This window comes from Hemicordylus capensis, chromosome 2 (genome assembly GCF_027244095.1).
Source record: "Hemicordylus capensis ecotype Gifberg chromosome 2, rHemCap1.1.pri, whole genome shotgun sequence".
Lineage (NCBI taxonomy): Eukaryota > Metazoa > Chordata > Lepidosauria > Squamata > Cordylidae > Hemicordylus > Hemicordylus capensis.
In genome coordinates, this window is record NC_069658.1 from 392,057,806 (window position 1) to 392,321,208 (window position 263,403).

At 44.5% G+C, this 263,403-nt stretch overlaps 3 protein-coding genes and 1 long non-coding RNA gene across 11 annotated transcripts; 2 read left to right on the forward strand and 2 right to left on the reverse strand.

Annotated features, from left to right (window-relative positions):
* Nucleotides 1–998: 998 nt before the first annotated feature.
* UBALD2 (UBA like domain containing 2) lies at nucleotides 999–41,811 on the reverse strand. 2 transcript variants are annotated; one of them, XM_053289422.1, is made up of 3 exons: nucleotides 41,217–41,808; nucleotides 39,563–39,625; nucleotides 999–1,346 (listed from the first exon to the last, which is right to left on the reverse strand). In XM_053289422.1, the coding sequence occupies exons 1-3, from the start codon at nucleotides 41,334–41,336 to the stop codon at nucleotides 1,026–1,028; spliced, it is 504 nt and encodes a 167-aa protein (XP_053145397.1). In that variant the 5' UTR covers nucleotides 41,337–41,808; the 3' UTR covers nucleotides 999–1,025. The 2 variants fall into 2 exon arrangements, with proteins under 2 accessions (XP_053145397.1, XP_053145398.1); XM_053289423.1 differs by lacking the exon at nucleotides 39,563–39,625 and having other exon boundaries at nucleotides 41,217–41,811.
* A 28,766-nt stretch (nucleotides 41,812–70,577) lies between these two features.
* On the forward strand, nucleotides 70,578–181,368 carry RNF157 (ring finger protein 157). 6 transcript variants are annotated; one of them, XM_053295368.1, is made up of 20 exons: nucleotides 70,578–70,643; nucleotides 71,282–71,466; nucleotides 110,946–111,064; nucleotides 134,406–134,494; nucleotides 142,806–142,952; nucleotides 148,161–148,278; nucleotides 149,582–149,648; nucleotides 149,904–149,947; nucleotides 150,643–150,690; nucleotides 151,585–151,656; nucleotides 153,711–153,870; nucleotides 154,238–154,350; nucleotides 156,048–156,286; nucleotides 156,534–156,642; nucleotides 156,881–156,992; nucleotides 160,554–160,738; nucleotides 161,240–161,305; nucleotides 162,339–162,387; nucleotides 167,001–167,111; nucleotides 178,119–181,368. In XM_053295368.1, the coding sequence occupies exons 2-20, from the start codon at nucleotides 71,379–71,381 to the stop codon at nucleotides 178,175–178,177; spliced, it is 1,995 nt and encodes a 664-aa protein (XP_053151343.1). In that variant the 5' UTR covers nucleotides 70,578–70,643; nucleotides 71,282–71,378; the 3' UTR covers nucleotides 178,178–181,368. The 6 variants fall into 6 exon arrangements, with proteins under 6 accessions (XP_053151343.1, XP_053151347.1, XP_053151348.1 ...); XM_053295369.1 differs by lacking the exon at nucleotides 70,578–70,643 and adding an exon at nucleotides 174,391–174,431 and having other exon boundaries at nucleotides 70,817–71,466; XM_053295373.1 differs by lacking the exons at nucleotides 70,578–70,643; nucleotides 167,001–167,111 and adding an exon at nucleotides 174,391–174,431 and having other exon boundaries at nucleotides 70,816–71,466.
* Nucleotides 181,369–182,674: 1,306 nt separating this feature from the next.
* Nucleotides 182,675–229,699, reverse strand: LOC128344684 (uncharacterized). Its single transcript, XR_008315987.1, has 3 exons — nucleotides 229,600–229,699; nucleotides 184,151–184,219; nucleotides 182,675–182,918 (listed from the first exon to the last, which is right to left on the reverse strand). It is a non-coding gene; the product is annotated as an uncharacterized LOC128344684 (long non-coding RNA).
* On the forward strand, nucleotides 192,590–208,144 carry FOXJ1 (forkhead box J1). Of its 2 annotated transcripts, none has more exons than XM_053295374.1 (3): nucleotides 192,590–192,767; nucleotides 194,244–194,823; nucleotides 205,841–208,144. In XM_053295374.1, exons 2-3 carry the CDS (start codon nucleotides 194,302–194,304, stop codon nucleotides 206,648–206,650), a joined length of 1,332 nt encoding a protein of 443 aa, XP_053151349.1. In that variant the 5' UTR covers nucleotides 192,590–192,767; nucleotides 194,244–194,301; the 3' UTR covers nucleotides 206,651–208,144. The 2 variants fall into 2 exon arrangements, with proteins under 2 accessions (XP_053151349.1, XP_053151350.1); XM_053295375.1 differs by having other exon boundaries at nucleotides 194,296–194,823.
* Nucleotides 229,700–263,403: the final 33,704 nt, after the last annotated feature.

Below are 263,403 nucleotides of genomic sequence, written 5' to 3' on the forward strand. Positions count from 1 at the left end.
TCACTGTGCATGCCCATAATTGATCAGCCCACATGTAGGCAGGAAGAACTGGCTATCAAAATGGTTTACTTTGCCAGAATGTGTACATACACCTAGACCGACCCCTCTCCAAGATGACAAGGCAACACACACACTAATTTGAGTGTACAAAATCATGGCCAGAACTCAATGTGCTGCTTGAAGAGAAGATCCCCCAACAACATGCCCAGTAGAAGAGGAATTTCTCACGATTCCATTATTTCTTCACAAGTTCCTTCTGTAGTCTACAAGAAAACTGTGGAACACTCTCTCCCTGTCATAGGAAAGAACTATCTACCCCAGTCACAACGCAGAGGAGGGAGTGCAGGATCCTTGGATTCCTTCCACAGGCTATGCCCCTCCCTAGGCGGTTCTCTGAAGTGCCTCTATTTCATCAGGCACTTCTCCCCATATCGTACAAAGGCAGCTGTAACTGGAGATCTGTGGTTTCCTTCAGCAAGAAGTCTCCAAAGGCCCCTCAACGATCTCAGCTGCTACAGGCATCCCCCCACAACTGGGAGCCAAAGGAAAAACCAAAGAAGGGCAATGAAGACAAGGGGGGGAGCAGCTTCCAACACTCCCCCCCCACACAGCGTTGAAGGGAGACCTCTCCACCCCAAATCCAATACAGCCACCCCTCTTTCCAAACAGAGTTCTCAGAATCCAACTTGGATCTTTGCAATTCTGTTGCTTTCATTCGTGATGTATATACATTAGATATATTTATATATTTATATATTATAGTTATATATTTTTTTTCTTTTAAAAAAGAGAAAAGATCAGTTATTAACTCTCCTGAAGAGTAGGTTGTGGGGAGGGGTGAAAAGAACCATGGAGATGGCTGACGGTATCTCATCAGTTTTAAAAAAACCAAAACTATAAAATATTCCAGTGCGATCTTCAGGGGAAAAATGCCCCCCACCCCATTCCCTGTGCCCCCCTGGATTTGCCAAACCCTCTCCCCCTCCCCCCCCCCAATTTCTCCCCCATTGCAAAAATGTTAAGTCTTATCTCTGGCCATCCATTGCTGCCATGGCTTTCTGCTGAGGGGCCCCTTGCTGAGACACAGGAGGCCACATGGGTTGCTGATGGTGGAGGTGGTGGTGAAGATTGTGACTGGTAGGTGATGAAGGAGGGATCCAGGCAGGTTGGTGGTTGGGAGGCGAAGAAGCCCAGAAGGGGCTGAAGCTACCAGGAGGAGAACAGGCCATGGATGTGATGGGACTGTTGCTGCTCTGGAGATTCTCTGAAGTCCGCAGCTTGGAAAACATAGCAAGAGCATCTGGGAAGTTGGGAGGTGTGGCTGGGGTATTGCTAGGTGTGCACATCTGGAAGAAAGAAAGAGTAAGGTTATAATTCAAACCACTATTTGGCCAATGTAATATTAGAAGAATGGTTCTTGGCACTTGAAAAAACCTTCAGCCATCAGGTGCAGATGGTATCTGTTCTAACACCACCTCCCCATGTGTACTCAGTAGCATGCCCTTATCCAACACAAAGCATCCTTCCTTCCCCTCCAACCAAGTAGTATACTGAAGAGCCTGGGAAAGACACAAAAGGTTATTTCCAATGCACAAGACAACACCCTTTTACCACACATTAAACTATTACTGATTAATCACCACCCTTCAGTTATATATTATTTACATTCACCCACACTTTTATCACCCTTTGTGCCACCCCAATTGTAAGAACCCAGGGATCTGTCTCAGAAAACATTCCACACAGTAGCATTGCTGATGTGAGTGGGTGTGGATCTGATGTGTGCTTGGATGGAAGACCACCAGGTGTCTCTGCTAAGCAGAGGGACCTCTGCTCTGCTAGAATTAACAACAGAGCTAATAGAATGGCCTTGAGTATCTATCTATGCCCTTCAGTGTTGCATACCCACCCCTACCGAGTTGCCAAGGAGAAAAGTTGCTGGATCAGAAGTAATGACCCGATGTGAACACAGTGTTTATGGCACCAATGACAGAAGAGTGGGCAGTGTTTGTTTACAAAGCATTTCATAAAGGAGGGGAAATAGTTTGGCCAACCATCTTCTGCTGTCTTCTTGATAAACCTAGTTGCTGATCAAAGTATTAGAGCTTCCCAACTCAAGAATAGTAGGAAACTGAGCAGCTTCCCTTTCCACAGACCTGCAGGAAGCAAGTTGCAGACAGGCATCAACCTATGGACCAGTAGCTGAACACAGACATAACCCCTATTGGGGGGACAGCATAAAAGGTGGGATCAGCCTGTTCTCATCAACAGGAAACTCCATGGACAGAAATCATTTGGCTATAAAAACCAAGGAAGAAGCTGGCTTCCCCCCAGCTCTGGTTTATTTTGCAGACAAACTTGTGGAAAAAGCTCAAATCTGAGCTAGCATGGCTCAAACTCTATGGCAACACCAGCAGTATGTCTTCCCATCAGGGACAGCATGGGTTCTTCCTGACACAGACGCAGTTGGCTGCAAAGCCAATTATGGCTAATACTAGAGTTTTGGGAGGATATGGAACTCAACAGCCATATTGTTTAGAAGTTTGCTGCCCACAGCTATGCCACCCAGGCCACGCATTAACCTCAATGTCTGTCTCCCTCTGAAAGAAGGTAACTCAGACACGGGATCCTGCAAGAAGAGCTGACAAGAGTAGCTTGTTCTGCAGCCAAAGAGAACGGATGCAAGTTCTAAGGTCTGCAAAGCACTGAACACCACAGAAAGGCAGAACAGATAACTCGCACCACAATAAGTGTAACCATCTAAGTTCCATTAGCCTGAAACAGTTGGATTGCATAATTCCAAAGTGTGCAAAAAAACCAGTCAACCCTCCTACATTATGCAATGAAAATGAAGCATGCAAATACACAGAAACATAGGTGTTGCATCATTTCCAGCAAACTGCAGAACTGGGGATTTCTTCTTCTTCTTCTGTTAATGAGAGGCCCCTCTTCAATGAATAATATCTCCCTGTCAGACAATTATGTTTTCCACCAGGGAGGACTGCCTCTTCTACAAAACCTAATAAGACAAGTGTGATGTTGGACTTGCATCATTAATCAAGCGCCAGGCTCAATTTCCCGGGGAACTCCTAGACTTGCCCTGCCAGGGTCCGCTTATCTTAGTGGTATCACTACCACCCCCGCACATCTAGCACACTCTCTTATTAAATTTGCTCCTTCACCCAGATCTGAAAAGGAAACCACGTCTTGAGGGTGGAGAACCAACTGCCACAGCAGTTAAGAAGGGAGACAGTTCTTCACACCCACACCTTACAGGCCAATTGCAGGACACAGAACTTAAAATACACTTATGAGGAAACCATATCTAGTAACTGCCTCAACCTCTTCCACCTGTCTACCATAAAACCCTGTTGCCTGGCTCCACCATCCATTTGCTCCCAGATGCTGTCTCTCAAGCACTTGCTTCACTTCCAAACTGGTCTCTTAATACAGCAAATACAGCTAGGCACATACGTTCTGGATATGCATAACGGAAGCATCACTGGTTCTGGATAACTAACTAAAGGACTGGTATTGCCTGCACATCTCAGAATCACCAACTCCCTAAGGATGCTCCAGACAGGCAAATGCTTGACATTCCAATGGGAGCAGGAGGTTATGGGAAGACAACCCTCAGGGACACGGACACACAAGCGCGCGCGCACACATACACACACCACTCTACAAACAAGTTACACTTTAAAAGTCCATTCACTGAAGCACTTTGGGGACAACATGCAGACTTTTGTCCTTCCCAGAGTGTTCTATATGATGGTGGTTATGGCAGCTCTGATTCCCATTGGTGCCTGGCCATTTTGGGTTAATTACCCTCAGATAAATATAAAGTGGACATAAAAATATGCTCCTATCAAAATCCAGTGGAAGCACAAAGCTGGGTGTGTGTGCGTGTGTGTGTCAGGATTTAACACCAAAGTGTTTACAGATGTATGACTACAGCATGTTAAAGGTCAAGATTCCTAAATTATAAAATTGTGATTCTCACCTGTGTTAACTACTGGGAGAACTAGAGAGTGGTATCTTTTTCTGGTTCAATTCATTCAGAATAAGGGCATGTTATGCTTACACCTCAGCCCCCTTGCATCAGAGAGCGCACATGTGCATGCAAGAGATCCACCCAGAACAACTTTTTTTGTTTGTTTAAAAAGGGTGCCTGACCCAGGCCACCTTAGCGGAGGTCTTGTTTGCAGGCAATCCTAATTGGGTAATTGCAAATTGTTCTGTGAACGCTTTGCTCTTCCCAGTGCAGCCTAGGCTCTCTCTGCTCCCAGAGGCGTTCTTAAAACCTTCGTTATGCTTTCACTATTGGTCTTCAAAACTATGCAGTCCTCTCAGAGAGGCGCAGTCTCTTCAAGCATCAAACAAAAGGCCTCCCATCCTACATCGGCCAATGATGTAAAGCCCAGGGAGCATTCCATATGCTCCCATACAGCTTTCCTTTCTGGGTAAAATTCAGACACGCAATCCCTGCACATGCTAAGCTTAGCAGTGTGTTTGTGTGGACAATAGAGCCCTGTTATTATGTACACCAACTCACCTGTATTCATTTCCCTAGTTCTGATGCTTCGCAGCATCTATTTCTCATAAGGTACATGCTTTCAAACTTTTCAAGATGAGGAAGTAACTAACCAGGTTTTCTAGGTAAAACAGGGTTTTAAATAGTATAGGTGTCATGTTGAGGAAACTAAAGTTTCATTTTGCGTAGTCAAATCATGTGAGGGTAGGTCTGCGGGGGTGGGGGAGGGATGAACCACAAATTTATCGAAAATGCTGTCATGGGGCCCTGCTGTACCTTTAACACACATTTAAGACAAAACAGGCTGGTTTAGAAACTCACAGATCTGGAAATTCTATGCTGCTAGTGTGGCAGAAGGTGCAAGTGCACTCCCTCTGCCCGCTCCAAACACTATGCACAATTTAAGTGTGTGTCACACACAAGGCATACACCCAATCCCCACAATCCTCCCTTTCCTCGAAGGAAAGCTTTGGGGGGCAGGGGGCGGTTATGCATATTGGGCATTTACTTCAAGTTGTATTTTAGGGATGTCTGCAAAATGAAGTGTGTACACACTTCACACCAAGCACATCTGATTTCCACCCCGAGTGTATGTAAACCAGTCCCAGCACCTTGATACTAAACACGGAACTATTTAAAACAATGGGATTTACTTCCAAACAGTGTGTTTTAACTTTCAATAGTGCATTTCTACAGAATCGCTTCCGTGAGGTGGGGACTCCATATCATCGCATGTGACACTTATGCACGCCCATTTTGCTTTATGTCCATGTGCCAGAAAGTCTTCCTAGGAGCAAAGATAGGAAGGAACTGGGGAGCTGACTCCTGGGATGGACTTCCTGTTACCCAAGAATTTCCTGTCTACTGGAAGTAAGGAGTGGAAGTTAACCCTTTGTGGACAATGTCCTCCTACTCTGAGGAAGGAAGTCTTTCCAACTGATGATGATGATTATGATGATGATGATAATAATAATAATAATCCAAAAATGGCTCAGGGCAGTTTACACAGAGAAATAAACAAATAAGATGGCTCCCTGTCCCCAAAGGGCTCACATTCTAAAAAGAAACATAAGACACACACCAGCAACAGTCACTGGAAGTACTGTGCTGGGGGTGGATAGGGCCAGTTATGGAAATGAGAAATCATCAGTTACATTTCTAACCTATCCTTCCAAGCTGCTCAGGGTGATTTACAAGCCTTGCCTCCTCAGGCATTTTATCCTCACAACAACCCTGCGATGTAGAGATGAGGCTGACTGATTGGCCTAAGGTCAGCTAGTGAGCTTCACAGCTTAGTGCAATTTGAACCTGGTTCTCCCTGCTCCTAGCATGACATTAACCACTACATTGCACAGGTTCTCTATAATACACAAGAGCATCCCATTTTACTGCATGGAAACTGCTATCAGTGTAGAGAAGTAATGTGAAGCAACTTTTTCAAAACAAAGCAAAGATTGCCCATGCCCAAACTTCACAACATTACTTATCAATGTCTTACTTAAACAGAACAGTAAAACTAATGGCAGCACTGGATAATATCTGGATCTTTTGAGGAAAGTGGCATGGGGGGGCACCTCTTGCATCTGGGCTATATTTCAAGATATATTTAAATGCTTTGATCTCCTTATACCCAACAATATTCTACAGCCTTTTATTTTTTTCTGCTCTGCAATGAATCAATACTGCTTTCTTCAAAGCTGCTCCAGTATGATAAATCAGATAGGATCAAACTTTCTGGCTCCACTGTATACTTCAAACCAAGCAACAGATGAACTGCAAGTCATGGGAGAGAAATAAGGAAATGTCACCACATTTCAGTATGGAAGCACTTTAAAACCGACACCTTGATCTCTCCCATGGGAGGCCCAATAGATAGCGCTTCTAGAAATCCACAAGTCTGCAAAATTTCCTGCCTCTATCCCCGCCCCATGCTACATCTTGCCCATCACCACTTCAATATTTTGCAAAATATGCTGGAAAAAATAAACCCAAATTGTACTAATGACGCCATGTCAAAGCTAAACCCAAGAAAGAGTTCTGTGCAACTCAAAGGCTAGCACAAAGCCCTTAAAACACAACCTATACCCTAATCAGGTACTTCTTATTCTGTAAAGTCATATGCAAAATAATTCTTAGTAAAGCCAGGGCATCTTTGGCAGGAAGCACTGCTTTTGTTACATAGCTCTGGTTCTTCAACTCTAGGGGAAATGATGCTATTTCTATCCAGTGTGTCACTGTGAAAGACAGACTACCACAGGATGCTTTAAAGGATGTGTGCTTAGGGTTATGTTTACTACAGGGCAAATTCCTGTGTCAATCATGTCAGGTTGGAACAGTTCTATTCCAAAGCTCTTCTGGCATAAACATACCTGCCAACACTTATCCTGGATGGTAAATGAACATTTTCCTTGTAGAATCATGTGGCAGACAAAACATCCTAGAATAGTCTGAGGGGTGTGTGTGTGCGCATGTGTGTGAGTGAGAGAGAGAGAAAGAGGACCATCATCATTTTGGTCTGCTTACAACACGACTGCCCATTTTGGTCTGCTTACAACACGACTGCCTTCTCCAGAAAGCAGGGGCCCCATGTTACCAGCATCTCAGTGACCCAGCAGCGTTACTACAACAAATAGAAACGGTACAAAATGAGCAAGCAGCGGCATCTGGCCATCTCACCGAGAACTCTGCTCCGATTGGATTACAACTTATCTCTGCTCACCCCCAAACAGGAACATTTGTCTGTCTCTTTCAGCCCCTAAGAGAGTCGCATAACACAGCCTGGTGAAATCAGACACCCAGCTACTAAAAGAGGAATTTTTCAAGAAAAATTAATAGAAGGTGTAAACATGGTGGGGGTTTTTAAAAACACGCACTCTCTCACACATAAACAGACAGACATCTATAATACATCTATAAACCACACACAAGAACAAAACTAGGCATAAAAGGGCACGATGCTCTGGAGCACTAAAATACATAGCAAGATACAACCACATGTGTTTAAAGTGGTCTAATTTGTAACTTGATGACAAAAATAAATTTTAAGGGTATCATAGAAGGCAACATTCAGTGTTCATTTGCTATGGGCAGGGGGAACATTATGCCATTCACACCGCCTATGCTTTTTTCACAGTTTCTGGCCCCCAGCAGAACCAACCCATATATTTCAAAAAGGTGAGCATATTCACCCAAACTACAGAAAAGGGCAGGCTTCTTATAAAGGGTGAGCACTACCGGATGCAGAGTCTACACAAGACAACAATCCACAAAATTCAGTTCTCTAAACAAAACCCTGGAGAAAGAAAAGGTCAGAGCTCACACTTCGCAGCAATATGCAACAGCAACATTATCTATCTTTTGTTTGTCTGGAACCATTTAGGCTCCACAGGTTATGTAAAACATGAATAGGCCCACACATGAAGGGCTTTCACATCTAAAATCTGACTTCTGCTCAGTCAACATTACGACATGTCCATGGCAAGCAATGTTCAGGAAGGTGATATGGGTGGAGTAGGGTTGTGCAGAATGTTCCAAGCTCGGAACGTTCCAACTTGAAATGGGCCATTTCAAGTGTTTCAAGCATGCAACAGAACGCCCTTCAAATGAAGGGCCTGTTTCGAGGTCAGAATGGAACAACCCTGTTCCAAGTCAGAACGTTTCAAGTGTTCAGAGTGGTTACTGCTCACACCTGCCAGCCTCTTCTAGCAGCAGTTTCCCATGCAGTATTTTGCGCCAGGGCTGCTCCATCTACAGCACTCTTCTGGCCTCTGTGCATCCGCAGCAGCCATTTGTGCATATGCAAGTGACTGCTGCGCATGCACAGAGGCCAGAAGAGCGCCACAGAGCAACCTTAGTGCAAGATGGCAGGCGGGGCGCAGCTGCTTGTGGAGGCTTGCTGGTGCAAGCGGTACGGAGATAATGTTTTTTTAAAAAGGTATCTCCCACTGCCTCCCTTGCTCAGAACACTAGAAATCCGAGCTTGTTTCATTGGAACAACTGGCTCAACTGGTTCCGACAGAACATTCCAGGGATTCGCATTTAATTCTGAGCTTGGAATGGAATGCAAGCCCCGTTCCCTGAACATCTGAGGCAGAACATCTGGGGCCTTCATTACAGTAATCTGTTGTTAAAGGGTGGATTTTGCAACCAGGGCAATAAAAAGTAGAAACAGCTCCTGCTTTGCAATACAGAGCACCAGGCTGCTTGCTTTCCCATCTACAAACTAATTTAGCCAGCAGCTTACAACATCATGAAACTACTGGAGAAGCCAAAACAAAAAGGTCACAGTCCTAATGGTGCAGCGGGAAACGACTTGACTAGCAAGCCAGAGGTTGCCGGTTCAAATCCCTGCTGGTATGTTTCCCAGAGACTATGGGAAACACCTATATCGGGCAGCAGCGATATAGGAAAATGCTGCAAGGCATCACCTCATACTGCATAGGAGGTGGCAATGGTAAAAACCCTCCTATATTCTACCAAGGACAACCACAGAGTTCAGTGATCGCCAGGAGTCGACACCGACTCAACGACACCGACTCAACTTAGCTTTACAACAGAAGAGCCTCTCTCTCATCAGCTTCCCATCACTTCCTGGCCAGCTGTGACGATTCTGTATAGTCATTCTAATTTGAGCATTTCTTGCTCACTCACTCACCGTCCTGCCACAGCACCCTGAAGCATATCTTGTGCCAGGACCTAACTTTTTTCATACTTTATGCCACTTTGCAGCTGTGGGTGGGAAAGACTTGAATGCTGAGGCTAGCCCAGAAGAGATGATGATAATGATGACGATGAAGAAGAAGAAGAATTCGACCAGACAGCAGAAAAGAAGAGGAGAATATGACTAACAGAAAAATGGGCATGTATTATAAAATGGCAGCTGCCGGGATGCAAGTGTGGGGGGAGAGAGAGAGAGAGAGATCGCGCGTGTCTCCAATGAGGAAAACATAAAGGCTAGGAAAAAAATGAGTCAGAAACTATTATTTTATACATTTTCAGCTTTAAGTAATAAACTCTTTAAAGCATGTGGTATAAGAGATCTGCTAGATTTTATCATCTTTCATAAGTGAAGTACCTTATGCAAGAGTAATGCCCACACATCCTGTCCAGAGTATTAAAATGTTTCAGGCAGTGAAGAATTCGTTGTTGGTATCAGCAGAGGTACAAGTGATCAGCACTTCCATCCCGGGTGGCCTAGTCCCTTCCTCTCATCTAGTGTCTCAGCATGGAAGGTACAGGCCCAGAATAAGCAACAGCAGAGCCTACAACAAACATGATTCAAGCAAAGAGGAAGCCACTGCATAATGGCTTGACTAAACTTTCCTGCCTGTCCCATTCAAAACAAACAAAAAACATCCAAAACAGAAATTTGCAGAACAATTAAGGGCTTGGCAAGCAGAAGCAGAGAAGATGGCTATGTCAGTGAGGCTGAGTTGAAGTGCCCACATGGGGCAAGGACTCTGTTGCAACTCCAAGCAATTCAGCTTAAGCCTCACTACAGGCCAACCAGAAAGGAGCACTGGACTTACCGTGAAGAGTTCTTTTCCCCTGTGATTGGAGCTCATTAGAATGGGTTGTGGACTGAGCATGCTCAAGACAGGGCTGGATCATGTGATATCTCTCTCTCTCTCTCTCTGCCACACTCTATGCTACAGCCCCAGTTCCAGGACTATAGCATAGAGTGTGGCAGAGAGAGAGACAGACTAAGAAGGTGACAACAAGTTAACAACCAGAACAATACCAACAAGAGAACATAGAGGTACTATGTTACTTACATACTAACACTGTAGTACCTTGAGACCTGTTTCCACCCCAAAACTGGTAGACTTCCCAAACCAGAAATACCGTATATACATCCACGGGTGGGCCTGATGAGCTCCAGTCACAGGGAAAAAGAACCCTTCATGCTAAGTCCAGCGTTCCTTTTTCTTGTGCTGGAACTCATCAAAATGAGACATGCCCAAGTGGTCTGAGAAAGGGGGTGGGAAGCATGTATACTCTGGATGACCTGTTGTAAGTCCTGACAGCCAAAGGCCACCTGGAGTGAGAGGAGGCTATTTTGTAATGCCAAATGAAGGGAGTAACAGGAGAGCACGTAGCTGCTTCACAGATATCTATCAGAGGGGCGCGTACCGAAAAGGCAGCTGAACGCTGCACTGGGAGTGGAATGTGCTGTAATTCCAGTAGAGACTGGTAAATTAAGGGTTTCATAAGTCAGGAGGATGCAAGGCCTGATCCATCTACAGTACCCTTGGAGCCTAGTGAAGAGGATTGGAATGAAATGAAGAGAGAGTCAAGTTTGTGGAATTCTCTGGTGTGAAAGATATAGATGCGCAGAGCCCTGCAGATGTCAAGGATGTGCCACACCATTTCCCTAGAATGGGATGGTGACAGACAGAAGGAGGGTAGTACTACGTCCTGAGAGCAGTGAAAGGAAGAGTTAAGCTTAGGAATGATGGTGGGGTCAAGCTTCAGGACTTCAGAGTCTGGTTGGAAGATGCACAACTCTTTCCTAACCGAGAGGGCACCCCAGTTTGGATTCTCTATGAACCAACGTGACGGCTACCAGGAACAGGACCTTGTAGGATAGGTCCTTGAGGGAGGCAGAGGACAAGAGTTCAAAGGACAGTTGGGTGAGTGCATTCAGGACCTTGTTCAGGCTCCACGATAGGAACCTGTGAACAGGAGTGGGGGACAGATTGGATGTCCCCTTAAGCAATTGTGTAATTTATGGGTGAAGTGTGGACCACCCAGGAGAGAACTGGTCCAGAACTGATGTCAGAGTGGAGGTCTGGCATTTCAGGGTGCCAGGGCAGAGCTGCAACTCAAGCCCAAACTGGAAGAAAGCTAAGACCTCGAGAACTCCCGCCAAGATAGGGTCAGTGTGTTTTCTATGTGGCCATCGGGAGACAGCTGTCCATGTGGCCTGGTAAATGCAATTGGTGGTCAGGCACCTTGGAGGCTAGAATAGTATCTTGGATGGGCGGGGGGGGGCATAGCCCTGAGCATTTAGCTTTGTGCATTCAACCTCTAGGCAGAGAGTTGGAGACTCTGGGGCCGGGTGAAGGAAAAGACCTTGTGAGCGGAGGTCCCTTTGGAGGGGGAGTTGCAGGGCTGGTGGACTGAGAGAGACAACCAGGGTCTCCGGGGCTAGTGAGGAGCTAAGAGGATCAGCTCTGCTTGTTCTATTATGAGCTTTCTGAGAACTCTTGGGAGGATGGCTCTCAGAGGAAAGTCATAGTGTAGGGCCTGTGGCTAGGGAGCCATGAGGAGAGGAGAGCTGGTCTTGTGGTAGCAAGCATGACTTGTCCCCATAGCTAAGCAGGGTCTGTCCTGGTTGCATATGAATGGGAGACTTGATGTGTGAGCCCTGTAAGATATTCCCCTCAGGGGATGAAGCCGCTCTGGGAAGAGCAGAAGGTTTCAAGTTCCCTCCCTGGCTTCTCCAAGATAGAGCTGAGAGAGATTCCTGCCTGCAACCTTGGAGAAGCCGCTGCCAGTCTGTGAAGATAATACTAAGCTAGATAGACCAATGGTCTGACTCAGTATATGGCAGTTTCCTATGTTCCTATGAGGGCATCGGTCGCTTCTGCCAGGGGAGACTTAAACCTGAAGCAGCAGCACAGGAGAATATGGTTTGTTGGGGACGTGAAGAGGTCCACCTCTGGCCGGCCCAGGCATGACATCAGCTGGCAGAAGACGTCCAGGTGGAGGCTCCACTCTGCTGGGTCCACCATGCGCTGGCTGAGCCAGTCTGCTTGAAGGTTGTTGGCCCCGCTGAGGTTTTCTGCTGTGACTGATGCTAGGTGGTTTTCTGCCCAATGGAAGAAGAGATTGGATTCCACCATCAAGAACCGAGATCTGGTGCCTCCCTGACGACTGACATGGAACTTGGTAGTGATGTTGTCCATGTTGATTAAGACATGGCGTTACTGCAGAAGATAGTGAAACTGTAGGAAGATGGGTCTGGCAGTCCCGAGCTCTAGCCAGTTGATGTTTCGGCGTGACTCCTTGGGGACCAGCATTCCTGGGCATATTGGTTCAAGCAGTGGGCGGTCCAACTGGTGAGGCTGGCATCTGTGGTCACTACAATTCTCTGAGGGTCCATCAGAGGAAGGCTTTTGTGGATTGCTGGAGAGATCCAACTGGCACACCCCAAGTGGAATGTTTACCTGTTTGTGTACGCCTGCCATGATCAATTCCTGATAGGGAAGGATCAGTCTGGAGGGGTCATGAGTGCCACCTGGACCATGGAGGGCACTCCATGCAGGCCACCATGGATTCCAGTACAGTGGCCAAGGGCATCAGGTCTGTCTTCTTTTGGTGTAGGAAGGTGTGATGAGAGTTGATATCTTGTCTTTCCATTCCTGGGGAAGGGAGACCGATGCTTAGACAGTGTTGAATAATGCTTCCAGGTGCTGAAGGGACTGTGTCAGATGGAGTGGTTCTTTTCCCATTGACTATGAACCCATGGTCGTCTAGACACTGGAAAGTCTTGTATACGTCTCTCTGGGCCTGATGAAAGGAGGCTGAACTGATCAAAAGATCATGGGTGTATGCAAGTACCCTAGAAGCAGAGGTGTGCAATTAATGTCACCATGACCTTTGTAAAGACCCGAGGGGCCGATGACAGGCCAAACAGGAGTGCTCAGTATTGGTAGTGTTTCTGGTCATATGAGAATCTGAGAAACCTCCAGTGGGCCAGGAGAATGGGGATATGGAAGTAGGGATCCGTTGATGCCGTTGCCTCCTTGATGGTGTGAAGAGACTCCATCTTGAACTTCCTCATATGAGAGAGCGAGAGAGAATCAATTCAGAATCTGACCTTGGCAAGACTGGATTTCCAGATGGATATGGTAGAATTGGCCATGGTGGAGGCAATGCAGGTACAGGCGGGGGCAAGACCCGGGGTATCGCAGGAGGAATAGGAACCGTTGGTTGCATATGTAGGCACTTAGGTGGAGGCAAATGGACCTCAGAGGAGGATGCATGGCACACCCTCCTTTTGCGTCTAGTGTTCCTTCTGCTGAAAAAGGCCCTGTTCTGAAAGTGGAATGGCCTCCCTCCTGGAGCTGGAGTCAAGAGAAAAGGAAGACATTCGCTCAGCAGTACCTCTGGATTTGCTAGAAGACCCTGTGGGGAGAGCAGAGCCCCAGGTACCGGAGGAGCAGGGAGGGAGGGAGGGAGGGGTTGCATAACACCTTGCATTCCCTCACAATGAAATCCCTGAACCAGTCAGCAATGTCTGGGGGAAGGAAATCATTGGTCCCCAAGGACGGACACTGGTACTTACATAAGCAGCCGTTGTGGAGGCAGATCTCGGGGCACTGGAAGGGCACCCTCTGGTTTCTCCACCATTAACTTACGAGATGGGCCCTGCCAGCAGAATCCATGGGAAGTGTTACGCAAGTTGTCCCAGTTGGGATAGCAGGCCATTGGCATGGGGGGGAATGCGTGAGCCAGCTGGTTCCCCCTCCACCATAATCATCACTGGGCTAGCCATTGGCACGGGGGGGGAGGGAATGCACGGGCCAGCTGGTTCCCCCTCCACCACAATAATCACAGTGCTAGCCGGGTCTGAGCCTCTAGACGCACCCAATGGGTGGTGGTTGGGATCCTGCATTTTTTTTGTGCCTGGCCAACCAACTACCTGAATCAAAATGCGCTCGCTGAGCCCAACGGTTGAGGCTGGCTTCTTGCACTTTCCCCCCTTTTTGGAAGCTTTGTCTGGCTCAGAACAATGTTTTGTTTTCTTCTTCATCTTTGGGGGGGGGGGCAAGGTGGAGGTTTCTGCTGCTGTGGAAGGGGTCACGGCGGGGGGGGGGGGGAACCAACCTTGCTAGCCTGAGATTGCTTCGTGTGGAGCAAAGTGGAACAAATCAAAAGTGAAACTAAACGTTCATTTGTCGAATTAGAAATAAAAAAGGTTATTTGGGAATGCAAGAGATAACTGATAACTGTAAGTTCCCTTCCCACCCTTTCAAAATTGTAGGGGTGCGGGGAGAAGATAGAAGGAAAATGTCAAGTCAAGAAATAGAAACTAGCCTGCAAAAATCTCAAACGCTGAAGAGCTCTTTCCAAGACCTGTGAACTCGAGCAAGACAGGACTGGAACTGGGGCTATAGCACCTCCTGGCAACAGGAAACTAGTATCACGTGATCCGGCCCTGTCTCAGGCATGCTTAGTCCACAACCCATTCTGATGAGCTCCAGCATGGGGGGCAGGGGGAGGGGAGGGGAACAAATTTCTGGGTGTTTATATTTTTTAATTTAACATATTTTTATACTGTTCCATACGCAAGTGCCTGGGAGGTAAACGATCTAAGAACACAACCATTAAAACAGTTTAAAATACAGATAAAAACTCTAAGACTATAAACTAAAAGCCCGACTAAACAAGTATGTTTTCAGGTCCTCGTTTGCGTGTGCATACGTACACACAGACTTCTTATCTGACCTTACTTCCAGATTTGCAATGAAAATTGGACAACTTCATATAAACAGGGTAAACATTTTTTTAATCTGTGAAGGTGTGAAGAAGAAAAAATAGGTGAAGAAAAATCTGCCTTGTAGGGGCATTTTTCAATCCCATGCACAAAACTGTGCTATCAGTCATGTGAGAAAGGTTTTACCATTTGTGTCTGCAGTCAACCTTTTCAGAATGAGGTGGGTTTTTTAAAAAAAAAATTAAAAATTCAGCCTTCACAGGTTGAACAAGACAAGGTCAATAAACCTATGCTAACTGGTCCTAAGCCCTTAAGATCTTCTTCAGAGGCCCTTCTACGGGTGCCCCTGCCAAACGAGGCGAGGCAGGTAGCTACTAGGGAGAGGGCCTTTTCGGTGGTTGCACCCCATTTATGGAATAGCCTGCCCAGTGAGGTTCACCTAGCTCCATCACTTTTTTTTTAGACACCAGGTAAAGACCCTTTTGTTCACTCAAGCTGTTTAAATTTTAAATTTAATTTTAAAAACATCGATCAGATTGTAACTGATTTTTTAAAAAATGTTTTTTTTAAAAAAAATGGTTTTGTATTGTATTTTGTATCCCCTCCTTTTTTTTAGTCTGTTATGATTTAATGTGTGTTTTTATCTCACATTTTAATGCTCTGTTGTAAGCTGCCCAGAGAACAATTTGTTATGGGGCAGCTAACAAATAGAGATGATGAGGGTGTTGGTGATGGTGATGATGATGATTGTCAGCCCTGAACAAATTTTATTTGGAACTATGAGTCAGCCCCAAAATTTAGGAGCCAGACAACGGACGCTTGACAAAATTACTGAATTTAGTGGTATACACTGGGGAGGGTAAACAGGCTCCATCTCTTTTACACATAACATACTTAGAACAGAAACAGAGCTGCCTGGGATTTAAAAAAACGGTCTTATTAAATAACTCTACTGCTGAAAATCCTAGTCTCTGGTACTGGGGATTTGTCAAGCCCTGTCTTAAGTGACATAACTGAACACATCCACTAGCACAGCTGCCTGGATACCAAGCTATGCAGTCTGGGTCATGATCTATTTCAGATGATGGCCTTGAAGTTGAACAGGATGCCCACCCCGCCCCACAAGGAAAGCCAAAACTTTGATCATCCTATGTGACAGACTCATCCCTAGATTAGCCACATTGGAAAACAGAAAGCACACTCCCCAAATAGACACAGCTACTAGAAGATACCTCTTTCATGAACAGTGTGGACTGAATAATATTTTAGGCAGCTTCCGAGTTTGCCACTTATCTCCATTCCTCTCTGTAAACACCTGTAATGTTTACAGAACGAGGTCTTCAAACATGTGGTGGGCAGGCACCAGGGAACCACAGCCACATCACACTCTTGGCGCGTCCACCAGGTGCCTTTCAAGCCACACCTTTTCTCTTGAACATTGGGGCATTTACTGACACCAATAGAAAACTGCCTTATAATGAATCAGACCACTAGTCCACCACAGTCAGTATGGTCTACACTGGCTGGCAGCAACTCTCCAGGATTTCAGATGCGGGTCGTTCCCAGCCCTGCCTTTGATGCTGCCAGGCACTGAACCTGAAAGCAAGGGCTCCTCCATGGAGCTACATTTCTTTATATCAACACTCTGCGTACAAGCAGCAAGCTTATCTACTGTGCACAGAAGGAACCTGCCCTTTGCATGCCAAATTCACACAGAGGTACATTGTCAGGCTACAATTCAAGACTACGGCTGCACGCCCATTTGACGTGCAAGACACAAATACAAATGGTATTTATATACCGCTTTTCAACCAAAAAAAAAAAATTCTCTTTGAGAATCCTGCCAATTTCCCAAAGCAGCAAAGCTGTCACTGCTACACTCAAAGAGAAAAGTTGCATCACGCAGCTGAGGGAATAGACTCAATTGTGCCTTTTAGCATGGAATATTCCACTCCAGGCTGGCCTTTATGCTACTGCTGCACAAGCTTTCCCCCTTCTTTATACCCATCATTCCCAGACATACCAACACCATCTAGCTTTGGAATAACTCTATACAAATCAGCCAGTTTCAAATTAGTTTGGGGGTTGGGGTTGGACACTTTAAATTGCTTTTGATAGCCATGGGGAAAGACATAAGAGCCAGCACAGTGTAGTGGTTAGAAAGCTGGACTAGGGCCGGGGAGACCTGAGTTCAAATCCCTATTCAGCCATGAAACTAGCTGGGTGACTCTGGGCCAGTCACTTCTCTCTCAGCCTAATCTACTTCACAGGGTGGTTGTGAGGAGAAACTTGACTACGCAGTACACCGCTCTGGACTCCTTGGAGGAAGAGAGGGATATATACAACAACAACCACAGCCCTGCTGGATCAGGCCCAAAGCCGATCTAGTCCAGCATACTGTTTCCCACAGTGGCCCACCAGATGCCTCTGCGAAGCCCAAGGTGAAGGCATGCCTTCTCTCTCCCCTGCAACTGGTACTCAAAAGGCATCGTACCTTGAGCCTGTAGATAGCCTATAGTCAAGACTAGCAGCCATTAACAGACCTGTCTTTCATGAATTTGTCTAAGCCCCTTTTAGTTGGTGGCCATCACCACAGACTGTGGCAGAAAATTTGCTATGCAGAATACCAATGGCCTGCCTCTGGCCATTCCAAAAGTTACTGAACTCTCTTCCAGTTTCCAAGATTTCACTAGACATTGATATTGCACTCTTAAGCCTATTGGCAACCGTAAGGACTAAAAACAGGCTTCCCTCATCAATGAAAGCAGAGATCCACAGGAGACTAAATTCTGCACCCAGCACCAGATTTTTCCTGCATGGAATCCCAGAATACACAGAGCTGTGCAGAAGATGGTCTTCCAATGGAAAAAAGTTCAAGTTGAAAACAATATTGACACTATTCCTACATATAAATTTAAGTATTCATTGCAGCCTATACCACTTCCTATTTATCAATCTAATAGCCACAATCCATGAACCTCTTAAGCTAGTTCAGCACCAAAGACAGGTGGCCCTAATTATTCGCGGGGATTCAGTTCCTGCCAATTTCCACAGATAAGGGTCTATGGGGATGGTGTGTGGTGGGGGGGGGTTGCTCCGGTTCCTTGAGCTTAAAAAAAAAAAAGACAACTTAAAAAGCTGAGAGGGGGCAGAAATAAAGATAAAAAAGCATAGTACCATGTTCTCCAGGAATGCACCCCCAAATCCTCTTATTTTTCATGAAAAAAATTTTTTTTAACAAAAAGAGAGCCCTAAAATGGCTCCATGCCTCAAAATGGCCGGAAATGACATTGCAAGTCATTTCTGGTGACTCGAACTGTGGCTAGGCAAAAATTGCCTATATTTAATGCCATGGATAAGGAAACTGGATCGCTATGACCCATCCGTGGATACATGAAACAGAGATCTGCAAAACCACAGATAACTAGGATCTCCTGCAGTGTTCCCTCTAATTTTTATCATCAGTGAGCGGAAACAGTTTTGTTCTGGGCAGCAGTTTCAAGGCAGTGTGTTCACATAACACACTCTCTCTCTCACTCACACACACACAGAGCAATAAAGCAAATTTCTTTCTTTATGTAAAAAATTTTATCTCCCCCCGCCCCCAGCTCTCTTCTTCTGCAGCTTATTAATCAATACTGATTATTAACCATTTATTTATTTATCTATCTGCTCTTCTTCGAGTAAAGGCTTTAAAGGTTGAAGATATTTTGAATTGTGTTTGGGATTGGGAATGGACTGGGGGGATTTGCACTTTATCTTCCAACTCCAAGGTGTTCTGTGCTTCAGTGCTTGTTTCCAGACTTGGTATTTCTTCCGGAGGCGCTGCTCAGGCTCAACTTGTCCGAAAACAAGGGGAGATGATTCCCTCCTTCAGAAGAGCCTGTGGCAGGCTGGGAGAGGCTGAGGGGGTGAGGCGGTGATGGGGAAAGGTGGGAGGGGAGGGGGAAGAGCCACGGCCTAAGTGAGTGGAAGTTTGGGGAAGTTGTGCAGAGGACTTGGAAGGTGTGCGCGTGTACACAGCCATGCGCCTTAGAGGGAAAAGTAGTCTCCTATACTCCCCTCCCCGCCAAATGGTTTTGCAGCACATCACTAAGTGTAGCTGTGCTGCACTGCGACAATCAAACCCCATTATATTTTTGCAATAGAAACATGGAATTAAGGATTCCTCTCCCAAAACATACACACTAGCTGTCTTATTTGCCAAAAATGCTGAAACCTACTTTCCTTCCTTCTGTTTGCCCATTACCCAACCTAGAACTTTGGGCAACCTTGATAAACATTTTTAATAACCTTGGCCCCTCAAATCCTGATCTAAACTTTGCAAGCAAGAAGCAGTCCCACCTACGGTACACCACATGTAGCACATCATAGAAGGAAGCCTCAAGCTCACCAATGCATAGTAGGGGTGTGCAAACCAGCTCAACATTCGAAAGGTCCGGGGTCGTACCGAACCACCCCTTGTTTGGTCCGACCCCGGACCAAACACCCCCCGACTGTTCGGGGGTTCACGAGTATTTTTTAATGGGTTTTTTTTTTATGAAGTGACTTACCCCCTTTGGGAGAGTTCCTTGAGGTGGAGGGGGTCCGCAGACATTCCCCCTCCCCCCCGCCAGCCTCCATTATCACCACCTCCGGCCCGTTATTCGGCCCATTCGAACCTCGGAATGGCAGTCATTTTGGATGCCGCCATGCCGAGGTTCAAAGGCCCGAACGGGCCGAAGGCGGTGATAACTGAACCTCCGCGGAACCACCACCCCCGCCACCTCAAGGAACTCCCCCAAAGGGGTTAAGAATTTTTTAAAACAACGCAAACCCCCCTGGACCGAACCAAACCAAGGGGGTTCAAGGGGGTGCCGGGCTGAACTGGACCCGTCAGGTTCGAGTCTGGTCTTGAACCAAACCCGACCAGCTGGTTCCGTGCATATCCCTAATGCATAGAACTGTTTGTATGAACCAAGTCTTTACAGAAACATTTAGATACGAGTCTATACTGTGAGTAAAGTAAACTGTGCCTTTGAGTCGGTGTCGACTCCCGGCGACCACAGAGCCCCTGGTTATCTCCGGTAGAATACAAGAGGGGTTTACCATTGCCTTCTCCACTGTTCCCTCTAAGGTGTGTGCATGTGCACGCGCCCACAAGTTTTCTGATGTCCGCTCACTTAATTTTAGATCCTGCTCAGGTTGAATTGGGAAGACCCCACTCTGAATGCATGTGTGCACAGAGTGCCTTGATACTGCTGCCCAGAACAAAACTCACTCCGCACAGAGATGAAAAAAATTAGAGGGACCACTGGCCTTCTCCCGAGCAGTATGAGATTATGCCTTTCAGCATCTTCCTAAATCACTGCTGCCCGATATAGGTGTTTCAGCGGCGATTCGAACCAGTAACCTCTGGCTTGCTAGTCAAGTCATTTTCCTGCTGCGCCATTATGTGGCTTATACTGTGAGTATCCACTGCATTAAAAAAAAAAAAAGAGGGGGGATGTGTATGGATGTATTTGGTGGCTGGGAAATACTCTAAGAGTAAGGCCATGCAAGAAGTTATATGCACAGCACAGAGCTTGAGACACTATGCCTGCATCATGCATTTATTTACTGGGGCCAAATATGATCTCAATACATTCCATATCTTCTCTTTTCTCAGAATCAAATTGCATCTGCCCAGTGTTTTCATTTTTAAAAAACAAGAACTTAGAAGCAACACCCTCCAAACTAAATCAAGGCTGTGGTATTGGGTGTGTGTGTGCTTACCCTACTCTCAATTGTTCCCCACCCAAAACTGCTATTATGATTTTTCCTTTATTTTATTACACTTCTCCATCACTTAATCCAATGGCCCTAGGTGGCTCAACACCCCCACAGCAGAAAACAACAGGTAGCTTTACCTTTAATTTTTCCGCTGTGTAGGAAACAGTAGCTTTAAGGAAGCAGCACAGGAGGAGGAGGATTTAAAAAAAACCTCCCCCTGCACATCTGTTCCAACCCAATTTATCAAACTCCCACAGCTGTTTTACAATTAAAATGCTGGGAAATTCCATCACAGCACTCAGAAGGTAAGGGAATTTGCTCCTGTCTCTTCCTTCCACACACCTTCTCCCATCCAGATGCTCTAGCATGATAGCGCTACACTGAATAGTCAGGTTCTGCTGTCACATCATCCAGTATCTCCTGGTCTGTCCCACCACCACCCCCAACCCCCCTAATCAAAGCAGCACAGGAGGGCTTTCCCTCTTGGTCTCACATCACATATGGCTTTTGTCAGCCTATCCTCGCTGTTGCCAAATATGAACTAATCAAGATCCCTGTGTGTGTCAGTAATGCTGCGGAAGAGCTAGCGTGGTGTAGTGGTTAGAGTGCTGGACTAGGACGGGGGAGACCCGAGTTCAAATCCCCATTCAGCCATGAGACTTGCTGGGTGACTCTGGGCCAGTCACTTCTCTCTCAGCCTAACCTACTTCACAGAGTTGTTGTGAGGAGAAACTCAAGTATGTAGTACACCGCTCTGGGCTCCTTGGAGGAAGAGCGGGATATAAATGTATTATTAATAATAATAATAATATTTTTTTTCAAGTGTCTGCTTTGCTTACATTCTTTGGTTCAAAACCCAAAGTCAGGCAACAGTTCTGTCAGGACCAACTCAAACAACACTGTGTCATGAGCAAGCTTTCAAGTTATCCAGAGCCCTTCCTTCAGACTTGATATTAGGCAAAATATCTTTTTAAATGGGGTGGAGGAAGGCACCAATTTGGCATGACGATGCCCAGATGTGCACTTTGTAGTCTTCTTAAGACAGAGTGCAGGAGGTGTTGTGTCAATTTGATTTGCCTCTGCTAAATAGGAGGTAGAGAGCCATCAGTGCAGACTGGGGGTTAGGGGAAAATGGCTGCCTCATTTAGCATGGGAGATGGTTCCAAGAAACGGCCAGATTTTATATTTAAATGCAAAAATGGGCCAATATCCATTTTTGTTTCTCTGTCCCAGCAGCCTGTGTCTCACACCAAACAGAGGCAAATCAAGTTCAGTCCACACAACACCTCCTGCACTCCATCTTTAGACTGCAGCCCTCAGGGATATTTTCCATCATGCCCAAACAAGTCTCTTCCCCACCCCCCACCCTTGTGTGTTTTGCTTAACATCAAGCCTGAAGAAGAGTTCTGGAGAACTCAAAAGCTTCCTCACTGCTTGGTGATCTTCCAGAGAACTCTCACAAAGCTGTCCTTCTTTGGCTTTTGGACATGGTTACCTACCATTTTTGAACTTCTTCTTCTTCTACTACTTCGTTAGAATCATTTAAAACAAAAAACCAAAAACCACAGTCACGGGATTTGTGAACTAAAGCACAACAATATCCTGCCCCAATTCTCAAATGATGGTTTTCTCTTTGCCTGGGTACACACATACAGCCTCCAACCACAAAAATATATGATGCAGTATAGATCTTTACTGCTGCTGGTGGTTTTAGCATAATGATGATGATTGGAGAGAGAAGGGGTTGCAGGATATGAGATGGGACCTTAATTATTGTTGGCAGTTGCCAGGGCTACTAGCAGTACTAGAAAGCACGTCCTGATACATTGCCACAAACAAATTCTTCAGCTTGTTATTTATGTAGCATCCTCAATGTACATGGAGTATTACAGAGTCATCTAAACAAAAATGAAGAACCAGGTTCCCGCTCCAAAGAGATTACAATCTACCTTTCAATACTGGGAAACAAAGGGAGGAGTAGGAAAAAAAGGGGTGAGGCAAGAACAAGAAAATGCAGCCAGACATACTCGGGTACATATTCTAATACTCCAACAATCACAAAAATCTGAAATGCCCAGCATAAGAGCCCAGAGAAAGCACACATGGACTGCGTGTTCGACAACCATAGCACCTTCAGGATACACACAGCGTCTAGAGACATGCTAAATCCCAGACAAATGTCTTATAGCCATCTTCTGTTTGTACCCAGCGCACTACTAACCTTTTATATTTAACAGTAGTCAAAGGAGAATGCGATTCAACAGTCATTCCTATCTCCAGAAGCATACTTGCACACGCATGCGTGTGCACGCTCCATTACTTTTGCCCACATGCAATTAATGCAGCTGGCCTTGACATATATTCAAAAGGAGTGCTGCTGAGTAGTACACAACTCAATACACTAAGTAAACAAACAATAAGCTAATCACCCTGCAAACTGCAACACTAGAGAAAGCAGCTGAGCTCCTGATTGTCATCCTGCCATTCCTGTGAGCACTAGAGTTTCATTTTCAACTGCACAATAGTACACAAATACTTCGCAATAGGCAGCAACTTGTAAATGCCTGTATGTACTTAATTGCTCTTCAATCATTCAGATGTATAGTCCAACCCATTTCCAAGCATCACGGCCAGGGGTGACCAACCTGAGGCTCTCCAGCTGTTGTTGGACTACCACTCCCATCACCCCCAGCCAGAATTCATGGCAGCTGGGGATTACAGGCATTGTAGTCCAACATCAACCACCCCTGAACCAGGACAGTTAATATTCCCTTATCTCAACTATCTTCTTCCAATGAGACAGTAATTTATGTAATACCAGCCCCACCTATCAGCCTCAAGGGACAAAATTATTTCTAAAGCAGTTTACAAGTGTATAATAAAACAATTTGATATAGTAAGAACTAATCAGCCTACTTTCCTTTCACCGTCTCTACAACTGGACTAAATGTGGTTCAAATCAAGGTCCACAAGTTAGATCTTTTGTACCTCAAATGTTCATGCATCTTCCATCTTGGATCAGGGTGGACACCATTGAGGTGTCCCTGTGTGTCACTCACTACAACTGTACCAAATTTGGTTCAAATCAGTTAGACCAGAGTTTCTCAACGTGTGGGTCCCCAGATGTAATTGGACTTCAGCTCCCATAATTCCAAACCAAAGGCCACTGGGGCTGGGGATTATGAGAGTTGAAGTCCAATAACATCTGGGGACCCACACGTTGAGAAACCCTGAGTTAGACAGTCCTTAAGCTAGTGCTCTTGCGCCTCAAAAGTTTATGTGTCCGCCATCTTTGGTTGAGGTGGATGACATTATCATAAACTACACTGTTGAGCTGTCCCTGTGTGTCACTCACTGCAACTGTACCTAATTTGGTTTAAATCGATTAGACAGTGCACAAATTAGCCCGCTTGTGCCTCAGATGTTCATGTAGCTGGTATATTGAATTGGAGTGGATGACATCACACACCATGCCATTTGGGCATTTCCTGTGTCCCTACAGCTGTACCCAATTTGGTTCAAATCAGTTAGGCGGTTCAGAAGTTAGCCCACTTGCACCTCAAGTCTACGTGTCTGCCATCTTGGATCGGAGTGGATGACATCACAAACTACGCCACTGAGGTGTCCCTATATGTCCCTAAAACTGTACCTGATTTGGTTGGTATTGGTCCAGGCATTGCAAAGTTGATGTGGGGGGCGCACACGGACACACACACACACAGAATGCCAGGTGATCTCATAAGCCTACTGGAAAGTAGGCTAAGAAACATACAATAGTAGTAGATGACCTATGGCTAAATCAGGATCTGAGTCCACCCCTCTTCAATCTAAGAACTGGACAATTACAAAATGAATCTACAAACAAGGTGCCAGAACTTTCCCCACAAAGGGCCTTACTATTACCTTCTCTTCAGCAAGTGTATTTCCATATCATTTATACCCTTAACTAAGGGATTTTTGCTTGAGGAAACAGGATGTTGATTTTTTTGTTTGGTGGGTGGTGGCACTGTTGATAAGTACATTTGACTCACATATTCTAAACTAGTACTGAATATATCCTTTGGCAGCAAGGGCCACACCACTGCACACTAGAATAACATGCTCAATTTGCATGCTCAATTACATGGAATTACTCTATCTGCATGTCATTTTTGTAATTGCGGCAGACACCAAGTTACAGGTAGCGGACACATATGCTTAGCCAGAACAAAATTCAGTATTCGGTGCAGAATTCAGCATCCTCAGAAACTCAGCTTTCATTTTTCTCAAAAGCAAGTTTCTAATCATGATGGCTAGAAAAACAAACATACAATGCTTGGTAGCATTTGGAAATAAATTGCTGAGCCGGATTTCCAGAGGCAAGGAAGAACTCACTGACCCTCTCCATGATTAGCGGAAATAGAACTATGCAAAATAAAGTAAATATATACAAACTAGCTGGCCTGGGCGCAAAGCATCTGAGCCTCTAGTTCTCCCCCTTCCTTCCCAGCTCTCCCTCCGTTTTCTCCCCCCCACCGCCCGAACACCTGTCTGTCACCGCTTTCCTCTTCCCCTCCCGGCAGATTGCTCACAAAGTCTCGCGAGAGTTGCCACACATGGGATTAGCAAAGAGTATGTCTTAGAGATTTATATAGATAGAAGATAGATACGCTTGACACAAGTTACGGAAGATCACAAAACTCACCTTTACTTGACTTGTACAGGATTTAGAGGGTCACACAACTTGCTTCAGGAACACACTTTGCCAGAGTAAAGTACTTTTTGCAGCCAGTGAGATAGTTACTGATTATTGTGACCTGCTAGAGATCGGCCCTCACTTGTACAAAGGCCTTCTGAAGCCTTTCAGTTCCCACCCACTGACACCACTGTGCTTCCTGCAACAATGGGAAAAACCAGTAGTGATTTCTGATAGAAGGTGTCAGCCCAGTGCAGGGAAACCAGCAACAGGATCTGGTACCCACTTTCAGCCTACACTGGACCCATGTCCTCCGGGACAGAAATTATTTTATTTATTTACTTTTAGAGAGGGGCAAGAGTTCCTGGGATTTTAACAAAACACCCACAGGCCGCACGAGTGTGTCTCAGGTTGCCCACAAGCATTGTCGACTTCCATTTCATAAGGCTGCTGAAGCCCAAAAGAGATACAAATACATGGGAAATTTGAGAGAGAAGGCAGCTCAAGAGCAAAGTGAAGGAAATATGGAGGCTCTCTGGCAACAGAACCTCAGTATGTTTGTGTGCTTGATTTAGGCCATCATTATTTGGACTTTGACAACCTAAGGGGAGCAGAACCAATTTTACGAGCATGACAGCTAAATGTCTTGTCAAACCATTGTAGGAAAGAACGGTAGACACAAAGCAGGTATTTTTTGCGTATATGAGGCTCAATACATAGGTTGATGTGCTGGATGGGGCAGGAAGGACAGGCAAGTGTGCAAAACCAGCCCCTCCCTCCAAGATGGTGCAAGTTAACTGATTGTGGCTAGGCTGTGATGTATAGAGTGGACAGCCCCAGCAGATGCTGGCAACAAAATGCAAAGCAAGGACTTAAAAGAAGAGTTTGCTCTGAGGTAAAAGAAGAGTTTGCTCACATTTTTACTCAGTTTATATTTCTAAGGCCCCACCCTGTTATCTATCCATTCATTCAATCCAATCCACAACCTGCCCTTCAGTGTAAAAATATTGTCAGGACAGCCTACAGGATAAAAATCAGACTGTTTTCTGCTATCCTTTATTTTCAGGCAGCACAAAAGAAGGTTGAGTGAAAAGAGCAGAGAAGAGGAAGTGAGGAGAAATCACCAAAGGTCCAAAGGTTATGGCCATGGCTACCTGAAAGCTAAGGACGGAGATTGTATTGTGCCTGTTACAGCTGGCTGCTACTTTAGGTCTTGCTTAAGTGCTTCCCTTGGTTAAGTTAGACGCAACATCTGCCTAAAGTCACTATAGGCACCATCCAAATTGTCACCTAACTGCAGTTCCAGATTCCTGTCCATCCATACACTTAGCCACTTGGACTCAATCTTTTACATCAGGATACCAAGATCACAAGGCACTGAAGTCAGGGCCACACTCTTATTTCAACCCATGCCATGAAGAAACAGAAGAACAGGAGGAATAGCCTAAAGATACAATTCCTGTTTAATGATAGTTTTTCCAACACTTATTCTGGAGTAGTTCATTATTCTATGGATGAATGTGTCAGAGAAATAGGAGGCACTGGATTAACACACAGTGGTTGCCCTGAGGCAGGCTGGATAAAAGTTGGGTTTTTCTAAAATTATAGTAGATCTTTATATATATATATAATGCCAAGTACTGTAGGATTTAAAAAACAGAACATACCAACTTAACATTCAGTCTCAACTTACATCTCTCAACATTGATTCCATTATCCAGAATCAAAACAGATTGCACTAAGAAAGGTTTTCTCGTATTAAAGCATGAACTTTAAACAATGGCCTTTTAAAGCTAAGAATGAGAAGTATGGCAAAATATTCATGTTTTATGTTTTTAAGGACTTGATAACGTGGGTGTGATAACAGCAAATCAAAGGCACCAGAATCCAATCACTGCAAAAAGGAGATTCCCTCCCGAATTTCACCCAAATCACCCACTGAGACTACCTGAATGATCCTGAACTTCCATTTTATGTCCGCTAACGATCCGATCTCTGCAATTCACTTTCAAATTATGAATACTGATGACTATCAACTGAATTTAAATCCCATATCCCATGCCCTAGAAAAAAGCACTTGCCTCCGCAGCAACCATCAGCTCTTAAAGGTAAAAGGTAAAGTTGTGCCGTCAAGCTGGTGTCAAATCCTGAAGACCTCAGAGCCCTGTGACTGTCTTTAGTAGAATACAGGAGGGGTTTACCATTGCCATCTCCCGTGCAGTATGAGATGATGCCTTCCAGCATCTTCCTATATTGTTGCTGCTGATATATATTTTTCTCCTAGTCTGGGAAACACATTGGCGGGGATTCAAACCAGCAACCTCTTACTCCCTAGGCAAGCTACATCCATGCTGCGCCATTAGGTGGCTCACAACCATCAGCTCTTACCCTTCTAGAAAATTCTGGGCCCTTGGCCTACCAGTAATTGTCTTTGTTCACTGTTCTTACATAGAGATACAAACAGACATCTCTATTTTGAAAAAGCACACAGTTTGCATACAGTGTGTAAACTTCTAGTCACTATCCTAATGCAGGTTGACTCAAGACATGAACAAAAAGTAAATCTATTAAATAAGCAAGGCATTGTGTAAACAGAATGTGACATTTGTAGAAAGTGTCACATATTGTATATAATATATAATTAAAGTATACCTTCTTAGGTGGTATAAGAACTCTATTAAGCTGTAAATCATTTTGAAGTCCAAATGGAAAACCTGATTTAATTCAATTATTTAAACTGGTGACTTCTTGGAGGTTTATTCAAGGTATCATTACGCCACCTTTTGACTGAAGCAGTTCTCAAGGCAACTTACAACAAAAATTCCCTCAAATTAAAATCAATTCACCTTGCTCTGAGTAAAGTCATCTGTAGCTATTTGCACCAATGAACGTACATGTATTATTTTGCCTCCATCTATATATTGAATTCTCTTGGGACATGCGTGCCCAGGATTTGGTGGCGGAACTTTCGAAACACGCTGCGAGAGTTCTGAAGTGAGGACTGAGGAGGAGAGGGGGAAGAAAGTGCTGGCGGGCGGAGGAGTGGGGAAAGAAAAGTGATGGCGGGCAGTGGGGGCAAGAAAAGCCACGGCGGCAGGCGGACGGGAGGGAGAAAAAACAGCAGTGGCGGGCCCTTCTTGGCCGGCCGCCGCAGCTCTGTGTGTGGGGAGGAACGGGAGGGGAGGAGGGCTAGAGAGCGCGGGGCCGGAGGGAAGGGGAAGAGAGGAGAGACCAGGGCAGGAGGAAGAGGGAGGGGGAAACAGCCGGCCCCAAAGCGCCACACAGATGCTCTGTGCGGTGTCAGCTAGTAACTCCATAATACACAACCAAGCACACTGGGAAAAGTCAAGAGGAAAACCACATCTATAGCATTCTTTCTTCATTGGTTATGTATGCAATTCCACATGAAGATAGGTCTGGAGAGAATAGTTTGAAAGCAGGATGAAATTCTATTGCTGAAGCTAAGCACAGCGGGCCCTAGAGAAGCTGGCTGGAATAATATGTAAGCCAATCTGAGCTCCATGAATATAAGTCAGGCCTGCTCAATTTAGCCACACACACCCCAGCTGTTTTTGGACTACAACCATAATCCCCCAGCCACAGTGGCCAATAGCCAGGGATTGTGGGAGTTGTAGGCCTACATCTGCAGGAGGACCAAAGCTGGGCAGCCCTGGTGTAAGTGTAATAAGTAACAGCCGGTATCCAGACGAAGTTGCTTATAAGTAGTTTCATTATTAATGGGACACGTTAGTCATGACTAACAGGTTACATTAATCTCAACTGAAATATTCATTAGTAATTTAGTCTGGAATTCAAACAACTTCTTTATGAACCTGTTGCAAACTATTAAGATCTCCAACACTGGTGTACAGTTGATACCATAATTAGACACTTTCTTGCTTATAGAAGCTAATAAGAGAGAGAGGCTGAAATCAGTAGTACTGAGTCACTTATTTTATTTTCATATATTCCTTGAAGTGTTGTAATGAAACTTTTTTCCAATCACACATGTACACAATTCTTCATTCAAAAAGCAGCATATTAAAATATTTATATCCCACCCCTCCAATACACTACTGCTTGGGGCGGCTCACAACATCAACAAAACAAATACAATGTAAAGTAAAATATTAACTAAACCAGTTAAGAGACCAGACAAAAACCACATTTAAAATTACAATTTTTTTAAAAAAAATTCAAATTAAAAGTTAATAGGAAGCAAAAAACTGAGAATTATAAAAACCTACCAGATATAAACAGTAGATAAAACATTAAAAGGCCTCTTTAAAATGACGTGCTTTTAATTGTTTTTTAAAAACACTGAGGGAAGGAGCATGGCTAAGATCTTCGGGGAGGGTGTTCCAAAGCCGAGGAACCACAACCAAAAAGGCCCTGTCTCCAGTCCCCGCCAGCCAGATCTCTGTTAGTTGCGGAGCCATGAGCAGGACCTGAGATGGCGGGTCGAGGGCCCTGGCAGGTTCATATGGGCAATGTGGTCCAACAGGTACCCCAGCCTCAAACCATGTAGAGCTTTAAAGGTCGATACCAGCACCTTGAATCCAGCCTGGAAGTGAACTGATAACCAATGAAGCTGCCTCAGGATGAGTGTGACACTCATCCTGAGGCAGCTTCATTGATTATCAGTCCACTTCCAGGCTGCAAGTGGACTGACTTGCGCCCACAAGCATCCTTGCTTGCACCCAACTTGCACCCACAAGTGACTTGTGCCCACAAGCATCCTTGCAGCAGCATTCTGGACCAGCGGAAGGAGCCAAACAGTCTTCAAAGGCAGCCCCACGCAGAGCACACTGCGTCCAATCTGGACATTACTAAAGCATGAGTGACTGAGGTCAGGTCCGACTTCTCCAAGTAGGGTCACAGCTGTTGTACCAGCTGTAGCTGGTAAAAAGCACCTCTGCACACCACCACCTGTGCTTGCAAAGTCAGTGTAGGGTTCAGAAAAAACCCCAAGCTGTGGACTGTCTTTCAGGGGGAGTGTGACCTCATCCAAGACCAGATTTACCTCATGACTCAATCAGTTTTACCAACCCTGAGCACTTCCGTCTTATCTGAATTAAGTTTCAGCTTGTTTGCCCCCATCCAGTCCAGAATAGCCTCCAAACCCCGGTTCAGAGCATCCACTCCTCCCTGGTGTCTGCTGACTTAAAAGATAGGTAGAGCTGGGTGTCGTCAGCATATTGATGGCACCACAGCCCACACCCATGGATGACCTCTCCCAGAGGTTTCAAGTAGATGTTGAACTTCTTGAGGACATAATAGATCCCTGTGGCACCCCACAGGCCAAATGGTGGAGCAGGCGTCACCCAGCACCACCTTCTGAATACAACCCTCCAGGTAGGAATGGAGCCACCATATAACTGTATCCCCAAGTCCCAACCCGGAGAGACGACTCAGAAGGATACCATGGTCAATGGTATCAAAAGCCACTGAAAGGTTGAACAGAATCAACAGAACCACACTCCCAATCTGTCTTTGGGCAACCAAGGCAGTTTCCATCCCACATCCAGATCAGAAACCAGACTGGAAAAGATCTAAGTAATCAGATTCATCCAGGACTGCCTTCAGCCACTTACAGAGGGTTTCCACAGAGGCAGCACTCAGGACCAGACCCAAACTTGAGGTGAAGTCAGATTGTTGCCAGAATCTAAGGGGTACTCGTGGGTCAAATGGGCCGTAACCCAGAATTTAACCCAGAATTTGGCTTAAAATAAGCCAAATTGGCAACAAAGCAGTACTTTCACTGTATTTGGAAGCATTTGTTCAGGGCAACAAATTCAGGTTCACACTACTCCCGACTGCTAACTTCAACCTTAGTTTCAGCAGCGGAACTATAAAATCTGCCTTCATACAATCCTCACCATGTCTGAACATGTTAATGCTCCTTACTACTCTCATCCCAGCCAGCAGCCTCCAACTGACAACTATGGAGGAATCAGGCAGTTAAATCGGTTAAATCGGGCTTACAGCTGGACATTCACCAGGAGCACAATAAGCACACTATGCTGCACTCTAGAATCAGGCCCCACTGCTGAGCACATGCATGGATCAACAGAGACAAAGCGCTAAAACCAAGCACTACCTTAGTCCTGTTCATACATTATGCTGAACACTCGTACAATAAGGGAATTTGAGGGACTATACCAGGTTCATTTTTAAAATGAATGCAAGTAGAGTCATTCACACTTGACTAGCAAGCCAGAGGTTGCTGGTTCAAATCCCCACTGGTATGTTTCCCTGACTATGGGAAACACCTATATCGGGCAGCAGTGATATAGGAAGATGTCGAAAGGCATCATCTCATACTGTGCGGGATGAGGCAATGGTAAACCTGCATTCTATCCAAAGTCAACCACAGTGCTCTGTGGTCGCCAGGAGTCGACACCGACTCAACGGCACAATTTACCTTTACAGTCATTGACATAAAAGCATGTATGAATTCACAGACTCTTGCAACACAAGCCCTGTCCCTGTATTCACATTGTATTGTATGTATATACAGGAGTCTGTACACATGTACCTTTTTTTCGGTGAATGACTGCATTTGCATTTATTTTCAAAGTGAACTTGGGTGCAGGCCCCCTCAATTGCAAAATACAGAAAGGAAGTATACTCTATATGTGCTGAACATGACATAGAATGTGTGTGTACAGATCTGTATCGTGCATAAACTGTACACAAATTGCACCTGTGTTCAACATAATGTGTGAACAGGGCTATTGTGTTGCACCAGTTTGTATATTCGTACATGTTTGCATGAATGACTATAGCCTCATTCAGACATTATAAAACCACCTACTATCGCGAATCATGTGATGGCAGGTGCATCCGTGATTGCAAAACTGGATCGATCCAGTTTTGCAATCACAAGAGCACCTGCCATCACGCTTATGACTCATCTCTCTTCAGACAATCCCCACTGTAAGCACGTGCAGTGAAATGCGCCACTGATTTGATGGGGCAGGGTGGGGCCTCCTCCCCCTTCATCCTGCTGTACACAGCTACAGTGGGGTGATTTTATAATGTCTAAATTAGGCTACTACCTGCATTCATTTTAAGAGTGAACCTGGGTACAGTCCCCTCAAATGTATGGTACAGATAGGAAATGTACCACTGTGCTTGGGTTCGCCATGTGTGAAAAACTGTACCTGTGTACAGGTTTCTACCTGTGCCGTGTACACTCATACGAATGTTGAACAGAACATGTGAATAGAGCGATAATGTCTGAATAGGGCTGTCAGGAATTCCTTGTGCTTTATTGGAGGGAGGGGAGAGAGGGAGGTAACACCAACACCACTCAGAACTAGACGTTTGTTAGCCAAACTGTCACATAAACTGTACAAGTTTCTGTTAAATCCCCTCTTAATTTCTGTTCTCTCTGTAAGCCAGAAACTTTCCACTGGGGTTAAGCTGAAACCTTGAAATACTGGGGAGTGGGGTATAAGCAAATGACAGAAATGGGAAAGTTTGTGAGAGGGGGAAAACTCACACACCCCTCCCCCTCAAAAATGCAACACAAGAGTCTGAAAAGTATCTGGGAAATGTAGATGAATAATGGTTGGCAAAGGAGAACAGTCACACAGCAAATCATGACTTGAACACCAGTTTCCTGATTAATGTGTAACTGGTTATAAAAAGATAGGGGGAGGGGGGGAATTGAAGATAGCCTTCCAAGGGAGACAGGATATTCTTTGTTTGCAATCTCTATTAAACTGCCCCTAGCAAATGCAGGAACTGTAAACTCCTTAATGCTTGGCAGTTGGGAGAAACATTCCAGAGCACGTAAGAATGGGGCTTGCTGTCTCCTTACAGTTATGATGCCGTTACGTTTGGCTTAAATCTCCATGTCAGTTTTATGAATAAATGGAGAGCCCCATCAAACTGCAGTCTGCATGCTAATGAGGGGAAACCAGGAATGTTAAAATGCTAGACAGGAGAATAGGTTCCCTCAGAGTGCTGGATTTGTTTACTTTTGTGGCTTTGTTTTTTTTTAAGTGGTGTATAACTATCAGCTAGCACTGGTGAATTCCTCACACAAAAAATACATGCATAAGGATCAAAGAAAAGAGGCCAGAAGTGGATTTGCTGGCAATATGTGCAGAAGGGCACACAGCACCAAGGACTGGATATAAAACAGATTAAACAGGCTAAGCTCCCCGTAGCAATCAGGCACTGAACTAGACTCCCCTGCTGTGTGCTAAGCATTTCAAACACCTTGAATCAAGCCTGAAATCCTGCCTGCTTCTTTTTGACTCCTATTTGACCTGGTGAAGGGACTGCACAAGATGAAAGGGGTTGTGAATATTCTAGGTTGGCTCTGGGTTTGGCTCTTATTCACCAAGGCTTCCTTTCAGCACTCACAGAAACATTCTCTCACATCACACTGCAAAAAAGGCCATCTTCACTTCTCCTTTCCCCTGCAAACGTCACCTCCACAACACAAACCCTCTTCCCCCACAGTGGAGCTCGGGCAACAGATTAGGCTGTTTGATTGGATGAAGCGTTCTGGAACCTCCCATTATTGGGCCACGTGGTTCCTTTATGCCCCTCCCTGCAAAAATCAAAATTCTGCAATCTGTTTACTTTATGCAAGTTAAGGAATTAGAATACAGAATTTTGGTAGCAGAAGTCACAATACCTTGTTGTAGGGCTGGGTTTTATTTTATTTTATTTTTTAAGGCACAGGCTGGCAGATGCTTGAGGGGACCGATGACTGTGCTGGGTCTTTGAAGACACACACTGGGGATGAGAGGCAATTTAACAAGGGAACTGCTATCGCTGCTCTGAACAGTGGAAAATTGGTTGGAGCCCTTGGTGATTAATGCAAAGTATCAAGAAGCAGACAATTCTCCCTTACTGATGACAGGTCCTGGGTCCTAGCAGATAGCCTGTAGATAATTTAATGCTACAACCCCAAGTACAGAATCCAGGGTCATCTGCCAAGGACCCTGAAACCTTAAAGTGATTAGAAGATATGAACATTAACATGGTCTTCATAAGGCTGGTGGATCTCACACTTACAATTGGCTAAAATACCTTGCAAGTCACATGTAAAGCTACTCAAGGACACTGCATACAAGTTTTCAAGTAAACTCTAAACACAGGAGATCTACTTTCACACTCGGCTTCAAAAGAACATGCTTAAATTAGCTCACTGCCACAGGGAACGCGGTAGTGGAATATGAATTCCAGCTCTGCGATCTCATACAAGTCATTGCTCTGTTATCCCTTATCTTGAATTTCCTTGTCTATATCAAGCAGCAAACCCTTCCAAAGAAGAGACTCTACTGTAAGCGTAGAAAGCACTTAACACATTAACTTCCGATTTCATAAGCTACTAGTACAATGCTAACTGCAAGCACAAAAACGAGTAAGTTTTGTAATCAAAAGTGGGTGGGGAAAGAGGCCCTATAAACAGTAGCTTTCTACTCAGTAGCAGAGAGCTCGTAAGTTCTAGTTCAAAAGTAAGAATACTGATGAAAGTTTTCAGATAACATAATATAGGCTGCTTTACAAGAACCAAAACAAACAAACTCTTTAACCCAAAGTCACAACCTTGGCCATAACAAATGGAAAACAATCTTCTAAAACACAGCAATTCATCTTCCTTTAGCAAAGAAAGAAAAGAAGCTGACCTCTCAAATACAAAAAAAGTTTCTTTTTTTTTACAGTTGAACAATACAAAAGTACACCTCTGGCTGCATTCACTCCTACAACTTGTAAAGTACACAATGCCCACTCTACAGAGAAAATGGAAACAGACAGTGATTTTCCAAGGACATTCAATAAGCTTATGAAGAGTCATTTGAAGCCTATCTAAAGGTCACCTTTACATGTGATTTTTTTTCTACATAAATATACGGCGCAAACACGCACACTTGTATGAAAAAGACACACATTTTGCCACAGATGCTTATGAGTTTCAAAAGTGACCATGTATAGATTTTCCCCTCCACACCTGTCTAGGGAAGATGCCATTTACTTCATTACTTTCATATTTATTCATTCATTCATTCATTCATTCATTCATTCATATACCACCCAAAACTTGCATCTCTTGGCAGTTTACAATACAAGTTAAAACAACATTAAAAATGAAACACTAAGGAAATTTAACACAATGTCAAACCATTAAAAACTGTAAATCTAATTAAAAGCCTGGGTGAACAAATGTGTCTTTTTTAAAGTTGTCAGAGATGGGGAGGCTCTTATTTCAGCAGGGATCGTATTCCAAAGCCTCTAGGCAGCAACGGAGAAGCCCCATCCCAGACAAGCTGGTGGCAACTGCAGACAAACCTCTCCTGGTTATCTCAATGGGCAGTGGGAATCATGGTGAAGAAGACATTCTCTTCAACACCCAGGGTCTAAGCTGTTTAGGGCTTTATAGGTTATAACCAGCACCTTGTATTTGCCCAGAAACTTATCAACAACCAGTGTTGCTTTCAAAACAGAAGTAATATCGTCTCTCCGAGATGACCCAGAGACCAACCTGGTTGCCACATTCTTTACCAAATGCAGTTTCCAAACTAAGTATAAAGGCAGCCCTACATAAAGGGGATTGCAGTAATCAAGTCTGGAGATTACCAGCATATGTACCACTGTTCTGAGGTCATTTAGCTCAAGAAACAGATGCATCTGGCTTATCAGTCGAAGCTGATAGAAAGCACTTCTGGCCACCGCCTCAACCTGGGACACCAGGGAGAGGTTAGGATCTAGAAGCACCTCCAGAATGCATACCTGTTCCTTCTGAGGAACTGTGACCTCATCCAGAACCAGCAGGTCGAAATCATCCCGAGTTCCAATCCCACACAATAAGTTCCTCCATCTTATCTGGATTCAGTCTTAGTTTGTTATACCTTATCCAGCCCATCACTGCCTCCAGGTAAGCATTTAGGGAGGCTATGCCTTCTCCCAATGATGTTGACATGGAGAAATAGATTTGGGTGTCAGCAGCATATTGATAACACCTTGCACCAGATTTCCTGATGATCCCTCCCAGTGGTTTCATGCAGATGTTAAACAACATTGGAGACAATATGGAGCCCTGAGGGACACCATACAAAAGTTCAGATTTTGAAGAGCACCAGTCTCCAAGGGACACCATCTGGAATCTGCCCAAAAGATAGGAGCAGAACCACTGCATAGCAGTGTCTCCCAACCCCCTCAGACGCTCCAGAAGGATACTATGGTCAATAGTACAGAAAGCCGCTGAGAGATCCAGAAGGAACGACAAAAGTGTTGTAAGGTGCCCAGAGAACTATCTGTTATGGGGCGGCTAACAAGTTGGTTTTTTTAAAATAATAATAATAATAATTATTATTATTATTATTATTAACAGAGTCGCACTCCCACTATCAATTCTCAATTGGAGTTCATTCATCAATAGTCTGACCGAAAGCCAGTCTGAAATGGGTCTAGATAATCTGTTTCATCCAAGACCGCCTGGAATTGGGAGGCCACCACCCACTCAATTACCTTGCCCAACCATGGAAGGTTGGAGACAGGCCTATAGTAGTTTAATGCTTAAGGATCTAGTGCAGGCTTCTTCAGAAGAGGTCTAATAATTGCCTCTTTAAGGCAAGGAAGCGTCCTGACCTCCCTCGGAGAAGCACTTCCAGTATCTACCAGGTCCTCTACAACAACCCCACTGCCTGACAGTATAATCCATGTCGGGCAAGGATCAAGAGAACAGGGGTAGGCCACACCGCTCCAAGCTGCTTGTCCACATTCTCAGGAGTCACAAACTGAAACTGATCCAGCCTATCCTCTTAAGAAGAGTTGCTGGACACCTCTGCCTCAGACACTGCAGTAACTGTGGAATCTAAATCTAAGTTGGTCTGAATACGAAATATTTTCTCCACAAAAAACTCATTTAAAACATAATCGCGGGTAACTGATGGTTCCAAATTCTGATTCAAGGGAGGAGGTGTATATACTAGCCCTCTCACAACCCGAAACAACTCCGCTGCTTGTGAGCTTGCGGATACAATATGGCCAGAAAAGAATCGCTTCTTTGCCACATGTATTGCCCGAGTATAGGTCTTCAAATGCACTCAATTTGAATACAAATACAAAGTTGTAATCTGTTGGATGCAAGTCAAGTATTTCTCAACTTGCGCTCCAGTTGTCTACCCTGCCGCTTCAGCTCCCGTAGTTCTTCCGTATACTTAAGGGCCAATTTTGAAGCAGGTTGGAGAGGACTCTTAGGAGCGATCATGTCTATTGCCCTGGCGAGTTTGCTGTTCCTATTCTCCACCAGCGCATCAACAGAACCACCAGCAGAGCCAACACTTCCAAGCCTTCTTGGAATCTTATTGGATCCAATAACCTTCTCGGGCAGACCATCCTAATAGGCCCCTCAACCCTGCGGAGATGGCACATGATTGTGAGTACAACCTTAACCAGATGGTGGTCCATGCATGACAATGGGGAAATCACAGGAGTCCCCACCCACGGAACACCAGCCTGATCAGAGTAGAAAACCAGATCAAGCATGTGATCAGTTTGATCCATGATGCAACTCAAGGCAGTGAATGTGGGATTCCCAGACCACCACCCAACCAGGCATTGACCAGAACTAGACCTGCTTATTTTCAGCAAGGTGGCTGCATCGTGTGCCCCCAGGTTATACCCTGGGTGATGCATGAAGCAGCCCTAACTCTATGCTAAAAATAATTCTCTGTAACTGTGTCCCTCAATGCCTACCACTCCGTTCTCCCACTAAACTTAGCCAAGAATACCGTATTCAGAACCCACTGTGTTTGGGGACAGTGAAAGATTCTCTTTGCAAAAACCCTGGAACAGAAGAATATGCTTTCCAGTGATGCTAACTATCATCCCTATGACTTCATAAACCATATAAAACATGGGTATATAAACAGTTTTAAACAAGGTTTGCTAATGATGCTACTAGATTGTTTTTAATGCATTCAGCTGTGGAGGTTTTATTTTCATACTTTTATAAAATTTATCATATTCATTTTAACATACTGTGTAGGCCACTTTGACGACCACAAATAATATATTACTTTAAAACAAATGTGTGTAAAGATTGAAAGCCACAGCAAGTCAATTTGTGGCTGTAAATTTACAGTTATGTTGTTACATAGCCATAACATGAACAGCTACAATTTAAGCTGATGTGGGCATTCGTGTTACAATTACTATTTTTTATCCCAATTTTTACAAAATTACCACTAGCACAACAGCTTTGGAAATATCAGCTAAATTAAAGCAGAGAACAGTTTTTCTCTTCAGGGTAGCAAAACCTACACTGACAGAATAGTAGGCAAACAGTATTAAAATTCCACAAGATATTCCTTCCCCAACCCCTTTTCCTCACTTCCAAGACTAGACATAGACTTCAACAACAGCCAAGTACAGGAAAAGAAAAGCTGCAGCTTAGCCTCTATCTGCTATTATCCTAGCACACAGCACTGGTTTAGTTTCCTAAAAGAACTTCCTTTGCTTGCCAAAGAAACTTGCCCTCAGCCAAGGTCATGTAAAGTTTTGCTCAAGTTTAGATGAAACATGCCAAGGGAAGAAAAAGCCCAATACTTGTCTGAATGTGTTCCTCACCAAAATCCTGCTAGTTTTCAAGTTATTAAAAAGCATAGAAATAGCTAGATGGATCCATGTGAGCGAGGGCGGGGGGGGGGAGAACCAGAAGTCCCGGTTTCCTGGCAGACATTTTGGTTCTTGTTTACATTTGCAGTCTGTGTGTTTCTCTTGTTGCAGAGCAATATGGCTGTCTGAAGAGCTGACAGCTTTGAATGCACAACCACTTCTGGCTGCAGCCTCATGTTTCCCTCCCAGTATCAAAGGTTGTGGAAAATTATGCAGACACTGCACATCCAAGACAAGAAGTTCCTCCTCCTTATATTTACATAGTTTTAAGGAGAAACAACCTTTGACAACTCAAGTGCTGTTAAGAGTGGCCTTTGATTTTTGTGTCCTTTGGAAGTGCTTGTGGAGGGGCTTTCCAAGCTTATGGAAAAAGACTAGGGCAGTTTTGATTTGTTCATGGAAGTAAGGTGTTAGAAGAAACAAAAAGAAAAGGAACAAAGAAGCACTCCAATGCACATTTCATTTCAGCCTATAGGAAACAACAACATGAACCTGAGAAGCTTGGGCTACTTACCATTTGATGATGGTGGTGGGTGTTTGGAATGTTGGTTTCTTGAAAAAAAGCACTCAAAGCAGTCTATGTTTAAAAAACAAAACATAAGACTACAATTAGAAAAGTGGGGTACAGCCCAACAGGAAAAGTCAAGTTGGAGGACAGGGTTTAGCAGATTTTATAACACAATTTTTAAAAATTCATGTAAGCACATGTGTACAGAGACACCAAACCAATACTTAACTGTAAACAAATAATCTAAGTCGACAGATTGAGCCTACTACTTGCATTTTTCAGCACTGGCCTGGGATATATTTGAAATGCTAATAGTCTTTCCTCTCCCTCGTGGGGAAAAAGAGAACCAGGAACAAAAATTGAAGCTAAAGAGGACAATCCAAAACAAACATTGTCCAGACACTATCCTCAACTTCAACTGGACAGAAGGCTCTCACATACCCCAAAACTCAAATACTCTGGAGTCAGATTTAGAAATGCAAGAGGAACTCCCCACAACTGTAACTGGGGATAGCTTGCTTAAGAATCAAGTCAGGAATGCAAGTATTCATCTAGTTAATAAAACAAAGATGGGAGGAAAGATGCATCAGACTGTTAAGGGGCGGGGGTGTAAAGAAAATCCAATAACTTTCACGAGTATAACACTATACCCAGCAGTAGTGGACAAAGACACTTATCTTGTCTAATATCAAGGAGTTCGATAAAAGCACCAGTCTTTTCCTGCTCCAGCCTTATTCAACAAAACAAAGAACACACATTTAAAATGGTGTGGTTGAAAATGGGGAGGATTCGAGCATGTGAACGAAACACACTCTTTAAACAACGAGCACATTTCATTACACATTTCACTACTCAAGCCATTTTTTTTTGTCTGTCTCTCTCACTAACACACACACACGGAGAAAGATACTAGCAGGCCCAGTTTCCAAATAGATCCCCCCATCCCCCGTGTCACGCAGTGGAGAAAAAGAGACAATCTCCTTGACACATCTTTTCCAGCAGATCTGGTGCCCCACTCAAGAAATAAATGTGGGTGGGGGGGGAGATAATCAGAGATAAACTGATCGTATCTCTCTCTTAACCACCGCATGGCCTAGTGGAGATTTCGATTATTAGAGTGGTTTTGAGTTTCCATACAACTCGAGGTTTGTGTGTGTTTTCAATTGTTATCCGAAGTGATTATCCGCAACTGCATTCTCAAGAGTATAGCGTGGCCGTGCACCCGATTTTCTCTCGGCTTGGTAGTTTCAGGAATATAGGTGTCCTTTCCTTCTCCTCGCCACCCCATCCCCCTTTTCCCACGACCAGCAGCAACAAGAGATTAGTCAACACGCAAAGGCCCAGCACATTCCCGGCCCCGGAAGGCACTTACTGTAGGAGGAGGCAGCAGTTATTAAAATTTCTTTGATGGATTGTTTATACGTCTAGTGCCAGCAAATATGCAGAAGTGCTTCTCCCCTTCCCCATGTTACACAGCAGTGCCATGTGAGGGAGATGGGAAGGGAATATTTAAAGCAATCAACAAGACGAAACAGATTACCCAGTTTCCACCCCCATAAGTACTTCCAAGACCAGATGAGAAAGGGGGTGGGGGACAGTGATGCCCCCTACCCCCTCTTCTCCTTCTTGGAGGAAGGGGTGTTAGAGGGTCGCAACGCACCTCAAACTGCCAGTGTGCCGCCTGCAGCAGCTGCTTCGCTTGATCCGCCGCACAGCCCGCAGCCAGCACGAACTGGTTGATCATGACCTGATGCCGGAGCTCCTCCATATTCACCGACATGGCGAGCGAAACGAAACCACAACAAGGAAGGGAGGAGGAGAGCCAGACACACTCACTGTGGCGGCGGCGGCGACGATATGTGTTTGTGTTTGGGGGAGGGAAAAATCCACAAAGGAACCTTCTCCTTCTCCTCTTCCACCCCCAAACACTGAGAGGTTTCTCTGTCGCCGACGCTTTCAGCTAACCACTACGTGGTTCAAGCCAAGTCGCCCCTTGGCCTCCCCTCCTGCTTCAATCAGCACGAACAAGAGTATGTTGATATTCCCCCCCACCCCTCTCGTAGCTCCTTGGCAGCTAAAACACCACAAACAACAGCATCCAGGGGAGGAGCATGTGGAAAGGATCTGGGTGATGGGGGCGGGGGGGAGCCGGAGATGTCTCAACGTTCAATTCCACGCTTTCCGAAGCCGCTGATTGGCCCGCTGCAGTGTTCTCTGCGTGTATGAACGTTCGGTTCGAATCTTCCAGGCGGTGGATGTTTCTTTTTCTTCTTCCCACCCACTTCAGCCCAGTAGCTTATACTTCATTGGGAGAAATAAGCCATCGGGCTCCTTCCCTATTGGTTAGCTGTTATGTTTTGGCTGAGAAAGAGGCTCACGATTGGTCTAGTTTTTCTCTCCTAAGGGAGGGATAAAACTATGCTCTTGTTTGAACTGAACTGGAAATTCTACTCCCTTTGTTGATTGGCTGTTTTCCCACCCTCCCATTCCGTTGTAAAAAAAAAGAAAAGCGTAGTTTGTAAAAGCCAAGTTCATTGATGAGCTTTACTGTAGCCAACATGCTCAGCTGGAAAAACAAGAAAGAACAGCTGTGATTCATTTCCTTTGAAAAGGCTGGTCATCTTGAAAACTAAAGTTATCACACAACAGAAAAAGATATAGACAACGGGTGGGCTTTATCGGAAACACTGCCTATAACTTCCGGATCCTTATTGCTCTTGGGGAGCAGAGACTGTTACTGGAAAAGTAATTCCTTGACATTTTATTTTATCTCTGTTTTTACTGATTTCATAGCAGAGCAAACTGCTGTTGACAACCTCCCGTTGACAAAAAGGACAACCTTGTAAAGAAATCCTCAATTCGGAGTGGTGGTTGTGTGATAACTTTGGGTAATCTTTTTTATTTTATTTTTTTATGAATGAACTCTTCTAGGGGCATGAATGAAAATATATCACGACCCTTAGCTTGAGGAATCCACTGCTTTCAGTCAATCCCAGATTAACTTCAAGCTCTGCTGTTGTTATGTCCTTGCTAACTTGGCAAAGAAACACCTTTTAAAGCAGTTCTATTTTGCAGGAGGAGAGTAATCCTCCCTATCCAGTCTCAGCACATCATTTTTCTAGTTTGTTTGTTTTAGATTGTGAATCTTTTTGAGACAGAGAATAATTTCTTTTTCTATGTAAACTGCTTTGAGAACTTTTTTGTTGTTGAAAAGCAACATGTATAAATATCTAGTAGTAGTAATGTGCTGAACAGAAGTAACCCCTATAAGTATGCAGTGTGAGATGACAGATACTGGAGTCTCCAGTATCGGAGTGCAAAGGGGTATCAAATAGTCAGTTTTGTAGTTCATTATATTTTTTTCCATGGAGCAGGAGGTGTTGGTGGTGGAGGAGGAGGAGAAGAAGAAGAAGAAGAAGATCCTTTAGATTTTCTGCCTCAGACCCCAGTGGCATGGGCCATCTCTCTGGTACTAAGGATATTGTTTACATGCTAATGTAATATGCAAAGTTGTCTCCCCCCAACCCCTTCATAAGCCCTTAAAAAGCTATTCTCACACCAGTGTTCCAAAAGCTCATCCTCCATCTGTATCTTGTGTGTTATTATGCACTCCGTCTGATGCAGACAACCACCTCAGTACATGGCAGCTGTGTAGCTGGTAGTCAGCACAGATTGAGAAAACTACACATAGTGAGAGCTTCTTGAGATTGGATCCTCTTTTCTGACTATGACTTCAGTTCCGAAACCCTTTGGTAGTTTTGTAATAATCAGGCCAAATTAGAATAATGGTGTGCGGGCATTCCATAACTGAAATGCCCAATATCTTTTTCAGAAATCAGCCATTTCGCCCTACAGTGTGGGAGGAGGGGAACCTTTCCCCTGGGTCAGTTCCTGAAGTCACTATGAGCTGCTGATACACAACTTTGGGATGCATTTGTAAGTGAGGCCAAAATACATTTTTGAGATTTTGGGAGGCCATGTACAAATATTGTTCATGCAGGGTAAGAAGACAGGAATTGCCTTGCTAGATCAGATGAAGGCCCAGCTAGGTCAGCCTTTTGCATCCAGTAGCAGCCAGCGAGATGATACTGTGTTTGCCCTTTTCACTTCTGAAACAGACTGAATTTATGTTTACAGTGAGCTTGCCACTACAATTTCAAGGTCTTTTTCAGGGTAGTCACAGCTGTATCAGACTTGACGCAGGTATATGTGAAGTTAAGATTTTCTGTCTAGATGATCATAACTTCCCAGTTCAGTCTGATCCTTATGCTTACACGGGATCTCATTTGCCATTTTGTTGCCCATTTGTGCAGTTTGGTGAAAGCCTTTTGAAGCTCTTCACAGTGTGTAATTTTGGGGCCTGGACTGAAAGGCCTTTGGAGGCCCCCCTTGCAGCCCCCCCACTGCAAGTTAAGCATCATCCCCCTACACACGCACACACTGTGGCACATGCAGTATTTTTAACACATGGGTTCTTGAGGGCACAACCAGCAACTGGACTCACAAGAATGTAAGAATATAAAATAGGTTTATTTATGCAAATATGCATTAGCAGAAACATTTCTCAACATGCGACTTAACATATTCCCATTCCACATATTTATTTCCCCACTCTGTCTCTAAAGCACCTGGCACAGGTCATAAGCACACTCAACTGTCCAGCACAGTGCAGGCCTGTGGCAACCACACCAACTGGGACAGATTTGGGGGCCCTCGTGTTGTGGAGGCCATGGACATCGGCCCCAAAGTCCAGGGCTAAGAGCGCCACTGATCACTCACCAACACCACTCCCACATCACCTATACATGTAAGGCACCAATCAACATGCTGTAACAGCAGGGACACCACAGATCTGTCATTCTACCCAATATCACACAGCCCTCCCAAGAGACCATGCTCCCAGCAGCCCCTTGCTCCTCAAGGGTCTTTCATGACTTACCCACTCACCTGGGTGGGTAATGCATACATGTAGAACCCAGAAGTTTCCCAGAAAAGGTTTGAGTCCCACCAGGCTAACAGTGATTTGATTTCACATAGACCATGCTAATCACCATGTAACTGAGGTGGTTGCGAGTGATGCAGTTGGAGGGAATGGGAGCAGCATTTAGCAAGAGTGAGTGAGGGAGCCACTTGGACAAAGAAACAAGGGTGGAGCTATAATTGAACAAGGGAGGACAAATGCCCCAGGTCCCTGAGGGAGACGGGGCCCACCAGCTGAGCAACAGCTTGCTCTTTATTCTTCCCCTCCTCAAGGAACTTTGGTGAGGAACTCATTCCTCATCAAAGGCTCTTGAGTAAACTTAGCAGTCATGGGATAAGGAGACAGGAGACAGAGAGTAGGAATAAATGGGCAGTTCTCTAAATGGAGGGAAGTAAGAAGTGGGGTCCCCCAGGGATCTGTACTGGGACCAGGGCTTTTACATTTATTCATAAATGATCTAGAAGTTGGGATAACCAGCAAAGTGGCCAAATTTGCAAACAATTGCACTAAACAATTTAAGGTAGTGAAATCGAAAACAGATTGTGAGGAGCTCCAAAAGGATCTCTCCAAACTGAGTGAGTAGGCGATAAAATGATAAATGCAGGTCAATATAAGCAAGTGTAAAGTGATGCATATTGGGGCAAAAAACTCAACTTCACATATATGTTGATGGGGTCTGAGCTATCAGTGACTGCTTGGGAGAGAGATCTTGGTGTCCTGGTGGAAAGTGTCGACTCAGAAAAAGCTTGTTGGAAAGCTTGTTGAAAGTGTTGACTCAGTGCACGGCAGCTGTGAAAAAGGCAAATTCCATGCTAGAGATCATTAGGAAGGGGGTTGAAAATAAAAATGCTAATATTATAATGGCATTATACAAATCTGTGGTGTGGTCAGATCTGGAGAAATGTGTTCAGTTCTGGTCACCATATCTTACGGACATTGTAGAACTGGAAAAGATGCAGAAGAGAGCAACCAAGATGATTAGAGGCCTGGAGCACCTTCCGTATGAGGCAAAGCTACAGCATCTGGGCTTTTTAGTTTGGAAAAGAGCCGACTAAGGAGAAATGATTGCGGAGTATCAAATTATGCATGGAGTAGATAAAGTGTACAGAGAGAAAGATTTATCCCTTTCTCACAACACTAGAACCAGGGGTCATCCCATGAAACAGAAGGCCGAGAAATTCAGGGCCAACAAAAAGAAATACTTTTTCACATGGCACATAATTAATCTGTGGAATTCTGTGCCATGGGATGTGGTGATGGCCACTAGCTTGAATGGCTTTAAAGGGAGGGTTAGACAAATTCATGGAGGAAAGGCCTATCAATGGCTGCTTGTCTGGTGGCTATAGGCCACCTCCAGCCTCAGAGGCACAAAGCCTTTAAATACTAGTTGAAGGGGAACAACAGCAGGAGAGAGGGCATGCCCTCACCTCTTGCCTGTGGGCTTCTCAGCAGCATCTGATAAGGCCACTGTGTGTAACTGGATGTTGGACTAGATTGGCCTCGGGCCTGATCCAGCAGGCCTGTTCTTATGTTCTTATTATATACTAGCTGAACCTGCACAGAGCATCGCCCGTTCTTCCCTTTCCCCACTCGATCGCCCGTTCCTCCCCTCCTGTTCACCAGATGCCCATTCTTCCCTCCCGCCGTTTGCCCATTCCTCCCTTGCACCCACTCGCCAGTTGCCCATTTCTCTCTCCCTCTGCCCGCCCCAGAGAAGGAGGCAGTGCCATCTCCTCACCTCTCTGTACAGGTGCAGAGAGGCCTAATTTGGCCCCAGTGTGGCCCGACATGTCATTTGGCTGGCAGGTGGCCCAGAGAGGGAGGTTGTGCTGCCCTCTCTGCTGCCTGCTCAGCCGGTCTCGTAGGAATGGCAGCTGGGCTATCTAGGCACTTGGCACCCTTCCCCCCCCCCGCTCCTTGCCCACTGCTTACTCTCCTCCCTGCCTGCCCGCCATTTTCTTTCTCTGGCCAGCCACTGCCTGCCGCTTCCTCTCTCCCCACCGCCCACCCGTTCACCTTTTTTTGCAGCAGCCCGTCGCTTTCTCCCCACCCCCCCAGTCACCATGTTCTCTCTGCCCTGGCTGCTTTCTCTCCCCACCCATTTGCCCATTGGCCTTATCTTCACCATTGCCACTGTTGCTTTCCTCTCCCCATCCCAGCAGCTTGCTTGTGAACTCTCGCGAGAGCAGCCACACATGGGATTAGCCACACATACCTCTTAGCAAATTATATAGAGAGATATGGCAGCCACAAGGCAAAACGCATCTTTTGAGGATGCTAACTGATGACAGTGATTCTAGAAAGGGCAAGGCAACAGGACTTTAACTGCACCTTAATCACACAGACAGGAGCACACAGATGAAAGACTCATGATGGCACCCTCTAGCCCAGGGATTCTCAACGTTGGGTCCCCAGATGTTATTGGACTTCAACTCCCATAATCCCCAGCCAAAGGCCACTGGGCCTGGAGATTATGGGAGTTGAAATCCAATAACATCTGGGGACCCAACGTTGAGAATCCCTGCTCTAGCCCATGCATGATACAGTATGTACCCTTCTCTTCCCTCCCCTCTCCTCTTGTCCTGCATCACACCCAGCAACCTCATCCAAATGGGCCAGTACTGAAGTGGATGTACATGGTGCTATATAGTACAGTGCAGTGTTCTTCATTGTAAAGCCCAGAGGCGGGCTGGTGGTGACCCCCATCAACCCAAAGTGTGACTCCCTGACTAACTGTTTATTGGGCCTGTGTGAAGCTTCAGCCAAAGCTGAATACTCTGTACAATTCCCCTGGCACCATGTGGAGGCCACTGTTCCCATAGGTGCTTTGCCTAGCATTGGTAGGACTCCTTTAAGGGAAACTGAGTCACTGCACCATCTTGGAAGGCTGCACAGAGTGTTGGGAAAAGTAACCCTTCCCTGCACTTTCTCCGTAGAGCTCTTCAGAGAGGGCTCTGTCTGTCTCTCTCCTAAAGGGCCCTCCCAGCACTGTTGAAAGTAGAGTACTGCTCAGAGGTCAGTACAGTGGGAAATGGCTCTCACACTGAAGCTTTCTTACCAAAGTGGCCCCCACTTGAAAAACAGTGAAGATCACTGGTATAGTGGGAAAGCACAGGCTCACTATGCATTGATTCCTGGGTTTGATTGGTCGTTCTCGTCACCTCAAGGGAAAGGCTGAGAAGAGTCACACACAGGTGCACCTCAGTGTCTAGTGAGACAATTAATCTGATTGACTGGCACATGAAACAATAGTTGCATTTAGGTAACTACTCAGGATGCTTCATATTTTGCACACAGCAACCTTAATTCCATTTCATGACATGCACACACACACACTAATGATCCTAATGCCATTAGGATTGTTATCAAGTCGAAGTTACTGGTGGATGTTCATGGTTGGAATCCTGAAGCTGGGTATGGTACCCTGCTTAAAATAAATGTTCTCCATCTGCCCTTCATATCATAAGAGATTTATAGAGTCCATAGTGGATTGCCATATACAGCTAGAATGTTGCATTTAGCGGGTTACTTCCAAGTTATGCAGGCCTACACTACAAAATGCCAGACGGTTGCAGTTCTCTCAACCCTTCCCGCACCCTGTTTAGTGGTCCAGAATCCCACTTCAAGAAGCCTTGACCTACAACAAAGTTGAATAGATACTTTGCTGTTGTTTTTTAAATTTAGTGTGAACAGTTATCAGAAGTGGCTTAATTGTTCTACTGTTCATAGACCTACTTATACGTCGGACAAATCCCACTGACATGTTAATAACCTGTTGAAGATAACTTTTTTTCATAGTGCAATAAACAAAGTTAATATGTAAGTTTAATTGTTTTGTTATTATAAAATAGTTAAGGGAGATGATGTAGTGAGAGAGAGAGAGTGTGTGTGTATGTGTGTATATATATATATGTGTGTGTGTGTAATATGAGATATATATAAATATAAATTGTGTCTGTATATGTGTGTATACACACACACGCACATTTATAGATATATAGATACACATACACACACCACACCACACACGGCACTAGTTAACAATATGTAATTTATGCCCTAAGATCACATGGGGCTGTTAGAGCAGAATAAGCCTTTAAGTTACTGTATTAATTCTGGAGATTCACTTTGAATTAAAGCTGTATTTTTCCTCATTCTTGTTGCCTATATTGATAGATCCAGAAACATTGAAGCCTTGGAATGATAAAGCAGCCACATACATTTTGAAAAACAAACAAACGCACAATTCACAGATTTCTTACTACTTCTGCCCCCAAATGTAATGTGATGAGGGCCTTACAACAACTTTCAACCCCCCTTAAAGTGTTAAAAATAAATTGTTCTTTTGATCCACAGTTCCTTGTCCTGAATTGTCCCTGTGCCTTGTGGGGAAAGTGCCACGTACCTGTCTGGTGTCATTAATATACACCTAATCTGTCTGCTTTCATCCTTGATTCTCTAAGAGACATCACAATCCAATTTGTGACTCTGCACGTCCCAACCATGGAAGCAGGTTGGCATGAAGCAAAAGAGGCAAATGTTCTATATTACAATTTCAACAACAACAACAAACTAACTTCTGAAGGATATTGTCCATATTAATTTGACTAGAAGTTGTTTTGTTTTAAAAAAAGGTTTAAAATACAAATTGATTTTCTGATCTTACTATGATCAGCTAGAAAGTGGAAACAGAAGTGACCCAGTTTCCTTCGCCTAGTTCTCTCCTCTCCTGGTTGTAGGCTGTCTTGGTTGCTGCTGCCTTTTAAAACCACATGAAAAGAAAAACCAGTCCTATATTAAGAAATACATCGCATTTGCAAACAGAGTAAAGATAATTGATTTAGAGAAACCCTCAAATATTAGGAAGATGAAAGCTATACAAGTTTCTAGACAGATACAGGTTTTGCTATTATATGGTCCGAGCTACATATCAGAATTGAATTAATGTGGTGAATCTAACAACAAATGTGGCATAGAATATAAATTCAAACTTGTGCCTAAAATCTGTATATGAAATTTAATCTGCCACTGCATACCTTTATAATTAATTTATTTTAAACATGTATAACATGGCTTTCAATAAAAGATGATTAACAACAAAAATGAAAATAAGATCTATACCGTATATATAATTTCCAAGTGTATATTCGTAGCGTGGTCACTCATGCTGTACTACTTCCTCTCACCTACTGGGGCACGGAAAGCTTTAGACATTTGGAACTGGCAGGTCCTCCATTCCTGTACACAAGAAGAGCACCTCCGATGTTTAATTTGTTTTCATTAACTGAAATTAAATGCCATTGTTTGCAATGGAGAAATGGCTCCTCTAGGCTTTGCCCTGTCTCTATCCCCTTCTCTGAATGTTCCAATGCCAGCGTAGTGTAGTGGTTAGAGTGCTGGACTAGGACCGGAGAGACCCGAGTTCAAATCCCCATTCAGCCATGAAACTAGCTGGGTGACTCTGGGCCAGTCACGTCTCTCTCAGCCTAACCTACTTCACAGGGTTGTTGTGAGGAGAAACTCAAGTATGTAGTACACTGCTCTGGGCTCCTTGGAGAAAGAGCGGGATATAAATGTAATAATCATAATAATAATTCTCTTGTGTCTCACATTGCCACCTGCTTCCCTTTTTGCAGCTCACTTTGGGACGCTGTATACCAGCCCCTCTCCTTTTGTGTTTTTTGAGGCAAGACTAGATTCAAGCAGCGGGAGGCTGGCTGTGGCTGCAACATCCCACTGGCCAGTGGCTACTGGTCAAGGGTGGTGCACTGTGACCATCCAGGCAGGGCCCCTGAAGCAAAGGCCTTTGTCTAGGAGCCAGGCTTGCCTTTCCGTGCCTCCTTGTCTGAAGAGGTCTGGTTTTGAGGGGGAAGGAATTGGAAGACATGGAGAAGTGGCACCAAGTGAAGTGCTGTGGGCATGCCATGAGGGAATAGCAGGGCAGAGTCAGGGCCCCCACTTTCCCTCGAGGCCCTTTACTCCAGAGTAGTTCCATAGAGAAGTCTCAGATTGTCTGAAAAGTCATTCCTGTCCATCTTTTACATAAGAACAGCCCTGCTGGATCAGGCCCAAGGCCCATCTAGTCCAGCATCCTGTTTCGCACAGTGGCTCACCAGATGCTGCTGGAAGCCACAGACAGGAGTTGAGGGCGTGCCCTCTCTCCTGCTGTTACTCCCCTGCAACTGGTACTCAGAGGCATCCTGCCTTTGAGGCTGGAGGTGGCCCACAGCCCTCCGACTAGTAGCCGTTGATAGACCTCTCCTCCATGAAGTTATCCAAACCCTTCTTAAAGTAAAGTTTTCTGATGGGCACAACAGCTAGTAAAGTAATTTTTAAAAACCATAACACAACTAAAACCAACTGAAGCAGCAATCAGAGGAGGCCAACAATAAAAGCATCAGCAAACAGCAATGAGTTAGCAATGAAACAGCAACACACTTTTATTGCTATTATCTTTATGCATAATCCTAGAAATAATAAAGATATTATCCAATAAAAGACAGGGAGCAGGATCCAGACTACGTTAGTCATGACTAAGCACCATTGCAATAAATGAGACAAGTTAGTAATGTTCATGACAGGTAAATTTCAATGAGACTTAGACAAAATCAGTCTGGATCATCCCCAACAAGAAGAAAGCAAATCAAGTAATCACCAGATGAGTAAGTGTCCCTGGGGAGATTGTTTGAAAAATGTATATCCCACCCCAGTACAATACTGCTTGGTATAGATTACAAGAATAAAACAATAAGACAACATAACAAATAAAATCCTACAGTTTGCTACTCTTTTCTGGCAGAGTGGCAAACTGGTGCCTTTAGCAACTGAATGAGTTCCTGCTGCTGAGGCTGACCAGACAAGAATTCTGTTTTTGCTTCCTGCTGGCTTTTAAATCCCCCACCAGCTTGCTCCCCCTACTGACAACAAGTTTAAATGCAAGGGATGGATCTTTTCTGTGCTTTGTTCTAAAGTGGCAACAGCAGGCCTTGGAATCCAAGGGAAGGGGCTCTAGGAAATTACTTACTTGCCTGTCTGCTGATACTGATAGTACATGCTTGTATTATCTGTTATTTATTATCTGCTCAAGTCTCAGAATACAAAGTCACACACTGTGAAATCATGACTTAACAAATAGTGAACTGAAAAACCAATTAGTTTATTGCATAGTGCAGAAAACCTAATAATTGAAATGTAATTTCAACAAAATACTCTAGTTACAAAACCAGTGATAATTAAAGCTTAGTCCCCATGCTAAACAGGAGTTCGATGACAAAATATATACATCGGAAGTTTTTTCTCCCCACACATTGCTTTAAGCCCTTTAGCTCACCTCTCCTCCGGAACTGAGGGTGTGCGTTCACATATTGGGCAGATTTACCCCAAAGTCCCTGCGAGCTATGAAGGGAGCACTTCACACAAAATCTGGGTTTTTCGCTGTGCATTAGAGTGCAGCCTGATCTATAACCAGGGTAAAAATATCCACTTTTTGTGTCGGGTTTGGGGGATAACTTCGAGCTCATGAGAAAGCCTCCCAGAAAACTCCCGGTAAAGCCTGCTGTGTGGAGAACTCCCAGGAAATATTGTCATCAAGAGAATTGGATTGAAACAATTTAGCCCAAGTTATTCAGAATTATTTGTTATGTTTCTGCCCTACACTTTTTTCAAGAAGCCTAGTATGGCATACAATGTTCTCCCTCCAGTTTTCATCCTCACACCAGTCCTGTGAGGAGAGTTAAGCTGAGAGATGGCAAGTGGCCCAGGGCCATTCAATAAACTTCATGGCTGAGTGGGGATTTGAACCCAGTTTCTATTCAGACATGCTAACCACTGAGGCAGTTCCCACGATCAGTGGGAACCGCCAGGTGGGGTTAGGTGGGGAGAGCAAGTTTAGCTCGCTCTCCCCATAGATGAGCACACGCAGAACCCTGGGTGGCCGGATCAGCCGCCCACACAACTGCAGGCTCCATCATGGAGCCGGCGAGGGCTGTGGGGATCAGGAGCCATGTGGCCCCTGGAAGTTCCAGCATGCCGTGCGCAAGAGACCCCTGAGCTGGGAGGCTGCTTTTTAGCCTACTGGTCAGGAGTCTACTCAGGAGTTGCTGAGGTGCGTAGCCACGCTGTGGCAACACACAATCCAGAAACCCAGGTTAGCAGAGCGCTCACTCCACTAACCTGGGCTTAGGAGAGCGTAACCTTTGGTGAGCTTTGGTGAGACCAGGCTCGGCTGCCAGCCCGGTGGTTCTCACGCGTGAGCGAAATCAGGCTAGGCTCCCTTAGCCCGATTTCTCCCAATCATGAGAATCACCTCATTGTCTCTCTGATTGCACAATGATGTGTTTTTAGAAATACTAAACTTGATCTTTAAAAAAAATTGTGTCACAATAGAGAGGACAGTATATTTTTATCTAAAATCTAAAATACTAAGAATTTGCTGTGGCATTCATACCTTCATTTTAAAGATGACCTCAGCTCCATGCTATGAGGATGTCATGTTCAGGCAATAATCAGTTGCTGATATGTTTGATTCCTTCATTGTTTAAAAAACACAGCTGTGGGGGGGAAATTACAGAGAGGCCCACACTATTTAGTATACATTCTCCAATCCAGAACTTGAGAATACATCTGCAAGTTGTATAACTCATGCCTTAACCACAGAAACCAACTGGAGGGGGGAGAAACATGTCTCCTTCTTAAACTCATTTGGACTAGGAATTAAAATTCCTCCGCATTCAGCATTCAGTTATACACATGCTCACGTGTACACACACAGACACATCCAAGCTCAGGGCTGCCCTTAGGATTGGACGAGATAGGGAGTCAATCATGGCACCTATGCGTAACTGAAAGCAGTGCTGAGCTGAGCTTGGTGGCTCACCGTTGGGTGTACTATCTGCAGCTGAGGTGTATCTAGGAAAAATAGCGCCTAGGGCAAGCACTGAAATTGCACCCCTGTCCAAACATCTGACACCCATCTTTCAGATAACTTTACCAGAATATCAGCTCACAAATACAAGTCAAGCTCATTAATCTTTTAATCTTTCAAAAATTATTTAGCAGTGGACGTAGCCAGACCCAAAAATGCTGGAAAACTACAAATTTCAGGATGCTGGGACTCATGAAATACCCCAATACTATGTGGAGGTATACGTGGAAAACTAAACAGAACTGCCTGTCTAATTCTCTACTATGCTTTGTAGCATCACTATTACATATGTTTTAAAAAGTAACTGGAGAATTTGACTTTTCCCAGATACTCTGAAAATAATTAAAGGATATTCAGAGTAAACTGTGTCACTGCTTGGAATATAGTCTAGTATTTCAGAAAGACAGTTAAAATAAGAGAAAGAGAGCAAGAAACTCCCAGTGGGCCTTAATACAAAGGATTTCACACTGATTCAAAGACAAACTCACCATTAATAGTCATATTATTAAGACATCACATTTAACTCACTTATCACAAGAAGCAAAGTAAGAGCAAATGAATATAATCCTAGCTCATAAGCTTCGGCTCAGTATTCACAAGCCCTGATTCTCTGTGCATAGTGCCAATCTGAATATGTGTACAGTGACTTATATTACATTTAATTTTTTTTAACCTGTAGCCCCTTTGGGGAGGGGGGGTTCCTAAAGGCTGTGGGGGGGGGGTCTGCAAAGGTTCCCCCTCCCCCTGCTGGCCTCTAGGGCCTCACAGGGACCATTTAAGCATGTGCAATGGCCATTTTTAAAAATACATTTTTTTAAAAAGGCAGCTGAAAACAAAGTGGCAACCGCACATGCTCAAATGGCCTCTGTGAGGCCTGGCATGGCCTAGCGCCTCACAGAGGCCATTTGAGCACGCACAGTGGCCATTTTGTTTTCGGCAGCTTAAAAAGAATTTTTTTTAATGGCGCCCCCTTTCAAGTGGCGCCCGGGGCATGTGCCCTGCCAGCCCTACCCTAGGTATGCCCCTGATCTGCAGTGAGAGGAAGGAGAGAGCAAAGCAGTTTCTTTAACCCCTTATGAAAAGTTTAGTACTTAGGTATTAATCACAAAAACAATCCTCAGATGCCTTTTAAAACATCAGTGTTACATTGGCTACTTTCCAGTCCTCTGGCACAGAGGCCAATTTTAGGGACAAGTCACATATTTTTGCTAGAAGACCAGCAATTTCACTTTTGAATTCTTAAGGAACCTGTGAGTTGTTGTTCGCAGGTGGTTGCTATTTCAACTCAGTGATTTGTTAATGTTTAATTTGCTGGTAAGCCGTAGAACATCACCTCTTTTACTCAGTTCTCATTCATTCAACTTCTCTGCCATCACCATATTCTCCTCAAACATCCTTCTTGCTCCTTTGTCATCTAAAAGTTCAACTGCTCCTGGCAGGTTTCCTGCTTTTGATGTATTTCAGTAAGTTTTTACTGTTTATCTTGATGATTTTAATCATATTCTATGTGAGGACCTGGTCGCTTTCCTACTTTGTGATTTACATTCTAGCCGAGCTTCTATTATTGTGATTTTAAATAACCTCTATACATTTGGGAGATAATTGACTTTTTTGACTTTCTCTTTCAGCTTCTCTTTTAATCAGTCCTTCATATTTTTTTTAGAAGTTTCCTCTTTTAAAGTCCAGTGTGTCTGTACTTATTTGTTCAGCAATTTCCCAAGATTAATATATGTTGAATTTGATAGTGCTATAGTCACTGTTCCCTGTTAACTCCATCCGGGTCCTATGTACCTAATATTGATAAAATTGCCCACTACAAGTTGCTCCTCAGATCTGGTGGGTATCATTGGCACAAAAGGATATGAATTCATTATCCAAAGAACAGGTCCTTTTTATAGGATCATTTCCCACTTCCTCAGAATGACTATGTTTGCAGTCATTTCAATACGACCTCATTCTCCGTAACAGCATAAGAGCTGTCAGCTTGCGAGTGAGATATCTCTGAGGAATTCTTCCATGTACCTCTCTGACTCTCTCAGCTTCTCCAGGTCAGCTGCCTCTGTTTCAAGAGATCAAACTTGTTCCATGAAAGCCAGGAGCTCATTGCACTGAGCATATACCCATGACTTCTGCCCAAATGGCAGATGTATTCCATGTAACATTCTATGTAATACACTCAATAGCATCTCCTCTTTTGTTGGCTTTTTTGCCATCATACGTCATCATATTGATTGCTGTTGGCTCCTTTTCCCCCCTTTTAATATTTTTTTTAAAGTTCTTTAGGGCTTTACTTGGAAAATAAATACTTGGATACTTGGAAAGCAATTAAGATGTAAGGGTGCTGAGTTTTTTAAATGGAGAAGGAGTTAGTTTCCTCATCCTTTTAGTAAACTTGCACCAGTGTGCAATTCACCTAGCTGCTTCCTGTTATCCATGACATCTCATCATGCTCCCTCGGAAACTAGCCCTAAGTTATACATCTGGCTAGTTCTTCCCAAATTTCTCTTGTGGTCAACTAGAATAGGAAGGCTTTGTTTAAAGGAAGGAAAAGGGACCTATTCCTCGGATGTGACTTGGCTACTGATATGCACCAGACTACAAGGAGTAAATAAAGATTAGGGTCCCCTGAAATTGTGAGGGTTTTTTGGTGGGGTGGACGTGAAGGAGAGGACACCAAGTGCTGACTAATGGATGGGTAGGGCACTGTCAGCTCCCAGGGAATGCAAAGGTCTGCCTTGATTTTAGCCTACCTGAAATTATCACTTTCCTAAACCTGTGCTCCAGTCTTTAAGCTGGCCTGAAATCTAAACCTACAACTTCAAGTAACTGTACTTGAAATCTAAACTGAGTTTGAACTGGAGACTAAGCCTATATGTGTTCCTTAAGCTGCTTTTCCCTCATGACAAGCCAGCAATGTGGTCTTTCTCAGTTTGTCTCATATGCAAGTTTTGTTCTTCTTCAAAACTGGGTTTAGTCTGAGGTCCCATTCGGACATAACGTGAAACCAGAGGTAAACGTGCCAGAGGTTTGAATTTGTGATTGTCCGAAAGCATGAAGTTACCCTGAATTTTAACCCTCGGTTTGTAGTGAGTTTCGCTGCTGAAACCTAAGATTAGAAGGCAGTATTGTGTTGTCTGAATTCTGCCACCACTGAAGCTGGGGTTTCGCATGCAGTCTCCTCCCGCTCCCATCACCATAGAGAGGCTGGCTCAGAGCAGCCCATAAATGCATCAGTTCTAGGGTGGCTGAGTTTCTCACTAGCTGCCTCTTGGAGCTGATGCCCTGCCCTCTGCCATCCCCTTGCTCCTCCTGCCACTGCTTGGCAACAGGGATGTGGTGTCCCTGCAGTTCTTACATTTATAAGGACAGAACATTGGGGAAAGCATGCTTTACATAAAATAAGGAGAATAGACACATGTGCAAGGATCCTGTTCACTGACCTAACACCCTATCTAGCCCCATTCCTGGGGCTCACAGATCTTATCAATGGAGTATGGTTTCTTTGGCATTAATTTACACAAAGGTGCAGGAGGTGGGGGGACCAAACCAAGGGACATGCCTGAGAATCCTGGGGGAAGACACCGGTTGCCGAACCACAGAAGGGCCAGGCCTGCTCATCTGGTACTCCAGGAACAGATTCTATTGACTTCCTATGAGGGGATATGTATATTAAGGTGGGCATAGAATCCTGGGGATAGGTTGACTGTAACCAAGCATTCCACTAGGCTTGCAGACCTGGGCAAAGCAGTGAGAAAGACTCAACACACTCTCATCCTCATGCTGGCTTGCCGGCTGGGGAGTTAGCCTTCTCATGAGAGGGATAGTCCACCGGAGAAAACAGAAATACTAATGTGTTTTAGCTCTCCATTTGACTGCACTCTCATGAGGTAAACCTTCCAACCATAGGGACTCCCACTGTTGTGGGTCTCCCAGCAGCACTGATTAACAATAGAACTCATACCCCACACCTTCCACCTTGCACCCAACCCATCCAGACTTCAAAGTAATCCAGACCGCTTAGGGTGTTTGAGTGGGTGGGCAAACAAGGAGAGAGCGGGGAGGAATCCTATGTCCCAGGCTAATTAGTTCCATCTGGGCCTGACACTTTGGTGAATGCAAACCTGCCACCATGGGGCATTCCGGGACAGGACACCCATGGATATGAATGGTTCCTGGCCAGCCAGGTGACTGAGAGCAGCAAAAATGAGCATGGAGATGTGTTGCAGGGAGGCCAGACTCTTTTAAGGGGTGCTTATATTCTCGGTTCCTGGCAGCCACCAGGACTGGGAGGGATGTTGCTGAGGGACCCATCCCAGGGCTTTGGTGGCACTGTCAGCTGAGCCAGGCAGTAAAAGCCCTCCAGCCTGCATGCGTGTCTCTATGGCCAGGCATAGAGGTCCACTCTGGAGCAGGATCCATGATCTTTGTCACACAAGAATAATCTCTTGTGTGGTTTAATCCTGCTCCAGATGGGGTCTAGAGCCTTCTCATGAGGTTTGGCCGAGACCAAGCATGCTTGCACTGGAGGGAAGGGGCTGGGCCCCCCTTCCCTTACCAACCTGTACAACAAATAAAGCAATACTACCAAAAAATCAAAGTGGCAAATGCTAAATAATCTCGCCCTCTTCCTAGCAGTCTCACTCTATCCATCCATCCATAAACACTCATATACGGGACAGGGATGGCAGTCTGGGGGGAGGAAAAAAATAGAAGTTCCTGGAGAAATGGAGGGGGGGTTATGCATCTCAGAGCATAGGTGCTGGAAAATGGGCTGATGTGGGTGTGTCACAAATGGCCATTGCTGGCTTGAAACTCATTCTGTGAACATATGAGGAAAAGTAGAGGGATCGCTTGTGCAGTCTATCTTTCCTCAGTACAAGTGGGAAGAGAGGGGCCCAATCCCCTCTTCCCAGGGGAGGGAAGAGGGGGGCCACAACACAAGACCCTTGCTCCCCAGTTGCAGAAGACAGTGGATGAAAGGGTTACGATGTCTCTGCCCCGCCAAGGGCTAGCAAACACTGCCAAAAAGCAACATGATCGCAATCATGCTGAACACGCCTCCTCTAACATTGTGGCCAATGGCTGCAGCTTCACTAGCACACTGATGCTTTGCCAGTAGTCTGGCGATGCCATGGAATGGAGTTTGCTGAGGGGCAGCCTGGACAGACTAGGAAGAGGGAGGGGTTCCTTCTGCCCAGAAGCCAGAGGTTGCCAAACTGCAGTTAGTCAATCATCGGCAGCATAATTCTCGGCTTCACAGATTAACCACAGCATTGTCCACCCAAGGTCTGATGCTATGTCCGAACAGGGCTTGAGAGTTTCTGGTTGGAGTTTACTGCAGCCAGTCAAGTCTTGACTGCTAACAGCAGAGTTGAAAAGCTGTCCATTTCTACAGAATCATCTCCCTAGGATTCAGCTCCTGACACGCAAGGCCCTTTCTTGCTATGTATGCCCTTGTTTCAGCTTCAGTTAATTAAATCAATAGTAGGACTTATCTTCTTGCCCTGGTGCTCAACTTGCCTGACTGACTCCAGTTGTGTGCACAGAAATGCAGTCTCACAGTTGAATTTGATGAGGTTGTTCACACAGCCGAGTGGGAGGGGTGGTGGGCAGGCTGGGGGAAGGCTGGTTTAACTCACCTCCACCACCAACCCCAGACAACTGCTGCCTGTTTTGGGGAGGGCAGATCGCACTCCCAGATGATCCATGCTGCATGCCTGCAGTGTGGGCTCCAGAGGCTGGGGTAATGTGTCCGGCCTCTTGAGATCCCACAATGAATTACGTGATACGTGCGATGCATTGAGGGATTCCCCCAGGAGACGGTGCTCTAGGCGCCCATCTCTGTGTTTGCTGGGGCTAAATATAGCCCCGGAGAACATATGGTCCTGTAGCCCAGGTCAAGGGCTTACTCGAGCCCTTAACCCTGGCTAAGAGCCAGATTTCAAAGTGGAGCTAGGCGGTACTGCCCCTCTGGGTTCAGGCCCGATCCCTGTGGTTCTCACACACAGCCTAACCCAGGTTGTGCTTCTCCAGCCTCTATAAGTTTTTACTCAGAAGTAAGTTTCTCTGTGTTCACTTACTTGGGAAGGATGTGTGGGACTCCAAAATTATACATGGTGTGCATAGGATTGCAGCCTTGAAGCCTAATGCTATCTACGTTTATTCAACAGGGAAGTCCTCCTGATTTCAGTGACACTTATTGCCCAAGTAATTATGCCCTGGCTTGCAGCCGTAGGCTTCCATCCATTATGTTGCCCGACACTGCTACATAGATCGCATGAAATATTAACAGCCACCAACTCCCTTCATGGCCGCAAGATATTTTTTTTATTGTGTCCTGATCTTGTAGAACTCTCTTGTCACATCACAGAGGAAAAGGATTGGGTTCTGAACACGAAGGGCCCAAGTTCCAGTAAGTGTCAATGAACAGGCCAGATTCAATACTGTTCAGCGACTTCCCCTTATGTCCTCCTCTCTGGCAGACATTTTATCTTTATTAAGCTGCGGATGATGTCAGCAGCCCCTTACACATACTGGCCCCGTTCCCTGTACTGAATGAGTCAGATGAGCTATGTAACAGAAGAAAGACACTGATTAAGGGGGGTGGGGATACAGTGGAGAGAGAATGTGTATGCTAGCAGGATTACAGTTCTTCACAGTTTATAGGATTCCCCTCTACCTAATTTAACGGCTTGCAAAGCAAATGGATGAATAAGCATCGGGCAGCCGCAGCAGCAGCCTCTGTGTGATCTCTCACACACAACAGATTCAGGCTAAGAACTGCCTCTGCCTTCTCCGTGTTGTTCCCAAGATGCAGGGCCTATGACTGGTGGTTCAGTCTGCTCAATTACAACACAGTTCTTGATTCTGGGGTCGCCTTTGCATGCCACAGCAACAGGCTGCATGTTGTAGGAAATGTTAAATCCACACATTCCCAGCTCAGAATGGCTTATGATTTGTTAAATGGCAGTAGCAGCTGTGGAAACAGTATTGAGTGGGGGGAAAGAAGGGGCAAAGTTAATTGGGGGGGGGCAGAGTTTGATGCTTTTTATATATTTTGATTGATGAGAATAAAGAAAATCACTTTGAAAGAATGGTACTTTTTACATTGTCAGTAAACTACAGGGGTCCAGCTATGGGTATGCAGGGAACTTGTCTGGGTGGGGTGTGCATCCCCCAGTGCTATCTAGGTTAGATGGCCAAGACAGGTATGGGGGCCGAAGGGAAGAGGTTGACACAATGTAGAAGACATAGTGATTCAGATGTTAAAGGGTTATGGGTAATTTAAGCCAAGAGAAAGAGAAAGTCAGAAAAACTTGGAAATCCTGAAGGTAAATTTCTAAGAGGCTGTCTTAAGGGCAACTCCCTGCCCCCAATTCAGCCAATGGACATCCCAAAGGCAAAAATGATAAAACAAATAATTAAACATTCAATGTGTATGGGTGCGAAACAAATCTGGATGTTTGAGACTGTATGTGACTGACAATGCCAGCACACCCATGTGCAAAACGGGTTCCCTCCCTCTTTGTCCCTACTAGTATTAGTTGATTACTGCATGGGTGGCTCAAGTGGATTGGTTCCTGTAAAATGAATGTTACAAATTTTGGGATCAAAGGACTGGTCTGTTGGACCTCAGATGAGCAAGTCACTTGTCTCTATCCAGTTCACTACTCTGCTAATCCAGCAGTGACCAGAAAAAGGTCTTTTAGGAAGCAGGACATGATAACAGTCTTTCTCTTCTTATCTCCAGCATTTGATATTCAGATAAATCATGGCTGATAGCCAAGGCTTTCAAGGGAATTGCTGTTGTGAAATAGGGAGGAAGAGCTTTCAGTAAATAGAGGGAAGGGATTTGGGGAGTGGCTTGGTATACTGGGTATGATTTGCAGCTTCCCTCCTGTTTGGAAGCACCACCTGCCTCCATCAGATTTAATGATTGTGCTGCCTATTCTTTTAATTATTAAATAATCTGGCCCAGAAAGTCCCAGCCCTCAACTAATACCTAGTAGAATCTGTGACCTGTTACAATGACACTTATTATGGCTCTGTTTGACCCAAGAGGATGAAAAGATCAAGGGCTTTCATCTTGCATGACTACCTTTACAGGTAAGAATTCCCTTCTTTTGCAGCATTTTTGTTGTGTGCTGCACCACTTCACTGCGGTACTGCAACATAAAATACCCTGCTGCTGCTGCAACAGCAGCAAGTGCACCATAAAACACTAGCGTTGCGCATAATGGCCTGCGCTTTATGGGTATTTGCAGGTATAACATTGAATTATTGCCTGCTCCAGAATTCTGCAGCCAGTTTCATGATGTTATAATGGACTCTAACCAAACAGGCTGACTTTATTTCTTACTTGACTCCCTGTTTGTATGTAACTGGGGATTCTATCAATTAGTCATGTCACCAGATGATACAGTGAGGTGTATTCTGCCCACCTCTCAATATTCCAGAATAAGTTATGCAAAAGAGCCATTCAATTTGCACAACATATTCCAAAATTCCATACATGTATGTATTCCAAAAACACGAGTATTTCTTCTGTGCTGCTAATGAGCATATTGCTGAGCCTGGGTGGTTGCAACAAGCTTCCTTGTTTTGTTTATTTGTTTATTGTTTTATTTGTTAATTAAAACTTTTGTACCCCACCTTTCTAGCAAGCTGTTCATGGCGGCTTACAACACCAAAATTGTACAAATCTGGAGTAACCAAAAATACTCATGGAAAATAAGAGATGCATGCTAAGGGCAAAAAGCAATGGTTTATTTTGGGGTAACATTTAGACAAAGTTACTCATGAGAAGCACCACTGAAATCACTGAGAGTTATCTTTACTACCTTGAGGCCCATGCATTTCAATGGAACTTAGTTATGGCTAACTTAGTCTGAATGCTACCCATGAATTCTAGAACAGCTTGCTTAGGAAAAGAGTATATAAATATATTAGATAAATTTAATACATCACACTACTAATACATTATGATGTTTATATTCTGACAGACACACATAATTAGGTCTTATAGTGAGACTGTGCTCAGGCGCAGCCTAATCCAGACTAGGGGGGATGCCCAGCTTGGGTTCGGCTGCACATGAGAACCACCAGGATCGGGCCCGATCCTGGCAGGACAGCACTGCCTAGCCTGGCTTTTAAGCTCGGCTGAGTTTAAAGCCAAGGTTCAGGGCTAAGGGAATGAGTGCTCCTTTAATCCTGGCTCCCTGCTGCGTGGATACCTAATCCCAGTTTCCAGCTCCTTCTAGGAGTAGCAAAGATACAGAACATCTCCCAACTTGTTATGAATAACAAACTGGCAAGGAGGAATTAGTGGGGAAGTGGCCCATAGGAACTAGCAACTTGTAATCTTTTACAAGTGAAGACAACCCAATCTTGAGATATGCAATTGAGCTCAGCTCCATTCACTAAATGCAGCATATCTTCATGGCTTTACCTTTGCATTTTGTCGGGCAAAATCCACTCAAAGTGACTTAGTCCAGCTATCAATGGACATCTTTGTTTTGCACAGACATCCTTGCCCTACAGGGAAGGAGAAGCCCCCTTGATTGATTCAATTCAAGCCTCAGGGTATGATTTTCAGTACATCTGCCCTGGCCCCACCACATGTGTTCAGAGTCATTACAGCACAGAGAGAGTCTTTACATCATGTAGAGAAGTATCCTTGGTTTACCATATCCGGCAGTCTCTCAGGCATGCGAGTTGCAGTCCTTTGTTGCTTGTTTCTTTCTCGCTTTTCTCCACCTGTCTACTGGTGAAGAGGTCAACCAATGTGCACTGAATGCACCAGCAACCCAGGGAAGGAAAAGGTATAACCAACATCTACGTCTCTTCAACCGCTTTTCTTTCTTTGCCTCTCTCTCTGCTTCACTGGCACTCTTTAATACAAGCCGTCAGCCAGGGTCTGGTTTAGAACCTTAGCCAAACCGATTGATGATCCATTAGGACTTCAGCTAAATTGTTTCCAGCAAGACTCTCAGTTAGAATATTAGCCAAGATTTATTGTCTTTGCTTAACCAAACTCTTTTTACCTTTTGTACTCCATTTTATCCTTAATAAAGCTTTAAACTGTTTTCCTGCCTGTGCTGCCTCATCTTTTCCAATACACCAAGACTTGCTTAAATTAATACTGGAACCAAACTGCTCCCCAAACCAAGCTAATTTCCCCATTTTAAGCCAAAAGCATAGTTGAATTTTCTAGCCAGCACGCTGGGGCAGTTCTGGTAACACATTTTGCTGAAGAAACGAGCTTCAAAATGGCACTTTTTTTTCTAGGGAGAGCTAGTCTACCAACTGGAATCAGCAGGTCGACCAGTACTATAAAGCAGGCTGACATGCGAAGTCCGGAGTGGAGGGCTCAATCCCAATCCCAATCAGGAGACCAGCCCTCTGTTCTGGATTTAGCGTGTCAGACCACCTTGGAGGACTGGTCTATCTGGGTAGACCAGTCCTCTGAGGCAGGCAGATGAGCTAAGACCGGAGCAGAGGGCTGGTTAACCTGCCAATCCCAATTGGTAGACTAGCTCTCCCTGAAAAAAACGACCATTTTGAGGCCTGTTTCTCCCCGAAAACCGGGCCTCAAAATGGCGGTCGAATCACTTGAATCAATTCAAGATTGATTTGTCGTGGCAGCTGGCCAAGCCAGCTGTTTTTAAAAAAACAATTTGAGTTTTTGTGATTCAATTCAAACTCAAATCAAACCACAAAAACTGATTCATGCACACCCCTATTAAAAAGTCTCTCTAAAAAGATACGTTTCCAGCTGTTGTCTTTGTATAAGAAAAGGAGCTTATACATACAATATTGTGGTGGCCACAAGGCTGTCTGATTTGAGAACTGTATTTTGCAACCATGCTAACTTGGCAAAGAGTCACCTTTTTAACATGGTGATTCTCTTTATTTAGCAGGAGGAGAGTAACTGGCCTATTCATCCCCAGCACAGTACCTCCAGTGACTGTTGCTGGTGTCTATCTTATGTTTCTTTTTAGATTGTGAGCCTTTGGGGGCCAGGGATCCATCTTATTTATTATTTCTCTGTGTAAACCACTTTGGAAATTTTTGTTGAAAAGCAGTATATAAATATTTGTTGTTGTTGTTGCTAAGATCTACTGAATTTTGTTTACTCAGAAATATCTCCGTAGTTAATGGGACTTTCTTCTAAGTAAGTGTGCACAGTTTTGCAGCCATGCATCCCAATCCTTTGCATGTTGACTTGGATGGAAGTCCCAGTGAGACTTTTCAAGCAGGTGAGTGTTTATTGCAGTTTTTGTCTTTCATCCTATGCACACTTACTAGGGAATAAGTCTCACTTTATACAGTGGTATTGACTTCCATATTAACATGCACAGGATGAGAGTGATCGTGTTTGTGAAGCAAGACTACTATACTTACCTGACAGGGGAGATACTTTGATATTTATTTATTTATTTATTTATTTAGCACATTTTTATACCGCCCCAACCCAAGGTCTCGGGGCGGTATGAAGTTTTCCCCAGCGGGAGGCTCATCCAAATTTGTTATGGGGAAGGAGAGCTAGTCTTGTGGTTGCAAGCATGAATTGTTCCCTTTGCTAAGCAGGGTCCGCCCTTGTTGCATTTGAATAGGAGACTACATATGAGCGCTGCAAGATATTCCCCTCAGAGGATGGAGCCACTCTGGGAAGAGCACCTGCAAGCTTGCATGCAGAAGGTTCCAAGTTCCCTCCTTGGCATCTTCAAGATAGGGCTGAGAGAGATTCCTGCCTGCAGCCTCGGAGAAGCCACTCTGTGTAAATCCTGAGCTAGATGGACCAATGGTCTGACTTGATATAAGAATATTATGAATATTTATATACTGCTTTTCAACAAAAGTTCCCGGAGTGGTTTACATAGATATAAATATCCTTAAGGCAGCTTCCTATGTTCCTAAGAAGAATTATACTTGTGATGACAAGTATAGAAGGAATCTTGCTCCTAGAAGGAATCTTGCTCACTTCATAGTGTGAACTAGCTATTCCTGGTGATAATAGAGAACAAAACAAAACATTTGTGGTAAGGTGTAATAGGAATAAGGGTTGGGGCAAGCTTCATCCTCCTTCAGAAGGAACAGTCAGACAGACTTCTAGTTCTACCAGTCAGTATAGGACACATCTGTCCTCTCCCCTTCTGGTGCTATTAACTTGTCATCATTTTCTATAGAGTGGTGATGAAATCTGATTCCCAGTGTGGGCAAAAAAGGGTCCAAGACTTCAGTTGCTGCTAATGGGCATTCTCATTAGCACTAGAGTGCAAAGTTGGGAAGGTAGGTTTTTCGTTGTTGGCAACTGTTGTTGCACTGACTATACTTCGGTTAGCAGGCAGAATTTTGATCCAAGGCTCAGCCTTGAACCCTGATTTTAATAGCAGATCTGCCATGGAGTACATTAAGGATGACAACCACCACTACCTCACCAAGCATGTACAAAATGATTCATAAGAGCCACCCTGCTGGATCAGGCCTGAGACCCGGCCAATCTAGTATCCTGTTTCAAACAGTGACCCACCAAATGCCTCTGGGAAGCCCATAGGCAAGAGCTCATGCTGCATGCAGCATGCTTCTCATGCTGTTACTTCCTTGCAACTGGTATTTAAAAGCATCTTGTCTTTTGGGCTGAAAAGGGCTATAGCTCTCAGACTAGTATCCATTCATAGACTTGTACTCCATGAATTTATCTAAGCCGTTCTTAATGCCACCCAGGCTGGTGGCTGGCACCACATCTTGTGGCAGAGAATTCTATAGGTTAATTATGCATTGTGTGAACAAATACTTCCTTTTGTTGGTCCTAAATTTCTTGGCAATCAGTTTCATTGGATGGCCCCTGTTTCTAGTGTTATGTGATTTGTATAAGAGCATTATGATATTAGCATTTTTATTTTCAACCCACTTCCTAATGATTCCATTTCCAAGCATGGAATTGGCCTTTTTCACAGCTGCCACACATTGAGTTTCAACACTTTCAACAAGCTATCCACCACAACCCTGAGATCTCTCTCCTGGTCAGTCTCCGACAGCTTAGAACCCACCAGTGTAAATGCCCCCCCACAACTTTATATTTGCTAACATTGAACTGCATCTGCCATTTTGTTGCACACTCCCTCAGTTTGGAGAGATCCTCTTGGAGCTCCTCGCAATCTGTTTTGGATTTCACTACCCTAAATAGTTTGGTGTCATCTGCAAACTCCAACTTATAGATCATTTATGAATAAATGTAAAAGCACTGGTCCCCGTATAGATCCCTGGGGGACCCCACTTCTTACTTCCCTCCATTTAGAGAACTGTCCATTTATTCCTACCCTCTGTTTCCTGTCCCCTTATCTATTTAAAGAACTGTCCCTCTGTTTGCTGTCCTTCAACCAGTTACCAGTCAACACATGAACCTGTCCCTTTACCCCATGACTGCTAAGTTTTCTCAAGAGTCTTTGATGAGGAACTTTATCGAAAGTGTTTTGAAAGTTCAAGTATCAACTGCAAGTCCAAGTATGTCAACTGGATCACCTTTATCCACACATCTGCTGACACTCTCAAAGAACACCAAAGGTTTGGAGAGGTAAGATTTACCTTTGAAGAAGTTGTGCTGGTTCTCCTTCAGCAGGGCCTGTTCTTCTATATGTTTAATAATTTTATCATTGAGAATGCTTTCCATCCATTTGTCCAGCACAGATGTTAAGCTAACCAGCCTAATTTCCTGCCCCCCCACAATGCCTTTTTGAAAATCGGTGTTACATTAGCTACTTTTCAGTCTTCTGGCACAAAGCCTGATTGTAGGGATAAGTTACATATTTTTGGAAGAAGGTTGGCAAATTCACATTTGAGTTCTTTAAGGATTATTGGGTGAATGCCATCTAGCCCTGGTGATCTGTTAATTTTTAATTTTTCCAGACAGTTTAGAACATCATCTCTCATCACCTCTATCTGACTCAGTTCTTTAGCCTCTGTTCCTTAGAAGCTTGGTTCAGGCACAGGTGTGCTCAATATCCCCTTTCATAAAGACAGATGCAAAAAAACTCATTTAGTTTATCTGCAATCTCCTTATCAATAATCCCTTGTAGGGATGTGCGGACTGGCTCAAAATTGAGCGGGTTCACACTCAAGCTGGCTTGGCTCAAAAAGGCTTGCCCTCGAGCCAAACCGGGGGGTGCCCTGGTCTAAGGGCGAGTCGCCAGTGCAGAATACTTGTAAAGCAATTGGCCTTGCTCCCCTAACCTTGAGCGATGATTTCCAATCCAGTTGGAAATGCATAATAATGACTAAAATATCATCCCTGAGGCTCTCCCTCTCACTCCTATTTGATATGGGCTACAATTAGGCCAAAGCTCTCATCAAACAGTGCATAACAGACTGTCATGCCCTAGTCCTTGGATAGCGAGGATTAACAAGAGGCTGGCAGTCCTCCAGCAGCTGCAGAAGTACCTGGAGAAGAGAGCTTGGCTGTCAGGCCACAAGAATTGTCTGAGACAGGTCTGGATGAAGCTGCACAGGAGAAGGGGGGTGAACAGCCAAACCTGGAGCCAGAAAGCATACAAACAATAACACCCCAACTATGGAGACGGGAGTGTCACCAGCAGCAGCTGGAAACACTCAGATGAAGTAAACGGTTGCTTAATAGACAAGATAAATGCTGAATCATTGGCAGCTGATCGAAGGAGGAACCCAATTAGTCGAGCACTATAAATCAAGTCCATTAGGCAGTGAACAGGCTGCTGGAAGAGGCTTGCTTCAGCCCCAGTCTTTGATTCTGAGGGATTCCAGCTTAGTGTTGGCTTTGCAGTTTCTGGCTGTTCCTGATCAACCCTTGTCCCCTGCTCAAGACAGGACTGCTGTGCCCAGTCACTATCCTTCCTTGGAGGAGGCCTTGTTGGGCTCTGGGCCCGTGGAAATCTGATGAGTGGCCCAAGTTGTGGGGGAGGCAGTTTGAATCTGATACTTCTAGTAAAGTGTTCTCTTGTGTTTTCTTTGCAGACCAGGGAGGTCTCCGAGGAGCTGCCTGTGACCCTGCCTGAGACCTCAATGAAGATGTTGGACAGATGGACTGGAGAGGACACTAGGGAACTTCCAGCAGCCCTGACAAGGACCTTGACTTGGACACCGGATGGACAGGCTCCTGACACAGACATAGAGTGCCATCCGACATTGGCAGGGCCCCAAACTTCCCCATCAGCGAAGGACTTGGGTATTCTGCCTCCTTCATGGTATACCTAACGCAACTGAAAATTCCAAAACACAGGAGGGCCTTCACTCTGGCGTGATGCTACATTCTTCCCTCAGCTGTGCTTGAGGGACAATATAGGAAGATCCCGCTCTTGGAATGACAATGCCCTTGAGACTTCGGGCTAGAAGAAACAACAGAGCACGACCTCTTTCGGTGTTTATATTACAGGAACATTTGCTTCACCCTCATTCTACCATTACTACACAAGTACCCAGGTCATACAGGACAATTTTATCTCTCTCTACTGTTTTCTGATAATGACCCTGCTATCACATATAGTGCAGCTAGGATTTGTGTGACAGTGCTCAAAATCCGACAGATGACCTCTAGCTTGTGCACGTGCTAAACCTAATGGACTAGCCTGCTGCCGCCATCCCAGGGTCGGTTGCCTCCGCTGCTGCCCCCTCCCCACCACAGCCCTGCCTGTACTTGAAAAGGGGAATCCTTGCCAGATTCCCCTTCACAAGTATAGCTGTTGAGCCCCTCGTGCCAGCTCAGTGGGCAGACTGGACTGGGCTTGATCTTGCTCGAGCTGCCTGGGGTGGCTCGAATCCAGTCTGGATCCGAGTCAAACCAGGCTAGCTGGTTATGTGCAAATCTCTAATCCCTTTCAAAGTGTCGGTGTTAGACTTGCTTGGTGATTCTCTCCTTGCATTAGTAGTGTGCATGGTTCGTGGGCCCCCCCCCACAATGTCACGTGACGTATGTGGCATGTGCACGCCAGCGTCAGAGACGAGCGCGCGCGCCGTGCAGGGTGCATGCGCGCCACTAGCGCTCGTCTCTTTTAAGCCTTCAGGAATAACGACGGGGGCAGGGGCGGCAGGGAGGAACTCTGCCGCCCCAAGAAGATGTTTAAAAGGACCAGCGCCGGAGGGGGAAGAGTGGCGGGGGGGGTAAGTACTACCACCCCCCCCCCCCCGATTAAAGTAACAGCCCCCCCGTGCCGGACCGGGGGTCCTCCGGACCTTGCACACCCCTACCTTGCATATATGCTGAATTTGATCACACTAAGGTCACTGAAGAACAATTCAGATAGAGGTTCTCAGCCTGTAACAGTCTAACTGAATAGCAAAGTTGCTAACAATATATATTTTTTATGTGGCAGGGCTCCCATGATTTTTACAGATGCAATGATGAGAAGAGTCTATCCCACTAATTTTTTAGTGTCACGCTAGTAAAGGAGATACACGCACACAAAGTTGGTAATGTTAAGAACCTGTAGCTGATAAAATGGAGCCAGGGGAGTTGAACCTTCTTGCTTAAGACTGCCCTCTTGTCAAAAAATAGCTACACATAAAGCCAAGGCAGGACCTTTAGTGGGGGGTAGGCAGGTGGACGAGTCACCTTAAGTGGCATAGCAGGGAAATGCTTGACTAAGAAGCAGAAGGTTGCCGGTTCGAATCCCCGCTAGTACTATATCGGGCAGCAGCGATACAGGAAGATGCTGAAAGGCATCACCTCATATATTGTGAAGAAGGAGGCAATGGTAAACCCCTCCTGTATTCTACCAAAGAAAACCACAGGGCTCTGTGGACGCCGGGAGTTGAAAGCGACTTGATGGCACACCTTACCTTTAGGAGAGTGGGTCAAGGGCAATTCTATAACTTATCTGGGAGTAAGCAACTCCCTCCTCCCACGCCCATCCATGTTCTCCTGAATATTTGAGTCCAAATGGACTTACTTCGTTCCGAGTAAATAACATGCATAGGCTTAGAGTCCGACTGTGAGATGAGGGGTTTGGGATCTCTAGATTTCAGCACTTCCAAGCAAGCTGTAATCCTAATGCTTTTTTAAATTTTATTTTTAAAGTAAGCTCGCCGCCGCCACGAGACAGTCGTCATTTGAGGCAGGGAATACAGCGCTAGTCTTCTCGTAAAACTTGCCCTCTTCCTTGGCTTTCCGGAGCAGGTCTACTACGATCCTGATTTCTCCAGCTCTTACCAAGGTGAACTTGGGCAGCTGCCCCCGCCGGTCGGCCTCCCTGCCAAGCGCGGCGTGTGTGCCAGGGAGGGAATTGCTGCCGCGCGAGCAGCACCGGGAGGCGCCGCTGGTTGCTTGCAGGCGGGCAGCCGCTCTCTCTGGCTGCCTCCATTGGCTGGCGATGAGAGCTGCCGCTAACGTCAAGGCGGCGCCCAGCTCCCTGCGAAGCCGCCGCTGCTTCTGCTGCAGAGAGAGAGAGGGGCTACGTAGTCTGCCACTGCGGGCTGGGGTTGCCCTCTCCTGCACTTGTAGCCGCAGCAGCAGCCGCCTAAGAGCGCTGGCTCTGCAGGCGGCAGCGCCCCTCCTCCCCCCCGCCCCGTAGCGCTCCATGAAGGGCTCCCATTAGCCCAGCTCTGCTAAGCTGTCCCCGATTAGATTTCACGCCGCTCTTGCAAAGGAGGGATGGGGAGAGCAGGAGGAGAGGGAACGGCTGCCTCCGTGCCCTGCTTGATAGCAGCAGCAGCAGCAGCAGCAGTAGGAGGCAACACCACCCCCCTGGGGGCAGCAGCAGGCAAGCCAATGCGGCAGCCTCGCCAATGAGGGGCCAGTGCGGCTGCAGGAGGAAGCTGCTGACCCGCTCGCCGCCTCCGCTTGCCTTGAAAGGTGCAGTCTAGGAATCCCCCTCCCTCCCTCCTCCGTCCCCCCCTCCCTCCTCGCGTCCTCTCCCAGCCCCGGAATCGCCCGCTGCTCCGCCTGAACCATGGGAGCGCTAACCAGCAGGCAGAACGCCGGCGTGGAAGAGGTGGACATCCCGTCTAATTCCATCTACAGATATCCTCCTAAATCCGGTAAGGCTTAAAGAGCAGCTGCATGCAGGGGGATGTGGGAAGCAATGTGACCAGGCAGGCAGGCAGGGCTGGACAGTTGAACTCCAGCCTTCGCAAGTCCTCCTCGCTTCAGTTCGGCTTCGGCACTGGGGCGGCGCGGAAACCAGAAATCTTCGCCCGGCTCGCTCCTAGTTTCCTCTCCACCGCCCCCGGGGCTTTCTGCCAGGTTGCTGCCTCAGTGGTAATTTGGGTAGCGGATGAGTTTCTGGAGAGTTTTGATGTAAGAAGGATGAAGATCCAAGCAAGTGGATCGAAGGGTCTGGATGCCGAGAATGCCGCTTTTTTGTTTTGGTTTCTCCTTCGTCTGCTTCTTTAAGAGGTTTCGGTGGCATCTGAATTGAAATACAGTAGCGACATTCATGGCATCATGCTTGTTGGTAAAGGACCTCTTCATTCTGTCTTTTTTTAGATCAAGTGACTGCTATATTTTGTGTGTGTTCTCTGGGATCAATCCCCTCTACTTGAGCAAAACTCCCACTGCGGTCCTCCTGTACTGTATCTAGTTTGCCTGCAGATGTAAGGATTCACAGTACAAATAGCTTTGTGCCTCGCGGAGTGGGGTGTGTGTGTGTCTCATGCCATCTCTTGAAACGTGATGTGTTTGGTACCTAAATACTTTACTCATGTATTAATTGCAGTTCTAAAACATCTCATCAGTCTTGCTGTATCATACTTTCTATCACTAGTTAGGTATCTTTTGGTATCATTGATCAGCTTGGGTGCTTTCATAGAAGGACTGGCTTACCGAAGCAACTGGCTTACCGTTGCATAGGGTGGGATAAAATCAATATATGCTTTAAAAAACAAACTCCTGCCCTTCATAAGTGTGGGTCTGTAACTTCATATGCAAAATTATAGGTAGCCATATTGTTCTATTAGAATAAAATTCCACAATTCAAAGTACAATGCTGCTTTTTAGGTACCAACCAAGAGTAAAAAAGTATAAAGTAGTAAACTTTTGAGTCCTACAAAACTCTTCATTGGGCAGAAGTTAGGATGGTGAGGATGACATGATGGTGTCAGGTAGCATCTAAAACTTGCCTCTAGCTATCAGAATATAAAGTCTCACTTTATTCTCTGTTTTTTCTTGTTCTCTGCCTTAGAAAGATTCTGTAAGCTTCAAATTAAAGCTGGAGACTGTACTCCAGTGTTAACTTTCAGACTTTAGACAGAATCCAGACCAAATTAGTCATTATAAATCACCACTGAAATAAATGAGGCAAGTTAGCTGTGATGACTAACTTGGTCTGGATTCTGCTCTTTATATTTGCAAAATATGGGAGGAATAGCCATTTTTTTGCTTCCTTTGACTAAGCAGCCCTCTGCATGCATTGAAGTAGTTTTTCATCTCTGACGCTGATTCGAGTTAAACAAACAAACAACCTTTATCTCAATGTTAAGATTTCACAAACTCTAGATTACAACATGCCCCCGCCCCTGTCCTTTTCATGTACCATCTGTCTGATAAAGAGTTCTGTAGGACTTGAAAGCTCATTATTCCTTTATTCTAGGTTGGTCCTAAAAAAGCTTTATCTTGTGCTGGATAGTGATTTAGCTTCATATAATCAGCTTTTTAGTTCTGCTTCTCTCTCTTCCCACCTCCAAACTGAAGGTAGGGCTAATGGTATTTGAGAAATGCAGATTTAAAAATGGAGATAAGAGCTTACGTTTTATTTGCCCGTGTCACTTTCATTGGCTCTGCTCCTGTGCTTTTAACAGCAGTCTGACATGCAGAGATGAAGCAAGTGAAGTTTTTCCAAGAAAAGCATCACCTTCTAAATTTTATTCAGGATGCTGTTAAAACTTGGATGAGCTACTGAGCTACTATATCTTTTTAATAACTGCATAGAAGAGGGCATTTTGGCAGCTACAGTTTGTCTTTGCAGGGGTGAGAATCTGCGTCTGTGACAACTGTCTCTTCTATTAAAGGCATGGGAGCATTGTTTTCCTTTGCGTCTGGGTGCCATAGTTAAAAGCACAGGAGCAGGGTCTTTAAAAAGTGGCAGTGCTGCACTTGGCATCCTAGTTTTAAGTTGTAGTATTTGCATGCTGATTTGTAAAAACAAAGAATCATAACACGTTTATTGTAGCATAAGCTTTTGTGGACTGCAGTCAGATGCATTGGATGAAGTGGATATAGTCCACAAAAGCTTATACTGCAATAAATTTTGGTCTTTAAGAAGCCACCAGATTTGTTTTGTCTTTACTGCAATGGATGAACACAGCTGCCTTTCTGAAAATTCTGATTGGTGTAGCTCTGTATTCCAATTCTGTTGTCTTCTAATAATAATGTTAACAGTGCAACTCTAAGCATATTTATTCAGAAGCAAGTCTGACTGAGCTCAGTAGGGCTTACTCCATAGTAAGTATAGGATGGCACTGTGAGGCTGAAATCCTATGCATGCTTAGAAGTAAGTCCCACTGAACTCAGGTATTTAACTTTGGGTAAAACGTGTTTAGGACGACTGAAATCCTATGCCTGATTACTTGGGAGTAACGCCAGTTTTTGTCAATGGGATCTCCTTCTGATCAGGTCTCGACAATTTTTATTTAGATCTAGAAGCCATCCCCAAAATTTGGAAACTAGACAATGGATGCTTGACAAAATTACCAAACTCAGTGATGGACAATGTGGAGGGGGTGGATAAATGGGCTTCTCTTTATCCCCTTTACAAGTAACATGCTTAAGACAGAAATGGGCTGTTTAATTAAATAATGACCTTCTGAATATCCTAATCTAGGTGCCACAGTTACATTTCTAGGTGCCATGGCTCCCTGGTGCCTGGGATTTGTCAAACCCTGGAGTAAATGTTAACCTTGGATAGGGGTGCTGGAAAGCTAATTATTTCTTACTACTGATCAGTAATAGTGCATGAAAAGTTATTTATTAAAGAGCTATTGGGTGTTTGTTTTTGTTTTTTTAAAGAAGTTTGGATGTCTGTTCTGTTCTAGCGTAATACATAAATAAGCCTTATGTCAAGTTTCTATCAATTTATTTTTAATTGTGTGTTTTGAATATTAATTCCCACTGTTTATTTATTTATTTATCAATCAATCATATTATATAACCTGCATCTCTGACATAATTCAAAACAAAAGGCTTTGGGTGTTCCTCAATACTCAAAAGACATAAAACTCTTTTGTGTTGGTTCCCCAGAGTTGTTTTGGAAGCCAAGAATATTCATTCTCTTGAGTGTTCTTGTTGAGACTCTCATCTGCAAAGCTATGTATTCTTAGGAATGAGTGGTAGCAGTGTGCAGAGGGGATAGGGACAGCTGTTGTAGTAGCTACAGCACAGGTCTACAAAATGGGGAATCCTCAGCTCTTACCTTGACTGCTCTTGAAGCCCCCCATTCTATCTGAATTATGCTGAGTAACCTCATCCTTTGATCTCCATCTATTTCATAAAAAACAACATACTTCTCTCCCTAGAAAATGCTAATTTAATTTAGAATTTGTCAATCTCGAACATTCTGGACTGTAAAATTACCTAATTTGAGTGCACATTTCTAACCTCCGCTCTGAGATTCTATTTTCGCTTCACCCTGGTGCAGCAAACACTTGCTTAACTTAAGTTCTCATTTGCTGTATAAATCTGTGTAACTTGTATCCTAGGTTCATTTCCTCTTTTGATTGCATTTTTGATGTTGTAACTGTATGCACACTTACCTGGAAGTAAGCTGTGTTAAACAGTGGGATTTACTTTCAAGTAAATATGCATAGGATTGGGTTTCATAGCTTCAATCCTATGCCTGCTTATTTGGTAGGAACTCCAGCTTAATAACAGAAGTTTGTGCAGGAAGCTCACCCACTGTTCAGGTTAGTTTGAGGGCAATGCTTCTCTACTGTTAGGGTCACATGGAAATCCTCAAACATGGTTGTATTAACTTTATTTAATTACATGCTTCGAAGACTAAAATTTTCACATTTGAAAATGATTTGTTGAGCAATGAAGAATGTAATCAAAGGGTGATAACATTGGTAAGTGGTTAGCAAGTCAAGGTAAAAGAAAAAGGGCATTTAATGGTATCTCAGTTTTCCCAAATTACTAGCTAATTACCCACAAGGATCTTTGCAGAGTCATTACTATCTTAAACTGTTCCTGTATTGAAAATACATGCCTGGCTTTTTCAGCAGGCAACGCAGCTGGAATTGGTTTGCTAAAACATCTGTTTGGAGGTTGGCATTTTAGCAACTTTTCTTGCACCAATTGGGTTAAAGGTGTTTTCTGAGGGTTTTGTAATCTTAAACAGACGATGCCTGCCTAAAAAAAAAAAAAAACACTCTTCCTCTCCTTGTACATGGGGATGGTGCTGCACATTCTGGGGAAAGGCAGTGGGCTTGGTGGTGGTAACACAGCCTTATGTTTGGGCCATTAATCTCTTTAAAGGCTGTTCCCTTTTTTATTTTTGGCTTGCTTATTTTGGAACAAAAAGCTTTTCATCAGGAGCTGCTGCCTGAAAGAAAGAACCTTTGGTATGGGGAGCCTAATTTACAACATACATGAACATGCTCAAGAACAGTCTTGTGGTGTGTTGGGAGCCATACGAAATGCAGGAGTTGCATAATTCCTGTGCAGAGGCAAGCTGCCTCTAGGCCTAACTACCTATACATCCCACACAAACATGTGTAACTGAATCCCAGCACATTAAAAAAGAAAAAAGAGAAACTGCTTTGAGGGGGTTGGAATTTAGAGAGGAGAAGTGGTAGGACTGGGGAGGCCTGCCATTTTTGTGGTTCAAATTGTACCCCCCCACATGTACATATAGGTTTCCAAAAATCTGCAGTTAGTCCTTGAGGTGGAAAATATAGAGTTCAGGAACTGGCAATCATTAGTGTGGAGGAGATAATAATGACAAAGAGAAGCAGATTGTCTTATGAGAGGTCCCTTTGGGTCCATCTTCTGTCTGTTCATAGACAACCTCCTAAATCAGTGTTGCCCAACCTTTTTTTTAATCCTGAAGCACAGTTACAATTAAAAATAAAAGGCCACACTTCCTCCCCCCGTGCACATATATTTTGTGCGTATGTGTCAGCATGTCTGTACAATCTTTATTTTAGCTTTCTTCTATTTTAATGCAACTTTTAATTTGTAGCTGTCCCTCATGTCCTTCTTGGAGCTGATTCCTCATAATGCACCAAGAAAGACATGTCACTCCTGTGGGGATATTTAAATTCTCCACTTTTGGAGCTGACTCATCAGTTGAGGCATACCAGCAGTGTCCTGTGGCCCACTGGTTGGGAAACACTGTCCTAGATGATACACACATCCCTCCTTCCTTTAGGGATGTGCACGAACTGTTCATGCATTCCCGGGAGGGTTGTGAGGGGGGGGGATTTCTTTAAAGGACAGGGAAAGCGCTACCTACCTGTCAGTCTCTGGCCCACTGCTTTTCCCCTGCTGGCAGTCTCCAAAACAACAGGCGCTCTGGGCTGCAGCGTTCCTGCTTGTGCCCCAATCAGTGTCACCGCACCCATGGCCAATGCATGAAACTCACTGGGTGACTCTGGGCCAGTCATGTATCTCTCAGCCTAACCTACTTCACAAGTTTGTTGTGAGGATAAAAATAACCTATGAGCTCCTTGGAGGAAAAACAGGCTATTAGTGTTAATATATCTCAGACTGATAGATAGATAGATAGATAGGTATAATTTTAGAAAGTGGGATAATATTGTGATGCTCTCCAAGTAATTGTATGAATGCAGGGAGGAAGATGTAAAAATATTGCTCTTTATTGGATGGAAGTATGTGTACATGTGGAGATTTCTTGACCAAAAATCTGACATTTGTCCTGAAATTCCCTTTTTACTCTTCTAACATATTTGATTTTGTTTTTAAAAAATTAAAAAAGGTATATATTGTAATGGTCTTGGGGTAGCAAGCATGAATTGTCCCCTTTTGCTAAACAGGGTCCACCCTGGTTTGCATTTGAAAGGGAGACTATATGTGAGCACTGTTAAGATGTTCCCCTTAGGGAATGGGGCTGCTCTGGGAAGAGCAGAAGGTTCCAAGTTCCCTGCCTGGCATCTCCACGATAGCGCTGAGAGTGATTCCTGCCTGCAACCTTGGAGAAGCCGCTGCCAGTCTGTGTAGACAATACTGAGCTAGATAGACCCACAGTCTGACTTGGAAGAAGGCACCTTCTTATGTTCCTACTAAGGATCCACCATATAGATAAGAAACATTTAATATCAACACAATAACTGTTTGTTTTATCTGCAGAGAAGCCACTTCTGGTGGGGGTTACCCTTTCCCTGCTCCATATTGCCCCCAAGTGGCTTTTCCCCAAGCAGGAAAGATTTAAGTAACCCCTCCAGCTTTTCCTCATTTAAAAGGGCCATTACATGCACACTGCCTCTGAATATGCAGGTTCCATGTTCCTATAGTGGCTAACTGTCTGCCTGTCTATGGAAAACGAGTGTATTGAAGCAATCGCCATTGCTAATTTTGGTGAAGTGAATTAAGTGGGGCAGGGTGTGTGGAGTAATGGATGTAAGAAATGGATGTGCAGTTAATTTGAACTTCTATTTAGGAAACAAACTGATCGTGACATCATATGCGGGAGTCTAGTGAGCCTTGAAACACGTGTGGCAGTGCACTGCTGACTTAATGTTGAGGCTCTGCAGCTCCAGTTTCTTGCTGTCATGGTTCCAGAGCATAAAGCTTCTCTTGTCAATCATTTTCCGTTGCTCTCTGCAGATGCCGTCACTTTTCTTTCCAGCTCGAGCCCAGTATTTCCGCATGTAAGGTTAAGAACATAAGAACAGCCCTTCTGGATCAAGCCCAAGGCCATCTAGTCCAGCATCCTGTCTCACACAGTGAGACAGCCCTCATGTGGCATATATGTGTCAATTTTTTGTTTTGGCAAGTCGTCATCTATCTGTCCTCTGTTTGATGGCATAGAACATCTAGATTTTTATATATGTGTGCGCACACACAGTGAGTTGTTCCAAATCAGATGTAAATATTGCCATGCTTAGGAACAATGACGACATCAAATTCAACATATATGTGGTGGAAAATTGCCTACTGGAAAAGTCCAACAGCCCAATTTAGAAGAGGGAATTTCTACAGGGAAAAACAAAATGAGATTAGTTAAAAGGAAAATGATAGAGGAGAGTTCGGAGGGTCATAATCATTCTGTAATTGTAGAGGTCCTCTAAAGCCACTATCATAGGGCTCAAATAAAATGTATTCCATAGAATACAAAGGGTATAAACCCAAGATAATACTAACATAGTTAAATGGTTGCATCAAGAAAACTATACAAGTTGATAATGCAAGTTAGTAAATTTATTATTAAAGCCAGAATTGTTTAAAACATAGACCAAGTTCGGCTGGGAATGAATTTGCATGGCTTCTGCAAAAGAAAGATCTGGCTCCCAAACGCTTTAGATTTTTTGGAGAAGAGAATGTCAATAAGCATGTATAAGGGTGGGTGATCCAGCAGGTGTTAGATAGTTGGACTCCTAAATAATCTTAGCAGTCATGGAATGAGGCTGTTGTTTTTCCGAGGCATGGGGAGGGCCTCCTAACTTGACGGGTTGTCAATCCCAACATGCTTCAAGACAGGGCCAATCAGAATTCTTGTCTGATATCACTATGCTGTGCCAGCCTCCATTATCCCAGTTCCGGTCCTGTCTTTGCTTCTGGACGGTCACACTTCTTTCAGCCTCTTCAAATAGGTTTTTCCTTTCTGCCTTCTTGGCCTTTTTCCTGTTTCTCTGTGTGCAAGGGTGGGAAGGGAGTCGTTTGTCTCTGTGTTTTGAACCCCCTTTTTTCTCAGTCTGTTTAAAAAACAACAACAAACCTCTTCTTTTCCCTTCCTCCCTTACCTTCCTCATGGAACCCGTGCACTGCGGAGATATGTTGCAGGGGGCTCTCTCGGAGGGCCCCTTCTCGGAGTCTCTTCCAGCTCCGACCCCTCTGACAGGCTCCGTTGCAGCCGCCGCTCCCGTTGCAGCCGCCGTTCCAGAGGCACTCGCTGCCGGCGCGGCTGCCCATAGCTCACTTCCAAGGTTTTTCTCCAGACACCTTTGCGCTCAGGCGGAACAAGTGGATGCCCTAGTGTCCCCTTGGCCTCCCGGTTTGCTTTATGCCTTTCCGCCAGTTCCCATCCTGGGCCTGTTTCTACGGAAGGTCATAGTAGAGAAAGCGGAGGTCATAGTCAGTGCTCCCTATTGGCCACGCAGGCCCTGGTTCTCGGATCTGGTGGCCTTGTCGATCCGTCCACCATGGTCGCTCCCTTCCAGGAGGAATCTGTTGTCCCAGGGTCCTCTTTTCCATCCAGACATTGCGTTGCTGCGCCTTCACGCTTGGCGGTTGAGCGCCAAAGTCTAGTGGACAGCGGACACTCCCTGGGAGTGCAAGATACTATTCTGGCCTGGCGTCCCGCAGGCTGTCCTCTTCCCGTATTTACCAACTTACCTGGGCTGCCTTTGTTTCGTGGTCGTCCACACGTCAGATTTCCCCTGTGGCCGCAGGGGTTCCGGAAGTGTTGGCCTTCCTCCAATCAGGGTTGGAGAAGGGCTTACATCCCAATACCCTGAGACGCCAGGTCTCTGCCCTTGCCTCTGTTCAGGATCGGAGGGAGACCGGTTCTCAGGCCTTACACCCTCATCTTAGTAGGTTTTTACAGGGGGCAAACAATTTAGCTTCACCACCTGTTAACAGATTTCCCACTTGGGATTTGAATGTAGTCTTGAACGCCTTGACTAAGGCTCCCTTTGAACCTGTCAGTTCTATTTCCTTACATTTGTTGTCCTTCAAAGTTTTGTTTTTGGTGGCCATAACGTCCTCAAGGAGGGTGTCACAGTTAGCCGCTCTCTCAGTGAGAGATGAATTATGTGTTTTTCAGAAGGAGGCGGTGGTGCTAAAGTTGAACCCCACCTTCTTACCTAAGGTTAACTCAATTTTTCATAGGAGTCAGGAAATCGTCCTACCCTCTTTTTGCCTGAAGCCTGGGCACCTGAAGGAGCGAGCCTGGCATAAGTTAGATGTCTGAAGGGCCTTGAGAGTCTATATCACTAGGACTAAGTCCTTTAGGAAAACTGATTCCCTATTTGTGTCTTTTCAACCTCGTTCGCTTGGTACCAAGGCTTCAAAGGTATCTTTGGGTCGTTGGATTAGAGCTGCCATTTCCTTAGCATACAAAGCCAGGGGCCTCTTGGTACCTAGAGGTATCACTGCACATTCTACACGGAGTGCGGCTGCCTCAGCAGCTTTTTCGGCTAGGGTCCCCTTGGAGGAGATCTGTAAGGCGGCCACTTGGAGTTCCATTACTCCGTTTGTGAAGCATTATAAGATTCCCTCCACGTATGATTCTCAAGCAGCGGTTGGGCGAACGATCTTACAGCAGGTAGTTTAATGCAACCGCCTGTCCCACCCTGGTTTTTGTTTTAGCTTGGTTACGTCCCGTCAAGTTAGGATGCCCTCCCCATGCTTCAGAAAAAGAAACATTGGTAGACTTACCGTGAAGTGTTCTTTTTTGAGGTATGGGGAGGGCATCCGGCCCTCCCGTGGATGCTGCTCTTTAGGGAGGTTTTCCTTGCGGGTGGTGGCCGACTCCCAGGGTTACAGTTTCTGCTATCCCTGTTACCTTTTTAAGGCTGTCCTTGGCTGAGCTTTTTCCAGCTGTTTTTTCTTAGTTTTTCAGTATAGTTTCTTCACTCACAGTCCCGGAACTGAGATAATGGAGGCTGGCATAGCATAGTGATATCAGACAATAATTCTGATTGGCTCTGTCTTGAAGCATGTTGGGATTGACAACCCGTCAAGTTAGGAGGCCCTCCCCATACCTGGAAAAAGAACACTTCACGGTAAGTCTACCAATGTTTGTTTTCTTAAAGAACAGAAGACGGCAAGGTAAGAGTAATGGACAGTTCTCATCCTGGAGGAAGTGAACAAGCCCGCCCCCTTCAAGAATCCATAGTGGAACAGTGTTTTAACTTCATGAATGATGTGGAGTTAAGTGTGAGCAGGAAGGAAGCCAAATTGGTAGAAGGCACAAAATTATTCAGGATGGTTAAATTCAAAGCTGACAGCACAGTGGAAGAGTTCGGATGGATCCCTCCAAACTGGCTGAATGAGCAATAAATTAAATTCAGTCTAAGTAAGTGCAAAGTGATGCACATTGGGATAAAAATGTACAACTTCAGATATCTGAATTGACTGTGACTACCAAGGAAAGGGATCTTGGGGTCATGGTAGGCAGCCAGGTCTGGCTCAATCTCTACTGGTGTTCTTGGGTGGCTTGGTGAGCAGCTCCTGCCCCTTCATCACACACCAATCCACTGGTGTATACCAACCCCCCACCCCAATTACCTCCCCTCACTCATTCCCATGTTCCTGAATCCCTTACAGCACATACAGTGGGCCCAACACTAATTCCCTCCCCACCTTTCTCCTACCCCTTTACTTGACAGTGATGATCATTGAGCTAATAACTTGAAACTTGGCATGCAAGATCTTCTAGATGTCTACAAATGTGTAATTTTCAAAATGAATGATCACTTAAAGAATGAATTTATTCTATAATGATAGTTCTTCTATCATTCTATGAATTATAGTTCTTGCATTGAAGGAACACAGGAATGTCCCTTCATTTGAGACGAGTAGCAAAAAAAAAAGAAAAAAAGGTCCCACCATTATAAGCTTTAAAATGGTATTGCTTATAAATATAAGATTCGTTGAGCCTAATCACTTGAAGATTGGCATGTATTATCTGACTGTAAGACAAAGTCTACAAATGTGTCTAATTTCAAAGTGAACTGATAAAAATTGCCACAGGTAAAACAAGTTAAAGAGTGCTGAAATTTGACACTTTGACCTCTTTTTTTGTCCAGTATTGAGACAGGTATATCAGAGATTTCTTTCAAATTTGGCAAAAATGACTGATGTATAGGTTAGTCTAAGAAGGGTGCCTTTTCATGGTTTGTTGAAGTTTTGAAGCAGTTCAAAAAGGTTTGCATGTGGGGGACCTCTTTGCCAAAAAATCTCCAGTGTTAGAGCCATTTCCCACTTCCAACCAGTACTGTGCTTTTCTCACCTCCTGGGGGCAGGATACCTTAAAGTAATAGAACCCTGTCAAGCCCCAGGGTCATCTTGGAAGGTGCACATGGAATCCTGGGAAGTCTAGTCCTTCCCAGCACCTTCACTACGCAGTTCTATGGGAAAGTGTTGGTAAGGATGATGCCTCCCAGCATGCTATGTACTTTCTCAGGTCACATACTGTGATACATTACAATAATTGTAAGATTCTGCTGTCATGCAAAATATGCTACAACTGATTAAGAAATATATTAAATATAATGTGATTCACTGACACTTAGGAATCCTACACTTAATGGGACATTGGAAAGGGTTTTGGATTGCCAGTACCGTAATGATACATTTCCTTTTCACAAGCCATGGGAATTTGATAGTAAAAAAAACCCTGCTGGTTTAAGACTAGAGTTAAGACAATTTTATTTTGGCTCAAGCTCCAGAATTCCGTACACAGATAAGAGGTTTCTAACCACCTTAAGTGGCACAGCAAGGAAATGCTTGACTAACAAGCAGAAGGTTGCTGGTTCAAATCCCCACTGGTACTATATTGGGCAGCGGCAATATAGGAAGATGCTGAAAGGCATCATCTCATATATTGTGCAGGAGGAGGCAATGGTAAACCCCTCCTATATTCTACCAAAGAAAACCACAGGGCTCTGTGAGTGGCAGGAGTTGACACCGACTGGATGGCAGACTTTACCATTAAAAGAAAAACAGATCAGATAAATTATTACATTTCCCCCCCCTTAAGCCATTTTATGCAAATCTCCAGTGGTTTCCCCAGAATCTACAACAGTAGGACAGAACTACAGCAATATGGGGACTATTGGAAAAGAAGATATTTGCACTTAAGTTGATTATCTGAGCTACTACTAGCACATGAGCCATCTGCCTTGTGATGAACACATGGCTTCTGGATCATGCTGCTTGCCAGTTCTTGAGCCCTTCACTTTCTGTAATGTCTGTGGAAGGTTTTCATATTGTCTCACTCACACTCATGCCTTGAAATAGGCAGAGTGATTCAGCAGCCTATGAGCTGACCAGTAACAGTTACTCAGGTAAGGGATGTGAATGTGCTTTAACACTTAAAAAGTACTATGTAAATGCCAAATAGTGGCACACCAATGACATTAAACAAACACAGGATAACAGCAGCAGTTTCAGCTTAAAGCAAGGCAAGTAGAGACAGCTCCTTAGACTGGCCCTCTGTACATTGCACAACCCAGATTCTGTTCAAGGCTTTCCACTTGCTGGGCCTTCATCACAATGTTAAAAAGCCCAGACACCTCACTGGAATCAAATGAGCTGTGCAAGCTTATAGTTTTCCCACCAGAGCTCTGGCTTCTCTCACACTTATTAGACAATTGCATGAGTGTTGACATTTGAACCTTTTTTTTGGCAGGCGTTATCATAGATTGATGAAATTTATAACCAAAGAGATACAAAAAACCACCCTCCCACCCCCATGTGTTCCTTGTGACCTCAGAAGCTGTAGATTTCTTGAGGGACCATCTCTCCCACAATAATTTACCCTTTAATTAGGTTTTAATCCTCCCAGGACAGGTGTTGGTTAAATAGCTGTAATTGGCTCCTTACTCCTTGAGGCAGACATTTTCTTCTCCTTCAAGCCACCTTGTTTTCTTTCTAATGTATTTTATTCCACACAAGACTTCTGGAAGCTGAAACTGCTGCTGTTATCCTGTGTTTGTTTAATGTCATTGGTGTGCCACTGTTTGGCATTTACATAGTACTTTTTAAGTGTTAAAGCACATTCACATCCCTGACCTGAGTAACTGTTACTGGTCAGCTAATAGGCTGCTGAATCACTCCGCCCGTTTCAAGGTGTGAGTGTGTGTGAGAGAGACACAATTTACTCTGACGCAAAGGTCTGTCCCCCACCCCCAGTCTGTGCTGCAAACCCAGAGAGCAGTGAGAAGCGGAAAGGTTGAATTGTAGGTTGTCTCAGGATGTTTATGCAAACTTATTTACATGGAGTGTCCAGATTTTGTGAGATTGCTAGAGCCAAACAGAGTTGGAACATAACAAGCAACCTACTGAAGGGTTAGCTGCTGTCCCAAGCCCAGAAAAAGAGAGAGCTTGTGCAAGAAACTCTATGACTTCAGGTCTGAGATACCAAGATAATTGTGACTCCCTACGAGACACACTTTCTCAGTTACAAATCCAAGAGAGCCTTAGTTCCTTCAGGTATATCCTATGCTGTTGGAATTACCTCTGACAACTCAGATGAGGAGGATCTGGACTCTGAGATCAGTAGAGGAACCCCTGAGACCCCTGTTCAAGACACCAGCCCTGACCCAGAAGAAGCTGCAAATGAGCAGCACCCCCAAGAGTTCCTTGAGAACACACAGCAACAAGAAGAGAAGGAAGGAACCCAGCAGGACCCAGAGACTCCTTCATCACAGACTCCCCAGAACATACCCCAGTGAGGAAGCATTCCCTGAGGAGGCTTGCCCATCTGAGTATGAGGGACCCTCTGCTGCTCTCACGGAGGGGTTCTCCCCTTCACCTCTAGCAGAAACTGAGATGCAACAACATGGAGCCAGGCTGGAGCTGCAGAGGCAGAAGAGTGCCAGATTGGCAGCTCGCCAGCTTAACTACAAAAGGACTACTCAAGAGGAGATATCTATTCAGAGGAGGACTGATAATGTAAGCCAGCTGTGGGGGGATTGGCTCTGGAAGGACTCAGGATGGCTCAAAGCTGGTTCCACAGCTCATTTGCTGAGGGCCTTCGTTCAGGCTCTTGCTCTGCATCCTAGACCTTCACCCACCATGCTTCCTAGGCTCTTGCCTGGCTCAGAGACTTATGCTGCCAATAGGAGTACACCCGCCCTGCTCCTGCCAGATTGTGACCTACCCTCACCAGCCACACTCGCCTCCTTGAGGGCTTGTCTGCCTCTCGGGTTTGCAGCTCCATTTCCCCAAGGCTGTGCCAGCTGAGTGGGTAAGCGAACACAACGTATATGCACAGACAGGAGAAGCCAACAGCGGGTGGCACTTGGCTGGCAGCAGGAGGGCAAGATGTGCACAATATTACTACGTTTACCCAAATAGAAGACAATTCTGAATTTAAGATTTTTTTAAAAAGAGGTTAAGGGGGAGTCAAATACAGGCTATATCTGTATTTACTTGAAAGAAAGAGCTCTGAATTTAAGTCAAGTCAACCCCCAATTTCTAACAAGAACATGGGGGGAAACTGGTCTTGAATTTAGGGTGATAGGGTAATAGCAGACCTTTTGATATCCAGGACAGTGGAAGCTAGTGCAGCTGATAGCACTGACAGGCACCAGAGTACAGTAAACAAGTGAGGCTTCTGGTCTCCAGAGTGCATAGGAGGACAGGGAGCAGTATCTAAAGCACACTTACGTACAACATACATGTGAACCATACTGCCATGCAAGCTATAAATACAAACCAGACAGCCAACAACCTAAGGAACTTAAATAAAGGTAAAGGACAACAAAGAGCATTTGAATTTTTTGAAGCTGTGCAGGCTTTTCTGTGGGGATGAGGCGACAAGAAGGTGCCTATGCCAGGAGTACTAGGTCCAGAAAGATTATGGTTGGGTTCAGAGAGACAGCGGCTGGCCTAAGGTCTTCAACCTTTTGCGGCCTATGACCAACCTCTAACTACAACCAGCAGCAGGGGAACCTACTCACTTCGAGTTTATTTTTGAACCATACACATCTTCCTGTTCTCTCTAGGGCAACTAATAGCTGGGGAGAACAGGAGGGCTCCTCTGTACCTTTGATAGTTGCATGAGATGGCTTTCTAGTCGATGCAGCTCGTCATGCTGGGATAAGAAAAGCTGTGCTGCTGAAGTGTGTGGCCGAAGGTATGCCACAGCCTACGAGAGTATGCCACATGGCTACAAGAGCAGTGTCTAGCATTGACTCTGGTCATCATCTCTCTTTTCTGACTCTTTTTAAAAAATAGCAACTTGGGGATGCCACTACTGTGACCCATTTTAAAGTCATGGTATGACTCACCATCTGAAAACCAATCATCAGTAAGTTTGTGTGATGGAATGGGCCTTTGTTCAGCCTAAAAACTCATTCAGCTTTCATAACAGAACTTCCCTCAATTCCAGAAGCCAAGCATTGCTATTCCTTTGAGGATTTCTTGTCTCTTTCCCACCAGCCTGTTGTGAGCCTGGTGATCTCCATGTGTCTCTTTAGGTTAGAACAACCTCCAAGTATTCTTACCTACCAGAACATTATGGAAATAGTTACTCCTATTGTTTTGGAACTTCTACTATGGGGAGAAACATCAAGCTTTTGAAATAACTGTTGAGTTATTGGATCCTAGGATATTTTGCCTGTCTCCAAGAGGAAGATTGCAATTACCAGCTGGCTTTACCTCTTCCCTTTGCCAGATGCTAAATTTGCAAATCTTTCCCTATAAAGGACACAGACAGCTTTTAGGAGGTTAGATGGGGTCAGTCATTGGAGGTTGCTGTTTTCAACATGTTTCTTTTGAGTTAGTTTTAGCTTCGTTAGCTGAGACCAGGCTGCATGTCTCCTGGGAGCATGCAGACTTCTCCACGATGCAAGGTTTTGTGTTCAGAACTGCAACTTACCTAAGAGCCACTGAGTCTCCTGTTCTTCCAGACAGGAAGAAGGGTATCTCACTTGTGTATTTTAACCATTTTGCTTTGCTTGCCTGCAGGAGCGGAGGGAGGCCAGCGGCAGCCTGGGATCTGCTGCTGCTGCAGCCCCCTAGCCTGGCCCCTGTGTCTGACATCAGATGTGGGGGCTTGGCTTAGCTCCCAAATTGGACCACGCAGCCCTGTTTGGGAGTTAAATCTACATGTGGCCAGAGTGTGGATTTCTCCCTGCCATTTAAAGGCAGGGAGAGCCACTCCAACTGTGCTGTGAGTGCAACACTGGCCGATTTAGCTCAAAAACCGGGCCATGTGGCCCTGTTTGCAAGCTAAATCACCCTCCCCCCGCGTCAGACGCAAGGGTGTCTCTGGGGCGTGAAGTGTGGCCCCTGAGGGTCGGCGGCCTGGGTTCTTTGAACCCATCCGCTCAATGGTGGTGCCGCCCCTCTTGCTAGTAATCTGTCCTTCTTCTTATATCTACTTAAATAAACTAGCTTTGGATTGTGTTAAACTTTATCTGGCTGGAAACTTCTCTGTTCTGTCACCCCATGTGCCTGCTCTGGCTACACGCTCTTTCAAGAGGTTTTAAGCCTTTTTTTGGTCTTATTTTGAGTTCACCCTGGTTCTAGATGGAACAGGGAAGGTTTTAGTATTCGATACGATCACAGACCAGTGCAGTTTACAAACAGAAGTCCAACAAAAACATACATAACCTTCAGATTTTATAATACAGTGGTTTTACTGGCTGTCAAACAGAACATAGCCACATTATAGGATCTCAGGTCATTCTGGTCATTTAAAAGATAATCAAGATAAAGAGTCTGTACAACCTGGATGGCAATTAATAAAAGCGGTTACAGGTTGCGTATCCCTTATCCAGACATCTGAAATCTGGGATGCTCCAAAATCCGGACACCATGCCGTAACAAAAAACAAAGTGCCTCAGTTCACTCGCTCGCAGATTTCCAGTTTTGCTGCTTTTAAACATGCAGTCAAATCTTACTTATTTCAGAAGGCTGCACACATCTCATCCCCCTCATTGCCCACCTAGGACATTTCTCCCCTGGTTCCGTTGTCGCAAGCCCATTCCCTGCTTTCCTCCCTTGCATCGCCTCCTCCCATGGCTCTGGGGTCCCCACGCACCCCTCCTACATTGGCAACCACTAAGTTCTCTTCTTTAAGGGGGGGCTGCAGATCCCACAGGCAGGAAAAGGCACAAAGGCTCCTTTCTTGGGGGAGGGGCTGGAAGGGAAGGTGCCCGTGCCGAATGTTTCTTCCCAGTCGCCTCTCTAGGAACCTGGACTCCCTCAGGTTAACCCTTAAACTGGCCTTCCCCTGGCAGGAGGCAGCAAAGGGGGCTCCTCCATCCCTGCCTTGCAAGAGAGAGCAAAGAGTGCATGCTCAGTTTGGCACCTGCTCTGTTGGTGTCTGTTTTGGTGCTCTGTCGTTGTCTGCTCTGTTTTTATAAAATACAGTAACTTTTCATGTTTAGACTTGGATGCCATGCCCAAGATTATGCAAATATTCCAAAATCTGGAAAAATCCCAGATCTGGAACACTTCTGGTCCCAAGCAGTCTGGATAAGAGATACTCAACTTGCATATGTATATGCCGTGTATCTTGGTAAAATTGACCATGGAGGAGCACATGAGCCATTGTTTCAATATCACCTGATTTGCAGACAAAAGTATGTTCTTTGTAGGGGATTTTTTGATATCTTCCTTCTAGGACTGCTGATTGCAAGGCATTGCATTGCGCCTGTGTCAGAGCTCTATGGTATTTTGGCACGATTATCTGGTTTAGGTATCTGGCAGGGTTGAAACCCAGAACTTGGTTGCCCAAATGGACACCAACAGGAATTGAGCCCTGATCAGTTTGAAGCTCCATATTGTACATTCTTTGTCTGAGTTTGACCCTGACATTTCAGACTCCAGAGTTATTAATGCAAGAGGGGAGAAGCCATAGTGATGCAGCCCTTCATCCAGCTCTCTTTTCCACGTGGAGTGATAGCTATCCTTTAATACAAGTGGAGCTAGGCCTGCAGGGTGGAAAACCATCTTCAGCCAGTATTTGAAGATATAAATTCGTATTAGTATTAGTTTTGTCTCATTGGAGACTGGTGGCAGCCCTACCGACAGAGGTGTATCTAGGGAAAATAGCACCTAGGGCAAGCACTTAAATTGTGCCCCGGTCCAAACATCTGACACCCATCTTTCAGATAACTTTACCATAATATCAGCTCAAATATACAAGTCAAGCTCATTAATCTTTTAATATTTAAAAAACTATTTAGCAGTGGACGCAGCCTGACCAAAAAATGTTGGAAAACTACAAATTTCAGTATGCTGGGGCTTATGAGATACCCAAATACTATGTGGAGGTGTACTTGGAAAACTAAACAGAAGTGCCTGTCTAATTCTCTACTATGCATTGTAGCATCACTATTACATAAATCTTAAAAATAAATGGAGAATTTGACTTTTCCCAGATACTCTGAAAATAATTAAAGGATATGCAGAGTAAACTAGGGGTGTGCACGGATCAGTTCGGAGGCCATTCTACTGGCCTCCGAACCGGTCTGGAGAAGGGGTGGTTTTGGTTCGGGAGGGTTAGGGTGGGGGGTTCCATTAAGGGCGGGGGGGGCTTTACTTACCCCTCCTGCCCTTTCCCGCATTGGCGCCGTAAATATTGTAAGAAATCCGGGCGGCAGGATCCCTCGCCGCCCGCTTCTATTACCGATTATGGCTCTGCTCCTCGGAATTTTAAACATCGGGGGGCGGCAGGGTGCTTCCCTGCCGCCCCCTCGAAGCCCCCTGCTGCCGCTGAAGCCCCTTTAAATCTCACCCGGACCGGAGATTCCGGCGGAGAAGCCGCGCTCGGGCAGGCGGCAGCGAGACGTCCGTCCGCCCGCCCGCTCCCTGCCTTGCTGAGTGCAAAGTGCAGGGAGCCTTCTGCGCACGCGCGAAGAAGTCTTCCTAGTTCCTTCTTCGCGCGTGCGCGGAAGGCTCCCTGCATTTTGCCCTCGGCAAGGCAGGGAGCGGGCGGGCGGACGGACGTCTCGCTGCCGCCCGCCCGAGCGCGGTTTCTCCGCCGGAATCTCCGGTCCGGGCGAGATTTAAAGGGGCTTCAGCGGCAGCAGGGGGCTTCGAGGGGGCGGCAGGGAAGCACCCTGCCGCCCCCCGATGTTTAAAATTCCGAGGAGCAGAGCCATAATTGGTAATAGAAGCGGGTGGCGAGGGATCCTGCCGCCCGGATTTCTTACAATATTTGCGGCGCCAACGCGGGAAAGGGCGGGAGGGGTAAGTAAAGCCCCCCCCGCCCTTAATGGAATCCCCCACCCCAGCACCGAACCGCAGCTCCGCGGTCCGGTGCACATGACTAGAGTAAACTGTGTCACTGCTTGGAATATATTCTAGTATTTCAGAAAGACAGTTAAAATGGGAGAAAGAGAGCAAGAAACTCCCAGTGGGCCTTAATACTAAGGATTTCACACTGACTCAAAGACAAACTCACCATTAATAGCCATATTATTAAGACATCACATTTAACTTACTTATCACAAGAAGCAAAGTAAGAGCAAATGAATACAATCCTAGCTCATAAGCTTCAGCTCAGTATTCACAAGCCCCGATTCTCTGTACATAGTGCCAAACTGAATATGTGTACAGTGACTTATGTTATATTAATTAAAAAAGAGTTTTTTTTTACCTGTAGCTCCTTCGGGGGGCTTACTAAAGGCCCTTTTTAAAATTGCAATTTTAATTGTGGTTTTAGTCTGGTCTCTTAACTTGCTTAACTTAATTTGTTTAACTTTACAAATGTTGTGAGCCCCACACCACCACCCAAGCAGTAGTGTACTGTCGGGGTGGGGTATAAATATTTTAAATAAATAAAATAAACTCTCAGATTTTCTCTTTGCTCCTGAGCTACACAAGCTCTGAAGTTACTGGCCAGACCACAGAATCAGTACTAGCTTATACAGTACATTACAAGTTACTGACCCTATATGGCTCATGTCACATGAGCCCTGTGTAGATGTCTTTCAGCCTTTAATTTATGGTTAAGACAAGAATTGGGTGGAGGGCAGGGACTGACATGTGAATGGCACAGATTAGGAAAATAAATTTTGGTGGCAGAGGAGCAGCAGATAGGGTGACATGGAAAGGCTGAAAACAATGGACTGTAATTGGTATGCTTCACAGAGAACAGCAAAAATGATATTCATAGTTTTTTCCACCAGTTGTAATGTTTCTGTATTAGAAGTCATTATTGTGTAGAAAATGTGCAAATATTACATATGGCATTTATAGTCATGTTTATATCGATAACATGCATAATCTTTTCTCCCCCCCCCCCCACTTTATAAAAGATGTGGGAACATACTTTGTGAAGGTATTGTTTCCCATTGCATGCACAAAGCATGTATGCCACAGAAATATGAAACTGTCCCGAATGACACACAGGATGTCTGACTTCCTATAAATACGTTATTTTTTATGATGAAATTGTATAAGGTACAAAGAGACCCTTAACTGGCTATTATTCAGAAGCTCACCATTGCAACCACACATTTACAGGGCTCAACAGAGACAGCAGTCAGTCTGTTTCACACACTTGTATCCCTTAGGGAGATTAGAGCAGCATACATGATGTTATCCAGGGGCGTAGCTAGGGGGGAGGGGGCCCCGTGTTTGACCCTTTCTCCAGCGGCCCCTCAGAGTGAGGGAGATAATGAAGAAAATAGGGAGGGGTGGAGCTGGGGGGGCCTCAGGAGCTGGGGGGCCTGTGAACCCATCCGCTCAATTATAGCTACACCCTTGGTGCTATCCTACCTTCCCAACAACCCTGTAAACTGCACATAGCCTAAAAGGGAGTGAATGTTTGTAGAGATGACTGTCAACGTTGACAGGTGGTGACGTATGTACTGTATATCTAAGCTCTGATCCTGCTGAGGACCTTTACTTCTAACTCTCTTTGGCAGCCTGGTAAAATATAAGTATGGGCTGAAAACACTTGAATTGTGTTCTCCCCCCCACCCTCTTTCTGTGCTCCTAATTGGAAAAGATGCTTGGCTAAGCCCAGGCCATTTTACTTTTCTTTAATAGATGCAACTACACTGTTGCGCTAACCACCTGCCTCTTTAATCTGTTCTGTCAAGACTGAGGGAATTTCTGCCAAGCGTACACAGAATGCATATGGTCTTTGATTTAATGTCTATGTTACTCGATTTTTAAAGAGAAATCTTCAGATTTTTGTATTTTATAGGTGTGTTTCAGTGGCTCTGTTACTGGTTCTCCTTAATATAGATATTCTTTTCCTGTGCCTTTCCCGTTTTGGTTTCCTTCCATATATTTTAATTTTTCCCCCAAGGATTTAAAAATGCGGCATTTGTGTTTGTATAGTTTTTACAGTGCCCAACTTGTCATTTAGCATGTGAGGTACACACACACACACACACACACACAGACAAGTCATCTTAAAAGTTTGTGTTTTTTTTAGTAGAGAAACACTCTGGCTTTTATCACATAAATAATTTAAAACAAATATTGCTATATCTCAGTATGGATTAAATTTTGTAAATATTTGATTAAAATAACTAATAAAGATGACTATAACTAGTAAAGTAGACACATGATTGTTCTGTCTCAAAAATCTTCTCAAATGCATGACTTTAATTCAGGGATTGACAGTATTGTTTGACAGCCCAATTGGCCCCTTTGCTCTATAGTGGGCGTCCTTCCTCTGTCCCATTACTGTCTCTAAAGGCTTGCCTAAATGTATATAGAGGTTTCCTTTAGCACTCTAGCCCCATGCAGGTGTTAACAGCAAAATCCGCTGTACATGCTTACAAGCACCGAAAGTGGGTCAGGGGTTCCGCCTCAGCATGTCGCTCAACCTTTCCACTGCACCACTCATGGTTACTGTGGTGTCTGAGGAGGGAAACCCTGTAACTGTGATGGTGGGTGCTTCCATGATTGACATTCTGGATTGCCCCAGGTTGTACAGTTCATCCAAGTGCAGAATTTTACACAACCTTTCCAAGAAATGAAACTTGTGTTAAACATTTTCTTGCACTTCTGATTTTGTGCTAAAGCATCAGACTGGTGATGGAAAGCCCTCATGATCAGCCATGTTAATGAGAATCTGCTTTAAAATGTCTTAGCAGATGTTATGATGCACACTCATGGTTTATTTCTTCACTTTAGACATACATTGGGTTTTATACCAGTTTGTCATCACTCTTCTTCCACCCCACCCCATATAGAGAATTTTAGTTTAGTGAGAGTGCTGAGAATTCTCAAAGGTTCTTAGCATCCCATACAGAACCACAGTTCTGTGGAGAGAGGAAATATCTGCTAACCCAATTTAAGTCGGTGATATAGATCTGCCAACAGAGATGTGTTGCTTTTTAGTTCTGTAGCTGCTGCTATACATTTTTATTGTTTTAATAGCTATGGTGAAGCTGGTTAGGAGGCCCTTGTAATTATGTAGAGGTTTTGTTTTAGGTATTTCTTTCTGTCCTCATAAGTTATTATCCTTTACTGGCTACAAAGATAAAATATTGTCATCAATTCTAAATATATTTCACAGGTCAGATTAAAATCTGATTATACTGAAATCCCTGCATTTAATCAGTGATTAGTGAATTAAGACTTTCATCCATACTTTCACAGATGGGCAGTGATGGTTGGCTTCAGAGTGTAGCTACTAGGGCACAAATGGTCATCTTCTCACTTTGATGTAACCCTGAGGAGGGGAGAAAACTCTCAAAGGCACATATTGATCCCAAGCTTTATCTCTGCTTAGCTGTTGGCGTCCAAATGATTATGCAGTTACTGAAGTAGAAGACACTGGTGTATGTCTCAAAGAGATCTTCTTCTCTCAAGTGAATATCTGTTTATAGATCCCTCACTGACTACAACAAAGAAACAAGTCTCAGAAGTGCTCGTTTTATTTTTAAAATGCCTTTTCCCAGCTTGTTTGCTTTGTTTCTTTTTCAAAGCAACCCTTGAGAAATAACTGCGCTGCTTTTTTAGAGCCACAAGTCTGATTCTGTAGTCACGACAAAGTGATTTCTTTTTAGTGTTCTACCATTACAAAAAGTACATATTCTTATTTCTTTTAAAATTGACACAATTTATCTTCTCTATATTACATTTAATATGGATATTTTCCTTGTACAAGCCAACCAAATCTCATAAATAGCAGTTGGTAAAATCTATTTCTTAGACTGATGTGGGAGGTTTAAAAGTTGCGCTGATGACGTAAGTGTGGGCATCTTATGCAACACAGGGCACTTGTAGCAAAAAAGTCTTGTAGCACCTTAAAGACTAACACATTTGTTTCAGTGTAAGCTTCAATGGATTGCAGTCCACTTCATGAGTTGTGTGTCATTCTTGGTTGGTACATGTGGATAGAGGAAGAAGAAGAAAAAGAATTGTGAGCTGGGATCAAAGGTCTAGGAAACAGGAAGACGATTTTTATGTAAAGTCAAAATGTAAGTGATACGCACAGGGATTATTCACAACAGCAGTAATAGTAGATAATATGCCTTCCTGGCTATGCTAAATCATTTAACTGAAGTATGAAGCATTGAGACAGGAAGTCACCTTAAGTGGTGCAGTGGGGAAATGCTTGACTAACAAGCAGAAGGTTGCTGGTTCGAATCCCCGCTAGTACTATATTGGGCAGCAGCAATGTAGGAAGATGCTGAAAGGCATCATCTCATATATTGTGCAGGAGGAGGCAATGGTAAATCCCTCCAGTATTCTACCAAAGAAAACCACAGGGCTCTGTGGGCGCCAGGAGTCGAAATTGACTTGATGGCACACTTTACCTTTATTGGGATAGGAAGCCATTGTTCTTATTAGATCTTCTATCCAGCAGCAGTGATATAGGAAGGTGCTGAAAGGCATTATCTCACACTGCGCTGGAGGAGACAATGGTATTCTACCAAAGAAAACCACATGGCTCTGTAGTCACCAGGAGTTGATACCTACTTGAGGGCACAACTTTACTTTTACTTTACAGGTTAACTCAGTCCGGTGAACTATGGAACTAAGCATCATGGTACGCCAGAGGTACAGTGAGTGGCTTTTCTTACTCACCGTTAAATGCTTGAGATAAGAGCTTTGTTTAGGAGTTATAAGTACAGCATTCACAAACAGGCTCTGGCAAGCCTCCCCTCTATCCTGCCCACAAGTACAGCATTTGTCTGAGGAATCGGATGCCTTACTTGGAGACAGGTTAGTGTTTCCAGTCATGGGTAGAATCTCTCCCAGAGCACATCATTTGGCATAGGGGCAAGGCTTGCCTGTGTGCTTTTGTGGATGCTGTACCTGGGTAAAGCATCCATGCTTACCATAATGCCTGAATAGGGTTACGGACAGTAGAAATTTATACCAGTAATAATAGGAAGCAGTTTTCCAGGCTAAACTAAGTTACCAAGTAAAGATAGTGAGATGAGAAACCCACATATAGTGAGGTGAGAAAACCCACAAGCGAAAATGAATAGGGTCAAATCTCCTAGTTCCAAAAAAGTCAGGTTGGAGTCTCCCTTTGAAGCTCCTTGTTGTAAAATTGTGACTTGCAGTTCAGCAGTAGTGTGTCCTGACACATTGGTTTCCCCACTGGTTTTTGCGTGTTGCCATATCTTTAATATTGCTATTTTTTAATGTCAATTTGTGCCTGTGTATTCTTTTGTGAGGTGATTGATCTGTTTGTCCTGTGTAGACTGAAGAAAGGTATTGTGGATAGCATAGAGCAGGGGTTCCCAACCTGTGGTTCTCCAGATGTTGCTGAACTACAACTCCCATCATCCCCAGCCATAATTTATTGCAAGTCACAATTTTACAAGGAGCTTCAAAGGGAGTCTCTAGCCTGATTTGCTTTGAACTAGAATTTAACAGGAGATTTGCTACTATTCATTTTCTCTTGAACAAAGATGTGGGTTTCTCATTTCACTGTCTTTACTTGGTAACTTAGTTTAGCCAGGAAAACTGCTTCTTACTATTACTGGTATAAATTACAACTGTCCTTAACCCTATTCTGGCATTATGGTAAGCATGGATGCTTTACCCAGGTACAGCATCCACAAAAGACAGGATGCCTTCTTGTCTTAAGGAGGCTATTATTAGACCTTATCAGAAGGAATCTGCATTGGACCCCTCGGAGTTGGCTAATTACAGACCCGTTTCTAATCTTTCATGGTTGGGCAAGGTAACTGAGTGGGTGGTTGCCTCTTGGCTCCAGGCAGTTTTGGATGACACAGATTATCTAGACCCATTCCAAACTGGCTTTCAGGTGAGCTCTGGGGTTGAGACTGCCTTGGTCGGCCTGATGGATGATTTCCACAATTGGTTATTGACAAAGGGAGTGTGACTCTGCTGATCCTTTTGGATCTCTCTGTGGCTTTCAATACCATCGAACATGGTATCCTGCTGGATCACTTGAGGAAGGTTGGACTGGGTGGCACTGTCTTACAATGGTTCCGTTCCTACCTCTCTGGAAGATTCCAGATGGTGTCACTTGGAGACTGCTGTTCTGCAAAGTGAGAGCTAAAGTGTGGAGTCCCACAAGGCTCCATACTGTCTTCTATGCTTTTTAACATCTACATGAAACTCCTGGGAGAGATCATCAGGAAGTTTGGTTTGGTGCAGGGTGTTATCAATAGGCACATGACACTTAGATCTATTTTTCCATACCAACTTCATCAGGAAATGGCATAACCCCACTAAATGCCTGCCTGGAGGTGTTAAGGGGCTGGATGGGGCATAACAAACTGAGTTGGAATCCAAATAAGATGGAGGTACTGACTGGAGGGAGCTGGGACCTGAGAGATGGCTTAGATCTGCCTGTTCTGGATGGGGTTACACTCCCCTGAAAAATCAGGTCTGTGGCCTGGTAGTGCTCCTGGATCCCAAACTCTCTCTGGTTTTCAGGTTGAGGCAGTGGCTAGGAGTGCTTTTTATCAGCTTCAGCTGATACAACAACTGTTGGGAATTCTCTCTGGTAAGAGATACCCTTCTATTACAGCAGAGTGCACAGAGGCAAAGCACAGCGGAGTCTGCCCAGGCATGTGTGTCTGCCAAGAGCAAAGATACTTGGAGCCAGTTCATAGATTCAAATCAATATAAGGAGTCTTTATTGGTGAATTCCATTCTAGATAGGAAAGTGGAGAGATAGTATCTCTAATCTAGCTAGCTAGCTGGATACAGACAGATGCTGCCTGCATCTCTGTGCACACATGGTGCAGAGAGAGGCAAGTGTGTGTTAGGGAGGAGAGAGAGGGAGGCAGGCAGGCAGGGAGTCCCTGAGAGTAGCAATCTACATACCAAAGGGATAGTGTCAGAGCAGTAGAGAGGAGGAATGACCAATGTCTTGACCACTCTAGCCCTCTGACTCACTAGTCTGTCCGCCTCTGTCATTGAGGCATGAGACGGTGCAGAGTCCTTCACTTCCAACACCAACTGCGTCCATTTCTGGAAGTAAATGACCTTAAAACAATGGTAAATATGCTGGTAACCTCTAGGCTTGTCTACTATAGTTCACTCTTCAGAGGGCTGCACTTGTACATAGTCCGGAAACTACAACAGGTACAGAATATGGCAGCCACATTGGTCTCTGGGTAAACCCAAAGGGACCATATAACACCAATTTGTGAAAGAACTGCACTGGCTTCCGATATGTTTCTGAACGAACTACAAAGTGCTGGTTATTACTTATAAAGCCCTCAACAGCTTGGGTCCAGGGTACTTAAGAGAGCGCTGCCTTTGTCATGAATTCTGTTGCCTATTAAGATCATCTGGAGAGGTCCACTTATGGTTGCCGCCGACTTGTTTGGCGACTTGGGACTGGGCCTTTTCTGTGGCTGCCCCAGTGCTTTGGAATATGCTCCCTGTTGAAATAAAAGCATCTCTTTCTCTGCTTGATTTTAGGAATATCCTTAAGATGTACATTTTCCCCATGCTTTTAACTGAAATTTTAAATTCTTAATGTGTTCTACTGAGATTGTTTTTACTTGTTTTGTGAATTTTAACTGTTTTAAATTTTGCATTTGTATGTTTTAACTTTACACACTGCCAAGAGGTGTCTAGATCAGGCGGTATAGAAACATGATAAATAAATAAATACATTGCATTGTGCTGTCCTCCTCCCCCTGAATACAGAGAGTACATGTAATTCAGTGACTTTCTAAAACTAATGAAACCTGTGATATATTCTGAAAAATCAGTTTAAGAGAGGAATTAAAACTTGGAAATTTATTAATGTACTAAAAAGCATCAGAATGGCTAAGACTCCTGTTTTTAAGTTTTGTGCAATGTAAACAATAAAGAGATTCTGCCATCTAGAGTATTGTGCTTGGTTATAAATTGGTCTCTACACTTTCCCTTGGCCTTTCAGCTTCAATTTTCTTCCTCTGTTAAGTTCAAGGCAGCACTGAATGTAACAGTACCATGGGGCAATGGCCAGCTGGATGTGTACTATCTACCCCTTACTTTCCTAAGATGCTTTCATTTGAGTTGGTGAGAGTGACATATTGTAGTAGTGACAGACTGTATGTGAGGGGAGGAACTGGTAGATGCAGGATATGAGACTTGGGGCAGTCAAGTGTTTGTGGCAAGTACCTGTATCTTCATAAGGTGACACAAGAGATGGCAAGAGGAAGAAAGGGCAAATCCTGCATTTGTGAGTATATGTGCATGGGACTGAACTCTGCCATGGGTTGGCTCCATCTTAAATTTTGACCACTTAATTTTTGCAGTTGTATTACTTATTCAAAGAAAGGCCTCGTGCTTCTCTACTTAGGTGATGTAAAATTCTGAGGGATGGGCATCACCACTAGCCACCTGCTCTATAACAGGACAATGGGGACTCTGCTCTCAAGAGATGACTTTATAATTAAGACAGTCTGGTAACACCTGCACGGTGAGCTTCTCTTGAAGGGATAAACATAATGCTCACCTCTACACTATTTGTAAACTATGAGCTGCATGCAGGCAGACCAGTTGGTTTAAAAGAGCGTGTGATTATTTCCCTCAGTTTCTTGGTGCTGCACATTTTGCTACTGGGATGCAGTAAGCAGCTACCTAAGTTGCCAGCGAGAATATTAATTTTAGGCTTTGTTAATTTTATTTCTCCTGGCAGTTGTATTTTAGTCATTGTCCTTGATAAATTGAAAATGAGTTTCCATTTAGAGTGTGCAGGGAGGACAAAATACAATTAAGCTGGTTATTTGGCGAGATACCAAGTAGGTAGCACATCAGGTTGAGAAAGCACAGTAATGACTGAGCCTGGAATGTTGAGAGGACTGTCAGTGTTTGTGTCCAGGCCTTGTCTCCGGTTTTCCTCTTGTTTCAACTTAAGCAAAAACTGGCTCTTGCCTTTTGTGCCTGCCTGCAAGTGCTTTCCTCATTCTTTGACATCCTCGGTGGAGTCGTTCTGGTGCCACGGAATGCTTTCAAGCATTTACCTGTCTGACTGTGGCAATAGAATGCTAGAAAAATTGCGTGTGGTGCCTGTATATCTTCCACAGTGAGGCAAACAGCAACTTTGGTGGGGAGACTTTGAATCACGGAAAGGGTTAATAACCATCTTCCCCAGTCACAATGACATGAGCAGGGCTCAATGCTTGTATTGAAGTAAATAAAAAGTAGGAATAAAAATGATCCCGTGTGGCTTGTTTTTTTGATTGATTGATTGATTGATTGATTGATTAAGTACTGTCAAGTCGGTGTTGACTCTTAGTGACAACATAGATTCTCTCCAGGATCATCAGCTCGGCCTTTAAGGTCTCTCAGTGGTGCATTCATTGTTGTCGTAATTGAGTCCATCCACCTTGCTGCTGGTTGTCCTCTTCTTCTCTTTCCTTCAACTTTCCCCAGCATTATGGACTTCTCAAGGGAGCCCGATCTTTGCATAATGTGTCCAAAGTATGATAGTTTGAGCCTGATCATCTGTGCCTCGAGTGAGAATTCTGGTTTGATTTGTTCTATGATCCATTTGTTTGTTTTTCCTGGCTGTCCATGGTATCCTCAAAAGTCTTCTCCAGCACCAGAGTTCAAAAGCGTCAATGCTTTTTCTATCTTGCTTCCTCAAAGACCAGCTTTCGCATCCATAGAGTGTCACAAGGAAAACCATTGTCCAAACGATTCTAATCTTTGTAGGTATAGACACGTCATGGCATCCAAATATCCTTTCCAAGACCTTCATTGCAACCCTACCAAGTGCTAGTCTGTGGTGTATTTCTTGACTGCTGGAGCCTTTACTGTTGATGGTTGATCCTAAAAGGCAGAAGCTATCCACCACTTCAGTGTCTTCATTATCAATTCTGAGGCTGGTTGCTGTACCCGTTGTCATTAGTTTAGTCTTCTTGACATTTAATTGTAGTCCCATGTTTTCACTGTGCTCCTTGACTTTCATTACTAGAGCTTGCAGATCATTCTCAGCTATGAGAGTGGTGTCATCAGCGTAGCGCAGGTTATTGATGTTTCTTCCTTCAACTTTGAAACCGCACTCATTTTTAAAAAGTATATGTTTAGCATATGTTTAGCTGGTTTTGACCTTTAAAGCCCTAAACGGTTTGGGCCCGGGGTATTTGAGGGACCGCCTGCTCCCAAGGGTTGCTGCCCGCTTGATGAGGACATCTGAGGGGGCCCTGCTCCGGGTGCCAACAATGAGAGAGGCCCGGCTGTCGTGCACTCGGGACAGGGCCTTCTCTGTTGCTGCCCCCAGACTCTGGAATGCTCTCCCAGTGGCATTCGTTCCTCGGACTCCATCATGGCTTTTAGAAAGCTTGTAAAGACTTGGCTTTTTACCCAGCTTTTACATAATCGTTTTTACTGCTGCTTCTGGGTGTTTTTATTTGTTATATTGTTTTATGCCTGTTTTTATATGTTTTTATACTCTTAGCATGTTGTTTTTATTGTGTTTTTATTGTATGTTTTTAACTTTTGTAAACCGCCTTGGGGCTATATTTTAACAAAAGGCGGTATAAAAATGCATAAATAAATAAAATAAAATATAAGTTGAATAAATAAGGAAATAATTTAACAAATAAGGCCAAGCTCTCATACTTTTCCTTGATGTTTGGTTGCACAATAATAACTAGAAAATCAGTGTTTGAGAGGCCTTGCTTATTCCCATCCCCCTTGAAAATGGGCCCAGAGGTCATATTCAGGTTTGAATGTGGTATTTTATCATTGTCTTCTGAATATGCAAACCAGCTTCCATTCAGCTACCACCTAGGCATGTATTACAATATGTTCTGTACTGTACTTATCCTCTCCCGTTTAACTTCAAATGAAGAATTGCATTGTAAAAGTCCACGCTATGTTTCACTGTGATGTCTCAGTCTTCAAGGGAGGTACTGTATGGTTCTATTACTACAGTATTTATATACCGCTTTTCAGCAGTGTGCTGTGATATGCATCCTTATTCTTCAAAACATTCTTCAAAGAGGCGGCACAGTCCGTCAAGCATAAGCTGTATTCTGCCAGACGTTTGGCAGAATGCGCAGCCAAGGCCACCTCAATAGCAGTCTATTGTCATGCATGGTTGCATTCTTCTGGCCTTGCCTATGAGGCTCGATCCCGTCTTGAGGACCTCCCCTTCGATGGCAACACCCTATTTGGGGAAAAGACGGATGAAATACTGTGGAAGGTCCAACGCCTTTGCAACACACTTCACTCCATGAGCTACCAGTTGTCCACACCTAGACAGCAGAGGCCAACCAGATGGACCCACACGCCAACTCAGAGGTCCTCCACCCAATATCGCCAGGGTGATCACTCCCTTCTCACCCTGAAGTTCCAACCCTACAGAAAAAGATCTTCATACACCGTGCAGCACACACCCATCAACCAGCCTAGGCAGCCTGCCACTTTCCCAAAAAAACAGTGATTCTCCAGGCCAGCGCCAGTGGGGCACCCATCTGTCTCCTACCTTTTGGCACGGGAGGCCATCACATCAGACTCGTGCGTCCTCACAGTCTGAGTATGTACTGGAATTTTCATCTATACCCCTATTCAATCCACCAGTCACAGCCAAGGCCACCCCCACTCTACTGGCAGAGGTGGCTTCGCTACTCGACAAACGAGACATAGAACCAGTTGACAATCCCTCATCAGAGGGGTTCCACTCCCCATACTTCACCGTTTCCAAGCACAATGGAGGCCTCCATCCACCATCATCTTCACAGAGCCCAAGTCATCCAACAACTGTTAGACTATATGGCCTCTACGACACATTTTCTCCAACAGGCCCACCTTCATTCCAGGATCCTTCAAATTTGGTTCCTACATAACTTGCACCCCCACGCAGACCCTTAATCCCGGTGGCTCATAGTACCTGCCATGGTCAGTCCTGTAGTGGACAGATCTCTCCAACCTCTCTGTGGGTGCCCTGTTTCATCCTCCGCAACCGTGACACATCCTCACCACAGATGCCTCGGAGACCGGCTGGGAGGCCCACACCCACAATCTCTCAATCCAAGGCCTCTGGAATGCAGAGGAGTGTATGCACCACACAAATTATCTAGAACTTTTGGTAATTTTCAAAGCCCTCAGGAGCTTCTTACCACTCCTACACCATTTTGTAGTGACCGTACAGACTGACAACGTCACGGCGAAAGCCTACCTAAACAGACAAGGTGGCACAGGCTCCCTCAGTCTACTTCACCTATCTCTCGACCTCTGGTCTTGGTCTGTAGACCACAACCTCATGCCTATAGCTGTACACATCCTAGGAATGGCCAGTGTTCAGGCTGATGTCCTCAGCAGGGTGGGAATGGACTCTCACGAGTGGCAACTGGACCCGGAGGTTGCCCAATCTGTCTTTCTATGCTGGTTCCACCCAGAAGTAGACTTCTTCATGTCCCACCTGAACACCCAGTGCCCACTCTACTTCTCCAGAGCAGGCCGGGGACCCTGCTCGTTAGGCGACGCCTTTGGCGCACCCTGGATGGGTCGGACAGCATACCTGTTTTCTCCCATCCCTCTTCTACCTTGGGTACTGCGTAAGATTCAACATGACAAAGTGGACTGCATCCTGATCACCCCTTGATGGCCCAGGAGGCCCTGGTTTCCCTGCCTTCTGCACCTCTCAGCAGGCAACCACTTTTACCTGCCTCTGATTTCTCATCTAATCCAACAGGCAGGTCAACTTCTATACCCAGACCTGCACAAACTCTACCTAACCTCATGGTGGATATCACCCACTTTCCTCTGTCATTGTTGGTGACAGCCAACAACCTGGATGGCTTTAAGAGGGGTTTGGATGACTTCATGGAGGAGAGGTCTATCAATGGCTACTAGTCAGAGGGCTGTGGGCCACCTCCAGCCTCAAGGGTGTGCCTCTGAGTTCCAGTTGCAGGGGAGCAATGGCAGGAGAGAGGGCACGCCCTCAACTCCTGCCTGTGGCTTCCAGCAGCATCTGGTGGGCCACTGTGCGAAACAGGATGCTGGACTAGATAAGCCTTGAGCCTGATCCAGCAGGGCTGTTCTTATGTTCTTATTACAGCGAGTCCTCTCCACTGCCAAGAAACCTGCAGCTATAAGGTCATACTAGCATAAATGGAAATGCTTCCTTACCTTTCTCAAATCCAAGCACATGAACCTCAGTGCCCAGAGGTCTCTGCTGAGCACTTTTGTACTTAGCTCCTTTTGTTAAAAGAAGCAGGCCTCAAGCTTTTCTCCCTAAAGGTCCACCTGGCAGCTATAGTCATTCACTCCCTGCTCTCCTCCACATCTTTCTTCAAAGACCCTGTAATCAAGAGTTTCCTCAAAGGTTTAGCCCACTTCTATGCTGATGCTCCTGTCATGTCTTCACCCTGGGATCTTTCTGTAGTGCTTAACTGTCTCATGAAACATCCCTTTGAGCCCTTGTAGACTATCTCTCTGGACCTCCTCTCCTGCAAGTTAGCCTTCTTAGTGGCTATAACATCTGCCAGATGGGTGAGTGGACTATAAGCGGACTCTCCTTACCTTGTCTTTCATGAGGACAAGGTGGCGCTTCATCGCTGTCTTACCCAAGATAGTCTCCTCTTTTCATCTATCTCAACCACTTACCTTACCAGTCTTCTTTACCAATTCTGTAGACAATGCACAAAGGCATCTCCATGTACTTGATGTCCACCAGGCCCTCGCCTTTTATGTTTCACCGCACCGCTACCCTATGTTCCACCCAGTCTCTCTTTGTTACACATTCTGGCCCCAACAAGGGTGGCAGATCTTCTGCCCAATCCATATCCAGGTGGATAGTAATGCTATAACCTTTTGCTACCAACTTACCAAGAAGGACTTACCTGCTCCCATAAGAGCTCACTCCGCTAGAGCAGAGTCGACCTCCACAGCAACTGACAGGGCAGTTTCGATTGGCATCATCTGCCAAGCAGCAATCTGGGTGTCTCCTCACTCCTTCATTCAGCACTATGCGCTAGATGTGTGCTCCCACAGAGATGCAGCTTTGGGCATGGTCATCCTATGATCGCTCTTTGCCTGGACTCCCACCTCCAGGTAAGCTCTGGGCATGAGTGCAGCTTGCTATGCATCCATTCGTGTAAAGCTGAGAGACAACGTTGAAGAATGTCCGGTTGCTTACCTGTAACTTGGGTTCTTCTAGGGGTCATCTGTGCTCTAACACACCCACCCAGCCTCCCCTCTTCATTCTCCAGGTCGTCAGACTCCAAGACTGAAGGAGGGAGGCCGTGATGTTACTGGAAGGGGGAGGAGCTACCACCTATTGGGAAGGAAATTAGCTTGGAATAACTCCAGTGAGGTCTCTGTGCAGGTGCAAAACCCATTCATGTTAGAGCACAGATGACTACTAAAAGAACCGAAGTTACAGGTAAGCAACTTGACGTACTATAGACTTGAATTTTTGAATCCATTTAAAAAGCCAAGTGGGGTAAAACTATGTAGGCCACCATTCACTGAATGGAGCTTCTTGGGGATCTATTTTCAAATGACTGTGTATCTGTTATTTTTTGAGATTTGTATGGAATTTGGTGGTGCTTGTTTAGTTGGTCCATCTAAAATTTCAGGTGGATTGGACAGGTAGTTGGGAATTTATGATCAACAGAATGTATAAGGCTTATTTTGGTAAAATGCAGTTGTTTAATGATAAAATGCAATATACTAAAAAGGTATTACTTAACTAATGTACTACACTGTGTAATGTAGAAGAGCAGTGGTCCCCCTCATTTTTTTAATCTCTGTGAGGAATCAGTTTTGTTCTGGGTGGCAGTATCAAGGCAGTGTGCACACATGTATTCAGAGTAGGGCTTTCCTGATTCAACCTGAGTGGGATCTAAAATGAACTGAGCAGACATCTAAAAACTTGTGAGCATGCACATGTGTGCACACCTTAGAGCAGGCCTGCTCAACTTAGGCCCCCCAGCTGTTTTTGGACTACAACTCCCATAATTTCCAGCCACAATGGCCAATAGCCAATAGCCAGTGATTATGGGAATTGTAGGCCAACATCTGCAGGAGGGCCGAAGTTGAGCAGCCCTGCCTTAGAGGGAACCGTGTAGAAGAGGGAATTTCATTTAGTACATCTTCTGTCCCCCTGTAGCACTAGGATGCACCAGTGAAAAATATCCTATTTCCACAACCGTTAGAAGTATAGAAAGGCCCCTCAGTCATGTGCTGCTGTTCATTTTGGTGAGCTCCAAAGGCATCTGTTGGGTTCTTTCAGATGGTTCCTTTTTCTTTCTGTGCAACTGTTTCCCTATAAATTATGCACATGGAAAAATGGGGCCAGAAAGCTGCAGGCATCAATAATTGAGAGCAGAATCTTCCTAAATGATGAGCTACGTCTTTATGTTTGTCCAGGTGCCTGTTTTATGTTGTGTTCTTGTTCCTATTTGGAAACTCTACTATATATCTTTTTGCTTGTAAATATAGATTTGCCTTCTGATATTTGGGACGGGAGTGTTCTCAACCAATTCTGTGAACTTTTTAATGTTTTAATATTGCATTTCTTCCCCCAAGGAAAAGTCATCTGTACCACAAAGCTTGTCAGAAGTGAACAGTTGCAACATATTTTTCATAATCCTTTGAAGTAAATAGGAGAGGACACTTCTGTGGATTTGCACACATTAAACCAGTCTTGTGGATTTATTTATCTCTTAAGTTTCTTTATACAGCCTTTCTGCAGTGAACAGAACCCAAGGCAACTTACAATTTTAAAAAACAACCTGAGAACTCTCAAACAACTGTCCAGAAAATATAAGTAGAATGAGGCAGGACATGCTGAGTCAGAGAGTCAATTCAGACTATCTGAAGCTGGCTGAGCCCATGTGCCCCCCCCCCCCCCCCGCCGGGGGGAGAATCCTGGACTGTCTCTAAACCATAGCTCTATATGGTGTTCAAACTCAGGAGCTGTGGTTTAATGATGGTTTAGAAATTAGGATATGAAATGGGGATCTTTGAGACCAGGGGCAGAGCCACCATTGAGCAGACAGGTTCAAAGAACCCAGGCTGCTGTCCATCAGGGGTTGCACCTGGTGCCCCAGCCACACACCCTGTGTCTGACGTCAGGTGCAGGGGGTGTGGTTTTGCTCCCAAACAGGGCCACACGGCCCTGTTTGAGAGCATATTCTGGCCAGTGCCGCATTCACGGCACGGCCAGGAACTCCCTGCCTTTAAAAGCAGGGAGATCAACTCCCAGCCATGGTGTGAATGCAGCACTGGCCAGCATTTGTTCTCAAACAGGGCCACCAAGCACTATTTGGGAGCAAAGCCACGCCCCTTGTATCTGGTGTCAGACACAGGGGGCGTGGTGGTGGGGCCACTGGTAGGAGGAACACAGGCCAATTAAACTATTGTGACATGTCCTTTGATAGGCAAGAATATATTTTACTACAATCCATCTTCCAAAGAGCTCTGAGTGGCATACAAAGCTTTCTTAGAAGAAGACTCTCTCTGTTAGGACTGTATTGAATAAGAAACTCTATTGGGGCTAGTTCAGACAATACAGTCCCTGGCACACTTGATTATGAAGGGGGTGCACCGAGACATCCCAATGTCCTCCACGCATGTCCCTTGATCATGTGGGCAGGGACTGTTCATCCCGAATGGTTCCTGTACATGTGCTTTAAGTACTTGTTTGAACAAGTACTTGGAGCACATGCAGAGGGACCATTTGGATATCCCCACACACACACACACACTCTAAAGGGATGCATCAGGAGGGCATCAGGGTGTCCACGCTTTCGGTATGTCCCCTTCATAATCATGTGCACTGGGCTCTGTGTCATTGGAACCGGCCTGTTGAGGAGCAGCAATAAGGTACGTGGAGAGGGAGAGTGTGACTGGTCCAGGGTCTCTCAGTGAGTTTCATGAGTGGGGATTTGAACCTCATCTCCCTCTGGTGTGGTGCTAGAGTTGAACTAAAACCATAAAGTGTGTGTTTAATCAGATGTGCATGGTAGTTAGTGGTAAAGTTGAAATACAGCTCAGTCTCAGGCTAAAGAGAAACCTAATCAAACACCCATCTTCTGCTTCTAGTTCCATGCCGGTACTGAACTGATTTTCACGGAGGTCCTTAATGGAACCCTTTAGTATGTTCAAAACACTTCTTCACTCACAAAGCTCCTATGCTGTACTTCAGCGTTCCTTTCCTTCTTGGTTGAAGGGCGCTATATAAATATCCGTCATCGTCGCAGTAGTAGTTGATGTTTAGTCTGTCTGGATCCCTTCTGACATTCCCTTTGCAGCATGGGGATGATGTTGGTACTGCCTTGTGTGTCCTCCCTGTGCCACTTGGGTAAAACCAGAAGGCTAAGGTCACATGATGGAAACAGCCCCTGATTTAGGATGTAGGAAGGAATCCTGTGGTGTGCCTCCTATGCCATTTTGCCCTTCGGACATTACTGGAGCAGGAGAGAAAGAGACCCACCCTGGGTTCAAAAGAGTCCCACAGGGGTTCAGCTGAGCACTTGGTCTCACATTCTGATCCCCAGTCATTCCCTTTCCTTCAGTTATGCTGAATGAATGAAGGAGTTGGACTGTAGCTCAGTGGCAGAGCATCTCTGCTTTGCGTGCAGAAGGTCCCAGGTTCAGTCCCTGGCAGCACCTCCAGCTCGGGCTGGGAAAGACTCCTGCCTGAAACCTGGGAGAGCGGCTGCCAATCAGTGTAGACAATACTCAGCTAGATGGACCAATGGTCTGACTTGGTATAAGTCAGCTTCCTTCCTTTTGTGCCCCCTGATACGTTTCGTATAGATGAGGGTTGAGAGACGGAAAATGGATCTGCTCTTACATGATTTACTAATACTAGAGTGCAGGAAATCATATATTGCTTGAGTGTAGTTTCCCAACAAATAGCTCCTTGAGTCTAACTCCCAGCAAAGAGTCTGAGCCTATGAATCAGGAAGTGTTTGGTTCAAATCTTATGTCTGCCATTAATTCATTTGGTGGTCTTAGCCAATGCCTGTTCCCGCCCTCTCAAATTTGGCTTCCTCTACCTGCAGTATGGAGAGAATAATACTGAGTGGTGCAGCGGGGAAATGCTTGACTAATAAGCAGAAGGTTGCTGGTTCGAAAACCCGCTGGTACTATACTGGGCAGCAGTGATATAGGAAGATGCTGAAAGGCATCATCTCATATATTGTGCGGGAGGAGGCAATGATAAACCTTTTCAAAGAACGTGCTCCCACCTTTGCTCTGCTGAAAGGCAAAGGGCTGTCTGTCACTGCTGGTGTGTCTGGGATTACTAGTCTGTAAAAAGTTCACTTGACCTTTTGCTGTAAAGTCTCTGAGGTTAAAAGTGCATTAAAAGGTGGGAAGGCACAGGTGTAAGAGGCCTGGATAGTATATATGATGCCTTTAACCAACAGTGTGTTTAAGGGGGCACAAGTGTCCTCTTTGGAGGTGTTAATGTAGCTTTTATTGACTGTTAGCATGAAGGGAGGATAAGCCCTGTACACAAGTGGTAGAGAGATAACTTTGTTACCCTTTTGATTACATTCCTTATGGAGTTTTTTGAGTGTTGCCAAACCTTGTTATTGTATAGTCTTGTAATATCTAGTGGTCTGGTTGGAATACCTCCTAGCTCTTAAGAGGCCAGAATTTGAGGATACATTCAGAGTAGAATTGCCCTGAACCTTTGCCGAGTTTGCATTTTGGTTCAAAAGTTGTGATTGGGAGGGGGATACACTAGCTCTATATGGGGTGTGTGTGTTGTGTTTACATACACAACACACACACACACACACTCACACACACTCTGCTGCCACTGCTGTTTGAATATATGCAGCATGTTATCTTAGCCTAAAGACCCAGACTAGTTGATTTTCAGTTTTCTGCTATCAATATAATCCTAGAATTCTGTGCTTCACTACATGAGATGTATGAAGTGTTTTTGAAGAGGGCAGCTCAAATTTTCCATCTAATTATCCATCAAACTCTGCATTTAAAAAGATAAATTATGCAGAACAGTTAAATGTATGAAGGCTTAATTTGCTGAACCTCACTCTATTTGCCATCTAAAACCAATATTTGACGTTATACAGAATGTTCCATTTTTAGTATGGTTTAGACTCAAGTTATGCGGTAGCAAGAAGACAGGCATTGATAAAATAATGGGCAATATAAATAAATAACCAGGTCGGGGGGCCTTTGTGAGGGATGAGTAGCCATGTCCTCTGCAAAAGCTCCACCCCTTAAACTGGTTTATTTAGAAAGCATGTTTTGTTTCCTTAGCTAAGCAGGGTCCACCCTGATTGCATATGAATGGGAGACTACATGTGTGAGCACTGTAAGATACTCTTAGGGGATGGAGCCGCTCTGGGAAGAGCAGAAGGTTCCAAGTTCCCTTCCTGGCATCTCCAAGATAGGGCTGAGAGAGATTGCTGAGCAAACTTGGAGAAGCTGCTGCCAGTCTGTGTAGACAATACTGAGCTAGATGGACCAATGGTCTGACTCAGTATATGGCAGCTTCGTGTGTTCCTATGTAACTACAGTAGCTTTTTCTTATTTTTGGCTGCATAGAATTTCACCAAATCTGATATTGGAAGATGAACAGCACTGGTTGTGAGTCTCTGGATGAGCTTGTAGTAGCTTATGCCCAAGATAGCTACCCTTCCTTACAGTTTTTGCACTTAGGAGTGCTTCAGAAGTGAAGCAGCCTGCTAGATATCCCAGAAGACCCTTCAGCACTGTTTGCTGCAATGCATGGTTCTGAAAAGTGTCAAAAGAGCTTGAGAGCACCTTGTGTCAGACAAATTCAGCAAGAGAAAAAGGATAAAGGTTAGGCATATCTGAAGGACAAATATTTGTAGATGTCTCTCTATCTGTCCCAAGGGCTACATTCACTTGTACATGCACTCAGGGCCCTAGGATATCATTTGGTTTGTATGAAAGAGATTGCAAAATACCATGAAAACAGAAGCTGTCTCCTGAGAGAGGGCTGAAGTGACAGTTTTTTCTTTTCAAGACAAACAGTTGTCTGTAGTTGTGTTCTCTTCAAATAATTTAGCACTGCTCTGTCAGTCTGGAATCCCTGGAGGAGGGAATACAGCCACTCATTAGGGTTTTCCTTTTGAGAATATACAGATAATCTGAACAGTAAGGCTAAATCCTGTTATGGGTGGGGTGGAATCCAACTGGGGGTGGGGGTTAGAAGAAGCTTTCTCCTTTTAAACTGAAGCCTTGGTTTTCCACAAGTGCCCATGTCAATTATTTAAGATCCTCCAGTTGTGACACTGTGAACTCTGTCCTCTGCTCTTCCTTGTTCAGACAGTTTCTGTGCTTTCCTCTCATTTTTCAGGAAGCTATTTTGCCAGTCACTTCATCATGGGAGGTGAGAAGTTTGATTCTACACATCCTGAGGGCTACCTCTTTGGAGAGAACAGCGACCTCAACTTCCTTGGGAACAGACCTGTAGCGGTAGGAAAAACTATTATGATTAAAGTTGTCTTTGTAGTTGTGGTGGGCAGGGGAAGATAGTCAGTGGAAGAGGTTTTCCTTTTTGTGGACTGTGGGGACAAGTGTAACAAGTGTGTTAATGGGAAGAAGTTTGGGTTTATTGCTGAATCCAGTTCAAGAACCCAGTAACACAAAAGGGGTTGTGAAACTTAAAGGCAGCTTTTCACTACTCTTCAGCCCAGCTGGAAATGCTTGTGGCTCTCCCAGTGGAAGCAGAGTTTTTGGTAGTACTGAAGTACTGTCTAGCTGATGATACTGACAGCCAAGATGCAAATTGGTGACCACTCAGAAATGTTTTAATTGCTAGGGCTGTGCAATTCAATTTGACCTCAAATCATTTTGGGTCAAATCAGAAGTAATTTGCAAATTCTACCCCAAATCAAATTGAACTCCAAATAGAGGGCCTTATTCAGGGTTGAGGAGAATCACCCCTGATTTGACCCAAATATATTTGGATGATTCAAACACCATTTTGAGGCCTGTTTTGCTGGGGAAACTAATCCTCCGAGGTGGGATGACACACTAAATCTGGAGTGGAGAGCTGGTCTGCCTGCCAGTCCCAGTCGGTAGACCAGCCCTCCACTCCAAACTCAATGTGTCTGCCCACGTTGGAGAACTGGTCTGCTGATTGGGATCAGTGGCTATATCAGCCCATTGCTCCAGATTTAGCTCGTCATCCTGCCTTGGAGGATTGGTCTTCCTGGATAGACCAGTCCTCCGATGCAGGCAGATGCACTAAGACTGGAGTGGAGAGCTGGTTTACCCGCTGATCCCAATGGGTAGACCACCTCTCCCCAGAAAAAAGCACCATTTTGAGGCCCATTCCCTGGAAGAACAGGCCTCAAAATGGTGGTCAAATCACTCAAATCAATTCAAGTGTTTCGGGGTTGATTCGTCAAGGTAATTAGCCAAGCCAGCTGTTTCCAACAAATCAATTCAAGTTTCTGCGATTTGATTTGAACTTGAATTGAATCACAAAAAATGATTTGTGCACACCCCTATTAAGTGCAGTGGGTCATTTAATCTAGCATTTTGATGAAAGTACAGGAGGCAGTAGTATTAGGTATTTTAGAGGGTGCAGCAGGGACTTATCTAAACGGTTGGTCAAGGCATGCTCCAGTCATGTTTTAAACCTTTTTGTAGGATAGCCCCACAAGTTCAAATTAAAAGGCAGTGCTAGACCTGGTATATAGAAGTAGCATCACTACAGTGAGGATTGCATTGTTGCTGTAGTAGGAATTAGGCAGAGCTATGTTTGCTTTTCCTCAAAAATTATGTGTACTTCAGTATTGCGGGGCAGAACACTTCCTTTAAAAAACCCAAAACCTCATAGACAGAGAAAACAGTTATATGCTGGCATTTGCAAGAACCTTATGTGTCACTGTATGCACACTGCAAGTTTTATTCTGGCTTGACTTGTTGTTAGCTAAGGACTGCTTTGGACAGGCTCCTTCCCCATGCCATCAAAGGGGACTAAGTCCACACACGTCCCTCCCCTCACCTGACATGCAAGTGCCTAATTACCTGGTGTGTGGGGTGGGGAACAGTTCATCTGAATTGTACAATGAGGGGCAGGCCAATGTCTCCCTCCATGTGATTAGGCACTGGTACATCAGGTAGGGAATGTGCACACCTGTGTTCCTCTTGCCACACAATTAAAAGAGCCAGTTAGAATATTATCTGAACTGGTCCTAACAGTGGTTTGAACAAACCAGCAGCTTGTATCAAATCAAGAATGGAAGTGTTAAATCTTCAGTTTGCATGCATAAGGAGAGAAGGGGAGAACACCTGTGTACATAACCATGGCTTAGGATTGTGTCTGAACTGGCCCTCTGTATACAAGATACTTTGTTCCATTCAGCAAGCCTGTAGGCAGAGACTTGTGTATTTTTATACTATGTATAGCATTGGGTGTGTTTACAAACAATAGATGATGCTGATGTTGATGATTTATTTATTTGGATGATGATGATCAGAAAATGCCTATGTTAGGTTCTGTTAATTTTATTCATGGTTCTAGTCCCCACTGTTGTAGTTAGTGTTCCCTTTTGAGCTATAATTTTGTAACAGGATGTGAACTCATAGCTTACAACAATAAAATTAAAATAGCAAAAATGTAGCAATAGAACTATTCACAATAGGAGCTATGGATAATCCACCTGTTATCCCGTCACCAAAGCTATCAGGGTGAAGTCATTACTTTGCAGTTTGGTGCTGGAGAAGACTTTTGAGGGTACTATGGACAGCCAGGAAAACAAATGGAACATAGAACAAATCAATCCAGAGTTTTCACTTGAGGCACAAATGACCAGGCTCAAACTATCATACTTTTTATTTATTTATTTATTGTTGCATTTATATACCACCTTTCGTTAAAAGACAACCCCAAGGCGGTTTACAAAAGTTAAAACATACAATAAAAGACAATAAAAATATTAAGCTAAAAATATATTAAAACAGACCAAATTTAAAATCTATAAAATACTAGCATAAAAACAATACAACAGGTAAAAACACACAGAAACAGCAGTAAAAACGATTATGTAAAAGCCTGGATAAAAAGCCAAGTTTTAACAAGCTTTCTAAAAGCCGTGATGGAGTCCGAGGAGCGAATGGCCACTGGGAGAGCATTCCAAAGTCTGGGGGCAGCAACAGAGAAGGCTCTGTCCCGAGTGCACGACAGCTGGGCCTCTCTCATTGTTGGCACCCGGACCAGGGCCCCCTCAGATGTCCTCATCAAGTGGGCAGCAACCCTTGGGAGCAGGCAGTCCCTCAAATACCCCGGGCCCAAACCGTTAAGAGCTTTAAAGGTCTTTGGACATATTATGCAAGAACCCAGCTCCCTTGAAAAGTCCAAAATGCTAGGAGAAGGAATGAGAAGAAGAGGACGACCAGCAGCAAGTTGGATGGACTCAATTACGACAACAATGAATGCACCACTGAGAGACATTAAAGTTGAAGACTGATCATCATGGAGAGAATCTATTAGGTCGCTAAGAGTCGACACCAACTTGATGGCACTTAATCAATCAATCAATCAATCAATCAATCAATCAATCAAGGAAAGAAATACTTTTAGGCAGTTGAGGATCCAAGTGGTTCAGCTATGAGTATTCAACGCCATTTCTAGATTCACAAGTTTAGATAGGTAATCCTTAGCTTCCCAGCCACTATTTACAGGAGAAATCCAACATCTTGATGCAGATTGTTCTGGACAAGCCTTTGCTCGCCACCCCCTGTGTCCCGCTCTTCACAATGTGTCTAGATTTGTTTATTTAAAGAGCAGCCATGAAGTGTCTGTGATCCCATCTCTCAAGCTGGAGCTTGCTTTATTGCCTGTTAGCTCAGCAAAACATTAAATGTCAGGCACTATTGCAGACTCCAAGATGTGCAAGATGTTAATTCTGGACAGGGAGGCTTTCCTCCACTTTCCTTGCTGCTTCCAAGACATTGCCCTTTGTGTGAATTGAGAGATGGGAGGTGTTTTATTTTTTTAATAGTCTTCTGAAGGTGGATGGGAAGAGCAGAAAAACTCAATAGTAGAGATAAGACATGAAAATAATTAAATGCCAGAGCAGTGGGGATGGGGTAGGGAGCTGTAACAATGGCCTCGGGCAATTGGACAAATTATATATAATCATGACTCTGTGGGCAATACTACACGTTGGAGAGATAGCAGGGGAGTTCAAGACAGAGCCCTATGGCACTCTTGATACCTCTCTCCAGGTCACTGTGGAACCATTAACAAGCACTCATTGGGTACAATTTGTGGAACCCCTGGTCCATCCAGGATCCTGTTGGCATTTGCAGTTTCTGCAAGAGGAAGGGGGAGACCACTGTACTTGGGTCCCCATCTGCCCCAGGAGCTTCTCCTTCCTTGTCCCTAGTCCCTCCCCAGAATCAGGAACTGTTTCATCAGGCGTCTTCCTCATTGGTGCTGCTCCTCCCTATTGGCCTCATCCCCTTATTTAAACACTTTGCAGGAGGCAGAGCCCCTGTGTCATGCAAGCTCCACCTCTTGCAAGACTGCTCATGACCAAGAATCAGCACATGTGGCTCCATCACTCCAGTGATGAGGGCACCATTGCCTCCACCCTCTCCTGTTGGCTTAGCTGCTAGCATGGCCAGCCTCCTAACTCTACCTTTCTCTCGGTCTTGTCCACTTCGCTGGCAGGGCTGAGCACATTCACTTGGTGCAGCCAGTTCCTCAGGGGCTACATGGTTGCTCAAGCAGCTGTGAATCCTCCTTTTAGTAAATATAGCAAGAATGTCATGGGAGACTATGTCAAATGCTTTGCTGAAATCAAGATAAGCTATATACATCCCATGATCTACAAGACTAATAACTCTGTCCATCTGCTAGTCTGACATGACTTGTTCTTGACAGACCCAGGCTTGCTTCTCCTGATCACCACATTATTTTCTAAGTGCTCATAGACTGACTGTTCAATATAAGTTGTTGTAGTCTCTTGCCTAGTACTTTTAACAATACATGTAAGCAGGGCCGGACTGGAGGCACTGAGAGGGTGGTAGAATGTATGTGGGGGAATGGGTACTTAAGGGTGGGAGTATTCACTGCTGCCGAGTGCGGCAGGGCACAGGGGTGCACCGGGAATATGCCCTGTTGTGCATTTCCAATCGGAGGCCGTAGGATTTTGTTCTGGTTTGCATATTTTGAAGATTGCAAGGGAATCTTGCATATTCCCGTGAACTATCACCTTGCCAGCATTCCAGCTCTCCTTTTTTATTTTTGATTGAAACCAGAGATTTTTCAACAGTGGTCAAACAGAAATGACATTAAAATTTAAAGCTACTGAAACTCCATGAAAAATGTAGCATAGCTGAAAGTCACAGGAGGGGTTTAACTGTGCAGCACTGTCCGCAGACTAACTTAAGATTTAGAAAGTCCGACAAAATAAAGAATTATCTCATTGTACCCTGCATGCCTTAAGTGGCGCAGCAGGGAAATGCTTGACTAACAAGCAGAAGGTTGCTGGTTCGAATCCCCACTGGTATGTTTCCCAGACTATGGGAAACCCTATATCGGGCAGCAGCAATATAGGAAGATGCTGAAAGGCATATCTCATATTGTGCAGGAGGAGGCAATGGTAAACCTCTCCTGTATTCTACCAAAGAAAACCACAGGGCTTTGTGGGAGCCAGGAGTCAAAATCAACCTCAACCTGACAGCACACTTTAACCTTTACCCTGCATGCCCTGCCCTGCACCCCCCCCCAACAGCTGCTGATCTTCTCTCAAGGATTCTTCTAATGGCTTGCAACAGACTATTTGTTTATCTATCTATCCATTTATCTATCCATCCATCCATTAATTAATTAATTAGATTTGTATACCACCTTTCCAAAATGGCTCAGGGCAGTTTACAGCATGATAAAAACAATTAAAACAAATTAACAATTTAGGAACATTTAGGAATTGTTTAGGAATTAGGAATCCCAGCATTTAGGAATTGTTGTTCTGAGACCCTTCTGAACCGATAGGACTTCTTGCTTAGTGCCATATTAGGAGAAATGTTGGAGCAAGCGAGCACTAAAAAATGGAGCTAACAAATAATATCACATCCTTTCTGCTTTTGACTATGGTGTGTGTTAAATTTCATGTTCTCCTGTTCCTTCTTCCCTGTTCCCTTTCATGGTGCTGCCCCATTGTTTGCTCTGATCTGATGGAATACAGAAGAAGCGCGCGCGCGTGTGTGTGTGTGTGTGTGTGTCTGTGTGTCTGTGTGTGTGTGTGTGTGTGTGTGTGTGTGTGTGTGTGTGTGTGTGTGTGTGAGGGAAGAGGCCATTGTAGGCTATGTGTAAGAATGCTGTGTTTTCTCTAGACATCAAAGAAGCAGAGAGATGTGAAATCCTGCTCCTCGGCAGGCCTGACTTCCTTGTTTGTATTCTAAATGCCCTCTATTTTCTTGGTAATCGGGCATTTCCTCCTATCAAGGCATTTGGCCTAGATAATGTTTTCACTCGCCTGTGAAGAAGCCCTCTCTGTGGTGCATCACTTACTGAGCACATTGCAGTGATTTGTCTCGGCATAGCCCAGCCCCAGGGCAAGATTTAAAATGTTTTTCTCTTGCTCTACAAGGCCAACATCATGGCCTGTGTTAAGGTTTTGAGGACTGTCTTTTTCTTTTCCTTCCGCTTGTGGAAATGTTGTTTTTGGTGGCATAAACCTCTCTTGACCAATCAAAAGGTAGAAACAGGGAACACCACTGAGCTTGAAGAACCTAAGAAGTGCCCTGCTGGCTCAGACCACAGGTTCATCTGCCCTAGCATTGCCATGGCCCCCAGAATTCTGGTTAAGCATCTCACCTGGATTGCTTAGCCCACCTGGATTCACCTGGATTTCAGCGTTCTTTCTTTGCTTTTTTAAAAGCTAAGCTCTAGCCCTTGTAGAAGCAGAGTTATGGAGCAAAATGTGCAGTCAGTATTCTGCTCAACTGCTGGACTTGGATTAAGAGAGAGAGAGCACAGGAGGCTAGCTGGGAGGGTTTCACTTTTACAAGTACAAGAAAAAAGGTCAGACAAAGATATATTTTATTATTATTATTATTATTATTATTATTACATTTATATCCTGCTCTTCCTCCAAGGAGCCCAGAGCGGTGTACTACATACTTGAGTTTCTTTTTCACAACAACCCTGTGAAGTAGGTTAGGCTGAGAGAGAAGTGACTGGCCCAGAGTCACCCAGCAAGTATCATGGCTGAATGGGGATTTGAACTCGGGTCTCCCCGGTCCTAGTCCAGCACTCTAACCACTATACCACGCTGGCTTCCCCAACTATTGTTGGTAGATATCCAGAGCAAATACAAGTAAACGAGAAAGTGCAGCTGCTAATTTGCACGTGCAATTTATTTGCAAGCTAATTTACATAATATGCAAATTAGGCACCCGGATTTGGAGACCCAGAATATGGCAACCCTAATTTCTGGCCCAGCATCCTCCTCCCCACAGTAGATCATCAGATGCCTTTAGGAACCCCCTGAGCAAGACATGTAGGCAAGAGCCCTCCTCTGCTCTTGTCCCTTTACTTAACAAATGGTATTCAGTGGCATACTGCTTCTGGACTTAGAGGATCCATTGAACGATCATACCCAGCACCTGCTAACAGACTTATTCTCCATGCATCTGTCCATTACCTTTTTTGCACCATATAATCCAGTGGCCATCAGCACATCCTGTAGCAGAAATTTCTAAAATTAATTATGTATTGTGTGAAGAAGTACTTCTTTTTGCTGTCCAGAATCTGCTGGCCATCTCTTTCATTAGGTGACCCCAATTTCTACTATTATGAAAAGGGCAAAAATTTCTGTCCATTTTGTGGTGCAAAGCAAAATTTTCTTGCTTTGCACCACACATAGTTTTACAGGCATCTATCATATTTCCTTCTGTCTTTTCCCTTCCCTTTGCTTCTTCTAAGCTAAATGGGCCCAAATGCTTTCTTCTTAGGGAAGGAGCTCCATCCTCTTGATCATATTTGGTTGCACTATTCTGTGAGGTCTCTTCTTGTGTATCCTACAAAAATAAAGGGTGGCTGTTATGCCCACTGGGGCAGCAAATGTAAAGGAGTAAAAGACTGTACTTCAAATAAGTTGCATTTTCAAATTCTGTTTGCCCATTACAATCTCCACTGTTTCAGCATGATCACTGGTAAAAATAATTTTTTTCCCCTCCCAAGGTGGCATTACCTCTATTGATCTGCCCCCGGGCATCTAATGTAATGGAAGATTATTTCACACATTTCTTCCTAGAGCTGTAGAATTGGCAGTGTTGCTGCAAAAGAGTATGGTGATTGCTTTGCCCAAAATAGAACAGGCTCTTTCTGAAGATTAACTAGATGAGTCCTGTCACTTGGGTTTCTTGTGTCATGGTGGGAGACCTGATCTCAGCAGAGTAATGACACTGCGCCCAACTCAAGAGTTGGATCTGTCAGTGACCAGTTGGGTTAAACTTATGAGGAAACCCTATCTGAAGAGACTCTCAAGCCAGGATTTTGCTGCTACAGGCCCACTGTTCTTTTCTTTTCTTTTTAAAAATAATCCATATAGGTAAACAAAGCTGAAGAGCCTCTTGAAGTCTGAGAAGTCTGGTATCCCACAATGGTTTAAAGGGAGGTCTTTCCAGGTGATCTGTTAGACTGTATTTATTTTATTTAGCACACTTCTATACTGCCCAAAATGCAAATTCTCTGGGCGCTTTACAGGACAATAAAAACAACCAATAAAAAGATTAACATTAATATATCTCAACAATTAAAATTTAAAAAGTTAAAACTATTAAAACACAATTAAAACAGTATCTAATTAAAAGCCTGGGTGAACAAATGCGTCTTGACTGCGCTTTTAAAAGTTGTAAGAGATGGAGAGGCTCTTATTTCAGCAGGAAGTGTATTCCTAATCCTCAGGGCAGCAATGGAGAAGGCCTGTCCCCGAGTGCTGACGAGCCAGTGGCAACTGCAGACGGACCTCTCCAGATGATCTCAATGGGCGGTGTGGTTCATAGCGAAAAAGACGTTCTCTTAAATACCCAGGGCCCAAGCTGTTTAGGGCTTTATAGGTTATAACCAAAACCTTGTACTTTGCCCGGAAACTTATCGGCAGCCAGCATTTATGTAGAACTAGACTATACTTAAGGAGTGCAGTGTCTCTAGCAAATAGGCAAGACTTCAACACTTGAGTCAGAAATGTTCCATTGCTCAGGCAAAAAATGGGAATACATGCAGAATTGTAAAAGGTATGCACAGGTATGTTTACTGCCTTTACCTTAAGGTAATAGGAAGATCCTTGGAAAGGTAAGACAGGCAATTCCCGAGTGAAGTTGCAATCAGAATAATCAGTGAGCTTGTTCTCATGATTGGCCCTACCTGGGTAGAGCAAGGCTAGCCCAGGTAAGGCTGGTCATGAAAAGTGCTGGGATCACTCCCGATCCTGCTGCACCTCCCCTGGGTACCCCTGCTTTTCTACCTGGGCTAAAAGTGAGGTAGGAGAATAAGTGTGCCCCTCCTACTTCATCCTGGGTCATGGGCTCCTGGACTGCCGGCAGCTCTCTTTGCCATAGAGCGGAGGGAAGGAGTGGCCCAGCAGCAGGAACTTTCCCAGTGCCTGTTTGGGCTCCGATCACGTGTGGGAAGGCAGGTAGGCTGCTGCCTCCCCACCCCCGCCCTGCCCTGCCCCTTTGATCATGTGAACGACCTTGGCCTGTAACTTAGCAGTTCCTTTTGTCTCCGTTGATCATCCAAGCCAGTTACAATATAGATCCATATCATTAGCAGTCAGTTGCCATGAGCTAAAAGACAATGGGGACACTCTGAATCTCGTTCTTTAAAAAGTGGAGGGAGTGCTGAGGTTGGAGGTTGGTGGGAATGAAACTGTGACCTCATGAAACCAGATTAGCTTCTACCCAATCCAGGCATATTGCCAGGGATTGCTTTGAGATTTCTTAGAGAGGCAGAGCTTAATTAAACAGGTAGACCACAGTCATAGCAGGCACCAAACCCTTTTAATCAGTATGGATTGATTTAAAGCTAAGTGATTCTAAATCATTGGTTTAAATTGCAATAAAATCTAGTGCAGAATTTCCAGGACCTCTGGGGAGTACACAAATACTATCCTTCTTTCTGCCAGCCTGGGGGCTCTGGACACTCCACTAATATCTGGAGTTCCTCCACCCAGTTCAGATGTCCATATTTAAACAGAACTACAGTGTATAAAGCAGTGCTATACTGCTTTAAGGATAAAGCAATCTGAGGATTACTTTTTTTTTTTTTTGCTGATTACATACCTAACCAAGTGTGTATCTGCAGCGTCATCAAAATATTGTTCTTTGGCTAAGAAATGACATGATAGTCTTCTTCTTTTGTAAGAGTGCAGTGGATTCCTGCTTTTGCTCTTTCTATTGAATTATTTTTGGCAGCACTGGAAGATCAATACAGTTTTCCAGTTTCCCATCAATGCTGCAGAATGTAGGAGATAATGTATTAAGCTGTGTTGGTGACAGAGGCAGACAAATGATTATGGAGGAGAGCTGGTCTTGTGGTATGACTTGTCCCCTTAGCTAAGCAAGGTCTGCCCTGGTTGCATATGAATGGGAGACTACAAGTGTGAGCACTGTAAGATCTTCCCCTTAGGGGATGGAGCCACTCTGGGAAGATCATCTAGGTTCCAAGTTCCCTCCCTGGCATCTCCAAGATAGAGCAGAGAGAGATTCCTGCCCGCTGCCTTGGAGAAGCTGCTACCAGTCTGTGTAGACAACACTGAGTTAGATGTACCTATGGTCTGACTCAGTATGTGGCAGTTTCCTATGAAGTTTCATTATGACCCATCCAAGTTCTGGAGACTTGGACTGAATTGTCACCAACGTGCTAATGACACACAGTTCTACCCATTCCCATCGCTCAGTTCTAGGAAGGCAGTGAAACAGGAGTGTAGCAAGGTCGGAGTGGGCCCAGAGACAAGATTTTAAAATGCCTCCCACTCACTGAAGATATATATAGACTTTCATCGTCCACAATTTAGGATGATATTGTAGGGGATATATATATCCCCTACAATATCATCCTAAATTATTTTTTTAAAGGTTTTGTGAATTGTGGACGATGTAAGTCATTTAATGGTACTAGAGAAAGACATGTTATTCTGGTAGCTCCAGGTCTTAACACTCACGTCAATTTCGAAGGATGAATACAACTGAAGGAAACACGGGAGGGTGCGCGGCTGGGGGAGTCAGTCATGTGACTTGCCTCTGGGGCCCCTGATCAAGGCAGTGGACCCCCAGACAACTGTCTCCCCTTGACCTATTATAGTGACACCCCTGCAGTGAAAGTCCTATATCAGTGTTTAGAGGCAGTTTTGGTCTAAATGAAGTCATAGAAATGGATATTTAATTCAGATAAATTTGAGGGCCTGCTACCTGTGAATTCTACTAGTCCAGCGGGAGATATTCAGCCTGTCTTGTATGGGGTTGTATCCCCCCACCCAAAGAAATCAAATATGTAGTTTGGGATGCACCAATACTTTCAGCTGTGACTCTGGGCCAGTCACTTCTCTCTCAGCCTAACCTACTTCACAGGGTTGTTGTGAGGAGAAACCTAAGTATGTAGTACACTGCTCTGGGCTCCTTGGAGGAAGAGTGGGATATAAATGTAAATGATGATGATGATGATGTCGGGAGCAGCTGCTAAGCAGTTATGTACAGTTTGGTTCCAGATCAAATGAGCTCTTCCAGAGGGTTTCCATTCTTATTTCTCATGACTTGCTTAAAAAAATTATTTGGCTGAAGTTAGTGACTTGGCGAACTGTACACCTCCTAGACCAAATTGCCTGGGGATGGGGGAAGGAAAGATTATGTCGATTAGTCAGTGTTGACTCTTGGCGACCACAGAGCCATGTAGTTTTCTTGGTAGAATACAGGAGTGGTTTACCATTGCCTTTCTCCCACGCAGTATGAGATGATGTCTTTGCCGTTGTCACTGAAGTGAGCATCCGCCTTCAGCACCTTCCTATATTGCAGCTGCCCGATATAGGCGACTACAAATATATATTTACTAGGCACAGTCTGGGAAGCACACCTGTGGGGATTTGAACTAACAGCATCTTGTAAGCTGCTTCCCCGCTGCGCCACTGCAGCTGTAGTAGGGGTGATGGGAGTTGTAGTTTGTTTTTTTAACATTTATATCCCGCTCTTTCTCCAAGGTGTCCGGACTGGTGTACATGGTTATTTTTATCCGCACAACAACCCTGTGAAGTAGGTTGGGCTGAGAGTGAAGTGACTGGCCCAGAGTCACCCAGTGAGTTTCATGGCTGAATGGGGGACTTGAACCCGGGTCTCCACAGTCCTAGTCCAACACTCTGACCACTACACTACACTACACTGGCTCCTAAAAGTTGCCTAAAATGCCAGAATCAGTACTAACTGTGCAGGAAATTAGAGACACAGCCAAAGAAGGAAGGAAGTGCTTCCTCCCCCTAATTCAAAAGTATAGCTCAGGTAGCCTGTGTTGTTAAAAGGTACTTTGAAGAGTACTCTACCTTTCCCTCTGTGCAGAGTCCAGACAGCTTGAATCCAATACAGCTGCCTTCAGCATCCCATAGTCCAGGGATTCTCAAACTTGGCTCCTCAGGTGTTATTGGACTTCAACTCCCATAATCCCCAGCCTCAGTGGCCTTTGGTTGGGGATTATGGGAGTTGAAGTCCAATAACACCTGAGGACCCAAGTTTGAGAATCACTGCATAGTCTTTAATAAATGTTGTAGATTTGAAACCCTAGATTAACAAGTGAATTATAACACTAAACAAAACACAAACCCTTTTACATTATAAACAGCTGCATATTTGGAAGCTATTGTTTTAATACTAGGTACCCTCTGGTTTGCTTGCTCATTAAACGCAGACTGTCAGGTGCTGAATACGGAAATATGTCTTGAGGACTTATTCTTGAGTCCTGATATGGAAATATGTCTTGAGGACTTATTCTTGCAGGTACCATGCAGGTTAATAATATCCAAATTTTCTTTTATTGATTCCATCCTAGGTTTAGCTGTTGTCAGCCTAATTCATTCCAGAAATAATGATATTTTGCACTAAAAACCCTGCAAATTGATAACAAGAACCCAGTAATTAAATCTTTCACAGGGCACAGACACTGACTAGGGACAATTCATCAGTAATGAATCGAAAGCAGTTGGAGGCTGAAGCTGCAAGGAGGAAGCTTTTAATTAAAGTTGCAGGGAATGTTTGCTGAATGGGACTGACCTCTGAGTGAACACTGTATAAGGATCCTGGCCACGAGGACAGGCTTTGATGAATAATGTGTTGCTATATGAAGTGCCATATGGAACCACTATTTTAATTCTGCTTCTCACTGATAACAGAAAAACAATGCCTCAGCAGCACGGAAGGGTCCTAGAGTGAACGCTTCCTACATATTTCCCTAGTGTTCTCATGAGCAAACTTGGCTTAAAGTGAGAAGGGTGGAAGCCCCCTCTTCCAGTGTACCTGGTGATGTGGATTTCCTAAGAGATACTAAATTGGAAAAAATTTCAGGAAATCTTTTTGGTGTCCTAAATCAGTTGGGATCAGATTTATGATATTTGACTTATGTTCAATAAGCACAATTGAAAACATAAACCTTGTTAACTTTATATGCTATTTAAATACCTTGAAAGTATTTGAATTGCAATATTTGGTTAGGAGTAAAGCTCCATAAAGCGCACTTAATGTGGTCTACATTTTTCATTTTTAAACAAATTCAAAACTTTATTTTGAAATTTCTTTTTACTGGAATGCTTGTAAATATTTTAAGACATGACAACCCAATAGTATGCACTTTCTTATGTGGTGTGAATTTTTTAAGAAGTAGAGGGACTGAAGAAATGGTTTGCATATCAATTTTAACTTGCCCAAAGAGCTAAGCAATTATATTATCTATATTTATTATCTATGCATGCTTCCTAGGAATAGTCACCTGAACAAACTTAATTATAACTTATGGAAGTTTCACTTTGACTGATATTATCTTGCCAATTTAATTTTGTGAAACAATGCATTCTTAGAAATGTAAATCTTTGGGGTGGAGGCAGGGAAGCAGTGGAAAATTTTCTGTTCCACATCACTGCAAGTAATCAAAGAGGAGGAAAGCTACAGAGCAAGAATGCATGGTCATAAAAGTGGTCTTGCAGTAATTCCTTCACAGTATGAATACAAAGAATATTTATACTGTGTACTGCTTTTCAACAAAAGTTCCCAAAGCAGTTTCTAAAGATATAAATAAATAAGATGGCTCCCTGTCCCCAAAGGACTCAGCCAGCAACAGCTCCTGGAGGGATGCTGTTCTGGAGATGAATAGGGCCAGTTGCTCTCCCCTGCCCAATAAAGAGAATCACCACATTAAAAAGGTGCCTCTTTGCTCAGTCCACAGGGGTATTAGTAGGCGTTCATTCTGTGTATAGATGTGCAAAACATTTTGAGCTTGGAACATTTGAACTCAAAACAGCCCGTTTTCAAGTCCCGAGCTCGAAACAAAACACTTTGTAATTGTAAACCACCCTGATCCATTTTGGAAGGGTGGTATAAAAATTGAATGAATGAATAAATAAATAATGACAGTAATGTACTGTCAGAGAACATTACATAAGTATGACATTAAGGCCAATGTGGTGGTCAGCTAAGACATTGAAACAACAACTGGTGAGAATGAGTTTATGCGAAACCACGCCGGAACATACATTTTCCAAACCGAAACGTACATGTGTTTGTTTTTACTATGCTTTTAACATGGTATTGTCATCTGTATTTATGTAATAAATTTGAAGGTCTTAAAGGAGTACTTGGGAGTCACCTTAAATATGTGTATTGCATCGCCAGCTTATCAATTTATGAAAAATGCTCTTCAGATGAAGGGCCTATTTTGAGCTTGGTGGGTAGATCAGGCTCTCACCCTGGGCTTAGTGTGTTGGCCCGGTTGGATTTTGTAATTATTTAGCAAAGCACCAACAAAAGAAGCCACCCACTCCAGCTATGGAGTACAGTGAAGAGTGTAGTTGTTGCAGTTATCTGAAGAACTCACGTGGAGATTATTTAGTTTAGATTGTACAACAGGTTTCTTGGTGAAGTACGTTTTCAATAGTAAAGATCTAGTCCTGTCCAAGAGTCTAGTCCAAGAGCTACATAATGGATCGATGGGTGGGGGGAGAGAAATGTTTCCTTCTATTCTCCAAGAGGAAAGGAAGAGGACTGACTCGGCACAGGAAGCAACTGAGGAGTCAAGGCAGGGGTCATAGAGTAGAGGCAAGCAGGGACAGCTAAGGAGACCCTCACTAACTACCTCTACTCCCAGTGCCCCTAGTGGTCATTAGGATAGTTGGTACAAAAGGTTGATGCACTGGAACTTCATCTCCAACAGACCTGCTGGAGGGCTGGTCTACCTGGTAGGCCAGCCCTCTGAGGCGGGCTGATGTGCTAAGTCTGGGATGGAGGCCTGATCTACCCACCTCACGTGGCATATAGACCAGTCCTCCAAGACAGACTGACACGCTAAGTCCGGCACTGAGGCCTGCTAACTCCAATCAGTAGACCAGCTCTCCCCGGCGAGGGGAAGTCTTCCAAAGTGGCACTTGGAACACTCTAAATGTTCCGAGCTTGTTTCATCAGAACAACTGGCTCATCCAGTTCTGATTAAACATTCCAGGGATTTGCATTCCATTTCGAGCTCGAAACTAAACTTAAATCCGTCTCGTGCACATCCCTAATTCTGTGTGTCAGCATGCTCCTGTGCTTCCAGGAACACTTTTGCTTCTTCCTGTCATTCACAAGGGCCTGCCTGCTCCCCAGCAATGTTGAATATAGTAGTTGCAAAGGATAATGGGATATGTATCCAGTGGGGACTGCAAGGGAAAGACATTTAGCTGTGATGAAGTATGTCAAGCTTTCGGGATAAGAGACTTGGAAGAACTGCTACAAGGGATAGTTAAAATTCCTCATCATTGTGTTTGATGTGGGTGTTTACAGCATGGAGAGCAGCAGGAGAGGAAATGGGACAGAACAAAGCTCTTAAATCCTATATTTGCGGGCAAATTATTTATACAGGATTTGGTTCAAGTATATTTTCATTGGCTTCATGAGAACTCTCACACCAGCTTGATCTTAATTGATTTAGTAGTTGCCCTGTTCCCTTCCCATGCTCCTCTGCATTAAATTTAAAGTAGCATCGGAATGTTACCACTTGGTGGCACCAAAAGGCTTGACATCAGGATGCTCTTTTCCATGTGCAACAGCATCTGCTAACCTTACTTTCTCATGAACTGACTCAGAGTTGATATGTGTTGGCAATCTAAAGAGAATTGTTTGCTGTCTTAAAATGTCCAAGCTCTTGAAGAAACAGTGCTGACAGTGTTCTGTAGTATGGAGTGTTGTACAACTCCAGAGGGGAACCTTTCACATGCTTCAGGTTCTGGATCCTAAAATATTATGTTCCTTCTTGGACTGGGTGGGTCCTGCTGTGGCATTGATGGAGTTGCTGGCTATCAAAGCTATATTTCCAAGTAATCTGTACTGGGATGCCTACATGCCCCACCTATCTTTCATGGGTCATAGGAGTCTTACTAGAATGGCTTTTCATCTGCCCTGCTGTGTATTCTTCATGAAGTATTATTGTTTCACATGCCAGCCAGGAGCTACTGTCTCCGAAAGGACTTGTTAAGAAAGTGAAAATTAGTGTCTCTAAAGAATGGATTAGTATGGATGAGCGTGCCACAAAAGTGAATTCCAGTTGGCATTTAATAAGGCTTTGATGCTCAAGGGCAAATCCCATTTTAATGATTCTCTTAGAAGGCTAGGGCTGCTTGTTCAGGTCTGATATATAGTTGCAGTTTTAGAGTCTGCCTGTGGCATGCCTGTGGCATGCAGGAATGCTTGCTGAAGGTAGTGATATGCTTCATTCTTGCTTATTGTTTGACTGTCTGCTTGCCCTTTTTCTAGAATCTGTTTTTCATATGGGCAATTTGAACTTAAACTGTGTTACTAATTGAAAGCTATTGCAAGATCTTTGTTGCAGAAATGATTGCTATAAGTGCACACAGTACATGATTGATAGACCAGTGAGTCCTCATAGAGACACATGTGCCTTTAGAATAGTCTGGCAAGGTTGATCACTGTAGGTTAATATTTGTTGTTCTTTACCAGAGCGCACTGTTCCATAGAGAACCTTAATTCTGTTCATTGGAACAGTAGGTCCTGGCAGGCTTGTCTAACCTATTTTGTGCATGTTCTACAAACTACTTGTAAGCCAGAAACAGCTTGCTTTATTGCTACTCCTACTCTACTCCTACTCTACTTTATTTTTTAGAGAGGGAGAATGAATATGAATAGGTAAGGAACAGAGATAGTCTTCCAAATTGTACCAGAATCTATGGAAATAATTGGAAGACTGGATTCTGTTTTGGTATCAGTTCTTAAACTGAAGTTGACCATTTGCATGGCCAGGAGAGCCTCAGTCAACCAATACTAATGGCTCAAGGTTGCACAAGGTCATGCTCACTGTCTTGCTTACTCTTTTCGTTTCCTTCCGGACTGAATTGTTTTCCTGAGCAAATTCTCCCCCCACCCATTTTTGTCACAGTTTACCGCAGGTGACTGGCGGATGTTAAGCAGCCCTAATCCCATTTGCCTTTGGAGCACAGCTGGTTAAATAGGCAAATCTGTATTCATTCCATAACAGGCAGGCAGAGAATAAAACCCACTGCCAGATTCTGATCTTAAATCAATGTTCTGCTGCATCAGTAGACTGAAAAATACCCTGTATTACAGCACTGGGCACATTAGGTGGCTGCAAGAGCAATGGGAAAGGGGAAGGAGAAGATAAAACATGGGTAAGGGGCTGAGGAGGTACTGCCAGCTACCACCTTCTCACCTGACTTTACTGAATCCTGGTGCAACTGTGGCTGGCGTTGTCATCATTTGTTCAGGGCTGAAGCAGAAACATCCTGCTCGCAAGCATAAAAAGAATCTCAGGACAAAGGTTCCCAAGGCAGCTGTAATGTGGCCATAATGCACGCATGGGATATCTGCTGCTGCTGTTTGGGAGGTTTCACTCTCCCAGCAGGCATAGAGAAAAATGTAATCTCCTCTCTTGTTTAAAAAAGAGCTCTCACTAGCAAGGGTATAAGAAACCACAATTGTATGATGATTATCCTCTCTAATAAAACGCTTGGTGTCCGTCCGTGGACGGACACCAAGCGTGCGTTCGTGCCTGGCCTGTTCTGGGCATGCCCAGAACAGGGCAAGGGAGGCACGAACGGCAGGACCCGGCGGCCATGTTGGGGCCGGGAGAAGGAGAAGTGGCCGCCGCCTACGCCAGGAGGAGAGTGCGGGAGAGGCGGCAGCACAGCCGTGGCCACGGCCAGAGGTGGCGGTGGCCGCGACGGGGCAACTGGCGGCGGGAGTGCGGGTGAGGCGGCGGCGGGGCCAGAAGCGGCCGCCGCAAATAAAGGAGAGAGGCGCCGGGGGAAGAGGCGGCGGGGAAGCTGGCTGAGGTGGCGGCGGAGCCGCCGCCGAGGCCTGGCGCCGCCAGTAAAGCAAGGCGGGGGGGGAACCTTGGGGCCCGATCCCACCATTCCCGTCCCCCCGCCAAATTACTAAGGGCCAAATTGGCCCTGAAAAATGCCGCCACCGAACCGCCCTCCCAGCTGCCCGATCCCACCATTTGTACAGGAAAGAGGAGCTCGCTAGCAGAGCTCCTCTTTCTGCAAAGGCTCTTCTCAAACTGGCACTTTGAGCGGAAAGGGCGTCCTTTCCGCTCAAAGAGCCAGTTTGAGAAGAGCCTTTGCAGAAAGAGGAGCTCTGCTGGCGAGCTCCTCTTTCCTGTACAAATGGTGGGATCGGGCAGCTGGGAGGTTCGGCGGCGGGGGCCGAAAGCATTACTAGCGCCCGTTTTTCAACGGGCTAAAATTCACTTGTGGTTAATAATACTTATACCTCGAGTACACTACTGCTTGGGGTGGCTCACAGCATTAATAAAATAGATACAATGTAAAGTAAAAAATTAAACAAAAGACCAGGCTAAAACCACATTTTAAATGATAAATTTTAAAAATTTCAAATTAAAAGTTATAAAAAGCTAAAAACTGAGAACTAAAAAACCTACCAGATATAAGCAGCAGATAAAACATTTTAAAAGCTTTTAAAAATGTTTCTAATTGTTTTTTAAAAACACTGAGGGGAAGGGAGCATGGCTAAGCTCTTTGGGGAGGGCATTCCAAAGCTGAGACGCCACAACTAAAAAGGCCCTGTCGCTAGTCCCCGCCAACCGGATCTCTGTTAGTGGCAGGGCCATGAGCAGGAGGGCCCTGGCAGGTTCATATGGGCGAATGCAGTCCGACAGGTACCCTGGCCCCAAGGCGTGTAGAGCTTTAAAGGTCAAGACCAGCACCTTGAATCTAGTTCGGAAGTGAACTGGTAACCAATGAAGCTGTTGCAGGATGGGTGTGACATTCATGAAGGGACTGGCACCCACGAACATCCTTGCAGCAGTATTCTGGACCAGCGAAAGCTTCTGAACTATGTTCAAGGGCAGCCCCATGCAGAGTGCACTGCAGTAGTCCAATCTGGTTGTTACTAAAGCATGAGTAACTGAGTTCAGGTCTGACTTCTCCAAGTAGGGTCACAGCTGGCATACCAGCCATAGCTGGTAAAAGGCACTTCTGCACAACATCACCTCCTGAGCCTCCAAGGACAGTGTTGAGTCCAGAAACATCCCCAAGCTGTGGACTTTGTCTTTCAGGGGCAGTGCAACCCCGTCCAAGACCAGATTTACCTCACTACTTGGATGATCAGTTTTACCCACCCAGAGCACTTCCATCTTATCTGGATTAAGTTTCAGCTTGTTTGCCCCCATCCAGTCCAGAACAGCCTCCAAACCATGGTTCAGAGCATCCACTGCCTCCCTGGTGTCTGCAGACTTAAAAGATAGGTAGAGCTGAGTGTCATCAGCATATTGATGGCACCACAGCCCACACCCATAGATGACCTCTCCTAGAGGTTACATGTAGATGTTAAACATCATATGAGACATAATAGACCCCTGTGGCGCCCCTTAGACCAAAGGCCAAGGGGTGAAGCAGGCACCCCCCAGCCCCACCTTCTGAGTACAATCCTCCAGGTAGGAGCGGAGCCACCGTATAATCATGCCCCCAGGTCCCAACCTGGAGAGATGACCCAGAAGGATACCATGGTCCTCTAACAGGGATTTCCAGATGTTGTTGACAACTCCCATAATCCCCAAGCAAAAGCCAATGCACTTGGGGATTCTGGGAATTGTAGTCAACAATATTTGGGAATCCCTGTTAGAGGGAACACTGCCATGGTTGATGGTATCGAAAGCCGCTGACAGGTCCAGGAGAATCAACACACTCCCTCTGTCTATATTATCATGTTTGTTTGTTTGTTTAAAATATTTATACCCCACCCCTCCAGTACACTACTGCTCGGGGCGGCTCACAACAATAAGATAGATACAGATACAATACATGTAATAAAATTAACTAATTTTTTAAAGTCAGATTAAAAACCACAATTTTTAGCTTCAAATTAAAACTGAAAATTATAAAAAGCAAAAGAACCTACCAAATATAACACAATACATCTCCCAGAATAAGTCATCCACCAGGGTGACCAAGGCAGTTTCTGTCCCATATCCAGGCCAGAAGCCAGACTGGGAAGAATCTAAGTAATCAGATTCATCCAGGGCTTCCTGGACTCAGACATCACCACCCTCTCTAATACCTTGCCCAAGAAGGGAAGGTGAGAAACTGGTTGAAAGTTATTTAAATCATCTAGGTCCAATGAGGGCTTTTAAAGGTGGGGCCTAATGACTGCTTCCTTTTAGCTGAGAGGGCATCACCCCCTACTTCAGAGAGGCATTCACCACCTCTGCCATCCATGGACCCAGTCCCTCCCTTCATCAACCATGAAGGGCAAGGGTTGAGCATACATGTGAGAGGCCTCAGCCTTCCAAGCAGCCTGTCCACCTCCTTGAGCAACGCAGTCTGATAACAATCCAATATAATAAGACCAGATGGTGTATTGACAATATCCAGTTCTGGTGCTGCAAAAACCGTAGCATCCAAGTCAGAACAAGCAATTTTAATTGCAAAATGTAACACAAATTTATCACAGTGGGCTGCTGAAGGTTCTGTTTGATGGTCTTTGGGCCCTCACATAGGAGACCCTGAACCACTTGAAAAAGCTAGAAAAATAGGATTTCTTCACTGCTGTAGAATGTGCCCTAATATGGGCTCTAGCCAGTGTTCGGTCACGTTCATTGCGTTTTCCGCTATTGATGCTCAAGCTGTCTACCAACCTGCTTTATTGTGCACAACTCACCCGTATACCAGGGAGTCACATGGACTCTGCATATTGGGAGAGGATGCCAAGGTGCGACTTTGTCAGTTGCCCGGCCCATCTCCTCCTACCAGAGGGAGACTAGGGCGTCAACAAGATTGTCCACTCTCTCCGCAGGAAAATCCTTCAGAGCCGTCAGGGAATCCTAAGCCTCTGAGGGCAGAACATCCTAACTGGTCCCCAACTCCTGAAGATGTGTATTGGATCCATCCTCAGTCCAAACTTCACCAGATAGGGAACCATCCATTACGATGGTATTAAGGTCTCCTGGACTATTGACAGAGCACCACTGCTGACCCAAAGACCAAGTCAAGTGTATGGCCTGTCATGTGTGGGACCAGAAATCAGTTGAGACAAGCCCATGGTTGTAATGGAGGACATGAAGTCCTGAGCTGCACCAGACAAAGTGGCCTCAGCATGGACGTTAAAGTCCCCCAGGGCTAACAGCCTTGGAGTCCTCAATGCCACATCCAAGATCAGCTTGGGCAGGGTGACTGTTAGATAGCAAGGGAGGTTCGGGTAGTATACCAGCAGAATCCCAAATTTGTCTCGCGATCCCAGCACTGTGTGCAGGCACTCGAACTGGTCAGAATGGTGGACAGTGCATATGGTGAAGGGAACGACCTATCGATGAACCAGGGCAGCCCCACCTCCCCACCCACCCTGCCTTGGCTGATGCTGCACCCAGAAATCTGGTGGGCACAGCTGGGAGAGATTTATATCTTCCCCTCTCATCCAACCAGGTCTCCATAATGGATGCCCGGTCAGCCATCCAGGATAACCTCCTGGATGTTTGTGGCCTTTGCATTTATTGACCTGGCATTCAGTAGCACCAGCTTCAGGCAAGGTGGGCTGATGTTGTCTCCTTGAATGGGAAGACCAGAGAGTGTGATGGCTTTGATCTAGCCGGTGTGCCTTCCCCCTGACTTGGCACGTCCTTCTCCCGCCGCCATTTCACCCTCTGCCAAGGACCACCTCTGTTGGAAAGTCCTCCTCCAAAGTCTCTCTCTCTCTCTCTCTCTCTCTCTCTCTCTCTCTCTCTCTCTCACACACACACACACACACACACACACACACACACACATACACACACACCGTGAAGAGTGACACCTTAGTAATCTCAAGATGTAAAAACTCCCTCCTATTAAAACAAAGGCGATGTTCTAGATACACCCCACCCCTTCTGGTGCTTTGACCACTGGTCACAAACAGTACCAGGAGTTCTAGGGTTCCAGGGCAGGGCTAACCAGCTAATCTGGTAAGCCCTATGCATCTCCTAAATCTCCTGCAGGTATGGAGAGGGCTGTTCTCATCAGAGTTCATCAGTTGTACTGGTTTGAATGTCACATTGAGCTGCCTCTGCACCAGGCTATTTTATTTTATTTAACATACTTGCATATGTATTTTAGAGAGAACTTTCCCCAGACCCCAGACCCCTGTTCCTCCACAAGAAATAAGGGTCCCTTCAGTTACTGGATAGAATTACCACTGCCACCCACTGAGGGATCCGGTCTTCAGATATTTTGTCTGCCCCTCCACTTTCCCTAGCCCCTTCCTTTCTCCCAATGTGGCAGGGAGAAGAATAGTATAGAAGAACTATAGAATGTTCCTATAAACCACGTGCCTTTTGTGTTTTGCTCCCACTCCCACTTGTATCTTTTGAACTGCCCATCATCAGCCATATTTGGAACTGTTCACAATTTGCTGCCATTGCCTCACGCCATTGTGTTCCGAGATTCTCTGCAGCAGCATTGTGAAAGCGTGTGTATATTTGCTGATGCCTCCTTTTTAAAGAACTCAGAGTTGGGAAGATCATCTGCCTACGTGCTGCATCTCTGTGCTCCTAAAATACAAGCCTTTGATTCAGATGCAGGAGGTTGCAGCCTTTGACAGAACTAGGATTGTTTCTCTGATTCATAGCATTCTTCACAATATCATATAACCAAGAGCTTGTCTCTAGTCACAGATAAGCAAAAGGAGGGAAGGGACTGTAGGAAATGAAGGAAGAATTGTGTACTAGGAACAATCAATGTATTAAGGTCCAGCATGTTTTTTGTTGCAAGATTCTTCATCAGGCAGCTGAATTGAGTCTCCTCAGGGGTCAACTAAAATGGTCTTTTATGCTCCTTGATAGAGATCGATTCAGTTGCCCTGACAGTCTTATAACTTGCCAAGTGTTGGGTCAACGATGCACTGGGCCTCTCATTTGTTTATAGTGAACCTGTTGAGGTCTCCTCTTTCCTTTATTCTCAAAAATAAGAATATATGTGTTGCCTATGCAAGATTCATAATGAAAATATATGTTGCTCTTCTACTGATGACTATATGTGGGGCCATTTCAACTGAATGGCACCTCAGATGCCCAATCCCTTTTGTTTCCTCTCTTTCTGTCTAGTTTCCATATGCTGCCCCACCACCCCAGGAGCCAGTGAAGACGCTGAGAAGCCTGATCAACATACGCAAGGACACATTGCGCCTAGTCAAGTAAGCCGGCAGTTTCAGAGCAGGGGTTTGTGGCACCATGACCCTTAGACTCAGTGGGAGCAGGAATATTGGTAAATCAACATAAGTGTAAATTTAGATGCTTGGGTGTCTTAGAAAGACCTGGTAGTCTCAAAACCCTTCAGAGATGGTGTCAAACCTTCAGGGCACATAGCGAAGTGTTCAAGATTTTGCCTACAGCTAGGAAAACTGGAAATAATAGCCATGTGAAGAGTATCTTTAAAACCTCATAGTTCTTTGGTGTGGTGGTGATGGGGACGGGGAGCAAAGACTCTGGGACACAAGCCATCTTCATTAGATCCATGTACTGTATGAAAGCTTATGTCACAAGAATGGATTTTCATGCTACCAAAGGTCTCTTGGCCTTACTGAATGAAAACCTGAACCCTTGCAGGTGTTCTCTCCCACCCACCCAATATATACCAAGGTAGAGAGCTCTTGTCTGGTACAATATTTATAGAATTTGATTGCTGCATACCTTTTTATGATCATTAATACTGAAAAAGACTGTTCTCTATTTAGCCATCTCAAGGTTGGTTCACTCTTTGCTCTTTGAATGTGGGTACAAAAAGTTGCTTGAGTTTAGATGGTGAAATGCTTGTGTGGTAGCATCAATTCTGAACATTGCACACATGTTTAAGTGGTCAGGTAGGTTCCCATTAAACTTGGAAATGGGTGCCTGATTCTTTCCTGATTGGAGCTTCTGTTTTTCAATGGCTGAGCCATTTCTCCACCATAAGCACAAATGCAGTGATTAGGAAAGGATCAGGCCTCAATTTCTGTGTTTTATAGTGGAGAACTTAGCCATTCACACCTGTTTTGCAGTTTAACACTGTATGTTTTTAACCTCACTTCAAAAAGGTAAAGTTTGAATAAACTCTCTGTTCTGGATAACTCTGTGCAACTGCCTTGCTACAGCCTGTTGGACACAGCCCATCAGCTACTGTACAGCAGGGGATATCCGTGAGTAGTTCCTAGAGATTAGTGTCGAGATTAAGTCTAGCTGTTTGGGGGAGGAGTTATGCAGATGTCCTGTATGGCTACCAGACAAGCTGCTTGTCTCTTTATATCTTCACCTTCCCTGCTTGGCTTCCAGGGTCACTGAAGGTGACAAAAGGATTTAGATGGAGTTAAAGTAACTCCTGTTGCTGGGCTGAAATTAGAGTCAAACAAAATCCAGCCGCTCAGGACTGGAGGGAGGAAACTGACCTAGTGAAGACTGTGAGAAACAGCAGAGACAAGTAGGCCTCCATAAAGGACTGTTCTTTCCCTGGTTAATGTGCTCCGTGCTTGGCTACAGATATTACACATTCTGACCTTTTTTTTCCTTTGCATCCTGGATTTAATTTGCTACTTGCAGTTATTTTTGGAGAGTTGTTGTCAGGGGCTGGGAAGTCAGATGTGCAAAGGCAGGGGAGAGAAGGGACAAGAAGAGGCCTGTTGTTGATACTCTTTCCCCGACCCCCCAGTGGCTGTAGGGTGAGAGGGAATCTTAATGAGTGGGAGAAGATGTGGTGCTATAAGAACAGCCCAGCCGGGCACATCAGCCTGTGACGCTTTTATGGTGCACAGCTGGGAAAAGCTTCAGAAGCTGCTGCTATGACTCCTGGGGCTTTAGGAGCCAGAACCACCCCAACGGCAGCAGCAGGCAGGTGGTGGCAAGGCTATGGGGCCAGGGCGAAAGGGGGGGGCAGCAGCTGCATTCAGAACACAGGCTGCCACCACATCGCTACACCCTTGACATCTGGACAGGTGCTTTTGCTTGCCCCAGACTAAAGAAAGCAGGACCAGATGCTAGGGTGTGAGTGCGTGTGTGTGTTCTCAGGCAAGAGACCTGCACCACAATCTATAATCCATCCTCTCAGGTGACTTTCTGCATATCAGGATTGCAGCACAGAACCATGCCAGACTTGGGAGCCCTGGAGACATTTCCTTAACAGTTGCCTAGTCAGGAGCGTAGCGGGCCTGGGAATGAGATTTTTAAATGGGCCCCTCGCTGTGGTCTGGCGGAGGCCCTGCCTGCCACACCTGCGCCTGGTGCTCACATGTAGTTTCCCATTCAAATGCACACTAGGGAGGACCCTGCTTAGCAATTCATGCTTGCTACCACAAGACCAGCTCTCCTCCCCTGTGGGTTCCAAAGGAAGCTTCTGTTCCAAGTTCAGCCATTTTTGCCAGGGCGGGATTAAAAAAAAATATTCAGGAGTAAGCGCACCTCTGTATGGGGGTAATAATCCTCGCCTACCTTATCAGCTGGCAGTAAGGATGGCAAGATAATGTATGGGCAAACTTTTGGACCCTTTAAAACAGGGGTGGGCAACTTTGGCCCTCCAGCTGTTGTGGAACTACAGTTCCCATCATCACCAGCCACTGTGGCCGAGGAAGATGGGAGTTGTAGTTCTACAACAGCTGGAGAACCCAGGCTGCCTACCCTGCTCTAAAGCAGAAATTTATATTTTTATTTAAGGGACAGCTAAAGCTTGCTGTGTTCTCTTTCCAGCCCAGCCCCACAAAAACAGTGCATTTATTTTGTAACACATGGCTCATGGCTGAGTTCCTGGATATTTCATTAAATGGCAGAACGCTCCTTGTAAAGGAATAAAATAAAACAAAGGGCTGCTGATGGTTCAGCCGACCCATGAACCTAAGGTTCAGGGAACCTTCTGTGAGGGATCTCTCTGCAGTGGTTTACTGTCACCGCCTGCTCTGAAAGCACCGCTCTCCATAAGTTTTGCTGCTGGACACACGCTGGCTGACTTAAGCAGCTGATTGCCGGGGAGGGGGGCGAGGGAAGGAGGACGTGCCTAGCAGGTGACTTTTTGTTTGTTTGTTTGTTTGTTTGTTTTACATTTATATCCCGCTCTTCCTCCAAGGAGCCCAGAGTGGTGTACTACATACTTGAGTTTCTCCTCACAACAACCCTGTGAAGTAAGCTAGGCTGAGAGAGAAGTGACTGGCCCAGAGTCACCCAGCTAATATCATGGCTGAATGGGGATTTGAACTCGGGTCTCTCCGGTCCTAGTCCAGCACTCTAACCACTACACCACGCTGGCTCTCTTAGATTGCAGCTTGCAGAGCTAAGCAGCAGAAGAAGAGGATGACTCATGGGCAAGGTGGGACTGGCCTTGGGGGCCCCTGGGGGCCCCTCAGAGCTCTTGAGCCAGGGGACATTTGTCCTTGCCCTCTGCTCAGAGAACAGATTACATCATTCAACACAAATATGCACACTTACTCAGGGCTACTTCAACCTATTTGATTTGGGGGGAGAGGGAGGGGTATTGCACTACATCACCTTCCAATGCCCCGTTTAGGATGTGGCAGATGTACAACTTGCATGCAGCTTCCTAATTGGAGTTAGCTTTTGGCTAGGTTTATCAATTAAATGCTGCAGGGTTAATTGAGTGCCAAGAGATGGAACTAGGGCTACATGTGCCACACTCATGAAGATGAGTCCTAGGGTTAAGTGTTTTCAAGTGCTGATGTTGGGTGGGGTGGGGGGCACACGACTGATATCCTTGCAATATAAACTGCTTGAAGTGCTACTATGTGAACATGTTCATGTTGTTCCTTGAGAATCTCTTGGTTCCTCCAAAGACAACAAGCCTATGATTTTTCTCCAGAGAATCCAAGTGATTGCTGAGGAAGCAAACATGTGACCTCTGTCATAATCGACACTTTCTCTATTCATTCTGAACAATCCGCCAGTCTGTCATTAATAGTCAGTGGGTGATTTATTCTGGTACAAATGAGGAACAACTCTATTAGGCTTATGGAGTTGTTTCATGTTTGCATTGCTTTCCCACCATGCACTGTTGCTATAATTCTGTATAACAGTCAGCCCTGATTATGGATGGGGTCACCAGACCTCACCAACAGCTGGGTCTTGAGAGCCTTTGCAGACAATGTTTGTTTGTTTTTAAATGGTTTGTTTCTCTTCCTGGGGATGTTGCATGCTATGAGGGTATGCAGATCGTAGGTGTCCACTCCAGCACTGGATGATGAGAATGCACAACTTAGACCTACAGAGGAAAAATATGAACCATTTGCAAAGTTTTAGATGATTGATGGTGACTGCCAGGGTTTCTCCCCCAGTTGTCATTTATGTGATAGTGGTGCAGCAAAGAATGCTCATCTTTTTTCAGTTAAGCTAGATTAGTTTAAATATATTGATGTATATATACCTATATACCTTTCCACAGTGTATCATATTTATTTGCCTATGAGAGTTTTTTTGCTTGTTATGTCTTATTTTATGGTTAGTTTTGTTTTCTCTGCATAATGTATGTTGAACTATATTCTTGATATGCTAAACTTTTGTTTCTCACTAAAACTAAATGAACAGAATATTACATCGGAAAATTAAAAAGTTCAAAATGATGGCATGAGAGGAAGAGGAGTAGATGCTTTTGTCTCAAGTCATGTTATGGATACTAGCCAGTAGGTAACCACAACCTAAACATAAGCAGCATTAGAAGTACTAATTAGAATGAAAATCTCATTTTCCCAGCTCGTCAGTTCTTACTTGAGAGTAGGGAAAGTGTGATTCTTCTGAACAGGAGCTCTAGAAGGAATCTGGATTGCACATAGCATCTTGAGTCATCACTGCATTTACCCTGTGTGAGGGGAAGAAATAATTTGGAAAGACTCTTGGATGTTTAGTGATCGAGTCTTGTGGCTACACTGGATCAGATACTAAGTAACCCAAAGGCAGTAATAACTGAAGTAAAAACTTTTGATATCTGTATGCTACCTTCAGGTTCAGAGGCACTTAGCTTCTGAACTGTAGTTGAGGGGAGCCTGTGGCTTCCAGCAGCATCTGGTGGGCCACTGTGCAAAACAGGATGCTGGACTAGATGGGCCTTGGCTGTGATCCAGCAGGGCTGTTCTTATGTTCTTAACAGCAGGAGTGGGCAGGGGTATGCCTTATCTCCTGCTTGTGGGCTTCCTAGAGGCATCTAGCTGGTCAGTGTGGGAAACGGGACACTGCACTAGATAGGCCTTGGCCAGATCCAGCTAATGTAAGTGAGGGAGTTCAATAACTTGCATTTAGTTCAGTAATCCATTTAGTACTGAGATGAGATGGCAGAATCAAGAAGTCACAACCAAGGCTAGCAGATAAATTGATGAGTAATTGGTAATGGTTTGATTGGGACATATTGAATCCTGTCTTGGGGAAGAAAACAGGACTTGCATCATGATCTTCTAGTGCATTCTAGAATAAGGCTGAGACTCCAACAGGAAGTGTATGTGCTTAAGGCTTTGGGTGGTGAATGAGAATTAGAACTGGAATTGACTAACACTTGATCTCCAGGTGACAACAGTGTCCAGAAGTGCTTTTTATCAGCTTTGGTTGATTTGCCAATTGCACCCCTATCTGAAGAAGGTGGATCTAGCTTCTGTTATCCATACATTGGTTACATCCAGAGTAGATTACTGTAATTTCCTTTATATAGGACTGCCTTCAAAAATTGTTCAGAAACTTCAACTGGTTCAGAATGCAGTATCCAGATTGCTGACAGGAGTCTATTATCTGAGTCTATCAATCATGATCTTCTAGTGCCTTACATCAGCTACGTAGGTTTCCAGTCTGTTCCTGGGCCCAGTTCAAAGTGCTGGTTATGACCTTTTAAAGCTGTATATGGCCAAGGAGGACCAAGTTATCTCTAGGACCACCTTGGCCGATATCTAACTATCTGGGTGTTAAGATCTTCATCTCAGGCCCTGATCTTTGAGCCGCCCCCGCCCCCATGCAGTCCATTTGGCAGGAACCAGGGACACCGATTTTTCATTGGTGTCCCTGCATTTGTGCAATACCCTTTCCGGGGATGTATATTGTCCCTACATTAGCTGCTTTTAAAAGGGCCATGAAAACATGTTTATTTTGTCAGGCCGTTAATGTTTGAATTTAGTTCTGTACTGCTGTTTTATGCTGATTTAGCCTGGTTTTAGTTGGATCCGACTATTAATTGTTTTGGTGTATTCTAGTGTGTATGTTTGTAGTAATCGGACTCCCCTCCCCACAAAGAGCTAACAGGGAGTGAACCCTTGTATTGACTGAAACACTGGTGAACTCCAGGGCAGCCAATCAGTACACCAGGTGAGTGGGACCTAGAGAACGGTTGCTAGGAATTCTGGGAACAAGAAGCACAGGCTTTGTTGGAGAGAAACGAGTGTGGAAAGGCTTAGTGAGGGGCAATGGAGTTTGCTCCCTCATGGTTGAAGCCAGCATGAGGTTTCTCTCATAGAAGAACTCTGTAGGTCCTTAAAAAAAAAAAAAAAGGATTGCAGGAAGTTTGATTCTCCTCAGGAATTGGGCGAGTTCAAGGGAAAGGGAATTCAGCATAGGGAACAGTTTGTTAGTCAGATTGCACATTAGAAACTTACATTTCTTTGGTGTGTGTGCTTTGGCATATTCCTGATACTGGTCTATTATGGTTTACCTGTAATGTAATTAAGAACAAGAATACTAGCCTATGCCCATCCTACCTAGGGCATTGCAAAAGACTTAATGTTTATAAACATTAAAGCATGCATTAAGACAACCTAGCAAGTTACCCCTGCTAGCTTGGCAAAGAGGCACCTTTTAACATGGTGATTCTCTTTATTTAGCAGGGGGAGAGTAACTGGCCCTATCCACCCCCAGCACAGTACCTCCAGTGACTGTTGCTGGTGTCTATCTTATGTTTCTTTTTAGACTGTAAGCCCTTTGGGGACAGGGATTTATCTTATTTATTTATTATTTCTCTGTGTAACCCACCCTGAGCCATTTTTGGAAAGGCAGTATAGAAATAAAATAAAATAAAAATAAATAAAAAAATTTGTAACCTACTAAGTATTTTAACTGTATTTAAAGCTGAGAAAGCCTCAGATAGAAGCAGTCTGTAGTAATTGAATAAAACTGTTGTTTAGTTATTTTCTTTTTACAAACCTCTCCGAGTTGGGTTTTAACTCAGGAAAGGGGAGGGCGAAGGGGAGAGTTCTCTGGTGCAATCACGTCCTCAAATGGTCAGAAGCTATCAGTTTTCTCATCCCATGTAAGCTTACATGTGGAAGGGTTTGGGTTTTTTTTTTTAATTTGCCCAATACTCAGTTACAGAGGGCCCTTGGATTACAGCACCCAATTCATTGGCCCGGTTCTTTGCAAGTTTTAGGTGCTTGGTGGCAGCATTTTGAACCTACCCTTAATACAGGTTTTAGGAAAAGCCTAGCCAAGCAGCTCAGCAGGGATGATTTAGCATTTTTTCCCCTCATATGAGCTTGCTCTGAGACAAAGGCTTTAATCCACTACAGTGTTGCTTTTATCTTGTATTTGTATTTTTTTGTGTTTAAGTTTTTTGTAAAACTTTTGTGATTTTTTTTTTAACCATGAGAAGCAGCATATAAATACTTTAAATAATTATATGCAGGGAGGGCATGATTAAAGCTTTTGAACAGGTTTGTATGGGAACAAACATATTCATAGATTTCTCTGTGTGTATGTGTGTGTGTTTATATACTTTTTAAAAAAAAACCACTTTGCAATATAATGAAATAATTATCAGTTTGCAAATAAACAGATCTTGTTCTCATCCTTCCATATATCATCTGCCCCTTCCTAACCCAAACCTCTATGCTCCATCAAAGAGATGGGAGATTAGAAAAGGAAATGAAAGCGTGTGACTAAATGAGTCATATGGTGTATAGTAATAAATTCATAGAAACTTCTAACATAGCTTTGAGACCTCTCATCACTGTAAACGTAAAGTTGTGCCACTGAGTTGGTGTCGACTCCTGGCGACCACAGAGTCATGTGGTTTTCTAGTCTCATTGACCCCTGCTAACTTGACAGAGAGGCACCCTTTAACGTGGTGATTATTTAGCGGGGGAGAGTAACTGGTCCTATCCACCCCCAGCACAGTACCTTCAGTGTCTGTTGCTGGTGTCTATCTTGTGTTTCTTTTTAGATTGTGAGCCCTTTGGGGACAGGGATCCATCTTATTTATTTATTATTTCTCTGTGTAAACCACCCTGAGCCATTTTGGAAGGGTAGTATATAAATCGATGATGATGATGATGATGATGATTAAATAATAATAATAATAATGAAAATGTCACTATACCATCATCTGGGATTTCTTGTGGTTGATGGCTGAAAATTCTTACTGAGCTAGTACCAATTCCTGCAGCAGTTGTTTGATTCTTAACATATATTTTTTGTAGAAGAGAAATGTGTATTTGTGGTGTCGTAGATCTTTTCATCTGCTGGAAATTTTGGAGTTAGACTAATTTCTCTTAACATATCTTGATCTCCCAGGTGCACAGAAGAAGTGAAGACTCCAGGTGAAGAAGTCAGCAAAGCAAAGGTCCATTACAATGTGGAGTTCACATTTGACACAGATGCGCGAGTGGCTATAACAATTTATTATCAGGCTACTGAAGAATTCCAAAATGGCGTTGTGAGGTAAATAAGAGGAATGCTGAGGATAGGCAGGGAGCATTTGCATCCTCTGTTGCAGAATCTGTTGCTCTTGTGATGAATTTATACTAGTATGTTTAAAGCTTTTTCTGCATACACTCAAAGAAACCAAGATCCTCTTGAATTTTAGTCCTTGGAATAATATTCCTGAGGTGGCATCCTGAAGCAGGTCTGGGCACCCTTAAGGCTTCTGGGGGCTACTCTCCCCACCCCTGAACCTTGGGAACTTCCAGCTCAAAATGGCAGTTCGGGGAGGCAGAGTCAGTTGCAAGATGGCAGCTTGTACAAAACTGTACATCAACCGAATAAGGGATTAAACATTAAAAACCCTGAATTCCCGGAGAATTTTGCTGTAGGACAGGAGTGGAGAGCAAGAGAGACTGCTTTGCGGGAGAAGAAACTGGAGAGAAATTAATGGGAGAGAAAGTAAAACAGCCTTGATCACTGAGAGAGAGATTAAACATTGCATGCCCATGCCCCACACAGATCTGCAGTATTGATGGGATGGGGAGGAAGAAGCCAGCCCAAGTGCCTGGAGAGCCACTTCAGATAAGCCTAGGAGCTACCTAATGCTTGCCCTGTCCTAAAGTGTAAATTAGATTTAGCCCACTTGTAACTGTTGGGCAAGATCAGGTTCAGTGTATGTATATGTATGCATGTAATATATTTTGAACATGTTATAGTCACACACGTGCTTTTTTACTGAATAAGAGGAGTGCATACCATGCAAATAACTTAAATGTTCAATAAGTGAAATGGCAAGACTCTGAAGTTCTGCAGGGGGAAAAGGTAGCCTTGCTGGGGTTTGCCCCTTGGTTTTGATTTGTAAAGGGAAACACAAGAATACTCACACACAGGAGCTACAGCCAGGGTGTGCTCAGGCTCTGAAGAATCAAGTTTAGTTTTAAGGTTAGCAAATGACACAGCTATGATAGGAGGGGCGGGGTGTCACTGGCAAGTACCAGTAGTTGCCGGAAGTACGCGCAACTATATTTAGCACAGCACTCACAGTTACAGTGATGGCACTCTCTGAGAAGAAAATTGCACTTTCTGAGCAACAAAGTACTGTGGATTGAGTACTGGGGAAATGTTATTTCCATTCAACAGGAGCACTATTTTGAGAATAGTAAACAACCGCACTGCACAAAATTAATCTGCCAATGTTCCAAATGTGAAGAGGTCAAAAATCATTTCAGTTATTTCTACAATTGGTGGGGGGGGGGGAGATACTTTGGTTCTCCACGGCATGGTATAGCAAATGCTAGTATAAAGTTCAGATGTAAGTTTATTATTGGTTGTTAGATTTTTATGCTGTTCTTCCTACACAGAGATCAGGGTGCATGGTTCACCCTCAGTGAAGATTCCTCAGTTTGCTTCATAACCAAGTAGCGATTTGAACCCTGGTCTCTCCAGTCCTAGTTTGACACTCTAACCACTACACCATACTGACTCTCAGCTTAAGCTTCATAGCTTGCAGCTCACATGTATTACAACAAAACAAGCTGTGTGGGTGGGGACCAAAGGGATCGGGCAATCAGCACTGTAGGTTCAAATGTGGAGTTGGGTCATTCTGGACAGTTGAGCAGAAAAATGGAAGGCAAGAATAAAGGTCCAAAAATGAGAGAGTTTTGTAGGGGCTGGGCCAAAATTTCTTGGCATTTTCATGGTCCTTTTGGAGGATGAGGACATCCAGGGGATGCAAACACTGCCTTCTAACAACTGTCATCTTCTAACCCAGCAAACTCTATAACATAGCATCACTCCAGTGGGGGTGGGGGGAGAGAACTGGGTAAAAAAGTAAAAAGTGAGGACCACCAGAAGAAGCAATGCTATGGCTAGTGCAGCTGCAAAAGGGCAACAGCAAAGGCAGGGAATGCATTCAGAGGTGCACCTAGGTAATTTTGGAGCCTGGACCGAAAGGCTTTTGGAGCCTCCTCCCATGCAAATTAAGCATCTGTGGAGGCCCTGAATTCCAGGGGTAAGAGCGCCTCTGGGAGCATTTCACCCCCACCTAAGCCTCAAATTAAGAGTTCAGCCCTAGATCAAAGCATAAGGAGCAACAAAAAGCAAGATAGCTTGTTACAAAGGCCCTTTGATAAGCTTTTTGTATGTGCGCAGAGAAGGAACCAACCAGATATGATTTAACAGTCCATCAGACATTGTTCTTTACCCCAGGCAGAAAGATGACCTTGAGGGTACTGTAGCAGTTTAAACTGTAGGTTATCTGGAACATGCCAGCCAAAGCTGACTTCTAGCAAGGCAGCATTCAGCCTAGGATAGCTGTTGACAGCATGTGCAAAATTAAGCATGGAATGGGTTTTTGATGTGTCACTTCAGATTCCCCAAAAGCAGTGGCATACCAAGAGCCAATCTGAGTGGAATTACACAGATGTCATCAGGGTGCAGATAACTGTCTTGAAAGTGATTGATGTGGCTAGAAGTCAGTTTGTGCATCTAGATGCTGAGATGTCCTTAAAAATAGTCCATGAGGATATCTTTTTGTGTAGCACTTTTTAGCTGCTTCTACACTCTAGTACCGAATTTACACAAAAAGAAGATGACTCTGAATTTAAAAATAGAGGTTAAGTATAGGTTCTAGTATATGTTTTTACCTGAAACAAAGAAAACTCTGAATTTAAGACGACCCCCTGATTTCTAACATTAAAGAACTTGGGGGAAACCTAGTCTTGGATTATACATAAAAAGCATGTATAAGTGTAAATCTGAGTCAAGTACAGGCCATACACATTGCTGCCTCTTATTATGGTTAATTACAGTTCTTCTTCTTTCAGTTTGTTCACACAGCAGGCTTACCCTTGCCCATCTCATTCATTTCTGGCCAATAGGGTTGTAGAGGAGGCAGGCCCCGCTTCCTATTTCTGATTGGTGCATTCACCTATGCCCAGATAGTGAAGAAAGTGGCGGGGGAGAGGGTGTGTGTGTGTGTGTGTGTGTGTGTGTGTGTGTGTGTGTTAGTGTGGTACCTGAGGATCCCACCCAAATGTAGTCTTCTGTCTTTAAAAAAAAAAAAAATTTCCCAATGTTTTTGCGCAACAGTAACTGCATTCTAGATCATTGGGAACCTTCAGCTACTGTAATGGAGCACTAATTCCAAACATCATTTTTCAGTTTCATTGGGGGTGGGGGCCAAGCAGTGGGAAGCTTCCTCCTGGAATCGAAGCACTTTCCATTCTTATTGCCTCCTGGATAACTTTTAAAAATAACTTTCCGATGATGTTCTTGTGCAAGTACACAAGTGTACCAAAACACTTGAGCAATAGGAAGATCTGTCACATTACTACCTCACTAAAAAGGATCTCTCATGGGACAGCAGGGCATTGGGTATGCCCCCTCCCCAGACACCACTGAACTATTTTTCCTTCTTTTTCTCGTTATGAAAGGAAAGCTGGGTAACTCTGATGTACTGCTGTTCTTGCACAAGAAGTGTGTGTGTGTGTGTGTGTGTGTGTGTGTGTGTATAGAGGGAGGGAGAGAACCATACATATTGCCACCTCACTGAAAACAGTGTCTCATGGGATAGCAGGGCAGCGTACACTCCCTCCCCAGACACCACAGAACTGTTGTTACTTCTTTCTCCCCTTAGAAAATATTGCTGGGTTACTCTGATATATTGGTGTTCTTGCAAAAGAACACCATGCAGATATATATTCTTTTTTTTTCTTCCTAAGAACCATAAATATAATCTCCACCATCTCCACCCCCACTACAGAGTGTGAAACCTGCTATGGATTTTGCAGTAACTAGACCTTCCTGTTATTCTAGTGTACTGTTCGTAAAGCATTTTGGGGGAAAGATCAGTATTAGATGGATCTCTTGGACCAGACGTAGACTGCAGGGTGCAAGAAGCAAGTTTGTCCAGGAGTGGAACTGAGAGGGGTGGCAGGTGGAGCTTACACTCCTCAGACAGGTAGCCACACCTCCATCTCATGCTTCTTCTCAGGGGTCTCGTCACACGACTCCGCAAAAATGGATGCCAGAGCATCCCACACTACCATTCGAAGTACAACTTTTAAAAGACCCTTATATTATGTATTAAGGATCAATTGTCTTGAAAAAAGCTGAATAATGCTTCTGTCTATATAAACAACACATTGCTATTACCATATTGAAAGTGCTGTAAATCCCTACCTCATCTGAATTCCCCCCAACCCTAATAATAGTGAAGCAGCAATGAATCGTAGTGAATTGCTGTCTGGAAAATGCACTGGTGAAGTATTGCTTTTCCACAGTTAGCTGGAAATGGAATTAAAACTTAATACATTGCTGTGTTGATATAGTTAACAGTGCCCTTCCCCATGGTCAGGATTTCTCTCACAAGTAAGTCCCACTCCACAAAGGGTCCTGGCAACTTCAGTTAAAAGTTTATTGATTTCAGGTTCAGCCTGTCTTATTGCTTCCTGTTGATCCCAGCTGGGGGAGTTGGTGATGAATAGTCTGTTAACTACTCAATTTTTATTCCCGTAGAGGAGAAAAGACTTTAATTACTGATTACTAATTCCTTATTTTATGTCTGTATAGCAAAATAGTGCTGTTTTGCTATAAAGTCTCCAACTCCCACGGGAATAGAAACTGATATTGAGGCATTTCAGAGAAGTGGTTCATCATTTATCGTGCCCCTCCCCCAGCCAGGATTAACAGGAAGCACGAAAATGGACTGAGCCTGCAAACAAGTGTGTGTTGAAAGGTATGGAAGCCCCACAGAACCTTAATAGTACTTTGCTCGTCTATGCTAGACAGGTTGGAGCTGCAGTTGTTTTATATTGCCACCAAACTGGGGGTGGGGGGTTGGAAACATAGGACAACAAGAAAGAAAACACTGGATTACAACTATGAAAAGTGAGTGAACAAAGGTATTTGTTCACAATTGTAGAAAAAAGGGCTAGTGCGAAAGCAACCTTAGTGGGAGACTTGATATTCTGGATAACAGGAAAATTAGCACCTGAGATATAAATGAGGCCTGAAGTACCACCTAGAGCCTTTTGGAGTCGGGCAGTATATAAATTAAATAAGTAGCTTGCAACATACTGCCTGCCTGAGCTAAAATTTTGGTGTCCTGAATGGCTTTGTCTTGGGGAGCATTTGTGAGAAATGCTGCATTCTGGGATGCAAGAATAATAAGTGCTCCTTCTGTGATCTTTCTCTCTGCTCTGTCTCCCTCCCTCCTTGTGACAGTTATATCCCCAAAGACAACAGTTTACAGTCTGAGACTGTCCACTACAAGCGAGGAGTGTGCCAGCAGTTCTGCCTCCCTTCCCATAATGTTGATCCTTCAGAGTGGACTGAAGAGGAGGTAAGGTAAAGTGGCTCTGAAAACAAGGATGAGAAGGCTTTTTCCCCAGCCCGGAAACAGAAAGATAAGTAATCCCTAGCTAGCCTTTAGCCAAATAATTTTGATGTATCAGGCTTTTGCTGTACATGAGCCTGGAAATTCTGCACAGCAATGGGCTGAATTCTTCAAGCAGAATGTAGCACACCAGTGAAGGAAATCATGTTCACTTGCCTTTTTTAATGCTTTTATGGTACAGTGTCTTTCGAAATAAAAGTTATGTGATCCTGATTTTGGAAGGTGTTTTATGATGCCCAGGATGGTTTTTGTGAGAATTGCAGGGAGAATTGCAGTGTGCTGGAGATTGCAGAGACAAAAGTAGCAAGTTTCTTTCTTTCTTCAAAGGGTATTGAAGTAGACTGAGCACAGAAGGAAGGATTTATATATTTATAAATGTATTTATAAATCAATTTTGCAACTTCATATATAATACATTAATATACCACCCTTCATCATGAGACCGGCCCCCACCCATGGTAGTAAACAACAAACAAACATGAAATTCTGTGGCCAACAGGCATTTTCTCTACACATTTTTTCAAATTCTGTAAAAATGCCTCCAGTTATAGAATCTCAAGCTCTTCAGTCTCTGTTTATATCTATGTTTGCACAGTGGGTCACACCCCTACCATATGTAAATAATAATTTCACTGACCAAGTGATTCTTTTCCCCTAATAATTTCCACATGCACACATACTGCACTCCCCAGTTGCAGGGCAGTAACAGCAGGAGAGAGGGCATGCCCCCAACTCCTGCCTGTGGCTTCCAGCAGCATCTGGTGGGCCACTGTGCGAAACAGGATGCTGGACTAGATGATGTGCCTAAATGCACTTCTCTGGGTACTTGTCAGGGCTCTTAATATAAGAGTAACCAGACACAGGAGAAACATTTCCAAGGCTTTATTTTGCTCTGCTGCAGACAGAGGGTGCCCACTGGTTCTCACCAAGCTGGGACGCTGAGTTACAATTTCCATGAGTTTTTATACCCTTTAGTATACAGTTTACACAAACATGGGCCACACAATAATGATTAAACAAGTTATGCCATATCAGCACAAATCATAGTCATCCGTCTCCTAAGACATCACTTAATCATTACTAGACTCTGAGTTTCTGTTAAGATAAACACATGTGCCTAAACATGTACATAATTATCACCTTTTGTGGATTCAGATACATCATAGATGGGCCTTAGGCCTGATCCAGCAGGGCTGTTCTTATGTTTTATGTTCTTATACTCCTCTCTTCTTCCTCTTGTTCTTTGTAGCTGGGCTTTGATCTGGACCGTGAAGTGTATCCCATGGTGGTGCTTGCAGTCGTAGACGAGGGAGAGGGTAAGGGATGTTGTTGAGGTCAAATACTTCTTGACACTGGTGGACATGGATGTCCAAATGGCTTGACTTGCAAGCTGTCCCTGTAGCTACCTATAACAAGCTGCTTGTGCAGTTCTAACTGGTCTGATATAAGTTTTGCATCTTAACCCACCACATAGTCAAGGGTTGGACACTTGCAGTTGATGTACCATTTGCCAGATTTCTGCATGTGTGTGAATAGCTTTCATGCTTGCCTGTTTTTTTCCTGTCTTACAGAGCATATGGGTCACTGCCACGTTCTATTGGCAACTTTTGAGAAGGTGAGTTTTGATTTCTTATTCAGGCTGGCTTCTAAGTGCAGATCTAACCATACAAATCTTTGTAATGAGCTTGCTGTTTGAGCACTTCCTGATATAACAGGGTAGTGAAGACTGGTGAGCTGCTTTGGGTCTAGCTCTTTGGGTATGCCTCTTTAAGAATAAAATAAATGGCACGCTGAAAGTACTGGAGATGTCTTTGAACGATAATGATATTTTGTGGGAGTTAGAACAGTAAAGAAGGATGCTGGGAGAGTGAAAGAAAGGTACTTCGAACTAAAAGGAAAGTGATAAGGCCCAACTACCCATTACTTTAAGTATGTCATTAGAGTTGATGTTCTTAATTTTGCTATACTAAATAGAGCTGTGGGAGGGCATATGATCTGGATCAGGACCACATATTTTGCATATGTGGTGAAGTCTTACAGCATGGCTGCAGTAAGAGGCTGAGACCCTCTTCTTTCATGCTACAGTCCTGATCTGATTGTGCCTCTTCCCCACAGCTTCTATTTAGCAGAGAGAAACCCTTGGATCTGAAGTGCAGGGTGCAAAAGGAAGTAAACATAGCTGCTCTCATGTTCTCAGATGCATGTCAATGGGTGAGCTCTTCTTCCACACCAATGTGTTCTACAAAGCCTCTTGGGAAAACAGCAGTGACAAGATTATGTATGTGTCTTTTTCTTTCTCTCTCTTCTCAGCATGCTGATGGCAGCTTTTGTGTCAAGCCCCTCAAACAAAAACAAGTGGTGAGTTTGTGGTTGGGGTTTGCTAGTAGCTGCTTAGTACAAGTGTGACCCTAGTTACTTTTCAGGTGAAGCTCTCTGGGATGGTGGTTAGAATCACCTAAAAGCCCCTTCCCCTGCAACACAGGTATCAGTGGGAAGGCATGAGGACAGAATAAGAAATCTGTGGTCCATCCAGATGTCGTCTACTACTACTACTTATATATTGCTTTTCAACAGAAGTTCTCAAAGAAGTTTACATTTAAAAAGTAAACAAAATAAGATGGTCCACTGTTCCCAAAGGGCTCACAATCTAAAAAGAAATATAAGATAGACACTAGCAACAGCTACTGGAACAGTGCTGTGCTAGGGTTGGATAGGGCCAGTTACCCTCCCCTTCATAAATGTAAAGAGAATCAACACTTGAAAAGGTGCCTCTGCCCAGTTAGCAGGGGATGGGCAATTTCCACTGTCTGCAGAGAATTTTTAAATACAAGGGAAGTGAAATAATGCAATAGGCTGACTAAAGGAGAGGATAGTTTGATGTCCAAACTATGCACCTCCACCTGACATGCTGCCACCTAATTGCACAGAGGGAAATTTTGTCTGAATCACACCATGTGCAGTTCAGGTGACCCACCCACTGCTCTGCAATTGGGCTACAGTGCACCATGGGGAGAGAGAAGTCTGCCATGCTCCTCCTCCCCATATTGAATTGGGCCAGTTGGCCATGATCCAAAGCAGCCCATTGTCTCCCCTCTGTTTGTAGCCAGTGTTTCAGAAGATGCCCATGTTTTAACTTTTGACTTCTCATATAGCGTGTTCTCTCTCTCTCTCTCTCTCTCTCTCTCTCTCTCTCTCTCTCTCTTCTTTATGTTTATGTGTTTGTGTGCACGTGTCTTTTTCTTCTTCTTCTAGGTAGATGGAGTGAGTTACCTGCTTCAGGAGATCTATGGAATAGAAAACAAATACAACACACAGGATTCTAAAGTAAGAACTGGATCTGAAGTCTCAGAACAATCTATATATTACACACAAATAGGTGTAATACAGGTGCAAATGGGTTTGGTTTTCTTAAAAACATGAACATAAGTCTTGAGAAGCTGCTATTTTGAATGGAGTGGGGGAGAGGAGGAAGAGTGTTAGCCCTTTCTCTGGATGCTGTTTCTCCACTCAGCATAGTTCCTGCCTTCCCTGCAGCCTTTCCCCCACAGTGTTCCAGATGTGCTTTTACACTGTGGAGGGATTATTTTGAGTGGCAAAGCAACTGACAGAGGAAGGATTAATCTCCCTTTACTCTTTTCTCCTCTCCACCAACCCTACCCCTCTATATAAAATCACATGTATAGAGTGGCGGTTCAGACAAACTGTTGCCCACGTGATAAAAGAATGTGCCAAGGGGGTGTCCAAGAAAGATGTCAGGATGGGTGTGCTCTTGACATATCTATTGCAGAACTGAGATTCTTGAGCATTTTGGTCTTCATTTTTAGAGCAATGATGTTCAATTAATAGTCTCTATTAGGGATGTGCACGAACCGGTTCGGAGGTACGGCATTTGGACGGTGCGGTGGCAGGGGGGAGGGTGCTCTTATACCTCCCCCCCGCCACTGCATTTGCCCCCACTGGCGCCAAAACTGCTGGTCTGCATTGTACTGGAAGTGGCCAGTGCACATGCACACATCATGCACATGCACCAGCCACCTCCAGTACAATGCTGAGCTGGGCTGCAAGGAGGTACGCAGCAGCCCCGCGCCAGTGGTTTTGACATCAGTGCTGGCATGGGAAATGCGGCCAGGCGTGAGGGGTAAGGGCACCCTCCCTGCTCCTTAAAGGTAACCCCACCCCGACTGCCGGACTGTCCGAACACCAGTTCATGCACATCCCTAATTATTAGTTACTTAATTAGTTGCTTGTTATTAGTTACTTAAGGCTCCACATTTTGTTCTTAATAAAACAGTATTTTTCTTTTACAAATGTCATGGTTTCCCATATCTTTATGAACCATTATTTTTGTTTGTTCTTGTGATGTTTCCAGTACTTTTCACACGCAAGTCTAGCACAAGTTGTGTAAGGGCATATTTGCTTCCGGGTCCAATTCAAAGTGCTGATTCTCACCTTTAAAACCCTTCAGGGCTTAGCACCTGCTTACCTTCAGGACCACCTCTCTGCCAGTTCTGTCCCGTCCTGTGAGATCTTCTCAGGTTGCCCTTCTTTTGGTCCCTGGACTCAGAGAGGTCCGTAGTACTAGGGCGCGTGGAAGGGCTTTCTCTGTTGCAACCCCTTCACTTTGGAATTCTCTCCCCCCTTCCCCACCCCAGATTCGGTCTGCCTCCTCCCTTTCAGCCTTTAAGATCTTATTGAAGACATTTCTTTTCCACCAGGCGTTTGCCCTTTAAATCTCTCTCTCTCCCTTTAAAAAATTATTATGTTTTAAATCTCAGATGCCGTTCTTGTTTGTACACTACCCTGAGTCTGTGGATTGGGCGGTATATTAAATCTCTTAATAAATAACCACTTCAATCAATCAATCTTTATTATGGTCTTTGACCAGCATGACCACGTCATGAAATTCAATGGGTACTGCCTTGTTTACATAATTTAATTAAATGTCTGAATCTTTAGACAGAGAGACAGATAGAATTTCTTGAATGGTATCAATTATATTCCAAAACTTTTTGCATCTTATACATGTCCACTCCATACGCTTAAAATTCCTCCCTGACATTACCATATTCTCTTGCCTTCATGTATGTAAGATTATGCCTTCACTACATAGTTGATAGCTGTGGTAGAAATTTTAAAATAAATTTTTACAATGCAACACTTCTTCCCATTTGTTTTTAAAACTGTGACTTTCTAATGGCAAAAATAAAGCATGCTGTTGATCACTTTTCAAGTTCAGCTGTTGGTTCAAGTTAAGCTGTTTATTCTCCCTACGCTTGTGTAAACCTGCATAAACATACTCTCATTTATTCAAACTTACTATGGAAATGTTTGAACGTTTGGGCAAGTGAGATTTCATTTTTCTTCACCTTCCCATCCAGGTGGCTGAAGATGAGGTGAGTGACAACAGTGCAGAGTGTGTAGTCTGCCTCTCAGATGTCCGGGATACTTTGATCTTACCTTGCCGCCACCTTTGCCTGTGCAACACCTGTGCTGACACTCTGCGTTACCAAGCCAACAACTGCCCCATCTGCAGGCTGCGTAAGTCCCCAGGCACTTTTACACTGTGGTATTGGCCCAAGGCAGATACACTTTGCTCCACTGGAAACCTTGTTCTGTTTAAACGTTTGAGAAATGGACATTGTACACATTCTGTATGACGCTTTCATTTATCTTGTGATGTAGCCTTATTTTGTGACTGCTCATTGTCTCAGCTTAAAGAATTGCAGCCAGCTCCCTCTCAAGATCTTGTGGTGTGTGTGTGTGTGTGTGTGTGTGGTCTTGGCCAATACAGCTTGAGATATGTATAAAAAGAACTCCTTAAGAACAATCTCTGTTCTTTAGAATTTGTGTCCTCCTTTGTACATTTTGAAAGGTGCTTTATTTGCCCTCAACCTGTCTCTTGCAGCATTTCGGGCCTTGCTACAGATCCGAGCCATGAGAAAGAAACTTGGACCCCTTTCCCCCACCAGCTTCAACCCTATCATCTCCTCCCAGACCTCCGACTCAGAGGAGCACTCGGTTAGTATTGGTGTGCTGCTAGTTCCAATGCTGACTTTGCTGTTGTTTTTGGTGATGATAGTCTTCTGAGCTGTGAAATGTCTCCTGAGTTTGTAGCAGAACAGCTGTGCAGAGGGACACTTTCATCTAAATTTCAGGGTTAAAAACATTCCCTGTGGTCCAGCTGCACAATGGCTGTTAGAGATCAGTTGTACAGTGGCTGATCCAGAGAGAGGTACCACTGAGGGTAATGTAGCAACAGAATCTCAGTCGGGGCTAGGAATTCCAGGGTTTTCACAACACAATGGAAAATTCTTAAGACAAGTTGGGGCCAATTAACATTTTATGCAGCAGATGTGTTTACTGTGCATATCCTGATGTTTGCAAAGTGTGAAGGGGGACACTTTGTAAATAGACAGTAGGTTTGTTGGTTGTGACCTCCAGTACATATGGAAGTGAAGGAAGACTACTGTGCTGGTCCCTTCCATCAGAGAAGAGGAAAACAAATTACATGCATATGCCATCTTGGCAAAACTAACAGATTATATCAGGGTGAAATAATGAAGATTTAGTTTAGAGAACAAAATTGTAATGATTCAATTTACCATAACAATTTACTTTAACAAATGCTGCCTTTCATGGCAGATATGTAGACATCATTTATAGCTTTTAAAATATACAATTTCAAAACTCACTCTTGGGAGCAAGATATGAATAAGCAGCCATCTTCAGTTGACTTGGGCACTTAGGGCAGGAAGTCCTAGTCGGAGTCTATCAATCTAAATAAAGAACATGAGCCCAAAGTCCTGGGTAGGGATGGAGGGATTGAGATTTGAAAGCCTGCTTGGCAGTGGTGCATTTTGAAGCTCTAGCTTGTGCCTTACAGAGGTATATTCTTCTGTCCCAGCGGTTGCCTTAAATTGCAACACCTGCAATGCTGCATTCCCAGAATTTTGTGCAGAACTAGTATCCAAGTTCTAGTTCACACAAACAGCAAACAAAGTTCTTCTGAACTGTTCCATTTCAGACTGCAGATGGAAGGATAGTATCACTATACACTCCCCGCCGCCACCTTAAGCAAACCTTGCTCATAGAATATTGGATGTCAGGGGAAAGAGTTCAGACCAAGTCTTCTCCACAATATGTTTGTGCTGTATTTGCACAGATTATTTTGTAATGGGGAAAACATGTGATTTCCCATATTTATACTGCGAAGAGATACCATCCAGGAACAGTTTAAGCACCTGATCTGTGATATGAGTGAACTCGGCTCTAGTTCTCACAGTGAGGACAAGAGCATGCCTTTTTGTTCTTATAGTAACGGAGTTGTGTTCAAATAATTGCAAGCTGTGTCTGAGAAAGATTCTTGAGTGTGTGTTGTGTGTTTTTGTGCTTCTGTGCCCTGCATGGCTCTGGCCTCCAATGGTGTTTCTTCCTATACCCCCATAGCCATATAACCTTCTTCCAGCCAATAGATTCCAAATTTTAAAAAATCTAAAAATACAAACTGGTCTTGAATAAAATGTGCAAATCAAGCAACATTATATGAAATGAGCAGCTCTTCCATGAGTGATATCGAAGTCTCTCACTTCTGTGTAAAAGCCAGATTCCTTTTGGAGGGGGTGGAGCTTTCTGTTCTGTCTTGGGCTCCCTTGTATAATCCCTATGCATGATACTGAGGAAAGTGTCCTTCTCACACCCATCTCCGGTTCCTCTAGTCTTCAGAGAACATCCCTCCTGGCTATGAGGTGGTCTCCCTCCTGGAAGCCCTTAATGGGCCTCTCACTCCATCCCCAGCAGCCCTTCCGCTCCACGTGCTTGGGGACAGCCACGTGTCGGGCATGCTGCCTTCATATGGCAGTGACGGCCATCTGCCTCCCATCAGGACACTGTCTCCCCTTGACCGCTTGTCGGATTGCGGCAGCCAAGGACTCAAGCTGAAGAAGAGCCTGTCCAAGTAAGTGGCCTGCTGATGTATCCCTCCCCCACTGCAGTGGCTGTTCTGCAAAGGCTAGACTACAAGTGGCTGGTATCTCTGTCTCTTGAGTTATGTCGACTGTCTGATGTAACTGCCTTTCATATGTGTCTAGCTAGTTGTGAATGGGCACATGTGTCTTCTGCAGTGGCTTGTAGCATTGTGCTTCCATTTTGGCTTCTGCTAAAGGGAAGTCACTAGCAATAGCTCTTTTGGGTTTTTTCACCAGGTCAATCTCCCAGAATTCCTCAGTATTACATGAAGAAGAGGATGAGAAGTCCTGCAGTGAATCTGAAATCATGATTTCCAGGAGGAAGTCTCCTCGTCATCTTGAGGAAGTGAGTGACTGAAAAGGTTTGGATTCTTTTTCCAAACACTGCTTCAGTTTCTGCTTGATTTCTTATTTTCTGCTGATTAGCTGCAAAGAATAGACACTGGGAGGGAGGGTTGAGCTCAGTTTCCTTGGTGGCAAGCTCCAAGGTCTACTGCTCATGGTAAGCCCAACCATCCAGCTGACAACAATAGTTCCTGCACTGGAAATGACAACTTTCTCTCTACTTCTGGTTTGTTTTTCAGGAATGTGGTGTGACACCTGAAAGTGAAAACCTCACGTTGTCCTCATCAGGAGCAATAGATCAATCTTCGTGTACAGGGACACCGCTCTCCTCTACCATCTCTTCCCCAGAAGGTACAGTAGGAGAGGTCATCTGCCTTGAGTCTTGCAGCAGAAAATTGAAACATTCCTTGCCAAGCATATTTGAGGATTCCCTGAGAAGGGTTATTCTTCAACCACTTAGTTTTGTTCCCCACAACCTTCCTGCACTCCTTGGCATAGTTAGGGGCTTAAATAGGTAGAACAAAGACATTGTGTAGACTTGAGGAATTGGCTGAACATCCAGTGTGTATTTGAGGTTCAAATCTGGCTTTCCAAATGGTGCCACCTTGGGCTCCTATTTATCTGGGAATTGGGGAAATGGGTTGACTAGCAAGCCAGAGGTTGCCAGTTTGAGTCCCCTCTGGTATGTTTCCCAGACTATGGGAAACACCTATATCAGGCAGCAGTGATATAGAAAGATGCTGAAAGGCATCATCTCATACTGCATGGGAGATGGCAATGGTAAATCCCTCCTGTATTCTACCAAAGACAACCGCAGGGCTCTGTGGTCACCAGAAGTTGACACCAATGCGGCAGCACAATTTGCTTTAATTTGTATTAATGAATCAATGGTGGGACAAACGTTTTCCATTAGCTTTGGAAGCTGCACAAGTGGATTGATGAGTAGGCTTCTCAGTAAGGCTTGAGCTGAAGGGCCCTGTTTGTGAATTGTTCAAGGACGCATGAAGAACCAAATCATGAAATGTATAGGGCTGGTTCAGACATCATTTGGAACCTTAGCTAAAGCTGAGCTCGGCTTAACGTTTCTGAATCTTGGGAATGTGTGCTCCCCACTTCCATCCCTGTACAAGCGTCTGCTTCCTATCTGGATTAAAATAAGCTGAGATTGGTTGGTTCAGACAACACAATCAATCTCAGCTTCTTATAACCAAGTGGATGCTTGTGTTGGGATGGGAGGGAGGAGCATGTGTCCCCCAAATTCAGAGATGTTGCATGGAGCTCAGCTTTAACGGAGGTTCTGTATAACATCTGAATAAGCCCAATGACTGAGTTTAGAGCATAAAAGAATGAGGAATTTATTCAAGGCAGAAGGTTAGGTTTGACTCTGGAAGTTCCTGAAGGTCAGTCAACACATTTATTTTTGTATTTATTTATCAAATTTGTATACCGCCCCAAACTTTTGTCTTTGGGTGGTTTACAATAACATAAAACCAGTTAAAAACATATACAAAAACTTAAAAACAATTTAACAATTAAAAATAACCAGAGATTAAAACCCAAAGATATTAGGAAGCTGAGAAAGCTTGGGTGAAAAGGTGGGTTTTCAGGTGGTTTTTGAAAATTGCCAGAGATGGGGAGAATCGTATCTCACCAGGGAGAGCATTCCACAATCTTGGGGCAGTGGCTGAGAAGGCCCGTCTCTGTGTAGCAACCAAATGAGTTGGTGGTAACTGGAGACGGACCTCCTCAGATGACCTCAATGGGCAGTGGGGCTTGTACTGAAGAAGACGCTCTCTTAAATACCCAGGGCCTAAGCCGTTTAGGGCTTTGTAAGTTATAACTAGCACTTTGTATTTTGTCCGGAAACCTATTGGCAGCCAGTGTAACTCCATCAGTAAAGGAGTAACATGGTCTCTCCAAGATGACCCAGAGACCAACCTGGCTGCCGCGTTCTGAACCAACTGAAGTTTCCGGACTACATTCAAAGGCAGCCCCATGTAGAGTGCATTACAAAAGTCAAGTCTGGAGGTTACCAACAGATGTACCACTGTTTTGAGGTCATTGATCTCGAGAAATGGGTGCAGCTGGCGTATCAGCCGGAGCTGATAGAAAGCACCCCTGGCCACCGCCTCAACCTGAGAAACCAGGGAGAGGTGTGAGACCAGAAGTACTCACAGACTGCGAACCTGTTCCTTTTGGGGAAGTGTGACCCCATCTAGAACAGGCACATCAAAATCGTCTCTAGAGTTCTGACCCCTCACAATAAGTACCTCCATCTTATCTGGATTCAGCTTCCGTTTATTCTCCCTCATCCAGCCCATTACTGCTTCCAGGCAGGCATTCAGGGAGGATATGCCAGCTCCTGAAGAAGTTGACATGGAGAAGTAGATCTGGGTGTCATCAGCGTACTGGTAACACCCAGCTCCAAATCCCCTGATGATCTCTCCCAGCGGTTTCATGTAGATATTAAAAAGCACTGGAGAAAGTACTGAGTCTTGAGGGACACCATACTTAAGATCAGATTTCGAAGAGCAACAATCTCCAATCGACACCATCTGGAATCTATCCAAGAGGTAGGAGCGGAACCACTGTAAAACAGTGCCTCCCACCCCCAACTCCCTCAGATGTTCCAGAAGGATACTATGGTCAATAGTATCGAAAGCCACCAACAGAGTCACACTTCCTCTGTCAATTCCCAATTGGAGATCATCCATCAGGCCGACCAAGGCAGTCTCCACCCCATAGCCCTCTCAAAAACCGGTTTGAAATGGGTCTAGATAATCAGTTTCCTCCAAGACCACCTGCAGCTGAGAGGCCACCACCCTCTCAATTACCTTGCCCAGCCATGGGAGGTTGGAAACAGGCCTATAATTGCTCAACTCTGAGGGATCTAATGCAGGCTTCTTTAGAAGAGGTCTAATAACTGCCTGCTTAAGACAAGGAGGCATCCTGCCCTCCCTCAGAGAAGCATTTATGATTTCCACCAGGCTGTCTACAACAACCTCCCTCCTAGATCGAACAAGCCATGTTGGACAAGGGTCAAGAGAACAAGTGGTAGGCCTCACTGCTCCAAGCAGCTTGTCCACACCCTCAGGAGTCACAGACTGAAACCAATCCAGTCGAAGCACATAAGAGGTGTTGCTGGGCACCTCCAGCTCAGATATCAAATTAATTGTGGAGTCTCCATCTAGGTTGACCCAAATCCAAGAGATTTTATCTGCGAAAAACTGTTTAAACACATCACAGAGGGTAACTGGTGACTCCAAATTCTGGTTCAAGGGAGGGGGGCAAATACTAGTCCCCTCACAACCCTGAACAACTCCGCCGGACGTGAACTCACAGAGGCAATACGGGCAGAAAAGAACCGCCTCTTTGCCACACGTATTGCCTGAGCATAGATCTTTAGATGTGCTCTATGTTGCAATCTGTCAGATTCAAGTTGAGTCTTCCTCCAGCTGTGCTCCAATCGCCTACCTTGCCACTTCAGCCCCCATAGGTCTTCTGTATACCAAGGGGCCAAATTTGAAGCGGGTCGGAGGGGACGCTTGGGAGCAATCGTGTCTGCTGCCCTGGTGAGGAAGTTGTTCCAGTTCTCAACCAGGGCATCAACAGGATCACCGGCAAAGCTAACATTGAATCCCTCCAAGGCTTCTTGGAATCTTACTGGATCCAATAACTTCTTTGGGTGGACCATTCTAATAGGCCCTTCACCCCTGCAGAGGTGGGAAGTGGTTGTAAGTCCAACCTTAACCAGATGGTGGTCCGTCCATGACAATGGGGAGATCACAGGAGTCTCCACCCATGGAACACCACCCTGATCAGAGTAAAATACAAAATCAAGTGTGTGACATGGTGTTGACATGTAGTCAGCCTCCCTGACTGTCTTTCCTGCACCCTCCCCTCTTTACTTAGATCCTGTTAGCAGCAGCCTGGCACAGTCAGTCATGTCCATGGCCTCCTCTCAAAGCCAGCACTCTGAGATCAGCACTGACACCATATCTTCCATGTCCGGCTCCTATGTAGCTCCTGGCACTGAGGAAGAGGGGGACATGCGCCCATCCCCTGCTGTTGCTAGTGGGATACCTTCAGAAGGAGATGTAAGTACAGCAAGCCCGGTCAAGGGTGCAAACTGCATACATTGTGATATCTGGAAATAAGAATAGCATTTCATGTAAAAGCAGGTAAAGCACTTCCCATAGCTGGTGACAATTTAAGTGTCCACAAATATACTGGCTTTTTAAAAGAAATGTAATTCAAGCTCTTTCGATACTGGAATGGGAACCAGTGTTATATGATGTATCTGACATTAAGATGAGCAGCAAACCAATGTTGCATAGCTACCAACACTGGCTGTGGTAAAGCACTGATTGCCTAAGAGTGACAGACGGTGAGTCAGTGGTGGTAGGCCAGACTTGCTGCCCATGATTTGTTGGGATTCTCATTGAGAAGTAAGTGAGAAATGAAAACATTCAGCAGTGGTACATGGGGGTTATTTGTCTTGTTGGGGTGGTTACCATTGATGCAGCTTGCCAGAAGGCCTTAACCTGTCTCTACAGGAAACAAATAAACCCAAGTGTGCCCTCTTCCTTTTCTCTTAGTCAACCCCTGTTGAGTCTCCAGATGGGAACTTTGTCAGTATCTCAGCAGAGGAGCGAGATGCAGAGGTAAAGATTAATCTCTAACAGCCTGTTCCATGTGTGGGGTCTGAGGGAATTGGTGTCCGATGTAGAAGTAAATAACAGCCTGATGTCATTGCTTGGATAGACCAGTTGTAGCTTTCAATGCAAAGCATTGTTTTGGGGACTGAAGTGCCCATTCATGAAAGAAGCAGGTGTGCACCAAAGGAGAAATGGAGCACTAGTTTGAAAGTGCTGGACTGGGTATGGAGTGGGTAGAGAGCAGGATTCCAAATTAGCCTTGAGATCTGTGGGCCACTCAGCAAAGGAAGTGGCTGCTTAAAACAGCGTGGTGCAGGGCTAATGAAGGTACTGCTTGGCTGACTAATCCAGATCTTCATGGGTAGAGTTGTTAGCTGAGCCTGTTCTCCATGTTTAAATTTTTCTTTGTCCAGTCAACAACCCTGTAACTATGTGCTTGGAACTCTTATTCTAGCAGCAAAACCATCCTAGTAGCTTCAAGGCCTGCAAAAATCTCTGGTAGCTTTCTAATGGTTAAAGTGCCACCCCACAGGATTATTTAATTGATTACAAATTTTGTAATCAATTTCTAGCTGAGTTTAATCCAGCCTGAACCAGGATTTCTTGTGCTTGGCCCTCCTATCATGATCACTCCTTGTCCTTTCTGACTGCTGAGTGTGAGCTAACAATAGACCACAGCTCAATCCGAAGGCATAGTGCCAAACTGAGATTCAACAGACTGAAGTTTCTTCAAGCTTCCATGTTGATAAATGGTTCAGCTGAAATGCGCAATCAGAAGAATTACATGGTGTGTTGTGCCGGAAGCTTTGTCTGTGTAGGAACCTGTAGTCTGAAATGGTGCAAGCCAACCAGAGCTTTACTACATAGTACTCCTGATCTTGTGTTTTGGCTCTGCAGGTGGCTAATGACAGGTTCCTGGAGAGAACCTCTACAGGACTTAGCTTATGGTTGGCATATCCTTTCCCCCAATACCTCTTGAAGAGAGAACCTGATTAGAGTTCCAATGGTTTTAATATTCATACTTCCTCTCTTGCGGCAGGGAAATGATGTCATGGAGGAAGAGGATGGCTCCCCTACACAGGAAGATGGTAACAGAGAATGGGCCATTGTTCTGTGGTGTTTAATCACGTTTCACATTCAGCTGGCAGTGTGTGCACTGAAGCACAGGGAGGAGCAAAACTGAGTGGGCAGGGCTTCTGGACAAGCTAAGCCTTGTTTGTTGAATGTGCATATAGTAAGAGATTGAAGCAGACCTCCTGTCAGACTTGGTATATTTGGGCAGTTAGCAGGGGGAAGTGAATAATAATAATGGGATGGAAAGCAATAACATAAAGATATTTGATAGCTTGGTCAATACATTTGGAGTGTTTCTTGTTGACACTTGGAATACAGTTTTCATTCCATGTGACCTCACTCCAAAAGGCAATTCTGCCCGCAAGCTGAGGTTTAGTTTATGTAGCATTGTGACACGGAGTACTCTTCATTTTTCCTTCTTATACTTACTATCCAGGAGCAGACTCTAGAGAATGGAAGAGAGATCATCAGGTCAGGGTCCAAAACCGAGAGCAGGGTCCAGACTAGGTCATGATTTAGTTGGATTCCTTTATCCCAGTGGTGCTTAGTCACAACTTTACTGAGATGATAGTGAATAGTGGATTCAGTGTGTTAAGAGACGGGAAGCTCCTTTAATGCCTGCTGCTTCTGCTGCTTCTGAGGGGACTGAAGAGTGATTGGTTTACTACACAGACCAGCAAGATCTCTCTCCCTCTCAGACAACTGTCAGTACCCTTGTGGAACCTGACGGGGACATTCCAGAGATTATGGCTGTCATATCCTCCTGAGGTTTTGTAGTGGACTGCGCTTGTCTGATATAAAGTTCTTCTTGGAGAATTTAGGCAAATACCTATTCCTGGTACTTGTTGTTGTTGTTCTCAACATCAACTATGCATTGCATATGCCACAAAAAGGTCAGGGGAGGCTGTTTTGGAGCTGAAGGAGCAGAAAGGGTGGGTGCTTAACCTTTTCTCCACCCTGAACTTCTTTGCTTCACATGGTCTCCCCTGCCAGCTATATTCTTCCCCTACCCTACCCAGGGGTTTCAAATGCATGCTTTGTCTCTTCAAACACATCTCTAAAAACCTGCAGTGGGAAATGCAATCTGTAAGGGGGGGGGATGTGATTGGGTGTGGAGAAGCAGTAGATAAAAGGAAACCATTAAGCATCGCCCCCACCTCTTGCCCAAAGCTGCTTTTCCGGCTATTGAGCTTTCTTTACATGTGTGGAGTTCTGCCTTCAATGTATTAAGAGATAGGAGGCTTCTCTAGTGGCTGCTGTTCCTTCAGAGGGGACTAGAGAGTGATTGGTTTACTACAGCCAGGTCCTCTCAGACAACTGTCAGGTTCCTTGTGGAATCTGGTGGTGGTGCTTTCCCACTTACCTCAAGAGTTCAGTGTGGTTAGAATTCAGATTTCAGTGGAAATTCTTCAGCTGGAACATACATAACCAGAGAGATTCTGCAGACCCTGAGAGGAAGCAATTAGGGTAAATACATCTAGCAACAGGTTAGTGTACTTGACTCAGCTATATGGGACCAAAAAACCCCCCACAGTTACTTAAGTATTTCCAGACGATCCAAAGAAGCTCTAATTTGAGTAGGTAAAGAGGGCTGCTAAAATGATTGTCTTTACCTGGTTGTCTTTACCATGCCTTACCTAGCATTTGGCTGATAGAAAGTAGGTATAACTTTGGGGTTCACTTTGGGGTTCACTATAAGATTTATAAACCATAAGGAAAGGCAGCTTGCTTTCCCCTAAAGGGCTTCTAATTGACTTATGGACTATTCTTAGAATCCAGAAACTATCAGCCTTATTTAAAAAAAAAGTTTCAGGCCTTTATGATCATCAACAAGGAAACAAGCTTGAAAACAGAATAGTAGCATGTTTAATAAGCAGAAGGCAGAAACTGAATCCTCATGTGTATTGTGATTTTTAGACTTTCTTGGTTTTTGAAGAACTCCATTTGTGATTTTTGAATCGTGGGGCTAGCAATAGAAAGGGCTTTGGTTACTTAGAGATCTTGATGAGCATGGAAGTTGGCATCCACAACAGGTGATTACTGATCACCTGTAAATAAAACATGCAGATTCGGTGCAAGCGTCTGCTCCTGATAGGCTTCTAGAATGGCTGTAGTTGATTAGGATGCTTGCCCCTGCTTCATGCTGCTGCTCTTTTGCAAAGGTCGAAGGCTAAAAACCCCAGCAAGAGTTGAGCCAGTTACTGAAGCAAATTGTAATGTCATAAAGCCTAGATTGTTACCTGTTCAAGGTGATGGGGAGATATCACTGCACCCTGGCCTCCCCTAATTGAAACCTATCCTTTGTAAACAGGTCCTGAGCCTGTTTTTGGTAAGGTGTGTTGTTCACGACACCAAAATGCCTTTCCATGGATCAACAGATGCCATTCCTTTCTGTCTCTCTGCATCTCTCTCTTACAGTTGGGGCTTTGGCTTTAGTGTCATCTGCGCTTCTGGAATTTCAGTGGGTTTGCATGCATATCTCCTACAGCAATCATGCAGCAAAATACTTCAGAGGCCCAATTCATAAACCAATTAAGCCAGAGTACTCAACTGTACATAAAGTTTTTGCTTATTAGTAGTCAACCAACAGATTATGAGAGAGTCTGTTGCTAATAAGTAATAAGGATTTTACTTTATTTTGAGATTAAACATGGTAAACATCCTACACGGTAGGATTTTTAAGTGGTATGGGGTTAGGGCACATCCACAGACCTCTTATATAGAGATCCAGAAGTGTTGTGACAATGTGTTAGTCCTCAGCAGCCTTTTGCCAGTTGTCATAGTTGACAGGGATCATCATCAAACCAGGCTGTGCAGCTCACATGACAAATTTAAGTAAAGGATCATCTAAAGCAGGGGTTCTTAACCTTGTGTGCCAAGATGTTGTTGAACTTCAACTCCCATCATCCCCAGCCAAAGGCCATTGTGGCTGGGGATAATGGGAGTTGAAGTCCAACAACATCTGGGCACCCAATGCTGAGAAACCCTGATTTAAAGTATTCTTGTTGGAATCTTTTCCTTTCAGTGCCTCCAGTGAGTTGTCATAGATATATACTTAATATCTTATTTTGCTTCTGAATCAAATGGCAAAATTCTTACTCATTTTCTTGAGGTTGTTTATTACTCCCTTCTTCCATATATGCATGTTTCTGTTTAAACAAATAAAACCCCACCATGCAGTCTAATGTTTCAGTTTCATGTTGATAATTCAGATGGTGGTGTATTTAAGATCAGCATACACAGATATAAGAAGAAGTAATAGCCTCAGGAAAATGAAGAGGAATTTTACCATTTGATTCAAGAGTAGCAAGATGTGAAAAATAATGCAGTAAAGCAGGGATCCTCAACCTTGTGTGGGGATGGGCCCCCAGATGTTAGTGGACTTCAGCTCCCATAATCCGAAACCCCAGTGGCCTTTGGTTGGGGATTATGGGAGTTGAAGTCCACTAACATCTGGGGGCCCAACATTGAGGATCCCTGCAGTAAAGGATTTCTTTCTGTACAGCCAGCTATTAAAAATAAATGCCATTTATATCGGGGCATTTTAACAAGCAGTGTAATCTGAAATATATCACTCACTTGATTACACAGAAGGCAACGAGAGTAATTTATAAATGAACTTGTGGCTTAAATTAGCTTTCTTATTCAATGCAGAAGTGTGGGAAACTCAGAGCTACTTAGATAACAGTTGCATGTGAAGGAGCTATATTTATTAGAAATAAATATACAATGCAATGATGATGTAAAAGGAAATATGAGAGCCCCCACTTCTGATGTTACTGAGAAAGAGAGCACAAAGCGATTGTGACTTCTGCTTACTACAGTAAGCTGTTATGTCCAAAGCCGCATGTGGCAGGCAGATCTACACTAGGTCTCAGTGTCATACACAACATGACTGTCACAGTGTCTCTCAGAGAATCCTGGGAATTGTAGTTTTGTAGCCCCTTCTCATAGAACTATAATTCCTAGGGTTCTCTGAGGAGAAGGCATGACACTTAGACCAGTTTTAAGTCTATATGTGGATTGAGTGAAGTACTGTATCTCTGTTTGCCCCGCAATACCTCCTTCCCATTCCAAGTTAGTTGTGCTTTTCTCTTTCTTCCCCAACACAGTGAGGTTTCTGTTGTGCTGCACTTGGTGGCGGTTAGCAGTGTATTGGGCCCTTACATTAGGGGAGGTGTGACTCCTGAAGCATTCATATCACCACCTCTGAAGGCTAAGACACTGACCAGACCTGCAAAAGCATGTCCTGGTGGTCTTCTCAGAAAGTGCTCTTTTAAGCTTTCCCTGGCTGCTTTAGAACCTGCCCTTTGTGCCTGCTTGCTTATTGATTATACAGACGAGGTTTCAATATCCTCCAGTTTCCCGTGTATCCTCCTTGCTGGCAAAATTTGTGTTGAAACAAGGACGAAAATGGAGGCAGTAGAGGAAACCAGTCAGGATGGCTTAATGCAGACACATCCCAGCCTACTGCCTTATTGTCCACTCTCCACTCCATTGGCTGCTGTTGGGGTTTTGTTTTTCAATTCCCGATATAAAGTGTTGTCTCTCTTTCCCATTATTTTGACAAGGAAGAAATTAAAGCAAAGCCCCACCCCCCTCTCTAACTACATTAACTCCCTTACAGGCCAAAGGACAGGCGCATTCCTAGGTATGGAGTGTGACAATAACAATGACATTGGCAACGCAAGCGTGAAAGCACTGGACAATAAGCTGTGCTCTGAGGTCTGCTTACCTGGTGAGTGGCAGTCTGCTGAACATGAACTTTGTGGGTGTAGGGAGGTGGGAGGGGAATCTTTTACAGACCCCCCAACCCTGAATACCCATCACCTGCCTGACAGCAGTCAGAACATAATATCTGTGTGCACACGCAATCATACAACATGTGGAAATAGGCTCACTCTTGTCTGTGCTCAACCATGGCATCTTCCTGTCCCCCTGAGCCTCATTTTTCTTGCCAGATCTGCCCTGCATCACACTGCAATGTAGAAATAAGTTGCAGGTTTTGAAGGAAAGGTATTGTTTCTTTAAAATATGGCTTTCTCCAGTAAACCCTGGGAACTGTAGTTTTCTGAGGGTGCTGAGACTTCTCTGTTAGAGTTGTCTAGCTTAGATTGTTGTTTTGTTTGTTTTAATCACATACTGCCAAATTATAAAACCCCAAGGTAGATTCATACCCAGACAAGAACAATTAAAATGATCAAAAATATCCACCAAAAACCTGCTTAAAGATATGTGTTTGAAAGGCCTCATAACAGTCAATTATTATTATTTAGTCACTATTCTCACACTTTAAAGACAGCTTTACCATATACAAATAAAAACAAAATAAGATCCCTGAACACACACAATTCAACAAATGCAGTACAAGAAAATGAACAGCAAGGCTTCAATTGTTCTTCAGCCTTTTCAGACTCTGAAACTACATTTAACCCCAAATTGCAACATGGGACCCACTTTAATTTTTTTACTGTATATGTTCATCTCTTTCTGCTTGTGGTTTTCCTCCTTCTTTCTCCTCCTTCTTGTCCTCTCTCTCCCTCCATTCCACAATCTTTCTCCTTTTTTTTTTTTTTTAAGCCAAGGAAGGGGGAAAGGAAAATGGTGCTTCTGGCACAACCTACCTCAATTTGGGCCATATTCCACCTTTTGTGGGGGTGGGGGCAGAGGTGTCCTAGATTATCGGTTTAAGGCCAGTGCCCTAGCCCCCCCACAAAACTCCTGTTGCCATATTTCTCTCCATCTTGGAGGAAAGCCATGACGGAAAAAACAATTTGACACATTTATATACACATAATGTAAGGAATAGGGTTGGCATTGAAGATCACAGTCCAGGATTCAGAGTTCAAGATTGACATCAGGCAAGATATTAAGGGTCCAAGCTGTCACTGTGTTGACACTGTCTGACAGTTTCTGAGGGCCCATTGCTGATCTCTGACGCCACTACTGTCCCCATAGCCTTTCTGTGATGGTAGTGGCAATGCCCACCTAGGTAGGATGAAGCTCATGGAGGACGGTTTGCTGAGGGTCCCCTGAAACGTCAAGCTAGCCCTGTTAAGGAGGTGGTGAGATGACTTGCCAACCTATAAATAAACCTACAGACGTTCAGGACAAAGTATTTGGCAAATGTTGGTCAGTTCTATTGGATGCCAAAGGAATGTTCTTGTTTGCTCCACCAGAAGATCCAGTTTCACACCTACTCTGTCCAGTTACTTTCAAACTGAAGTGGAAAACCATGCTAGATTCCTTTTCTGTAGCAAAATGACCCAGTTGATTCCCCAGTCTCATCTTACGTACAAAGTTCTTCAAATTTTGTTCTCTTACACTCACCCTTGTAGCAACATAGTTAATGAACATAATCTAATTAGTGCCACATTTAATATCCCTTAGCTGAACCCCAGTATCATCATCACCTGACCGTTACTAACTGTGGGTGTATCTTGTCTGTGCCTTTCCCGTCCATTGATTTCCCCCCACCACTGGATTTCATCAGTGTGAAAGTTCATGTTCACTCTACGCCAACACGATTCTTCTGTTTTTTTTCTGAACCCATGCTTCCATCCCTTCCATCTCTCCAGGTTGCTGAATGGTTGCAAATGTTACTGACTATGGGTCTAGATGGGAATGATCTGTAATGGAACAGGAACATTCCTTGTAGATGAGCCATGTGGCCTCATTGGGTCCGTAGCTGATACTAACCAAAGTTGCTGGTTTCGATTCTAGTGTTGGAAACTATGGGCACAATTCCATACACGTCCCCTTGAAACAAACAGGGCTTGTGCAGCAGAGTGCATTCATGGATATTATCCAGAGATCTGGTATAATGACATTATGTTGCATTTACCATGTGTGATTTCAGTGGGGCTTAAGTATGCTTAACGTTCTCTGGTGTGTGCCCCAAATCTTTAAAATGGAGATGCATCAGACCTGCCCTCTCATGTCAGTAAATTTGTGTCACTTATAAAACCATAGCAACCCGTCCCCGGCTTATCTTACCTTCCCCAAAGCTCCAAGGCTGGGAAGTTGAGAGATCTAGAACTATTTTTCTTGCTTAATCTAATTCACTGCTATTAAGTGGGGGGGGGGAAGCATTCTTAATCCCCCACCCACTTTCCTCACATGGAGGTCGGCAAGAAGCTAACCCTCTTCCTCTGCGGTGTTTGTTATAAGAGCCTCTTATAATTTATTCCACTTGGGAAATTCTGTAGTTAATCCAAGCTTTGCTGTGCAACAGCGTGTGTGTCAGTAGATAAGAGACCCTGTAACAATAGTAACAAATGCCGCCTTTCTCTTGGGGCAATTGTGTTTTAAGTGTAGCCACATGCAAGGTAATTTGGAGCTGCTAGGTGAAAATAAAGCACCATATTCTGCCCTGGTAATGTTGGTACCTTCAGGCGATATGTGTCTGTATAAAAGCCTGGAGTCAGGCCAAGTCCTAACCAAATGCCTTGTTAAGCACAATTTAGTGTGTATCCATGACCTCTCCAATTGCATTTCTTCTAAACTGGGAATATTTCTAATTCTGCCTTAGCCGAGCAGATAAAACCATTTGTTAGTTCTCAGCACTATTTACCAGAAAGCCCTTGAGATGGATTGGCAGCAAATTGACTGAATTAATCAGAGGACAGTTGAATCAATCCCTGAAACAATTTTTCTCGAAAGATCTTGAAGTGGCTATTGGAAGCTTGGAAGCCAGAAACCTGGGGCTGACTCACAGTAGAGATGCAACAAATATCCAAACAACGTACGCTTGGAGTGGTGAATAAATGTTCCAAATATATCAGCAGGTTTCAGAATAATTACTGAAGATCTGCCCCCCAAAACCCACCAAGTAGTGATTCTGGACCATTTATTTTGCAGTTAAATTTATTTTACATAGCCTGGTACCAAGCTGAATAGCAAGGTGGTCAGGCAGTCAGTTTGCATAAGGAAGGGTGGTAAGCAATAGCTTGGCACCCTGTGCAATAGCAAGCTGATGTTATAAAAAACAAGGGGAAGGATATGTGCATGTGTCTCCGTCAAACAAAACACACAGGTCAAGTCTGTGTGCTTTAAATTGGAAAACAGTGCTAGGATGTGAGCTAATATGCAAAACACCACTTGGGAAAAACCTACCCTTGCAATAAATAAATACATTCTTAACCACTATTACAGATAAGTGTCCCTAATACTGGATATGGATTTTTTTTCAGGGAGGCATAAATATCTGCAGAAATAGGAAAGGGAAAATGTGTGCTTGTAAGTGGTATTTGGCAGTGGTGGTGCAACACTTGGAAGAAATGCATCAGTGTGGTATCTGCTTTTAATTTACCTCCTCATAGTATAAATGGTATTTATGGACAACATGGTTTATAAAACCTTGCCACAACTACTTATTGGGCCTGCATGTTTACATTAAAGATCGTGAAATGCTCTCCTGCCTCTTATTTTATCATAGACCAAGAGGTGGGAAATCAGTGAGAGGTATTTCTCTAAAAATGAAAAATGCAGTGGGCCCTGTTCTTTTATATTCTGAGTTGTAGAGTTATTTGGGAAAGGACCCTGGACTAGATCCAGGTATTGTGCTGGGTGGAACCACTACGCTTATCCCATCCCAGCTATATCTGTGTATACAATACATCAGAAAAATCCCCATATGATGCCTGTAGTATTTAATGAGCTATTGAAATTAAAGTTTCATGGTGAGCCCTAGTGGAATAAATTGGATGATGGATAAGCAGCCATGTAACGTGGCTTTCCTTCTTCTCCGGCTAACATACCCTTTGGGTAGCTTTGCTGCTTTCAGGAATCTTTTGTGGATCCTCCATCCCTCATTTTGTGTGCACAAAGCAGAGCCAAATGCTCTTCCCTTAGTCACAAACTGGCTGCAGTGCATCCTTGTGCAATTCCACTTCTTGCTTTACAGCCAAGCAGGAAGGTGCATGTGCTTGCCTTAGTGACACAGAAGCTGTCTGCAAAGCAGAATGGGGGATGACTTATTGTGCTGCCTATTAGATGCATGTAGTCCTGGGCCCTTGAGCAGATGGCTGCAGTAACCCTTTGCCTGGCTGATCTATTGGCAGAGGTGCATTTCTAAAGTTGTCCTCTAGTTTCCTTCACACTCCATTTTCTACACTCTAAAGTTTGAACTCCTATTTTAATAATGTCCTGCACAGCCTAGATTACTTGAGGGGTAATTCCACCCCATCTCACCTTCTTTTGGGGGGAACTTTAGACTCTCTGGGTTATCTTTCTCTTTAAATAAAGTATGAATAAGTACAGAGGTAAGTACAGCGAATGGAAATGCTACATAGTAATGCTGGAGAACCTTCCTCAGAAAAGATGATGTGCAAAAGAATCAGGGCTGCTCTTTATGCAAGCACGCTTGCCAAAAAACACAGTACCAAAGATGATGTCAAATATAAATGCATGTATTATTTGCCATGTTTCCCTTCCAGATATGAGGCAGGGGCATTATTTTTGCCACTGCCTCTCACATGTGTTTGGGAGGGGAAAGTGGCAAACAATGCCTGATCATGCTTTTGTGTATACATGCTTTTGTATACCAGAATCAGAAAAGTACTGTGAGAAGCAGTCCGATGCAACGTTTTGACTTGCAAAGTGATGATTTTGAAATGCCTTGATGACAGATAACTAGCAGTGACCATCTTGGTCCATTTCTAGGGGGCTGTGCGGCTGTGGACTCTCCTGATAGTAGGACATTTGAAATAGCACAAGGGCCAAATAGTGCTCCTCTTGCATTCAGCAATAGATGAAGCTGTACAATATATGGTATTGAGTACCTCTAGCTATGTACTTTTGCTCTGCTGAGAAACAGTCTCCCAGTTGCAAGACACTTCTACTGATTTCTAACATGGAACCTCTCAGACTAGGAATACTTCTGCAATATATGGAGGAGAGCTGGCCTTGTGGTAGCAAGCATGTGTTGTCCCCTTTGCTAAGCAGGGTCTGCCCTGGTTGCATTTGAATGGGAGACTTGATGTGTAAGCACTGTAAAATATTCCCCTTAGGGGATGGGGCTGCCCTGGGAAGACCACCTGCATGCTTGCATGCAGAAGGTTCCAGTTTCCCTCCCTGGCATCTCTAAGATAGGGCTGAGAGAGATTTCTGCTTGTAATCTTGGAGAAGCTGCTGTGTAGACCAGGCCTGCCTAACTTAGGCCCTCCAGCTGTTTTTGGACTACAACTCGCATAATCCCCAGCCAGAGTAGCCAGTAGCCAGGGATTATGGGAGTTGTAGGCCAACATCTGCAAGAAGGCCAAAGTTGTGCAGGACTGGATAGAAAATACTGAGCTAGATGGGCCAGTGGTCTGACTCAGTATAAGGCAGATGCCTATGTTCCTATCCCAGAAGTTATTGTGTACTTTTCCAGTGTGACTGGACAGAGAAACCCTGGCCATGGCTGCTTTTATGTATATTAAAATGTATGTGTATTGTAATTGTCCTATGTTTGACTGGGAAGGCTGGGCTAAAAATACCAGGCATATGGCAGGGGGTAGCCTTAATTTCTGAGTGTAGTAATTGTTCATGTTACTGGCTCATGTACACAGCAATGCCAGCATAAAGTAGTTGGAGCAAACAACCCTTGGTCCTGCTGCAGCCCCACTGAGCCTGCCCAAAAGGCATTGCCAGGAATTGAAGGACCCTCGGCAACAGAGTGAGCTATGTCACAGATGGCTGCCAGAGGAGAGGGGAGAGCCCAGAAATAAGACAATCCCCTTCGGGTAGTGGATTTCCACGCAGTTTCTGGACTCTCCTCTCTCCTGCTGCAGCCACCTGCAGTGCAGCCCATATTGCTGAGGTTCCCTTAGCATGCCTTTTCGGAAGGTCAAGGGACTGCATTGGCACCAAAGCCTTCTGATTCTCTCTCTCTTCTCTTCTCCTGCTGGTATCAACTGTATGTGATCCGATATGCTTTGTCTTTTAAAAAATTATTATTGCTGTACGCCCCTTTGAGAACCTCCGTTAAGAAGTGGCATATAAATATATAAAGTCGAGGTTGTGGCAAAGCTACAACTAGCCTCCCTAGTCTTTTGTGCTTTAAATGTAGAGTCTACCCTTTAGATCAGAAAGAGGCTACTCTAAGCCATTCAAAATATCACATCCTTGGCCTTTGGAGGCCATATGATGTAGTTCCGTCCTGATCTGCTCAGAGTCCCTTGCTGTGGAATGGATACTGTTATACTGTATTGTGACATCACTATCCAATCAAGGGGTGGGGCCACCCTGCACATGTAGGAATCTTTCCTGGGATTTCACCTTGCTGTTAGCATGCTTACTGGTTTAGTGACAGTTTGGCATCAAACATTTATTTAATTGTAAACTGCCCAGAGTTTGGGGCGGTATAAAAATATGGTAAATAAATAAAAATTTAAAAACCCGTGTTCAGAAGCACAGATGGTCTGTAATTGGATGTGAGCTGCTTTACATTTGGAGAGCTCAAAAGAAATGTTGGGCTATAAGGTTTAGCTTGCTGTATATTGCTCAGTATAGTGCTATAACATGATGCTCTTTTGTGAACATCCATTTCTTAAAGGCCCATGTTTCCCAACCCACCTGCTTTAGAGATAGATTTGTGAAATAAAACAACCTCTGTGATCAGCTGGTGTATTGTCCCATAGGCATTGCAGACCCATAGGGGCAGCATTCTATACTTTTCCAATCACCCCAGTCATCTTGATTGGCCTTTCTGGCAAGTTGCCATTGACTTGGGATGTTTTTCCAAAGAGTTGCTACAGACTGAGAGTGTTCTATGGGAAGTCTTCAGGGCAGAGGTAGGCAGCCTTGGCTCTCCAGCTGTTGTTGAACTACACCCTCCCCGGCCACAGTAAACTGTGGTGGGGGATGATGGGAGTTGTCCGCCTCTGTTCTCGGGTGATGCAGACCCTAGGGTGTGGCAGACATTGTTTTATCTCTTCTCTCCCCCCCCCCCCTTTCAGTGTTGTATGCATAAGCATTTGTGGTGTCTTGTCTTCTCTCTTGTTCACCATTTGCTTCTGGTCTTTTCTACCAAACAGCTGCAGTTCCGGAGTCCTGCCCCATAAGCATTGAGGAATAGGTATGAGATCTGTGAAGTCCTCTCTTGTGCACTCCTTCAGAATAAATCCAGCTTTCATTTTGCAGTATGTCTTTATTTTTTGATGCACAGTGGCCTCTGTTTTTTGGTTGAAGAAGGGGCCTCCTTCTCTCCTCACACACACCATTTTGGCAGGGGCAAGAAATCTCCCCATCCATACAGAATAAATAAGCCTACAAAAGGGCCCTCCCTATTCTCAGTGGTATAAACAATGCAGGAAACACGGGGCTGCAGAGACTCCGTTCTGGTTTTCGGGTCTCTTCTCCTTGAAAATGTGTCCTCCACAAACCATCAAATAAAGTGAGTCTGAAGACTGACTCCACTGGCTTGTGGATTGGTATGAATGGCTGCAGCCTTCCATCCACTTATTCTAATCTTGTGACTATTAAGGGGCCTATTCTGGATTCTAGTGCTACCTTGTTGATACAAGACACATCTAAATAACTGGAAGCTTGAATAAACAGGTATGTTGTAACTGTAGAGTTATGCTGACATAATGGAGACACAAAAAACCAGAGTACTTCAAGTTTTCCCATTCAACATTGTTTGTTTTTTGGATTCTAGAGATACAATTTCAGCGAAAACATCAGCAAGCAGTGGTGTGGATATGCCTGTATAGAGCATGTCAGGGCCTTTCTGCACCATCACATTCTTGCCAGTCCACACCTTATTTGCTAACGCTAAACACTCTCCACAAAAACCCACATTAAACACACAAATAAAACCCAGGTGAGATCTGGCACAAGAAGTCCAAAATGTGTTATGCAAATTAAACCATATAGCATAAGCATTGTTCGAGGATGATGAGAGCACTCTCTTGTGATCTCCTTGTCAAGATGTAGCAATCGATTTTAGATCCCTTCCTCTCTCCGACCCATCACCTGGAGCCAGATACACAAAGCTCTCTATCTTACAAAGTAACACATCTATCAGTTTCTTGCAGCAGGTCAATAATTCTGTTGGCACCTGTCATTTCAGGGATTTCAAACTTTCAGAATGCAAAGCACAGCATTTTTAACATGGGCAAATAAAATGCTTCCATTGGAATGATACTGATATCATTGTTTAATGACACCATGATGGTGTAGAATATAGTTGCACAAATGTCATGGGTTCCTGACAGTGTTCATGACATAATTAGTGAAGAACCATGCTGTTCTCCCACCCTGTGCCATTCTTTATGAGTGTTTTTTGTGTTCATCCGAGGCTGTGTGTTCCGCTGCTTGGATACCTATTCAGAACTGCACGTCTGGACAGATTTTTTTTTTTAAAGTGGGAGCAGATTAACAGCAGCACCACTATCTTCCCTGTTGTAAGCTGCTGTCATTGACCAGTTATTTGCAGGAACATTGCCCTGGCTAAAATATACTTGTAACATACTTTTAATGATCATACAGAAGAGTCTGACAGATGACGACGAAGCTTGGTTGCTGATGAACAAATACTAACACCAATTTTCTCCTTTAAGATCATTTGTGTTTCAGTTGGCCAACAGTGCTGAAATAGTTCTTGCATTTTGTTCTCTGTGACAGTCAGGTCTTTTGAGAACCTTTTCCTGAATTTTACCTTGCATACTTCAGTTCATTTCCCGGAATAATTTGACTGGTCTGGGGATTTATGTGACTGTTATTAGCCTTTTTTGTTTCATTATGTTTTCTTGCATTTTTTTAAAAAATTATTACATTTATATCCTGCTCTTCTTCCGAGGAGCTCAGAGCGGTGTAGATGGTTCCCCACTTCCTGTGCCCAACCATTTGGTTGGATTCACTTGCATCTGCTTTGGCTTAAAGATCCTGCCATTTGGGTTAGTACGTGTTCATGAGATCCCTTGCCTTGCAAAACTGAAAGAGACTATATCTCGACAGATAGCTTCTGAATGGTCTAAGTGACTGGTGAAAGGGCTGCTGCAAACAGCTGACTCTAGTTCTTTGAGCTCTTGCATAACAGTTATTTTTCCATGTCTGCAATGACCCACTCATGGATACTGAGAGCGAGATGATTCTTCACACACTTCAAGGGAGGAAGAAATCCATTGCTGGATATTTATAAATAGCAGACAAACTTTTTTTTCTTTAAGCTGTGATGATTTCCTAGTGAAATCCCTGCAAAGTGTGTGAGGCCTACAGCTCTTTTGATTGAGCTAATTGAATCATTTAGCATATTACTATGCTGCAGGCAGGCAAGTAGTTTAGCTTTCTTGGATACAAATATAATGCCTCAGGGTCAAATTAACATGCATGGAAATGCATGCTTAGATGCTTCCTGGGCAACATGAAAATCCCAGCTTGTGTCCTGTGCCATTACATTCCTATAGGTGTCACTGAAGGTAAATAATTAAGATATTCAAACTTTATTAACTCATTAAATATGAGAATTTATATAGCTGTTATCCATGCTTAGAGTAGTAAAATAAGGAAGTAGATGATAGGGAGTAGCCACCTAATGGCACAGTGGAGAAATAACTTGCCTAGTGAGCAAGAGGTTGCCAGTTTGAATCCCCGCTGGTATGTTTCCCAGACTATGGGGAACACCTATATCGGACAGCAGCGATATAGGAAGATGCTGAAAGGCATCATACTGCATGGGAGAAGGCAATGGTAAACCCCTCCTGTATTCTACCAAAGAAGACCACAAGGCTCTGTGGTTGCTAGGAGTCGACACTGACCTGACGGTGTAGCTTTACCTATATGGATAGGGAATAGAGTACTCTATTAAAATCACACTGTTCTTTTATCAATTTCCTGAAGCATCTGGTTCTGTTGGCTATCAAAAACATTGAGCCACTAGGGTTCCTATGTTCTTGTTGTTCCTGTAGTGTTCACCTGGAGGGAGGATAGCAAAATGTTCCTAGAATGAGGAGCCTCATGGGGCATCTGTCACGTCAACATCAGCAGCCATTTGAAGACCTAGCCCAATAATCTAGCTTATGGCTGTACCACAGCTTGTTGCTCTAAGACTACCAGGTTTAGCTTAAAAAGAGGCTCAAGGTACTTTAAGACTCCATATGATTTGCCCACTTTTATATGGAAACTATTTTTTCACATATTTGGCATCCTTTGACATACTTGCTACAACGTTTGTTTTGTGAAACAGAATAGCAGCTACCTATTGTTTCTGCGCGTGTATGAATACCGCTAGTACGCCAGCCAGTTTGCCAGCGACAACATAAACACTAGAAATAACTATTCCTATTGGCAAGTCCATTATTATTCTTCATGATCACCTGGGAGACCTGAAATTGTGAAATATTTAAAAGTGCAGGGTCAGGGGAGAGCAAGCCTGTGGTTAAAGTAGTAGAAGGAAATATGGTAAAACTCCATGGGTGTGTGTTTAGTATGGAGTAGCAAAATGTTAAGAAGTGTTCAAAAAGTCTTATCATAGTTCAGGTGAACCTTGTAGTAACTGCAAACACCACAGGGCAAACAAGCCTTCGTGAAGACCTCAAATGAAATGAGTTCTATAAAAAATTCCAAGCTAGTTGTTACGTTTGTTCTTAACAACCTTTTAAAGAATTAGTATTGTCCTACAACTGTAGTAGAACCATCATCTTCTCAGATTTAAAAGAAGAAAGATATTTTGGTACTTGTATAATACTGTCTCTAGACCACTGGGCTTGCATCAACACCATTGTCCATTGCTGCTTTTCTTATCATTACATTTTCCTCTTAGGTACACAGATATCAGAGGACAATACTCTGAGTCACAACCATATCCTGAGATACAACTGATGATTTGCCCAAAGCATCAACCTGGAACACGATGGAGATACACAATGCATGCTGGGACCTTTGTATCCTTGATGATGTCACATTGTATGGAGGGAAGAACTGCCTCACTGAACATGTTTTTCCTAAAACACTACGAAGGAAAGAGCAGCAAAGTCATGGTCATTAACATTGTCAAATACTACTTTTTTAAAAAAATCCCTCTGTAACTGAACATCCTTAATGATGGATCCAAATTCTATATGTTTTCTGTGTTAAACAAAATTCACAGTAGGACAAGTGAATGACTTGAGTTGGATTTAATGGTTGCTGCACCATACACATTTATGCTTTTTCTCCTCCTACCATTCTGTTAACACAGGCAGCCCATCTCTCTTCTCTACTGATCTGTCTTTATGGTGTAACCGAAGCTTTCCTTAGTGATTGCTATAACAGCAATCTCCCCCTCCTAGTTAGGACTTACTGCTGCTTCACCCAATTACAATTTTTACACTTTTAAACTGAATCTGTAAGAATGTAAGGTACGCGGTAAACAAATCTTGTCTTGCAAATCCTGCATTGTCCATGCTGCACAGTGGAAAGAAAGTGTGTGTTCAGCAGCTTATAATGTGTGCAGCAGCCCTGATAGCTGAAGAAATGAGATCATCTCTTTCACTGCCCATCCCTTCCCCACTCTGCTCCAGCCTTTTCAAAGTTGCCCAAGTAGAGCTGGCTGATGGTAGCGTCTGTTCTGTAAGACCGGGGTTCTTCTGTAACAAGGAGCATAGTGGTGTGCTCCATGTTGCTAACCTGTTCTTCATACAAAGGATATACTCTTAATATAGAGCAGCTACATTAGTACATCTTTTATCTTGGATTGGGGAAAGGGACACTAGGCACATAGCCAGCCAGCAAACAGAAGATGATTAAAGGGATTCTTTAGGTGTGAAAACTCACATAAACAGATAACATGTCTGAGTTCTACTGGCTTTGGATTCAGTCAAAAGTGAAAGAATGTTTGCCATGTGTGGTAAAAGTTGGCTCTAGTTGAGAAAAGTCAATGCAAAAATCAGCACAAAGCAGGTTACAGGAGGATTATTGAGTGATACACATGCACAATTGTGAGATGTGTCTTTGTTTTGTTTAAAAATGGCCAATTTGTCTCATGTACCTTATGCATGATGTTACTTACAGGGCAAGCTCTGCCTATATGATGAAAGTCCCTAAAGCACAACCACTGGATATGTTTTGGTTCACTCATGTTATGTTGGTTTCCCTGGAGATGAATGCATGGAAGTCATTCTGAAATAGTGGTTCCCAGCTATTTTGCCAAGCAGTTCCTCCCAGCAGTAATATATATATATATATATTTACTTTGGTTGGGGCTGCCTGTTGAATCTTAACACCCATCATCTCATTTGCTGCATTGTCCCCTGACACAGGGGACCTCTGGCAGTCTTGGTGTGAACTACCATCTGCTTTGAACCCACTGTTTGAGAATGTCTGCACTAAACTCGAGGTGAGCTTTACCATTCTTGAAATAACAATTCAGCGGCTAGTAGGCACAGGCTAGAGCAGAGAGGCAGTCAGCAGGAACCATACATAAAATGCACATGAGCAATTGCACCAGTTAGTGAAAGGGGAATGGCAAACCTCTTGGTCCTCTAAAGTTAAGTTGTGTTAGCTAGGACTGTCTGTAGCCTTCTGTCATTGTCCTACACTTCCAGTACTATAGCTGAGCAGAGCAATAATATATCTCCATGCAACTAAGTGCTAATTCAGAGAGGATAAATCATTGGAAGGATCGCATAATGTGGGTGGGGGAGAGCTTACTCTAGGCTTGAATCCTTTCTTCTATCCAGTCCTTAATCAGATAATTGGTGGGGCATGATATTTGAAACCAGCTCCTGCAAGGTAAGTCTCAGCTGGGAGTGCAAAGTGTTTTGGCACTGGTTCTCTGAATCCTCTAAATCTAAAAAAGAGGTTTGGTGACACCTTGCTTTGCTCAGCATTAACTGGCATCCATCTTCAAGAGAGAAAACTCAAATCCTCTCAGGTCTTCCTACAGCACCTTATTTGACGGAGCTAAACAAAACTGATTGTATGCATTGCTAAAAGGACTGAAAGTGGTTTGGAAGTCTCGTCACTTCCCATATGTATGTGCATTGATTTTGTCTCGCTGTCCCCTCTGCTCAAACAGGTTCTGCAGAATGTGTTGGTGTCATTTTTCCCCCACAAGCCAGTTTGTGGGAGACAAAGATGGGATTAGTACATACGCATAATCAGTATTTCTCTTTCTAACCACCTTCATAGCTAAAAGAACTGTCACCTGGCTTGAGCCTTAATAATAATAATTTTAATTATTGTGGCAAACAAAAACTACAGAGAAGACTTTAGCTTACCTGGCTGATCATCTCACTGAGGGGTATTCAGCATGCAGTCTCTGGAAATGTTTATGATCTTGTAGTCCTTGTAGGGTTCTGTGGTGGTGGTGAGCACAATGGTGACTTATGCCATCAGAGCTTTCAGGTTCTCTTAGCCCACTTGCTTTGAATAAGACTATTGACAGTGCATTTTCTCAAATTTATCTCTACATTTTAAATACATGGAGCCAGTAGTTTGCCGTCGTCCATGTAGAACATTGTATGAAGAAAGACAAGGGATAGGGAGAAATGTTGACAAGAATGACAGGATTGACCTGTTGTTCATGTATGTATGTGATTCCACCTGTGTATGTTTTACTCTGTACTCCCAAATACCCTTCTGAAATGAGATAGTTCTATATGTTCCAGGAATGGCTTGAAAGTAATGTAGGGTGGACCATTTGGGGCTCTTCCCAAGGAATAAGGAAGTGTTTCCAAGCAAGACAGTACAAAATGTATGTGTCCTCTTTTGCACTTGGTTTTCCCATCCTTTAGCATAGCAGAAGGCAAAGACCAAGTTTCATGCAGCCCAGGGCTCCTTTTGACATTAACAGAAATTGCCAATGGAAACCGATGCCCATCTAGAATGCTTCCTTGTATAGCAGGCCATTGGAGTAGGGAGGCAGCTGGAGCCCCACTCAGGACTGCAGACAGACTCTGTTCTTATGGGCATTTGCCCCACATGAAGGGTATGGAACCCTCTAGACACACTCATGTACACCTCAATGGCAATGATGCAATATGTATTTATGACTGCATGACTCTTGAAAGAGTGAATAAAACTGTTTACAAGAGATTAACAGTTCCTGTTTCAAATTATTTCTCTATGCAGTTAGCTGGGGGAAATGTGCATTATTTTCACAATATTTATTTATTACATAAATATTGCAGGAGATGTATATAATATTGTATATACACACATAAATTGTATGTTGCTTTTTAACTACTGGTGGAATGGGTACTGTTGTTAGCCTCTCATTGCTGTATTGATGGAAGAAGGCTCACTGGTTTAAAAAGGAATATTAATCAGGGCCTGCATCTTATATAGCCAACTTAAGTGGCGCAGCGGGGAAATGCTTGACTAACAAGCAGACGGTTGCCGATTCGAATTCCCGCTGGTTCCTATATCGGGCAGCAGCGATCTAGGAAGATGCTGAAAGGCATCATCTCATACTGCACGGGAGGAGGCAATGGTAAACCCCTCCTGTATTCTACCAAAGACAACCACAGGGCTCTGTGGCCGCCAGGAGTAAGTCGACTTGACAGCACTTTTACATCTTATATTCAGGATAGGAACATAGGAATTCACTTTATACAGAGCCGAACCTTTGGTCCGTCTAGCACAGTACTGTCTACACTGACTGGCAGTGGCTCTGCAAGGTTTTAGGCAGGAGTCTCTTCCAGCCATACTTGGAGATGCTGCCAGGGAGGGAACCTGGGACCTTCTGCATGCAAGGAGATGCTCTGCCACTGAGCTCCAGCCCCATTCCCTTAGGGCAATATGATATCTTACAGCAGACAGGCAGTACTCACATATAGTCATGCATCCAAATACAAACCAAGGTGGGCCCTGCTTAGCAAAGGGGACAATTCATGTTCACTGCCACAAGACCAGCTCTCCTCCCCAAATGTGGTGTTCTGTTCTTGAGAGCTTAGGCAATATACCAAGGGTGTCCTATCTGCTGCTTCCTATAATAGCTACATTTCCCATCAACCTAATCAGAAAGTGCTCCATGAGACATGAGTATTTTTTTTCTCAGCCTTTGCATTGCTAATAGATTGTACCAGGAAAAAGGACCCATATTGCTGCATTCAAAAATATCCATCCATTAAATGGATGAGGGGAAGGCTAACTTTTGTGAAAGGTAGTGTGTTCTCTTAAATCGCTAGTGAGTGAGTGAGAGAGTGTGTGTGTGTGTGTGTGTGTGTGTGTGTGTGTGTGTGTGTGTGTGTGTGTGTGTGTGTGATAAATAAAAGTCTATAAATATGTAATTACACATCACTAGACCCAAAATATTGCAAGTCATCCTTAATTGTGTATAGCGACACGAGTAGCAAAAGCAACAGGCTACTGTGCACTGTCATATTCTGCCTGGCATACCAGCATGGGAGGGCATAAGAACAGATGTTCCTCCCTTAGGCAGGTGTGATGGCTAAATCCAATGGTTAAAATGAAGTATCTGTCCATACCTGTTGTTTAGGGCAGATTAACACATCACAGTGGCCCATACACAATCCTTGCAGGACTGTACAAGGCTCATAGCCAAGCCATGCATGCGTGGAGTTATGGTGACTTCAAAAAGTACCTATCATGGAGATTCTCACAGTTGCTCACAGCACCCCTGTATGAGAGTCAGATAAGACAAAATAGAAAGTTCCTTACATTTCATTTAAAGTGAATAAAGTTGCATTCTGACCAGTATGACTTCTGGAGCTGAATAACTAACAACCATTCTTCATGTTACTTGTGGCCGCCAAGGCCGCTGGTGAATAATTTGGGAGCTGTAGTGATGCTTTAAAATCAGAAGATGGCATGCAAGAGCCAAAGGCAGGCTCTTACCCCAGCGAAAGGGATTTGCAATTTTCACAAGAGGTAGCAATTACATAAATGAGGAGTCTTTTATAGAAGAGGAGAAATACATAGGAGAGATCTGTCAGTGCTCAAATGCAATCTTGTTGCAAAGTGTGAGCATCAGAACCATTATGCAGAAAACCAAAATGTGAGTTTCACTACCACAATTCAAGTTTTTTAAATTCAAACAGTGGAGAATTTTGTGTGTTATCCTGGGGATGTTGCAAATTGAAATTTGAACTTCACATTCTTCTAAATTGATTTCAGTTCTAAACTTGAAGTGATTCAGCATGTCCCTTCAAAGATAGGATGTCAGAGATAAACTTATTCCACTGGGCTGAGCACGATTTAGAAATAAGAGCACAGAATATCTCTATGCTTTCTTGTCCTCGCATTAGCCAAAATGCCTTGTTTCTAAGGCAGATTGTACACGTTTAGTTACTGGTCTCTGCTTCTTTCTTAGTTCCATTCATAAGCCCTGTTTGTACAAAATACCTCTGCACTATAACTGATGCTATCTCATTGTGGGCACAAACGTGGCAGATGGAGGCATGCCAGAGGTGCATCAGACCATTTTTCCCACCTGCCAAGGTGACCCCCATTGGGACTATTTGGAACTGCTTTCATGTGTATCGACTATTTGGCCAAGCTTTGGTTTAGAATTACTGTTTTGAATTCCAGACATGTTGCTTTTTTAATTATATTGCTTCTTGGAAATGTTTCCAAAATAAAATGACTGTAAGATGTTTGATTTATATGCAAATTAAAATATTTTGTTCTGTTTGCTACAATATGCATATATTAATAATAGCAAATACCGCCCCGCCCCCCGGCTTTACTTACATGTCCAACTTGTCTCAGAAAAAGTATTCAAACTAGTAATAATGTCTATAATTATTCTACTCCAATATCTATATGAATTTTATACCCAGAAAAGCATAGAGGAAAATTGGGGGGGGGGGGAGGCAGGGAAGAAGGTGCTCTTTCTTGTGCCTTTATTACCTTTAAAGCATTTCCATTGTTCAAGTATTCAGGTGCTAATGCATACCATTCAGAATTGATGTGCTGCTTCTGCAAGGGAGGATAGTGTTAGCTCCCAGAAGGGCCAGAGTCTGTCTGTCTGTCTGTCTAATTAATTCCTGTAGAGGGGATGCGTGGGGATGTGGCAAGCTCCACCCCCCACTGCAGCCACGACCAATGGCAGGCCCAGAGGAGGCAACATGTGCAAGAGTGGGAGGGAGGAGCATGTGCCAGGAGGCGGTTGGGGCGGTGGGTGAAGCCCCGCTGCCCTGAGGAGGAGGACGGCAAGCCGGAAGGAGGAAGAGGACGGTACCATTGCCCTGAGGATGAGGGCGAGAGGACGACAGGTGGCAGGAGGAGGACGGGCAGCGAGTGAAGCCCCACCACCCCAAAGAGGAGGACAGCGAGCCAGAGGTAAGGGGCGGTGGCAGGATGGCCTGGCCCCACCCCCACCCCTAGGATGAGACAGCAGTGGTGGCATGGCGGGGGGGGCAGCTGAGCCCAACTAGAGGTGCAGATGCTCTGTGCCCGGGCCCACTAGTTCCTTTTTAAGAGCTTAGAGGTTCAATTGGCGCAGCAGGAGGAAGAGATGTCCTCAAATATGGGGCCAACTTGGTGTTGCCCAGAAAAGCAGAACTTGCCAATTCTCCCTGGGGTTGGATACAATAATACTGGGACTTTGAGCAACAGACTGACAGTTGACCACACCACTCCTGTTCTATAGGACACACTTTAGTGTGGCAAGCAACCAAATGTTGCTGTGTTCCAAACCGTAGCACGAATGTTCCTGTTCAGCAGTGTTTGGAGCTCACTGGGGTTGTGGGGGGCGAGAGGTTTCAGGAGGGAAAAGAAGAAAAGGAACAACCTTTTTATCTCCAAAAAACTACATCTGTGGTGCTATATTGTGTGAAAGGGCTCAAGTTTCGTACTGGCTGCCAGCCTTGAACTTGAATACTTACACAGCAGGAAGAGGTTTCTAGAGAGTGGAAAGGGTGTCCTTTTTTCATTCCTCCCTTCCTGAAACTTCCTCATGTGATGCAGGGAGGAGCATCACATTCATTTTGTGGTACACATAGCCTAATTGCCATTTCCAGGATAGAATAAGATTCAAACAAACTATTTTCTCTCCCCCTGACATTCTAAACAAATGAGCATAGTCACAGGACAGGGCAGTTTCTATAAGAACAAGCAAGTCATATGCCTAAAACATTTCTTTATTCTAATTGTTGCCAATATAGATGGTTAAATAAAATTTTACAGTGAATTAGAATTAAATTCCTTAAAATTAAGTTTGCACCTTCTCTTTAAGTATGGTGCTTCATTCCTTTCCACATCCTCACTGATGGCTGGCTACTTATTTTATTTTTACAAGATGTGTGTAATGCCCTTCATTGAAAGAGACCAGAGTGACAGACAGAGCAGGGTTTTTTAATGCCATAAGTAAAATCAAAGAGCAAGAATGAACAAAAATAAAACTAGACAGTGGCAGTTAAAGACAGTGCCTTTCAGTTAAAGCAACTGAAAGCCATTACTGGAAATTACTCAGGGCCCACGCTGGTAACTCTAACTCTGCCAGTTAATAGAGCTGTACCCTGATTAACAGTTTGTTAGCAAGAAAAATGGAAGAGGTTCAGCTATACTGGTGTACTCACCACTAATATTCAATACAGGTTAGGGTGGTTGATAACTGGCTTGGAAATGGTAGATAATGCACAGTGAATGTGCAGGATAAAATGGTGTTTCGAGTTATTAGCAAAGCAACGGTGCCAACATAACAGCCATTTGGCAGAGCAGACATTTGAACTGTAAAGAGCATTCTTTAACTTGTGTTCTACAAAGTTATTTTGCGAGAGATCAACTGGTGTGTTGCAACCACCTCTACCGTTGAGGCTGGGCCCAGTTCCAAAGCGGGTAACTGCCTCTGAGAGGCATTGTCTGAAGCTTTTGTAAGGCAAGAGTACATAAATGTCAGATGCACAGTACTAGGCGGTAATTCTCCAAGTGCAGGAAGCTGACTAGCTATGTGTTGAAGCAATACCAGTGGGGGAATCTCTCACATCATATCGAAAGAGGTCACAAACAAAGCTTTGCAATGCATTGCAGGGTGGGGGTGGGGTTGGCAACAAGGAAAGAAGATGCTTGGAGTACCTCTTGAGGGCATCTCTTTCACCCCAGTCCTAGTGCAGAGCAGCCTGGCTTCATGGATCCTAGAGGAGGTGACTGTTAAACAGGAACTTTTGGATGCCACCAGCCAGGTGTTGTGACATCACCACAAACCAATACTGCACAGCAGCAGACCAGGGGGGAGCCTGCATAATAAAATTTACCTCATACCACCTGCTAACCTGTGAAAAGAAAGCTCAGCCTTCCAGTTGCAGGGCAGTAGCCCTATTCAGACCTTGTGTTTTATAACTGTATGATCTAGCCCTGTTTCAGACAGTACATTGTACATGTGTACAGGTGTGCGTATGCTTGTACATGTTTTGTGAGAATGGCTGTACGTATGTTCAAACTGAACTGGGAAACAGATCCCCCTTAAATGCAGGGTACAGATAGGAAGTGTACTACTGTACAGGTGTTGAATATAATGGGCCAGCACAGATGGTGAGGGGCATACCCTCACCTCTTGCCCTTGGGCTTCCCAGTGGCCTCCAGTGGGCCTCTGTGAGAAATAGTCTGCTGGACTAGATAGGTCTTGGGCCTGATCCCCCTGGGCTGTTCTTATGTTCTTACGATATGCACAGATACAACAACAAATATTTATGTACTGCTTTTCAACAAAAGTTCCCAAAGTGGTTTACATAGAAAAATAAAAATAAAGATGGATATTTATTTATATGTGTCATAAGTAAGCAGGGGCACACCTAGGCAATTTTGCTGCCTGGACTGCCCCTGCTGGGAGCCCCCACTGCAAGGCCCCTGAAACCTACATTTTGGGGGGCCTCTTTCCATGCCAAACCTGTGCGCCGGCACAGTTAGAAAGAGATCGTTGCAAGCCCATGATGTCACAGGCATGCAACAATCTCTTTCTAATTGCGCAGGTGCGCCTTACAGTTAGACAGAGACGCTGGGATGAGCACAAGTCAAGTGTGATGCTCTGGTCATCGCCACTGATGGCAGTGGGGGGGGAGGAGGACTCCTGGCCTCGGCTTAACCCCCTGGCAGCCACCTCTCAGCTGCTGAGAGGCGGCTGGTGTTCAGCCCGGCCCCACACTGCGGCAGTGGCCTGCACAGATGGATGCTGCTGGGGAGTGTACGGTGCTCCCCCTCATGGCAGAGGACCAGGCCATATCCTGGTCTATGGAGGAGGTGTCCAGCAATCCCTCTTGCAGTATTAGATTGGATCAGTTTCAATCTGTGACTCCTGAGGATATGGACAAGCTGCTTGGGGCGGGGCGGCCTACCACTTGTTCTCTGGATCCTTGCCCGACTTGGCTGCTTCTATCTAGCAGGAAGATTGTTGGAGGTGGCCTAGTTAATATCGTGAATGCATCGCTGAGGGAGGGTAGGGTGCCCCCCTGCCTGAAGGAGGCAATGGTTAGACCACTCCTAAAGAAGCCTTCCCTGGACTCCTTAGCGATGGACAGCTACAGGCCAATCTCCAATCTCCCTTGGTTGGGCAAGGTGATTGAGAGGGTGGTGGCCGACCAGCTCCAGGCAGTCTTGGAGGAAACTGATTATCTAGACCCATTTCAAACCGGCTTTAGAGCTGGCTATGGGGTTGAGACAGCCTTGGTCGGCCTGATGGATGACCTTTACCGGGGAATCGACAGAGGGAGTGTGACTCTGCTGGTTCTTCTGGATCTCTCGGCGGCGTTAGATACCATTGACCATGGTATTCTTCTGGATCACCTGGGGGAGTTGAGGATAGGGGGCACTGCTTTGCAGTGGTTCTGTTCCTATCTCTCAGGTAGATTCCAGACAGGGGTGTAACTACCATTAGGCAAGGGGAGGCGGCTGCCTGGGGGCCCCCACACCTCGCGAGGCCCCCCAGAGGCAAGTCACATGACTATATATTGTGAAGTGTGTGTATGTGTATCAGTGAGGGGCCCATTTTAAAATTTTGTCTCTGGGCCCACTCCAGCCTTGTTACGCCCCTGATTCCAGATGGTGGAGCTTGGTGACATTTTCTCCTCAAAACGGGAGCTGTTATATGGAGTTCCTCAGGGCTCCATTCTGTCACCAATGCTTTTTAACATCTACATGAAACCGCAGGGTGAGGTCATCAGGAGGTTTGGTGCTGGGTGTTATCAGTATGCTGATGACACTCAAATCTACTTCTCCTTTTCATCTTCAGGAAATGGCACTCATTCTCTAAATGCCTGCCTACAGGCAGTAATGGGCTGGATGAGGGATAACAAATTGAAGCTGAATCCAAGCAAGATGGAGGTGCTCATTGTGGGGGCTCAGAACCTGAGGGATATTAGATATTCCTGTGCTGGATGGGGTTACACTCCCCCAGAAGGAGCAGGTGCACAGCTTGGGAGTACTCCTGGACCCAGGCCTCACCCTGGTATCTCAGGTGGAGGCCATGGCCAGGAGTGCTTTCTATCAGCTTCGGCTGATTCGACAGCTGCGCCCATTCCTCAAAGAGGATGACCTCAAAACAGTGGTGCATCAGCTGTTAACCTCCCGGCTTGACTATTGCAATGTGCGCTATGTGGGGCTGCCTTTGTACGTAGTCCGGAAACTTCAGTTAATTCAGAATGCAGCAGCCAGATTGGTCTCTGGGGCAACCCGGAGAGACCATATGATGCCTGTTTTGAAACAGTTACACTGGCTGCTGATATGTTTCCGGGCAAAATATAAAGTGCTGGTTATTACCTTTAAAGCCCTGAACGGCTTGGGTCCAAGATATCTTAGAGAGCGCCTTCTTTTACATGATCCCCACCGCACGTTAAGGTCATCTGGGGAGGTTTGTCTCCAGTTACCACCGGTTCGTTTGGTGGTGACTCAGAGGCGGGCCTTCTCTGTAGCTGCTCCTGGGCTGTGGAATGCACTCCCAGCAGAAATTCGTAATCTTAATTCTTTACTGTCCTTCAAGAGAGCCCTTAAAACCCATCTGTTTGGCCTGGCCTTTTAGGGTTTTTAATTAGTTTTAATTGTTTTAATGTTAACCTGATTTTCAAGGTTTTAATTGTTTTGATAGTTTAATTGTTTTTAAAGATGTTTTTAAATTGGTGTTTATATTTGTATTTCTGTTTTAATTGTTTTTAATGATTTCTGTTTTTAATTGTAAACCGCCCTGAGCCAGTTCTGAAGGGCGGTATAAAAATTGAATAAATAAAAAATAAAATAAAATAAAATAAAATATCCCTGAGGTCCAGTCCTAAGAGCTCCTATGTAAGTAAGGTGTCATGCTGAGATGCCCTCCATGACACTGACGAATGGAGGCTATTCGCATGTGCACCCTAACTCAGGCTAGGGAAGCCCAGCCTGGGTTAGGTTGTGCATGAGAACTGCCAGCATGGAGCCCGATCCCAGCAGGGCAGCGCTGCCTAGCCCCGCTTTTAAATGCGGCTCTTAGCCAGGGTTTAAAAGGGATCAAGCGAGCCCTTAACCTGGGCTCCAGGATTGTGTGTTCACTAGGGCTATGTTCAGCCCCAGTGAACACAGAGATGAGCACCTAGAGTGTTCATTTCCTGGGGGAATCCCCCTATGCATTGCATATGTCACACAGTGCATTGTGGGATATCTGGAAGCCAGGATACGTAGTTCTGGCTTCTGGAGCTCTTGGCTGTGGCAGATCATCTGGCAGTGCAGGCCACACTCCCAGAAACAGACCAGCACTTGTCTGGGGTGGGAGGGAAGGTGAGTTCAACCAACCTGTCCCGCACAACCCACCCACCATGCCACCTGCCCAGTCATGTGAAGGACTTCATGGTGTCCCAATGCACTTATGGGGTGTCAATTTATTGCATGTGGGGGCTGTTTATTTAAATCCTCTACATGTGCTCTCACATGTAAAGGAGTTATTAAGATGCCCCACCCCGCCACACACACACTTAAGGGATGCCCAGAAAATGCATCAGGACACCCTCTGCTTGCATCATGGAGGGCACGATCTCAGCGTTACACCTTATTTATCATGTGTGTCCGCTGTGTATCATCCATGTAAGCCCAATGTGTGAATAACTGTGTGTACATACACATCTGTACACAGATTGTGCATTGAATATAATGTGTGAGAGGGCACCACAAAAACACATGTGTACAGACAGCTGGGCATACGTACAGTGTAATGTCTGGATAGGGCTAATGTCTGACACAGAAATGTTTTGAGTATTAAAGGCATGTGCTGAAGCAGGGGCGTAGCTAGGCGAGAGGGGGCCCATGTTCGCCCCTCTCCCTGGCGGCTCCTCGGTATGAGGGAGATAATGAAGAAAATAGGGAGGGGTGGGGCGGGGGGGTCCTACCTAGTTCTTTGAACCCAGGGGCGTAGCTAGCCTGCCGGCAGCCCATGTGCAGCCGCAGCGGATGCCCCGATAGCCCCACCCCCTGCGTCTGACATCAGACATGGGATAGCCACGCCCCCGCATCTGATGTCAGACGCGGGGGGCGTGGTCTGGCTCCCGAACGGAGCCTTGAGGCTCCGTTTGGGAGAAGCAGCTTAACTGCTGAAGGGGCTGTGCGGCCCCTCCGGCAGTTAGATGAAGGCTGGTGCTGCATTCGCAGCGCAGCCCAGGAACAGCTCTTCCCTGCAGGGAAGGGCCGCTTCTGGGCTGCGTTGCAAACGCAGCACAAGTCTTAGCTCCTGAAGGGACCACGCGGCCCCTTCAGGAGCTAAACTACCGCCCCTGTGTCTGACGTCAGACGCGGGGGGCGTGTCAGGGCCACGAATGGTGGCTCCTGATTGGGCATGGCCCGGGTTCTTTGAACCCGTTTGCCCAATTATAGCTCCGCCCCTGTTTGAACCCATCTGCTTGATTATAACTACACCCCTGTGCTGGAGCACATGTTTGCAAGGAGGAGGCACAGAGAACAGTGACAGGTGACTTGGCATCTGTTCAGCCATGAAGCGCACAGGATAACCTTGGGCCAGTCACTCCCTTACCCGGCTTTATATATACCTCACAGGGTTGTTGTGAGGATAAAGTGACAAGGAGCTATAGAAAGTGCTCTGAGCTCTTGGGAAGAAAGGCAGGATAAGAATGTAGTTGTTCAATTATATCCTTCCAACCAGCAGGGGAGGGGGAGCAGGCACCTATTATCAAGGGTTGTGACTGTAGCCCTCTTAATTAAAAAGGAGAAAGATCCAGCAATCTTTTTGATTGAGGGTCTGGCTTCCCCCACCTCACCTCACCCCCAGCCTTCTTCCCCTGCCCCTTGGTCTAATGACTTCAGGTTACCCAAAGGTCAGAGGGAGAAGGGCTGCTGTGTGTTCTCCCGGCCCATCCTGGCGAAAACGTTGCTTAATTGCACTCGAGCTACGCATGGGATCCACCTGATCCCAAATTCTTAGCAGCATGAAAGGCTAACAATTAATTCAGGCACGGCAAAGGTTCAAGGAGAGCCAGGACCTTTGCACATGAATGCCGCCGCCTCCTCCTTCGGCGATGATGGCTCTTCATCAGTTTCTCCCAAATGCAACTTCAAAGCAGAAGAAATACCTTGCAGATGTTTGGGAAAGAAAAAAGAAAGCGCGGGCGCGGGCGCGGGGGACAACCACTGATGACGGCTAGTTAAAATACGGAAGGGTGGCAGGATTTGCCCGAGTGAAAAGAAGGAGCAGGCGGTTGAAACCGTTCCCTTTCTTTTCAGGGCATGGATCCCTCTGGTTGCTGGGCTGTTTGTTCTTGGCAGAGTGTTTTTCTTCTTCTTCTTAGCATCCCAAAGAATAATGGGCATCTTCTGGGAGCTGTTTCAAGTGGACTTTAATTTGTCTTAATAAAACTCACAGCAATAATTCCCAAGCGCCCCCTGTGTGCATCTACCACATACCAATCAACCTCCCTAAGCAAGGCACGGCGAGGAGAGAGACGCCCCTCCTCCCTAGGACGCGAATATACCGCCCCCCTCACACACACACACACACACACACACCCCTTTTAAAAACAAAAAACCCAGCATTTTTGTGTGCGTGCGTGTTTGATTAAATATCAGGACGATTCAAGTTTTCGTAGGGGGTGTGTGTGTGAATTCTTCTTCCAGATCCGTGACTAAAAATTAACTGGTGGCAGAAGAAGGAGGCAGCCAGCAGCAGCAGGGGAAAGAGATTGATAGCGGGGACAAAAACAAAGTTTGTGCAAAGTAGCAGAACCACGGGGCGAGCGGGCTCGGGGGGGAGAGAACTGTCAAGTGATTGCGCTCTCCATGGAGATCCCTCGGCCAATGGGAAGGATGGAAGCTGTTTATAGAGGCGGGGCGTCTCCATAGCATCCAGAGAAGCCTTTTGGAGCAGCTACTTATTGACAGTCATTCTGTTGCTTACAAATCACAGCGGCTCTGGAATAAAGGAGCCCTGGCAGCGCGGGGCGCAATAATTTATCCGACGGGAGAACAGTAGAAATTTATCCCTCTCCCCTTGTTTTTCATCCCACAGAACAGTCCGGTTTAGTTGTAAACCTTTGGCAGCTGTGGGATTTCTTCGTAGGATCAGGTAAGAGAAGCCGAATTATGTATTGCTTAGGTCTACAAGGGAGGGGGTCTTGTGTGTAGTTTAGGAAGTATGGATCTCCTCCCCCCCAACACACACACACGCACTCGATTCTAAGGAACCAATCCTTAATGTAAAATCTCTCCATTAATCAATCAATTTATGTAACAGAGCTGTCATTTAAGGGGGGGGGAGATTCCCCATTTTAATACCATAAAATGATTGAATGTGTGTGGGGGTTTGGGGGGGATCTAATTTAGTATGAAGAAGTTTGTACATTTCCCCCCAGTTTAGGAGTATTTGAAGCCAGGGGTGTAGCTATAACTGAGCAGATGGGGTCAAAGAACCCAGGGCCCCCAGCTACTGAGGCACTCCCCCCAGATCCCCCCCAATTTTCTTCATTATCTGAGGACCGCCAGAGAGAGGGGTGAACACAGGCCCCCCCTCTCCCCTAGCTATTCCCCTATTTGAAGCTTAAATATAAGTGCTTAGCCATCATCTTCTGCTGACTTTCCAAACTAAAAAAACCCTCTCTTCTTACTATATATTGTAAACAAGATCTATAAGATTATTAAAGCAGCCTAGGTACAAATTTATAACCTGGTATACAAGCAGTTGAGCCTAAGCAGTTGTCTTTAAGCTAATCTATCTCCATATCAAGTCAATGGGATAAATATTTGGTCATAAACAGTTACACAAAGGTCAGTTCCATTGGAATCAATGTGATGTGTGTCCACATAATGTAGGTGTCCTCAGGGTGCCAACTGCCTTAAATGACTAGTATGGACTGTGCTGCTGAAGATGGACTTTCTATTTTTATCAAATGTGTATTCCCAGGATAGGTTTGGAAATCCTAAGTGGCCTAGAGAAACACTGAGCATCGATTGTCTAATCATTTTGGTAGCAAACATATATCTAAGACATCTAGCCTTCCACATTCATAGCTCTGCTGCTTCTTAAAGATGATCGTATTGAATGTATACATCAAATAGCTAGATGAAACAGAGGCCAGGCTACTTTATATCTCTCAGATGGATCTGGTAAAGGCTGGAAGGTCACAGGCATTTTTGTAAGCCCTGACATTTAAGGAACAGAAGAAGAAACTGTTATTGCCCAGAAGGAGGGACTAGTCTTTATTGCAGTTGCATGTTTCTATCTGGGTTATAAGGCAGTTTCATCAGGAACAAAGCTACTTTCATTCTTGGCAGTTGTGTGAAAAAATCATGCCACAAATGGAAAAGGGCATTTGGGGGAATTCCACCCATTCTACTACTGTGGTCTAGATAAAGCAGGCTGATCAAGAAGGCTGGTTTGCAAAGGGGCCCTTGCACCCAGATTACTCCCAATTCTCTGGGATTCCACTGAGGATCTGTTTGGCTGCAGTGATTTTAGACTGTTTGGCTGGAGAACAATCTGCTCAGGTGTGTGTGAGCTACCCAGTTGTTAGGGACCTTGAACTTCTTCCTGTTATTGTTGCAGGATTGTCACCCCCTGCCCTTTCCTGTCTCCCCCTTTCCTGCTCCCTCACAAGTCCTGAATGTTGGACCTGCCTATTTTGGCCCCCACTGACATGACTGACAACTGGCCAAACGTGCAGTCAGAGGAAGAGCGAGGTCAGGAGAGCAGCATGGTGGATTCGGGCAACCTAGACGACAGCTTGACCAGCCTACAGTGGCTTCAAGAATTCTCCATCATCAATGCCAACATGGGCAAGTCCTCCTCCTCCCCATGCAGCACCGATCCTCATGGTTATCACAAGGTTCCTGGCTCTGCTGCACCATGTTCTCCCCTGGCGGGTGATCCAGCTTGCATGGGGATGCCCCATACCCCTGGCAAGCCAATTTCCTCCTCCACATCCAGGACTGCACATCTGCAAGGCCAACCATTGGAAGACATCGATTACAAAACTAATCCTCACGTGAAACCTCCTTATTCCTATGCCACACTCATCTGCATGGCAATGGAAGCAAGCAAAAAAACCAAAATCACCCTCTCCGACATCTATAAATGGATTACAGATAATTTCTGCTATTTCCGGCATGCTGACCCCACATGGCAGGTAAGTGGCTAGGACGGCCTGTGTTTCCCATGTTGGTGTTATCCTTTGGCGTGAGGCCAGTCAATCGTGTGAGTTAAGATATGGTGCACTTGTTATCGTCCCGACATCCTGTTGCTTCTCCATTGAGATTCAAGGCTAGCTATCCCCCAAATCAATCTAGGTGTGGTTCATTGTTGTTGCTGCTGACAATCTCACAATGGCTTTTCATCCTCATAATCCTCTGTGAGGGAGTATAGGCTTATACCTAAAACACTGGCGGATCAATCTAAGCCACCTGTCCAGAGTTCTTCAACATCTGCAGTAGATCAGCAAAATGGTTGCCTGGATTCTTGACTTGAACACCAGCACCCTACTTCCTGGACCATCCTTCCTCATGCATATAAGACTTACGGGTCCATAGTTCTGAGTTTTGCCTTCTTACAGGAGAACCACATGGTTAGAACCATGTTGCTAGGTCAGGTTGCAGTAACTTCTGCTGAAATAAGAGAAAGAGTTCTCCTGATGACCTGCTATGACACTGGAAAGCTACCAAGTGCTGGTAGTATTCGTGCTGTAGCTCCTTTCTATCCTTCCTTCTCCCCAGGGTGCAATTACTGTTGCTTGGTATGTTTCCTATCAAAGTGTTTTGCCTGGAGTAAGCACTTAGTAGCACACAGAGTCTGTTGTAAATGAGAAGGCAGAACAATGTAAACAGGCATTTTCTCCTTGTAAAGGCAGCAATTATCTATTATGTCTCCCTTGCAGGACAAAAGCTATGGATGACTGAGGGAATGATTGTTCCTTTCTGAGTCTCCAACAGCCACAGTAACTATAGTGGTAGAAGGAGGCACCAGAGTAAAGGGCATGCCATAGAGAGTGTAGAAAAAACACATAAGGGGAAATGCAGAAGATGAGGAGGGGAGAAGGAAACATGTGGAGGATAAGGAGAAGTCAAGATGGGAAGAAGTAGTGGCCCAGCTGCTGCTGATATATACCTGAGCACTGATCAAGGATTCTTTTCCTCTCAACCTTACATTGGATGCCTACAGCTAATCCAGTAAGTCGCAAATGGTGTTGCAAAGTTGTGAGGTAGGGGTACCATGCCGAGATGAAGTCAGCTCCTCCATGCTGCAGCTCAGGTCACCTGTGATTATTTCTCAGGAGCCATGTATCTCTGCTTGTTATGAAGTATTAAAAAGTAATTGCAACAAATGCTCTTAAAATACATTGCTTTTCAGAAATGTTATCTTGAAGGTATCCAAGAATAGGATTATGAGCCTGGCCATTAATCCTGAAGACCCCAAAATGGCTTTGCCCCTGCTGAAATCTGGAAAAGCACTCCTGTTGAGAGGCTTTGAAAAGCAACTTTTAAAATATGAAATTACCTTCCTTATTCAACACCTGGCTTCTAATAACATAATTTCTATTACCCAGATTGTATTGTGCTATAAGTAGGAAAGACCAGGCAGGCCAATGGGCATTGCACCAGCAGAGCATTTAAAACAAGCAACCACTTCACATGTGACAAGGGCACAAGGAGAAAAACTTTAAAGATAAACAAAGAATCTGATCTAGGGGAGAAACTCTTTCCTTCTAACCCCTTCCCTTGATTTATTGGGGCAGGGAAACCAAAGGTGTTCACCCCACCAGCACGGAATACTTTCTACAGAAGCAAAATAAATAAATTTGCCTAGACCATGCCAGTAGATACTTCTCAAGATTGACTCTGAGGATGGAGAAGCATGTAAAAGAAAGGGCAACAACAGATATGAGAATGGATATTAGGGGAAAGCTGATATTTCATCTGGAGGAATAATTGTAGCATTGAATCCCTGAGTGAAGCCCCATTGAGAAGGTCTTTGCCACTTTCTCCTAATGCTGAAATAAATACATCTTCTTTTCTTCTAAGTGATGGCATCAAAGATGACCATAGGCATTTCATTGCCTGCCAATTGCCATTTCTCAAGAGGCTGCCAGCACACTTGGTTGGGCTTGTACCCAACCCTCTTCACCACAGACCTCATCCTGTTAGGCCTAATGAGTGACTGTAGGTGAGACAAGAGGCCTTTGCCCACAGGAGAAAGCCAGAAGATAGATTTCTTATGGCTGGAGCACACACGTTACAAGACACCGCAGGGATGCTGCTGAAAATGGTCTCTGTCTAGTGGTGATTAATGATTCCTACTTTGTGTAACACAGAGAATTACTTACCACACAGATCCCATGTTGTGCGTCTCCATTCCTCCACTCCCTGTTCTTGCTGGTGAAGGGCTGGAGACTCCCAATGAGATGGCAGAGATGGCAGAGCACATACTAGGTGGTCAGTAGTTCTTGACAAGGCAGCTGCAATGCATGTGCTGCTACAGTATGTGATACAACTTTTCAAAGATGTTCATACTTATGATGACAATCATGAGTGTTCTGGCCCTTCTCTGTCCACTTATCCAGAGCTTCATGTCCTGTGGGACTGAATGTTGCTATCTCAGGTTCACAGGGAGAACTGCCATTTCTTTTAAGAAAGTTCTCATTTAAAAAGTCTCCCCCATCTCTCCTGATTGCTCAGTCACTTCTGTGTACTTCTGTCTTCCTGATACGGCCATCATCACCTTCCTCCATCTACAACATTTGGCATCTAAATAGGTCTATTTTAAATTCACAAGGGTGTAGGTCTAGCCTTACCATTAGGCAAGGTGAAGCAGGACATGGGGGACCAGTTATCTGGGGCACCATGACAGCCCATCCAGCACATACCCCCACGTCCACCCCCATACACACACACACCAGTGGTGATCTACAGAAGAAGGAAGGCAAAACAGCACTAGCCTGCTTTTCCTCTTGCTTTCCTAATTAAAAAAAGGGAAAGGAGATAGATCTGAAAGAAGCAAGGAATTTAAGGTGAGTTTTGCAAGTGTTATTTCTGCTGCAACAAGAGAAGAAAGAAGAAAACAAATAAAAAGTGAAGAAAGGGGAACAGAGGAGGCTGGGATATTGCAAGTGATTCACTGCCCCCAAGACATCTTCTATCATACTCATTTTATTAATTACCAGGGTTAGCCTATTTACCTCTAAGCCAGCAATAACACACACACACAAGATTAAAAAACACTAATGTAGAGCCAAAGTATTTAACATAAAACCAGATCCATCTTTTGGATGTTCTTCCCTTCTTTTATTTGTACACTTCTAGTGAAGGATAAGAATCCAAGGGTCACCCTGAATATATCGCAACAAGATAAGATGTAGTCAGGCTATTCCAAAATTACCACATTGATTGCAACTGCTGGGTTTAAATCAAAATCAGGGTGTCAAAAGAAGGGAGTTGGCCTGAATTGTGCCTCAGAGCCTCATCTACAGAAGCCACAATGGATGGTGCCACCTAACATCACCTAAGGCAGCTCTAGACCTTAAGTGTGTGACTGTGTGGATGGTCCAGTGCTATCTGAGGAAGCAAGGGTATTCCTAGGCTAATTGTGATGAATCTTCCAACTGGGAGACCCTTTAATGGGGAGCAGAGTAACACAGGTGTAAAGTTGGCTTGAGGAATGTAAGAACGTATTACCCTGGCTAAAGTTGGCAGACACGAAGGCATTTTTTTTCTTATGATCCCAGATGTGTTGACTACGTTGTAATTTCTCCTCTAAATACCATTTTTAACATACAAAGTGTTTCATGTATCTTGTCTTACTCATCCTTCCAGCAACCATATGAGATTTATTAATCTTTTTTTCTAAGGAAATGGAGAAGAGAGGTTGAAGGCTAGAAGGTGGTATTGAGAATACTGCTTTATTTAATGGCTGGCTGAACCAGTCTTCAGAATCCAATTCCAAAACTCTAGAATCTCATTGGCTTTCACACATAAGACAATGCACCAGGGAGTTTCGAAGAAATAACGGTAAATAGGATCAGTGAACATGATCTGATACCAAGTTTCTAAGCCCATCATCAAGTTTCTAAATCCGTTTCTCCATGAGATCCTTCCAGAGTAATATAGCTGGAAGAGTTTAGGTTTCCTAGAAGGAACACAGATGTGGGCATTATTATATGCAGAGATAGGAAAGAGATGCTTGTATATTGACTTTTGTTGTTGTTGCTGCTGCAAACTCTTAACTGTGAAATTAGATCCACCCTCTTCCTTTTTCCTTTTTTCCCCATTTAAGTGTTCATGCTCTCTCTGCAAAGATGCAGGTGGTTTGATTGATCGTTGCAGGGAAGAATGATAAATATGCTAACTAGCTGGGTAATAATCAACTGTAGACAATCCCTGCAGATTTAAACTGACTGGGGGAGGGGGCTATTCTGTGAACCTTGTAAAATTTCATTAAATAGTAAATTCTGACTCATCGGAGACCAGCACGTTTGCAGGAATTTATCTTCTTTTCTTTCTTTTCTTTCCTTTTCTCCCATCGTGGCCATGTTCTCACCCGCCTCGCCAACCCCAGTTCCTGTAAGTGCAGACACAAAGTCAAAATGTCATGCCACCCATAAGCAGGGGGGAGATGGAGTGAGATTCCTGTGGGAGCTGTGTGCTTTGGAGAGGAGCCAAGATGCCCAGGGAACTTCAGCCTAGAGGAATGGGTTTTTTATTTAGCCCTCCAGGCATTCAAGCCTTGTTTTTGCTCTTTGGCAATACGGATTATGGATGAATAAGCATAAAGATATCTAGGCAACATTAAAAAAGAAAAAAAAGCCCACACAGTCCTTCACCATATCCAATCTCTTAACACCCTCCTGGCTTTGTGTACTATAAGAGGGTGTTATTTACCAAATAACAGAGTTTCTTTTCTAATTGTGCACATCACTCTACATGCACATTGATTCCTTTATAGAACAGCTCTATGGGAACAGAAAATGTCCCTTCTTCTGGTCTCTCTCTTTGTTGTTGTTTTTGGCGCTATTATGATTTTTTCTTTTTATGAAAATTCAGAGGGTGATTTCATACAAAGCTCAGTTCAAACCAAAGGACACCCCATGGATGCACAAATATGTGTCTCAGATGGATATTCAAGTAATAATCCCATAGGCCAATGTGTATGTGGTGTGATATTTATGTTGTGCTCCCAGATTAAATTAAATGGCAAGATATTGCTATTATATTGAGTATTGTCATTTCTGGAACAATTGTCGATTAAACAAGATGTCAGCTCTCTGGATAGCATGGGATTTACCAAAACACTTATGGTTATCTGACGCTTGGTTCTAATCTCTGAAGCACTATAAAACAATTCTCTAAGCTAGAGGAAGATGCAAACATTACTCTAATATTTTTAATCATTGGATCCAGTTCCTTTTGTTCTTATGCACCTAACCGCCATATTTTGAACCTGAGTGAGGCTTTGCTCTACAAAGGGGTGAAGTTTACAAGTTTACAAATAAAATCCCTTTCCAAAGGTCACTTATTTCAGTGTGGCCTCTGAGTTTATAGCTAGGTATAAATGTGAGAATTTGAGTTGCTTGCCTGAAGAGATAATGGTTCCCAACCCCAACCCCACACCTCCAGAGCTAAGTATCTTCCTACTTGCAATACTGGGAACTCCATTTTTCAGAAGCATGTTGTGTGAGCAGGAGAGCGGGGCGGGGGCCGGGGGGGGAGAGAAAAAGAGAGAAAGCCTGTGAGATGTATCTTATTACTAGCCAACCCGCACAAAGCATCTGTGCAGTCTTTGGGGCTGGCTGTTTCCCCCCTCCCTCCTGCCCCACCATCTCTCCCTTCTGTCCCACACTCTTGCCCTTCCCCCTGCCCCATGTTCTCTTGCCCTCCTCCTCCCCCACGCTCTCCTCTCCCTGCATTTTATTTTACTTTACCAGGCAGTGGGCAGCCAAAAAGGGCCCCGCTGCCGCCGTTCCTCCTCCTGGGCAGTGAACAGGGAAGTTGCACCGCCTGGTTCTCTCCCACCCCAGCTTCCCACAGTTGTCCGAGAGCCACCACCGTGGCCAGGCCCAGCGCCTCCGTGGCCTGGCCCGCCACCACCTCACCTCCGTGGCCGCACCCGCTGCCACGCCAAGTGCCGCCTCCGCGGCCCGCCGGACCCGCTGCCACCGCTTGCCAGGGAAGTGGCCAGCCCCCTCCCCCAACTTCTGTCCCCGTCTCTTCGCGGTGGGCTGGCTGCGGGTCGCGGCCGCCCCCTTGCCTCCGCGGCCGGGCCTCGCTGCTGCCGTCCAGCTGTCCAATTCTCCTGGGTGCGCCAGCCAATCAGGCACCTCGCCACCCAGCCAGTCAGCTGGGCCGCCGGGATGCACATTCGAAGGCACACCCAAGAGAAATAGAGAGAGAGATGTCTCATATGCAAGTGATATATTAATCTCTTGCAGGCCCATGGCCAGCCTGCTAATGAGGCTGGGTGAGGCAGCTGCTCCAGGCACAGGTGGCATATTGGCCATCTCCACCAACCCACTGCCTCCAGCTGCCTCACCTAGGTCCGGTGCCCCCCCCAACCCCTCCCAGCAGTTGCAGGGGGCACACGCCCTCCAGCTGCCACCCTTGTTCTCTTTCCTCCAACCCAGTCATGTTCTGCCCTGTCTTTTGGAAAGTCACAGGGCAGGGAAGTTGTAGTGGTAGGAAGTGACTTGAATCACATCCTGAAGCTCCAGCTTCCCCACTCTGCCTTTTCAAAAGGCAGAGTGGACTGTGACCAGGACAAAGAGAAGAACAGGATGAAGATGGCAGTGGCAACCACCACCATTGCCAGCAGGTAAGGGGAAGTGGGAGCAAGATCGGGGAATCAGTGCAAAAGAGGAGAGAGATTGGCAAGGACTGTGGAAGGTGGTCTATGGGCTGGTCCCCTAGACCAGGGATTCTCAACGTTTGGTCCCCAGATGTTATTGGACTTCAACTCCCATAATCCTCAATTAAAGGCCACTGGGGCTGAGGATTATGGGAGTTGAAGTCCAATAACATCTGGGGACCCAACGTTGAGAATCCCTGCCCTAGAACATAGAGCTGTTCTATGGGAGGAGAGCTGGTCTTGTGGCAGAAAATATGGGTCCGCCCTGGTTTGCATTTGAATAGGAGACTACATGTGTGAGCACTGTAAGATGTCCCCCTTATGGGACGTGGCTGCTCTAGGAAGAGCACCTGCATGCTTGCAGGCAGAAGGTTCCAAGTTTCTTCCCTGGCAAGACAGGGCTGAGAGAGACTCCTGCCTACTACCTTGGAGAAGCTGCTGCCAGCCAGTGTAGATAACACTGAGCTAGATGGACCAATGATCTGACTTGGTATAAGGCAGCTTTCTATGTTTCGTATGTAACTGAGGAATGAGGGGAATCAGTGGATGGAGCCAGTTTGGTGAGGAAGTGAGATTGGTGAGTGGGGGGAGATGGCAGAGGAAATTAGTGTGCAGCAGTGTTCCCTCTATTTATTTATTTTTTAAATCTGTGTGCGGAGTTTTGTTGTGGGCAGCAGTATCAGGCAGTGTGTGCACGCCTGCATGAAGAGTGGGGACTTCCTGATTCAACCAGAGAGGGATCTAAAATGATCTGAGCAGACATCAAAAAACTTGAGAGCACCACACCTGTGCAGGCCTTAGAGGGACACACTGGTGCTCAGTCTGGAGTGGAAGGGGGCAACTCACCACACTGCCTCAGTTGTCGGAGGCAGGGATTTGGGCCATGTCTATGGAGGCACAAAAGATACTGTCTTACCTAAAATTAATTTTAGGTCATGAAGACTGCTGCTTGCACCTCTCCAAGTCCCTACTAGATGTTGTTGTTATTCAAAATGAATGCAAACTTTACGAAAATATGAAAAATATGTATAGGGACTGGAGTGTAAAACAAAGGCATTTTCCAACTTGTGCTACTCCTACAAAATGGCTGCTCTATGTTTCTTTGTCATTAGGAAGGCACTAGAACTTGGTTCCCTCCTCAGTACAGCTCATGGAGCACTTTGGTTCTTTCTTTGAGTCGCTCTAACTACAGCACATAAAAATGGTCTATTCTGGTTTAGCTCTGTCACATCGGCTTATACATGCAATCCTTATAAGTCTAAAGAAAGCCATTCTCAGTCATTGTCATATTAATGTGGAATCTTTAATCATATGATGAATGACACTCAGGAAATATGGAGTAAGGCAGCTGTATTAGTCTTTCCTTGTATTCAGGTGATACCCTCCTCCTGCTATTCTTCATGAATAGGTGCATGAAAATATGAACATCTACCTCTTGCTTAAGCAGCACTAGAATGGCAAGGATGAACTTGTGATATCCTGCAAACTACCTTCCTCCTCTTTTTTCCTCACCCTTCCACTTGCAGAGAACATTGATATCACCAGTGAGAGCTTGGGCTTACTTTGAAGCTGTTGAATGCACAATCTTTCTTCACTTTTAACGGTTCACCTACACCTCATCAGAACTCTAAGAAATAATTTTGAGATGTTCCACACACTTAGTATCTGCAATTCCTGTTCCTCACACTGAGACACTGATGGTCTAATGATGCATCATTCTCACTATATGAATCTATTTTCTTTCCCTTTTCCTTATTACTACCAAAAAGACATTTAAAGCTTGCTGCTTTTTGCTGCTTTGTGGCTGTCTTCCCCTGAATCTGTTCCATAAATAAAAAATGAGCAAAAAAATGTTTTAAACACAGGAAATATACAATATTAAGTTTCAAGACCAACTTCTGCATTGCTGTTTTAATTTGTTTTCCAGCATAAGCAAAATGCCATAAATAGCAAATGGGATGTGTGTGCGTGCGCATGCACATGTGCATGCATGGTGTTCGAGGATCCCACGGACTCTAGACACACACACATACATACCGGGGCGGAGCCACCATTGATCAAATGGGTTCAAAGAACCCCGGCCGCCGATAAAAAAGGCCCCTGAGGCCCACAAAGGAGCATGGCTTGGGCTCCGGAGAACCCCAAGTGAGCTCTCCCTCACCCATGCCCAGGCTTCGGAGAGCCCCAAGCGAGCTCTCCCCCAGGCATTTCAGGCAGCATTTGCTGCCTGACAGAATTTATTTCCTTTTTTCTCCCTTGGTGGAGGGAAAGAAAGGGAAATAAACACTGGGGGAGATCTCTCTCAGGGCTCTGCGGAGCCCGAGTCAAGACCCCATGCGCATGACATCACGCGCACGGGGCATCACTAGAGGGGCTGCCAGGTGGAGCCGGACACAAGCCACTGTTCAGCTGGCTCCGCACCTGATATATACATATATAAATTTTTCTAGTGGTCTTGGCAAGGTGAAGATCTTGGTAGTGAAGAGGGCCTGTTGGGTGTTATCCACCCCCTGTCTCTCCAGATTGCTCTTCTTTGGTTCCTTGTTGTCACCACTCTCCTAATACCACCCTAAAGACTCCAATCAGGATGAACTGGGTCTCTTGGGGTTTGTTCATTAGTAATCGTCCGCCTCTGCCCTTCCCATCTACAGAGATGGGGAGACACAGCCAGCATCCTTTTGTATTGCAGGTTTCAGGGGAAACTAAGAGCTAAATAGGAGAGTAAACATCCTTCAGAGTGTTCAGACATGCTGCTAGCCCTACACGGTCAAAATAATTTTTTAAAAATGTTTTATTGCAAGTTTAGGAGAAAGGATTGGGAGTAAAGGAAAAGACCAGGCATATACACAAGTAAAAGCCCCAAACAAAAGGGCTGAATGAAAGGTCAAAAGTTATTGGCTCTGGCAACTAGAGTTGGTAGAGTTGGTAGAAGCCTAATTTGCACAAACATTTACAAGTTACAGTCTTTAAGTCAGCTTAATCAGGAAAGAATAAACAGGCTACCATTCACCAGAAGGACAGGAAACAATATGGGACAGGGAGATGTGACTTAACCAAACCAGCTGAAGTAGATGGCGCCAAAGTTATCTTTATAACAGAATGGAGAGATGACATCCCTCAGTTTCATAGAGCGAGGACACAGTTGCTAGGAGGGGATCAATGCCATTGGTGGCTGAATTGATAGACAAGGCTCTGGGATCTCTGAGTCTCCTGCTTACATCCCCAAACAAAAGGGCTGAATGAAAGGTCAAAAGTTATTGGCTCTGGCAACTAGAGTTGGTAGATTGATAGAAAGGAAAACAAAATGTCTGACTCTTTGCTAGCGATACTCAGTGCAAACAAACAGGAGGCAGAAGGGGGGAGTGCAGTGCAGTTGCCAGCTTTGGTAGTGCACAGTAAGGCTGAGGTTGGTAGTACATGCACACTGCCAGGCACTACTATAGCCCATGGTGCCTATTTGGATAATATGAGAATGGATGTCTGTGTAGCATTAGAAAAGAGAGATATTTCCTTCACATGTATTAATTAGTTCAGGTTTACAGTACAAATTTAAACTGATTTAGCTCTTTTGACTTCTTTCACCCTTGGAATGGTGATTTCAGAAGAGTGCTGAGAATTGTTTCTTGAAGACCCCTTTACAGAATGGCAATCTGAAAGCCACAGAGATTCTCATGTTTCAATTTATTTGAACTTCTGGAAAGGCATACCTTCAAATTTGTTTCCCTCTTTATCTTTACAGCTCAAGCCAAATTATAACATTTTTAACATAGTAGTGAGAAGAGGCTTTTTAAAAATGTTATTTGCCATGCATAAAATAACATTTTAGCAGAACCAAAGCATGAAAAGATTTATCATATACAATGCAAAAAAGATAAAAACAGGATACTGATGCTAACATTCCATCTAATTGCGCGCACGCACGCACACACACACACACATTCTATGAGCTTAATGCACAAATGATATGATCAGAAGAGTTGCTTTTGGCTGATCTTCAAAAACCAGGTGGGACATAGGACATGGTAGGAGTTGATTTTTCAGGTATGTGGGGAGGGAGGTGGCGATCCCTTTGGCTGAATTCATACTCCAGTGTGGGTTTTACTGTTTTATTGGCATAGTGCTATTCCAGATCTGATCTAATTTAATATAACTGTTGCCACTTCTTCAGCCTTTTTTCTTGCTGGATATACCTTCAGAATTCTTCTATATGGCTGATTTAGCTCCATTCATGATAAACTTTATATATTATATACTTTGAAGTAGATTGGTTCTGAAATGGCCTACATTAAACTCTGTCCTCCCCCTTTTGATTTCAGAATTCTATTAGGCACAATCTGTCTTTGAATAAGTGCTTCATCAAGGTACCACGAGAGAAAGATGAACCAGGGAAAGGTGGCTTCTGGAAAATTGATCCCCAGTATGCAGACAGACTGATGAATGGAGCATTCAAGAAGCGTAGGATGCCCCCTGTGCAGATTCATCCAGCCTTCACTGGAAGAATGCAACAAGATGCTAGCTCCAGTTGTTCTAACCAGACAACAACATCATGGAAAAACAACAATATCCTGAAAATTGATATGGAGTCTCAGCAGCTGCTCAAAGAGTTTGAAGAAGTCACCAGTGACCAGAACTGGAACCCAGCAGATGGAAAAATGAGCCATAAACGCAAGCAGCCGCTGCCAAAGCGGATGTATAAGACAGCCCGCCTCTCCAGCTCCCCTATGCTGACTCAGGAAGAACAGACAGAGCTTGGGTCTCTGAAAGGTGACTTTGACTGGGAAGCTATCTTCGACACCACCGGTGACTTTTCCACCTTTGAGGATCTGGAGATCACCCCTCCTATTAGCCCAATAACCAGGGATGCAGATTTGACCGTGCATGGAAGACATATTGACTGCCCACAGGAGTGGTGCCCAGTTGGGCAGGATTACATCCTAACAGAATCCAACCAGAACAGCTTGGACTTTGATGAAACCTTCATTGCTACTTCTTTCCTTCAGCATCCCTGGGATGAGGGGAGAAACGATTACCTCTCGAATTCTGTCAACATGGATCCACTCTTTGAACTCAATGATCCTTCTTTGCAAACTGAAATGAATGACTGGAGCAATGCTGTGTGTCTTTAATAAGGCAGATCTCTGGTCGGAAGGCTTAAGAACATCCCTGATTGACTGCTGTATGAATAAGATATATCTCCAGTGCTACAGGACTTTACTGACAGAGGAGTCCTCTAGCAAATGAGACATCTTTACTATTGGGACCAAGTGGATCACAGAATGGTCAGGAAAAAAATATCCAGAGAACTTGGTTGGATGTATCTGAAAGCAACACATATGGGGAACTGTGCCCCAAAGACAAAATAATAATAATAATACAGTACTTATTTTGTGTTCTCTTTAAAAAAAATATGGATTTTTCTACTTGGGGGTGGAGGGAATTGAAAAGGGCCCATCTTCCATGTAGGGTAGGGAGGCACTTTGAATAGGATGGAAGAGCTGGCCTTTTCTGGTGAATAAGAACATGGTAGATCACCTGCAAGTTGCTCTCTCTCTCTCTCTCGCTCTCTCTCTCGCTCTCTCTCTCATGAGTGTGTTTGTATTGTTTCTACCCAGGGAAAATTTCTAGGTAAAACATGTGACAATTAAGTAGCAGACAATTCCCACTTGTATTCTAGGAGCTGCAGCCACCTGTCTACACTAGGTCTAGTTTAGGTGTTGAAAATCTATATACTCTGAAATGAATCAACAAGTCAAGATCTTTGGGGCTTTTAAAATAGAGCCTATTATATCTCTATTAAGAAACCTATATTTTTAGCTACAGGGCACAATCAGTAGAGTATTGGGAGGGGTGAGGATTGTTTGTAATAATGTTAATTAAGATTGAAGTATATCAAGTGTTTGTTTTACAGAGCTAAATGTAATGAAATATGCAAGGGGGAATTCCTGCCAGCAGAGGATTAAAAAAAAACACCCTATACCTGGGGACCCAATTTTCTCCAGATGATCCTTTTTACTTATTTTTGTATCTACAATTCTTTACAGTTTTGCAATTCTTGACCGACTATGTATGCTGTGAAGCCTAGATGTGTCATGGCAGGTGGACCTTCTAAAGTTATGGACCACAGACAAAGCACTGTACAGTTTTCTAAACGGAAGCTATGAAGGAATTTGTGTGATCACCTGACAGACTCCAGCATGTCAGTTGGGAAGTCAAATGATCAATAATGAAGGGCTGCAGTATCCTCTCCTTTGGTCTGGCAACCATGGGAACTACTAAAACATTTATCAGCTTTAGCCAGTGCCTTGTTATATGCGAGTCCCCAGCCAGAGTGACAATTTAGGGTTGGCTTAGTTTTAAAGCAAAACAAAACAAAACCTCCTAATGTTCATCTCACGCATTGGCTCTAGACTTAAGCGGATGGTGATACGCCAAAGACTATGTATGGAGTGGAAATTGCAAATGAAAGAAGAATCTAAAGCTTCACTCTGTCCTAGAATCTGTCCTAGAACTGAGGTTGCCACACAGCTAGGTGTCGGTTTGTTTTTAGCCTAGAACAAATGTTAGCTAATAGTCATCTTAAAATTTGCATGCATTCAAATAAAGTAAAATGTGCACATTTACCATAGTCATGGAGGTTCTCTGTGTGAAGATGGTAGCCCTGTCTGGAACATGGATATATGTTGTACATGTTACCTTTTGAAAGAGTTATGCAGTGTTGCCACGTTGAGGGTGAAATGGCACTTTGCACCTGGCGGATGGGAAAACTAATGAGATGCTCACATTGAAATCATATCTCACTTTCTTGCATCTCCCTGAAGATGTGGATTAACCCTGGGGCAGTCAAGCATATTTTGCTGCCTGAGGTGAAGGGCACTCTTGGAGACCCGCTCCATTATTTATTTATTTATTTATATGTATGTAACATTTGGGAACATTTTATTGAAAAGCGGCATCTATGTATTTTTGTCGTATTCATATCTGTGGGTGGATGCTCAGCATTCTCCGGCCATGCTGCTGAGGCAGTGGTAATGACACTCAGACTACAACACCAAACCAGGCAATAGTGGTAAAGGCATTCCTCAGTTATGGGAGGTGGTGCTCCAGTGGGTGGGTGGAGGGAATCAACAGAATGCAGTGGCAGTGGACAGCAGGGTGGTGCCCATGGTGAATGGGGCCCCATCCTTGCTGCCCCCTGCACCCCTCTTTGCACTGGTGCCTGAGGCAACCACTGCACCTTGTCTCACTGAAGGGCCGCCCCTGCATTAATCTCCGTAATGCATGTGGTCAACCTCTACCATTCTTAAGCATGAGAGAAACCATGTCCACCTCAGGACAACAACCCAGGCTCCTACATTTTTTCATGATGGGACCATGCCCAATAAATACATTTTTATAACCATGCCCATTCACAGAAACAGGAAAATACATGTAATCAGATTATTTGAGTGAATGAGGTAGATTTCCAAGGGCAATCATTCTGCTTGGACATTCCTTTTCCCATGCTACATTTTGCATGTTCACATTTTCAAAAATAAGTCACATTGGGGCTGAATTAATCACCTTGTTTAAGAGGGGAAAGCCAAATGAAGTAATTTGCCTTCTGCCATAAACAGTAGTGCTTTCCTTACATTAGCAGGCAAGGAGGGATGTGATGATGTACTATTATTGTTTGTTTCAAATAGCACTTTTTGTATTCAGAGTGCTTTACAATCAATCTCCCATCATCCTTTGCAAGTAGGTCATTTATTTTTCACTTTTTAAAGACAGAGGACTGAAACTGACTGATGGAAGGACTTTGCAAATGATCTGAGCAGTAAATTGCCATTTGTCGCTTATTTATTGCACACTGACTGCACATCTCTTTACGCTGTACTTTTGTTGTAGAAGAATACCACTTTCCCCAAGCATTTGATTCAAAGTGTAATGTTTTGTACTAGGGAAGACTGCGATCCCTCCCAGCCAGTGCACTTGATCAGTCCAGAAACGGATGGACGGCTGGTAGTTTGAGGGGCGCATCCAGCCTCCAAGATGATTGCATCTGGCCTCTTTGATCCTATGGGCTCTGGCCTGCAGTTCTGAGCAGCACCAAGATGGTTCTATAGAGAGGCAGGGCAGGTACACAATGTTCTCCTCTTCAACCCCACCAGTTACTACATCTCTAAAAGACACTGTAACTCCAGGCCTCTTGCACACTAAAACTGCCCTTGCAGTATGCTCAAATAAATGATTACAGGGCGTAAAAGCTCATGGTTTCAAGGCTTAAGACGTTGGCGCTCCCTAGTCTGACATATACTTACTTTCAAAGGTCTGAATGTGAGAGGTACTCAGGAGGTATGCTCCACTTCACACAAACAAACACACACCGCCCTGAAAGTATCACGATATCATGAAAGTATCATACTTCTGAGCACCGAAAAAACACCAAGGGAGGCAAAGTATATTCATATTTTACAACAATGTTGGGCTAGCTAATATGAGACAGCCTAGTGTAGGGTTGCCGGTCCAGACGGTGAAAACAGTCAATATCTATCACCAAAAAAAGTTGAAATAGAGGAAACTTTTCACCAAAAAGAGCCTCCCAAAAGTCTCCACTTTGCATAAATTTTGCATATGTTCATTAGTATTATATATGCATATTTTGATTAACATTGGATCATTTGAGAATAATTTCATTCATTCATTCATTCATTCACTGCAGATCACCACTGCTCAAATGCAGCTCACCACTGTGAAGCTGATGACCAGATGAGCTGTATTTCTGCTGTCTAGGTCCTGTATTCTCAAGGCTCCTGCGGCTTAACTGTAAATTCATCTCCTGGTTAGGTTTACTGCATACACACACAGACCTCTGTCCTCCTCCCTCACAGGTCACCCAGCCTGCTTTCCCCAGCCAGGCCAGCAACTTCACCTCTTGGCTCGAGGCAGGGCAGCCAGTTAGCTGAGAAGCCGGCCTCTTTGCATGCTGGTGCAGTGGTGCATGCACAGTCTCCCACTCGCTCGCTGTTCTCTACGACTATAAACATTTATATACGGCTTTTCAACAGAAGGTTTCACAGTGGCTTTCTAAGAAAAATAACAAGATGCTCCCCTGTTCCCAAAGGGTTCACAGTCTACAAAGATATTCAAGGTAACACCAGCATCAGCCACTGAAGGAATGCTGTGCTGGGGTTGGATAGGGCAAGTTGCCCTCCCCATTATAAATAGAATAGATTCATCAACATTAAAAGGTGCCTTTTTATTCACTTAGCAGGGGTAGCTGCAGAGTAAAGTTAGTTAGCTAACTGCTAGCTTCTCACTGCTGCCGCCGCCACCACCACCACCCCATGAAGCAAGCAAGCTGCACCTGTTGGGCCCAGCTATCCGTGCTCCTGCATCACTTGGCTCTGCCACCTGCCGCTGAAGCAGAACCTCCCCTCTGGCTTCCCCATTGGATGGATGGCCAGAAGGATGCTGGCAGGGGAAGGAGACAGAGGGAGAGAAGCTGCTCATGGGAGCAAAGTGTTCTGAGTGAACAAAATGTTCCAGCTGCTCCCCAGAACGTCGGACACCACAACACATGCAAAAAAAAGTTATTTGGTCCCCAAAATAGTTGCCTGTCCTCAACAAAAGTCCATATTTGGTAATCCTAGCCTATGCCTGATCAGTTTCCTTGAACTGATCAGGTTTCTGATGTAGTTTAATTTGGAGTATAGAAGAATATCTGGGAATCATATGGATGGCAGAAACATATCCCAATGTGGAAAACAACAATCCTGAATTCAAGTTAGAGCAATTCTGATTCTAACCCACTTCTATATTGTTGGAAACAGAATTAATTTACAGCTAATCAGAATACTGGAATGTCTTTGGTATGTGCTCAAATTAATTAAAACATTAGAAAACTAGAAGCTTTTTTGTTTTGTTGTTGCTAGGAGCAATATTAGAAGCCTTAATCATGTCATAAGATATATGTTTGTTTGTTTTTGTTTTTGCTTGCTTATTGAAAAATAAAAGTTAGTCTCGGTCAGTGTTGGGAAATAAAACCCTTTATTTTGAATGATGGAATATTACAGAACTAAAGTGAAATGATAATTTGTATGCAAAATGAATCAGGTGTTCAGTGTCAGTTTTGAACAAATAATTGAGGCAAAATGGAATTGTTTGCCAGGTTTGAAATGTGGAACTTTGATTCAGAGTATTAGAATTTATAATTCACTGTTGAATGGGCATGAGTCATACAAACCACAGCACATTTAGATCCTATTAATTTTAGAGGATGAGTTAAGGGTGTGCTTTAATTCTCTCCTAATTAAATCAACAGGACTTAAATCAATAAAAAAACTAATGAGACTTTGATGAGCCAGTCATGCTCAATATATGTGTATGTTGTGATTTAGTATTTCAAAACAATTTATACACACACACACACACACACACACACATATACAAACAGGCTTGAAGTTCAAATATAAAATTTAAACCAAAAAATGAAGGTTCAGATTCACAATCAAGATATTGTCTTCATCATTACATTCAGTGGGAGTTTTTGCTACTGGTTTCATTGGGTTAAGGTTGCATTCAATGGCTCAGATCCAGACTACCTAAGTGGGCGTGGAACAGAGAATTGTGCGCCCGTTTTGACAGACTTGCCCACTAAGGCTGTGCCCAGCACAAAGTGGGAAGCATTAATTTTGGGGTTCCTATCTCAGATCACTCTGTAACTGGCATAAATATATCCCTGAGGGCTGCAAATCCCTCAGAGAGATACTTCAATGTGTTGCACAGCACTTCTGAGGAGGAGGGAGCAATGGGTGACACTGTCCCCCCTCAGGGACATGTTTCTACCAGTTACATGGCAATCTGAAGGGAAGGTAGGAACCCCAAAATTTGCCCTTCCCACTGTGCACTGGGGAACGTGCAACTAGTTCTGGTCCTCCAAAGCAGGCATGCAGCTCACATTATGCACCCACTCTAGTCATTTCGAATCTGAGCCACTGGCTATAGTGCAATTTAATTTAAAATTTGAAGGGTGTTGTATATTCAAATTTGAATGTTCTAATTAAGTATTTGTATTCATTTTTGTATTGTAAATTTAGAGCCCTGAACTTGCTTCAGCTCTTCTCAACTGGTCCAAATCAGTTTAGCTCTGCTGAAGTTGGCCTGAATAGCTGGATTAACAGTTGCTGAAAATCTGGTCCCAGTCTTCATAAAGGCAGCTTTAGGAGCAGTGTGTCCTTCTGGGCCTCCCTCCAGATGCTTAGACAACATCCCAAGCAGGGGCGTAACTATAATAGGGCAAGGGGAGACAGTTGTCTGGGGGTCCACTGCCTTGGGGGGCCCCCAGAGGCAAGTCCCATGACTGACTCCCCCAGTCACACACCTGCCCAGGCTTCCTTCAGTTGTATTCATCCTCCGAAATTGATATGAGTGTTAAGACCTGGAGCTACCAGAACAGCATGTCTTTCTCTAGTACCATTAAATGACTTGCATCATCCACAATTTACAAAACCTTTAAAAAAATAATCTAGGACAATGTTCTATTGTGGCACATAGGTGTTTTTTTAATTTATATATATATATATATACACACACACATACATACATATATATATATATATATATGGGCCCATTTTAAAATCTTGTCTCTGGACCCACTCCAACCTTGCTATGCCACTGATCCCAAGTCTGGAAGACAACCAGCTGATAGATGTCATTATGAGAGAGGTAAAGAGTTCCAGAGCTGGATCAATTAGTCATCTATACATTAAAAGGGCAGACTGTGAGGGAACATAACCATCCCAAGGACTCACAGAAGGTTTGCTTCCTGGTATGTTTACCGGATGTCAGAAATATGCTCTTTTCTTTTCTTTTCATTTTGCAAGATGGGAACATCTGGATGAGTGACTGCTGTCAAACTGTGGGCGTAGCAAATTTGCTTATAATATTCATTTGCTATTAAAACAAGGGAGCAGAGCTCTCTCTGAACATGTCTACAGTACAAATGGAAACTAGTTTTAACCTGGTGTAATTATCAAAGCATTATGAACCTACCCAACCAGGGACCTCTGAGGATTGTAGCTCAATAGGGAATCTATCAGAAAGAATTCTCAGCAGTCTCAGAAATCTATGGTTCCATGATAACTTTTACAGTTTGAATTTGTAGTGTACATGTGCTTTCTGTGAATATTATCTCCTTAAACTGCTCCAAGAACTAGCTTTATTTGCAGACTTGAAAATGTAACTCGCACAGTTTTCAAGAACATCACAAAGTTGCTGGCAGTCAGACCAACTTTTGTTTTTCATATTAAAATAATTATTCCCTTTCTGTTCCATTTTAATGTTTTGGGTAGGGGCTTGTTTCCAACTAGTGCTGGAAAACTGCAAAAATGTGTGTGCAATCTAACCTTTTATATGGAAAACTAATTGCTGTTAAAATAAACAAACAAAAAATGGTACAATGTGTTTGCCCACTTCTGTAATGTATTCCGATTGTTTTATGTGACTCTTAGCAGGACCCTCTAGAGAAAACCAAAGGAAAACTATGTAAGGACAGAAAGTATAAAAATGCACACTAGAACAGTACAGTGTTCTCTACCTTGGTGTAGTGCTGGCACTGTTGCTGTGTTCTGCTAATGCAGTTCTGGTGATTGCATGTGGGGGGATGATTTTCAACAACCTCCTCTTCCCCCAGAAGGGCTCTCTTGACACATGAAAACATATCTTGCTCCAAGACTCTCAGGGGCTGCATGATCCTCAGGCACATATTTCGACATGTCACAGAGCATTTCTGGTGGAAGAGGAGGTAATAAAAAATCACCCCCCTACAGAGAGAGAGAGAGAGAGAGAAAGAGAGAGAGAGAGATGCATTAGCAGAATGCAGCAGTAGCAGCACTCGTGCTTTATAACTCAGGACAGAGGCGCTCTTACCCTTGGACTTCTGGGCCAAAGTCCAGGGCCTCCACAGCCCCTGGGGGCCCCCAAATCCTCTTTAGTCCTGGGTGGTGTGGTCACCCAGCGGAGCATGATGATGCTTAATTTGTAGGGGGACCCAAAGGCCTTTAGGCCCAGGCTCCAAAATTACCTAGGTGCACCTCTGACTCAGGATGCTTCAGTGTAATGCACAGTTCTGCATCCAATTACCCCTCAAGTGCCTACCTCTTGTGGGACTTCCTGAATCTTGGCTCATTCACTTTTAAAGTTCCCCGCAACGCCTGTCTGTGCAACATGTTATCCGTACACTCTAGAATAGTTGCAGGATTTATGGTTAAGCAAATCCTCAGTGCTGAAATGGGGGCTCCTCAGCTACTACCCAAGCAATTATTGTAGATCTTCCAGAGAGGTTGCAGTGCCTCCCTCTATGCCAGCAGCCACTAATGCCAGTATCCTGGCATAACGTAATTGTGATCCTACAGTATGTGCTCCCAGAAGGAGAGCTGAACGCAAAACAATACCAGTAGAAACAAGTAATAACAGCAACACCAATAGCATGCGTCCTCCACAGCACCATCAGCCACCAATCACAGCACTGCATACCAATGACCCTCCAACACAACCTATGCATGGAAGGCAGCAATTAATGCAAAGTGACAGTGGAATTCCCCCCCCCATGACATCACCCTACTTGATACATGTTGGAATGTGATACAGTACTTGGAATGTCTGTGTGTAGGGGCAATTTAGATGAACAACTCTCACATGCAATCAAGTGACATACTGGGAGGACATTGGAATATCCATGGAGGATGTTCCGATGGGCGTGCTCTTAGGATGCCCCCTTTCCCCCACATGTGCTGCCAGGCCAGCCATATTTTTTAAGCAGTCCCTAGTTGTTCCATGACAAATTGCAGGCAGATTGAACAGCTGGTTTGGATTTTATGACGGATAGAATGTTCAAGTCTTATAATGGCAGAATGCAGTTTTTCTGTCTCAGCTATACAGACCTGTATATTGTGCCTGTAGAATTAGCTGCCAGGTTGTTTTATATGCCTTACCAACCAACCTGCCAACCAGGTGTACTGCAATGCAACTTGAGGGTAATAGGAATGAATATGAGTAGCAAGCAGCCTTTTGGATCTCGGTGGTTTAATTGAAGTGCATGTTATACACATACTGTACATATGACCCCGGCAGTGTTTAGACAACCAAAAGTCAAAAGCAGCTTTGAGCATAGAGGAGCAGCCTGGGAAAGATGCTTAAACTCCAGCCTTTTCCCCGACCCAAATCTGCCCCCACCACTACGGCTTTCCCCATTTGGGGAGTCCGAACATGGGGCTACAATACATACAAAATGAAATTCTTTCATGGGTTACTGTGGTATAAGGTAGTGAGACCTCACTTTCTCTTTTATTGTATGGGTATACAGGGCCAGGCTGGGGGCACTGAGAGGGCGGTGGAATGTATGTGGGGAGGGCGTCAGGTTTTGAGCAGAATGAATGGGAGTATTTTTCAGTTTCATTTATTTATTTATTTTTATTTACTTCTTATTTAACATATTTCTATACCACCCAAAACTTACGTCTCTGGGTGGTTTACAACAAAGTTAAAAAAGATGACAACAGAAAAGTTAACACATTAGTTAAAATGCTGAATGTAAGAATTAATTTTTTTGTTAACTTTTGATATCTGACCTCTATGTTTTCTGTTACTTATAGGTTACTATAGATATTTCAAATGAAGTATCACTTATAACTATTAAGAAAGCACAGTTCTACACTAATACAATGGTTTGGATATATCTGTTAGGAAACTAATAAAATACTTCAATACTTTTTTTAAATTTATTGATAATTGTAAATACACATTTATAAATTACACACATTAAGATAGCATAAAAATGTAAAGCTAAAGTGAAGTAACTACACCAATAAAAGATGTCTCATCTCAGAACTTATTTTACGCAGTTTATTGATTACACAATCATTATCAACTTTAAACAAAATGTCTTGTTCACATTGCATTAGAAAACAGGCTTCGAGGTTTTTATAAGATAATATTACTTTAGTGGCTTAAACAAATATTACAGTCTTAAGAATAGCCCAAGTAATATCTTGTCCAGCATCATGTTTCATGCACTGGGCCACCAGATGCCTCTGGGAAGCCTACAAGTAAGAGGTGGGGGCATGCCCCCCTCTTTCCTGCAGTTGCTCCCCTGCAACTTATAGTCCCCTGGCTGCAACATGTAGTCTTGGAGGACTATATGCAACAGAACATGTGAAATCCTACTGTGGACTAGATATACGAAGACTAGACAGTCAGCACACATTCTCTAGAACATCACATATACAGAATTTGACAGCACATTAATGACAAAATCGGCACAACTGCTAAGTGCAAGTTACTTTATTAGTTCACAAGCACCAAGTGCTGAACATACAAATTTTGCAAGGTCCCTGGAGAAAAGAAAAGCTGCACTTGCTGAAGAAAACCAAGAATGGAAGCCCTCAACCCCCCTGCTTGCCTGCTTCAAGCACCACCATGCATTTTGTCCTAGAGGAGGAGGAGGCAGTGATGCTGCCCAAACTCCTCCTCCTCGCTTCTCCCTCCAAACCGTCCAGAGGGTGGAGTGAAGGAAGGGGAGGGAACATGAGTCAAGAGCTCTCCCAGTCAAAGCAGCCATGGGTGGGCAAGCCAGGAAGTGAAGCCTCATGCTCACCAATGGCCCCTCTTCCTCTGAGCGATGGAGGGACCCACTCACCGGCTGACAAAATTTTCGAGGACAGTGCTCTTGCTCACACTCATAGGGAGCACTAGGAATTGTCCCAGTGTCCCGGCTGCCCAGTCTGGCCCTGTAGATATATCTTGAAGAAACTAGTATTCAGATAAAAATGTTGGCATCCAATAGGGCTGTTTACATAACCATAAACTGGTTAGGAGATGAGTTCTGAGTTGGGCGCACTCCCATTTTGCGACCATGAGTTAGATAAGAACAAGGTAGGAGGCGGGGAGCTTGATTGTCTGTCAAGCCACAGCTGGGTAGGATGAGCGTGCCCTACCCAGATTTGGTCTCGAACTTCTGAACAAGATGGGAGGAAAACTTGTCCTACCCAGCTGTGGCTTGACAGACAATGAAGCTCCCCACCTCCTATCTTGTTCTTATCTAAGACACGATCACAAAACAGAAGCATGCCCAGCTCCTGGAACTGGGTAGGACTAATCTCCCACGCAGTTTATGGTTATTGTGTGAACTGCTCTAATATCTTGTTACTCTGAAGGGAACACTTGGAAGTTGTTACAGTAGTTATACTGTTATTTTAATATTTGGTCTGATCTATAAATTACCATATTTACCTGAACTGAATGTTAGAAAGCTTGGAGGGGAGATTTTTCTCTCTACCCCAGCTGCAGCAGAAGTGCACAGGTAAGGAGAGCACTTCTAATTAGTATTGTCTGTATATATGGAGTTAAAGTTCCAAATAAAGTAGTTTATTTAGGAAATCCATCAGGGAGATAGATAAGGCCTACATGCCTTGTTGCTAGCTACGTATAGGAAGAGGGAAAGGGAGAAGAAGGAAGTCTCTCCAGGTGAGAAAGTGAAACCTGAGACTATCAGTCTAACAAAGGAGGAATCAGAATAGAGCAAGAATGGTCAGAGAGGGGGAATGCCCTTACTGGCTGTCTCTACCCCAATGCCCCTAGTGTTTAATAGGGTTGTTGGTGCTAAGTATTGATGCCATCAGGAACTGCATCTCCAACACAGAACACGACTCTGAATTTAAGATGACTCCTTTAAAAAACAGAGTTAAATTCAGATTCTGCCCGCATTTACCCAAAAGGAACAGGACTCTGAATTTAAGACAACCCGAATTTAAGACAACTTCCCAATTTCTAACATCAAAGAACTTGGAAAAAATATAGTCTTGGATTCAGGTAAATACTGTATTCAAATGCCATTCAAAACATTTTTTAAAAGAATAAATATGGTGCAGGCTTGTATGCAGATTATATATATATTATGTTGTATAGCCTACTTTCAGAATTTGTTGCTGTTGAAAAGAAGAATAAAATAATATTTCAAATAATGTAACATAGCTGAGGTAATTAAGATCACTTCAGGCAGCAGGGAAAGGGGATTAAGGTAGCACTTTACACTCCTTAGAACAGCCAGATGGAATGAAACAGGGCTGAGGAGTAAGAAGCTATCGGTAGAAGCTATCGGTTTTTCAAGAAACAAAGAAAATTCAGCGCATCATTTTGTAATGGAAGACGTTTGTGCTTCTCTCAGATCCAGAGAGCTGTGCAGTAGAGAAGGCCACGGCTGCCTGAGAATTAAGCATTAGAGAGGTAGGAGGAGCACCAAAGAGGGACAGTAATAGATGAAACCCCTGGAGGTTAATTATGATAAGAAGCAACTGGATCTGTGAAGATGCTGGAGGCAGGGGTGGGGCGGGGCAGGGGAATGAAAGGTTACAGAGGGTGAACTATTAATGACCCTGGAGCGGCACAGAGGCACTGGATGAGCACAGAGCATGACACTCTTGTAGAGCACTGTAGGGGAGAGGGTTCCCTTTGGACAGTGCAAGGTCAACATTGCAAGCCTGTGAGACATTTTGTTGCTGCTACATCAGGGTTAAGGCAGTTTTAAAACGGAACAAATGTATCCTTTTTTTATGGCGCTTTGGTGATCTAGAATGAGAACTGTCTCCTAAAATAGAGGAGCCCTTGGAGAAATTACATTGATTCTTTGAATCTTGACCTTTTGCAAGGCCACTGTGAAGAGAGGTGATGGGCAGCCTGCAAGCCAGAAACGTAAGAGCCGTGCAAATACGCACATAAGGCAATTGTCATCATTACAAGCAGATATACAATGTGAGACTATGCATCTTTACTCAAAAGTAAGTTTCACTGAGTTCAGTGGGTCATTCTCCAGTAAGTGTGCATACAATTGCAGCCTTAGAGCATTTGTATACGTGAGGCTGAAATAACCTTTGAGCCCCTCTTGAGCTATTAATTAAAACTCCTGGTCATTGCTAACAGAAGAGAGTGGGAGGAAAGGCCTTTGTAGTGCAAATGAGCATTCTGGTCAATGTATGTTTTACAGCTGAACCAACTGAAGCAGGAAGTGCCTTCAGAAACCATCCACTCTATTCTGCCCCGCCCCACCCAGTAAATGCACATTTGTTTTCCACTTGTGGTACACAGTGGTCAGCTTTTCTCCGAAGGAAGTGCTTTTGTTGCAGGAATAGCACATTATGTGAATACTCAAAGCAAAATACTTGGTACTTGTCAAGGAAATGCAATGTTTCCCCCCACCCTGAATAGAGCAGTCCTTGCTGCAGGGTATGCATGGCTGCATGACTGCCACAGGCACCTACTGAATATAGTTGGCAATGTTATTCACCAGTAGCACAAGGTTCAAATCTTCACTCAGCAATGTAGTTTCCTCAGTACCCTCAGCCAATTACTCTTTCCCAGCCTAACCTACCTCACAGGGCTGTTGTGAGGATAAAACTAGTACTGTAACCGCTGTTTGTGCTGTTGACCAGAAATGTGATATACAAATATAATAGTTAATAATAGTGGTGGTGGGGAGGAAAGAATCGTGCGTGCTATCCATGCCAATAAAATCTCATACAATACAATGTCCATACTATTAATTAGATAGATGTGGAAATCCAACAGCCTAGTACAATATGCAAATGTACATCTCTAAACGCTTTCCTACATAAAAAGGCTTTATTACATTGTCTGTCTCTGAAAGTAAAACAGAGCAGTAATGTTATCTGACATTACAGCTGCCATGTGAAAGGCTGCTTGAAAGCTTCAAAGTGTTTAGAAATCAGCTCTTTCTGCTCTCTGATGTAGTTGTGATGACTGCATGAAGCACAGAGGAAGGGAAGTTTTGCTAAGTAGCAAGTAGGCATTGCTTGGCTTTATCATCGCTACTGTTATTATTAAGAATATAATGTATATACTGTTTTTCAAAGCAATTTACATGACAAAAGGAATGAGAAAATAGTTACCTCTGCCAACAGGACTCACAGTCTAACAGGTTGGCAGCATATACTAACATAAAAGGTAACTGTTTTAACTTTTATATGTGTTTTAATTGTTCTTAGCTGCCCAGAGACTTAAGTTTGGGCGGGGTATAAATTTAAATAAACAACAACAACAACAACATCAAGTAAAATAAACCATCTGATGTACATGGACGATCTGAAGTTGTATGGAAAGTCCCAGTCAGAAATCGGATCACTGTTAAACACTGTCTGTATATTCAGTAGCAATATAGCAATGGAGTTTGGACTAGACAAGTGTGCTGCATTAATAATGAACAGAGGGAAAATAAGAAAAACAGAAGGAATAGAACTGCCCAATGGAAGCAAGATCAAGAACCTGGAAGAGAAAGAACATTACAAATACTTGGGCATTCTCCAGGCTGATAACATTGCACACACTGAAGTTAAAAGAAAAATTGGAAGTGAATACATCAGGAGAGTTAGAAAAATCTTCAAGTCCAAACTCAATGGTGGGAACACCATACAAGCCATAAACACCTGGGCTATACCTGTTATCAGATACACTGCAGGAATAATAGACTGGACCCAGGCAGAGCTAGAGACGCTAGATCGTAAGACCAGGAAAATCATGACCATCAAGCATGCTCTGCACCCCCGCAGTGATGTCGATAGGCTCTACCTCCCTCGCAGCTCAGGTGGAAGAGGAATGCTGCAAGTCCATCAAACAGTAGAGGAGGAGAAAAGAGGCCTTGAAGAATATATCAAGAACAGTGAAGAAGATGCACTTAAAATGGTCAATAAAGAGAAACTATTCAACACCAATGAAACAAAGCAGGCCTACAAGAAAGAACAAGTCAAGAACTGAGCAGAAAAATGGAAAAATAAGCCACTGCATGGTCAATATTTCCACAATATAAGAGGAAAATCAGACATCACCAAAACCTGGCAATGGCTTAAGAATGGCAACTTGAAGAAAGAAACAGAAGGCTTAATACTGGCTGCACAAGAACAGGCACTAAGAACAAATGCAATAAGAGCAAAAGTTGAAAAGTCAACAACAAACAGCAAGTGCCGCCTTTGTAAAGAAGCAGATGAAACCGTGGACCACCTCATCAGCTGTTGTAAAAAGATCGCACAGATTGACTACAAACAAAGGCATGACAAGGTAGCAGGGATGATACACTGGAACATCTGCAAAAAATACAAGCTACCTGTAGCCAAAGTTTGGTGGGACCATAAAATGGAAAAAGTTGTTGAAAATGAAGATGTAAAAATATTATGGGACTTCCGACTACAAACAGACAAACATCTGCCACACAATACACCAGATATAGCTGTAGTCAAAAACAAAAACAAGTCAAAATGATCAGCTTAGCAATACCGGGGATAGCAGAATAGAAGAAAAAGAAATAGAAAAAATCACCAAATACAAAGATCTACAAATTGAAATTGAAAGGCTGTGGCAGAAGAAGACCAAAATAATCCCAGTAGTAATTGGCGCCCAAAAGACCTTGAAGAGCACCTCAGCACCATAGAGGCCACAGAAATCACCATCAGCCAATTACAAAAAAACAGCTTTACTGGGAACAGCCTATATTCTGCGACGATATCTATAACAACAAGAACAATATTGATAACAAAATTCTGACATCCCAGGTCCTTGGGAAGGACTCGATGTCTGGATAAAACAAACCAGTCAATAACACCTGCCTGACGGTGTAAACAAGACATAATAATAATATACACCATCCTGCTGAGATATCACCGAGTGGCATCTTTGACTGACAGAAATCTCAGTATCATGAAGCATGCCCAAACCCAGCAATGCCTTTCACCTACCTAGAAATCCTTCTCCTTTCCCTTCACCTTGTGCATTTAGTACAGCTGCATTGGAGTGCACTGGAAGCTGACTTTTTACTTATTGCTCTTTGCTCTGGAAAAGGCCTTCAATGTTTTCCTCTGTTACTTTCTGTCATGGCCTTGAGGTCCACCAAAAAGTGCACAGCAGACCATGGTTTAAGTATTGCTGCTTTTGACCAGGGAGGTGTTCCTTTGTTTTATTTCATATGACAACCCCATTTCACAGACAATCCCAGGTGTCAATATCTATCAAAGAGACCATTTGCTTGCATCTCCCATTATTTCAGTTCACCAAGGACAAGTTTCGCACCTCTGCATCACATAGGGGAGGAGCATAGGCATACATGTCTTTCCATGGTGCAACATCACTCGCACTGCAGCTTAATCTACTGAGTTGGTGTGTTGACATAATTGTGCAGCAGCCGTACAGTGCGCTGGGTGAGGGCAGATATGTCCACCCGTGTTCCTCCCCCATCTGATGTGTCATTCCCAGTCACAGTGGCCAATAACCAGGGATGATGGGAGTTGTAGGCCAAAAACAGCTGGAGGACTGAAGTTGGATGCTCCTGGTTTAACCCTTTCTACCATGCTGTCTTCTTGGTCTATATCACAGGCATGCACACGCAGACGCACACCCTGAAACCACTTTTTGCTCCTCTGGTGCAAAATACAGAAACCTGTATGTTTTTCCCATCAGGAGAAGCAGCAGCTTGCAATATATGATTTAGATCAGGAAAACAGGATGGGGGAAAGGGTTAGATCCCCTCCCCCACTGCTGCTACTTTGTTCCGAGCCACATTCCCAGCAGCTGCTTTTAAGTGCACAACATTATGTCAGAAGATCCATTACATGAGATCTCCCAGTCCCATATAATGTGTCAATCGGCCTTGATGGAACCTGCTGTACCAATAGCACCTTCCAAAAAGTTATGCTGATTTGTTTTTTTCTGGGGAAACCCCTTGAAATAGACAAATGCCCAGGAAGTAGGTAAACAAATGAAAAATATCCTCTGACGATTCAGGCAGCAGAAAGCCAGCCAGACCCCAGGAGGGAGAGTGGAATAAAAGTTTCGTCATCCAAGGCTTGAAACAGCCTCCTTTTGTCCAAATGTTTAAAACCGACGAAACACACTTCCAAGTGATTTTTTTCCCTAGTGAGGTTTTGACTGTTGTTGGTATTTTTTGTTATATTTTTGTAAAACAACAGTCCAGAAGAAGAAGTATTCATAACGGTGTGGCAGGGAGAGTAGGTGGGAAGAATGGTACAGTAACCGGGGAGAGGGGAGAAGAGGGTCTTTTACTTCCCATCAAAGCCTGAAGCTTTTCAACAGCCAAGAAGGAGACTGAGCACAAGAATGTGAGACAATAAACTTTCTCCCTGGGTTGTAAACTTTGCCCTCCAACGTGGGCTGAGGAGACTACACCGCCTTTCACAAAGCACTATGTGTACTCATGAAGAAAAGGAAAAAGCAATGAGAAAGGCAGGTCAAGGCCTCTTCGTTTCTCGACCTGCCCAGGCTTGTCTGGTAAAGCATGATTTCAAACACCAAAGCTTGTGGGCAGGGCTCTTCCCCACCCATGCACCTCACTGCCTCCCTCCATTCGCGGGGAAATGGCGCGTTTCCCTCCCCCAATCCTAACTGCAAAACCAACTAGCCAAGGCAAGGGTGGGGGTGCAGGCAGAGCAGGCTGTGGAATTTGTTTGTTTAAGCCAGTCAGTTTCACAAAGGGTTTAAGGGCTATTCTCCAGAGCGGTGGGAGGGAACAGGGGAGGAATTGGTAAGAAAGAGAGTTTTGTGAGCAGTGTAAATGTATTGCTACTGGCAGGCGCTGATCAAACAGAACTGTGCAAGGCACTATACAATGGCAATCACATCGTTTTCTTCTTCCCATAAATCCACTTAACAGCTTGATCCACAACTCAGTTGCTTTGGTTTAGAGCAATTTGGTCCCGGCAAAGAAGGCAAGTTCAGGGCCTTTCCAGACAGAAATTTTGTTGCCCAAGGCACATGCTCTTTCTCTGTTGTTGTACTTGTAGGGAATCTAAACATGTTTCCCAGAGCTAGTGCTTAGAGTGAGAAGAAATTGCATTTCCCCAGCAACAAATTGCCAGAGTTAGTTACAGGGAAAATGCAATTCCTTCTCTGTCTCAAGTATATCAACAACATTTAAAATAGCTGTCTGTACTTTGGTGTCATGGTTATAACCAATGCACTCCTCACCTCCCCCAATACATGTGCCATTTGGGAATTTAAAAAAACACAAAACCTTTCTTCAGTCCTCCTGCTGTAGAGTCTGACTGCTCCCTGCTCTACCATATCAGCCATAGATTCCATTTTTTAGAATGTAAATAAAATAACTTATAGCAAGGATTGCCAACGTGTGTTTTTTTTTAAGGGCTGAAAAGCAAAAGCTAAAACTTTAGCTAAACCCTGCTAATTTGGCAAAGAGGCACCTTTTAACGTGGTGATTCTCTTTATTTAGCAAGGGGAGAGTAGCTGGCCCTATCCACCCCCAGCACAGCACCTCCAGTGACACTTGCTGGTGTCTATCTTGTGTTTCTTTTTAGATTGTGAGCCCTTTGGGGACAGGGAGCCATCTTATTTGTTTATTGTTTCTCTGTGTAGACTGCCCAGAGTCATTTTTGGAAGGGCGGTATAGAAATCGAATAAATAAATAAACAATAAATAAATAAAACATGGCTGTTCAAGGACACAGCCTGAGGCAATCTGCTGAGACCGGGTGTGAGCCATGATGGAGTCTGGCCAGTCAGGGTACTCTTCAAAAGCGTTTCCCAGCCATGTGGGAGCAGAATACCTACATGGTCCAGACACTTGGGCAAGGCTGAAGGGGCTGCTGATTCCATGGGAAAGACCCATGTGATCAGCCCCATTCACATCTTTGGGTCATGTAGACACAGTTCCCCAGCACAGTTAAGCAGCTCTCGTGCAAGTGAAAGAGAATTTTAATGGAGGGGCGTTCTTCATTTGGGGCTGAGAGGGCATTGCCCCTTCTTGCCAGCCCCACATTCTCTCACTAAACATATAATCTCTTCCTCTCTGTCTGTCTTTCTTACTTTTATTTATTTATTTTTATTTATTTACATATTTTTATACTGCCCAAAACTTACGTCTCTGGGCAGTTTACAACAGATTAAAACAACATTAAAAGATTAGTTAAAAACAAAAACAAAAACAGACATTTAAAACACAATTTAAATTTTTTTTTAAACAATGCTCTAAAACAGGGATTCTCAATATTGGGCCCCCAGATGTTCTTGGACTTCAACTCCCATAAACCCCAACAAAGGCCATTGGGGCTGGGGATTATGGGAATTGAAGTCCAACAACATCTGGGGACCCAACGTTGAGAATCCCTGCTCTAAAACAAAAAAACCAATCAAGACAGTATCAGTTAAAAACCTGGGTGTACAGATGTGTCTTTAAAGACTTTTTAAAAGCTGTCAGAGATGGGGAGGCTCTTCTTTCACTAGGGAGTGCATTCGAAAGCCTCGGGGCAGCAACGGAGAAGGCCCGTCCCTGAGTGGCCACCAGATGAGATGGTGGCAATTGCAGACGGACCTCTCCTGATGATCTCAATGGGCGGTGGGGTTCATAACGAAGAAGACATTCTCTTAAATAACCAGGGCCCAAGCTGTTTAGGGCTTTATAGGTTATAACTAACATCTTGTATTTTGCCCGGAAACATATTGGCAGCCAGTGTAACTCCTCCAATACAGGAGTGATATGGTCTCTCCGAGATTACCCAGAGACCAGCCTGGCTGCCGCATTCTGAACCAACTGTAGTTTCCGGACTATGTACAAGGGCAGCCCCACGTAGAATGCATTACAGTAATCCAATCTGGAGGTTACCAGCAGATGTACCACTGTTTTGAGGTCATCTATCTCAAGAAATGGACATAGCTGGAGTATCAGCTGAAGCTGATAGACGGCACCTCTGCCCACTGCCTCAACCTGGGACACCAGGGAGAGACTTGGATCCAGAAGCAGCCCCAGACTGCGTACCTGTTCCTTCTGGGGAAGTGTGACCCCATCCAGAACAGGCAGTTCAAAATCATCTCCAGAGTTTTGACCCTGCACAATGAGTACCTCCATCTTATCTGGATTCAGTCTCAGTTTGTTATCCCTCATCCAGCCCATTACCAACTCATTGCATGTTACTCTTTCATTTCTGATGCTTGCCAGAAGATGACACAGGCTCTTGGTCTTTTTCTATATTCCTTTTTAAGGCCATTTCTTCCCTCTTAGGGTTCAGTGGGATCCATTGCACCCAAATGAAGTAATTACCATCCTTAGTCACTAGCCACATTGCATATGTAGTGCCCCAGCACCAAACAGGATATGTCTTTCTTTTCTTTGCTCCCCTCCAAAGGGTGGGCAGGGGCTACCCCTGCCCCCACCAATCAGAGTAGATTATAGACACCTATTCTGACCAATAGCCGGCAAACAAAGCCAGTCCAGTAATCTGATTTCTCAGGATCCTTTTAGGCAGGCTGAGCAGACTTTCTGGACTTTTGTTGTGCAAAATGAGAGCAACCTGTATGCAAGCAAATGGAGTTCAGAACAGATAAGAGCCCTAGCTACCTTTCTCCACCCTCCCCTTCTCCAGAGGGAAGCTAGCCCTTTTCTCCTCGGCCAGTACCCCGACCAAACCCTCAGGTAGCATTGGATTTCTCCAGCATTTGTTGGGAGCTCTCTTCTTTTCCTTTTCCTTTTAAAAAAATGCCACTGGCAAATCTTGGCAACATTCAGAGATCTCGAGGATGAGGGGGAAAGTGGGGTGGTCTGGCATTTCTTTTACTAACAAGCAAGCAGCCTCCTGCCTTTGCTTCTGTTCTGGGACTTTAAGCAAAACCTCTTGCTGGTTCCCTTATCTGTTCTCTGACTCTCTCACCTCTCTTGAAGGTAAAAGAAGAGGAGGGGGTTATGGTTTCCAAATAAAACAAGGCATTTTAACTGAAATTACTAATTAGACAACTTCAAATTTATCCTATTTGAAATGCGCGTGTGTTTTATGTAAAAATATTTGTTCTTCTAAGTGATCTCTATGCTTTACACGAATGGGCTTTGCACCTGCGCAGAGACTCATTTGAGTTTCTCCAAGTTGATTTTGCTCCAGCCTAATTGGGTGGTAGTCCCTCCCCTCCTGTGATGTGTGCATGTCCATGTGATCCAATCTCCCTTCGTCCCTCCACAAACTAGCTTCATTCTGAATTGCTCCGAGCTCCTGCAAAACCAAAAGTATTTCTTAAGCCTTACACTCTCCCTAAGTTTCTTTCCCTGCTTATTTTATTAAGTTTGTTCCTTCTGCTCTTCCTGATTGCATTGTTCTTTATTTTGCGCCCGTCCCAGGGGCAGAGGCGTAACTAGGGAAGACGGCGCCTGGGGCAAGCACTGAAATTGCGCCCCCCACCTGCCGCGTGCCCCCCGCCACCCCCAGAAATATGGAAATGTGTCACAGCCATAGTCAAATGTGGGTTGTGGGCTGCATCCATGCAAGTATACTGGGACAGGAAAAAGGAAACATGAGGCTACAAGGCTCTTTAGAAATATATATTTTAAAGAAATGTCTTCCACACCAACAGCCTAAGTTTGCAGTCCTCATGGCCAGAAAATAAATGCTTTTAAACATAGTAATAGGTTTTGTGTCCCAAAATGGAAAAGACAAGACAGGTATTCAGAGGTGTAACTAGGGAAAATGGCGCCTAGGGCAAGCACTGAAATTGTGCTACTGTCCAAGCAGGAATGATGGGACTTGAAGTCAGCAATATCTGGAAATCCCCGTTAAAAGGAACACTGTACCATCTAGACATGGTTGTTGATCAAAACCTGAAAACATGAGCCTTCTCTGTAAAAGACTTAGAACAACAGTCAGGAGTTATGCAAGGATTCCAAGTGTCATTTTCTCTGTCTCCTCTGATTCTTTAAAAAACATGACTTTGTCCTAGAGGATCACCTGCCTAAATAGCCACTAGCAAAATAGGGAAAGAAGAAGGTGGTGGGGGGGGGGGGTCTATAAACCAGTGAATGATTCCTGCCAGCCTTTGTCTTATGATGACTGTTGGCTCATGATAGGGTATATGTGCATTCACCACACTAGTGCTTACTTTGACACCAAGAGGGAGGAGGATACATTAGTTTGCCACACTAGACAGAGGAATTTGCAACAGGAGCAGATAGCCAAGTTCTGCCAGGGCCAAAACCAGCCCCTGCCAAACTAAGAAATCATTGTAATTTGCCCCTTCCTGTCACAAGCAGTGTGCTGTTCTTTTATTATTGACTCTAACTCTCAGATATCCCAGTCATGGATGGAAAATTCAGGGTCAATTTACAAGAGACACATTTTCTACATGGAAGTTTCTTCTGTGCAGGTGCTGTGCAGAAACCCATGTGTAGTGATCAATACATATGTAACTATTCCACCAGGGGCATAGCAAGGTTGGAATGGGTCCAGAGACAGGATTTCAAAATGGGCCCCCAGACCCTCAAAGTCCAGGCCTCCACACACCCCAGGCCCCCAAGGATTTAAGTCTGATATTTCAAAATAAGTATGCTATCTGGAAATACATTTCACTGAATACACGCATGCACACTTCACAGTATATAGTGATATACATTGAGTACTATATATCTGTGCTACTTTTAATGCCTAGAACACACTAGCAATGCTAATTATTAAAATGGACCCCTTGCTGCAGATTAGCAAATGATACTTTCAACCATGCAGGGTGAGCCTATGTTTGTTTTCTCAGAATTCTGAACAAATTCAGTAAAGTTTGATTCCAGGAGTCTTTTCACACCAGGCTTTTAAAGCCCTTTAAGACACATCTCCTCTGGAATGGAGGTGCTGCATTCACATGTTGGCCAGATTTACCCTGAAGTCCCTGCAAGTTATTGGGGAGGAGTTCACACACAAGAAAAATAAAATAAAATAAAATAAAAGCACAACACATGCTTCACAGTTCTCACTCAGACCTTCTGGATTGCAAAATAACTTGAACATAAGTGCATTTATGAATGAATGAATGAAAATAAATAAAATATACTTGTTCCAGAAGTGTTTGTAATTTTCTGACATGAAACAAGCCACTTATAGGCCTTTTAAGATAGTTTTTGTTTTTAAAGTCAGCACATTTTCCAGTCTGTTTTAAATTAAATATTCAGAGACTTCTCAGTCTCGCCCCACCCCCCCATATCAAAGCCCTATGGCAAGCAGATCCCTATATATGGGGGTAACCACAAAAAGGAATTCACAGCCTACCTAGCAATAGCTGTTCTGGATGGTCTGGTCTGGGCAGAGGGTCTGCTGCCTGCTTTCTCCTCCCTTCCTTCCTTGCTTGCAGCCTACTCGAGTTCAGGCTTCAGGGAGGCCTACTGGGAGGCCTCTCTGGAAGCCCCGCCCACCCGCCGATCAGCTGAGAGGCGGGGAGGGAAGAGCTGCTCTGCAGTTTGCAGGCCTTGCCGATCCTAGCAATCCTCTTTGCCGATCAGCCAGAGCTGGAGGCAAGTGGCTGAGGGGCCCTGGGGCTGGGCAGGTGGGCAATGGGGTGGGGGTGGCAGGGACTGGTATGGCGCCCCTACCTCAATGGCGCCCGGGGCACGTGCCCCCCCTGCCCCCCCAGCTATGTCTATGCCCAGGGGCGTAGCTATAATTGAGCGAAAGGGTTCAAAGAACACGGGCCCCCAGCTCCTGAGGGCCCTCCAGCTCCACCCCTCCCTATTTTCTTCATTATCTCCTTCACTCTGGGGGGCTGCCAGAGAAAGGGATGAACACGCCCCCTCTCCCCTAGCTATACCCCTGGCCCCTCCCACAAGAGGGGGTGTTTTTTTGCCCCTTTTCCTTGCTTATGGCCAGCAAGGCCACGTTTAAGTGTTGTGTCTGCTGTAGGGCAAAACTCCCCTCCATGGATGGACTCAGCCATTGCTTGTACTTCCTCGACAAGGCCTATAAAATAGATGCCTGCACTTTCTGTGCAAAACTTTCTAAACAGGCCTGCAAGTATAGGGCTTTCCTCCTTCATGTTTGGCTGTAGGAACAGGCCCTTAAATCTCCCCACTTGGTGGCTTTACCAGTCACAATGAAAGCTGATTCGGAAGACTTTATGATGCCATCAGGTTTGCAACCCATATCTGAACCCGATGCAGAGCCTGCGGCTCATCCTATCCTGCCTTCGGGATCTACGACATCAGCTCCGAATGCTACCACACCCACTCACAAACCCTCAGAGTCATCGGGTTCGAAAACCTCAACTACTCTGATAAAGAAAAATAAAAAGCTATGCCCCGCAGGTGTGACGTCTGCATCCCTACTGACTAATGTGTCTACATACTTGGCTAAGCCTCAAAAGTGTAAGCTGGCCGCTGCATCTGTCGATTCGCACACCGCTACCAAAAAGAAACAAAAGACGCTTCTGGACTCGAACCCAAGCCATGAACCCAGGCATCAGGCGGATTTGCCTATCTCGGTCCAGTACATCCTGGACCAGGAAGACTTGCTGCTTGAACTTGATGCGGAATATCCGCTCAAACCTGAGGACTCTAGACTCGAATTCAAGGAGGAGGAGCAGTTGGACCTAGAGGAACAGACCTATGCAGATGAACCAAACTACCCATCAGAAGCGGAGAACCTCCAATACAATCCAGAGGACCCCTTGGACCCTATCACAGGTCCTATAGGGAGGACATTATGAGGGAGTCACTACCTCAGAGTTTGAAGACTTTAAATCAGAGCTAGAGGAACTCTGCCCTAAACCTAATCAAAGGGTTCAGGGCCACCCTAAACTATTTTTGTCCCATCCTCCTTCTCAACAACAGCCACACTACATAGAGCAATACTACTCCAAATGGGATAAAAGGCTGGAATATCGGTTCTACCAATATTTCGATCCCTACCCCACTCAGTCATTTCTTAGGCAACTAACTTCTAGACAACAGGCACCTCATTTTCACTCCCAGCTGGACCAGTGGGACCCACGTGGGCCTCTCAGAGACGAGTCTCCTTTACGTACCTCTTCCTGACCCTTACCTCTGTCTGAGTACAGTATGCCTTCTCCTTTATCCTCCAGGATCGTTCACCATATACACATTCCAAAAGAACCACCTCCACACATACCTTCTAAAAAGCCTTCCATACCATCTATTGTCCCTGAATGACCACTGCTGGTCAAACCTACTACACTAGATAACCAACCCCAGGAATTTCTATTGGACTCCCTGCAGGAACATGCAAAGGAAAACTCCTTGGGAGAAGAGTCAGCAAACCCAGATGCAGATGACCAGTCTGTTTCAGACCCAGCCTGAGTGGGCTCATCCCCACAGAACTTCTTTACTGATCCTAAAGCTCTCCGTCTGAGGACTATAGACAATATGCTGAACTATTTAGCTCAGATGGCTACATCCCTCGTTGTTCAACTTACCCAAGAAAGCAAATTCAACCCTGATCCACTCTTTAGCTTCATTGAAGCTGACACACGTGCTCCATTTCGTTGCCCATAAACTCGCTCATGGGCATTGCTAAAACATGCTGGAAGAAATCATAATCTCTTTCCCAGCCTACCAAACACGTAGAAAATTTGTATAGAGTCCACACAGAGGATGAGGAACCAGGTAGATTCCTCCAATGCCACCCAGCATGGTTGTAGTGGTAGAATCCTCACTCTCCAAATATAGATCCTGTTCTGCTTCTACACCACCAGACAAGGAGGGGGGAAAGTTAGACACTTATGGAAGACAGCTTTACTCCATCTCAGTGCTCCACTTAAAAGTAGCCAATTACCAGGCCTATAATGCTAAACATAACTACTTTCTTTGGGAATACTTAGCTCCCTTCCTGGACCACCTCCCTCCAGACAAAAAGGAACCAGCTAAGATCTTCCTTTGAGAAGCTGCACAACTTGTAAAACAAGAACTCTAATGAGCCCGACATTCGGCAGAATGTGTGTCTAAGGTTATGGCTACCTCAGTAGCTCTTAGGCACCATGCCTGGCTCTGTTCCTCAGGCTTGGCCTATGATGCTTGCTCCCGCATAGAAGATTTGTCATTCGATGGAGACCTGCTCTTCGGAGAGAAAACAGATGAGACTCTGCAAAAGGTTCAATGCTGCCATAGTATGGCTCGGCCCATGAGCTACCAGACCTCCTCTTCTAGACATAGCAGACCAACTAGGTGGTCCTGCAACCAACCTCCCCGACTGTCTGCCCAATGCCGGCAGGGAGACCGGTCCTTTCGAACACACCTCTATCAGACTTCCATCAAACAAACAACATTCTCCCAGCATCCACAAACTCCCAAACCCAGACCTTCCTCTACTTTTCAAGAAACCAACCAACCAATTACTCTCCTCCCCAGCCCAGGCAGGAAACCCGCTTATCAACATTTCTCTCGGCATGGGAAGACATGACATCAGATTTGTGGGTCCTCGTAATTATAATAATTGGTTATGCACTGGAGTTGTCTACTATACCACCATACAACCTACCAGTCACTAACAGGGCCACCCCCACCCTCGTGGAGGAGGTGGCTTCGCTACTCAACAAACAGGCTATAGAACTGGTCCACAAACCTGCTTTCCAAGGGTTTCACTCCCAATATTTCACTGTACCCAAACCAGATGGACACCTCCGTCCCATTCTAGACCTCTGCCTTCTCAACTGCTCCATTACTTACAAACGTTTCCGGATGATCACCATCCCTACCAGCTCAGTTTTTACAGAACAACGTATGGTTCATCTCTTTCGACCTCAAGGACGCATATTACCATCTCAGCATCTGACCACAACCTTGAAGATACCTCCGCTTCAGAATCGGAAACAACACATACCAAGTCAAATCTCTACCCTTTGGCCTTGGCTCTGCCCTGCGGGTCTTTACAACATGTGAGGCCCCAGTAGTAGCATTCTTACAAAAACAGGAATCCAACTCTTCCCTTTGTCTTTACAACATGTGAGGCCCCAGTAGTAGCATTCTTACAAAAACAGGAATCCAACTCTTCCCATTCCTAGATGACTGGTTGCTGGTAGGAGACACACCCCAGTCTAACACTACTATACTCCTTTTTGAACCATTTGGGGCTCCAGATCAATTACTAGAAGTCCAACCTCCAAGGTACATAGAATTCCTACATTTCCTGTTCCACTCCATACACAAGCAGCTTTATCTACCGGATTGCAGAATTCAGGCCATTTCCTCCTCGGCTTCCAACGTCGTTGCAGATTCACCATCATCATGCCCGAACCATCCAGCAACTCCATGGCCCCCATGACCATGTACTTCCCCATGCCTGGTTTGTTCACGAATCCTGCAGCATTGGTTCCTAGGTCATTTCTGCCCACACAACCTGAACCTGCCTCTGTCGGTCAGACAGTCTTTACTCTGGTGGGTGCACCCACAGAAACTCACAGTAGGGGCCCCATTCCATCCACCAGCACTGAACCACATCCTTACCACAGACGCCTCTGAGACCAGCTGGTGGTGGGAGCGCATCTAAATGGCCTACATCTTCAGGCCATCTGGTCAACAGCGGAGAAGACCCACCATACAAATTTTCGTGAACTCATGGCCATCTTCAAAGCCCTAAAGGATTTCCTACCACTCATTGCCGGCTCAGTAGTCACTGTCCAGACAGACAACACTATAGCGAAAGCTTATCTCAACTACCAGGGAGGCACCACTTTGACATCACTTCTATACCTAGCAATTGAAATTTGGCATTGATGCATCCTCCACTCATTCACCCCGGTAGTGGTGCACATTCAGGGTGCAGTCAACTTGCAGTCGGATGCCCTCAGCAGAGCAGGCACAGACTCCCACAAGTGGCAGCTGGACCATCAGATAGCTCACTCGCTGTTTGATCGCTGGTTCACTCCAGACATAGACCTCTTTGCCTCCCACCTCAACTCTCAGTGCAGCCAGTATTGTTCCAGGGCAGGAAAGGGCCACCACTCCTTGTGGGAGGCCTTTGCCACACCTTGGACCAGCCTTCGAGCTTCCCTATATCCGCCCATCCCTCTACTGCCGTGGATTCTCCTAAAGATCCATTGGGATGGGCCGACTTGCACTCTAATCACTCCTTGTTGGCCCATGTACTCCTGATTCCCTCGCTCCTCCACCTCTCAGGAGGAATATATCACCGCCTCCTGAACCTTCCGTACCTTCTCACTCTACACTCCAGCTGCCTCCATCAGCCAGATGTCCACAGGTTATGCCTCACTGCGTGGCTGATTTGTCCTCGCTCCTTCAGCACATTCTACGTGTCCTCTCCGCACCCAGAAAACCTACAACGATAAAATCGTATCTTTCTAAGATACAGGAGTTTCATTCACTTCCTCCAGTCAACAAATGTATCCCCTCTTCATATCTCCCTTCCAGACGTCTGGGCTTACCTCCTTTCCCTGAAGGAAGCTGGCCTCAAGTTGTCCTCCTTACAGGTTCACCTGGCCACCATTGTGGCTCACTCACCTCTGAACTCTCCAGCTTAGTTTTGTGACCCTACAGTCACACATTTTCTTAAGGGACTGCCTCTCTTTTACCCAGATGTGCCTATTATGGCCCTCCCTGGGATCTTTCCTTGGTGCTATCCTGCCTTATGGGACCTTTCTTTCTTGATTGGTTGATTAGTTATTCTTTGTGTTACCTTTTTAGCCTACTTTCCTTAAGGAAAGTAAGCTTATGAGATAACCCATTTGTGTGTGTCCATGTGTCCCCAACCCCCATCAACTCCACAATGCCTGGACCAATACAAACCAAATTGGGTACAGTTGTACTGAGTGTTGTGACACATAGGGACATCTCAGTGGCATAGTATGTGATGATGGCATCCACTCCAATTCAAGATGGCGAACATGTGGACATTTAAGGCACAAGTGGGCTAACTTCTGGATTGTCTAACCAATTTGAACCAAATTTGGTACAATCGTAATGAGTGACACATAGGGACACCTCAACTGCATCGTTTGTGATGATGTCATCCACCCCAATTCAAGATGGTGGACATGTAAATATTTGAGGCAGAAGTGGGCTAACTTGTGAAGATGGTAATTATCAATTAAGATTATAGTGAAAGGCAAGTAGGCAGATTAGTTCTTATCAGAACAACTTGTGCGTGTGTGTGTGTTGTGTGAGTGTTAGTAGTATGTAACTGCTATGTGCATAAGATTGTAGCCTAAGGACATATCCCAGAAATATTTGTAGTATGTTCTGTTGTAGCAATCAGTCCTCCATTATCCTAAAGAGTGAACCCTGTCCTGACTGACAGGCTAGGGAACAGCCACTAAGCACACAGTGGGCAGCATACAGTGGCCGGGACCTTGAGGGCCATGTGGCAGGAAGAGAAGCGTGTCTTTGTGCTCAGAAGGAGCTAGGAGATAGATGAGAGAAGATGGGCAGAAGGCTGAGTGAGCTGCAGCAGTGGAGCTTTTGCTGCCTCATAATCACAAGCTAGCTTGAAGAATTATCTCATGGAAGGACATCTGCAGATCCTTGAGAGACAGGATTGCAGGAAGCTTGAAATCTCTCCTGGAGTTTGGGGTGAGTTTCAAGGGAGATGGAAGCCAGGGATTTTGAGCTTCTGAAGGGTTTAGTGAGGGAATAGTTTGCTAGGTAGCTCGTGTTAGATTTCTTTCTTTTTGTACTATACAAATCCTTACAACCGGTTTATTGTGTTTTTATTTGTAATGTAACAAATTAAAAGAAACTGAGCCTGTGCCCTTCCTTTCCAATTAGGGCCTTGCAAAAGTCTCTGTAAACTCTCAAGGGGGCTTTTTGTATTTTCTTGCATTTATGTTCTAACCAACTGGGTAACCACGATTTTTAAAGTGTGCCGCCCCAATATAATTTGAGGGTGCTTTTTGAGGTGTTCTTGCAAGTACTGAGTGTTTCTGTTACCTGTAACCAAAAGCTGAGAGAGCCCTAGACTGAAGCAGTCTGTAGTATTTTGAATAAAGTTTTTCTCTTTTTGTTCTTTGTATTTTACCTGCCTCTGAGTGGATTTTTAACTCAGGAAAAGAGGTTTTACTCTGGTGTAAACATGTCAAAAGTTTGATTGCTCAGCAAATAACTACCAAGTGTTCTCTTCACATGTAGGCTGCAAGGTGTTTTTGTATTTCTCTATTGGCAAAGAGGAGAGTTTTCCCTGGAATTTCACCCACACCAGGGAGGGATTAAACAAAAAGGGGGTGTGGTGACAGTGATATAACTACCAAGGAATGGTTAAGTTTTAAAGGAACAGCCTTTGTTGAGCAAACAGGGAGGGAATGATGCAGCATTTTTCTTTCCCCCATATGGTCTTGCTCTGAGACAAAGGCTGGGCTTAAATCAGCTATTTGCTACAACTGAGTATGTATATTTGTGAGAAGAAAAGAAACCAGTGGGATCTGTGTGTGGCCAAAAACATTGTAGTATTTTCAAGTGGTGTGAAATGTGTATGTAGGTGCTACCTGCAAATAAGCACTCAAAACTCCCCACCACCCCCATGCTTCAGTTGATCTTCTTAGCCTAGTTCTGCATGGGGTAGAGAGGGCTGAAATTGCAAGGAGGGGGAGAAGTGGAGGCAATGCTGATCAAAGAAGGGATGAAGCTACTGAGGGGAAGAAGAGGCATGGGGACTTGAGGGCGGAGCATTGCTACTTTCCACACTGACACCTACAATTAACCACTCTAAGGGCAGGATTCCTTTACTCACAGCCAACCAACAGGAAAATTTAGCACTGAATCAGCACTAAATAATAGCCAGCTTCCAAGTGCTGGTTTGAATGATGGAGATTTTGGTTGAGACAATTAAACAACTTTAAAGATGGAGAAAATCACGGACTGGTTCTTTCTAATTTAGGGTTGGACCTGCCTACAATTAGCCCCACCTCTGGTTACCCTGGCTTCCTCTCCTCTGCCCTGCCCCAGCTCCAAAAGGCAGCTGCCATCACTGGGGTGGAGTTACATCAGAGTTTGGCAGATCAGGGTAAAACCAAGGTGGATTCTGGGAGACGCCAGGAGTCATCTGGCAGGCTGTGTACAGAGCCAGGCACAACCTGGCATTTACTCAGCTTTTGCTGACTGAATCAACAACATACAGGCTGGCTGGCAATCTTACTAGTTAACTGCCCTTGAAACATAGCATCTTCTTTTTGAAAACATTGAGATTTAAACATTTTTAGTCTTTAAAAAAATTTTTTACATTTGTTCTTGTCTGTGGGTACCTCTTTCAAGCTCTGGAGTGAGTGTGTGTGAGTGTAAGAAAAAAGAAAAGAGGAGGCAGCTTCGCCTAGCCTGGCTTTTCAGCCCAGCTGTTAGCCAAGGTTAAGGAAGCAAGCATGCCAGCCACACACAGTTACAGGCACCTAGAGTGCCCACCTCTTGGGGGAATCACCCAGTGCATTGTGCATGTTGCACAATGCATTGTGAGATTCCTTGAGCACGGGACACATTGTCTCAGTCTCCAGAGCTGGAAGCATGGTCCCTGCTCCCAGAATAATAACATTGCTCATCTGGGAAGAAGGTGAGTGATGCAAGCCTTCCACCCCACCCACTGCCCCGCCCACCCAGTCTCTTGGAAATGCAATGATGGGGAAAACTTCACCTTTTACTTTTCTGCCTAGACCAGGCCCACTCAACTTCATCCCTCCTGAAGATGTTGGCCTACAATTCCCATAATCCCTGGCTATTGGCCATTGTGGCTGGGGATTATGGGAGTTGTAGTCCAAAAACAGCTGGGGGGCCAAAGTTGAGCAGGCCTGGCCTAGACAGAGGAAAATTGCCAAGCGAGGTGGGTGGGAGCGGAAACATGGCAGTCCTACAACCTGGATTCAGTCTGTCTCTGAGAGGTACACTCTGATTAGAGTTACCAACTGGTCAGAGAAAAATAGGATAGCCTGCTCATGTGGCTTTGAGAGAGGTCTGATATGCAGAAATCAGCAGGTAAAGCTTTTCATGACATAGAGTCATCTTCTAATTGCTGCAGATCAGATTTTTGTTGAAGAGGGAGTTACCTGGTTTGGTGATTGTTTGTTTTTAAATTTTTTAAAATGTATTATTAGTGTGTTTATTATGATTTTATCTTTTTATGATTGTTAAATGTGTTGTGTTTTATGTTTTTAATTATATACACTGCCTAGAGATTTTTATTTTAGGCAGTATATAAATTCAATAAAATAAAATACATACTGGCAACCCTAGCTCCTTTGTGAGACTTTACTGCGTAGGGCCCACCCTCGCTTCTCCTGTTCCATGATGAAAGGCCAGCTTCCTTACACTGTTTCACTCCTAACATATCTAGTGCTGCATCTTTGTCCCTCCTGTTCATGTCACGCTATATTGGGAATGAAAGACTAATCAAGTAGGGATGCTTCCTATAGGGTTTCTGCCAACAAACAAAAAAGAAACCCACAAGGGGTTAGTCTATATCTAAGTGAATGCCTTGTCTGTTATGAGCCCCACCTCTGGACTGAGATCATCCAGAGGTCTGTCTGTAATTGCCACCAGCTCCTTGGGTGGCTACTCAGGGACAGGCCTTTCACACTGCCACTCCAAGGCTTTGGGATGTGCTCCAGGCTCAGACTGGCCCACAGGACAACAGGGCATATTCCTGGTGTGCCCCGCCACACTCAACAGCAGTGAATGCTCCCACCCTTAAGCACCCATTCTGCTCAGAACCCGGCACCCTCCCCGCATACATTCCGCCGCCCTCTCAGTGCCCCCAGTCCGGCCCTGATGTGCTCCCTGCCAAAATAAGAACCTTCCCATCTCTGACAGGGCAGTAAATAATTAATAGGGCTGTTAAAACACATTGAGATCGTTTGCATGACCAGGTCTATCCGGGCTAGGCAGCCCTACCAGGTAGACCTAGTCGTGAGAACTGCTGGGATCGGTCCCGATCGCGACACTCCTTGGCTGGGTAGCCTGAGTTCCAGACCTGGACGAAGAGTGAAGTAGGAGGACACATGCTCACCTCCCACCTCACTCCCGGCTCATGTGGGTGAGTGGGATGCCAGCAGCCATACTTACCACAGGGCCGAGGAGGTAGGTGCGGCCCGGCCTCCACGAATTGCTCCAGTTAACTGCTTGCATGGTGCATTTTGAGCTTCCTGGAGGTCAGGTGTCCTTCCTCCCAGCTCTTCCTCCCTGCACGGCTCACCGACCCAGTGCTCATATCAGCGTGCAAGTGGCAGAGCCCTTTTTGGGCACTGGACTGTATGGCAGGGGGGAGCAGGGAGGCTCCTGCCTTTCTCCCAGCCCTCTCCAGGCCAGGTATGTTTGGCTCATTTATTCATTCAGGCTTTTAATTAGACTTCCAAAATTTGTCATTGCTTTTAAATTGGTTTAATTAATGTTTAATTTTTGTTTCAACCTCTGTTGTTGTTGTTGTTTTTTTATTGCAAACCACCCAGAGACATGAGTTTTGGGTGGCATATAAATATGCTAAATAAATAAATAAAATATTACATTCAGGTCTCCTCCAGATTTATTCGAATAAAGCTGCATTTGCTGGTGCAGATCTTGAGATCCATATGTTTCTCAATGAGCAATGAGCAAATGTTGTAATGAGCAAATACTATCACCCTACTGGAAGAACCTGGTTTGAGAGGCAAGTATGCAAGGATTCACACTCATCACAGCAAGAACACAACTTTTCTACCAGTTATGTACCCAGCTTATGTGTATATCTTGTAACCCAGGGGTCAAATGTGGGTCCTGAGATGTTGTTAGACTACAACTCCCATTATCCCCAGTCACAATGGCCAAAGGTCATTGTGACTAGGGATGATGGGTGTTGTAGTCTGACATAATCTGGTTACCCAAATTTGAGAACCTCTGCAAATCCATTCTTCTCTAATTTACTTAGAAAGATTACTCAGAAAAATTGTACTATTCAAGTCATTATAAGTTACATCTCGGAAGACCATATTACTCCTGTGCTGAAAGAGCTATACTGGCTGCCGATAAGTTTTGGGCAAAATACAAGGTGCTGATTATTTCCTATAAAGCCCTAAAGAGCTTAGGCCCTGTGTATTTAAGAAAATGTCTTCTTTGCCATGAACTCCATTGCCCGTTGAGATAATCTGGAGAGGTTTGTTTGTCTATGGTTGCCACTGGCTCATCAGGTAGCTACTCAGAGATGAGCCTTCTCCATTGCTGCCCCTGGGCTTTGTAATGCGCTCCCTGTTGAAATAAGAGCCTCTCCACCTCTGGCAACTTTTTAAAAGGCACTGAAGACATATTTGTTCACTCAGGCTTTTGATTAGATTTATAGTTTTTAGTAGTACTTTTAATATTGGGTTTTAAATGATTTTAATGTTAATGAATTTAATTTTGAAATTTTAATTGTAAACTGCCCAGAGATGCAAGTTTGGGGTGGTATAGAACTACGTTAAATAAATAAATAAAATAAAATTATATGTTTTGCCCACTGCATGCCTCTTAAGCCAGTTGCCATGTCAAAGAAAGGAACTGGTTGATTTGCATTATGTGCTCTTAATAAATCCATGCTACTTGCTAGGAATTATCTCATTATCTCTGATATGTTTACAACATGCTATTTTATAATGTATGATTTAGTTTTATGATTTACTCTAACAACCCCATAGTTCATATTACTACCTCAAGGAAAAGGACAGGAAAAATTCATCAAAATAATAATTTGAAAGTACCTCAGCATGACCAAATTTCCAACAGTACAGTTTGATTAATCTCCTTATTCCAACAGACTGCAAATATACTCAAATTATAGCAGTAGTTTCTTAACTTATATACACTCCTTCTACTTTATAACTGCCAACTATTTTAATTATAACTGCAAAAACTGAGTTAGCTAGCAAATGGAAATCTATGCAAGGACTTTACTCTGAAGACTGGTAAAGATCTGGGATATGTTGTCTTTGGTGAGCTACCTATCTGGTGAGATTTTGTGAAGATAGAGCATTTATAGAATCTATTTTATTTATCTTAGCATGGAAAATCTGAATATGATTATAAGGTTTTCAACTGTAACAAGATATTAAAATTTGGAGATGTGTAGTAGACATTAGGGAAATTTATCCTAAATTGATAGCTTTCTCTGGAAGATTGATTTGGATCTCTCAGCTGGCTGTTTACAAATTCGTGTAACCTTTGCTAGAGCCAATGACTGAGTGGAAGGTCTTTGGAGTTTGGTTGATTGTTGGTAAAATCATGGGTATTGACCGTACTGCATACAGTTGAGGAGCAAAGGTTCTATATACTAGTCATTTGGATCAACATGGTTATTAATTTGTTGTTTGTTTACGATATTCCTCCAGCTGTCCTGCAATTTATCTTCTTTTCTCAATGAGCAAACACCAACACCTCAAACCACTCTCCTGTTCAGAGGGAAAATATACACATAAGCCTTTCTTTTCTCTCTGGTTCTTGCCTTCCTTTTATTTGTTGTTCTTTCTCTTCCATTGAGTATCGGGCTGGCACAGATCCATCTTGGCAACAACTTGCTTTCACTTGCTAATCATTCTAAATATTGAAAATCAACCCTAGAATAAACAGCTCCTCAATGGGGCCCAGTCTTTGCTCAGTTTGGAAATGCTAATCTCTCCCGCTTTTGTTTCCTTCTGTGGATCTGACGCCTTGCCTTCTGAGCAGGTCACAGCTGATGGTTCCCCAGCCCCTACTCCGTTTACATTTTTTCCCCTCCTCTTGAAAATTCAGCCACTTCTAACATTACTTGCTAGGGTGGGAAAAAATAAGAAATGATGCAGGGGAGCAGAAGGGCTGGACACATGTTGCATAGTAATGAAGGAACCTCCAAAGTTTAGGAATTCAGCTTCCAGTGTAGAGAAGAATCCAGAAGTTCAAATATGTGATTCAAATGCTCCTTTGCTCTCTGGGATTTCGTGGGAATAGACTTTTTCTGGAGTGGTTTGCTTGTTCTCTTCTTGAATATTCTGAATGCATGATCATTTTAAGCCAGGATCAACTGGGAGTTTCTGAAGTTTAATGGCTTCAGGGTCCAATTTTCTTCTTTGCTGCATATGTGGGAAAGAAAAAACCCCCGACCAATTATTGATTCTTCCCACTGGTAAAACTAAGACAGGATTAACTAAATGAGTCAGTTTCATGTGTGAAGCTAAGGGCTGCTTCACACATTGGGGACATTCACGCGACCTACTGGGTGGGTGGGTGTGGGAAGGCTTCGCAAACCTTGCCTTCCCTCCAGACGATCATGCTATGCTTGGTGAGAGCATGGAGCGCACTCTCACATGATCAGCACTGCTCCATGCAGTGTGGGGCCAGGCAGATCGCTCTGAGGCTGGTATTTGTCCCAGCCTCCAGGTATCCCACAGTGCACCGCGTGCTGAGCACAGTGCATGGGGGGATTCCCCCAGGGGATGGGTGCTCTAGGCCCCATCTCTGTGTCAGTAGGAGCTGCAGGCAGCCTGCACTGACACATGATCCCAGCAGCTTGCACTCTTAAAGCTTGTGCCCTTAACCTGGACTAAGAACCAGGTTTCAGAGCTGGGTCTAGCACTCTGGCACCTCCAGGATCCTCGTAGGGGTGTGCACAAAACTGGTTTGCCCTGTTCGGTCATGACCTGGCCATGCAGAGACCCATTGGGTATGTATGGTGGGCTCAAAAATGGCCACTGTCACGGAGGACAGGCCTGCCCCAAAACCATCTGAACTGGGCGTATTTGTAAAAAAAACCTGGAGGCCAGCAGTGGGAGGAGGAACCTCCAGAGACAACTCTCCCCCCTATGGCTGTGGAGAAGCCCCTGGAGCGGGAGGTGGTGAGTTTTCAGACTTAAAAAAAGTTTTTACAATGTTTACAATTTTTAAAAAACAAAACAAAACCCCAAACGCTAACCAGGGGCTGTTTGGCTCAAGATCGGGCTGAACAAGGACAGGTTTGGTTCAAGACCAGCTCTACATTGAGCCCTCGAACTGGGCATGTTCAGTGTTGAGCTGGTTCAATACTGAACCTGTATGCACTGCCCTAAATCCTTGTGGATCCCGGCGGTTTCCCACGGGCAGTCCAGCCCAGGATTGGCTGCCTAAGCCCGGGCTTGGCTGCTCGTGGGAACAGCCTCATTATGTAGAAACAAATCCCAAGTTTGCCTCCCAGCGTGTACTCAGCAGGACCTACTGCCAGACAGAGCTCCCTGCCATATTCATACCCCACATTTCAAAGTTAGAATAGATCACTTTAAAGACTGCCTCACATATTACATTTTTAGCTTTTCAGTCAAGTTACACCACCTAAAAATGTAATGTGTGGTGACCTTTAAATTGGTCTGCAGTGCACCTGTGGAACTGACAATGGCTGCAGCAGCATACCTTTGCTTTGTGCTCTGTTTCATAGTCCCAACATGGCAAAGGCCCAAACCCTGGTTGCATATGAATGGGAGACTTGATGTGTGAGCACCTGAGACACTCTAAAATGCTATATAAATGCTAATGTATACTGCCAATGTGTTCTTGGGTCCTAACTTGTGAGCCAAGACTCTTTACCCTGTTCCAGGTTATCTTGATGAGTCACAGAACCTATCAAGCCAAAGAATCAAAATAAGCTTTGGTTCCTGATAAGCAATTCTGTTGTCTGTCCTGCCACAGTTCTTGCCTTTCCACATTTATTTTTTATGCCCCAGCAACCCTTCATTCTTGCCATTCCCACCAATCAGCAAGGCTGGTCTTGTGGTAGCAAGTATGACTTATCCCCTTAGCTAAGCAGGGTCTGCCCTGGTTGCATTTGAATTGGAGACTACATGTGAGCACTGTAAGATAACCCCCTCAGGGGATGGGGCTGCTCTGGGAAGAGCATCTAGGTTCCAAGTTCCCTCCCTGGCTTCTTCAAAATAGGACAAGATTTATTTTATTTTATTTTATTTTATAGGACAAGATTTTTTTATTGAACCAACAAACTACCAAAGCATACAGTACGTTGCCAAAATAGGGCTGAGAGAGATTCCTGCCTGCAACCTTGGAGAAACCGCTGCCAGTCTATGTAGACAGTACTGAGCTAGATGGACCACTGGTCTGACTCAGTAGAAGGCAGCTTCCTATCTTCCTATATATTTTGGTGTTTAATTTGAAAATACTTTTAATCCACCTCTGAGTGATATTTATCCTGCAGCTTAAAAATCATCTATTAAAAACATGTTATGACTTCTCTAGGCTACTCATACTGTTGGTTTGGGCCAGAATTGGACAAGTGAGCTAGGAGAGAATCCCCTCACATATTCCTATTAGACTTTTCCATGTTATTACCATGGTTTGTGGGAAAGAAAGAAAAAAACCAACCAACCAATTATTGATTGTTCCTATTGAATGCAGAAAGTTCCAGGTTCACTCCCTCAGATCTTAAGGTATGGTTGGAAGACACTCCTGCCTGAAACCATGGAGAACCACTGCCAGTCAGTGTAGACAATATGGAGCAAGACAGACCAATGGTCTGACTCAGTATATTATTATTATTATTATTATTATTATTATTATTATTATTATTATTATTTCTTGTTTACACAGTCAGACAGGTGTTATTGACTGGTTTGTTTTATCCAGAAATCGAGTCCTTCCCAAGGACATTATTATTATTATTATTATTATTATTATTATTATTATTATTATTATCTCTTGTTTACACAGTCAGACAGGTGTTATTGACTGGTTTGTTTTATCCAGACATCGAGTCCTTCCCAAGGACCTGGGATGCCAGAATTTTATTGTCAATTGTTGTAGATATCGTCACTAGAATATAGGCTGTTCCCAGTAAAGCTGCTTTTTGTAATTGACTGATGGTGATTTCTGTGGCCCCTATGGTGTTGAGGTGCTCTTCAAGGTGTTTTGGAACTGCACCCAGGGCGCCAATTACAACTGGGATTATTTTGGTCTTTTTCTGCCATAGCCTTTCAATTTCAATTTGTAGATCTTTGTATTTGGTGATTTTTTCTATTTCTTTTTCTTCTATTCTGCTATCCCCTGGTATTGCTATGCCGATTATTTTGACTTGTTTTTCTTTCTTCTCGACTACAGTTATATCTGGTGTATTGTGTGGCAGATGTTTGTCTGTTTGTAGTCGGAAGTCCCATAATATTTTTACATCTTCATTTTCGACAACTTTTTCAATTTTATGGTCCCACCAATGTTTGGCTACAGGTAGCTTGTATTTTTTGCAGATGTTCCAGTGTATCATCCTTGCTACTTTGTCATGCCTTTGTTTGTAGTCAGTCTGTGTGATCTTTTTACAACAGCTGATGAGGTGGTCCACGGTTTCATCTGCTTCTTTACAAAGGCAGCACTTGCTGTTTGTGGTGGATTTTTCAACTTTTGCTCTTATTGCATTTGTTCTTAGTGCCTGTTCTTGTGCAGCCAGTATTAAACCCTCTGTTTCTTTCTTCAAGTTGCTATTCTTAAGCCATTGCCAGGTTTTGGTGATGTCTGATTTTCCACTTATATTGTGGAAATATTGACCATGCAGTGGTTTATTTTTCCATTTTTCTGCTCGGTTCTTGACTTGTTCTTTCTTGTAGGCCTGCTTTGTTTCATTGGTGTTGAATAGTTTCGCATTATTGACCATTTGAAGTGCATCTTCTTCACTGTCCTTGATATATTCTTCAAGGCCTCTTTTCTCCTCCTCTACTGTTTGATGGACTTGCAGCATTCCTCTTCCACCTGAGCTGCGAGGGAGGTAGAGCCTATCGACATCACTGCGGGGGTGCAGAGCATGCCTGATGGTCATGATTTTCCTGGTCTTATGATCTAGCGTCCCTAGCTATGCCTGGGTCCAGTCTATTATTCCTGCAGTGTATCTGATAACAGGTATAGCCCAGGTGTTTATGGCTTGTATGGTGTTCCCGCCATTGAGTTTGGACTTGAGGATTTTTCTAACTCTCCCGATGTATTCACTTCCAATTTTTCTTTTAACTTCAGTGTGTGCAATGTTATCAGCCTGGAGAATGCCCAAGTATTTGTAATGTTCTTTCTCTTCCAGGTTCTTGATCTTGCTTCCATTGGGCAGTTCTATTCCTTCTGTTTTTCTTATTTTCCCTCTGTCCATTATTAATGCAGCACACTTGTCTAGTCCAAACTCCATTGCTATATCGCTACTGAATATACGGACAGTGTTTAGCAGTGATTCGATTTCTGACTGGGACTTTCCATACAACTTCAGATCGTCCATGTACAGCAGATGGTTGATTTTACTTGATGTTTTAGATGTTTGGTATCCGAGGCCTGTTTTGTTTAGTATTTGTGAAAGGGGGTCATGGCGATTACAAACAACAGAGGGGATAGTGAGTCCCCTTGGAAAATGCCTCTTCTAATGCTAACCTGTCCAAGTGTCTCGCCATTGATTGTTAACTGTGTACTCCATGTGCTCATTGCTTTTTTAATAAATATCTGAATGTTTTTGCTGACAACAGTTGTTTCTAAACATTTTAGTATCCATGTGTGAGGCAATGAATCGAAGGCTTTCTTGTAGTCAATCCATGCAACACTTAGATTGGTTTTTCTTCTCTTGCAATTTTCTAAAATCATTTTGTCAATCAGCAGCTGGTCTTTTGTGCCTCTGGTGTTCGGGCAATTTCCTTTCTGTTCAACTGGAAGCTGTTTGTTAGTTAATAAGTGTTGCATCACTTCATCTGCTATTATTCCAGTTATTAATTTGAACATGGTTGGCAGACAGGTTATCGGTCTATAATTACTTGGAACTGCACCTTTTGCTGGGTCTTTCATGAAGAGATGAGTTTTCCCAGTTGTTAGCCATTGTTCAATATCACCTCCTTTGCAAAATGTGATTGAACTGTTTTGATAGTTGTTTATGAAGGCTTGTTAGGTGTTTAAGCCAAAAGCCATGCAGTTCATCGTCGCCTGGAGCAGTCCAATTTTTAATTTTCTTTGCTCTTTCACTTATTAATTCTGGTGTTATTATTATATCTTGCATTTGTTGGTTACATTTTTGACCTCTTTCATCCAGCCTGCTTTTTTATTATAATCTATTGGATTGTCCCATAATTTCCCCCAGAATTGCACTGTTTCTTCTTTATTTGGTGTTTCTAGGTTTCTTGCAGTTTCTCCTTCTATGCTTTGGTAGAAACGTCTCTGATTCGACTGGAATTGGAGATTCTGCCTGTTTTGTGTAATTCTGGCTTCATATCTGCTAATCTTCTTTGACACTGCTGTTATTTGCTGCTTTATTATTTCCAGGACTTCTCTAATTTTCCTTGAATCTAGGTGGTATTTTTGGATCAGATACTGTTTGGTGTTTTCATTCTTCAGCTTCTTGTCTTTCATATCTTTCAATTTACTAGCATCTGATCTAAGCCTGGAGATTTTATTTTCTAATCTAATCTTCCATTTAGGTGATGTACTACTTTCTTTTTTTACAGGTCCATTGATCTTATATCCGAGCTCTTGTGTTATTGTTGCTGCACTGTACAGTAGTTGGTTTGTTTCTTGCAAATTATTGGTTGTTATTTCTGCAAGTGCAGCACTGACATCTTTTAATACCTGAGCAAGTTGTTTTTTGGCAACTGTTTTTAGAGCTGGAAGTCGAACCCTGGTGGTTGTTTGGTTCATGTGCTCAGTTATTTTTTGCTTTAGTTCTTGTTGCTTTTCTGTTAAACGGCATTTGGGTTTTTGAGGTGAAGACAAAGGGGAGGTTGCCTGGTTTTGATGTTGAAACAGTTCAGCAACAGTGGCATCCTCTCTTTCCAACACCTCCTCCACCTGCGCCTGAGCAACTGCTTCAGTTGGTGGTAATTCTTCTTCCATGTCTTGAGCCTGTGTTGCTCTTTGCAGTTCTTCCAGCTCAACTCCTGTGAATACTTTATTTCTTATTATGAATCTTCTCTGGTCTGCTAGCCTTTGTTCTGTTATTTCTGTATCCGGATGCTTCTCTTTCCAAATTTGGTACATTCTTTTTGAATAACCTCTTCTAGTTGGACTAGACTTGTAATAGCAGATCATTATTTCCTTGTTGGCATTTTTCGTATATTTTTTCCGGTTAAGCGACGTTTCTTCCAGTAACTTTGCTGTCTTCAGCCCTGGTTGCTCAACTGAAGATCCTGAGTCCTGTTGCCCACTTGCCACCAGATGTCCAGGGACTATAGCACCTGGCGTGGTCCTTGTTGACCCGGGCGACGACCGATCCAGTATAGATTTATTAAAGTTACGTCTCACCATATTGTTGATGGGAGAGGCACTCTTTGTCTGGCTCCTCTGGTGAGACCTGTCCAGTATGGTTGGACCTCTGGCATAGCTCTCACCTTCCTCAGAGCACGTAAGCCCCACAACCATGCCAAGGTAGTGCCTCACTTCTTCTTCTTCTTCTTATTATTATTATTATTATTATTATTATTATTATTATTATTACATTTATATCCCGCTCTTCCTCCAAGGAGCCCAGAGCGGTGTACTACATACTTGAGTTTCTCTTTCACAACAACCCTGTGAAGTAGGGAAGGCTGAGAGAGAAGTGACTGGCCCAGAGTCACCCAGCTAGTTTTATGGCTGAATGGAGATTTGAACTCGGGTCTCCCCGGTCCTAGTCCAGCACTCTAACCACTACATATAAGGCAGCTTCCTATGCTCCTAAATATTAGTAGGTAATAATACTTATCTGCATGCCGTGAAAAGCTTTATTGCTGATTTCTGTGGTTAAAGCTGCTTTTAAAGCTGCCTTGGAAATGTTTTTTATTGATGGCTAGGGTGTATAAACAATAAATAAATGAACAGGAACATGCCAGGACAGGCTTTTCTGGTCATTTGGCAACCCTACACACCTGTAGCTTTAAACTCTTCCTGCTTTCTAGTCTAGTTTTCTAGTTTTTTCTGGCAAAAGTGTTCAAGTCAAAGCTGAAAATACAGTTGCTGATCTTCTAGAGCATTGAACAAAATTAGATCTCTTTCAGCTACTGAGGATACAGTACCCTGACCCTAATCACTGCACTCTGGAGAGGCAAGAAAGCCAGGCACCCAGGCACAATGTGTTCTCTGCAGAATCCCCTGGGCTGGAAACTCCCTACCAGGAGATGGTGCTTACAGCTAATGATGTTTGGATCACAGTGAGTCTCCCTGTAATAGCTGTTGAGCACACACACACAGAGTTGTCATGGCAGATGGTGTCCTCTTTTGTGCCGCTCAATTTTATTAGGCTCCTTAAACTGCAGAACTGAAGCACACTTGAACCTAAACCAACTTAGCCCATTGACCTGAAGTTTTAATGTAAATGAAATGACATCAGCACAGGACATTGGTGGAATGTGCTATGAGGCATACATTAGCCATGATGTTGGAAAATAGTGATACTTTGTGTGCCTAGAGCTCCATACCTGAAACAAAAATGATGAGGCTTCTTGTTTGCAATTTAGGCTGCAGGTACAGCTTAGGCGTGAACTACCCCTGAGCGGAATCCCATGTTTTAAAGCATGGATGGGGTGCTTCCAAATCAGTAGCACTGGGTGGGGTGGCTGGATGGACTAAGCCTTTCCCTCAGCTTCCCACTTGCTGCTCACAACTCCTCTCCCCCAGCCATTTTTTCCCCTGGTGGGCCTCCGAGACCCAAGGTGAGCCCTACTAGGAGAAGAAATTGGGGAGAAAGGTTTGCAAACAAAAAGTGACTGGTGGGGAAAGGATCAAAGCATTTCCCCCAGCTCACTGCTTTTCTGCTCTACATTTCCCCTTCCCTCATTTTATGCAGGGGGCATAAAATGCCCTAATGTCCTCTCAGCACAAGTATTCAAACAAGTATTTTAAACAAGTTTAAACACGTATTGGGAGCACATGTAGAGGGGCCATTCAGATTAACAGCACCCACCATGTGACACAGGGCTGAACAACCATATTCCTGGTAGTGGAAAGTCCTTCTGGAGGGAGGTCCAAGCAGCAAAAATAAGTCGTCGTCCCCTGCTGCCCGCCTGCCACTGCTGGGCTGGACAGGGGTCATCTTCTTTGCAGTCTCATCCCTGGTTACCTTTTCTGCTTTCCTAGCACTGCAGGACATGTTAGCCATTTTCTTCAGAACCATTATCTCTGCTTAGTAGGTCTCTGGTGACCATTCATGTCTGTTGTGTGGAAAGTGGTTGTGCAAGTATCCTGGGCGTGGACTAAATGTGCCTATGTTGTGTCATAGGGCTATAGTTAGCATAATGCTAAAGATAAAATCTGGATTTTATGTCATTAGAAATGCTGTGGCAGAAGCCAGTTCAATCTAAATGAGAGCTAGAAAATGTGAAAGTACCTCTCAAGTTAAGAAGGTTTCTCTTTCAAGCTGTACAGGTAGTGCAGTAATCACATAAACAATGTCCTTTACTAAAATAGTTGCATCCTGCAGTTCTCTGCGTAGAGTTCGCAGTAGTTCTGCACTTGAATAAAGGACATTGTTTGTTTTATTTTTATTTATTTCATATAACATATTTATATACCTCCCAAAAATGCCTGGGGGCCAGTGGTGGCCCCCATCAACCCTAAGTGCAACTCCTTGACTAATTGTTTATTGAGCCTGTGGGAAGCTTCAGCCGAAACTGTACAGTCCCCCTGGTGCCATGTGGACATGACCATTCCCATGATGCAGTGCTGCCTGCATTTTGCCCAGCTCCAGTGGGCTCCTTTAAAGGAAATGGAACCTTCTTGAGCACCTGCAACACCTTGGAAGGTGTGCACAGGGTGCGGAGAAGTGTAGTAACCCTTCGTGGTGCTTTCCTCCTAGAACTCTTAAGAGAGGGCTCCGTCTCTCTTAAAGGGCCTCCTGGCCCGGCACTGAGACAAATGCAGTACTATGTGGAGGTCAGCACAATAAGAAATGATTTTCACATTGAAGTGGGGGGGGGGGGCGTTTTTTTGGCCAAAGTGGCCTCCACTTGAAAAATAGTGAAGATCATCTATATGTTTAAAAGCCTTAGGATGTATGTCGCACCTCCTGTGGTACGTGGCACATCTCGCGAGAGTTGTCCAGAGGAGAGAGAAGGCCTGGAGTAGGGCTGAGCGGCAGACCGAAGGGCAGCTGCTGAGGAGGAAGAGGAGGAGGCAGCGCTGCAGCAACAAGGAAGGAAGGAAGAAGAGACATTGAGCAGTGGCCTCCATCGCCCTGCCAAGTCTCCTCGCGAGGAGGATGGCCGGGACAGGAAAATGCACCGAAGGCCATCCATGCAGGTTGGAAGGGAAGCCCCGGCTCAACCGTTCTCCTCACGAGGAGACTCAGCAGGGTCATGGAGGCCAGCCCTCAGTGTGCTCTCCTGCCCAATATGGCCATCCTCGCAAGAAGACTCGGCAGAGAGATGCGACGGAGGTCGGCAGGAGGAGCCAACCGAGGCTGCTGCGATGCCACTCTCCGTAGGAAGGGGAGGGGAGGGGGAAGGCTGAGGGATGGGGGAGAGAGAGAGAGAGTGTGTGTGTGTTGTGGAGGGGGGTAGTGCTCTATGTTACTGGAGATGGTTCATAGCTGCAGCAAGCATAATTGAAAAACCTGTGGTTTTTCTATTAATTATGTATGCATTTCTGAAATAGGCAGGCAGAGCTTCCCTTGTAACGTCAGAATGCATTTGTTCTCCACTTTTGTAGCAGGTCTCTGCTTTACCTGTGGCTGATATAGATTTATTTACTTTTACATGTATAGCTTGTGCTTCCTCCAAGAAGCCCAGAGTGGTGCACATGGTTACATTTATCCTCCCAACAGCCCTATGAGGAAGGTTATGCTGAGAGATAAGTGATTGTCCCAGTGTCACCCAGTGAGTTTTATGGTGGAATGGGGATTTGAACTTGGATTTCCCCAATCTAGTTCAGCACACTAACCACTGTACCACTCTGGCTCAGAGTTCTTTCTTATTGTTATTTATTATTAGTAGTATTCGTTTTTGAAATAATCAGGGAGAGAGTGGTGGGATGACTGGTTCCCTGGTGACTTCAGAATGCATTTACTCTCCACAGAAGCAGTCTTTTGTAGCTGGTCTGTGCTTTGCTTGTGGCTTGCACAGTTCTTTTCCTGTATCTCTGTGTGTGCTTGCATTTAATCCTACCATGTTAGATACACCTCTACACACTACTGTAGTCCTGTTAAGCACTATAAAATGGTTGATGTTTCCCATATTTCTCTGTATCTCTGTTGATGAGCAATTGAGATTTGTGTGCCTGTGTGTGTGTTTGTATTTTGATCCCACTCATTAGCTACAAATCTACACTTTGCCAGTTATTGCTGTTAGGTATCCGCCTAGTCCTGGCTCTACCTCCACAGCTGCTCACAATTGGCTCCACCTCTCACTAACTATGGCTCCACCCATCACCTGCCCTGCCAAGTGCCCCACCCCCAGTACCAGGAACCAGCAACTAGGGATGTGCACAAACAGGTTCGTGCACTCTCTGGAGGCGGAGTGGGCCTTTAAGGGGCAGGGAGAGTGCGCTTACCTGCCCCGTTGCTTTCCCCCCACCAGTGCTGTGTCCAAAACCATTGCTGTGGGGCTGCAGCGTCCCTCCCTGCAGCCCTGGTGTGCATCCTACCAGAAGTGGCCAGTGCGTGTGTGTGCAGCATGCACGCATGGCACGCATGTGTGACAAGGCAGGTAAGTGCACCCTCCTTGCCCCTTAAAGCCCCCACCCCACCTCCAAACCGGCTCAAATGCCGGACTTCCAACCGGTTTGGTGCTCCACAAAAGGAGTGACGAATTGGTTCGTGCACATCCCTACCACTAACCGTTACTGCTTCTCACAGATACCAATACTCCTTCCTCCATCTCTTTTTCACTCCCCATTCCTTTTTCGTTTTCTGTCTCCCTGCTACTGTTGCTTCTTCCTCTGGGTTTTATACACTTACCATTTCTGTTGGATATATGGAAACAGCAGCACTCACTAGCCTTCTTCTAATAACACAACAATTTCTTGCTTACACTGTTCTAGGAAGGCCCAGGGCAGAAAAGCTTAGACTGGTTAAACTACAAGTGCACTTTATCTGAGGACTGTCTCTGGTTACTGGTCCATCTGGGACTAGGACTGCTCAGCCCCCTGAGGAGGTAATATGGGCTCAACCACTCACAGAGAACTCTAATGTGAAAGTGAAATTGATCCTTCTGGTTCACTCACATGGCCTGTCTCATCATGAGGCCTTCTGGATGTGCCTCTTGGAGGCAGTGCACCATAGATTTAATTATGTTATTCAACTGAGGGCGGAAATGAAGTCTGAGGAGGAAAAACTGACCCAACGTTAGAACTTAATCTGGGACTAATTTTCCGATGCTCTGGAAAAATCGGATGGTGCACTTTAGATGACAATCTTGGGGTTCAGGCATCTTACAGCTGGTTTCCAGCTTTGCCATTCAGGCTCTGTGTGACTGTGGACAAGAACCTTAGTTCAGGGTTTCTTAACCTTGGGCCCCCAGATGTTGCTGGACTACAACTCCCATCATCGTCAGCCACAAAGGCCATGTCTGGGGATGATGGGAGTTGTAGTCCAACAACATCTGGGGGCCCAAGGTTAAGAAACCCTGTCTAAGTTCACTGATTCTCAAATGGCAGATAGAGCCCTCTGGAGGGTCTCTTGATTAATGGCAGCACAAGTTGTATTGCAGAGCTAAAGACAGGTAAGGGCAGGACTAACCTTTTTGACCAGAAACTTATTTAGAGGTTCAATCCGTTAAATAAAAGGGGGGGGGGACTTTCCAAATAAATAAATAAATGCCATGGAGAAATGGTTGCCAACCAGCCAAAAAAACTGTCTGGCCTGCTCTTCTACCTTTAACAGCAGCTTCATCTGCAGAAAATAGTAGTTAAGGAGTTTTTCATGGTATGGAGATAAGCATTATCACAAGCTAATGTTTGCAGATCAAGCCTCAGTTAAATGCCAGGTGTAGAGGCTGATAAAAAGCTGGCAACTCTAGATGGAGATGTTGCTTTCAAGGATGTGGAAGTGTTCATTTTCTAAGATGTCACTGAATGTTTTGCAGTGGTTCTGTTCCTACCTCTCAAGTAGATTCCAGATGGTGTCACTTGGAGACCTTTGCTCTTCTAAGTGAGAGCTACTATATAGCGTTCCGCAAGATTCCCTACTGTCTCCTATGCTTTTAACATCTACATGAAAGCACTGGGAGAGAGCATCAGGAGATTTGGTACAGGGTGTTATCAATGAGAATATTTCTGCATATCAGTCTCATCAGGAAATGGCATAACTTCCCTAAATGCCTGCCTGGAGGCAATAATGGGCTGGATGAGGGTTAACAAAGTATAACTGAATCCAAATAAAACAGGGGTACTGATTGTGGGGGGTTGCGACCCAAGATATGGTTTAGATCTGTCTGTTCTAGATGGTGTTATACTCCACTAGAAAGAGTGAGTATGTAGCTTGGAGTGCTCCTGGTCCCCCCAACTCTCTCTAGTTTCTCAGGTTGAGCCAGTGGCCAGGACGCAGGAGTACTTTTTATCAGCTTCGGCTCTTACATCAGCTACGCCCACTTCTGGAAGTAAACAGCCTTAGAATAGTGGTACATATTTATTTATCACATGCCAGTAACGTCCAGGCTTGACTGCTGTAATGCACTTTATGTGGGGCTGCCTTTGTATGTAGTCCAGAAACTACATCTGGTACAGAATGTGGCTGCCAGACTGGTCTCTGGGACAACCCAAAGAGACCATATAACACTGATCTTAAAATAACTGCACTGGCTGCAGATATGTTTCCTAGCAAATACAAAGTGCTAAACCTCTTACGGCTTGGGTCCAGTGTTCCCTGTATCAGGGATTCCCAGATGTTGTTGACTACAGCTCCCATCATCCCAGCTGCAGTGGCCTTTGGCTGGGAATTCTGGGAGCTGTAGTCAACAATATCTGGGAATCCCTGATACAGGGAACACTGCTTGGGTCCAGTTTTTTGGGTTTTATATAAAGAGAACACCTTTGGTGGAAACACAGGATTGTGCCTCCTCTATGGCTGCCCTAAGGTTTTCAAATGCACTTCTTGTCAAAATAAGGGCTTCTCCATCTCTGGCTGCTTTTTAAAAAATACCCTTAAGACACACCTGTTCTGTCAGACTTTTTAAACTAGAAGTCTGAGAACAGGTGTGCCTTAAAGAAAGGAGCAGACTTCTGAAAATGACCTACGTGGATGGGTTGGTTCAGTTCGTTAGCCTGAGCTCCTCAAGTTGCCATTCTTCTGGTTTCAGCCCCCTCTTTTGGGCCTCTTGATGTTAAAATTTTGAATGGGGATCAAATGCAGCTTGACTAGCACATGAGCATGCACATGAGAAGTGCTGCTTCCCTTACATATCTTATATATGGATAGATCTACCTATGTGTTTTTATACTGCCCTGAGTTGGTAAACTTACTATCTATCTATCTATCTATCTATCTATCTATCTATCTATCTATCTATCTACCTACCTACCTACCTACCTACCTACCTACCTACCTACACACACACACACACACACACACACACACACACACACACACACACTTATTCAGAACAAAACACAAATCAAAACAGCTCAAAACAGCTTATGGTCACCTGCACTATGGACAAAAAGTCTGGGCAAAAAACCTTAACATGTCTCTGAAAAGCTGGGAGGGACATAGAGGCATAGATCTTCTTTGGCAGGGAGTTCCACAATCTGGGGACTATCACTAAGAAGGCTTTATCCTGTGTGCACCACAAATCTGCAGGTGTGAGCCCGCCTGGCAGATCTTGTCAGGTGGATAGATTCAATGGGGCAGTAAGAGGTCCTTAAGGAACTGGAGCACAAATAATTTAGGCTTCTGTTATCACTTACCCAGATAGCAAATATTTCCAAATCTGTTTCTGTTAATCTGTAAAAGTATACCCAGATCTATTGGCTGATTGTTCTTGTTCTTGTTTTTTAAGAGGAAACTTGCTTTTGAAGCTGGTGGAGGAGAGGGGTATTGCAGATTCACTAAAACAGTGCCCCATGTGTGGACGAGAGTCTTCAGCAATGTGAGTGTGGGGCTCAGCCAATAATGTGATATGAGAACAGGGGTTTCACATATGCACAAAACACTGTCCCTATTTTCATCCCTGAAATGCTGGAAGGAAGAGAAAAATACACACCCCATGTTAAGTGAACAAGTGCTTGAGAGTGAGCTAGTGATCCAGAAAGTATTCCGGGGGGACAGGAGAGAGAAGTATTAATCCTTTTGGTCACGGACCATAATAAATTTGATTGATTGACTGAAGTATTAATCAAAGGTCAGTCCACCTTTTGAAAACGGGAGGCCCTTCGATGAGGCAAGGTGAGGTGATTGCCTCAGGCAGGAGATTACTGGGGCATCAGCCAAGTAGCAAGATGCCTCTCCGATCTCAAAAAAATATAAGGGGGAAAGACGGAGAGGAGGGGGAGTGTAAGAAGGCTAGCAGTTGGTACCCTGCTGCAGAGGCACACAGGGATCTTGGGCCACCCCTGTCTTTCAAGGCTGAGATTTTATCATGCCAAAGAAATGCAGTTTGTTTCAAAGGAGCGCTTGCTTAAAAAAAGAACACACACACACACTTAAAGGTGTAAAGGAGGAAGAAACAGGGAGAGGCAGCACTAGGTCTCACATACTTGGATGCTGTTGTGGCTAAGGCTGGCCCCAAGTACGCACAAGGCCACGGATGCCTAGAAGGATGCCTATGCTGGGTGGATCTTTGTAGAAGAGCTGTTCACTACAGCTGGGCCTACCAGCACATGGGTTAAGGTAGCTGGAATTTACAGGATTGTTCTCCCAACAGGCTGGGTGAGAAAGGGACAGGCTGCACCTGTGGGTTCAGGTCGCTGGTGGCCTCATTCTCCCAAGCCCCTTCTTCTTTTCATGGGCATGCCCTGGCTTGCCAGCCTCATTGTGCCACATATTCATCTCAGCTGAGAAGCACGTCAGCTGGTAACGGCTGGGTGCCATGGATGATGTTTATATTTGTTTACCTCTCTGGCCTCCCTGAGGTGCGTGGAAGGAAGGAGGCAAGGTAATTATAGCTGGGCAGGAGTCAAGGGCTCCCTGGGGCAGGCAGGTCACTCTGCAGGACACACATCACAGCTCCTGGCAAACATCTTGGCAAAGAACAATGACACAGCAGAACCTCACCCAGCTGTCCATCTCAGCTCACCTTCCCAGCAATAGATGGATAGAGAGCTCAGATCATTTCCCTTTGTTCAGCTCAATGTGCTGACATGCAAATCAAAAGGGGGGCAGTTGTGCTGAAGCCTTAGAAGCATCTGGTGCTGAAGGCTACAGCATCTGGGGCTCTTTACCTTGGAAAAGAGGCGACTAAGGGGAAACATGATTGAGGTGTATAAAATTATCCATGGAATGGAGAGGGTGGACAGAGAGAAAAAAATTCTCCCTCTCTCACAGCACTAGAACCAGGGCTCATCCCATGAAACTGAAGGCTGGGAAATTTAGGAACCAACAAAAGGAAGTATTTTTTCACACAGCGCATAATTAATCTATGGAATTCTTTGCCCTGGGATGTGGTGATGGCCACCAGATTGGATGGCTTTAAAAGGGGCTTTGACAGATTCATGGTGGACAGTTCTATCAGTGGCTACTGGTCTGGTGGCTGTGGGCCATCTCCAGCCTCAGAGGCACAACGCCCCTCAATATCAGTTGCAGGGGAGCAAGAGCAGGAGAGAGGGCATGCACATACCTCTTGCCTGTGGGCTCCCCAGAGGCATCTGGTGGGCCATTGTGTGAAACAGGATACTGGACTAGATGGGCCTTGGGCCTGATCCAGCAGGGCTGTTCTTATGTTCTTAAGGAAAGTAACAACAAGTAAGGGCTGACAGGTGAACATAATGGATACCCAGGAAGGAAAGAATAGCACCAACAAATCAGTAAGGGGGCTGGTTGTGTTGAGGCTGAGTTCCTTCTTCCTCTTACCATCATAACGAATGCAGTCTTTTGCAGGTTTTAACAGAACCAGATTGGCTGGTCAAAGACCGTAATAAAGACTATATGTTACAACAGAACCGGGGGATAGGGAAGGAACTTGAAGGCCATCTTGCCCTCTGAAGGGGACCCTCTATCTGTGAACACACCTCTCAGTACAATATACTAACTGCATATAGTCAGTGGTCTTCCAGTCAAGCAAAAGGTAAGGTGGATTAATGTACATATAACTAAGAACAGATTCAAAACATCTATCTATCACATTTGTAGACTGCCTAACATATACATATCTAGGCAATGTACATAGTTTAAAAATAGAACCATACAAAAAAGAGAAATAAATAAATAAATAGAAACAGTTTTACAGAATGGAAACCATCAAAACACTTTAACTGGAATTGTAAAATACCCTTAGATATGCAGAATGGATGTGAATCTGCTTTGCAGCAGATTCACAAGATGTTTAATTCAGGGGATTAAATTGACAGTTCACATAGCTGGCGGCTCCTCCCTGCACTCCCTGGAACATCCTGGCAGATCTTTTTCCTGTTTGTTCCCACTGACTTGCTCTGGGTTTTTCCTCCAACCAATCTCAAATCACACCACAGAAGAGGCGGAGAGAGAATTGGTTTTTGCTTTGTTTCAGGGCCGGATTAAGGGCAACTGATGCCCTAAGCACAGCCACACAATGGTGCCCCCTCCTCGGCCCCCTACATTAAGACTCAAGCAAATTATTTACTTATATCTTAATATTTATTTAAATTTTGAAAAGTTTTCTTCTAGATTTTTTAAGGTAAAACAAAACAGTTCCACTGCCTATAATTTCATATAAATAGCCACAACAGAAGGAATGCTTGAGAAAATATTTCATCTTCAAGGTCAGACATCATAACAGACAATCATCTTTTACATGAATATTTTGTACTGCCCTTTACAGTAATCTTTTGCAAATCAACGACTTTTTAATTCAGATACATAGTTTAGTAGTTTCTCAAAACTTCAGTCGCTCACAGAGCCAAAGAAAACATTCTCTTAACAATGCAGAGTAAAGTTGAACATGACAAATAAAAGCAATTACAAAAAATTGACTAAAGTTGAGTGTAGCAGTGAAATGCAAGGGGGCAAAAGAAATGCAAGGTGACAGTAAGGGAGGCGAAAAGAGAGTTTGAGGAACATTTAGCTAAAAGTATCAAGGGGGATGATAAAAACTTCTTTAAATACATCAGAAGCAGGAAACCTGCCAGGGAGGCTGTTGGACCATTAGACAATGAGGGAGTGAAAGGGATTATTAAGGAGGATATGGAGGTTGCAGAGAAGCTAAATGAGTTCTTTGCATCCGTCTTCATGGCAGAGGATACTGAGCACATACCTGTTCCTGAACCAGACTTTTCAGAGATGGAGGCTAAAGAACTGAGTCAGATAGAAGTGACAAGAGATGATGTTCTAAATTGTCTGGAAAAACTGAAAACTAACAAATCACCAGGGCCAGATGGCATCCATCCAAGAGTCCTCAAAGAACTCAAATGTGAAATTGCCGACTTCCTTGCCAAAATATATAGCTTATCCCTGCAATCAGGCTCTGTACCGGAGGACTGGAAAGTAGCAAATGTAACACCGATTTTCAAAAAGGGATCCAGGGGCGATACGGGAAATTACAGGCCAATTAGCTTAACGTCCGTTCCAGGCAAATTGATGGAAAGCATCCTCAAGGATAAAATTGTAAAGCACATAGAACAGGCCTTGCTGGGAGAGAACCAGCATGGCTTCTGCACAGGTAAATCTTGCCTCACAAACCTTTGAGAGTGAAAACTTAGCAGTCATGGGATAAGGGGACAAGTACATGTGTGGATTGATATCTGGTTGAAAGACAGGAAACAGAGGGTAGGGATAAATAGAGAATTTTCACAATGGAGGGAAGTAAGGAGTGGGGTACCCCAGGGATCTGTACTGGGACCGGTGCTTTTTAATTCATTCATAAATGATCTAGAAGTAGATCAAGGGGATTGAAGGGGATTGATTTCAAGGGGATTGAAAATAAAAATAAAACTGCTAATATTATAATGCCCTTATACAAAACTATGGTGCAGCCATACCTGGAGTACTGCGTACAATTCTGGTCACCACATCTAAAAAAGGACATTGTAGAACTGAAAAAGGTGCAGAAGAGGGCAACCAAGATGATCAGGAGCCTAGAGCACCTTTCTTATGAGGCAAGGCTACAACACCTGGGGCTTTTTAGTTTAGAAAAAAGATGACTGCAGGGAGACATGATAGAGGTCTATAAAATCATGCATGATGTGGAGAAAGTGGATAGAGAGAAATTCTTTTCCCTCTCACATAACACTAGAACCAGGGGTCATCCCATGAAATTGATTGCCGGGAAATCTAGGACCAACAAACGGAAGTACTTTTTCACACAACGCTTAATCAATTTGTGGAATTCTCTGCCACAAGATGTGGTGACAGCCAACAACCTGGAAGGCCTTATGAGGGGTTTGGATAACTTCATGGAGGAGAGGTCTATCATCGGCTACTAGTTGGAGGGCTGTAGGCCACCTCCAGTCCCAAAGGCAGGATGCCTCTGAGTTCCAGTTCCAGGGGAGTAACAGCAGGAGAGGGCATGCCCTCAACTCCTGCCTGTAGGCTTCCAGCAGCACCTGGTGGGCCACTGTGTGAAATAGGATGTTGGACTAGATGGGCCAAGGGCTGTTCTTATGTTCAGTTAAAGAGTTAAGGGCATGATAGCTAGGGGGGAAGCTCTGTGGTACCCCCCCTTCCCTTGATGCCCTAAGCATGTGCTTGTTTTGCCTTATGGTTAATCCAGGGCTGTTTAGTTGGATAGCTAAGAACGGAAGGATGGCATGATGAGTTGCCAAGCAGCTGGATCAAACAGCAGAACGCTTAACCTTTTCCTTTGTGAGTGACTGCCTTCATCACCTCATGTCCTCCCGCCCCACACACACACCTAATGGGATCAGTTCAGACAAAAAATGGGCTTAGGTTCCACTCATTCTGCATATCTAAAGCCTATGTAAAACATAGGAGGACACACATTTTGCAGTTTGCATTTAACTCAGGAATTTTTCCCTACCCTTCACCTTCTGGATACTCCCTCCACAGAATATCACCAATTTGCAACAACACCTCTTGGCCCCCCACCCAGTGATTGCAATTGCTGGCTGCTAAGGCCCTGCCTTCACCTCTTCACCACCAGGAGGCAACCTGCTGGCCCATGCTGGCCCACCCATGGTCTGTTGGTTCCCGGGTGTGCTGCCTCTCCCTGGCAACTGGGCAGGAGCGGAGCAAGGCTGGTGGCGGCCCATGTGCAGCTGCCGCGGCCCCCTGGCCCCGCCCCCGCATCTGACATCAGACATGGGGCCTGGCTAGCCAGATGTCAGATGCGGGGGCATGGTCTCCCTTCTAAACGGGGCCGCACAGCCCCATTTAGAAGGGAGATTGACCCGCACTGCATTGGGCAGCATGGGCCAGACCAACTCTCCCTGCCTTAAAGGCAGGGGCAGTGCTGAGATCGGCCCACATTGGCAGTGTGGGCCAATCTCTCTTCTAAATGGGGCCATGTGGCCCCATTTGGGAGATCGATCGGCCCCACTGAGTTGGCAGCGAGACGAGGAGCAGCTCTCCCTGCCTTTAAGGCAGGGAGAGTCACTCCAGCTGTGCTGCCAATGCAGTGCAGGCCGATTTCGGCTCCAAATGGCCCCCATGTATGACATCAGATGCGGGGGGCGTATCTGGGGCCGCACTCATGGCCCCTGATTGGTGGCGGCCTGGGTTATTTGAAACCATTCACCCAATGGTGGCTCTGCCCTTGCAACAGGGGAAGGTCCTGGCCAGCTTTGACTGTACTCAGGAGCAGTGCAGCCTCCATCTTCTCAGCCCTGTGACTGGGTGAGTAATTGGGCCCTCCTATGGCTGGTGGGAAGGCCTGACACAGTGATTCTAACAAATTATTATTATTATTATTATTATTAATGAAGTGGTAGTGTGAAGGTTGCCAGTTCGAATCCCCACTGGTACTATGTCAGGCAGCAGCGATACAGGAAGATGCTGAAAGGCATCACCTCATACTGTGCAGAAGGAGGCAATTATAAACCCCTCCTGTATTCTACCAAGGAAAACCACAGGGCTCTGTGGGCGCCAGGAGTCAAAATCAGCTTGACGGTACGCTTTACCTTTAGTGGCTAGAGTAGAGGACTCCCTCCCAAGAGAAGCTCACTTGGCTTCCTCATGAATATACAGCTGGCGAGCTAAATCCTGATCCAGAGGAAATGTGGGTATTTCTCAGGAACTAGTGATTGTCTTTCTGTTTCTACTCCTCCTCCTTTATTTTATTGATGCCCTGTTGTGGTTGTTTTGCTATTTTATATGCTTGTTTTCATATTAATATTAAGTTGCCTCATGCTAGATGGAGAACTGGGGTATAAGCACTTAAAATAAGGAATGTTAAAGTAGCACATCCAGAGGGCTGACTTGCCAGAGACAGGGACTAGAAAATCAGGACTCTCCCTTGGTATTAGGGACAGACTGGTGATGCAAGGATGTCCAGCCATTCTAGATGGGGTTGCATCCCTGCTAAAGGACCAGTTTCACAGTCTAGGGGTGCTCAATGATCCAGCACTGTCACTAGAGGCTCAAGTGGCCTCTGTGGCTTGGAGCACCTCTTAGCAGCTTTGGCTGATATACTTGCTGCGACCTTACCTCGATGGCTTTAGCTTGACCACAGTTACCCATGCTCTGGTAAGCTCCTGCTTAGATTACTGCAATGCATTGTATGTGGGGCTACTTTTGAAAATGGTCCAAAAACTGCTGTTGGTCCAAAATAGGGCTGAAAGATTACGAACTGTGGTTTGGCATTTGATCAGATCATGCCAGTGCTTCATCAGCTGCACTGTCTCCCAGTCTGTTTCTGGGCCCAATTCAAAGGGCTGGTTTTAACCTTTAAAGCCCTAAAGAGCTTGGGACCAAATTGCCTGAGAGAGTGCCTTGTCCTATACGTCCTGACTTGGACATTAAAATCTTCTGAAGCCCTGCTCAGAATGGCCCTGCCAAATGAGGTAAAACAGTGGCTACTAGGAGAGGGTCTTTTAAGACTTAAATGACAACACCCCGTCTATGGAATAGTCTCCCCCGTGAGGCTTGCCTGGCATCATCACTTTGTTCTTTTAGATGCCTGATAAAGACCTTTCTGTTCACTCAGGCTTTTGCAATTTGATTTTTTAAAAATTTAAAATGTTTATG

Bases quoted from the DNA above. Each gene is read 5' to 3' on its own strand.
- UBALD2 (XM_053289422.1), bottom strand. From the start codon at position 41,336: ATGTCGGTGAATATGGAGGAGCTCCGGCATCAGGTCATGATCAACCAG. The intron at 39,626-41,216 runs GTGCGTTGCGAC...TTTTAAACATAG, and splicing joins CGGCACACTGGCAGTTTGAG to ACTGCTTTGAGTGCTTTTTT. The intron at 1,347-39,562 runs GTAAGTAGCCCA...TCTTTCTTCCAG, and splicing joins CCCACCACCATCATCAAATG to ATGTGCACACCTAGCAATAC.
- RNF157 (XM_053295368.1), top strand. From the start codon at position 71,379: ATGGGAGCGCTAACCAGCAGGCAGAACGCCGGCGTGGAAGAGGTGGAC. The intron at 148,279-149,581 runs GTAAGGTAAAGT...TGTTCTTTGTAG, and splicing joins CAGAGTGGACTGAAGAGGAG to CTGGGCTTTGATCTGGACCG. The intron at 156,993-160,553 runs GTACAGTAGGAG...CTCTTTACTTAG, and splicing joins TACCATCTCTTCCCCAGAAG to ATCCTGTTAGCAGCAGCCTG.
- FOXJ1 (XM_053295374.1), top strand. From the start codon at position 194,302: ATGTTGGACCTGCCTATTTTGGCCCCCACTGACATGACTGACAACTGG. The intron at 194,824-205,840 runs GTAAGTGGCTAG...TTTTGATTTCAG, and splicing joins ATGCTGACCCCACATGGCAG to AATTCTATTAGGCACAATCT.